Raw genomic sequence first — 288,358 nt, 5'->3', positions numbered from 1 at the left:
GTCGCTTAGCAACTGCTCTTACCCAAAAGGAAAAGGCTAAGAATGTGTCTTGCCTATCAGATGTTTGCACTGCGCATGAGGATCACAGTTGCCGTTTGGTGAGAGGAAAAACATGCTCTGTGCACAGATACCTACCCCCTTCATTTCCATCTCCAGAAAGAGGATCTCAGAAGAGGCCTTTGTAGCCCTGGACTAATAGGAATGTGAAGATCTTTGTTTAGCAGCATCCTCCCGGGCCCCAGCCATTAGCAAAATCGGAAGGTCGCCTGTCTGCTCAAGCAAGCAAAGAAGAAAAAGAGGTGGAGTGAAAAACGCAGGGAGAGACTCTGGATGCATCACAATCTGATTTGTTACGTGATGCAAAATAGCAATCCTCTAGTCAGATTTTATGACTGATTATTTTTCTATAATTTCCACATCACCTGATATTAACTGATTTGCTTATTTGTGCAGTATTCATTTTCATGCTAAATGCATTTACAAGGCCCCTCTTCCCAGCTGATTCATGCAGAGGAGCTGAGGAGGGGGCTCCTTCCTCTTCCCCATTCATCAAATGATCAGTCTGATTAACAGGAAGGGGCAATCTGCAACCCCATCAGCAGTGGTGCTGACTTGAGCCCCAGACTGTGGGTGCTCAGCTTGCACACCGTGATGTCATGATGTCACGTGATATTGTGATGTCATGACTGCATGAGGTGGGGCATGTACTGTGGCTCCATGGCACTGAATGGGCCAGGGCCTGCACCTCCATTGTGAGTCTTGTGTTGGGTCCTACTGCAGCCACAGATGCCCACCAGAAGCATGTCATTGGCCTCAGTGGGCCCCAACAGAGGCCTCAGTGGGCCCATCCCGTGGCCCAGTTGCCGCCATGGTGCCAGAGCACCAGAGGTAAGGCGGCGGTGGGTGGCATGCGATGGTGGGGCCCCGGGCCCTGCTGAGGTTGGTGCCACTGCCCATCAGGGCCCTGGGCTGAGTGGAGAGGTTTTAAGCACTCTGCCCACCGCAGGACAGTGGCTACTTTATTTATGCCATTTTAGCAGTCATTGCTTCCCTCAAAGAACCCTGGGAACTGTAATTTACCCCTCACAGGGATACAGTTACCAGCAGCCTTAACAAACTACATTTCCCAGGATTCTTTGGGGGAAGCCCAGAAGTAGTCCAAGTGTGCTTTAAGGGTATCGTGTGGATATGACCATGTCCTCTCTGATGTAGACCACCTCCACATCTGTGAACTCTGCAAAGAGTTCATAGATAGGACAGGATCTCTCTAGTTCTCTCCATTCCATCAGGGACTCAGCTAAACAGCTGCAAATAAATCCGTTAAGTGTGTTTTAAGTGCAACATACAATGTGACACTAGATGGTGAGCCATGGAAAAGTCAATGTATTTTTTAAAATGCTTTAAAAAAAAGCATTTTCAGAACATTTTTTATATGTATGTAGATTCAACCCAGGTTTCTATTATGCCCACGGAGAGCTCATCCAGACTTCCTTTTGTGCCTTCCTTTTCTAGTCACAAGTTCACGCTTTAAAGTGCCGTGTCCAAATCTCTTGTTGTTGTTGCCCTGGGGCTTTCCCCGTGAAGATCTGCTCTTTGCTGTTGAACTGGAGTGACCATCAATCTATGGGGAACCTGAACTGCTGTTCTGATTCAGGGTTAAAGAGCAGGTTTTCTTGGGGAAAGAGGTGGACAGGGCAAGGAGCGCTAGGATGCAGAGCTTTAAAGTGCAGGTCTGTGCCCAGCAAATGGTAAGTGTGGATGAGCCCTCAATCTATGCTGTCTTCTGTGACCAAGCACTCCAGCTCACCTGTTTTGGCTTATTCATTAGCATATAAACACACATATCCATCCTCTGTCTAAATGTTTTTGGTGCTTGTATCTTAGCCCATGGTGCTTTGGCCTCTCTGAGTTGCTATCCTGCACTCTCAATGCCTCGTTCTACCTCTCCCCCATTTAAATGCTCATAATTTGTTCACCTTCACCTTTATTTTAGGAGCAAGGTTTGTTCCACACTCAACCCTCCTCAGTTCTCCCCAGCACAATCAACAGGCTACCTAGGCAGCAGTCAACATCTGCAACCCTTGTGTCAGGCAGGCAATTCACCCCAAGGTGAAGTCAATCAGCCCTTCCCTTTGCCCAGGACAAAATGGTGAATGGTCTTCCCACTTTTCTGGACTATTCACAAGCTACGAATTGAGTTGATAACCATCAATTAGCTCAGGCACAAGCACGGTTCTTGCCAATCCAGTTCCTATACTACTTTTAAAGCTATAAAAAGACACTGCAAGGTCATTCAGACCCACCCCCAAAACTTTCAGAGGATTTGTCCCAATAGAAGAATTTAGAAAGACTCAGGGTGGGAATCATTAGGAGCCCCCAAGCCTACAAAGACTGCTTGACCCGAGGCCACACTGAGATGCAGGTGGGCGAAGCATATGCATTTGTGGGCAACAAAAACACCAATACTAAAGAAACGACTCTAGACTGATCCCTGTTGCTGCCTCTTCTCCTCACTCCGCCACCTGTCGTGAAGACACGTGGATTTACACGGGGAATGATGCTTGGTCACCCTAGTTTCCCCATGCATGACCTTACTGCAGATGTGAGAAACCTGAAGATGGCATGCACATAGCTTCTTGTCTGTGGAAAGCAATCAGATCCCATTTGCAAAGCTAAGCAGGGTCTGGTCTGGATGGGGGACAGTGTGTTAAGATTCTGCATCGAAGGGGGTTGGACTAGATGGCCCTCAGGGTTCCTTCCAACTCTACAGTCAGTTCTGAGTCTAAGCTGTGTTCCCATCCTGCCACACAGACAACCTGATGTGCCTCGTTGTTGTGATTCCTACTAGCCAGGCCCTCCCCAATATCAGTTACTCATCCCCAACATTGTTCTGCCTGCTGTGCCTTGGAAGCGGAAGCTTCCTTGCTGTGAGATCAGGATCCTGTGGAAGTGCAGGAATAGTATTGTGAACCCCCAGCGTAGCCTGTGGTTTCCTTCAGGGAAAGACTTCCCTCAGATTTCCACAGGCCCCTGATAGCTGCAGCGTGAGACAGCAGAAAGGTGTGAGATGCACCAGTTCAGAGTGTGGACACTAGATGGGGCCAAAGACCCTTCCAAAGGACTAAAAGGGTCTAATCCACAAAGAACAGAGGAGAAAACAGCGCCTTGCATCGGATGAAGGGAACTGTAATCCATGAAAACATAATAGTATAATAGCATAATAGTATAATAGCATAATAGTATATGCAGCCCTTAACAACCTGTGAGATTGCCTGTTTTGTTTCTTAATATGTTATGTATTTTTGTGTTTTTAAATTGTAAACGGCCCTGTAGTCCTCGGATGAAGGAAGGTACAGAAATTTAATCATACAATAGTAAATAAACATGCCCCTTTGACCACTTCAAACTGGCATTGTTACACAGGTCACATGATAGCCATTCCACATTTGTAGGAAGCCTAGCTTTTAGTGTGGCAGCAGCTGCCCTCTGGAACTCCCTGCCAGTTGACACCAGGCCTTCACCCTTCTCTTTTTAGTGCCCGCTAAAAGCATTTTTGTTCAGGCAAGCCTATCTAGACATGCAGAAAGTTGTCATGTTTTTAGTTTATCTTTGATTTTACTTATTCCCTGGATGTTTTAAGTAGCTGTTTGAAACTGCTCTAATTGATTATTTTATTCTTCTCTTTGTCATGTTCAATAGATGTACTACAGGCTTCCTCAACATCGGCCCTCCAGATGTTTTTGGCCTACAACTCCCATAATCCCTAGCTAGCAGGACCAGTGGTCAGGGATGATGGGAACTGTAATCTCAAAACATCTGGAGGGCCGAGGTTGAGGAAGCATCATGAGCTGTAGGAATCCATATACATTCTAAACCAGCTGTTAACTGTAGCTGTTATGTACTGAAGTTCTCACCCTGGGCCAGCAGGGGGATACTGTAGATAGTTATGCAAATAAGGGAACGAAAGTGACGTTCAGTGATTGGATAGTTTTAAAAAAATATTACAGTAACGTTGTACTGGAGCTCTATATAAGCAGGCTGACTGAACCCTTCAGTTCAGTTCTGTTCTGGCCTGTGAATAAACAAGAGCTGTTTGAAGAATCGCTGTGTTGTCTGATATGTTCACCCACAACTTAACACTAGCAATGCCACTTCTGTTGCGCATTGAAGAGAATGCAACTGGCATGATGAGTCTCATGAGCTTCTGAGACCTGCCTCTGCCTCTTTAAGTGAATGCCGGGAATCCTCACGTCCACATTGGCCTTTGCCACTACATTCTATACCAGCTGAGGGGAAAGTTCTTCTTCTGGCTATAAAAGACACTGGAGCTGAGGGCACCAGACAAAGCTTCTTGAAAGCTTCCCTGAAAGTAAGGCCTCATCTTCCATTTTTGCCACATTTTTAGGCACAGCTTTGTTCTTTACAGCTCCATGTCTGAGCATTTTTCTTGCCCTGGCTCTTTCCCCATTAAAACCTGCTCCTTGCTGCTGATTCGGAGCAAACAACAATCCACAGAAAACCCAGATTACCATTTGTGGATTTTTCTGGGGAAAGTAGGTGGGGTGGGGGTGAGGAGCACTTGGACACTGAGCTTTTGTGCCTAGAAAAGTGGCCCCAAAAGGAAGTCTGGGTGAGTCCTAGGCCTCTCTGGTCTCAGGTACTGGAGTTATCATCTTTCTTATGTCACACCTGGTGGTAGAGACTGGAGGCTGGGAAACGGTAAAGCTCTCTGCAATCCACTACAGTACATTATTTCCAATTGCTTAATTGAAAGGCCAAAGTTTAAATAGGACTCTACATGAGTCCAAACTTGATGGCATGTAACATAAGAAATTCTGTGTCTGTACCAGAGAACTGAACCATTTTAATTCCTGGTTGAAATCCAGTTCTGATTCATCAGTATTTTTAACTCTCCCTGGAAGTCAGCACTTTGAACTGGTTTTTAGCTAGTTTTGACAAGTGCATTTCATACAAGTAGGAGCGCTGACTCCTAGGGGCTGAACCCCTTTGAGCCACCCTCCAATATTTGTTGAGAGGCTGGGCCCCCTCAATATTCGTCTGGGCATCGTGCGACACCTGGACATGATGTTGCACATGACACCCAGGTGTTGCTCAGTCGCACAAGTCAGGAACACGGCGGCTCCTTCGCTTCCTCCTCCTCCTGCCGCGGAGGGGAAGCAGCCCCCGGCCCATGGCGGCTGCAGCAGCAGGAGGACTCACAATCAGCCAGTCACATGAGAGCTACTGCTAAAGGAAAACCCCCATGTTAAAAGTGTATAACCTGAAAAAATAGACAAGCCTTATTGATTAAAGAATCCAGGTAGGAACCGATATATCTGTAACAGTGACATAGCATGGGTTGCCAGCACCTGGGGTCATGTGGAGGGGCTGAGTGAGAGGGAAATGGATGGAGTATGCATGCGCATTCAACTGCCTAATGGTGTCCACGTCACCTAGGAGATTGCAGCCACAGAGAAGGAAAAATGCGAGTTGTTCCATTGTCTGAAGACGTCACTTCCTAGTCTGCATGGAAAAGCATTTTTCAACGGAGCCCAGCAACAGAAGCTTGCAGCTGTATTTTGTGCCTCTAAAATTTTGCACCCGGTGCAAAACCCCTGTGCCCCACTGCCACCATACTATGCCACTGACCTGTAGTCTTTTCAGTGATCTCGTGTTTCTTGCTTCTGAACATGGTCAGGAATAGCTCAAGGTCATCATCCGGACAACACAGACATTTTTGACTGGGAAAAAAGTAGACACCCGTCATACAAATGGAACAAGTATTTGAAATTGATGGGGTAGGGTAAAAATGTGGCGGGGGGACGTGACCAGTTAAGCCTATTTTGAGTTTGGTCCAGCTCTCCCTCAAGCTGAACCAAGCTGAAAATGGGACTTGTGCTCCCATCCTCCACACCTACCGTTCCCCCTCCATCCAACTCAAAATTTCTTATCTTTGGGAAAGGAGAGAAGGTGCCGGGCATAGGAAGCACAGGAGGTGCCTCATGGGACATCTTCCTGGTGGCAAAAGAAGCCCTCTGTGCATAATTTCCTGTCAAGGACCCTGGCATTCTTGTTTCCGTTTTCTTTTATAGTGGAATGGAACCATGTTTGCGTGGACAGGTGGGCAGGTAATCCCTCCCCTACCTGGCCTGGTCTCCTTGGCAACGCTTCCCCCAGGTGGGATTGGACAACTGACTGAGGTAGGCGGAGACCTCCAGGTATCCCACCTGAGGGAAGGCAAAGCCAAGCCTATGCTGTTGTAGCCGCTCCAGATCTAGGGGCTGCACGCGTCCACGCAAAGGGTGCCCCCCGTTTTAGGCAGGGAGCGGTCATTGTGTAAAAAGAGGGAAGAAACCCAGAAACCCACCACCACCCATGGGAACTGGCATTTTGGAGAGGATTTTTCAGTGGGCAAAAGTGGGGCAATTCATCACATCAACTGCTATCAATAGGAAGCAATAACCTTTTAATTTTTTTATTTAACTTTGTAGCAAAACTATTTACATAAAACAATACAAACAAACAAGAACAGTACCTCAATGACAACTACACATTAACTAACAACACATCGTCTAACTTCACACATACTTTTGATTTCCGATTCACCTCTTTTGTGCTTTCTATATATTCTTAACATATATGCACTTCCTGTTGGATCTGTTACATAGCAAGAAAGATATTACATTTATAGTTTCCTTAATATTCAAACAATAACCTGAGCAGGACCTGCAAACAGAAAATGTTTCATTAAAGACACAGGAGCCCTAAAAAGCTTCAACAGTTCTTTGCCTGTGCATACTAGACAGGTTGGTGTTCCCTTTCCCTGCTCTCCCCCCAAAGTCAAGACAAATTAGGTCTGGGAAAACACAGGACAACAAAACAGAAAACACTGGACTGCAACAATTTCACAATCAAGTTTTGTTGGGGGTTTTGGGGGGCCGGGGCTGGACTCTCAGAATGTGGGTGATCAAAGGGCAGCCATTCCAGAAGAAAGGGCTAGTGTGGAAGCAGCCTTAGATGCAAATTGAGTTGTGCATATTCTTCTTTGTCTCTCCTACAAAGGGGACCTAAGGATAATGAATGCAGCCCATCTCCATCATTAAACCATTCAGCCTGTCTTCTCAAATTAAAGGCCTGTGTGATCTGTTTGCTCCCTAAAGCCAACACTGTTTGCTCCACCTGAATAATTTTGCTTGTCATTCTCTGTCATGGAGAAGTTTCCAATGAGAAACACAAACATTATGGCAGTAGGGTAATCATCTGGCATTCAGAAACTGTGTCTTGATTCACTGTAAAAAGTGCATGCACTTTTTATTTCTAATAAACAGCACAGTAGGATATGGAATTCTAAAATATATTTTATTGATTTTTTAATTCTAAATAATATAAATACATTTGCATAGACTTACATATTTCGTTGCATATGAACATATAACAATTAAATAAGATAAAAGAATGTAATATCATTTTTAACTTGTAGACAGAGTTATGAGAATGAATGCCAGAGCACTTCTGGGTTAGCGCCATCGGCAATGGCGGAATTCCTCTGATCCAGAGGAACCCGCTCCGCGAAAATCGGGTCTTGCCGCCGCGGCGAAGGCGGAGACCCTTTAAAAATCCCAGGCGGAGGAAGCCTGGGAACGTGGGATTCGGCTGACACCAGGAGCGCCCCCCCTACACACAAGGAAACCCCCTTTTTGGGGATCTGAAGCGACGTGGGCTGAGCGGCGCGGTGTTTTGAATCGACTGCTATTTTTGTGGAGTGAAGCCGCACAGCCGTTGCCGGAGAGCGCTGCCTTTTTCCTGTGGACAATTGGACTCTAAACAAGTACCCGTGAGTAGAATGGAAAATTGGGCTAAGAAACATTTTAATTTGGCACTCGAGCGGGAAGGTTCTAAACAGGAAGTCCGCCTTCCGCTTTTGTAAATAGCCTGAAGCAAAAATTGTGCAAGCTAAAGTCTGGAAAGTTGTACATAAAGGTTTAAAATTCCTCCTGTTTTAACCATCTAAACCCCTCTTGGAAGCAGGAGTAAAGAGGGGGAATTTTGACTGTTTAAGCCTGCAGGAGAGAGAGTAAAGAAAGATAAATTTCCACCGTCTCAAACCTGGGAACGGGGTGTCAGAGACAGAGATTTTTGGTGAAGTTCATTGACTGTGAAAGGAGCATCCTTTGACAGATAGTTAAAGAAGAGAAACAAATTGTCTCCAGTGTTGCCTTTTGCATTTAAAAGAAACAAGAAATCTGAAAAATGAAAGTAACTTTTTTTTTGTTGGATCTGCTTTCAAAAGATGGATACAAATAGAAATTGTCTCCTCTAGAGGGAGCTTGTTAAATTGTTGCTGGAGTCGATCTGGGGACTCTACAGCTGTGGTGATAAGGATCGTGGGATCAGACTGTGACCTTGAACAAAAATGTGTTTGGAAGAAGTTTTGGTGCTTGCGTTTTGCAAGACAAGCGCTTTGTTGGAGCAGATCCATGAGAAGATGGACTTGATGACTGTTGCAATCAAACATTTTGGACAAACAGTGAATACTTATACAGAAACCATCCAGGAGCCAACTCAGGAACCTGCTTTGACAGAGCAAGTGCAAACGCAGAAGATAATGAAGGAGGCTGCTGTTGAACCTCAAGTAATACAAATGGAGAAGCCCGAGGCCCTACAGGAGCATAAGCCGTTGTTGTTGAAGGTTGAATCTGGAGTGGGCCAGGGGGGGTCTGGAGTTGTGGGGGCCCTTAAGTTTGGAGGGACTTTGAAACATGCCTTTAAATATTTTCTGGACTACACTGTTGATTGTGGGGAATGGGACTGTGGGGAATGGGCCGATCTGCTGAGGAGAGACGGAGATATTTTTGAGTTGGAACATCTCCGAGACCTACTCCTCAATGAGAAAGGAAAGGAATTAAGAAAGAGATCAACAAAAGATAAGGTAAAGTGCAAGTACAAACAAGAAGAAGATCTGCAGAAGGGACATGGAAAAGACTTAAGAGCCTCGGACATAAGATTACCAGGTTGATGGACTAGATGGAACGGACAGTAAGGACTGACATAACCCGAGACCAGGAAGAAGAGACGCTGGAGGAAGATTGGAAGAAATTTTTTTAAAAAAAACTTATATTGGGAATTAGTGTAAAATTAATGAGCATTAGGAAAATGTTGGAATGAAAATATTTGGCTTTAGTAGAAATGATATAAGGAATTATGTACAAATAAATATTAAGTTTTAAGCTTTAAGGTATTTTATAGAAAGATAAGGTTAAAATAAATTAAGGTAAATTGAATGACAGAATATAGTGAAAGATGGAAAGGATTTGCTGAAACAAATAACTAAACTAGAATACAAAAAGGGAGGTGTGAGGAGGTCGATGAAACAAGTAAATGAAGGATGGAGATATGGAATAGTGGATGTGTGGTTTTTTTTAATTGTTATTGGTGTATTGGTTTTTATGTGTGTTTTTTTCTTTTCTTTTTTGATGTACTGTTATGTATGTCTTGTTAATTTTTTGTTGTTCTCTCTTTTGCCTTTTTTTTGTAATTTTTGAAACTTCTAATAAATATCATTAAAAAAAAAGAGAGAGAATGAATGCCAGAGCAATTATAATTACTGTATGGTGTACAATACTACATGATGTTTAGGTTGGTGAACACAGGCAAATAATACCAGTAACAATTCAAAATTCTGTGCTTCAATAGCCATTATATTTTCATTGGTTACATATATCAAAATTAAACAGAGAAATAACAGGGAGCAAAGGAGGAGGGATGACCTCTGTGTGCCAGACTATAAGGATGTGGATTTTACCTACATGGCCTTTAAGCAAAGCTGCTCTGTTCTCATATACTACGTTAACAGTGCAGTCCTAACCTTGTCTCTTAAGGAGTAAGTGCTATTGAATTACTCCCAAGTAAGTGTGGTTAGGATTGCAGTCTAAGTGTACTGTCCAGGAGACATGTTTCTAGCTAATATAAGCTGTGGCAACATCCTGCTGAAACCAACAGAACATATGCATCCCACCTAAATTAAGCCTCATTCCCTTCAGTGGAATTGAGTCCATCAGAGTCTACTTCTGAGTAAACCTGTTAGTTACTACTAGAGACAAGGAAGAAAATTGATTTGATTTGCATTTATAGTCAAAACTATCAAATTTCCCGAAACAACATGAGAAACACAGCTATTCTATGAAATTCACACTTTTCAAATTTTGCAATGAGGTTCTCCAACCAACCAATGTTTACAAAAATGCATACAGTAGGAGAAAGTTTGCATTAAAATGTACATGTTAGTGGAAATAAATCGTGCATTAGTCAAAACTACATACCAAAATGTGTTTATTAGGTGAGCTGCACACTAAAATGTTGATGAATTTTCATGAGGACTTGAAAATAAAAAAAATCACAAATGGCTGCAGAAATATGGAGAACTGCATTTAAGACTGGGGGAAATGAGAAACTGAGAGCACCAAACTCAGCACATCCTTCTATCCCTAGTTACAACAACAATACATGTTCAACTGGAATGTGTGGAATGTTTTGCCCTCCCTTGCCCTGAGTTTGGAGCTTATTTGACCCCCTCAATCTTTTGAGTTCTCTGGAGTTTCTTCTTCTCCTTGAAAGTCTTTGGTACTGCAGACACCATATTTACATGCACTATTATAGACTTCCTTATTATTTTAGGATTCATCTGAATCATTAATTATAGCTATTCTATACTCTCAGCATACCAAAGTCATTGGCCAACCAATCATGCTTATTTGTGGAAACCAGATCCTGTTGTGCACAAACCATTGATAATGCTGAACGTTTTTTTTTGTGACTGTTGCTCTCCAGGAGGTTTTCATCAGTCTGAGGTGAATTTTCTCACTCCTTCTTCTAAGTCATTTATACTGATCCTGCATTTAGAGGCTGTGGATAACAAACATTAAGTCTTTCTTGTTACAGATAGGTAGCCGTGTTGGTCTGCCATAGTCAAAACAAAATAAAAGAAAAAAAATTCCTTCCAGTAGCACCTTAAAGACCAACTAAGTCAGTTCTAGGTATGAGCTTTCGTGTGCATGCACACTTCTTCAGATACACTGAAACAGAAGTCACCAGACCCTTCTATATAGTGAGAAGGTGGGGAGGGGTATTACTCAGAAGGGTGGTGGGAATGGGTGATTGGCAGATAGCTGTGATGAGCCTGTTGACGACTCTTTCTTGTCATTATCCATTATCATCACACCAGTGGAATAAAACCAGAGACCTTAGTTCCTGGATATACATACCGGTATATACGAAGGCATGGAGAGGGAATTGGACCCACTGGTCCCATTTTCAAACTCTTCACATTTTCTGTTTCCATAGGCTTGTGTATGCCTAGGCTCCTTTCACCTGATCAATACTCTTGTTTTGCAGAGAGGGAGCTTAACACCACCTGAATATACACATGTAAATGAGATAATGTATGAGTGGGGTCGGGTGTGAAGCACATCCTTGCTGTTCCCCATTTGTTCAATTGTACTTTCAGAAAATTTCTATGCATCTACATCCTGAACCATACTGAAGTCCCATGTCAGGTGTTCTAGTGATATGCTGCCTGCCTGGTGGTCACAACAGCTAAAAATGGAAAGAGCAAATGGGCGCTTTGAAATGGCTTTATTAGGCTGCTGATAACCCCAAGAGATTGGTTCTGAAAGCAATATTTATGAAGGAGGTTAAACACCAACCAAAAATTACATATTTAAAATGAAACAAAGAAGCCAGACTACTGGAGCAAAATTATAACAGATTTTTTGAAGAATTAATTTATTCAAGTTGAACTTCAACCATTTACCCAAAGCCTACTCTCCATTTCCCTTTCTGCGCAAACTCCTTTCAGTGTCTAGGCTGTTGTTCCCACAGAGGCCTCATATCCAGGACTTTATTTGTCATATTCTTTTAGTACAATGGCTCGACCACAGCTGTGAACCCAGTTTAAGATGCAGCAATGAAGAGTCTTGTGTCTTCTTAAAGACCAACTCGTTTATTAGGGCATAAACTTTTGTTGACTGCAGCCCGCTTCATCAGACGCATGAAGTGTTATCGTCAGTTTACAGGAATATATGTACACACACACACACACAGGTCTAAAGAAAACATTGTGAGCTGTGGGGTGAAATGGTAATGGAATGGAAAAGCAAGAGTATGTGACAATTCAATTAAAGTACAGTATAAAAGAAATATACAGGGTGATACATAATGAAGTATAGTTTCCAGATGCTGTAAGACAGTAACAAGCGATAACACGGACCACAACTGCGAACCGTGAGGTAGATGTACTTATAAAGTCTATGTTTCGCTCAGCGGCAGGCAGGGCAAGCCGCCCATAGGGGCAGGGCACACTGTGGGGCCTCTGAGGAGTCTGCCTGCCTCCTCCCACTCAGCTGCCCTACAGCTGGGGGGAGGCAGCGGGTGGACCGTTTGGGCAGCGTGGAGCCTGTGCGCACCCAAGCCACTGCGTCACTCCCAGGAGTGAGTGCCGCCCGGCATTTTGTCACTCCCCTCAGTGGTGACACCCAGGGTGAACTGCCCCCACTGCCCCCCCTTCCTCCACCCCTGGTTCCGTTACTGAGGGAAGTGAAATAATAATAATAATAATAATAATAATAATAATAATAATAATAATAATAATAATAATTTTTTATTTGTACCCCGCCCATCTGGCTGGGTTTCCCCAGCCACTCTGGGCGGCTTCCAACAAAGACAAAAAATACACTAAGATGTCACACATTAAAAACTTCCCTGAACAGGGCTATCTTCAGATGTATTCTGAATGTCAGGTAGTTGTTTATCTCTTTGACATTGGTGGGAGGGTGTTCCACAGGGCGGGTGCCACCACCGAGAAGGCCCTCTGCCTGGTTCCCTGTAGCTTTGCTTCTCACAGTAAGGGAACTGCCAGAAGGCCCTTGGAGCTGGACCTCAGTGTCTGGGCTGAGCAATGGGGGTGGAGACGCTCCTTCAGGTATACTGGACTGAGGCCGTTTAGGGCTTTAAAGGTCAGCACCAACACTTTGAATTGTGCTCGGAAACATTCTGGGAGCCAGTGTAGGTCTTTCAAGACAGTGGTCTCGGCGGCCACTCCCAGTCACCAGTCTAGCTGCCGCATTCTGGATTAGTTGTAGTTTCCGGGCGTAGGCGATAGTGCACATCATGTGACTAATCAGGCAAAATGGCTGTGTTTGCAGTGGAGAAGTTTTGTGTTCTTGAATTGAGCAAAACGGAATCTGTAACTGTTGTGTGATGGCATTTTTGATCGTGATTCGGAAAAAAACATCCAAGCAGAAAATGTATCTACGATTGGCATCTGTGGCTGTAAAATATATATATATATATATATATATATATATATATATATATATATATATAATTGTGTGTGTGTGTGTGTGTGTGTGTGTAAATTTAATTTATATATATTATTTAATTTCTACACCACCTTTCATCCGAGGGTTGCAGGGCAATTTACAATAAAAATAAGCATAGTGATTATTCACAACATTAGTAAATGGTGAGAAGACATGTGCATTAATGCTTACAGTGGAACAGGTGATGTTGAGAGTGAGACACCAGCTTCGTTCTCTGGCCTCAGCGTAAAGGGGCAGACAAGCCTAATTTCTACTCTACTCTCTTGAGAATATTTTATTCAAGAGGAAAACAACAACTTTATTATTTATACCTCACCCATCTGGCTGGGTTGCCCTAACAAATATAAAAACACATATAAAACATAATATAACATCAAACATTAAAAAAACTTCCCAATACAGGGCTGCCTTCAGATGTCTTCTAAAAGTTGTTTAGTTCTTTATCTCCTTGACATCTGATGGGAGGGTGTTCCACAGGGAGGGTGCCACTGCTGAGAAGGCCCCCGGCCTGGTTCCTGTAACTTCACTTCTCGCAGTGAGGGAACCACCAGAAGGCCCTTGGAAATGGACTTCAGTGTTCAGGTAGAACAATGTGGGTGGAGACACTTATTCAGATATACAGGGCTTTAAAGGTTAGCACCAACACTTTGAATTGTGCTGGGAAACATACTGGGAGCCAGCGAAGATCCTTTAGGATTGGTGTTATATGGTCCCAGTGGCTGCTCCCAGTCACCAGTCTAGCTGCCACATTCTGGATTAGTTGTAGTTTTTGAGTCACCATCTAAGGTAGCCCTGCACAGAGTACATTGCAGTAGTCCAAACAGGAGATAACCAGAGCATGCACCAGTCTGGCAAGACAGTCTGCAGGCAGGTATGGCCGTAGCTGGTGTACCAGATGGGCTGGTAGACAGCTGCCCTGGACACAGAACTGACCTGTGCCTTCATAAATAGCTGTCCAAAATGACTAACCAGGCTGCACACCTGGTTCTTCAGGGGCACGGTTACCCTGTTCAGGACCAGGGAGTTCCCCACACCCACTGTCCCCCTGTCCCCCAAAGCATGACTCAGTGACTGACTGACTGACTGACTGACTGACTGACTAAATAAATAAATAAATAAATAAATAAATAAATAAATAGTATTCTAGGGACAATGTTATGGATTTTATTATGAATGAATAAATAAATAAATAAATAAGAGGATTTCCAAACTGTGATTCTTCAAAATTGGTTCTTGATATCATCTCTTCACTGATCAGGTTTCTGGGTGTGAAACGAAGCCCATACAGACAACTTTGACATGACAGTGCTTTGCATATGTATGCCATTCCCCATTCTTGGCCCCTGCCTCAGTGATTTCCACAGTGGGCCTGTGGATAGATGTACTGCCACATGGTGCATTCGAGGTCATGGCCGCTGCCATCTGAGACCAAGGTTTTCTAGTGAGAAAAAAAATATCCATTGAGCAGTTGTTATGCATTCTTTCTCAAATATATGAGAATGGTTTTAATATAAACAGAATTCATGCTGCAACTTGAAAACGAGGAAATGAGGAAGAGAAAGTGGCAAGGCTGGAAAGGAGGGCCAAAGGGTGGGGGTGGGGTAGCTCACTGGGATGGGTGTTGGGAGGGTGTCTCTCACTACCTGCTGCCACATGAAGTGGAAGGGGTCATTCATGCCTCCATCTGCCCCAAGAAAACCTGCAGTTAAGCACTGAATGGCTGTTGGGTTTTCTGCAGATTGCTGTTTGTTCCGATTAGCACTAAAGAGCAGGTGTTCTGGGGGAAAGTGGTGGGGCAAAGGCAAAGCCACTCATGCCTAGAAAGTGCATGCCAAGTGGAAAATCACTTGGACCCATGCTTTTTAGGCATGGGACAAGCAGCAGTTTGGACAAGCCCAAAGGCCTGGGACGTACAGATAGGGTGACTTGGAAGCCTCCAATACCTCTGATAACTCAAAGGTCACTTCAGATGATGATGATGATGATGATGATGAAGAGATCATCTAAATGTTTTCACACATAACAAAATCTGCCCAAATTTACCCTGTTCCTTAATATCCCATCCAGCTGAGCCAATTGACTTTGAGGTGGAGATAAGACAAAATGGAGCCATTGATAAAGAAATACCTTGAAGAAGCAGCACTGTGTTCTGAAGTGTTTTGCTCCTCTACTGTGCTCACGTTCAGGACCCTGTTCCTTTCTACCTCTTGGAAAAAAGTCTTCTTCATTCCAGTGTCACTCTCAGTGTGCACATTTCATGCATACTGCAATGAACACACAATTCACACAGTCTGGGATGCTTCCTGTGACCACCTTTTCTCTTCCCTGTACTCAAGGTGAGGTAAAATATTAGCATGTGCAGATGAAAATGCACTGGACATGAATGTTCTGTGTTCAAAAACAGGTGAAAAGGTTCACAGTTCAGCTTACAAAGACAACCAGGGAAGTTTTTAATCTGTGATATTTTAGTGTATTTTTGGTTTTTATGGAAGCCGCCCAGAGTGGCTGGGGAAACCCAGCCAGATGGGCGGGGTACAAATAATAAATTATTATTATTATTATTATTATTATTATTACTGTGAGGCCGCTCCCTGCAAGGCCCTTTCCACTTGGCCTAGGGGGCCAGGCCCACACTCACCCAGCCCCACTGAAGAGGCTCCTCATGAGGCCGGAGGAACATCACCCGGCTAATGTTTATTGATTTTAATATGCTGTAAACCGCTTTGAGATTTTTATTAAAAATATAAAGCGGTATAGAAATTAAAACAAACAAACAAACAAACAAACCTAACAGGAAACAACAACACAAAGGGAGAACAAAGCCTTAAAAGCTAAATGAAAGCTTTCTTTTGTGGTTAGAGTGGGTAGGAAAGAGGATGGACAGGCCATCTAAAGATATTCTTGGGAGTTTTATTGAGGTTGTTGGTTTGTATGCATCCCATTTTCTTAAAGACAGCCTGCCTGTTTGGCAGGGATTTCCAAGGTCCAGTTTCAATGTATCTGATTGGCTAGCAGAAGGCACAGCCAGCTCTCAGATCTTTGAGGAAAATGTTAAATATGCTTAGCAATTTGCTCACAGTGGCTGGAGCATCTTCTTTCTAAAGTGTTAGCTGGCCTTTCGGCAGACATTCACCCAAAGGCTTGAGCATCAGGTCTCTCCCCTGCTCTTTCGCTGAAGGCAGGCTCCATCATTCCTGCTCAGGCTCCTCTCTCGACCCCCTCCTCTTTCTCCCCTCCCTTCTTTCCTGCAACCTGCTTCCTAGCAATCTTTTGACACCTGAAGGAAAGCTGGGGAGGCGTAACCCATTGCAAGTGGCGAGGGGGGGAGACAATAAAGGGAAGTCTGAGAAGGCATGGGGCTGGAATGTCTCCTTATATGTAGCTGCTGGCGATTTTGCATGGATTGTTGAGGGAAAAACAAGCTGCACTTGTGAGGGAAACCTTTTAGCTCTGGTAAGTAGAATCACAGTGTGTTCATTTTCATCCTATATCCATGCATCTCTGTGGCATCCTATGCAATATTGTTCTTGGAATGGCATTTTGTCTTGGAATGGTCATTCATATGTGATGTATTAGCTTAAAGCTGCAGTCACTAGGATTTGATTTATCTCTTGATGTCTCTAGTTTGCATCCTTGGGTCCCAAGGTAAGCATTTCCTGAGTGTGTTCCTAGAGAGAGAATGTGGAATGTAAAGATTATTGTCCTAATCAAGCACAATTGTATTTCATTCTAATTGATTTCACAATCCTTGAATCATCCAGGGATGAGATTAATTATTATTTATATATCTGAATTCTGGGAAGGAAGCCTGGAAATTATGTTCATGTAATTATGTGGCTGCTTAGCGCACTCTGTCCTCAAAGGCTGTGGGTGGGTAACAATTCGAAACACACAATCAAATCACTTTACCAGCTTCGTTTTTTTTAAAAACACCCACACCCAATAAATCTTAAGTTACCAGCCATCATGAATAGGACTGTCTTCCTTTACAAGAACTCTGATGCATTCTGTATTTTATAGCACAACTGTATTTCAGCATCAGTTCAGTAGTATAGCATCCAAATTACATGGTTGTCATGGAGATGTGCAGGGAAGGTGAAGCAATATGACTGCAGCTGGACCATGGAAGATTCTGATGCTGCACCCTGATCTGTGGTAGTGGGGTGTGTGTGTGTGTGTGTGTGTGTGTGTGTGTGTGTGTGTGATGTTTTAGTCTAGTGCATTAAAAAAGGCTGTGCTAAGTTACAGGTTCCCCCCACTTTAGAAAGATCCACTGCAATTTTACAAGATTTAAAGGGTTAAGACCTTAAATGGATGTGGCTGCTTTGACACCCCATCATAATTTTAATTGCTACATTAACATTTACATCTGGCTGTTATTTTTTTGTCAGACTGGAAATGGAGATGACACAGGAAGGGCAGTTCTGCAGCTATAGGGGTGTATTCAAATACATCTTAAAGACATGTCTCTACAAGCAGCAATGCAGATGTATTATTTTGTAACAAAAGAATATTTTAATTGCTTTAGCCATACGTGAGTCCAATTCCACCAACCCACCCACCCTTCTCTGAATCTTAACAGTACAGATTCAGTATCTGCTCGTTTCACCTTTACAAACCAGACTGTGACATTTTGCAAGTGGTAAAAGGAAATGTGTCAGCTACTGAAGGAAATGAATAATGTATACGGCAGAATTTCTCCTGCCTAAGGCAAAATGCGCTACAAAGGATTTTTCCTGAAAACTGTATTCATGTTGTTCAAGAAATGCATTCAGTTTCATGTCACAGACATGTTATGCTTCTGTTGTAGCTGGAACTCCACCAGACTCTTCTTTATATAGGCACACAAATTTTGCCTATGATTTAATCTGGTCTCATTATGTGCTCATACAATGAATGTGTAATTTGAAGGCATCTGAAAAATGCAGTAGGAAGGCATCTCCATTGTCTCTGTAAAATACAATTTCAGCCTTTATTTTTAATGTTCCTATCCTGTCAGCAGCATGTCAAATACAATGGAATGGCAAAAGGATTGTGTTAGGAAGGAAATTTTAATGTAAGTAATATCTGCAAGACTAGGAAAAATAATTTGCTAGCAGACCCCTGAGTTGTGGCCAAGCAATTCATCTAAGATGGTGTTTTATGTTTTCATGATAGGTCAGGTGCCAATCTGCACTCTAGCTGGATACTAGTTGAGTATGTGAACAGGATTCATTCAGAGATGAGGCTGATCATGTGTGTGCTTGACCCTTGTCCCTCCAAATTAATAAATTAAGATAACCTGATTGGGCCTGTCTACATGGACAGCAATACCTTCAACTGTACTGAAACAAGCAGCAGTACACACTCTATGGAAAAATTACCTTGGACCTCTCTGACTCCCCATCTCAAATTTTCCATCTAGATCTCTTTCAGTAGTTTCTGGCCCAGTTGTGGGTCAACATTAGCCTTGGGGACAATTGCATCAGGAGACAGAGAGAGTGAGTGTGACTCCGCTCAGCCTTTTTTCAAATCATCCAGACAAAACCACTGAGTGAAATTATTCAGATATTTGGACTGATCAGCATGCAGCAATGCCAGCTTGCCCTCGTGACCCTGGGTGCCCAGGGCCAAACCCCACGGGGACAAGTGTGGTGATGTCACCCATTCCCACCACCCTTCTGAGTAATACCCCTCCCCACCTTCTCACTATATAGAAGGGTCTGGTGACTTCTGTTTCAGTGTATCTGAAGAAGTGTGCATGCACACGAAAGCTCATACCAAGAACTAACTTAGTTGGTCTTTAAGGTGCTCCTGGAAGGAATCTTTTTATTTTATATCCATCTAAGTTTAAGTAACCTCTAGCCTGGAATACTGTAAAATATTCTCCCTAGTGTTGCACTTGAGAAGTGCCTGGAAACTTCTACTGGTGCACAGTGCCACTGGTAGATTTTCTGGTGTTGGCTAGATGGAGCGTATTACTCTATCTTTGATCTCCATTGGCTACCCATCTGTTTCTGGCCTCAATTAAAGGTGCCAGTTCTTATCTTTGAAACCCTAAATAGCTTGGGATTTAGGTATCTGAAGGACTTCTTCTTCCCTAAGGCCCACCCTCCACTCCATGCACTCTGAGCAACAGAAGAGAGCCTGTTCCAGCTTCCGCCATTGATTCAGGCGCAGTAGATGTGCAGAAGGAGCAGGGCCTTTTCAGTCATGGCCTTATCTCCAGTTTAATTTCTCTGCCAAGTCAAGACATTGCATTTTCAGACACTGACTGGTCTACATTTTCCACTTGCACCACTATGCTCACTATGTTGTTGATGCAATGGTTGTTTTGATTATTTAGGGCTGCCACGTGTCTTGATTTTCCTGGACATTGCCAGGATTTCAAAGGTGGAATTGACGTCTAAAAAATAGGTCAACAACTTTTGGGGTGTCCTGGTTAATACTTTTTGAAATATGGCAACCATAGATTATTGTCATTTTATTGTTAGCCATTTTTTATTTTAAAAAAGGAAAGAAAGGCGAGAAACATTTAAATGGATGTATAAATGTGAAACAAAAAAATTAGGGCTACCATTGTGCCCCATCCTGTAGGGGCTGCCAGTATCCCAGAAACAGAAAGAGATGTGAAGGGAGACCTCAGCAGAGCCAGATCTTTTCCTCTCACTTTGCCAGCATCCTTCTGCCCTGGTGCCCCTCATGTCGCTCAAGGGGTGGAGGTGCCACTAACAGAGTGGGCGAGGGACAAACACTCAGGGCCACTAGCTACAGTTCAGCTGCTCACATTCTGCAGTGAGAGGGAGTCTCCCTACAGAGAATCTGGCTCAATGTGGTCCAGGGCTTGTTCCATCTTTCCCTCCTTCGTAGAGGATTTGATTTTCATCTCTCCTAGGAACGGAATTGTTTCATTTCCCCTCTCACTGATCATATCAGGGCTTCTACCTCTATTTTTTTTTTTTTTATAAATATTTATTAAGGTTTTTTTTTTTATAAAAGAAATGCACAAATAATAAACAACATTAGTTATGTCATAACAAAATCTCATAACTTCTTTGGACTTCCTCACGTCTCCTACTCCCACTTACATCGTTGAAAAATTTTTTCAAGCAAATTATCATCTTGTTTACAATCTTATTTCCACTCATTTAAATATAATCTAGCAATTCTCCAAAAGGTTTATGTTTTCCTTAATATCACTTATCATCAAATTCCAGTCTAATTTAGTGGTGGTCAATTATTTTATGATCAAGCATCCTTCTTAACATTCAACCAAATTACAATATTTTTGTAAATAAATCTTAAATTTCTTCCAATCTTCTTCAATCCTTTCTTCTCCCAGGTCTCGGATTCTGCCAGTCATCTCCGCCAGTTGCATATAGTCCATCAGCTGCATCTGCCACTCTTCCAGTGTGGGTAGATCTTGAGTTTTCCAGTTCTTAGCGATGAGTATCCTTGCTGCCGTTGTTGCATACATAAAAAATGTTCGGTCCTTCTTTAACACCTTCTGGCCGACAATACCCAGGAGGAAGGCTTCTGGTTTCTTAGTGAAGGTATACTTAAATACCTTTTTCAACTCATTATATATCATTTCCCAGAAGGCCTTCACTTTAGGGCAAGTCCACCAGAGGTGAAAGAATGTTCCTTCATTTTCTTTACATTTCCAACATTTATTATCAGACAAATGGTATATTTTGGCAAGTTTAACTGGGGTCATGTACCATCTGTATATCATTTTCATTACATTTTCCTTCAGAGCATTACATGCGGTGAAGTTCAGCCCAGTGGTCCATAACCTTTCCCAGTCCTCAAACATAATGTTATGCCCAATGTCCTGTGCCCACTTTATCATAGCCGATTTAACCATTTCGTCTTGTGTGTTCCATTTTAACAGCAAGTTATACATTCTTGATAGTACCTTAGTCTTTGGTTCTAACAATTCTGTTTCCAACTTCGATTTCTCCACCTGGAACCCTAACTTTTTATCATTTTTAAAGACTTCTTTAATCTGAGCGTAATGTAACCAGTCTCGCACTTTATCCTTCATTTTCTCCAAACTCTGCAATTTCCAATTGTCTCCATCTTTTTCTAATATTTCCCAATATTTTGGCCATTTGGCCTCCATATTGGGTCTTTTTCGGGCCTTAGCTTCCAGAGGGGAAAGCCACCTCGGAGTTTTGTTTTCCAATAAGTCTTTGTATTTTGTCCAGACGTTGAATACTGCTTTCCTGACAATATGGTTTTTAAAGGCCTTATTGATCTTAACTTTGTCATACCATAGGTATGCATGCCAACCAAAAGCATTGTTAAAACCTTCCAGATCCAATACATCAGTGTCTTCGAGAAGTAGCCAGTCTTTTAGCCAGCAGAAAGCTGCGGCTTCATAGTACAGCTTCAGGTCTGGCAGGGCAAAGCCCCCTCTTTCTTTCGCACATATCAGGGCTTCTACCTCTAGACCCTAAATTGTAAAAATCCCATGGAAAGGGAGGCATCACCGAAAGCACCCCTCCACCCTTATACGGTTGCATTGGTTGAAGGCTGGATTTTCCCCTCCTAACCTTTTTTGGCCTGAAGGCCACTGTTACCAATCTTCTGGGAGCCCTTAAGATTTAAAGGCACTGGAGCTCTCTCTGGGCATCTCTTCCGTGTCCGTGGCATTCCTGCCCAAACCCTCCTCCTGTTTCCAGGCGTCATATGAAGTTTGCTGCCAGAGCAACCATTCTTTAACTTCCTGTCATGACCCATCCCTTTCAATGGATAATTATACTTGGAACTGCATTCCAAATTACATTTAATTTAGAAGAGCTCCACAAAGCTCAGTCATTTCCAGCCACTTTGCTTGGAATTGAAAGCCTCCATTGCTGGGAAGCCTTGACCACAAAATGCAACTTTGTTCATTCATCACCTTGCATAAATGGACATGTGACTTAGCTTGGCTTTGTGATTCCATGTAAGAATGATATTCAATAAACTGCCCCTCTCCTTTCTCTTTCTTAATTTTATCTCTATTCACACATCTCAGCTATTCACAACTAGACTTCCCGCATAACAATGCTGCATAATAGCTAAGAATAGGCCTGAGCTATTTCAGATATGTTGCATGAGGTGGTGCCAGCGCTGGCCCACTGGGGTCTCATGGGCTCTGCACTCCCCCAGCAACATTCAGAGCAGGCCCCTCCCCAACCTTGCAACAGCCTTTGATTCCTATTTCAACTGTTGAGTAAGGTTGATTTGATTCCCCACCTTGTTCCCAGTGTAGAACTCCACTTCTCCCTTGTTCCTGATGCAAAACTTTATCCCCTCCTTATTCCTATGTAGATCTTCACTTACCACTTCTTCCTGGGGGGAGGGGCACCATTTTGTGGTTCACCTCAGATGCCATAATGTCTTGGGCCAGTCCTGGATGGGGCACCTGCTGTGGTGAACCAGTGTTGGATATAACCCTGTCCCCATCTAACAGCATTCAGTCCAGCCTTACTTAAGAGTATAAGCTATGATCTGGAAATCCTTGGTTCAAACGTCACCTCAGCTGCAGTCCCGCCATAGGCGCCAACTCCATAGAGATGAGGTGTCTTCACCCCCCCAATCTTGAGGGGCTGGTGTTGCACACATGGTGCCCCCCCCCAATGTTGGTGCCTCTGAGGCCTGCTAGGTAGCCATAGCCAAGCTATGTTTGTTTAGAGGGAGATAGTAAAAGCACAACTTCAGGCAATACCAATGAGACGGAAACATGGAAGGAGCCTAAAGAAGCCAGGGTGGCTATCTAAAGAACTTTTAACTGAGTTGAGATTAAAAAAGGATGTGTACAAAAAATGGAAAAGGGGGGAAACCACCAAAGAGGAATTCAAACAAATAGCCAGCACGTGTAGACACAAAGTCAGAAAAGCTAAATCACAGAATGAACTCAGGCTTGCTAGAGAGGTTAAAAGCAACAAAAAAGGCTTTTATGGGTATGTTCGTAGCAAAAGGAAGAAGAAAGAAACAGTGGGGTCACTCAGAGGAGAAGATGGTGAAATGCAAACAGGGGACACAGAAAGGGCTGAACTCCTCAATGCCTTCTTTGCCTCAGTCTTCTCCGATAAAGAAAACAATGCCCGACCTGAAGAATTTGGAGCAAATGATTCAGCAGAGGAAACACAGCCCAGAATAACTAAGGAGATAGTACAAGAATACTTGGCTAGTTTAGATGTATTCAAGTCTCCAGGGCCAGATGAACTGCATCCAAGAGTATTAAAAAAACTGGCAGATGTGATCTCAGAACCACTGGCAGTCATCTTCGAGAATTCCTGGAGAACAGGCGAAGTCCCGGCAGACTGGAGGAGGGCAAATGTTGTCCCTATTTTCAAAAAGGGGAAAAGAGAGGACCCAAATAATTACCGCCCAGTCAGTCTGACATCAATACCAGGGAAGATTCTGGAGCAGATCATTAAGCAAACAGTCTGTGAGCACCTAGAAAGGAATGCTGTGATACCAATAGTCAGCATGGATTTCTGAAAAATAAGTCATGTCAGACTAACCTGATTTCGTTTTTTGACAGAATTACAAGCCTGGTAGATGAAGGGAACGCAGTGGATGTAGCCTACCTTGATTTCAGCAAGGCATTTGACAAGGTGCCCCATGATATTCTTGTAAAGAAGCTGGTAAAATGTGGTCTTGACTATGCTACCACTCAGTGGATTTGTAACTGGCTGACTGACCGAACCCAAAGGGTGCTCATCAATGGTTCCTCTTCATCCTGGAGAAGAGTGACTAGTGGGGTGCCACAGGGTTCTGTCTTGGGCCCGGTCTTATTCAACATCTTTATCAACGACTTGGATGATGGACTCAAGGGCATCCTGATCAAATTTGCAGATGACACCAAACTGGGAGGGGTGGCTAACACCCCAGAGGACAGGATCACACTTCAAAACGACCTTGACAGATTAGAGAACTGGGCCAAAACAAACAAGATGAATTTTAACAGGGAGAAATGTAAAGTATTGCACTTGGGCAAAAAAAAATGAGAGGCACAAATACAAAATGGGTGACACCTGGCTTGAGAGCAGTACATGTGAAAAGGATCTAGGAGTCTTGGTTTACCACAAACTTGACATGAGCCAACAGTGTGATGCGGCAGCTAAAAAAGCCAATGCAATTCTGGACTGCATCAATAGGAGTATAGCATCTAGATCAAGGGAAGTAATAGTGCCACTGTATTCTGCTCTGGTCAGACCTCACCTGGAGTACTGTGTCCAGTTCTGGTCACCACAGTTCAAGAAGGACACTGACAAACTGGAACGTGTCCAGAGGAGGGCAACCAAAATGGTCAAAGGCCTGGAAACGATGCCTTATGAGGAACGGCTAAGGGAGCTGGGCATGTTTAGCCTGGAGAAGAGGAGGTTAAGGGGTGATATGATAGCCATGTTCAAATATATAAAAGGATGTCACATAGAGGAGGGAGAAAGGTTGTTTTCTGCTGCTCCAGAGAAGCGGACACAGAGCAATGGATCCAAAGTACAAGAAAGAAGATTCCACCTAAACATTAGGAGGAACTTCCTGACAGTAAGAGCTGTTTGACAGTGGAATTTGCTGCCAAGGAGTGTGGTGGAGTCTCCTTCTTTGGAGGTCTTTAAGCAGAGGCTTGACAACCATATGTCAGGAGTGCTCTGATGGTGTTTCCTGCTTGGCAGGGGGTTGGACTCGGCCCTTGTGGTCTCTTCCAACTCTATGATTCTATGATTCTATGATTCTATGATTCTAAGCCATGACTCACTGACCTGTAGAAACTCCCTTCCTTACTTCAAATAATCTCATCATTGTATCTCTGCAATCACAAGCCATTGCTTGACTTTAAAGTTGTGCAGGAGACTATGGGCTTCTCTACATTTGAACATTATTTAGCTGTTAATCCACTTTCCCTCCATTTGAATTAGACCCAAGAAGTGTGCAAAAGATTTGCTTGTGCTGTTTTCTAATTTTGTGCAAATCTGAGAGATCAAAGAAAACAGAAAAGCTTCACCATTCTAGAGTGCACTGAAAATAGCTACAACCTGGAAAAGAAATGCAATCATTGAGGAAGTAGTGGGCATGGTATTCTACAGACAGAGACTCTCACCTAAGAGATCTACAGCAAACCTTTTTAGAACTAAAATACCCAGCAGATGAAGTTAGACAACAGATCAACAGAGCCAGACTGATACCCAGAGAGAACTTGCTGCAAGACAGACCCAAAAAAGAAAATAACAGAACACCTCTAGTCATCACATACAGCTCCCAAGTTAAAACAGTACAATGCATCATCAGAGATCTACAACTTCTCCTGGACAATGACAGTTCTCTTTCTCAAGCTCTGGGAGGAAGACCTTTCATTGCCTACAGACAGCCACCCAATCTTAAACAACTCCTAACCCACAATAATACTACAACCAGACTTAACACGGACACTGGTACCAGAGGCTGCAATAAACCCAGATGCCAACTTTGCTGCCACATACACCCGGACAACACCATTACTGGCCCCAACAATATCACACATACCATCTCGGGACTATTTAATTGCTCATCGTCTAACATTGTGTATGCCATCAAATGCCAACAGTGTCCTTCAGCTCTCTATATTGGACAAACAGGCCAAACCTTACGCAAAAGAATAAACGGACATAAATCTGACATCAGGAATCACAAGACAGAGAAACCAGTAGGAGAACACTTCATTCTCCCAGGACATTCTATACAAGATCTCAAAGTAGCTGTTCTATTACAAAGGAATTTCAGAAATAGACTGGAAAGAGAAGCTGCTGAATTGCAACTTATTACCAAACTTAAAACCATGGAGAGACCTGGTCTGAACAAAGACATTGGATTCTTATCTCATTATACATGACATAGCCATTTTTCACCTTCCCACCCATCTGCCAATCACCCAATCCCACCACCCTTCTGAGTAATACCCCTCCCCACCTTCTCACTATATAGAAGGGTCTGGTGACTTATGTTTCAGTGTATCTGAAGAAGTGTGCATGCACATGAAAGCTCATACCAAGAACTAACTTAGTTGGTCTTTAAGGTGCTACTGGAAGGAATTTTTTTATTTTGTTACCCTCCAAGTGTCCTATTTTCTAGGGACAGTCCTGGAATTATGAAAGCCACCCCAGCTTCTGATTTGATCCTGGAATGTCCCCATTTCTCCCACCAGTGCCACTGAGCCCAGGGAGGAGGAGAGGCTGGAGCTGGTCTTGAGCAGCGGCAGGAGTGGCAGCGGTGAGAGAGCATCCCATGGCCACCACTGCTGGCCTCCTCCCTTGGGCAGCTTGTAGCAGCGCTGGAGAATGGACAAGGAGGATGAGAGATATTGGAATTACATGGTGAGGAGGGGGAAGAAGAAACTAAACAGGAGACCCAAGAGATAAGGCAAAAAATAGAACAAGTGGACTGTGCGATCATGAACTGGGAGCAGTTGTGGATGACTTGATGGAGGTGCCAGAAAGTTCTGTTGGGGAGGTGTGGGAACTTCCAGCAGAGAGGAATGGGTGGCCAGTATGAGCAATGGAGCGAGAGAGAAATAGCTCTATGGAAATGCTCAGTTTGGCTAAACTGGCGTGGGAGATCTTGGCATGGAAGAGTTTCCTGAAACTGTTGACGACGCAAGTTATGTTCCCCTAGGAGGGTAACTTTGAGAAAAGTGAACTAAGGTGCTCCCCCGCCCCGCTGCAGTGGATTAAAGTGTTCAAATATTTTAGGGGAAAAGAAAAAAGAAGAAGAGGAAGCATGATTGGATGAACATTAAAATGGACAAGAATTTTGGATCATGACTTGGCTGAGATTTGTTGGAACTGTTTTAAAGAGGCTTTATAAGAAATTGGATATAGAAACTGGAGGAATGCTAATTTGTATTATTAGAAAATTATTATAAGGGTCATATTGTGCTGTCTGAGTGGTTAAAATTTTAGGACTCAACTTGGGAATCTAGGAAATTGGCATCTTGCTGAAGGGGAAACTGGCTGGATTTTATTCTGGAGTGCATATGTTAAATATTCAGAATAGTTGTTATAGATGACTGTCAGACAGGGAGGCGGGAATTCCTTTTTCTTTTTATATATTTTAGTATCTTTTATATCAAGAATCCTTTATTAAGAATCAAGGAGGGCACACACAGGAAGGGGACATGTGGAGGTAGGAGGTACCTGCAAGAAAGGCAGGGCAGGAAGGATCTCTCAGAGGGGGAGACTGGGAGAAGAGGGAGGGACCCAGGTGAGAACTGGGGGGGATCTGCCTTGCTCTATTTGGATACATGATAGGATATGCACAACATGCATGTGATGAACTGTCTTTTAAGTTAGTCCTTCTTTATTCTTTTCTCTTTTTCTTTCCCCTATACAATTGTGTTTCATATTTTCTTATAAATGACTTTGAGTTTTATTGTTTAATGTTTTTTAAAAACTTTTAATAAAATTGTTATTAAAAATAGCACGTGTGTCACAGGGGAGCCAGCAGTGCATGTGTATGTTTAATTGTTTTTAAATTATTGTTTTTCCCTAAGTTTTTAGCTACTCTTATTTTATCTGTAAGCTACCTTGAGTCCTGTCAGGGAAGGAAGGAAGGAAGGAATGTAATAGTAGTAGTAGTAGTAGTAGTAGTAGTAATAATAATAATAATAATAATAATAATAATAATAATAATAATAAACATCCCAAATTCAACTTGTAATCTTCAATAGGTAATTCTGTTCTCTGAGTAATCCCTATTGATTTTGTACCTATGGATTCTACTCTGCTGCTGTTGATGATGTTGTCCTTTCTAGCAAGGAACAAATGATATTCCATTGCCAGAAGAAGGAGAATTTAAGGGCTTGATGCAGAAGTCTTTGAAAGAAAGGCTTTGACTGTCCTTGCAGCCTCCTCCCATTTCACTGCTAACAAGATCAGAACCAGTTGCAGTGGCAATTCAAAGTCATCCCTGCCCCCTGCTTTAGTGCAACGTCCAGACCAGCAGTGGGAATCCTTCCAATAGCACAGCAATAAAATTACCAAGTAAATCCTTTTTGCTGCCTATTCAGTTTTAATGAAAAACTGGTCTGGTACCAAAACAGGCTCCTAAAGCAACAACAGTCTTGTTTCCAATTACAAGCAAAGCAAGGCCAAATTCTTGCTTCTTTGGTGGATGTTCTTGCCATGTCCTGATCACAATAATGAAAAAGTAGCAGAGCTGACCCAATTTGACCACAAGGCAAAACGGGGATGGGAAGAACTGGTAGAAATGTTCTGGAATACTTTCCCGTGGGAGTTGCCATGTTATTGATGTGCAGCAATCTTTTACACAGGAGAAAAATAAGATACAGCAAAGAACATAGCAGATAATAGATATAGATCAGCAGGTGATTTGTTGTGGATGAAGTGTATGTTAGACAAAAGTTGTGTTGGGCCAGTAAAGAAGAAAATGCAAGACCTTTTACTAGGGTTAACAAAAATACACAAATTAGTGAAAACGATTTATAATATTGTTCTTGAGAACTCTTGTTTAGATGTTCAAGTGTCTCTGTGTTTGAAAATTGGAGAGAAAGAAAAAGACCAAACTGTAGTTTTTAACAGCACTGATATAAAACCAATATATAATGTTCAGGTGACAAAATGTATGACAATCCTGGAAGATTTGGAGCATAATCAAAGTGAGGAAGACTTTGATGAAACACAAACAGTTCAGTTTCCAGCATGTTGAGGTTGAAATTCCTGCATTGGGCTAGATGATCCTCAGGGTCCCTTCCAACTCTACAATTATAGGGCTCTATGAGATGGGACGCTGGTGGCGCTGTGGGTTGAACCACAGAGCCTAGGACTTGCCAATCAGAAGGTCGGCGGTTCGAATCCCTGTGATGGGGTGATCTCCCGTTGCTCAGTCCCAGCTCCTGCCAACCTAGCAGTTCAAAAGCACACCAGTGCAAGTAGATAAATAGGTACCACTCTGGTGGGAAGGTAAACGGCGTTTCCGTGCGCTGCTCTGGTTCGCCAGAAGTGGCTTAGTCATGCTGGCCACATGACTGTACGCCGGCTCCCTCGGCCAATAAAGTGAGATGAGTGCTGCAACCCCAGAGTCGGCCACGACTGGACCTAACTGTCATGGGTACCTTTACCTTTATCTTATGAGATGGTGATAAACCCATCCTTCTTTTGAGGCAAGCTGAAAGTGAGGACATGAGGAGCAACTATGTTCCATAAATTTGTAGGAAGAGATGTTGCTTTAAAATGAATGAATAGGCCTAACTACCAAACTAAACTACTCACTCCATTTCCATTTCCATCTCCTTGATGACATTGCCATCACCTATGACAGCCAGGCATAAAAGTAGGGATGTTATGTTCATTCAAACAGGGCACTCAAAAAAACCAGGGTCAAGGCAAGCACAGCTCTGTTCATATAAATCTTGCCTCTACAGCCGCCACCCCCTTCACTGAGCCCCAAACTCAAAAACTGGATTGGTGGCAGATGCTTGCAAGCCCCAGCAGAGCATCTTTAGTCCTCTAAGCCCATTCCAGGGTCCTTGAAGTGCCCACTGCTACCTCTGCTGCCATCTGCCCCTGCCCCAAAGGTAAGTTGTTAGATTGGAGGGATGTTGGAAGGTGGGAAAGGTGTCAGGTAAGTTGTAGCAGCTCAAACTGAGCACCTTCAAAAGATCAGCTTCTTTTGGAACAAACTACAGAATACTCATGAATCCCTAACATAAAGTCTTGGCTTTGCCTCTTATTTCTCAGTTTGTGTTGTGCCCCATATTCTCTGTATGGTTGTCACACCAGTTCTTTCTTACAGGAAGTTAATATTGTTCAGTTCCAGCAGAAATCAGGCCTCACTCTGGCTGGATCTAGACACAGCAAAAATAACACAATTCTGTTAAACGTGTTGTAAACTTCTTAAAGGGAAATTCCACTGGCAAACGACGGGACTCCACAGTGCCATCTGGTGTCACAGTGTTGTAACTCATATAAAGCGCTTTTTCTTTTTTAGGGTAGCTGAGTCCTCTGTCTCTCAGCTGTCCAGCCTGCTTCCTGCTTCTAGTTCACACATCTCTACTCTAGCTTTGACAGTTGAGGGAGGGGGCTCCCCCATTTGTCCTCTGGCAGAGAGCCATTTCTTTTGTTATTTAATGACCCATGCTTAGGGGCCATTAGCAAGAAACTTGTATGCCTATTCCAGCAATTGGATTCTTGTTGGATATAAGACTCAGGCATACAGCCTACCCCCACCCCACCCCCCAAAAAAACACCTCAAAACAGTATGTATACCAAAAGCATGGTCCTTCTTTTGGTTCCAGCCAGTAAAAGCCCTCCTTGAATCAAAATGAAATTTCCTTATTACACACCAGTAAATTCGCATTTCCAATCACCCCACTGGTGTGATACATCTCAGCAGTATTCATGGGAAGCGAAAGGTGTTACTCTTGCACTGAGAAAGATATTTATAACTAACTTGTCAGCAGGAACAAAACTGCAAATTTGCACATTTTTGCTGTAGTTTAAGGTGTTACGGAAATTACAAATATTCTCTCATATGCTGAAACTATAAATGCTGCCAGAGACTTATCTATATTTCAGAGTGGAATTGCCATAATCTGCCTTGAGTCTTTAGGGCAGGAGGTGCTGTAAATAAATAATTCCACTTTTAACTGCAAGGGAAGAAGAAGAAGAAGAAGAAGAAGAAGAAGAAGAAGAAGAAGAAGAAGAAGAAGAGGAAGAAGAGGAGTTTGGATTTTGCCACACATAATAGTAGTTCAGCAGAACGTAATAGTCTGCATGCTCTCTAGTTGTCACCATTTCCCAGTTCATGGTTAAGAAGAGCCCACACAGTTCAGTTCAAAGCATAAGGTGTGGAACAGCCTCCCATCAGATGTCAAGGAGATAAAGAACTTTTAGAAGACATCTGAAGTTGGGAGGTTTTTAATGTTTGACATTTTACTATGTTTTTATATGTGCTGTAAGCTGTCCAGAGTGGCTGGACACACTAACACACTAACATAAGAGATGCCTAGTGCATTATGAACTATTCTACTAAGTACAATTCTCTGGTCGTAGAAGTAAAGCTGTTGTGATCCAGATACACAGAGTGATCCACTAGCACTTTACCATGCTAGCTCACCATGCTTTAGCAACACCACATAACGTGATACTTTCAGCTGAATGATTTATGTAGGACCACCAATGGACAAGGCACTTTACATCATGCTTTTGTTTAAAGGCTTAGGAGTTAGGGGAGCAATGGACTCAGGGGCAGGAAGGGAGAGAAGGGTGGGCATGTGCCAATGCAGTGCTTGGTGCTTGGGTTTTCTTTTGGCTGGAGATGCCAAGTTTTAATAAGCCTTATCATCATTTAACTGTCATTTAATTTTAAAGATTAATCAGTTGAGATTCTGATATTCTCTCTCTCTCTCTCTCTCTCTCTCTCTCTCTCTCTCTTTCTCTTTGTAGGCAATATTCAAATCAACAAGCCAAGCCAGAACCAACAGAACATGAATGGAAATATTCCGTTTTCACAGTCACCAACGGCATATAATGAGCCACATACCTCAAGCATGCAGCTAGCCACAGTCCTCTCGAATGAGAGCAAGTGGCCGACAGAGCCAGCAGAAACGCCTGGCATCACTTCCAGCGTCCGGAACAATGCTGACGAGCCACCCAGATCAATGTACAAAGGCACAGATCAGGGTTCCTGTGTGGAGAATGCAATCCAACATCAGGGAGCAGCAGCAGACACAAGGAGGGAGAAGGCTCTGCAGCAGGGAAGGGGACAGCAAGAACAGTCAGGAAGTGCCAGGGACAGTATCAGCAGCCTGGTGCTGACAAATGGGTTACACACAGAGTCTGAGTCTGGAGAACAGAGAGATTTTGACAGCAAGGGGGAAGCTCTGACACAGACTCAAACCACTGTGAGGACTGGTGCTGCTGCTTTGGAAAAGAACACGTTGCTATTCAGCGAGACGCTCAGCAATGCAGGGTTGCATCTACAGCAGGATGTTGCAGAGCTGTTTGATCCGGAGGATGGAGAAGAACAGATAAGGTAACAGAAATGTAGTCCATTCATTTGATACTCAGATTAGTGTGTATGCCTTTGAGTTTCTCCTGAAAGCTGCCTTAAGCTGGGACCTGGGTTTGGGAATGACACTACCAAAGAAACATTTTCAAGGCTGCCGCTGGCTCAGAGGGCGCCTTCCTTTGCTGCCCCTTTTGTTCCTCCTTTCCCCAATGTGTCAGCTTTTTATTCAAAGGGCTGGTCCTCCAACTTGGAGCCATCCCCTGGGGTTGTGCCCTCTGCCTTCTCCAACAGGAATTCCTAGGGAAGTAAACTTCCTTGGGTGGTGGGTGGTCTGATTCAGATTTCTCACCTGAATAGCCTGAGCCAGCCCCAGGGTTCTGTGACCGTGGTACCTCTTTGACACAAAATTCAGACACAAAGGAATTAATTATCAGAGGAGTTGTGCAGTATGTCTTGTATGTCAGAAGCTTTTTGCAGCCTTGCTCAAATGTTTCCCCTTTTGGAGCCAGATTCCGTCTTCTTGGTTCTATTTATCATCCTTCTACTTATCAAAGAATTTATCATTCTTTGAAGTTCTCATTCCACCCCTTTCTCTGCTAAAAAAGCAAACTGCTTTTCTTGCTTTAAAAATTAACGCAAAAACATTTTGCCTCTTCAGCATGTAATGGAGGTGTCTAAGAAAATACCAGGCTGTTAGACATTTTCTGGTCTTAGAGAGCATCTTGTGCTAGATTATTGCAAAAGTTATATGCTAGGATCAGGTGCAAAAGCTTTCCTATATTCTGTGATTTGCATCTCTACTCTTGAAACCCAATTCACAAATTATACTATCTCTGAAAAAAATGACATTCATTGAGTGCAACTTCTTTATTGTTGAGTGGTATGATTTCATTTCAGCTTCACTGGTGCAGAATGCAAGCTAAGTTGCAGTGATGATGACAGGGAAGATTTTGCATTCAAAGACATCAGGGACGGATTCAGTTCTACCTTTGAAAAAATTGTTGAATCTGACCTCATGAAGGGTACATACTATAGCAGTCTGGATTCCTTGGATGTGCTCTCACTGACAGATGAGACAGACAGCTGTGTTAGCTTTGAAGCTCCACTCACACCTCTTATTCAGCAAAGAACTAAGGAAAGCTCTGAACTTTTAGAACAGAAACTCCTTGCTCACGGGAAGGAAGTCCTGGAGCCCACAAGAACAGACAAGCAGGAAGACGCAATGGCCGGGGCGATAGATGGTGACTCTGGGAGCCCCCTGAAGCATTCCATCACCAGCAGCCGGTCCGAAAATGTGCTGAGCAGGGTATCTCTGAAAAACATCCCAAATGGGTACCACATGGAGAGACCAGAGGAAGATGCCACAAGGCTTATTAATTCAATCAGGTAAAACGATCCTCTTATACTAACAGCTGTCAATAAGCTGGATATTTGCAGCTGATTAACTATGCTGTTTCAACCAATTATTCACTAATGAATCGCTTGAAAACTCAGCTTTATTTCATATTTTTGATGTTGTTGTTGCAGTATTTATAGAGCTGCAGGCTTTAATTGGTCCAGTTAGTAGATCAATCTATGAAAGCGTAAGTTTATTAATTGTTGGATGCTAAATTTGATTGAAGAGGGTGATGCATAGATTTTGCTTATTAAATTGTTAGCACATTTTCTTTTTTAATAATTTTTTATCTATAAAATTTTCAAATTTAACAATAAATAATAAAGAAAAAACACATTCCATTTGAATTATACATCCAAATCTAATCTTTCCACTTTCAGACTTCCTTCAGTCTATCTGGAAATTTTCATGTTTTCACAATTATTCACATTTCTTGCATCTATATTGTTTTGTTTTTTTAACCAAATTAATCTTAACAATTATTATAAAACAACATTTCTTTCCATTATTATCCCAGAGCTTCTTGAAAGCCTACAAACGTTAATTGACCTTCACATATGTTCTTAATATACTCTGTAAATTTATCCCAGTCCTCGGTAAATCTCTGGTCTCGCCGGTTCCGAATTCTGCCTTGTCTAATTCTGTGTATTCCATCAACTTCATAATTGTTATCACATTTTCATAAGTATCTTCAGAAGCCACTTGTACTGAGATTCTGATGACATGCAAATATATTCCTAATTAATATAACCCTAGTTAATGTATTAATTGGTTAAAGACAGATTATTAATTGTATTATTAATAATTAATTAATTGCATTATTAATAAACTGAAGTGGCAATCCTATACCCACATACCTGGGAGCAAAGTCCATTAAACTTAATAGTACTTATTTCTGAATATAGGTTTGCACTTTAAATTGCATTAATTGGTCAACAACCCTAATTATTTATATATTGCCTCAGTGCTTAAGAAAGCAGGATCAGGAGGCAAAGGCAGCGTGCGACTCAAGGAGTTTACAGTCTTAGTTTTTACTATAGGAGAGAGAAGGAGGGAAGAGATAAATGATGGAAATATATTATCAGGCTTTCTTTCTATAGACTCCACTTCTTGTTCATTCAGCTTTAGAAAATGCTCTCTACCTTCAGGAATTCTGCTAGATGTGATATCAAATGTCTTAATTTGCATCTGATGTGCAAGTTTTTAGGGAGTTAATGATTATCTAGTTTACTGTGGGCACCGATAGTTGCCAAGATCACTACAATCAGGGAGGACAATTGTCATCGTTTTCTCCACTGTGAGATGAGCGCCGCACCCCATAATCGCCTTTGACTGGACTTAACTGTCCAGGGGTCCTTTCCCTTTTCACCTTACAATGCTTAGGAAAGCCCCTTTTCTGAAGCTGTTTGTTTGCATTGGGAGGAAATCCCTCATCAGCCCCAGTCCACTTTGGCCAGGGGCTTCCTTTACACGCCACAGAGGGCCTGTCTTCTTTCTGCTGTCCAGAAGCAAGAAAGTCCCCAAGGCAGGGAAGTCACTGTTGCTTTCTCTCCTCATCGCCAGTCAATATAGGCAGTCCACCAACCAGTCCCCCCATTAGCACAATATCATTCCCTAGGTAATGCCGGGCTTGCTTTTATTACGCCTTACTCCTTGATGCACTATGTACAAAGGAATTTTTTTAAGAGACTTTCTTCTTGGTGACATAGGGACACCACTTCAGAATCAGGGACTATGACATGCTATGTCAGATATATGTTTGGTCACATTACTCCTTGGCCAGTTCTATATAGAGGTGAAAAAGCTTGATGGGTATGAAGTATATTGCAGAACTGGTGGGGTGGGAAGAGCAGGTCATGTCATGTTCCGTACAATTCATAGTCTAAAGTTGAAGAACTTACAACTGTAGCACTGCTGAGAGGGCAGGTGGCTTGCAGTGGCAGAAGTCAGATTTTTACTCCCTGTACTTCCATGATTTGATATTTGGAGTATTTCTAGCATTTGTGGGTCTTCTTATTTCATGGGCTGAAGTGTAGTGATTCTGTTCAGGCACACCATTGGTTTTGAAGCCAGAGGAGTTGCATATTGTGTGGGGTTTGGCCTAAAGGATGGGTGCCTAAAACCAACAGATGATGGCTATGATTCTAGTATTAAATGATAGTAGCTATTGAATGGCAGCAAAAGTGTTAACTACAAACATTTGTAACAACAGTTTGATTCCACTGAATAAAATAAAATAAATAAAATATGGAATATAAAATAAATTATATAAAATAGATAAAATATGGAATATTACAGTTCTATATGAGCTTATGAATTTATATAATGTAATCAACATTACACAAGGAAAGAGAATTCTGGATACGTCTTAAAAGGAAAGGTGTAGTTTTATTGCTACTGCAATAAGAGATATTTTTTAAATATAAGTTGTTATGGGATTTCATGTTAACTGCATTTTCTATTTCAAATGTTAATTAAAACTGTTAGTTTTCAGTAAACGACCATAAAGAGGCTACATCTTTATCTTATAGTAAAGTTAGATTGAAGTTGTTTAAGATAGGTACATTTTTTTCTTTTTTCATTTGCAAAATGGCATATATCGTAAAGGCGCTATAAGGCCAGTGCACAGTCCCAAGGCAGAAACCAGGTTAAATCCCAGATGTATGGAATAAATAAGATGAACGGAAAGGAGGACATATCTAAAAATGTGTCAAGTTCAGAGCACAGATTTCTAATCATAACAGCCTAAAAGGGCCTTCAACATTCAGCTCTAAAGGCTGCTTCTCAACATTGTCACACTAGAATCTGTGCTCAGGTAGACAAGTGCAACATGTTTTGAGACAGTTGTGTTTCTGCTCTGCATGGAAGCGACAGCTCAGCCTGTTGCTGCTCATCTCTTTCCATGTATTTTAAGCGATCATTTGTAAAAAAATATACTTGAGCGTTCCATACTCATAGTGCGTATGTTCTGTACCTGAAGGCAACCTGTTATGAGGCCAAAGTAGTATGAATCCTAACATTTGTTAACTCTCGACAGCTGTCTTCATAATAAAACTATCCTATCAACTCATTAATCTGGAAGTCTTAATTGATTATCTTTGGCTTCTTGAGAGACCACAGAAACAATGGTTACATATCGTTTGAATTGTTTTGTACAGACTGAAGCTGTGCTCCTGATTTACCCCAAATCCTAGTATATTGTGAAGTGTGACCCCCATATTCCAAACATCCTATATGTGGAATGCTAAGGTCCTCGGCAGACATTTTAAGACAGGCGTAGGCAACCTAAGGCCCAGGGGCTGGATGCGGCCCATTCGCCTTCTCAATCCAGCCTGCGGACGGTCCAGGAATCAGCGTGTTTTTACATGAGTAGAATGTGTCTTTTTATTTAAAATGCATCTCTGGGTTATTTGTGGGGCATAGGAATTCGTTCACCCCCCCCCAAAAAAAATATAGTCTGGCCCACCACATGGTCTGAGGGACGGTGGACCGGCCCACGGCTGAATAAGGTTGCTGACCCATGTTTTAAGATAAGGCAGAAAAATCCTGTTTTGATGATCCGAACATATAACATGTAAGAAATGTAAGAAAAAATGCATTTAAACCAGTGTCTGCCAATGTGGCATCCGCTTGTGGGAATACTACTCTCATATCTATTTGAACAACTTATCAATGTAAATTTGGGGCAAAAATATAGTACTTTGTAAAAACAACATGGTTTAATTGGTAGGGGTATTGTTGTGCCCGATAGCTTCACTACCCTGTTAAGCCTTTGTTTATTTAGCTGTGTGTTGTTGTTGTTGTTTTGTCCTTGCAGTGATGCCAGCATAAAAGATGCCCTTTCTGACTCAGACTCTGATATGGGCAGCACAGAACAACTTGACCAGGGAAGCACAGACACCCTTGTCAATGGCTGCAAGGCGGACAATGCGGCTGCCAAGAGACTGGCCAAACGCTTGTATCACCTTGAAGGTTTCAAGCACTGTGACGTAGCCCGCCAGCTGGGAAAGAAGTAAGTGCCATCATCAAGAACCAGGATAAAACAAGTGCAGAGCCAAAGGGGGAAGGGGGCTTTCTTTTCATGAAAGGGGTGCCCCTCCTTTTACCGTAATTTGCCACAGAGTATGAAAACGTTTGCAAAGGTTTGGAAGTGAGAAGGAAGAGAGAACATGCCCCTGCTTTTGTAGCAATTGGAGCAACTCAGTTCCCTTACCCTGATCCAGCTGCACATAAAATGTGGATGGAGATGCTCATTGAAGGAAATGCAACATGGGTGAAAAAGATCCCCATTTCATCTGAATGTGCATCCTTACCCACCTTGTCCCAACTAGTCATGCCTACTAAATAGCCAATGCAGTGTGGCCAGAGTGGAAGAGGGACAGTATACTCAGAGCAGACCCACTGAAATTAATGGGCTTAACCGAGTCATGTTAAGAGAGCCAGTGTGGTGGGATGGTGAGAGTATTGGACGAGGATCTTGAATCTGCCCTCAACCATGAAGTGCAGTAGGTGATCTTGGGCCAGCCACCACCTCCTATCCTAACCTCCCTCACAGGGCTGTTGTGAGGATGCAATGGGGAGGAGAAGAAGCATGTAAACCACCTTGAGATCCTTGGAAGATGAAGGCAGTATATACATGCAATAAATTAACTAAATAAATAAATGTTCATTAGTTTCAATAGACCTACTCTGTCGAAAAACACAGCCACCTCTGGTTGCAATGTGACATTGCCATGCTCTCTATGTGGTTTCTGAGTTGCTTTAGAAAAACTTTTTTTTTAAAAAAAAAAAATCACCTAAGCAGCCCCAGATTGGAGAAACAGTGGTTGAAAAAGGTATGGAGAAACTTTGTTGAATTTATAACATAAAAGGTTTCCCGCTAACATTTCTCCACCACCATTACTATCTAGACAATCTTCACAGTAAGTTTCCCCATATTCAGTTCCTCCATGGAAAGCTTCACCCCTTTGCATAGAGTTTAATTGTGTCAGGGCTCACTCAAGGCTTTATCTTGGAATCTTTTCCATTTGAGGTCTTAGCCCTGGGACACATGCATCGGCAGCTTTTCCCTGAGCACCAATAGAGTCAACTTCCACCAGCAGTAAACTATGGTCAGAGATTAGAGACAGAGTGTGTCTTTCAGGGCTTTGGGGGTGACTTCAAGGCTTGCTTCAAATCAGCACCGCTCCCTCCCTCTCTCTAATATTTCATTATGTGGGGAAACTGAGCCCATGTTCCTTGTTGTACTTCTGCTCTTAAGGCTTGCTGTATGGTAAATCTGAAAAGGGTCAATAGTTCTTGTCCCCATCCCACAATATTAGCATTCACATTTAAATATATTTTGCACTCAAATGTATGTCATGAAACTAAATGGGGCAGTTTCTCATCAGAACACTTATTTCTGAGAGAAGGGGCACATACTAATTTAAAGTCCCAAACAGCATGAAAATAGCTTTATTACAATGTCTCCCGAAGGGCACGTTGACCTCATTTGCTGAAAAAAGAGGAACCTGATTTTCGAAGTGACAGCTTTTCCTGACATTGTGTTCCTGCTTTCCATTTTTGTTTCTAGTTTAAAGACAGAAAGGAGAGAGATGATGGGGAAGAGGGCTAGGGAAGCATTCCCCAGAAACAAGCAAAGGATTGATGCTTAAAAAGGAATAGGCACATGCTAGAGATTTCAGTTCTACTAGGGCCAGTTCAAGTCTTCAAATATAAACTCCACCTTTCTATACAGCTCTTCATCTGAGGATCACAGGGTGGTTTACCATATAAAAATGCAAAAATACACAACAGAGCAACAGGCAAACCCAATAACCCCCACAGTTTAATAGATTGTTTAAAACCAGCAGTGTCTCTTGGGCCCAGACTTGGCAGCCCATACAGTTGGAGCAGAAGCAGTCTTCCCTGATGAGCAACCTGGCTGCTGATTCCTCCACCCGCTGAAGTTTCTGAACCAGCTTCAGAGGCAGTCCCACATATAACGTGTTGCAGTAATTTAATCTAGAGAGGCTACCAGAGCATGGACAACAGAAGTTAGGCTGTCCCTGTCCAGATAGGGGTGCAGCAAGGCCACCAGCTGGGGCTGATGGAAGGCAATCAGTGCCACGGAGACCACCTGAGGCTCAAGCAACAGCAAAGGATCCTGAAGGACCCCCAAGCTGCATTCCCACTCCTTCAGGTCTAGGCAACTGCCCACTGATAGTGCCATAGTCTTATTTGGATTCAGCTTCAGTTTGTTGGCTCTCTTCCAGTCCATTACCAAAGCAAGGCAACAGTCTAGCTCACCCACTGCCTCACCTGCAGATGTAAAGGAGAAGTATTATCACCAAGCCCAATACCCTGCAATGCAGGAATCTCATCTAAAGCATCCATGATAGATGGTCATCCAACCTCTGCTTAAAAACCTCCCAGGAAGGAGAGCCCTGTTCTTTTTGCTGTGAGACCTAACCATCTGAAAATTCATTTATTGCAACAAATCAGTGCCGGTAGATATGTGCAAAGAGCAATCTGGATGTGGCGGATTTCAACCTGCACCAGTGAGTGGCACCAGAAATGAGAACAAAATCTGGTAATTTACCCAAGCAAGCTTGTTGTGAGAGTTACCATTATATGACTGAAATTTCCCACTGCATTCCTGAAAATGCTAAAAATTATTGGTAAATGCCTACATTTATCAAATATCCAACATACGTACCTGTTAAGAGCCCACTTCTTCTCTCTTTTAGTGAAACATTCCAAAAATAAATGCAAAAAGTGTAAGCTGAACGAGGAAGCCTTCAAAGGCTAACAACATAAATCTTGGAGTGCAGCCTGTCATTGCAACAAAATATTCCATATTCTTGCTTACCACATCAGCTCTGGTTCTTTGGTCTGTATAAAGCCTTCATTGCTAGCAGTTCTCCTGGCTAGCTCCCAAGTCCTGACAGTTCATTTAATAACTGCTATTCACCGGTCACTGAGAATTCTAGTGTCTGCTTCATTAATGCAATAATGAAGCAAACATTAAAAGGGGGAAGGACGTCCAAGTCACACAATGAGTCAAAAATACATACATTCACATAGTGAACTTGAAGCATGGATATTTTTCAGTCCAGTGGGATGGCTTGGCTCTGCAGTTGAAAACCAATGGGACTGGAAAGAGCTCATATTTGGTTGGATCAATTTCACTACAGATGGAGGATGTGCTGGGGCAAGTATCTAATGTAGGAACATAAACCCATGTTCACTGGATTGTGGAATTAGATTCTCTGGTGAAGAGTATGCAGAAGTACACTGACTGTGGCCTCTTTAATTACAGTAATGAATTTAGCAAACTGGTAGCAGAAGAATATCTCCGTTTCTTTGACTTCACTGGACTGACCTTGGATAAAGCACTCAGGTGAGCTGCAAGGGCAGGGATCTCGAATGCGTGAGTTAGAGGCAAGGCCCCACACCACCCATTTCAGTTCCCATCATTTAATTTCAGACATCTCAGGAGTCTAACAAAAATCAAGCACTTTCAACTTGATTGCATGTCTCTTATGTCTGGATTCCTCTTTATTTACAAATACTGCCTTTAAATAGGTTAGTTTTATCAGCCGCATTTTGGGTCATCAGATAAAGGGCAGGTGACTGGGTGGCAGGCCGAGTGTCGCAATAACACAGCTTCATATTGTGATGCTTTCACTTCCCATCTGCAGGCAGGGTGCTTTGAGTTTTGTATGAAGGCTGGGAAGTGGGAAAGCGCTGTTGGATCAACAAAAGTCCCAGCGCTGGCTCATATGTTGCCTCAATGAAATAACGATCAAAGCTGAAGATTAGCATTGCCTTTTTTGTTACCTTTCTGTTCCCTTTGAAAATCCTTAGGGCTTTATGAAACATTATGAGCAAATATGTGTGATGATAGCCTGATAGCTCTTTCAAAAGAGAAGAGTCACTTAAGAGTGATTTCTCACGGAGGTTCCAAATGTATGTTTGCCAGTAGAGGGTAGTTCCAGCAGGAGAAGAGGGGTAGGAATACATTTCTCCATTGGAAAAAGCCTTTCACAAAGTAGCCCGCCTCCCATAAAAAGACATCTGGTTTCAGTATACATGATTCTCCACAACATTTAGTCAGATTCCATTTCAGACTTCTAGTCCTTTCATTTAGGACACCCAGCCTGTTTAGCCAGAGTACATTTCTTCTCAGTCTCTATTCCCATCTGTTTCTCTCTGCTGTGCATTCCACTTCTCCCTTCCTCATCCTGCCAGGTGCTGGGCTTGGTCCAAATGGTTACTTTCTGTATATTTGGATGTCATCTAATACAAGCATACATTTCCCCACTGAAATAGCAGGTCAGACGTTTCTATATCTGGGAGAGCATTTCCCTGCTTAGCTTCTAAATATTTTCAAAATTGCTGTGTTGAACTGCCAAATGAGACTGCCTGGAAGCTTCAGCTACACTCAGTACAACCCCACACCATCTGATGAATGAAAGCTACTGGGAGCACATCACGCCTGTACTATGATGTCTGCACTGGCTCCTTGTTCTTTTCCAGATACAATTCCAGAAGGTGGCTTTAAACTACATGGCTCTGAAGAGCTTAGCTCCAATGTACTTTGGAGACATCTCCACTTGCAGATCCCTTTACAACATCTGAGATTAGGAGCTTGTTTTTACACTTTGTGCAACAGATGAAGACAGCAAGAACATGAAGAGAGACTTTCTCTCACTAGAGAGTCACATTTGGGAGTAGAAACCCAAGTATCTTCCAGATGTCTTGTAAGACTTTTTGGGTCCTAGGAACAGACAAAGCTGCCTTTTACCAGGTTGATTGCCCATTTAGACCGTTCTCGTCCTGAGACCTGTGGGTATAGGGTGGTGTACAAATTTAATAAATAATAATAAAAATAGTAAAACTCTGAGCGCTTGTCCACACTTCTGCTTGTTCAGCACCTCCCCCATCCCCACCCAGAGAAACCCACACTTTCCAGCTGATTTGAGGCAAATGTCAATCAAGTTTTCCACAGATGGACGTTTGTTACAATTCAGTGGTAATAGAGGGTTTTCCTGGGGAAAGCAGTGGGGCAAACAGAAGACCGCTTGGACAGAAAGCACAGGACAAGTGGAAAACCTATTGGACCCGTGCTTTCTAGGTAAGGGATAAGCAAGGTGTGGGCGAGCACTGACTGGCCGCCATAGTTCTCCAAATCCTCAGCCTGTGGTCTTTCCCATTATGTGCAATCAGATCCTTTAAACTGTAGATGCAGATTGAACTGGGCCTTCAGCACACAAAGCATGTGCTGTGGCCCCTCCCTGGGTCTCAGGCTGGCAAAGACAGAAGGAATTCTAATTATATATTTATAACATAGAAACATTTCCCCCCTGTTTTGCTGGAAACTTCCTGCCTTTGGTGTCCACCTCAGCTCCTCAGGGTTGCACAGGCTATAAAACTAATTATTTAAGGTTACGAAGGCACACAAAATGGGAAGCAGTGAGAAGAGTTGTGCTAATTGTTATAAGTGGCATTCCAGGTTTAATCTGAGAAGTATCCATGACACTCACATAACCAGAGCCCACAGTCCTTCTGGATTGCAATAGAAATGTTTAGGCAGAGGCAGAGATGGACAGATGGGTCTGGGTCTGGTTCTTCTCAATTTCACATTTGCTCATTCATAAATTTATTCTATTTCTGGATTAATCTGCATTTTAAAAATAAAATCTGAATAACATTTTGTACTTAAATAATATTTTATTTATCAATGTACACATTTCTAAATGTATTTTATCTGTATTTAGCTGTATCAAAATATGAAGTTTTCCCCCTTTCACATGTTAGTCCAGGAGCTGTGAATCAAGTCAGATAGATTCATTCATTCATTCATTTACCTAACAAGATTTATATACTGTTTGATTGTAATAAAACCACCAGATAGTTTACAAAAAGAATAAAACTTTTAAGGCATGAATAAAGGACCACTAAAAACATTCAAAAGATAATTCAAATCACAGGAAAGCTAAAACAAGATCAACACATGTGAACTTTCCCCACGTCTGGGTAGTCAGACACAGTCCCTAGGTGGGGGCAAACCCCCTGTCGCACTGTGCCCCAAATCCCTCTTGTGCAGAGCTGCTCCCAGAGGTCACCATGGTTAATGACGCCGAAAGCCTCAGTCCTGTGCCTTTTTCCACCCCAAACCAGGTATGGTGTTGGCATGCTCAGCTACGTGGAGATTTAACATTTATAATGAATAGTATAATAATAATAAATACAATGGTACCTCGGGTTAAGTATTTAATTCGTTCTGGAGGTCTGTTCTTAACCTGAAACTATTCTTAACCTGAAGCACCACTTTAGCTAATGGGGCTCCTGCTGCTGCCGTGCCGCTGCCTCGCAATTTCTGTTCTCATCCTGAAGCAAAGTTCTTAACCTGAGGTACTATTTCTGGGTTAGCGGAATCTGTAACCTGAAGCGTCTGTAACCTGAGGTACCACTGTAGTAAACTGTGACTTTAGAAGTCCCAGAGCCACATCCATTTTAGGTATCTCACGGCCTATGATCAGCAACTTTTGGTCTCCTTTCGATTTATTTGCTAACTTTCTTACCTTATCCATGTCTAGAACATTCCTAAAAGCCTTCCCCTTGATGGGAGAGACACAGGAACGGGAACGTGTCCTCATCCATTTCTCACACCGATATTGCCAATGCAATCCAGAAGAGAGCACATCAGAAGGTAACACCACCTTATGGTTCAGAACTGGGCCTTTTTGCCCCACATAGCACCTTGCCATAACTAGCTTTTTGAGAGGCTTGCCAGTGAAATCTCCCTTAAAAGTTAACAGAAAACATGCAGAGTTGGGCAGAATGAGCTGAAGGGCTCCCAAAAACAGAATAACTGGCTTCCCACATTTTGAAATAATGCAGTGCATTAAATGCACGTTACTATCTAAAGAGGAGTCGCCCCTCCATCAATAAGAGCCTAAAATTATCTAACTGCACCACAGGAGAATATTAATACTGGACTGGCCTATTTAGGATCTTTGTACATATTCCTGAGAGCAGCACTTTGAACCCTTGAAATGAGCTTTATAATGGTAAATTTTGCTTTTTAAGCAAACTGAAAGGAAAGACTAGATGGTTTCCTGGAATAATGCCACCTGCTTAATAACCGCATTTGGTTCAAATAGCTAAATAGTTATTAGGATGAAAAGTAAGTGGGAGTGAGCCTGTTGCGGAAGTAGAACAATATCATAATTTGGAGCCAAATGAAGCTGACCTTCTCAAATTTTGTTCTTGGCTTTTTGAATGTTCCCCTGCCTTGTGAGGGCAAGGACCACAATATGCTGAATATATCTAGTTGTTAGTGCAATTTAGAAACAGGCCAAATTACTGTACTTGCATCTTCCAGATGGAATCCACACACTCACTTGTGCCCTGATGCTGCTCAACACAGATCTGCATGGCCATGTAAGTATTTTCAGAAGAAGACTTTCCTTATTGAGCTCTTGCTCTCCAGGTAGATTTGTTGCTATCTGGAAAATGCCTTTGAAAACTGATGTCATGGCAGTAGTAGACAATTTCAGGGAAGGGCATTCAATTCCGTGCTCTATATGCAAAAATGCTGCCTACAGCAACATACCCCTCAACTGTCCCACATCCCAGAATTACAGAAGCCATCCCTGCTTCTGACTGGATCCTGACAAGAGTGTGGACCCAAAAGACAATCATCCCGATTTTCCTCTGCGATATGTTGGAGAGTATGTAGCAATGGAAGCCTCAAGCTTCAAGTCTCATCCATCTGGGATTGTGTAGGGCAAACTAAGATAAGCGTGTATAAGAGTATATTTTCAGAATAAATTGAGGTATATGATGAAGAATCCTATTAGATTCCTTCAAAAATGTCACTTTCCTGTCAGGTCTAGTCTGGATTAACCTTCAATTGTTCACCTATTACTCAGTCCATGGCTGATCTCAGGTGCTGCTCCAAGACTGCCTAGGATCTGTGTAAAAGAGAGATACAAGTAATTTGATCGCAAGCCTATTGGAGGCGTCACCAACCCGAGACCTCATACAGCACTATCATGATGTTAAATAGCATGAGAGGCAACTTGCTACATTCGCATCCGACCCTTCCTTCCAAAGGAGCCAGGATAGACCCTTGTTGCATTCCACATGCCAGTATTGGTGTGTGGGTGTCATGAGGCCCATGGAATATAAGTGCTGAACAAAAATGCTTACATGACTGGAAGAATTAGTTCTTTCTTAAAATTCAAATGAGTGAAGTGGCTAATAATATACTAGGCAAAGGCACATACCCAAGAAGTATTTATGTTTGTGATTTGCTTAATTAGATAAATGTGCACCCAGCTGCTTTCTTCTGATTGCTGCATTGCTGATTGCTTAGAAAATAACACTGCAACTTACATTGATTCGGACAGTAGTGCTCATTCTTTTAGATTGAAGGGCTCTAGCTCCATGGTAGACCACAAGCTTTGTTTGTCCAAGGTACAATCCCTAACAACTACTGAGAAAGACACTTGTCTGCAGCTGTGAAAAGGAGCTGCCAGTCAGCATAGTGAGGTACGCCCGTTAAGCATGTTTAAAGTTATAAAGGTAAAGGTAAAGGACCCTTGACAGTTACGTACACTCGCAGACGACTCTGGGGTTGCGGCACTCATCTCGCTTTACAGGCCGTGGGAGCCGGCGTTTGTCCACAGGCAGTTTTTCTGGGTCATGTGCGCAACGCTTCTGGTGCAACGGAAACCCGAAACCAGAGTAGCGCATGGAAACGCTGTTTACCTTCCCGCCGGAGTGGTACCTCTTTATCTACTTGCACTTTGACATGCTTTCAAACTGCTAGGTTGGCTGGAGCTGGGACCAAGCAACGGCTGCTCACCCCATTGTGGGGATTCGAACCACCAACCTTCTGATCGGCAAGCCCAAGAGGCTCTGTGGTTTAGACCACAGTGCCACCCGCGTCCCCTTATTTAAAGTTAAGCACATTTAAAGGGAACATTTACACTGTTGTTTGACAAGACGAACAGGCTCCGGTTAACCCAAACCCAGTTGCATGCTTGTCTCTGTTTTCTGTCTCTAAGGCCCACTTTTTACAAGCAGCAGAGGCCTTTTGACACATCTTTCCATGAATACACTCACTGCATGGAGGAGAGTGAGGGGGGATTGTACCAAAGGAATGTATGAAAAGGACCTGGATGGCACGGGGAACTGATTTCTCCACTGTTCCACTTCAGAAGTGAGCAAGGGGCTCAAGTAACAACATGCAGTGGTGCCTCGCAAGACGAAATTAATCCGTTCCGCGAGTCTCTTCGTCTTGCGGTTTTTTCGTCTTGTGAAGCACGGCTATTAGCAGCTATTAGCGGCTTAGCGGCTATGAACGGCTTAGCGGCTTAGCGGCTTAGCGGCTATGAACGGCTTAGCGGCTTTAAGAAAAAGGAAACAAATTCGCAAGAACTCGCAAGACGTTTCGTCTTGCTTAGCAAGCCCATAAGGAAATTCGTCTTGCGGAACGACTCAAAAAACGGAAAACTCTTTCGTCTTGCGCATTTTTCATCTTGCGAGGCATTCGTCTTGCGAGGTACCACTGTGCTTCCCCGCGCAACAATTTACCTGCAAATAGAAATGTCATGGAAAGCTGCTTCTTGGAACTTTCTTCCCTCTGACATGCCTGTTTCCTGTGTGCAGATTTTATTTTCTGTCTGTGGAGGAACATTCAGTCATGTAAATCTGCAACTCCAGTCAGAACTAAAATGGTTTAGTAGCCAAAGAGGTTTACCTGCTGCTTGTGAGAACCAGGCCTAAGTTACCACTGAGAAAGGAGGAGGAGAATTGGGCAGGAAATTAAATTTCAAAGTCCCAAATTTTTCTGTAGGTGAAATGGTGTGGTAAATACAGCAAGCTCAGTGAGGATAAGTATTTGGAAGGCATCTCAGAGCTGCAAACTCTCAATGGCTATGGTGACATTAATTTCTTCTTTCCTCTCTCCTCCTTTCTCTTTCTCTTCTGCTCCGGGATCCTCTTATTTTTGCTCTTTAACCCTTTCTCAGGTGGTAAGTGCAGTCGTTACAATTTGCACTACATTTCTGTACATTTTGGGCACATGGAATTGTAAAATATATGCGTTAATAAGGAAAGCAACACCTACCAAAGAAAATGTGTGTAACATGCATGTCTTCCCAACTTTGTTAAGAAATAAATTGACTTCCTCTCATGATTGTTCGGAGAAACAATCCACGAGCACTAGTTTGCACATAAACCCAAGTCAGTCTTTCCTTTCCCCCCTTCCAGCTTGGAAAGGGAGGAGCCGGGTGGGCGCAATGGGAGCGACATGCAGCATCATGCCCTCTCTTTCACAGCAGACCATAGTTTGGCTTAATGTGATGTGCAAACTGGGTCTCCAGGTCTCATGATTGTTCCCATGCCACTCTCAGCAACATCCACTTCTTTGAATCCATTGATTAGGAAGTATTGCATTTTAATAGGCTAATTTTTCATAACAATGCCCCTGCCCTAGCAAGAGGTGTGATATTAGTATTGTAGATAAATCGCACAACCTTGCTCAACCAAAAAGCTATGGGACCAGGGACTGTGCAGGAGCAGCCATTGTGTCAGATGTGGCAAGGAGAGGGGAATCTGGCTTTGACAATCATTCTGCTCTGAGCAGCATAATTCAGAACTGATAGGTTGAACCTGCACAAGGCATCCTTTGACTCAGTGTATGTATGTGTGTATATATATATATATATATATATATATATATATATATATATATATATATTCTGTTTTTCTTATCAGGTGCCCCACAGTGCAACTCCAGTGTCACACATTAACACACACATTTCAAACAGGTTTCCTGCAAAGAAAAAGCCAGTGAGATGACAATGGGGAAACAATTCCCCAGTTTCTCCCCCCCCCTTGCAAAAAAAGGGGGGGAGGAGCCCTGCAGCAAGACTGGCGACCTTAGCCCAGCCTGGGTGTCCGCAGCAGAGTGCCTTATTCATTTCATTTCATTTCACATTCATAGGCAAACACTGATAACCTGGTTCAGTCAAAGCCTGGCAGTTTATGCAAAGAAAACATTCCACTTTCTTTCTTTGGCACTGCTCTACTCTGGGCTACAAAGAAAGAGTACATTTGACATATGTTTACTTCATTTATCTCCATATGTATATATATATATTGCCTGTAGCATTAAAAACTTACGGGGAAAATAAGTATCTGTTCTTCTGCATTGCAGAATATTGGGAAAAAGATGTCCTGCCAACAGTTTACAGCAAATCTGGACAGGCTGAATGATGGGAAGGATTTTGCAAAGGATCTGTTGAAGGTAATCCTATATCTAGTAAAGGAAAGTGGGGGAGAAATGGGGTGTAGTGTTATTGCAGGAAATTCCAAGTGTCTGTGGCTGAAGTTCCATTATGCTAAGGTGCCGAACATGCATGCAATAAGAATGAATTTTGGGGGGGACGGACCCTAGCCTCTGCTCCACTATCTATGCTGTGATTATTTTCACTTTCATTCTTAGAGATGCTCTTCTATATGTCATGATCAGAAAATAAATACATGTGGTTCCACCTCCTTGAGGCTGCCCCACTTCAGATTGCAGCTGTGGGATGGCACAATTGAATGTCAAAATTCTCTGCCTTTGGAAAGCTAACATGAAAGGGGGAAAGATTAAAGCCCAGGCTTCTGCGTCTGATGCACTAATCGTCTTCAAAGATGAAGCGTTGCTTATATGAGAGAATTTGAACAGGCAGTTCCCTGGCCCTTCCAGATATTGTTGCACTCCAAATCCCACCATCCCTGACCACTAGCCATGCTGGCTGAGGCAGACAGGGCGGCAGGTAGCCCCAAAGCAGATGTAGCCCTAGGGCTGTGATAGGTTCCCTAGTTCTGTGATGGGTCCTGTTTGCAGGAGTCTGGCTGGCCAGTGTGGGAAGAGGATTCTGGACTAGCTGGGCCTTTGGTCTAATCCAGCAACACTCTCCTTATGCTATTACTTACAAGTTTTGCAAATGCCTCCAGGTGTGACCAAGCCAAGAAGAAACAACAACTATTCCTTTATTGTTCAAATAATTTAATTAAAAATTAAGATGGAGAAGCTCGTTTCCTATGATCAGTCAGGGATAGAATATAGCTATGATGACATTTCACCATTATAGGCAGATTTAATAGTGGTTGATATGGGCACCGTCCACAGATGGGAATCATTTTATGAGAACCAACTAAGAGCTGACTTTGTGTTCTTGTTGCAGGCACTGTATAACTCAATAAAAAATGAAAAGCTAGAATGGGCTATGTAAGTATGTTTTTAAGTGTTTTATAATATGACTTTGTAAAAAGGATTAATGTATCTTAGAATTTGTCCAAGACAGAAAACAGTTTCAGTAATCGACATCTTGAATGGTATCAGGTAGACAGTAGAAGAGGTTGTCAGAGGCACCGCCATCTCCAGGGAATGCTTACTAGAGCAAAGAGCTCATCTTTGGAGCAGCTTCCTTTGCTCTCTGCTGAATGGGAAGGTCAGGGGGGTTCAAAGAGGCAGGCAACTTTGGCAGGGGAGCTGGATCAGTGGGTTGAATCCAATTTCCCTACAGCACGACACCCTTGACTAAGGTTACCAGATTTTTTCAAAGGGACACTTTCTTTTTAAAGAGAGGGAAAAAAGTTACAGTCATACCTCAGGTTAAAGACGCTTCAGGTTGAGCATTTTCAGGTTGCGTTCCGCAGCGACCCAGAAGTAATGGAATGGGTTACTTCCGGGTTTCGCTACTCGTGCATGCGCAGACGCTCAAAATGACGTCATGCGCATGCACAGAAGCAGCGGATTAGGACACACAGACGTGGGTTGCCTTCTGCTCAGGATGCGAACGGGGCTCCGGAACGGATCCCGTTCACATCCAGAGGTATCACTGTATTTTTTAAAAAGTTTTTTTTAAAAAAAAGAAATTAAGAATATCCTCTCTTCTGTGGTCTCCTCTGTCGCTTGGCCTTAATCTGGGCCCCAGGCTGCTCTCTTGGAGCGCTAGCCGCCGTGGAGAAGGCTTGGATTGGACCTGGGCTCAGCCATGTGTCCTTGCCCTCCTGGTGCTCTCCTACCTCTCCTCTTCAGTAGTGGTGGTAGCGGCTTAGCAAGGTTGGGCCCCCCCTCTTTTTTCTCCTTCCTCCTTCTCCCTCTTCCTACTCCTCTCCTCCTTCTCCCTGCATCAGCTCCGGGGTTTTCCTGGCCCCAGAGCACCGCCTGGCAGTTGACAGGGTGGCTGGGTGCTCTTGTGCCTGGCTCAATTTGGGTCATGGGGCGGGGGTCAGTGGTTCCCTCAGTTTGCGCGCTGCTGTCCCAGTTCCCCCTCGGCAGTGGCAGTCTCAGCAGCCCGGAGCCAGCCTGGTAGCGCAGTTGGTTCTGGCTGGCTTCAGGAGCTGCTCACTGCCATGGCGCCTGCAATTTTGCCTCGCTGGAAGTCCCCATATGATGTGTCTTGTGCCATTGAACCAATCATGCAACATTCATTCCCTACTAATAAATCTACAATACTTAAAATATAAATCCGGGGACATGAAATGAAATCCGGGGACATTCCGGGGACGGATTTTGTCCGGGGACAGATTTGTAAATCCAGGGACTGTCCCTGGGAAAGGGGACATCTGGTAACCATGCCCTTGACTATTTGTAACACGAGGAGCTTCAGGGCAAAGAGGAAGTCGGCTAAATTGGAGTCCCTTCTGTGAGTGGAAGGAGCCTTTCCATTTGCAGAACTGACATCCTGGATCCAGCCCCTTGTATTTTGGGCCACAGAAATCCACCCCACATGTTGGCTGTTAGCACAATGCAGATGCAAGGAGCTGTACATTTTTTAAATTAACTCACATACAATATCATTTTAACCTGCTCTGATCTGCTATTATATTTAGCTGCTTATTGCTTCATTTGTTGACACTTTTAATGATTTCGTGTCCCCTTGGTCTTTCTGCAATGGGTTGCTGCTTGCTCTATACCAGCTGTTTTGGGTTCTGCATCCTCTTTACATCTCCCCACTAAAATCAGTTCACATTGTATTGTGCAGAAATTAAAGGGAGCATCTGAAGAAGCAGCTCATCTTATTTCTGAAACATTGCAGTGGAAGCCTAGCCATCACTTGCACAAGGGTAGCCAATGTGACACCCTTCAGAGGTTGTGTACTACAACTCCCATGATCCCTGACCATTGACCATGCTGACTGGGGAGATTAGAGTCCAAAATATTTGAAGGGCACCATGTTAGCACTCCTGCACTAGCAGAACTGAGTTGTGGTTTTTCGGGGGGGGGGGTTGCTAGCAATTTCCTCCCAGCACTCCTATTGACCTTTTCAGCTATGTTTTCAATGACAGTATCTCCAAGGACCCTCCAAAGTGTCCTGCAGAGAGTCTATACTATGGGTACCATCATCTTCGATCACATGTAACTCTGTACTGAATGCAGAGTCACAGGCCCACAAGCACTTAAGATGGTGGCTTCCATCGTGTGAGCATTCTAGGGAACAACGTGAATCTCCCTCCGGTTGTCCTTCTGCTATGGCAGCTGCTCTTGATGCAGTGCTGCAAAGGCAAGCAGTGGTTTTTTCCTGTATGCAAACTGCTGATCCCTCCAGGACAGCATCCTTTATCAGCACTCTTCTGGAGGTCATTGCTGAGGACAAAAGTCAAATGGAGTATTTGGGAAACGTTTGCACAAAACTAATAGAAAAACTTCTTTTGAGTAATCCGAGTGCAATTTACTTAATCATTCTCCCTCAACCAAAATGAGTATTTCAAACAAAAATAAAATTTCCTGACTATTCAATTCACATTCTCTGTTTGATTAGATTTAAATGCAAGGGTGAATTAATAGAGTCTGGCATGTAGAATGTATTTTTAAAATCTTAAAAGCCCATTTAAGAGCTGGATTTCCCCCTCCTGTCCAGCAGTGCAATATATGGGATTGCACCTTCTCTGCCTCAGAATCATTTCTCTGCTGTGAGAGGATTTGCTTCACAGGCTGGCTATAACTGCCCCCCCCCCCATGGCACTATCACCACTTGAACCCCATTCTGTAGATGTACTGCAAAAATCAGGCAAATGTTTGGGAGAGAAGACTTGCTGCAGGAATTTCAGCTTTGCATGCTGGGAACAAAAAGCAGGAGATGGGGGTTATTGTTTATGTTTGAGATGGGGTAGGGTGGGGGGCAGGGAAAGGGGAGCAAATAATGAACAACATGTTGAAGAAATGCAGGTTGTTGGAACAATCTTGCTTGGTCACTATCCCACCCCCACCCCCCACCCCTGCCCCCTCATTTTAAAGGACTGCTTGAGTACAGTTGTGGAGAAGGATACTGTAAAGTGTTTTTTATTTCCTTCTGGAAGTGCCAAATATCGTGAAGATATGGCACTCACATTGTTTTGGAGGGGGAAGCACCGCATATCATATTGAGTTAGATTACAGTCATTATCTAATCGGCTGGTTGTAACAGCCACTCAAACGGCAGCAGGGACATTTGCCATAGGAAGAAAATGGGTCAATCAGCAATCTGACTAGGAAAAAAGTCATCTATATATAGCCTTAGTATTACATCACAGGGATTTGTGTGCGGCTTTTACATAATGATCTTTTAAGGCAAAATCAAGTTCTAGTTGTTTTAATAGCATCAAAAGCAGGCCTGCACAATTTAGGACTAGGGTTGCCAACTCTTAAAATGAAACTATTCTGACAGATTTGTGGGGCCAGCAGTTGAGGGAATTTAGCACAACAACATCAGCTGACAGGGTGCATGGCTTTGCTCCTTGGTTTTAATGAGGCTGTCCCAAATTTCCGAACAAACTGGGCCACACCCCAACCCAATGGCCAGCATCCGTATTTCTGACCCATCAAACGAACAGCCATCCACCAGCCAGGTATGGCAGCCCACCAGGAGTTTAATAAACACATTATTGCCTGCGACTGTAAAATGGGGTATATGATCATTCTCCTTGCCAGCCTAATAGATGGCTCGGTAGGCCACAACAATTTGTACAGGTTGCGTCTAAAAAAAGCTTAAATTTGCTTGTTGCCTGGTTTTCTGAGGAAATACATGCCCAGCTAATGACATTTTTCAGGAAGGTTTTGCAGATGTGTAGTTTCAAGTATTCAGAGCACTAGAGAAAGGTGTTGTGGTTTTTTGGTGGGATCGTCAAAATATAGTCTTTTGCTAAAGTCAGTTTTACTTCAGAGAGAGAGAGAGAGAGAGAGTGGCACTATACAGTACATCTCACTGAAACATTAATTTAAAAGATCCACTGGAGGGAGCTAGCTGTCTATCTCCATTTGGCTGCGTGTAAAACATTAGCATTTGGGGGAAGTGTTATATAAGTGAGTTCAAAGAAAGTGCATCTGAGCATCTGGTTAAATAAATAAATGCATGCAGGAAGGAAGGAAGGAGGAGGAGAAACACCATTCAAAAATACTCAAGGCAGGTGACGAACTCATTAGCCTTGAAAGACAGGTATATGATTTCCAGAACTGACACCCTTTGGTGTAAACTGATGATAAAATAGGACACTATCTAGGACATTTCAACATCTAAGCAGAGAGATTTCCCAGCAGATGGTAGCGCTACCTCCATGCTCTGGTTATCTCTCTGCTGTCAGATATGCTTTCCTGCCAGATAGTACACAATATGTGCATTAGCCATAAGATATACTTCTGTTGCAGCTCTTTCTCTTGAGGAGGCTGCTGCTGTTCGTCTCAGCAGCAGCTAAGGAGCACAAACATGGCAGAGGCCAGCAAACCCTCCTCCACACAACCTTACTGTTCCTGAATCTTTGTAGAACTATAGTGTGAATGCACTTCCCACTTCTCCAAGTGATAAAAAGTTGCAGAGAGGAATTGAGTCAGACTGAGCACTACATTTTATAAATAGAGATGTGCAAGCCCCCTCCAACTTACCTTGAAAATTAATTGGGATTTTCCAAAATCTTTCCTGTTTGCTTTATAATCCTTGTTAGATTTCTGTTTCGTTTTTAGTTTTGGATAGAAACACTCAAAATTACTCTCCCTTTCCCACCAGTCCCTCTGTCCCAAGGGCAAAAACCCCCTCCCTTTCAGGGTAGGGGTGGGGGAGGATTAAATAATAATAATAATAATAATAATAATAATAATAATAATAATAATAATGTTTTACAAAGCATTTCTTTATCTGACAAGACACCTGAAATGAGCTCTGATTGTTTTGCTCATCCTTTTAATTGAAACCCAAGTGAAACCCATGTTTGTCTAAAGAGAACCTGCACCTGCAGATCAAAGACACAGTCTAAGTATTTAGTAATCTTTTGATGGCTAAATATTATTATTATTATTATTATTACTACTACTACTACTACTACACTTTGGTCTCCCTAGTGATTCCTGTCACATCGGCTCAACAAGAAAGGTGAAAATTGATAGAAAACACAGTTTCACTGAGAGATAGCTACCCTGAATACAACCCCCTGGTCATGTCCACACTGACATGGTGAGGGCTTACCAAAGGCTGCTTTCTGAGGTTGTGCCCAGAAAAGCAAAGCCATTGTTGGGGAGCAAAACCCCACCACCATGGGGCAGACTCTTGCCTCAAGGGACCCATGGAGATGGTTGGCTTTTGCCCCCTAGCAGTACTTTTTCTGGAGGGACACGGGTGGCGCTGTGGGTTAAACCACTGAGCCTAGGGCTTGCCGATCAGAAGGTTGGCGCTTCGAATCCCCGTGACGGGGTGAGTTCCCGTTGCTTGGTCCCTACTCCTGCCAACCTAGCAGTTCGAAAGCACATCAAAGTGCAAGTAGATAAATAGGTACCGCTCTGGCAGGAAGGTAAACGGCGTTTCCATGCGCTGCTCTGGTTTGCCAGAAGTGGCTTAGTCATGCTAGCCGCATGACCCGGAAGCTGTCTGCGGACAAACGCCGGCTCCCTCGGCCTATAGAGCAAGATGAGCACCACAACACCAGAGTCGGTCACAACTGGACCTAATGGTGAGGGGTCCCTTTAACTTTACTAATACTTTTTCTGGGTGTAGTTTTGGATTGCAGCTGATGTGCAAACAGATGGAGAACATTTGTCCTGTCTCCTAAGAGTCAGGAGTCATTTCCCAAGTTGTTGTTGTTGTTGTTGTTGTTGTTGTTGTTAATTTCCTGCCCATCTTAGGGTGCCCCAGCCATTCTGGGCAGCTTCCAACAAATTGCAACAACAACTTATTTATACCCCGCCCATCTGGCTGGGTTTCCCCAGCCACTCTCGGAGACTCCCCACAGAATATTAAAGATACCGTATTGGCCCGAATATAAGACGCACCCACAAATAAGCCACACCTTTAAAATTCAAGGCTTATTTGCAGGTTCAGCCCCCTCCTGGCACTACCACCCTGAACAGGGTGCAGGGGGGTGGCTGGCGCTCGGTTCCGAGGACACTGCACGCCCGCCTCCCAACACTACTGCCTCCCGGCACTCCTGGCACTACCAGCCCAAGCCGGGGGAGGACTGGGAGTGGCGGGCAGGCTGTGCGCCATTGACCCGCACTCCCGGGCTGCTTTGCTGATGGCCTTCCCCCCTTCCCCCTTTACGGTGGCTTGGGGGAGGGTTGGAGATGCAGTTGGGACAGGCGCCATTGTCCCGCACCCCCGACGGCCCTTGTGGGCAGCTGTTTCAGCAGTGATACCGTAAGGTTGCAAATATAAGCCGCACTTTAACTTTTCACAATTGGAATTTTGGGGGGAAAGTGTGGCTTATATTCAGGCCAATACAGTACAATAAAACATCAAACATAAAAAAATTCTCCAAACGGGGAACAACAGTAACACACCACACTTCCCTCTCCACGGCTGCCTTCAGATGCCTTCTAAATGTCAGATAGTTGTTATTATTCCTTGACATCTGATTGGAGGGTGTTCCACAGGGTCCTCTGCCTGGTTCCCTGTAACCTCACTTCTCACAATGAGGGAACTGCCAGAAGGCCATTGGAGCTGGACCTCAGTGTCTGAATGGTGGGGGTAGAGATACTCCTTTAGACATAAGTGATGACTTCAGAGCAACAGCCATTAATGACAATAGAGACTTCTCCCCCCCTTCCAAACACACACTGCTTCCTGCCCACCCACCCACCCATTTTCAAAGGGAACCCCCCCCCCACCCCTCCGACTTAGTTTGCTTAACTTCTCTATTTCACTTTATTTCCCAGTGATGAAGATGAGCTCAGAAAGTCTTTGTCAGAACTAGTGGATGATAAATTTGGTGCCAGCACAAAGAAAATGGCAAGGATAGTTGATGGCAGCAATCCGTTCCTGGATGTCCCCCAGGCCCAGAATGCTGTAACCTACAAGCATGGCATCCTCACTCGGAAAACCCATGCGGACATGGATGGGAAGAGAAGTATGTATTGAAGGGGGTCCAGCGACAAGGGCAAGAGATGCGCAGTAGAGTGGCAGAGACGCTTGTTGAAATGGTTGTGCTCAAAGAGAGAGTCTGGCTTTTCACTGATGCATGCATGGGCTACAACAAGGAAGCATGGGATGCATCACCCTTCATATTTTCCAGGGTTGTTTTAGCTACTGGTGATAGCATGGGAGTCCCTTCTCCATGGCTTCTCCTTACACCACACTGGTAACTTTGGGATTTGTTTGTATGGTTCCTTGCAATGTAAATGCTGCTCTATCTGGATGAGACAATGCTTAGGTGGAAGCAATTACTGGAATTCCTCCCCGCCATTCCCACCAGTGTTCCTGGAGTAGCATGAGAAGAAGCCGTAGGAAAGTGACTCTCACACCATTGCTGGGTGTGAAATAAACACGTCCTTATGCACATAAACAGGCCACAAATGAACTAATGGGAAGACCTTTGCCAAGGCTGATGATGGCAGTTTTCCTTAAAATGCCTCATGTTTCTGCAGCGATTTGTGTGTGTGTGTGTGTGTGTTTTTAAAAATCATGATATTTCTTCAGCATTTTAGCATGGGTTTTTACTTTAACCAATGTATTTTTATGCAGTTTGACATTTTTGCAAGCAATTTCTCCTAATATAATGCATTTTTATGTTATTTACACTATGTTTGGTTTTATGCATACTTTGGCCTAATTTCCATTTTCCTAAACACTGGTGGTTGGAAGAACTGTACCACAAAAGTCAGTTCTCACGTTTTGGCTCTCACATTGTTTCAGAAAGTGCAAATATATTAAATTCAGTTTTAAATGTGAACTAGATTAAATTTCTCTCCCATTTCTATTGATAATCACTTCACTGTATTACCCCCCCTCACCCCATCATAATTGCAGTCTTTTGTGGATTAGTTCAAAAATTGTATTTCTGTGGATCTGCTGTGATGTCTCATATTAATGCTGTCATCAACAGAATTATATGTTTTTCAGCTCCCAGAGGAAGAAGAGGGTGGAAGAAGTTTTATGCTGTTCTTAAAGGAACCATCTTGTATTTGCAAAAGGTATGTTTAACACTCTGAGAGTTTTGTAAGATCCCACCAAGTTAACTCTCTACAAAGCGAGGATTTTCACTTAAAACAAACACCATAAATAATGAATTCAGCATATATTGGAGTAGACTGAGGGCCCCGTCTAGTCCAGCATCCTGTTTCGCAAGATTATGAGCCAGATACTTGTGACAATAAAGGGTGGGTAATCACAGGTGGGCTGTGGCAAAAAACAAAGTGGGCACAGCTTGCTGTGAAAGGCTCCCCCACCTCGGTTCTGCTCATATTCCTGAGCTCTCTGATGCCTTCTGTTCCATTCCAAGAGAAAAAGTCTCCTTGGTGAAGGGGGAGACAGGCCAGGTCGTGGGGAAGCATCTGAGAAGATGGAGTAGCTTGCCAGGTCTGTCTTAGAATCATAGAATCATAGAGTTGTAAGAGACCACAAGGGCCATCGAGTCCAACCCCCTGCCAAGCAGGAAACACCATCAGAGCACTCCTGACATATGGTTGTCAAGCCTCTGCTTAAAGACCTCCAAAGAAGGAGACTCCACCACACTCCTTGGCAGCAAATTCCACTGTCGAAGCTCTTACTGTCAGGAAGTTCTTCCTAATGCTTAGGTGGAATCTTCTTTCTTGTAGTTTGGAACCATTGCTCCGTGTCCGCCTCTCTGGAGCAGCAGAAAACAACCTTTCTCCCTCCTCTATGTGACATCCTTTTATATATTTGAACATGGCTATCATATCACCCCTTAACCTCCTCTTCGCAAGAAAAAAGTTAAGCGAGTGACGCTACCAGGCAGTAGCACTGGCAATATCTCTTGTCGTTGGGGATCCTGGGGAATTTGCATGCAGAGCGCCGCTCACTTCTCAAATGGAGGGGGCGGGCAGTAGGCCGTTCCATCTTTGATGGAGCCCTATGGCACTTGCTACCTTGACCCTATTTTCTAAGGTAAGCCTTTTTCCCTTTGTGGGGGGATGAGATAGCAGATGTCATAGGAAAATGGAACCTTCAAAAAGTGTTTCTTTTGAACGTTTTTGTGCACTTAAAGTGAAGAATTAAAAGACGCAGTTGATTTTCAGGGAGGGCACCAGGCTGATCACTCATCTTCAGCAGAGCAGCCATTACTTCTCTTCTTCTTTGCTCTCTACCACTTCCTTTCAGCAACCCGGCGGTTGCTGCTGCTTGCAAGCCTTTTCAGCCCCCTGTATCCCCCTGCTTGAGTGCTGCAAGGTATCTTTTCTGAAGGTTAGGCTGGAACCTTGCAAAACTGGTGCTTCAGCACTGAAGAGGGAAAGCCCACATCCTTCAGAGAACTGAAAGTAATGTCAAGGAAAGCTCACCCAAATGGGGAGAGGCTGTTCTCATTCATGTGTGCCGTGCTTGGTTTAAAAGATTAGACATATGCTTTCAGTCTTAAGTGTCACAATATTTAATTTAAACTCCCGTCACCGAAGAGGAGAGATGACTTTTAAAAGAGATTAAAATAATCATTAGCAAAAAAAGTTTTAATTGATTCAGGCATTTTGGGAAAACGACACTACTATTGATGCCTTTGCCACCATACAGTAGGTTCCCATGAGACTTACACAATTATATTCCTCAGTTAGCAAATGCTGGCAAAATGCAACATCCCTGCAACAAAGTACTTCCTGAAGGAAAAATATCTGCCCTCCACACAACACGTCTAATTGCCATGAGTCATGTGGTTTGGATGATGAGTCGGACATGCTTTGCATGGTACACACGAAGAAGATGTCTGCTGCCATAGGTGTGTGAGGCAGCCGCTTCCCCCCGTACAGTGCAAGTCAGCACATCATTCCCCCATCTCACGATGACTCAGAAGTTCTTGGGACCAGAGTTTTCAAAGTGCACACATGCAATTCACACTTGTTAGATGCTTCAAGCAGCTTTTATCTCTTTAAAGGATATTGGGGAGCAGGGGATAAAAGCACCACAGTTGTTGCTAATACACACACACACACACACACACACACACACACTATTGCAGAAATGGGACAGAACAAATTTAATCAGAGGCATTAAGAGGGAGACTATCCCCTGCTACCCCCCCCCCATTATCTCCAATTGGGGGGGGGCTTTGGAGAGCTCAGGGGAGCAACTCTACAAGTTCACAGCTGGAAATGGAAACCCCAATATATAAAATTAAAGTCTGTACAATTTCATAACAGCACATTTATGAACAACCTGAAAACAAAGATAGATGGAAAAAACCAACTGAACCCTTTTCACATATGTGTTAAATATGTTTTACAAATACTGCTGCAGATGAAAAGTAGATCCACTCTTTTAGAGGTTCACATAAACATTAATCACTCATGGTAGATGGGATTTCTTTTAAAAACAGCCCAAATTGATATTACATATATAGTTAATAAGAATTCTCTGCAGAAGCCAGCATACCTGTTATATCTTAAGCTACATTATTAGCTATTGTAATTAATTATTATTAGAACATTGCAAAAACCATAACTCATATTTGATATTAACCCATCTTTCATTATATTGAATAAATTTTTTGCAGTCTAATCAAGCTATTGTCTTGTCTTTCTTCTCTTTCCCAAAATCCAAGGAAATGTGTCTACTTAGCCATTGCTGCAAAGTCCAACAGTTTACCAACCTATTCTTTAATTTTGGGTGGTGCTGATTATCTCTACGTTTTTGCAAACATATAAAGGACTAAAATATAAGAGCCTAGTACTTTATTATTCTGCCCTACAGAATTTCATAGAATAGCTTAGAATCCTTATCAAGTGATTTAAAAAATCCTCCATTATTTCTTTGACACCATTACACATTTCCACCATGTGGAAAACATCACTTATGATTGGGAAATGCTTTCAAATGTTTCTGCTTTAATTTTGCCTGGACTCACGCTTTTGTCTCCATCTCTCAGAGATTACTGTGGAAGGGATCCTCTGGTTGGCCTTCAGAGAGGTCAGGTGTCAGTTTTCTCTAGCAATGCTTAACAACCATCTATTAATATGACAGTGTGTATTTCTGCAAGTAATTCCATACTCTGTGTGTGTACTACACTTTCTTTCCAGAAGCCTGGCAAAAACTTTGCAGTGGGAGTTCCTCTTAATGGCATAATGACAATTATTCATCTGATGGTTGGTTGGCTTTAATTGTTTTCTATTTAGCATAATTCCCTTGATCTATGTACTGAGTATTACAGATATATTTCTGTCATTCAATGCACAGATAAGACACCTCAAACTTTAGGCATGACCACAAAGACTTCAAGGACTTCTCTGAACTGACAACCTGTTTGATGAAATGTAAGTTATCAGCACATCGTACCTGAGAATCACCATATAAGTGGGCTGTTTGTGTACATGAATGTTGTAAGTGTATATGTATTTCAGAAAATGTATGGATGCCAGCTGACTGTGTCATGTTTGATCTTTTCTATTATTCTTTCTGCCTTAGGTGTAACCAATAATAGGAGGACAAGAAATGTCTATGTGTCATCACCACCAGAAGCATCCCTTGCCATCCCTTCAGGCATACAGCATGCGCTGCCCAGCTGCTGAAAGATGCCCAACACCACCCACATATCATTATGGATGTGTGGGCCCAGAAAAAGGCAGATTGAGAAGAACACTAGCATGATGAGGTCCATCTGCCAGGAGTTCACCAACTGCATCAAACAACCATACAAAAGTACAAGGCTATGTGGACTGGACTTCTGAATGTTAGTGGAGCTATGCACGATTGAGGACAGGAGCTGAGGGGTCTAAGGAAAACACCAGTTAACTTTTGTGGGGGAGAACCCATGTAAGAAACTGCCACAACCACCACGAGGGAAATGGCTGGCGTTGACGAAGAACCCATGCAGAATGAGAGAGGGTCATGGATCAGTGCACCAGGGGTTGGTGCAGAACCTCCTGGACCGCCGTGTGTCAGGGCCAGGCGAGAGTCCCATGGAACATGACAGAGGAGGAGAAGAGCAAGTGTGTGCGTGGACACAGGCACTGATGTCAATGGCACTAGGGGGTGTCAAACAGGAGAGCTGCGTCACAAAAGCTACTTCTACTTGTATAGAGCACAGTTGTTCACTGGCCTGTAACAATAAAGTTTATTGAAGGAAAAGGATTTGTCCTGTGTGGTGCACATTTTAGTGAAGTCATACTCCTAACTCTTGGCTAACAAAGAATTTGCGTATTGCTGGCACTGATGCAACTGGCTGCTCATGTGTCGGGCAAAACGTTGATCATCGCGTCTACTAAATCCGCAGTACACAGCCACCCGCGTTTTCTCTCTGCAACACCCCATTGATTTTATATAACAACATGGGTCCCGACCCCAGCGCTCTTCACTTGCCTAAATACTTGTTGTTGTTGTTGAGTTGTTTAGTCGTGTCCGACTCTTCGTGACCCCCTGGACCAGAGCATGCCAGGCACCCTGTCTTCCACTGTCTCCCGCAGTTTGGTCAAACTCATGCTGGTAGCTTCCAGAACACTGTCCAACCTCTCGTCCTCTGTCGTCCCCTTCTCCTTGTGTCCTCCATCTTGCCCAACATCAGGGTCTTTTCCAGGGAGTCTTCTCTTCTCATGAGGTGACCAAAGGATTGGAGCCTCAGCTTCAGGATCTGTCCTTCCAGTGAGCACTCAGGGCTGATTTCCTTAAGAATGGAGAGGTTTGTTCTTCTTGCAGTCCATGGGACTCTCAAGAGATATATTTCAATAATTCAAAAGTATCCATTCTTTGGCGATCAGCCTTCTTTATGGTCCAGCTCTCACTTCCATACATCACTACTGGGAAAACCATGGCTTTAACTATACGGACCTAAATACACCACACACTTAAACACTATAACCTGTATCATGCTTCATGTTTCTAATAATATGATGCAACTCAAGATGCAACATAGCACAAACTTTATTCTAGAACAATAATTCACAGAACAGTGCTAACAAACTCATGCCGCTCATGGTTCTTTGAATCAAAGCCACTGTTCCTTCTACCCTTTCCTGTGAGACCAATATTGCCAACTAGTGGGTGTCATTTGATTAATCTCTTCTGTCTTTTATTTTCTTCATTTGAGATGTGTATGTGTTTGTGTTTAAGGAGACACTGGATAAACACCTGCCTGGAACAGTTTTGGAAAGCTAGTAAGTCCCTTCCAGCATGATTCTATCTGAGTTGCTATCACTGTTATCTCTCTTCTCCTTCACAGGATGAATACAAACCTGACAAAGATCTTTCTGAAGTAGATCTAAAGAATGCCATCCGCATTCACCATGCCTTAGCCACAAAAGCCTCCGATTATAGCAAAAAATCCAATGTGCTGAAGCTGAAGACTGCAGACTGGAGAGTGTTCCTCTTCCAAGCGCCGTAAGTGTTCCAACAGAACCCATGAGGTCCTACTCTTGTCCTTTCACTTGGCCAAGTGAAGATTGCCCAGCCATTCTCCACATCATGGGGGACGTTAGGAAAGTCCTCGTCTCAAGGGGGCTTATTCATAAGTACCTTGTCACATTGTGTTTCTTATTAAAGACAGAATTAGAAAACAGGACATCACTGCTTAGTTGGCATTATAGCTCCTTATTACCTGAAGGAACATGTCTCTGTTTTACTGCAGAAGCTAAGCAGGTATGGCCTTGTAAGCTTCTGGGGAAACTGTGTAAGGTACTGAGTTCTTTGGAATAATAAGATATGGGTGTGATCTACTTCTTTCTCTCCCTTTCTCAAATATGCGTCTCCCACCCCACCCTCCAATAGTGAAAGATCTGACCACCTCCAAATAAGCCCCCCCCCCATGTACTATTGGCTGTGGAAGGGCTCTCTTGGTTTTGCCTCCATATTCTAAGACCCATGGCCAACTGTTTTGCATACGGCTATGGCAATTGCCTTCAGAAGACGCAAGCAGTCTATATCCCTATTCTGAGGCCTCCTGCAGACGTGGCTACTTAACTGGCACTAGCAACTGTCCACCAAGCATTCCACTAACCACGTAAACCAAGAGATGATTGATTTTGGATGAAGGTTCTTGTCTGGTTTACATCTCTATGACATGGTTAGATGAAAGAGGGGAGGGTTTAACCCCTTGGTGCAAAAACAGGGGTGACCGAGGGGAAAGCTTATGCCATTGTAAACATCTTAATCTTTAAGATACCACAAGACTTTTGTGTGGCACCTTATTTCATGCCTTCCTTCTGGGGAGAAGGGGGCCCCCTATTTTGGAAACTGCACCTGGGCTTCCAACCCCCTTAATTTACCTTAAATTCACAAAGTGGGTGCAGAGAAGACCCTCTTCCTGGTGGTCATTTAATGGATTCCCACAGGAAGCGGGATGACCAGAGAACCTCCTCTGCTACAATTAAAGTGGGTAGGCAGGTCTATATTGAATGAGGCATTCTTTCAGATAATCTGGTCCCAAACTGCTTGGATCTCAAGTCATTAGCAAAGGCTTCAATACACACCCAGCAGTTCAGAAAGGCTGCTTAGTGGGAAGAGAAATGTATTGAGTCTCCCTTCACTTTTATCATATTGGCATGTGTGTTTTCCGTCTGTATCCCGCCCCACTTCTGAAACATCCTGCCTCTCCTACTCTTGTGTGTAATGGTCCTCTTCCTTCAACCTTGCCTGGTCTCCATAGAAGCAAAGGAGAAATGCTGTCCTGGATTCTGAGAATAAACTTGGTGGCTGCCATTTTTTCTGCCCCTGCATTTCCAGCTGCTATTTGCTCCATGAAAAAATTCTGCCGTCCTCTCTTGCCATCTTCAACAACCAAGCTCTGTCAGGTAAACGGAAAAAGCGTGTGTATGTACATATATGGCAGAAAGCCACCCAACTGAGTGCTGAATGTATGCTTAAGTCTTCATCTTGGCCCATTTTTTCTTAATTTCTTCACGACATTAGCACAGTCATTGAGGATCACACAAACTAATAGTGGTAGAATAAAGCAAGATTGCAATCTGGGATAAAACAAGCTGCCTGCCCTCAGTCCTCGCCCTTCCTGACCTGTCTGCCACATTTGTCCACTCTTGTTAAAGGGAAGAGGCATGTGGTGTCATTCTTGCTTCCTCTCCAAGACCTCCAAAATGGCTCCCCCACAAGAGGGAGACAGGATCTTCCCACAGCTACCCTTTCACCCTTAGAGTGATGCCCTTGTGGCAACTTTGACATTAGGGTCACCTTGCTAGTGGTGATAGACCACCCATTACATTCCACCATGTTTGTTTATGTTATTTCTTTATTTAAATATTCATTCTAAATCCATATCTAATATTTCCAAAAATATTTCTGCAGCATTAAGGTGGCATACAATCAACACAATTAAAAATACAACACAACACGATCTAAAATGAGCAGAAGAAAGAATCCAGTTTGAGAGATCACCCAGAAACCAGCTAAGCCCATGGGCTTTGTTGAAATAAAAGTTCTTGCCTCACAGAGCAGGCCAGGTAGAACCCCTGGGGCAGAGAGGTCCATCTGATATGAACTCACTAACTGAACCCTTGCTGGTGGCAGGATATAGAAAAGCCTGATGACAAACCATTCAGGGCTTCAAAGGTAACAACAGTCACTTTGAATTGTGCTGGAAACGGAGATATGAAGTCAATGTAATGATGTGGTCACACGATCCACTCAGTAGCACAATAAAAAATTTCAGCTGGAGCAGTTTGCATCTGGTCCTACTTCAAAGGCAGTTCCATGTGAGAATCCAATTGTAACCTTTAAACAAAGGCATGTGTGACTCTGGCCAGGTCTGTTCATATGTCTCCAGAAAAAGTGCAAAGTCTGAATTCTGGTAAATCCCTTTGTATTTGTATACATGCTTATTTCTGAAGAACTTGACTCAGTCTCTCTTCCTCCTCACCTTCCAGGAGGAGCAGCTGCAGTCTCATGAGAATAAAATGAGGCAAGTTGCAGATGAGTTAACAGAGCATAAACTACACCCGGTAGTGAAAGGCCTCAAGTCCAAAGAGGCTGAAGAATATCGCCTGAAAGAGCATTACTTAATATTTGAGGTGAGGCTTTCCAGGTGACAAATGATCTGTGGGGCAAAGCTAGGGTAAACCTGGAGAGAATGACTGGGGAAGCATGGGTGAGCTCATAATCTCTTTCTGTTTAAAGACTTTTAGGGAGCAGTCCAACCAGACAGCAGGAGGGAGGCAAATGAGTCACCATTTCCAGTGTCCTGCAGGGCTCATGACACCAGCGCTGAAGTAGAATTGCAGGGTCACATATACATTCCCAGGGACTTTCCATCATTCTACCCACTGGAAAAAATGCACCCTGTCAACTTGCATAGTCTTCCCGCTGGTTTGGGGGCGTGTTGGAGGACTAGATAGGTCCCTGCCACACCCTTGCCAGGCTCTACAAATGTCTGAGCTCCAGCATCAGTGAAGCAGTGGGAACAGAAGGTTTTGCAGTGGTGGTGGTGGGGAAGCCACTTGGGCCAGATCTTCCTCTCTTAGGTCTGACTTCCTCTTTCCGCCCTCAGATGGGGCGTGAGCTTATGGTGCCTGGGATGCTCTCCCAGGGAACATATTTTTGTAGGGTCCTAAACATGGTTCCCTAGTGCAGAAATGAAGCACACGAAACAAACCTCTAAGCATCTCTCTCTCTCTCTTGGCTTACAATATCTTCCCGGCAGTCAAAAGACTCAGTTCCCTGTGTAATTATCCTGATTAGACTTAATTGCACGTCTCCCAAGTAGCTTTATACCTGTAAAACACTATAAATAAGGTTCTTTGTTGATATGAGTATAGGATGTTTAGGAAGGTCCTCAAATTGTTGAGATAAACAAAGTTATTATCCACCTGAAGTGAGGCATTCAGGGCATAGCGCCTGCCCATGTGATTTCTGCACAATGCATGAGCTCAAGGTGTTATCCATTTTCAGTAGGTCTTCTGCTGAAGTTGTATTTTATTGGGTTTTCTGAACTTCTGCTGTTCTTTGTTTTTGGCTTGTCCAAAAGAGGTACACCTTCTCTGTCCTCACAGAATTCATTGGTCAGGAGCCCAAGTGCATGTAATGATGCTTGAGGAATTAAGTATTTGTGCATTCCAAGATGAAGGGATCTGATCCACCCTTCCTGGACTAATCCTGGCATGGATCCAGACTTAGCTCCCCTTCAAAAGCTCAGTTCAAAAATGTGCCAAAATGTATTTCAAAATGCATATTTTGATAGAAAATATGTACATAAGAGTAAGTCCACTTCTAAAGTACACTAATGGAAGCTCAAGCTGGAAGACATTTTCCCCATCACTAGTCCTTCCATACCATCAAAGAAGCTAGCTTGCTGCTCCTGCTGCTGCATGTGTTGGAAAATGCACTGCAATTCCTCCTGTGCATGATGGGACATGCTGTGTCCTTGCTCTCAGGGAGTTGCTGTGGCAGAAACCAGGGCTGGTAGGTGTAAAAAGGAAGAAGAAAGGGGAACAGGGAAGAGAGAGAACTCTTAAACCACCTCCTAATTACTTAACTTTAAAAAAAAATAATAATAAAATTTATGTGGATTTTTAAAGAAGTTTCCCAAAAAATATTCAGATAAATGTGGGATGGAGCAGATTTATATGTCAATTCATGTGATGTAATGAACCAGATTGGGGTCCTGTAGTCGCTCCCTTACTGACCGCTTACCCGTCCTTGAAGCAAACACATCCTCCTGGTCACAAAGAGAAATCCCCAGCACTTCTCTCTCTATCTATTGTTCTGGTCATTTCTGACTTTCTCTCTCAGGCTTTTTGGTCTGTTTCATTGTCCTTCACAGAAAAGCCGCTATGAGACATACATCAATCTTCTGTGTGTGAAAATAAAGGCCGGGACAGATGATCTGGAAAAAATAGAAGCCAACCTCTTCACAATGGAAGCTGAAGACATTTCCTTGAGGAAGACCTATTCCAGCCCTTCCATTAGTCAAGGGAAGTTGCCTGTGGTAAACAGCAAAGCAGAGAAAGACATGACAGACCAGAACACGTCAGGTAACCAATAGGTTAAAGTAACCAGAAAGTGGTACCTTGTCCTCCTCAACTGAAACTTATGAGCACAATAGTTTCTTGGGTGTGCATTAAGTACATAATGCAAATACTACAGCAGAAAGAATTCAAAGAAGCTTCTCTTCTGGTGCTTAAGTATTCCAGGATCATAGACTGTCTGCACTGGTTATCACTGTTGACATTTCCCTTTACTCTGCATGCAATAAATGGACAAGTTTTCCATACAAGGATTGGGATGTTCTTTTGCCAGCTGTGTTTCCTTGTAAACAGCTGGATTTTCCACTGAGCAACTGCTGCAGCGCTGTAGCAACATGGAGACACGACCAAATCTGTTCCTTTAGCTACTTTAACTACTACCAGTGGTGCTGCCGTGCCACAGTCCTTACAGTATACAAGTCAAGAAATACTAGGACAGCAGATAAACAGAATCAATGGGCAGCATTTCTACAGGTAACTGGGTGAACAGTGTACATGTAAAATCAAAGGCTATCACCAGAACTCAATGAGTGGCCCATGCATTGCAATAACTACATTATCTGCTCTACTGCCAAAATGTACGTACAGTTTTAAAACTTGGTGTCAAATATATAACCTTGTAAAGGTAAGAGTGCCCAAAACATGGACAGGAAGAAAATAACTTTGCTATACAGGGATCTTAGCAGTGCTAAGTAACGTTTTGAACATTTAGTAGCTTAATGGACCTTTCTTTTTCTCTTCTGTAACTGAATCCCGGCTGGCTGTGCAGCAGTGCAGGCTCTGCTCTTGCCGTGCACTCAGCCGCCGTAAATAGGGAATTCTCTCTTGCTTCTTCTCCTGTGCCCCTTCCCTTCTGCTTCTGCTTCATGGGCATCCAGGCAACTGCAAGCTAAGCGACATGCGTGGGGAGGGTGGGGGACCGAACTGCTCATCACAGATAGCTGTACATATTCCATTTTGCTGTAAGCATAAATATACTCGCTCAATGGGATGTTGTGCTTCTGTTCCTTTCTTGCTGTGGTAGAAGTGACTCCGCTGCGTTTTCAAGGCCTTCAGCACTTTATTTACTGATTGACTCATTTTCATCTTCTTTTCTAGACATGCTCACAGTTAATCAAGTTCCAGTTTTAAAGGATCTTGTGGCTGCCAATTACAGTAATTTACAGTTTCTATTTTTGCAGCTTTTTAAGATGAAGATAATAAAGAGATTTGTTTGGATTCTCACAGCTTTTGAGAATTTATAAATTATTGAGTTTCCATGTTTCGTACCACTGGGGAAGCCACCATCCTGTTTTGCCACCCCCTTTTTAAATCTCTTTGTTTTTGTACAGTTTGATAGTTTTATTTGAAATGATGAATTACAAATCATGTACAAATGATGATGAACCTGTTAATAAAATGGATTAATCCAAAGCTCTACCTGGTCCTCTTTCTCATGACTTAACAACTCAGCAGAAACGATACCCACACATATAGAGAGATTTTCCACAGGGGAGGAAACTGCACATTTATTTCTTTCAGGTGGGCTGAGGAACCCCAGCCCAGAAAGAGTAACCTGGATCGTTCCTTTCAGTTTAGCCTGCAAAGAGATGCGGATTGTTGAAACAGTTTTCCGGGTATTTCATCTCCACTTCAGAGTTTAGAAAGAACAACAGCCTGGTGCAAGTTACAAATATGTACAAGAACACTATCATATACCCTCCTCCCATAGAGGGTAATAAATGATTATTACTAATATTACTTAGGGTTAGGGTTGGGAAGACTCTCCAACTTTAGTTTTCTTACCCAAATTCTCAGGCTCCCAAGATAGCACAAACTCAGATGCCATCTGGTCATGACCTTGACCACTGAATTCCCACTTTTCCCTGACTAACATCACATGCACGTCCACATTTCTTCCTTCTTAGATTTTTTATTATTATTGTTGTTGTTTAGTTGTTTAGGCATGTCCAACTCTTCGTGACCCCATGGACCAGAGCATGCGAGGCACTCCTGTCCTCCACTGCCTCCCGCAGTTTGGTTGTTGTTGTTGTTGTTGTAGTAGCAGTAGTAGTAGTAGTAATTATTATTATTATTATTATTATTATTATTAGTTATACCCTGCCCATCTGGCTGGACTTCCCCAGCCACTCTGGGCGGCTTACAACAAAATATTAAAATACAGAAATGCATCAAACATCAAAAGCTTCCCTAAACAGGGCTGCCTTCAGATGTCTTCTAAAAGTCTGGTAGTTGTTGTTCTCTTTGACATCTGGTGGGAGGGCGTTCCACAGGGCGGGTGCCACCACCGAGAAGGCCCTCTGCCTGGTTCCCTGTAACTTGGCTTCTCGCAGTGAGGGAACCACCAGAAGGCCCTTGGAGCTGGACCTCAGCATCCGGGCAAAACGATGGGGGTGGAGACGCTCCTTCAGGTATACTGGGCCGAGGCCATTTAGGGCTTTAAAGGTCAGCACCAATGCTTTGAATTGTGCTCGGGAAACGTATTGGGAGCCAGTGTAGGTCTTTCAAGACTGGTGTTATGTTGTCTCGGCGGCCGCTCTCAGTCACCAGTCTAGCTGCCGCATTCTGGATTAGTTGTAGTTTCTGGGTCACCTTCAAAGGTAGCCCCACATAGAGCACATTGCAGTAGTCCAAGCAAGAGATAATCAGAACATGCACCACTCTGGTGAGACAATCCGCGGGCAGATAGGGTCTCAGCCTGCATACCAGGTGGAGCTGGTAAACAGCTGCCCTGGACACAGACTTGACCTGCGCCTCCATGGACAGCTGCGAGTCCAAAATGCACCCACTTTTCCTACCCTCTTTTCCATCCTGGGAAAAAGGTGTGCTTTCTTGGTCTTGGCTAGCTGCAGGGCCCTGGAAAGTCATCTTACTGCAAGCCCTTTTCCCCAGACTTCCTGGCACCAAGGAAACTGGAGTTCCTTACACACCCAGCTAGGCACCCACAAGTGTACACCTGCTGAGCCAGTGGGACAAGCCAATTACATTGCTCCCCCAGAGCACCCAAAGGGGAAAAACCCACAATTGCAGGAACAAACAATTATCTGGGCATCTCACACATCATGTCGGAGATGTGAAAAGAGATAGAATGAAAATGTCTGTTAGCCATTTAGGGGCTGTCTGGCTGAAGCTACAACCATGTGCAAGTTTGCCCAAGAACTCTGCTAAGCTATTCACCCCCTTCCCTTCCCTTTGTTCTGACGGAGCCACTAGTCTTCCTGAGAAATGCGAGGATGGAGGGAGAGTGGTGGAGGAAAAACAAGGAGTGGGGGGATTAACTGAATTGCCCACCCCCTCATTGCTCATGAGACTTGGTGTGCTGTTAGTTACGTTCTCTCTAGAAAAGGCAACTGCCATATCTAATGTGACTCCAACAAACTCAGAATGGATGATGAGGATGAAAAGCTGAGACTATTCAGGCCTTCCTCCCACAATGGCTAATGTCACAAGTAACAACAACAACAAAACTTGGCAAACATTCATAAACTGCCCCCCCCACGGGAAATACCGTATTTTTCTGTGTATAAGATGCCCCCATGTGTAAGACAACCTCTATTTTTTGAGTCACAAATTAAGAAATAAATATTTTAAACACCAAACAGAACAACTTTGATATTTTATTAAATATTCAAAACAACTGTATATTTAGTACTGTATATTTAAACATCAAACAGTGAGGCAAGCTGTGTAATGGTGGCTGCCCCTGTCAGCTCAGTGTAACTCCACATTAGCTGCAGCTCCAGCTCTCCTGCCTGTGTGTTGCACTTTAGTCTCAGTTTTTACGGTATGTACCGTATTTATTCCACGAGCGCCAGCAGATGCAAACGCTGATCGAGGAGCTGTGACTGCCAGAGCTGACTGAGTGAGTGCGCTTGGGGAATCGGGGGGGGGGTCCTCGGTACCCAGGGGGAGGCTGAGGGAAACGGGTGGAAGGAACAATGTCCGGAGTGGGGGCTGCTGGGGGGGGGGAGTACCAGACCAGGGTTTGTCGTGAGGCCAATAGTGAGGGGAGGCTGGGGAGGGGGGGAGAATATGGATGGTGGCATTTATTTATTTATTTATTTATTTATTTATTTGCAACATTCCGTGTATAAACGACCCAAAATTTTAAACTTGAAAATTTTGGGGGAAAATATTTTCTTATACACGGAAAAATATGGTAGCTTACATATTGTTTTTTTAAAGGTAAAGGGACCCCTGACCATTAGGTCCAGTCGTGGCCGACTCTGGGGTTGCAGAGCTCATCTCACTTTATTGGCTGAGGGAGCCAGCGTACAACTTCCGGGTCATGTGGCCAGCAGGATTAAGCCACTTCTGGTGAACCAGAGCAGCGCACGGAAATGCCATTTACCTTCCTATTTATCTACTTGCACTTTGACATGCTTTCAAACTGCTAGGTGGGCAGGAGCAGGGACTGAGCAATGGGAGCTCACCCCATCAGGGGGATTCGAACCGCCGACCTTCTGATCAGCAAGCCCTAGGCTCTGTGGTTTAGACCACAGCGCCATCTGTGTCCCAAATTCAGACTCCACTGCATTCCATGTTCCATGTTCATACTGGAGACTGAGAGTCTGCTCTGTAGCCTGCAAATACTCAACTTCATCCCCCGCTAGCCACTGAAGTAATAGAATGTGGACCCTCTCTCACACACACCCTGAGAAAGCCCATGGAGTGAGATGGTGTCGTTGTGCAGCTCTTGGTAGACACATAATCTCAGAGCCTTGACTTCAAGCTCCGTGTTGGCCAAGAGAGTTTCTGCATTGCAGAGAGTTGGACCAGGTGACCCTGGTCCAACTCTGCAATTCTCTGATTCCATGAAATCCAAGCAGGTTTTGGGAGCAGCCTCCTTTCCTTCCAGGCTTCCCTTTGCCCTGTGCCACAATGTAGCCTTGTTCTAAGGTTGTTTTAGGAGCCATGCTCACCTGCGCCATTTCCCCTCAGGAGTGTGAGAGAGATTACTGGAGCATGGCTAGACTCTGTATGCAATCATTTTTATTTCTGTATGTAATAATTGCTGGCTTCTTATTGTTGTGGGCATTCCTAAGTGTTTATTTGGTTTAATTGCACCAGCAATCTGCAAATGCTTGTTGTATCATAGCAAAGAAAAAGGCTTACAAAGCTTTTGTGAAAACTAGACTCTTGTCAGTTATAAAAAAATAATAAGGCAATATGTTAAAGAAATCAGGCAGATGCAGATAAGAAATCTGTTTTATTAGGTAGGTGTAATAAAACCTATGCAGAAATGCATGGAAACATTAAAATAACTTTATGGGCTCTTTGGTGAATGAATCTGCATATGATGTTTCACACAAAGGAAAGCAGAAGTCGCATAAAATCTCAATAAATCTAGAATAAACCCCAATGTACCTGTCCATCTTTTTACAAAATGCCAAAAGGGGAATGGGATACCAAAAATGGCTATTAGAGCTGCACCTGCTGTTAAAGTCTGCACCACTTCCATACTGTCCAACATTTCACAGATTTAAGAAAAGGCACTCTGTGCTCAAAGCAAGGAAGAGCACACACAAACAGACATTTTGCTGCTGGTGTATGCAGTACTAGTAAGCTACTCAAAACAAAACTCATCTTTCAAACGATTAATTTCATGATGGATCTGGTTGTAGTTATGACAAAATAGCTGCCATTTCAACACAATCAGCAGTTTACTATCTGGATAGGTATCACCCACTTCTACCCACTAGGTCCAGAGACTTGTAGCCTGCAAAACTCATGATTTTCAACACAGCCTCATCTGAGGTCAGCGCCGGCTCCTGTGTCTTTTACCCAGTGTGAGCAATAAGGCTCCCTGTTGATGAAACTCAATGGAGCTTCAATACCTTATTGGAGTCTAGACAGAACTGCATTTTATTGCAAAATCATGATTCAGAATGTGATTTGAGAATAGATTTTTGTAAGTTTTCTCCTGTTCAAAGGTTAAACCTACACCAGAAAAGGAAATATGGACTTCCTGAGGCTCATGACATCTCAGCTATCCAGACATCAATATACTTACCTGTATGACGTGGGCATTTGAACAATTTCCATGTTTGAAGGTTGGAGGGATTAGGGGTATTTATTTTCTTTTGTGGTTTAAGCTTATTGTTTGTAATATATAAAAAGTGAGGCTATTCATTTTGCAAAACCCAATATTTTTTTAAAAAAGAACTGGCTGAACAACCAATAAAATGGCAGGTGCATTCAAATCCTATGCTATTTTTTTCAGAGGAAATTTGCACAGGATTGCAGCATTAATGCAATTGCAATTTTATGCCAATTTGGGACAAATTATTGGTATGTCAGAACCAGGGATGGAGGGGAGATTCAATTTGGTACATGTCGGAAGTCTAAACCCTCAAATTCACACTTTCTGGAACAATATGTAAACTGAAATCCTTTGAAATTTGCACTTATCTGAATTTTGCAATGCAATTCTCCAACCAACTAATTTTTTTTAAATGATATATTACAGGAAAGTGTACACAGAATTACTATTGTTGTTGTTAAAATTAATATTTTCACTAACAAAGAAAACACATTTTTTAAAGGGGAATTGCTTGCAAAAATGTGTACAACAGTCAAAAATGTGTATAAAATGTGTTTATTAGGAGAAATTCACACTAAAATGAAAATGGGTTTTTTTTAAAAAAAATTCACACATTCCTGCAAATTGTGGAGAACTGAATTCAGGATTTGAAAAATGAAAAACTGAGAGATCTGAAACTGATAGATCCTTCCATCCCGAGTCAGAATTGGCTTTGAGAGCCCAGGTCAGAGCAACTGGCTACTCACTGAAGGAAAGGGAGGTGATTAGGCCAGGTCTGTTATTGCAAATCAGAGAACTTTAGTCTAGATCCAATTGAGACCTCCTATAATGGCTCCCAGTCTTTCATTTTCTCTCTCACCACTGACTGTGAAATTGATTTTAGAATCTTGGTAGTCATTTCTTACTTTTATTTATAATATTAAAAAAGTTCAAGTGTTAAACAGTCAAGAGTTCTGACATTCAGACAATCCAGAGCAATTTTTTTGTTTTGTTTTTTACAATCATCTTTATGACAAATTAGCAGCGTTTCTATTGGACCCTGTTGTGGATGAGGAACAAAGGGTTTAAAGTACTTTATTGCTAAAAGTTAAAAGAAATACACTGGCAATTGTATTTTAATCTTCTCAGTCACAGCTTCTCCATGCATCCAATCTACAGTATCTGAAATGCAAAGGACATGCAGAAGTCAAAAGAGAAAAATAAAAGAGGCAGGCTAGGATGTAAACCAGAGGGCCCCACGAGGAACGGAAAGGAAAGAAGGGATCTCTCTCTGTCATGGGAGTTTTCTTGCCAGCTGTACAAAGAAGTTGTCTCAGAGCTGCTAGTGACACGATGGGATGCCGTGCGGCTTGCTAAAATATATAGATAGATATTTTTAAGAAAGTCATTATGAAACGCTGGAACGTTACAATAACAACTGTCTTTACAAAACAGGGCACACTGATAGTGGCATTTATTTTGTTTCTTTCTGGGGGGGAGAGGTAGCGGTAAGAGCCAGCATGCTGGTGACGCTACTTGGGACAAGGAGGAGGAGGAGACAGCTAGTGCTCGGGGCAATGTACTTCAGGAGATTCTTAGCTCACTTTGGGCTTTTAAAATAGGTGCGCACACGTCATCAACAGCCCCTGAACTTTCCACGGTTGTTTTATGACCAAACTGGCATCAGAATCTGGGCTGCACCTTTTTTGGTTCTGAAGAACAGACAGCAGATGCTCAGAGTCACTGATGAACAGCTAGCGCTTGTGCTCAGTAGTAGCAGGGCTGAAGCAGATCTCAGAATCGGCATTTCTTGAAGTAGTCCTATTTAACCACACTGCTTCGAAGTATTTAATTTGTTTAATTATCTGGTTTCCCATTGCTCATGGATCTGTTTAGACTAAGCGATATATTGTAAGGGCTGTTGCTACTGTGTGCTTTATTCACTTCCTACTTATCTTGTATTAAAAAACGTAATTACCAGTACATATTATTTTCCCTGAAAGGGAAAGGGACTTATGGAAACATTGACACATATGTTGTATGTGTGTGTATATGTGTGTGTGTGTGTGTGTGTGAGAGAGAGAGAGAGAGAGAGAGAGAGCACAAAAGAGAAAGTGTATGTGTGCGCAACACTTTAAAAGCACTAGATTACCAACATCCAGATATCAAGCAATTTAAAAGGGTGTTTGTGTTCAAATGGAAAAGTGCTTATTAAAATATTCCATAACAAGTTGTCCTAAACATAAAGCTTATGATCTCAAGAATGCTTAAACGTAATTTTCATTGTGGACTCTGGCATTAGCGTACAGCAAAAGGCACCACGAATTTTGTTTTTTTTAATGATTTGTAAGTAGTCAAAAATTGGCCCATCTCTTTAATTTTTTTTTGTTGATTTCTTCTTTTCTCAGAAGCTGTAAATCAAGATGTTACGTATAAATAGAGATTCCTTATAAAAAGGTCTTTGCCATTAGCTATTATAAGACATCATTGCTAAAATGAAAATAAAACATTTCATATTTTTTTTCTTTTTTATATATAAAATAAAAATTTGTCTTTTCTGTTATTCCTCCCCGCTTCCTCAGTCCTGGTGTGTTCATGGGAGTGGGCATGAGGGAGAGTGGGTGTGGCTTCTAAGGTGGTGCTGAATCTTGGTGGGATCTGCTGTTATGTGTCACTTGGTCCCCTCCCTGCGTGTTGCATCTGTCGAAGGAATAGTAAGTCCTGCTATCGGCCAGGCGATAGAGAGGGGGTGAATCGGGGTCCATTGCCTCCGCGTTTCTCATACTTAAGAAAGGCGTGCTCTCGGCCACCAGCTCCTCATCAGATTCACTGTACGAGGCGCTGCTCACTGAAAAGGAGTCTCTCAGCATTTTGCCCCTGTGTGACAGGTGCCCATTCAGTTTCGATTTTCTCCACCGCCTGTTGTTGCTGCCCGTTCTCTTTGGCTGATCTAGCACAGAGATGTACTCGTGTGTTGTCTCGTATTCGTCGTCCTCCGTGATGCGGAAGGGGCTGGAGGGCAAGCTCCCTGTGCTCTCGTTCAGGTAGCTCCTTCTTTGGTAGTAACTCTCATACCTTTGCATATCTTGGGAAGGGATCTGGTACCTTCGGAGCAATGGCTGCTGTTCCTCCACCTGGAAGCTAATAGATGCTGCAGGAGGCAGAGAGACTGCATGAGCTGAATTAGGAGAAGTGATCTCAAAGGTGGGCATGTGGGCTGATACGGAGCAATGGAAGTCAACCGGCGACAGGCGTGCTGGGGTGGTCAAGGCAGATACGTACCTGGAAGAAGAAACAACGGCATTGGGATCAGCCGAAGGGTCACAATGAAGAGGCCCCTCCCCCCTTTAGCACAGAACTTTAAATCCAGGCTGAGTTAATGCTTACTAATAGCCCAACTTGCACAGAATTATTTTTTTCTGTTTGTCTGTGTGTTTTGTTTACAATGAGATAGAAAGAGGTGGCAAGGAGACAGTCATCATCTGCGGGGCCTGAGAAGAATTACCACACCAACAGGAGCAAGGTGGGAATTGTTATGGGGTTTGGTCAAATGAACAATAAGGGGGGTATTTTTTAGTTAGAGGCTCAGACCTTAACTTAGGAGCACAGATAAAACACCCAGGAAACAAATGGGATCACTTCTTTACACATGAAAAGAACAATTATGAGCAAAACAGTTCAGTGATTTTTAAATTTTACAGTGCGAAGCAGATTAAGGCTGAAAGCCTAACCCCACTTGTGTTTGCAAGGGAAACCCCAAAGTCAAGCTGAACAAGCAACAAATAACAATGGTATAATTCAATGCTTTTTCCTGGGGGGGACGCAGGGGTATGTATACCCCTAAACATTTTGTGAATCTTTATACTTCTGTCCATTTATTGTATTTATTTCCCTCAATTTGAACTATAAAATGGTGGTTTTCTTGAGTCAAAATGAGAGTACTCCTAAACATGTATTTGAAACAATGCAAGATGATCCTCCTAACAAGGAATATTTCAAAATCATGAGGACAAAACAAGCTCTGGGGAAAATGATAGTAAAATTATGTTCTTTATTTCCTCGAAGCATCTGCTGCCGCCTATTGTCAGAGAAGTGGCAGAATTGGAGGAAATGGGAAAGAGATCAGTGAGGAAGATGTGTTAAGAGTCAAAGAACTAAGCACATGGCAAGCTCCTGGTTTGGGCCAGGCTTTGATCACAGTGGTGCTTTACAGCATGCAAACCACTTCACCTAGATTATATGGTCGTAATTCTGCAACAGTAGCAGACCTGCAAAGCAAGTCAGTGCTGTTTTCCCCAGGTTGCATATGGTGAGGCTGGGGCAGATTAGCTTGATTACAGCTATCTAGTGGATTTATGGCAAATTTTAACCATGGGCCTCCTAATCCAGACTCTTAGGGCTCATTCACATTTACCTTTTGCGCCACACTTTCTAGGCACAGGTCTTCACTTTCCCGGTCTATGGCCAAGTGTTGTTGTCCTCGTCATCCCACTGCTTTCCCTAGGAAAATCTGCTCTTTATTGCTGAATCAGAACAAATGGCAGTTCAAATTTTCTGCAGAATGCCATTTACTCCAATTAAGCAGCAAGGTTTTTGCAGGGAAAGCAGTGGGGCAAACAAACAAAACTGTCGGACACAGACCTGGAAAGCCCAGACCTAGAAATGCAGAGCAAAAGTAGGTGTGGACGAGCCCTTAGCCATTATGCTACATGGCCTTTTGGGGGGTGTGTGTGTGTGTGTGTGTGTGTGTGTGTGTGTTGCAAAACAAAAAACCCTTTAACTCATCTTATTCATCTTGACTCTGGAATTGATGCTCAAAGCTCTCACCATCCCCCTCCTTCTCTCTCACTGTTTCATGAGAGAGACTGGACATTGTGTGAGCGGGGACTTTTCTCTGCTCTTCAGGTTTGTGAAACACCATCCATACTGACAAGCAAGTGGGAACAGCAAGCGAGAATAACAGCAGAAAACGAGACCTCTCACTATGTGGTGAGTCTCGAAGGGAATCCACGGAGTCTCTGTATTGCATCATGGGCCTCCTTTGCTCCTCACTGGCATAGGCAGCCTCCCTCCGAGCGCGAGCCTCCACGCAGGCAGGGCTGTTGCATTTGCTGGTCCCCACTGAAGACAGCATAATCCCAGACTGACAGTCCGAAGTCAGGCTTTCTGTCTGCTCCAAGCTCCAAGTGTGGCTCCCATGCCTGCAGATCAAACAGAGCAAGTGACTTTGGATCCCTCCCAGCAGCCTCATACTGCATGGATCCACACAAATGACTTAGCAGGCTTGACTTGTGAGAGAATAAAATGGGCTAATCCCATGTATGCAGCTCTAAGCTTCTTGGAGAAAGAGGATGGGGTAGAAAGGAGGCTGGTAATGAATGCAGCTGCAGCTGTACCCTGTGTTTCTACTTATACACGGGCACGCAGGGGTTAAGAGCACAGAGTTCCATGTGGAGCATTTTCTTTGGGACCCACCTCACCCCTTCTACCACTCCTTCTGACTGCTCAAACCCGCTCAGAGCTGGACAGAAACATTCAAAGGGGCACAAGTGATTTTGAGAGAGAGAGCCAAAGCTGCTCACCCCTTCCTCACTGCCTGTCTCTAGAAAGATAAGAGGACCCTGCTAGCATGAGGGAGGTGAGATCTAAAAGCAAAATGTCACAGGCACAAGCAAAAGTCAATTACTGAAACTAAACTGTTGCAAATGAGGCCACAGGCATGCAAGGAACATTTCCATCATGCCATTAACCGAAGGGCTTTTCTGCACTCCCAGATGTCTGCATATGCACAGATCACTATGCAGGTAAGTTGAGACAAAATTGAGTTTTGAAGCTGGTGTGTGAAGTACCTTTGCCTTGAATTCGGAGTCCCTGTGGAGCACGGGTGGGATGGTGAACAGGAATGGCTCCCTGAAAAAGTGGTCTCCGTTTCCCTTCGTATGACATGCTCAGTAGCAGGAACGTTTTTCGACATATACTGGGCGGAAAGTCACAAATTATCTGACATCAATTTTAAGCTGAAAACACTGTTTTATTTATAGGCTTGTTATAAACCATACTACATTATGCTTCCATTTACAGAGGATAAGAATTAGGCCAGCCAATTCAGATTGCCCTAAATATGCTTGACTTTTGTTCTTCAATTTCAGAACCTCCAAAACAATTAGCCTGCCTGGAAGTGCTGCTTATGATTGCTTTTAAAAGCTTATGACCTTGTGATGCTAATCTCTGGGCTGGCATCTCCCCAGCAGCAAAGCACAGAACACTAAAGATGCAGAGCAACACATAACACCGGAGGAGACAACCTGCATATAAGAGCAATAGTTGTATCACCCGAGCAAAAAACCAATCTCTTTAGAGACATTGAAGTCTTGCCAAAATACTAAGCCAGTGAGGAATGAAACCCCTTTCCACACACCAAATAGCACCAACTGAAATGCACAGATGCTCATCTCAGACTACCCAAATGAAGCTAACACTTATTATCATGTTTAATTCTGACCCAGCCTTTAAGCCCAGGACAGGGTTGCATATGACAAAAAGCAGTAAGATGAACTTGCAATTTTTAAAAGAAACAACTATAATAGCAAGCCGGAATCCTCCAATTAATTGAGCCAAAGGTGGGGGCTGCTGCATGACAAAGGCCCTCCCCCATTATCCTTACTGGAAGGCATTGCAAGGCAGTGGTGGGGGCAGCCTGAAGACACACCGTGGCTGTCAAAGTGGGCAGCACAAAGGATGGAAGGATCTGCAAATTTCAGTGATCTCCGCATCTCATTTTTTCCAATCTTAAATTCAGTTATCTACATTTCCACAGCAATGGGCCTCCATTGCTGTGGAAAAGAGGAGGGAGAAAGGTTGTTTTCTGCTGCTCCAGAGAAGCGGACACGGAGCAATGGATCCAAACTACAAGAAAGAAGATTCCACCTAAACATTAGGAAGAACTTCCTGACAGTAAGAGCTGTTTGACAGTGGAATTTGCTGCCCAGGAGTGTGGTGGAGTCTCCTTCTTTGGAGGTCTTTAAGCAGAGGCTTGACAACCATATGTCAGGAGTGCTCTGATGGTGTTTCCTGCTTGGCAGGGGGTTGGACTCGATGGCCCTTGTGGTCTCTTACAACTCTATGATTCTATTCGGCATTTTTGTGTGAGTTTCTCCAAACCGACTTTTAAAAATGCGGTTTTACATAATGCACACACTTTTGCAAGCGCTTTGTCCTAATACGATGCATTTTTATGTTATTTCCACTAACAGGCTCCTTTCTTAATGCAAACCTTACTGTGAATATATGCATATTTGTAAACACTGTTTGATTGGAGAAATACATCACAAAATTCAGTTAATTGCCAATTTTGAAAGAAGGTTCTGCGTTTTGGTACTCAGATTGTTCTAGAAAGTGTGAATTTGATGGATCCGCCTCTAAATGCAATGAAAGTTCTCCCCCATCCCTGGGAAACACACCAGGTGTGTTTGTAGACCAGCTGGGCTGCTGCTTGCCCACTCGGCTGCTATGCACCTGCAGGGACTTGAAGTAGCAGCCTCTGTGCCTTTGTGTCTCAGTGTCCTTTTCCCCCTTCCTCACATACAGCAGCTCTCAGTGCAGCAGCTGGGAGCCCCACCAATAAACTACTACATGAACTGCCTCTGGAAAAGCCAAGGGAGGGACAAGAGAGAGAAAGTGAAGAAGGGAAATAGAAATAGAAATAGAACGGGGGGGGGGGAGCAGGAGGAGGAGGAAATGACCATTTGCCCCTCTGCCCTTGATCTATCCCCTCCCCCATTGCCATTTCAGAGGTTCCCACACCCTGATTTTTTTTTAAAGAAGCTACTTACATCAGCCATCTGAATTTCCTCAGGGTCCAGCCGGGGGTGACTAGGGCCATTTGCAAGGTTTCTGTTCTGATGGGCTGGACACATATTTTGCCGCAAATGGTTATGCATTTGATTTCTCTGTTTTCTAAAGAGTTAAACAGATTAATACATTTTACTGACGCCTTCATCCTGAAAAGATATTCAGTTATGAATAGGGGAATAAAACGACGAAATGTTCTTTGAGGATTGGAAACCTTTTGTAGAATATCTAAATAACTATTGTAATTGCATGAAAATGCCAGTAGGATTTGAAATATGAGCAACAGTAGAAAGACATTAATGCCAATAACGTAGGATGTATATATGGAGCGTTATAAGTTAAAATATACAGCATTAAAAGATAAACATAGAACATCATGGTGGGAGAGATGGGAAGTCAATGGAAAAATTAAACGTATTGTTGATGGCAAAGTATGTAAACCTTTGAAAATGAAATCAACATTAAAATAAATAAATAGGGAAATACAAAGCTTGACAATGGTCAGCTCTTTTTACTGCATCCTCGTGCCAAGGAAGACAGGCTGCCCTTTGGACAAAAGGATGGAATGAGAGAATTTTGGCTTGCGTTCAATCTTTGCAGTTTGCACATGGGAACTTTATCAGATTAGATAAGACACTGGAGATGCATGAAGAGAACAGTAGTACAATTACTTCAGCTGGGAATTGTTCTTAGCACTACTCTCCTGCCTTGTTGTTCTCTTTAGACTAAGGCATGGTTTTCAATGTGTGCATTGATGTATTGAGAGAGGGAGCCTATTGGCTTACATATGGTTTCAGTGTCTCTGTGTGGGGTTTTTTGTTTGGTTGTAAATCACTTTGGGTTGCCTTGAGCAAGATAAAGCAGATGAAAAAATAGTAATAATTAGTAAATAACAACAACAACAACAACAACAACAACTACAGTAAACTTTCACTATTACTGTTCTGGTTTGCACCACTTTATCAGTTTTTTTGTTTTGTTTTCTTTAAAGATTTTCTAATTCACACTTCAACAGCTTTTTGCCTATATTTCTAAAATTGTTAACAATGTAAATTACCATGGGCTCCTGAGGGTATCAGAGTAGCAGCACTGGTGCTAATCCCTGAGGAATGGAAGTGGAGCAAGGTGGCAATGAGGTGGGGAGAGCTCCCAGTGGGTGGAAGCATTCACCCACTTGTGGGACCAACAACAAGAACCCAGAGCTCCCATGACCTCACTTCTGCCTCACTCAGCCCCATGCCTTTCCTGGCAAGTGGACACTGCTCTACCCTCCTCCCATGTAGCTATGCTGCTGGGTGACACTAGCAGCTGTCCATCTGAAAGCACTCTGGAACTGCATGTTACATCAGTTGCTGAAAACAGTAGACCCATTCCCTTCCTTTTCCTCCCTAAAGCTTAGTAAGGTTGCATATAGGTGTAAATAAAACCCTATGTGGCCAGTGAAACTGACCCTTGGGTAAGTGCTGGAATCCCTGCAGTGACGTCACTCAGAGCTCAGGTTACACACAACAGTATTTTAGGCTGGTAACAACTGGAACTTTAAGAACGGCATAAACTGTCCATGCATTATAAAAGCTCTCTTCACTATTAAGAAATGTCACTCACTTGGTTTTACAGTAGGCTACCACACACACTATTCCCACAACAAGCAATGCAACACAAATCCCAGTTATGGTCAGAACTCTCTTCTGATACAGCTCCTCAGCTTCTGCAAATGACATAAAAACAATGAGCAGTTAAAAACATATCCGTTTAAAAATGTGAATTCTGAATATACCAACCCTCTCACTAGGAGATTGGAACCCAATGGGCTCTTTTCCTGATTTATACACTAAAATCTGTACTCCCAGCCCAACATTAGGTGTAGATATTCTACTTCTCTCCAAACCACTGCTTTTACTATTTCCTGTCCATGTGAATCAAATCAAACAAAAAACAATTCACACTGGGTTCCTTTTTCTTTCCAAGACATCTCTTCCATGTTTTCTAATAATCCCACAAACCTACTTCTTTTTTGAACAACTATTTGTAGAATACCCGATGCATGACAGCATTCAAGCAAGAGCATAGCAGTTCTTCCATATCACAGAGGTCTCATGTTCATAGAGTGGTCATGTGTCCTACTTTACAAAGCGGTCTTGCATTTGAAGAACCTCTCTATTTGAAGGGCTATCTGGTCCAAGTCTGGTTTAAAGATAAACAACCCTGAGAAGAGAAAGGAGGGGCCTTGAAGTTGCCCATCAACGCTTAGCACCTGAACAGCAGAGTAAGCAGGCATTCAGATCACACAGTCATCTTTCCCCCTATGATGAAATGTATTGCAGTTGTTTAAATTATGTAATTATGTCTAATAAAATAATAAATATAACACATAAAAATATACACATTGTATATATATATTGATCTACTTTGTTTCTTTTCTCTTTTTTGGCACTGTCAGTAGTGTCTTTTCATACTCACAAATGTCCTTCAATACTGCAGAAAATTCATGTTGACCCACAGTGAAAACACTTGCTGAGTTTCATTTTTTGTTGGTAAAGTGGCCAAAGGAAATATATATCTACATACACTTCGCTCTGAGCCCCGTATTACAGCCCAACATCTCTTAACTCTGGTAGCATTTAGATGTCACAGAACACACACAACTAACCAGAACACAGTGGAAGAGAAACTGAACCACTGTGTATCTTTTGGCTACTGGAGCCTCTAAGAACAGCAGAGGAGTAGGAGAGCATCCAGGACTCGGCTACATTGGTAAAGAATAAGCAATTTATATGTGTTGTATATGCAATATAACATTGTGGAGTGCTATTTTTCTCTACCATATTTCCCTGTTTAAATTTACAACACGTTTAACTGAAATGCTTCTTTGATGTGTCTAGACCCAGCCTTTCTGCTATCAGAAGCTGTGCAGATGAACCAATGGTTGGAAGTGATTACTTGCTGAGGAGAAATGGGTTGCCAGCAGGGAAGACAGGGAGGGCAATTGCCCACCCCACCCCCCTGAATAAGTCACAATCTCCAGTTTCTCAGCTTTCTTTTCCTTTTTTAAAAAGTATGTCTCTAGCACTTGAGGGACACGAGATATGAGGCACTATTTGCAGGCACTATGCTCGCCCATTGGTTTTTATGACAGACTAGCCTGCTCCCGCGTTTCAGTACTTTTGGTCAATGAATGAAGAGTCAGCAATAACTGACTTTTAGGAAAGAAGATCTAGCCAATCAGACAAAGAGAAGGTTTGAATGAAACATGAATTATATAGTCTTCAAAACAGGAACATCTTGGTTTGTTCTTAAGATTTTTCTGATAGTCTTTAATGGTGGAGAAGCAATTGCTGCCCCACAGAAAGCAATTCTGCTATCCAGAATTGTAGTGTTGCTGTGGTTGAGGTGTAGTAGCTCAAAGACAAAGGCAGCAACAAAGATCTTTCTGACTCTCATCTTATTTCATACAAAAATTATTTTTCTGAGTTAGTAAACATTAACAAAATTACTGGGCCAATGAAAAAAAGCCATCATTATTATGCTCATATTGCAGAGGGTAGGACTGATGGTGATAAAGCATGGGTTATGTCGACCCTGCAAAGTAACTCAGTGTTAGTATACACATTTTGCTGGGCGGAGGCAGGCTTAGAGTAGCATATGGCCACCATGAAGGTGTAGCCCAGTGTTGTGAGCCTGTCAAGTCAATTGGAGCAGAAGTGCACCTGGTTAAAGGCTGGGAGAGGGAAGGAAACCAGGGAAGGAATGGGGGGCTACAACTGTGAGTGAACAGGTGGTGTTTGGATGCAGGTTCACCCACTGAGAAATAACAGAGAAGCAAACCTGGAATATAATTTTCTTAGAGGCCAGGTCTAGCAATGTCTCACACCCACTCAGTCACCAAATTTCCTAGAAATGGTAGATCTGGTCTCTAATGCCAGTCATGTTTGTTTGTTTGTTTGTTTGTTTGTTTGTTTGTTTGTTTGTTTGTTTGTTTGGCGTATCTGCCTCCATGTTGTCTGAAATGAGGTTCTTCAACAACTGTGTCTCTCTCACTGGGGTGTTTTATACGAGAGTAGAGTGCCAACGGTTTGCTTGTTGCAGCTCTTCCACCAGCTGAGGTGTTGGCTTAGCATCTCTCATACCTATTTGTCTCCCATCCTTTCCCAATCAATCCAGTCCCAGCCTTCCACAAAATAACCAGTTGTTTTCCTCGCTACCCCAAATTTTGGCCCTAGTTTTTAAGGTTAGGTTTGCATTTTATTTACAGCTGTGTTCTGCTTTCTGTATTAATACTTAGTCTTCTGTGTTGTGTCTAAGTCTTGTGACTTCATTGTACACAGTCCAATATACTGTACGCAGTCAGTGAAGAAGCAGCACACATACATCAGTGCAGTACAGTCTTAATAACATTAGTTTCTTTTTTTGGGGGGGGGGATACAAACTTAAACACAAGCAGAAAATTGACTGTCTGAAATTTGGCAAGGCTAATCCTCTCTTGGGAGGCTACCATGTCTCCCAATATCATACATCTACGTGAAAAAAACAAAAAAGTAATGGCCATTTTGATTTCAGAGTTTAAGTGAACATGAACACAAGGTTTTGATTTCCAGTCCCAGATCAGGTTGCACTGGGCTCAGATTGATCCAAAATTAATCAGGGCTGGATCCAGATCACCAAATCAGGCCCTGAATTGGATGGGGGTCAGGCTTACACAGCCCAGTGTGAATGGGGTGAGAGACTGAATAGTCTCCCTGGGAATGGAGGGTCTGAGTAAGGAATGACTGCAGATAAGGCTATATAAATTATAAAAGTCCATGAAGGCATGGTTCGTAGTCTGCGCCAAATAATTCTCAAGTTACACTTCTTAGGTACACATGCATAATATTAAATTACAATTTCATAAAAGTGAGAAGATTATGACCTAGAAAATGATCCCCTCCCTAACCAAAGTTTTGTAATAAAGTACATTAGCCCTTCACTATAGGCAGTAATCACATATTTTAGGTATATGGAATATTTTGGTTTATATAGAATTAGAAACAGATACACACAGACACACACAGACACACACACACACACACACACACGCACGCACGCACACACACTTTTGTATTTTTGTATATGCATACATACTTTCTAATTTAAGGCAGTTACCTTGTCTGGCATGAAAAGCTCTGTCTGAAGGCCTAATCAAATCTTATGGGCAAACAAGTGTCACAAAACTCTCATGGCTGCTTTTGTTGCAGAAAAGCTGCTTTAGGAAGTGACAACTTAGAGCACAGAAGCAGGAGGAGGGAGGACTGCTTAACCCTTTCACCACTCACTGAAAATGATCCCTTTGTGTGGGGGGGGGGTTTGATTTGAGGGGGGTTTTGCAACCAAACCAGCAGCTGAAGTTTGTTGCACATACCTGTGCATAAATTTTTATCAGGCCCTTATTTTAGAGTCTTACAAATCAATTCAGTTCTTTCACATCCTTAGAGTAACTTTTCAGCCCATATGAATTCTACTTCACTTTTAAAGCTATTTCACAAAAAAGTGGTATGAACTAACAAGGAGGCTAATGTGGGGGGAGGGTCACTGCCCATGAACTTCTGATTTATTCCACAATAAGAGTCTAAGCTCCTCTATTTGAACACAGCTATAGAAATAAAGGAGTAAGGCACTTTAAAGTATGACAGGTAAGCTTTTGCTGTGCTGTGAAATTTGAACCAATAAATGAAATAACATGCCCTAAAAGCACAGCTGTCAACTGAAGGACTGTCAGCAGCTCATAATGGTATCTGGTTAACTTTCATATTTGAAAATAAGGGATCAGCAGCTTCACCTGTCCCGGGGACAGTCTACGGGATATCTAACAATCCGGGATAGCAGCGGGAAGCAGCGGGAAACTGGAATAAGGGAATTTCCCGCAAAAAAAAGGGAAGGTTGACAGCTATGCCTAAAAGGTATGCTACAGTGCAATCAGGCAGCAATCCAAACACACCCTGTTTACTTCAGTATGTTTACTTTGGAATAGGCATGCATAGGATTGCAGTCTAAATGTTGCAGGCAGCAAGAATGGAGCATTTATACCTATTCTCACCTTTTACTTACTCATGTTCACTTGTTTCACTTCTTTCACCATTCATTTAAGAATAGCAATCAAACGTATTATGAGTTCTGTGCCTTCTGTGGCGGTGCATATAGCAAATGTTCAGATGCATTCATTCTTTTCATTTTTCATTTTGTCCTACTTTTAACATTTGTGATGCAATGTGAATTTGCTGGTGCAGCTGATGTACCACGGCTGCACTGGCAAACCACTGCTGTGCTCTGTGTCCTTCTGTTGATGCTTGCCATCCAACATATTTTGCAAGCCAACACATGTCTTAAGAATGGGCTATCAGTAATCCTGCGAGAGATTAAAAAGCTTAGAATGCAGCATTATCACCAATGCAGGGATCTTGTGTAGAAGAGATTGTTCTATGAGAAGTGGTGGTTTCATTTTACTTTTGGGCTTGCTGGCATCTGAAAACTGACCGGGTGTTCTACATAACTCCTCCCTTTAGGATTTAGCAAAATAAAACCCACACACACAAAAAAAACAATAGTTCCCTCTTTTACTTCCCAGAGTCCTCTGTGTGTCATCCAACCAAGTAGAGGTGCTGGATGGATCAGGATCTGGCCTTTACTCAGAAAGGAAGGCACCAAAACCAGAGATTCTTATCACCTGTCACTGCTGGCATCTACTGCCTGACAAATGGTGAAAGAAAAACTCATGCCCACTTTAGGACCAGGAAGGAAATTTCAATAATGACCTATGTGACGATCAAGATTTCTAAGATGTGCTAAGCAATTTACAGCTTAAATTCCATTCCAAAAAGTGGGTATCAAACCTAGCCTTAAAAAGAGTGTTTTCAAATATCAGGCTTAAAGCGCCTTTTAGCCTCTCTCCTGCTATTCATTCTGATGCCAGAGAACTGAAGGGCACTGTAGATTTCACAGCCTCAGGTGTGAATATACCTGCGGATTCTATGGCTTGACTACTGTGTTACCTTTCCAGTATATAAGCACTCAGGAGGTTTATACTTTGGCTGTCAGAATTTGCAGGCACACATTAGGCCCTCAAACCCATACCTTGCTTTTCAAAATGGGAATGTGCTATTATAACTCTAGCTCAAAGCGGCTTAAATGGGCAAATCCCACTGACTATCAGTAAGATGAGAAGCCTTTTTCTCACATGAGATGTTAGAGTATCTCTCTATACTCAGGACATGCAAAGCTGGAAACAGGGAAAGCAAGTGCCTTTTCACCAGTTTGTACATGCCAGTCCCCAAACCCTTCCTCTCTGCCTGGCTTGTGATCGGAAAAGATCTTTGCTGCAAAGATGAGCTGTAGGTGGAATAATTATTAGCCATAGAGTATCATCAGAGTTTCCTTTTGAATGTTGGGGGGGGGGGCTGTGTCACCGCAACTGACCTCTCTCCAGCTGAGTTCCTGCTGAAAACCAGGATGGGAAGGGGCAAGGTGGCAGAGAGGTTGGTGCAGTGCAAATGCGCTGCTGGAGCCAATCCATTGCTTCTGTCATGGTGTTTGTACCATGTTGGCCTCACCCTGCCTGCTTGCCATCCCTGAATGCAGCAGCGACTCAGCCAAAGAGAGGTCAGGTGAGTAGTGCCACCTTCAGCTACTGATTTCTTATACCAATACAGTGGCACCTTGGTTTAAGAACAGCTTAGTTTATGAACAACTTGGATTAAGAATGCTGCAAACCTGGAAGTAGGTGTTTTGGTTTGTGACCTTTGCCTTGGAAGCAGAACATGTTCCGCTTCCTGTTGAGTGTGTTCCATTTGTAAATTGAGTCCCCCGCTGCGATGGGAAAACATGCCTTGATTTAAGAACGCTTTGGTTTAAGAACGGACTTCCGGAACAGATTAAGTTCATAAACCAAGGTACCACTGTACCCCTTTTTTGTGATATGTGAACTGCTTAGAGATTTCTGCTGAAATATGAAGTGGTCTATAAATTAACTAGCTAACTAAATATATTTGGGGGGGGGATCCAATTCTCTTGAAGAGTATACAGGCCACTCCCACATTTTAATTTGAAATCTCAGCAAGGGCCCTGGCAGCTGAGCCACATCTAAATTTTCAACACTTTGCAATATTAGACAAGCATATGAACGTACTGCAGACGATGGTTTTGGAATGCAGAGCATCTCCTTTGACTTTATATCATAGACACCAGAAATCTGAACTGGTATCAGGCTGCCCCAACCTTGGCATCTACCAGTTTAAAGAAGACCTAAGATTCACATTGCTTTCATTAGAAACTAGAGGATCTGAAGCAGCCTTGAACATGTTTTGCTGCAAGAAACAGAAAGGCTCCCCATCAGGAAGTTTTTCAGTCTGTTAATCATGCTGCACATTTAAACACGCCTTCCCTGAACAACCCTATGCTGAGACTGCCTAGACGGAAGAAGTTTCACATATATAGAGAGAGAGAAAGCACACACTGAAGACTTTTATATTGGTACACGGTTCACTGTATTTAGTGTAATTTCTAAAAGTTTGAAAATTTGTTCTTCACAGCTACAACAAATAGCTAAGAAGTATTACTATGACAGAGTGTTGTTAATGAGTGCTGTACCCAAGAATCTTGGTACTCTGCAAAAGTAGCCAGATTTAATACAATAATTTATCTGTGAGTTTATTTCTTTAGTGATCTTGTTCTTTTAACTTTGCTTCGAAATAAAATAAATTCCATGACCACAACATCAGATCTGCTCCAACTGGGATTACCCCCCTCTGATCTCACCACCACAAGGCTTTTTCACCACCAGCTGCCTGGTGGGAAGGATCCTGATAGCTTTTAATAGTTTTATATTGTTTCTTGGGTGTGAGGTTTTTAAAAAACAGCAGCAGCAACAACAACATAGGTTGATGTTTATTGTGAACTGCCGTGGGAGGATCTGTTTGTTTCCTATAAGGCAGGATGAGAAAGAAAGAAAGAAAGAAAGAAAGAAAGAAAGAAAGAAAGAAAGAAAGAAAGGAAGGAAGGAAGGAAGGAAGGAAGGAAAAAAAACCTCAAACGTTGATTCTCAGATTGGTGAATATAATTCTTCCTAGTGATAGGAGTAAGTCTCATTCAACTCAGTGGAGCTTACTTCTGAGTAGACATGTCTAGGCCTGTGCTGCAAATCTCATTTGTTGTTATATCTATTACTGTGTAGTGACAATACTTTGGAAGCACAAAGTTTCATTTGAAATTAGAGACCTTAATGTTCAGCAAAAATAATTAGCTATGAAACTATTTATAACATGTAAACTTATACAGGTTTGTACAGTGAGAATATGAGGCAATGTAAACAGCAACTCGAAATTCCACTTAAATTGTAAGAAATTTGAGCCAGGGTCTAGTAACTCTTTCATGCATGTGCTAGAATGTGATTTTTAAAAAATAACAAATTATCTTGTGCGATAATTTGTTAAGAGGAAATCACGTGCATGTGAAGAAATGTCATCCACGGAGCGTTACAGGTACACACATGGCTGGGGAGGGGGCTGAAAAGAAGAGGCAGGATGGCAAAAGATATTTCTTGCATAACAGTGAGCCTAGAAAGAAATACATTTTTTAAAAAGCAACACAAGTTTAAGCTAAGTAGGGATGTCAAAAATCCTCAATTCCAAATGTCATTTCAAAGTGTTTTTGATTCAGGAGCACTGTCAATTCAAGGCCACTTTCTACATAAAGTTTGTTTGTTCACAGAAGTGGATCTCCTGATAATTGACAATTACGGTCTGACACGTAAGTAGGCACATTTCCCCTTCAATTACAGCATTCTTGTCAGCAGATGGTATGGGGTGGGAGGTAGCTGTTCCCTGTGAACTATTATTATTACTATTCCCACCACAAAGAAGAACCTGATGAGAATGTACTGTGGTTAATGAATTCACACAGGTCCATTTGGTGCTATCAGTATGAAATTTTGCAAGATTCAGTAGTAATTTGGAAACATGGACAAACACTCCAAACAGGAATAGGCTGGGGGGGGGGGGTCCAAGGGTCTCTAGTGCTATAAATACCCTCCTTCTGGAAAGCACTTGCCTGTCTTTCCTAGATAGGCTGTCCTGCAAACTGATTGTGTGGGTAAATGATAACCAAGCACTGTGGACTAAGCTCCATGTTTCATACAAGTGAGAGTATTATTTTAAGCTTTCTCTGAACAGAAGCATTTGGTTTCCACTGTCATTGAGGCTTGAAAGACATGTTGTCAGAGCTGCCCCAAGGTCCCAGCTCACAGAGGACCAACGCCAGGTCGTCGTTATGTACAAAAGTCTTTATTGAAGTTCAGTTTCCATTTCAAAGCCGCAGCGCGCAGCTCTACGTCTTAAACCCTAGACCGTCGAAGTCCCGTCTGAATCTCCTCCCCCCTGACACCAGTTTAAGATCCTAGCCCTGCTCCACCTCTTCCGCTGCTCTCTCCTCCTCTGGGTCCTCCTGCCCGCTGGGGCATTCCCCTTTCTGGACTCTTCTGACGCTGAGTCGCCTGACTCCTCCCCCTGCCTCCGGCGGGCTTTAGGACCTGGTTCCCAATCCTCATTCTCTGCTGTCCCGCGCTCCTGTACATTTGAACTTGCCTCTCGCGCCAACCCAGTGACCTTCCTCCTGACCGTTACACTGCTTCTGTCACTGCTTCCCTCTTCCGGGAGGCTTGCTGGACTTGACCTCCCCTCCTTTGCCTGACTCTCCGATGGAGGCGTGGTCATCCCTGACTCATCTTGTCTCCCTGGTGGGGGATACGCTGGCCCCGATACCTGGGACTCTTCCCCCCCACTCTGCTCTGGTGGGGAAGCTGGTCCTGATTTCCAACTGCTGCTCTGGGAGTCCCCGCTGGCCCCTTGCTCCTGGAGTGTCCCCCTTGGGAACCCCCTTGCCCTGGCCACCGGCGCCCCCTTCTGTGAATCTTCCGATTCGCTGGAGAGGCTCATGGAATCTCTCGGGCCACTGTCATCTTCTCCTACGCTCCCCTCGGATTCTTCCCCTTCGCTCTCCATCTCCTCCCTTCCCTGTGCTTCTGCTCTTGAGCCCCTGACACATGTGCTTTTCCTAAGACACCTGATGTTATAGTAATTCCCTTTCTATATTCTTCTGCATTTATAATTTTTCACTGGCTTCATTCATGTGAAGAGGAGGAGGAAATATGTGAAAACCTGTGGAGCATGGATTCAGAACAGCTGCAAGGCAGAAGGAAGGGGACTTGAGGGTGCTTCCAAGAACCTCTGCGTCCATCAAGCACAGGTATGACCCAGCTGCCTATCAAGGTCCCTTGGCCGACACCACCCAAGCACCCGATAGCCAGGAGGTTTGCTGGGTATTTGGGTATCACTGCTTCGCCCTGCCCTGTCCGCACCTCTTCCCAAGGCCAACCGAGTCAGGGATGCCATCTGTGCAACTGAGTTCCTCATGGGAAAAGACATCAGATATGAGGCCAGAGGGTATCATTTGGGGAAAAACAGCCTCATGCACCAAACTGGGAGGTTCCCCACCCTGACAAATGTGGAAGGATTTGTTTGTTTGTTTTTAAACCAGCCTCATAAACCTCACTTGAAGCTAGTAGAACATAGGAAACAAGGAGGATACTCAGAGGGAGATGTTTGGGATACGATATCTAGCTTTGAATACGTGTGAGCACGTTTTTCTGTTTGTTAAGTTTAAGCGTGGGAAATTGTTTCTTCTTGGAAATTACTACAGCAGTGTGGCAACACAACAAGCTGTTTTTGCTGTTATATTGAGTGAATGAGGAAAGAAGCAGGAAGCAGATCATTGGTTAGATGACAGGGCTGATAATAATCAGGGATGGCTTTATAGCCTCCTACAGAAACTGCTGATATGCTCCAAGTTTAGCTTTTTATGCATTCAGACCCCAGCGCAGTCCCTCTGGCAATGGCATCATGTACTTCTTCCCAAGAGTCATTCTACACATGAATAAGCGGAGGGGAAGGGTGGGTGGGTTTCAAACTAGCCCCTCTTGCATTCAATGAATGCCACCACACATAGGCAAAACACACCCAGCAGTGACAACCCAGCATCAAGCATTAGTGAGAAAGGGTCTCTATGCATGTGCAGCTGGGAATCCTGATTTTCCGGTTGCATGTGCAGTTCTCATTAACATGGAACACTCAACCTTTAAAGGGCATGTCCCGTAAGTGCTTTCACACTATTCCATCATGCGCTCTGTGAAGGCCACTCCTATGGTGGGCAGGGGTGATAGAATTCTGGCATGTACCACTTGGAGATGGGGGAGATTTTTGGATGTTTCCCTATACAAAATTCTCCTTCCACATAGGAAACTAGCATACTGGAGAGAAAGGTTCAGCATCACTTTCTGTCTAAGGCGTTAAGACCCAAAGTGTATTTTATCTGTATTTTCTCCTCAGCAAAGAGGACCTGGCAGCAATTTAGATGACAAAAACTGTTCAGAGACAAAAAAAAGTTGGCTATTCTCTTCCCCAGTGCCACTGTTTGAACCCAATCCTCCCTGGCCTGCTACTACACACAACCAGCAGAAAATGTATGTTAGAAGAGCCTTTCATAAATCTCTCTTAAACATGTAAGGTAAAGGTAAAGGGACCCCTGACCATTAGGTCCAGTCGTGACCGACTCTGGGGTTGCGGCACTCATCTTGCTTTATTGGCTGAGGGAGCCGGCATACAGCTTCCGGGTCATGTGGCCGGCATGACTAAGCCGCTTCTGGCGAACCAGAGCAGTGCACGGAAATGCAGTTTACCTTCCCGCCGGAATGGTACCTATTTATCTACTTGCACTTTGATGTGCTTTCGAACTGCTAGGTTGGGAGGAGCTGGGACCGAGCAACGGGAGCTCACCCTGTAGCGGAGATTCGAACCGCCGACCTTCTGATCGGCAAGTCCTAGGTTCTGTGGTTTAACCCACAGCGCCACCCGCATCCCTTCTTAAACATGTAGTTCAGCCTTAAATCCAGTATATGCAGTGAATTGTGTGTTTTTTAAAGGCTAAATATACCCTCTACTTGAAATTGGAAGTGGTACAACCCAATAACCTACCACCTCAAGGTTTTACTTTTTGTGTGTCATATTCAGAACAGCTGTAGGTTTCATCTAAACCTAGCACTAGTGTTGGTGAAATAGGACCAGGCTGCTATGGGGCCTTACATTTCAACATATGCCTCCCTCAGAGATGGGGATCCTTTGGTCCTCCAGATGTTGTCGAACTTCCATAATCACTGGCCACTGGCCATCTTTGGTGGGAACTGTAGTTCAGCAATAAAGAGTTCCTCCTGACCTACCTAGCTCTATCATTTTAAATTGATTCCTTCCAAACGAACATGGAATATAATGGAGTGAGTTACAGATAGGTAGCCGTGTTGGTCTGCCATAGTCAAAACAAAAAATTCCTTCCAGTAGCACCTTAAAGACCAACTAAGTTAGTTCTAGGTATGAGCTTTCGTGTGCATGCACACTTCTTCAGATATATCTGAAGAAGTGTGCATGCACACGAAAGCTCATACCTAGAACTAACTTAGTTGGTCTTTAAGGTGCTACTGGAAGGAATTTTTTATATATATATAATGGAGTGAGGCAGAGGGGAAAATAAAAACAGACTTTTCCATGTTTATTTTTTCAGAGCCAGGGTAGCTTTGTAGAATTGCTGCAACTTCCTAATTTCTTTCACACCAACCTTTTCCTTACGTGAATGTTTGTCCACTGCTCCCACTATACAAGCCAATGGTTTTCCAGAATGACACGGTCAATTTTTCAGTTTACATCCAAACATAATGCAGCACGGAAATGAAAAGTGACAAAGACCAGTCTCTGCAGCCCACTAATGTCACCTGAGGTAGATACGTTTCCCACTAAGGCGAGTGGGAAAAGTGCTGCAATAAACCCATGCAGATTATTTAGGATTTAATTCCTTTAGTGTAATTTTAGGTATTATGTTTGGCCCAATTTGTGCCAGAACAATGAACAGAACAGCTGATTTTTAAAACCATCCCTCTGAAGCTATCAAAATACAATATGAAAGACTGTCAGCAGCTCGTAATGGTATCTGGTTAACAAATGAATGGTTGAGTCCATACCCTTTAATTCTAATCCAAGGTGCTCTGCCAGTGCAGAAAGAGAACAGAGAAGGAAAGGAGAAAAGAGAAACAGGTTGGTAGGAGAGATTACCAAATATATTAAAATACTTTTAAAAAACCATAAAATACACCAGCTTTCAAAATCACAAGAGAAGCATCAAAGCAGACAGAACTGTCACCACCAGTTTATTTTTAAAACATTCCATATAAAAGAATGCCTAGCTAGATCTGCAATGGTAATTAATAAGGGCTTTTTCAAAAGCAAGCATGTCTGTTGGCACCTGGAATTTGATTTTAGAATAGGCATTTATCACATATACTTTTATTTAAGTATAGGTGTATTCTTGCTAAAGAGATCTTTCCTTCTCACTATTGTTGCATCATTGAGGTAGTAGATTTGCACATGTATACAACCCTTTTTTACTGCCATACATGCCTATGACAATATATAGCAGTAACAATACAATCCTATGCATGTCTACTCAAAAGTAAGTCCCATTGAGTTCAATGTGACTTCCGCTCAGGTAAGCATGTACAGGACTGCAGCTTAAATGAACAACTTCTGAAGGACTGAAGCATAACAGGACATACCGTTACATCTGCAACGAAATGAAATTTATGCAAGACAAGACATTTTCAGCTGAATCCTAAACGCATTTACTTCAAAGTAAGTCCTCTTGAAATCAATTTACTTCCAAGTGAATGTGGTTAAGATCAAGCTGTAAGGCATTTTCCAGTCTGCACTAAATTAAGAAATCATTTATGAACACCAAGAATCATTTAAGAAATAGTGTTATCTCTTATAAACATTAATGGTTTGGGCTAACAGTTTGCATTATCCACACAACAGGAGAAATGAAAAAGGGCAATTAATTATGCCCAGAAATATAATTATTGCCCAAAGGAAAGAATAAAAAGTATAGTCTAATATTATTTGTGCATAATAACTCAACCAATACAGAAAATGGAGAAAGGAAAAGAAAGTAGAGGATATGAAAGTACAGATGTTCCCGACTAGGGATAGAGGAATCTATCAGTCTCAGTTCTCTCAATTTTTCATTTTTTCAATCTTAAATTCGTATTTCCACATTTCTGCTGCAATTTGTGATTTTATTTTAGGTTTGAAATTTCTTCAGCATTTTAGTGCACCCCCCATAAACACATTTTAACATGCAGTTTTGACTAATGTACAATTTTTTGCAAGCAATTTTATCTAAATTGATGCACCTTTTGTATGTTATTTTCACAAATATAATGTTTATGTGCACTTTGTTCACAAATACGTACACATATTTGTGAATGTTGTTTGGTTGGAGAACTGCATAGCATATTTCATATAAAAGAGAATTTTGATGGATGGCTGTGTTTCGGTTCCTACAATGTTTTGGAAAGGGCAAATTTGATAAACACTCTAAATGCAAACTTAATCCATTTTATTCCCTGTCCTATTCCTGACTGAAGGCTTGTTTTTTAAACTTAAATTCTGTTAGTGGCCAATAAGACTGCATTGACTCCCCAGCACACAGGAGACATAAAAATCATACACAGTGGTACCTCGGGTTACAGACACTTCAGGTTACAGACTCCGCTAACCCAGAAATAGTACCTCAGGTTAAGAACTTTGCTTCAGGATGAGAACAGAAATCGTGCTCCAGTGGCGCGGCGGTAACTGGAGGCCCCATTAGCTAAAGTGGTGCTTCAGGTTAAGAACAGTTTCAGGTTAAGAACGGACCTCTGGAACGAATTAAGTACTTAACCCAAGGTACCACTGTACAGTAATTTCAGCTGATTAGCAAATCCAATAATCACAGTGGGCAAACTTTGAGTTCTCCAGAACTCTTCTTCAGTTTGAATGTTAAGGAAAACCTGGGGCAAGTGGACATAGAGAGTAAATGCTGGCCATTTTGTTGAAGCTCCTTGGTAATCATATCAATTAAGATGGGGCCACCACAAGCAAGCTCCTGCCTTTAGTTAAGCTAAAGTCTCAGCAGCATCCTGAGCACCAGCCATCTCCCTTCAGGCTTCTACAGATTGTGACCAAGGCTTTTTGCATATAACTCCTGGGATGCTTATTGATATCTGATGTTTTCCTCTTCTTTTTGGCTGATCAGGGTCTTTTAACCATTCCATGTCTTCTCTGATAACTGGCCACAGGGAACTTCCCAAGGGAGATGAAGACAGGGAGATGAAGAATGATTTTTTTTTTTAACAACCTTAAAAGCAAATACAAAAATCTAAGTATGAAACCAGAAGTGATAGTGATGTTAAGCAAATATTTGAGTCCCATACTGGGGGTTCTCCTTCTTTTAAAAATTAACAATAGTCATGGGGTTGGGTGGGTAATGGAGGAATAATGATTTGAACTATTGGCATGTGCAGGAGTGGTTAACGGTTCCAGGCTTCCTCAAACTCTGCCCCCCAGATGTTTGTGGCCTACAATTCCCATGATCCCTAGCTAGTCAGAGATGATAGGAATCGTAGTCTCAAAACATCTGGAGGTCTGAGTTTGAGGAAGCCTAGACCCTCTTCGCAAAACTGTTGCTGTTTGGGGGTTTTTAAGAGAGAGAAAAGAGTCCCAATTCAAGAAGGTTTGACCCTAACTCAAAGTTTGAAAAACATGGTCCGAGGATACATTCAGACTGCAGAAAAACCAAACAAGTGAGTCACACAATTCTTCAACAGGGAGCCAATACCACAAGGCACTGGGCTACAGGCTGGGGAACGAGGAAATCTCTCTTGTAGGGCATCCTCATAGGTAAAGCATCACAGCTCCATCCCTGTCTGGAACATTTCCATTAGAATGGCAAACACTGGAAACTTGAGAGGATCCTTTAGAGCCTAGAGTTCCTTGGGGCAGGGACCTTTTTATTGTTGCCTGTGAAACAATGTACTTGGCACTTTACAAAATGGATCTGTATTAATGTATAATAATATAATAGTAATGTTATAAGAATCAGTGAGCCAGCTGCCTATGAGAAGAACGGTGTGGAAGGGAAACCCCTGACTCACCTACCAGGACACAGTCAAGATAGGGGAGGAGGGAGGGGCGGTTGCAGCAGCTGCTCCTTCATGGTGGAAGAGGGGGGAAAGATGCTATGTGCATGTGAGAGCAAGATTACTTTCCCCAAGTCATATATGTCTCCATTTCCTATCTTTAAGATTTGTCATTGCTTTTGATATGCTAAATCCATATGGTGACCTGGTTCCCTTCCTCAAGTAATTTCTGCTGGTTTTTGTTTTCAGATCTCTGCCACAGATTCACTCCATTTTCCAACTACGATAAAAGCCAGCACTGCTGCAAGCTGTTCTTTCTTGCCTTTAATACCCTCCCCTTCATTTTAACAATAACAGACTGGATGGTATGCCTGGCACACTTCCTGACCTATTTGAGAACTCTGAAGTCAATACTAAAAGAGGGATCATACAGGACTCATAATAAAATGGCCTACCATATATAGGTTTGATGTGAAAATTACTCAGGCAATGTGTGTGAAATGCTTTCAACAAATTACAGCTATTACTGAAGTTAAATTTTTTCACCTTCCTTCAGAGGGCTTACATAACTATGTGAATTTCTTTTTTCAAAATATAAATAAATTATCGAATCAACCCCTCCTCAGATTAAAAGAAAATTTAAACTGCTTACAAACTCACCCATACGCTGGAAAGTTGTCTCTGCCACATAACTATTGAATGCATTGTACAAACTCAGTTATTCTGCTCACTAAAAACTTATCCTTCACATTATCTTCTTTTCTCAGCCCCAGTCATCTTTCTTAGCACTTAACAGATGACACTCATGTGGAAGACCTCCATTCTCAGGGTGCAGGTACCCAGGAGCATCTTGCTATTTGTACAGGAGCTTCTGTGTGTTCAGACCCAGATACCTTCCCCCTAAATAAAGACACATTTGACTCAAATTTTAGTTTTGGTTTTTGGCAGAATTTAGGCCACAACTTTATTGATTACAGAAAGTGAGTGGTTGCATAGGCTCTGGTTCAACTAGCTCCCTGCACCCTTGCAGGCAGCACTGACCCAGGGCACCAGCATAGGTCAGCCAAGGGTCAGCCAACCTGGGAAGGCGAAAAGCCAGGAACAGACTATGTTCACCCTCCAGATGCTCCCCTGGACTCAGGTACGGGCACAACCCCCTCTCAGGGGTTGACCAAACCAGCTGAGTCCCTGGATTCCTGTAACAGAATACCCTTCACATAGGAATGGCAAGACTGTTCTCCCATCCCTATCACCTGAACCAGTGCCTATCTGCAACCTTACAAGTTGTGACGATTTGCTACGCGGCAGGTGAAACCCAAATGGCAACAGCCAAGTGGGGAAAATTCCTGCTGTGCCCCTGTCCCAATGACAGACGACACATGACGGCATAGCAAGGTCAATTGCAAAAAATGCCCTAAAAGTAGGGAGAGGTGGGCTGGTGTTCCAAATGCACGAGCTGAAAGAGGAAGCTCTGGGTCACATGCATGGGTATATATAGGTCCCTTGATCTGTTTGGACTGCGCCCCATTGGCCAGATTAAACCCAATATCAAGGGACCTACCAATCGGGTGTTGTGGCTATCCAATCTTACCCACCTACAACACAGGAGGTCGGTCTCCAGGTCTCACCGCAACACGTGCCCTCTTTTAGGGAGGACACAATCTACCTGAAGATAACTACTACTGTACTTCCCTGCTGCTTAGCTGAGCACTGCCCAATTTGCCTACAAACACACTGGAGGGGAACTGGTTAGACCAGCAGTGGGAAAATCATTTACAGATTCTATTGGCTTCTTTGGAGATTTTGCTGCTGGAGATAATTTCTAGTCTGCTCTTGCTGTTTTCTGATTAAATATGCTTTAAAGGTATGGAGGCTGGCTATTTGCTTCTTATGTCCTGATTTGACTTTAAACTCTGAATCTATCAAGGTTTGGGTCCTACCTCTATGGGTTAGATAATTTATTAGGAATGTCTTCTTGTATTTTATATTGTTAACAGATCTTTCCAACAAAGAGCCCTATTTTTAATCTACTGCACTAATCAGCCTCTGTATTTGACAACTTTTAACCTAACAAACACACTGCAGTGCTAGAGAAACAGCTGTTTGGGGGCTTAATATGAGAAACTGAGGCACCTCAAAGCACCTCCGGGGGCAACCATAAGGAAATTGTGATTTTTGAATTTTAACAAGGAAGCATTTGGAGGTACATGGCTGGAATGCAAAAGCCCTCTTTCGAGCCCAGGTTTCCCACAAAATGATTTTAAAGAACCCACCCCCCTCTCTAGACCATGCATGCCTAAAGACAGCATCTTCTGGCTCTTCTTTGCACTATGTGGGCCATGATAAAAATACAGAAAGGCTTGGTCACTGTTACACAGAAGATATGTGATAGCTAAATGCATACCCTCCAACATTTCTCTGATGAAAACAAGGGTGTGCTAAAATGAATTGTTTTATGAAATGAAGTGCTAGCCTTCTCCAGGTAGGTGTGTAAACTAGTCAGATTGTGGTCTAAGGAAACTCAAATATGGCCCTCCTTTTCTTCATAAGATTCTCCACCCCCAGGTCTATTAAACCTACCTGAGGTCTCTGGCCTCATTATAGTCTATGTTAACTGATATTTGCAGGAAAGAGGCTTTTTATTTTACCTGCTTGCTCCTTTTATTATGTTCTGATTTACACTTGTACTGAACACTTCTAGAAAGATGTTGCACTAGATCACCTCTTTAAAATATTTTGAAGTAACTGTTAACTAATGCTTTCCTTGAGCTACAGTTCCGTAAACCGAGGCTTTGTGTTGAAACAAAGATTGCAAAGCAGTTTCATAAAACAATCATTAAATGAAATGGTTCATTTAAATAGGGCTCCCTCTCATTTAGGGATCTTTCATTTTCCTCTTTTAAAAAAGTTGATTTTTCCAAAGCTTCCACTTTTCCTTCTGGGATGGCCAAGTAAGAGAAAAATTATTCTCCTAATTTTTCATTTAAAACCTTCCCAGTCTTCCCGGACTGAGATTGTGCACAGGGTTAGACCCTGGATCCATCAGGTTTGTCTGCCGTGAGTGGCAGTAGCAGGGCCCCCAGGGTTTTCAGAGGGGAGGGTTTCCCAGCCCTACCTAGGAATGCCAAAGACTGAACCTGGAGCCTTCTCCATGCAAAGCAGATGCTCCCCCATTGAACTAAACTGCCGCGGAATTTAGAAAAAAATAGTCCTGCATATGACTACTGCTGTACCAACTAAACATGCATATGTTTAGACTCATGTTTACTTGCATGAGTGCAAGTATTCTGTTGGAACTTTAAAACTATTTTATTGGGTTTTGTGTTTGTTTTGTTTTAGTTTATAGTTTACAAAACCTTGTAAGGCTCAGATTATTGAAAACTCTTTATGAGAGAGTGTAGGACTTACATGGCCGGAATTCCTATCCTAAGTTCTTAAAAGTAAGAGCAACACTGTTCTTAAGCATCATTTGTTTGATGTCCTGGTTCTGTGGATCGCTGCTCAGTGGTACTGAGCTACAGGGTCCCCATGTTGGCACCAGGGATTTACGCTAGCTGCCAGGCATTTGGGAACAGATGGATCAACACAGGTATGGCTACAGGTTGGGTCACTAATAGTGTCATTGTCTTGATACAAAATGGCATCATATAGTCCTCAGATTGGCAACACTGACACATTATAGGGTCATTTGATGACAGCAGAGAATTCTGGTTCTCTCCATGTCTTTTTAGCTGCAGCCACTTCCTCTGTTGCCATCACGGAGTGCCCTTAGAATAAAACTGGACTTGTTTTTAAAGTTCAGAGTTAGGTGCAATCTTCATCTAATTGCCAAATTGTTATAGCTCTGAGGACAAGAAAAACGATCCCCTTGCATTATGCTTTGTGACACAATGAACTAATGAACTCCTTGCAGGCTGGAGACTTTCAGGGCAGCTCACAGATTAACTGGATTCAGGCTATGTACACATTAGCATCTTAAAACGCGCTGCAGTGGCTTCCTTCCTACTGTGTTTCAAGTTGCTTTTGCATTTTGTTGTACACAAGAGAGGTGAGGTAGGGATGTATCCACTCAATGCTCATTAACCTGTTTTGTTTTCCCAGCCCCGGTAAATTTCCCCCAAATTACTATTCATGAAGCACACACAGGCGCAACTGCTCTCACAAACACAGACACCTCAGCTGAAATGTGAAGTGAATGTGGCTTAAGTTTTGTTTTCAGATTTAAGCTGAGACCAAATGCATCAAACAGCATTATTTCTCAACCAATTACAGGACAGCTCTACATTGTGGGTAATATCGCCTGTGCACAGATTCAGGAGCACACTGGAGCCAGAATAAATGACAATGCATACACAGCCTCATTCCTTGCTGCATTTAGATTTTGCCTGAACTATACATCAGTGGTGAGTTCTGTTCAGATTAGAATCAGGAGCAATAACAACTGAAGCACAAAGCAGGAAAGCAAAGGTTCCTATTCAGAAAAGAGCTGCTTTAAAGGTGTCACACAGTGTGTTATGATAAAACAGAGAAAGAGAGAAGTGGAAAGAGACATACTGGAGAAGCTGGCCATTGCGAAGTTCTGACACTGGTCCCCTGTGAATTCGTTCGGACACCTAACAAAAGAAAGAAAACCAGAAAGAGAGAGAAACAAGATAGCATGACATCCAAACAGACTGAAACGAGGCTCTTTCTGCTGCCAAATCAGCTCCCTTTCGAGATTTCTCCTCTGATGTGCCTGGGGTTGGTCCCTTACCTGCAAGCCTAAACCTTAACCCAGATCTTAACTCAAAAGAACACCCTCACTATGCCATTCTAAATCCAGCGCTGTACCCAGGAGATTATAAGTAGTATGGTGCAATTTTTTTCTTCAAACATACTTTGCTTAGGATCTGGCATGTACAATCGCAAAGGCTGTTTCTCCAAACATCTCTGTCCGAAGAATCCATTTGGACATCTGGAGGAGGAAAAGGGGACAAATCACAGAACAAGGCTGGCATCATCCTTGAGGCTAGGGTTAGAAATAAAAGTGCACAGCGATGAATTAAAAAAAAATGAAAGCATCTAATGTAAGGCACCTTGATCTAATCTTTGCCATGTCAAATGGGGGCTACTGAGCTCCTTTTCCCTCCCCGTGCTTTCTGAAGGCTTTATTATTCTAATTTATATGCAGGCTAGAGCTTGTCTGAAGCCCAGGGTGGGACAGCGTAAGCCTGGCAGGCCCCGGGTGGGGGCGTCTGGACAGTTCAGCCCTCCGAAGCCTGGGGCAAGTGTACCCAGCTACCCCCAGCCCAGCACAGGCCTCCTTGGGGGCAACTGGTTTCAGCCCTGAGAAAAAAAGAGAAGGCCCACTAGTTCATGCCTAGGGATTTGAATCCCCCCCCCATTTCTAAATGTGTTGTATTGGGGCAAGAGGTGGTGTTGGGGTGCTGTTCCCAATTTTTCATCATTCTTCCTTATGTGTGATACAGTCATGATCTCTGGGACTGTCAGTATCTTGTTCAGATTGTTTGATGCTAATTTCAACCTGTCAATACAATTAGCTGGCTATGGAAAGTATAAGTAAGTGAAAATAAGTTATGCCGACTAGGAAAACAAACCTAAAGGCATCTCTTCAAAAATACACTATCTAGCAAAACAAAAGGTCATCTTCTTTAACCCAAAGTGAGCAAATGAGGAGGAGAATGCTCTTACAACATGGTCGGAGGGGAATACCCGTGTTTTGACTATACACATCTTCTAACCACAAGGCTGCAGTCCTGTGCATTCTATCTAGGGAGCTGTCCCCTTGAAATTAGGAAGATTTACTTCTAAATAAATATGCACAGGATTGCAATGCATAGCTCTGGAATAACTGAAAAGGCAATCCTTGGACAAGCACTGGAAAGGAACGAAGCTAACATCACCAGTTCACCTAGTGGGCAAAGCTGCATGTACCCGGTTCTTTTAAACCCAGAATGCCCGGAAAAATCATGCTGGATTTACTTCTAAGGCTCCATCTTCACTATACATTTAAAGCAAAATCATACCACTTTAAACAGTCACAACTTCCCCCAGAGAATCCTGGGAAGTGTAGTGTGTTAAGGCTGCTGAGAGTTGTAAAGAGACCCCCTTTCCACTCACAATTCCCAGAATTCCCTGGGAAGAGGGATTGACCATTGAAACTGTAGTTCCGCGAGGGGGGAAAGGGACTGAAGTCACTTTCTACGCAATAGTTGTCATTTATGTACTATTTGGATGTAACAGTTCATAGCACACAGGATGATCGTGTGTCTTTCTCTGCCTTTCAGAGAGTGTTTACACTGTAGTAAGCCATCCCATATTTCTTTTTATTTAGAATAATGTACAAGCTGGCTGCTTTATTAAAGAATCCTCAAGTGGTGTACCATAGAAGAGAATAAAACAATTATCAATATAAAAATAAAAATCAGCAAAACTTTAAAACAGGTATTCATAGCTCATTTACATGTCCAAATAGACTTGCCAAAACAAATGGGTTTTAGCAGCTGACTACAACAGCATAATGAAGGTGGGAAGGTCCAGAGGACCAAACTGAAAGCTGACCTTCCTACAGATGTAGAGTGAACATTGTAAGGTGCAGTATTTGCAAGAGTCCAAGTTTCATAGATCTGAGTGAGGCACACAGGGGGCAAAGCCATGCTTCAAGTAAACTGGTCCCAAACTATTAAGGGCTTTATATACCACATGTAAGACCATGATCTTTGGCTCCTAGCAAATCAGCAGCCAGTGCAGATCTTTGAGCACAGATGTAATCTCCTGGCCAGGGGCGAACAAAGGCGTTGTGACACCCGGGGCAGGCATCGCTACATAGGGTGCATGACAGGCATCGCTACATACGACGCATGCACCGTACATAGCAATGCCGCACATGCGCTGTACATAGCGGTTTGCCGGTGGCGCTGCTCCAGTGCCATACGGCCGGTGCTGGGATCCTCTGCTCGCAGCTGCAGTCACGAACAGAGGATCCTCTACATGCGGCTATAGCGACGATGGAGGGATCCCACCACCGTCTGTATGGCGCTCGAGCGGCGCCAGTGGCAAACCACGATGTACAGCGCATGTGTGGCGTCGCTACATACAGTGCATGCACACGACACCGCACATGCGCTGTACATAGAGGTTTGCTGACTGCGCTGGGATCCTCTGCTCGCAGCTGCAGCCACGAACAGAGGATCCTCCACATGCAGCTGCAGCAGCTCGATGGCTGCTCACGCGAGCCCCCGCGGGGTGCCTTCTTGTCACCCCCCCCCAGACATGGCACCCGGGGTGAAGCACCCCACCCCCTGTTGTGACACCACTGCTCCTGGCCAGATCTTACTCCTGTCAGTAATCGAGCTACAGCATTCTGCACAAACTGCAGCTTCCATTCCAACCGCAAGAGATGCCCCACACATAGTGCATCATAACAATTCAATCTTGAAATTACCAATGTTTGAACTACTGTGATCAAGCCATCCCATCAGAAGAACAGTCACTGCTTCTGCACTTCTAGTGGAAGGTGTTCCTAACAACAGAGTTGCCCAATTACACAGCTGCTCCTTCAGAGGAATCCAACCCCATCCAGGGTAGGCAGCTGGCCTATATCTGAGGCATGGCAACCACTCACCCTCAGAGGCTCTGCCTTGCCAGGAGTCAAACTCAACTTATTTTCCCTCATGCAACCCACCACTGCATCTGGGCATCAGTCTGGGTCTTGCATGGACTTTCCTGATTCAGATGCTGCTCCCTCATACTGTTTTCCCCAGGTTCATATTGGTAAAGTTAATTCCAATCAGTGACAAACATAAACTCTAGCTTTGAATTTATTTCCACCTGGAGAAACCAAGCTATAGTCCCCATTAGCACAATCTGGGGAAGAAGCAGCAGTGGGAGAAGCAAATATTTTAAAAAGGCATTGGCATCACATTTAGAAAAACATCTCTGCAAATATTTCCTTCATCAAGTGAGGAATTATGTTGTTAGCCATTATGCTTTTGGTCCAAATTAATTTCTCCTTTCTTAAACCAATTAATATATAAAGTCAAATATTGCTGAAGATTCCTGAATAATTTTCTCATATTCCCATTTGTTTTGATCATTTGTGTACAAACTAGTTTTTTAAAGGTTATTATTTAGATTGTGTAGGAAATACAGAAGTCTCTGATCTGCATAATAAAGGATCTGGGCAAAGGATAACCTGGAAGGAGCAAAACTCTATTTTTTATTTAATAGCATGCAAAATTTAGTGCATATTCAAGTTCCAGTCACAATCCATACTGGTAGAGAAGCCCTGTGCTGTCACTCAGTGAAACAATAGAATTTGGCTTTGAAAAACTGATCTTTGGTTACTGTTATAAGGAAGGAGGTTCTCTTATATTATTCTAGCTCTAAGAAATCTCAAATGCACGTTAAGGGCTCCCTGAACTAAATTAACAGTTTCATTTTCAAGATATAAAGTTCATCTTGCATCCCTAGACAAAGCAACTGTGACAGTATGTGAGAAATGGGAAGTGAGAACCTATTCACCAGAATCAGTGCAGGCATACAATCCCAGATGTTATATACCTGTAGTCCATTCCCCAGTGTCCTGGCGATTGATCAGAGCAATTTGGAGAGCAAGACCAAGGGAGAAAAGGGTGATGTAAAGCCAACAGTTGAAACTTGACTATACACATGATCAGGAGGACAAGACTCTTGAGGATCGGAGGAATCACAAGATTTTTTACTCATCCCTCCTTCAGATTCTTCTTTAAAAATCTACATCTTCTTCAGATCACTTGGTTTACTGCCTCAGACCTCATCCTCCAATGAAACAAAGCCAAAACAGATATCACTTGCTCATATGCATCTCATTTATTCACTTCTTCCATTTCTCGCTATTCTTGGTCCTTTGGTTACCCTTGCTTCTCACTCACCCCCAAAACATTTGTTTTTCCTATAAGCACCTTGGGACACAACCTCTCTTTCCATACCCTCCAACATCCCACTGAGAAAAATCAGGACGCTTGTTTTTTGGTCCCGAGATCCTGTGGGAGACAGGTGAATCATGCGGGAGTGTGGAACCTAAAAATGAGCATCTTTTGGTCCGGCACTGGTGCAAGCCAGCTGACTCACCCCAGAGAGCAGGACCAAAAAACAAGACATTCCGGGTTCCTATCAGAAGCTGGGATGGCTTCCTTAATTCTGGGACGGTTGCGGAGTATGTCTTTCTCTCTTCCCTTTGCTTTTTTTTGCTTTGTTGTTGTTCTGTAAATTATCTACAGTAATTTTGCCCTGTTTCTGATTATGGTTGTGTCAGATTGGGGGAATCAGATTATGAAATAATGCTGCGTCTGCATTGCTGCAACTGAGTGCCTTTGTTTTTAATTCCTTGGCTGTTTTGTTTCTTTAGGGGAAATCCAGACAAGAGAGTTATATGGAACCTGCTAAGAGACATTTGAAAACTGAATTTTTTTTTGTTCCAAAAAAATTAATGAAATTAATTATGAATTTTGTTTTAGAAGGAAGTTTGATGGCAATTTTACTTTAAGAGTATCCCAGGTCGTTCAAAATCCAAGTTGTTGCCTGTGGCCTACAAGGAAATCCATGGCAGCATGATGTGAGGCTATTGACAACTCATCAGCGACACCCCACCCCCAGGCAGCCAACTGCTCCATAGAGGGAAATTAGCATAATGGAAGGTGGGCATTCAGATAGTTGGTAAGTCAAATTAACAACAACAACAACAATAAAGATACTTGGATGGATGGAATGTTAGTTTTTATTAAAGCCAGTCATGTTTTATGCCTTTCCCACAAATCTATTTGTGGAGCAATATTCTTCCTTAATTTTAGAGAAACAGCAAATGGAATATTTGGGTGTTTCCAAGTTTCTTTCTCCAACTGGTGGGGAGTTTGAGTTTTAGAAAGCCACTTAGGCTGCAATCTTATACCCACTTACCTTGGAGTAAGCCCCATTGAACCCAGTGGGACCAACAGCTGGAGTAGGCATGTCTACAACTGCATTGGTAGCTTACTTTGGGTAATACAGCAATAGAGACTTATGGTGTTTTTGTAACAGTTGTCTATTTTATGTAAGTTAAGCAGCTAACAGGCAGGGAGCCCAACCCCAAAGCAGTTCTCAGCCTCTAAGCAACAGCAGCTATCCCCAAACTCTATCTTCTACGATCCAATTCCAAACCTTCTAATATTTTATTTCTCTTACACCATAAACAGAAAATATTGAATTTATTATTTTTCAGGATTTTTCCAAATTTTATAAGAGATACTATAGCAATAGCTATGGACAGGAAGCAAGAAAGGGAAGGATGTAGTAGGGGGATGGGCAAGGAAAGAGATCAACATTCATTCCTCAAACAGTGGCCAAGAACCATCCATGAAAGATGAGCTACAGTTATTCAGTCAAAGCCAACCAAGTAATGGGATCCATGTCTATTCAGTGTCACAGAACTCTTATCTTTCTTCATATATTCTTGTCTCAGGGAGAAAGCCAGCTTCATACCTCAATCCCATCTTGTATTTCAGGTGCCCAGTTAGTATGAAGAAAGCTACTTTGCCATCAGTCAGCACGTCTGCAACAATTGTTTCACCAAACAGCTGATACACATTGGAAGAAAGTCAAACGTATTTCAGCAAGAAGTCTGTTTGGCTAAAATATCCTGTCAGAAATTCTCTCTTTTGGCGATCTCTGCTAAAAATCCATGGGTATATGGAGTAAAATTGTGATAAATATTATTCTGTTTCAAATTTTAGGCCAGAAATATGGGTTCTGGAGGACAGGGATAGAAGTACCCCCCCCCCCAAATGCTGATTGTGAAAATATTCTCCTTTTCTTCCAGTCAGTGTCTTGTTTTCTACCAGATACTTTTGCTTTGACATCACTTATCCCTTCTGATTATACAACCTTCCTGGATCACATGGCAAATCCCAGCCAATCAGGAATCATGCAATGATTAGGGTGGCATCACAACACAACACAGTCAGCCTCATGATGATATCACCAAAAACAAAAAGTCAAAGTGAGGGCAATATCTCCTGATTTATTTATGTTTCTTGATTCCTGATTTATTCAGTGTTCCCAACTAATCTGGGATCATTCGGTGAATGCTGCTGCGTCTTCCCATTTCATTTCAGGCAGCAAAACAGACTAGGCCACTCCTACTAGGTAATAATGTCTATAAATCCAAATTAAGTTAAGAGAGAGGGAGAGAGAGCGCAAGAAAATGTAATGTTAATGAGAAGGCCAAGGGTGGGAAATTGGATCTGGCTAGTGAGCTGGACCCTGATCTCCCACAATCACTGTGAGCCACATTGACAGGTGGGTGGTGGACATCAGGTGAAACATCATCCCTTGCCTACTCCATGGTGTGAAATCAAACCATGTGGAATAATATTATATGACTTTAGCAGGAATGATATAAAGGATTTGGGAATAACTGACTGTTAATTGGTGAAAGGAGGAAAAGTAAAATTACATTATATTAAGACAATTTACAGGACAAAAATTTTAAAAGAGGGAAAGGATTTGCTGAAATAGACAATCGACCTAGAATACAAAAAAGGGAGGTGTGAGGAGGTCAAGGAAACAAGCTAATGAAAACATAGAAAAGAGATTTGATGCTTTTTCTTTTTTCTAATTTTGTTTTTGTTTAATGGGTTTTATTTTTCTGGGGGTTTTTTCCTTTTTTATATTGTGGTATGTTGCTTGGTTTTTGTTTAACGTGGTATGTTCATTTTTTCTTTTTGTAATTTTTGAAACTTTAATAAATATCATTTTAAAAAAATGAAATCAAGCCATGCAGGTAAAGACCCGAGGCTCTGCAGGAGCTGTATGGGCCTTCATTGTGACTGCCTGAGTATAGGAAACACTTCTATTATCTTTTTAATGATAAGCTGGTGGGTATGCCACAGTAGGGATGATGTGGAAGCACTCTGTGTCTTTGGGGATCATTTTCTGCAGAGGTAAAAAGGCCTTTCAGTTTTTTAATTCCTACAATGATGTTTGTTCATTTGATCGGTGGTGAACCTCAACCCTGAAGACCAAAGTAGAGACCCTACTTTGACCCATGAGGCCATTTTCCCCAAGTCATGCCCAACTTTGCTGCAAACCTTGGACCACTTTCAGTTGGGCCTCAGTACCATAGCTTACATGCCTGCTCCACCCTCTAGCAGCCTTTTGGTTGGACCAATGCCAGCACCACCAACTTCTGACATGCTGAGCAAAGGTGACTGGGAGGCAGGGAAATTGGGGGAAGGAGGTCTCCCTCCTCTGAAGGGAAAGGGCTAGGGAGAGGAAGTGTTGAAGGAAATTAGAAAGGGAGATAGAAGGGTGGTGGTGGTGGTGGTGATAGAGGAAGAAAGTATCAGGAAGGATGAAAGAAACTGGCAAGTGGGATAAGAGGAGAGGGAAAGAGTAATGTAGAACTTAAGCGTGAAAGGAGAATAGAGGAAGTTGCAGGAAATGCATAAAGTTACGCTGAGAGACAAATGAGAGTAGAAAGAGGAAAATATATAAGAAAAGCCTTCTCTGCTTAGCCTTAGCACATCTACAGAAAATTCTGCCTAAACTGGGGACACTGGGTCACACTGCCTGCAGAGCAAGTGTCTGTATTTAGCTTGAGTAAAGAATTTAGCAATTTGCAAAGATTGGTTAGTGAATGTGCCCAGAGGTGGCTTTGAAGAAATAACTTTGTTTCAGATCAATAGGGAGAGCAAACATCACCATCTATGTTACTATGTCACTTGCCTCCTCTTCCCAAAGGACTAGGAATGGGGGGAGACCAGGTTCAAATCTCAGCCATGAAGCTTATTTGTCCCCCAGCCTAACCTAATGCCTACAGCTTCTGTGAACATAAAATGGGGAAAGGGGAAGAAGCTTGTAAGCTGCACTGAGCTCCTTGGAGGAAAGATGAGATAAAAATGTGTAATAAAAATAATAGTAATTCCTCAAGCAGGGAGTCAAATAGAGTTGAAAATGTTATCAGAGCCAAGGATAATCTTCTTCCAGAGCTGAGCTGAGCTGAGCACAACTACCTAGTACCAACTGCAAACAACAAAAAGGAACACAAAACTAAAGTAAAGAGACTGAATCCCAAAATTTCTGAACTGTGTACTTAGGGAAAATCCCCAAATTACTAATTCCCAGAAAGAAATGTATCTTAAGATACAATAATAATAAAAATAAAAATAAAAATACCTAGCATTTCTTTGCCTTCTGTAAGATATATAAACGGAGTAAGAGAGCAGGATTCCAAAAATAGACATCTGATTAAAAATGCCGTAGTGTTACAAGTTTTCTCTCTCCTGCACACACTACACACGTTCATTCCTGGTCCCCAAAATATTTTGCTCTACCTTATTTTGTTTTACTACTTCAGCCCAATCCTCATTCAAAGAGCCTTCCCCACATACACCAGCACAGAAATTAATCCAGCTTCCTTCAGATTCTCTCTCTGTCCCAACTGAAGCAAACACAAACACCTTTTGACTGGATCACAAATGAGCACAGTCTCCCCAAATTGAGAGGAACCCCAAAAGACTCTCTCTCAGGCAAACCAGGAAGCAAACAGGAGAATGATAGAACAGCGATGCAGTTAGTAGGGTTGCCATATTTCAGCAAGTGAAAAGTTGTTGAGCTTCCTGAGCTGTTTTTTGGGAATATTGGCAAAAACGACACTGCTGACATGGCTTGCCATATGTCCGGATTTTACCAGACATTTTTGCCAATTTCTGCCTGGACACTGCTTCCGGTTATGCCCAGGAAATTCCAGACGTATGGGAACCCTAGTTACCTGCCTGTTTTCCTTCCTCTCTCCTCCAACAACTGCTCAGACCCTTCTTCCTCTTCTCCCTCCAAACCAAAAGGCAAGGAAGGACCGTGCAGGCTTAGTTTTTCAAGGTGGTGAGGAAGCTATAGCAAGCTGACTAGTCAACTAAATATTTGCACCTGTTTAGAATCATAGAATTGTAGTGTTGGAGGGGGTGACAAGGGTCTTCTAGTCCAAACCCTGCAAAGCAGGAATCTTTTGGCCAGCACAGGGGTTAAAGTCACAACCTTGAGATTAAGAGTCTCACGCTCTACCAATTTAGCTATACCTCATGATAGGACCAGCTCTGCCACAAAGCAATGGTTTTCAGGTCTATACAGAATATTACCAGCACCCAGTTCCGTAGTTTGCATGGGCTGAAATACGCAGCCAGTTGTGGCATCTAGATTTTGCATACTGTAATTACATATATTTATACTTAAAGCTGGCAGAACCGCCTACAACTGCATCGGCACTGCTTCATGGTAGTGAGATGGAATGGGCTTAGATAACCAAAAGGATTTCTGGGCATGTTGAAAAGGCATGTGGAATTGTCTTGTCTGTTATGGAAATGGAGAATGCCACAAACATGAATGGAGGCAAAGTTTGGAGGTGACCATCCCAGTAACTGAGGGAAAACTTTTCCATCCCGGTACAACAAGCAGAAACAACCATCCTGATTGATCCTGCCAAAGGACTGTAACCTGTCAGCTTTTCCAGGTGGCTCACAGGGCAATTCTACGCATGTTTGCTTGGAAGTACAGTCACACTGTATTCTGTGAGGCTTATACCTGGGAAAGTGTGCATAGGACTGTAACCGTAATCTCCACAGTCCTTTCTCTCAACAAACCTTCTCTTCAGAATACCCATGATGTTGGTTGTGTAATATAGACCCATTACCATTGGAAACTAGCAATGAAAAAAACATTCCTTTCCTGTGATAAGGTCTATATTAGGCAACCTTTAGAAGCCACACAAAATTCCCAGTTTCCAGTTCCTACTTGCCTTACAGCAAGTAGTAATTTATAGGCAAATACTGTATCTATAATTCCTTCTCATATAGCCCTCTAAATTATGTGATTTTCACTCTCTGCACCCAGAAAATGAAGCTCTGGTTTTACTAAATGATTATTTATTTCACTTTGGACCACAAGAAATGGAAAAGTATTGCTGACTGATGGCATCTTTGGCATAATGGTAGACACTGGCCTATTACCGGTAATATCCAGGCTTTTTACCCTGGAAGATGACAGTGTCTGAGGTGTTGGGGCAGAATTCCAGGGCCCCAGGCGGCAGGATGAGCAGGAGGGACCCCAAACCCAGTAGGGGTTGCTAATCCCATTTAAAAGTAAATATACCCATCTAAAGGGGGGGTTGCTGGGTTAAAGCAATTAAGTTCACACTCTAAAATTGCCAAACTGCACCATGAAATATTGATTCTAAATTGCGAAGAAAAGTGGAATGGATGATCCTTCCCTGCAACTGGAAGACAGCGGTCAAAATAAAAAAATAAAAAAAATAAAAAATTGTCCAATAGCACCTTTTAGACCATCTAAGTTTGTTCTGGTATAAGCATGCACACGAAAGCTTATACCAGAACAAACTTAGCTGGTCTAAAAGGTGCTATTGGACAATTTTTTATTTTAAATTTTATTTTATTCCAACTGCGTCAGACCAACACGGCTACCTACCTGAATCTGGAAGACAGCAGACAGAGAAAGAAGGGAGTGGGGAGAGAAAGAGAGAGATGCTGCTTTTACATCCAGCATAGGTGCACTTTTGTTATAGTGCTGATGGTGCATAAGACACTGAGGATAATGGGGGAAATGGCCTGGCGCCACAGAGACAGCCTTTAGCTAAGCCTGCTCCTCTTCTTAGTCATTGCCAAGGGACCATCAGGCAATGTCACACCTTGTCCTCTTGCACAGAGCACTTACCCTCTTGGATTCCAAGGGTTCTTTTGTGTAGGAAAAAAGAAATCTGTTCACTTACCTGCAGGACAGCTGATTTATGCCCTCAATGTAGTAGCACACGCCACCGTTGACGCAATAGGACTTGACTGTTTCATTGCATTGTCTAGTGTGTCCAGGCCCAGAGGAGAGAGTTGTAGTGACTGGGGGAAGAAAAAACACACACATTAAATGCTCGTTTTGCCATTTGTACTTCTTGGGCTAAGTGGCTGTGAGAATGAAATGTTTTAAAAGAGCCACCCATGGCCTGTGGTCGCACAGTTATGACTTTATTTGTTGTGGAGATTTCTACTCCATCTTTAAACCACTGGACTGCTTACATTGTAACAGCAACCGATTACACAGTTCAAACATAGAAACAGAAGATTAAAACCAGCAAAATCTAAAAGAGCAGAATAAAATAATATCACGATGGAGGCTGTTCACCTGGTGACAAAATGGAATCAAAGTAGAAACCTGTTGAGCCTCTCTGTGGAGAGTATTCCACAGTGAGAATGCCAACACTAAGAAGGCTCTGTCCCTGTGATGGCACCATCCGACACTACCATACTCTCCCCAGGGAGCCTCAAGAAGGGTTATATTGCCCTGGGTAGGTGCCATCCCGGACCAATGGCCATGTTGGTTGGGGACGATGGGAGCTGGTATCCAACAACATCTGGAGAGCCCTGGAGACCACTGCTGCCCCAGAGAAGCAAGCTGAGTGTCCATAGCTTTTCATGAATGTTTTGATCAGGCATGTCTAATTCCCTCATCTCTGCAGCTACTTTGCTTGTAGGGTATTCAAGAAACTGAGTGATAAATACAAAGGGGTGCAGCATGTCTCACACAGCAGCCACAGACTCACACTCTTATAAATATATGGGTTGGGAGGCAGGAGTCGTTGTGTGGAGGTGAAAGAACACAAGGCAAGAATTTGACCACTAAGCCCCAACAGTAACATCCACCCATCGCAGACAATTATACCATCTTGTCACACTGTTCATTCTACCCCGTTCCAAGAGAGGGAATAAACTAACAAACATATTCCAGATAACACTACAATAATGATAGTGTACATAAGTTGCATTGTCGCCCATGACAGGCTGAAGTCAAAGTGTCACTTAGTCACTCAGGTGTGCTCTGTGTGAAGTCCTTTTAGACCCACCATGACACCTGGGTGCAGTTATACAAAGTCGTGAAGTGCTTTTCAGGAGTTCCAAAAGACTCCAGCTTCTTACTTTAGATTCAGAGTTGGCAATAATTCCTGTCACTGTAACTTCATTTTGTAGACAAAAATCATGTATAGGTATGTATGTATGTATGAATGATATTTGTTTGGAGTCACCATCTGATGCAGGACACAAGAAGAAATATGCAAGCAGGGCAGGATTAATAGGTGTGATTTTTTAATTGTTCAATTCCTTTATTGCTCTTCTGTACGACATGCAGTTTGCCTCAACTTCCATTTTCTTAGTTAATTCACAACTTTTTCATCTTTACATTACTGACATGCATATGCATTCATTAAAAAATGGCAAAAAGCTTGATATCCAACTTCATTTTGCACTGTTTTTAAAAACACTCCTGGAAAACAATACATCTAAAACAATCTTTATGAAAACATATGTATAATTACATCATTTTTTCTATCTTAAAGAAAGAAAATACTTTCACTAATAAATGAAACATGTTTCCCTCGCCTTACAGAATTTATTCACTTGGGTTTAGGGGTTTGGGAAAATGATGATGAAAATGTGTTGAAACAATTATACAATTATAATTTTTTTATTATTTTATATATATATGAAGGGATTTTTTCTTTACATTTTCCTTCTTTGAATTACTGTGTTGGCTCTATTTGCTTGTTCCTTGCTATGGTGCAGAGGAGAGGCTATCTTTAAAAATGCAAGGAAGGGATAAAACAGATTTTACTTCCATAAATAAAAATGTTTTTGCTGAAAAAGAGCTTAAAATGCTGTCCTCAAATCGTCCCTTTAGAGGAGTACCATAAATGCCAACAGACTACTCTTGTGCAGGCAGTTTAAACAATGTTCATTGTTTAGTCACTGGGTGCTACAGCATCTAAAGACCATTTGCCAAGTAAAGTAACCACTTGGATGTCAAGAGATATAAGTAGTAAATACCCCTGTGTGGACACTTAACTAATGATCAAATCCTTTTTGGGGAAGGCTCTGTGGAAGCTGCAAAGAACAGGCCCGGGGAGTTGTAAAAGCAAAATAAATTATAAAATATTTAAAAGAAAGCATCTGGGGGGAGGGGTACTTACACTTTTCTTCTATTACAACTAATTTAGATTCTGAAATAGATAAGATTTGGGGTGCATTCATTGTTCCTAGGGAAATTAAGGTAAGAAAGCAGTAAAAAGAAGAAGAAGCAAGTTACCCCATTAGCAGAGTGGAAGATAATGGTAAAGTTAGCTACATATGTTAGAACTGGAGAAGAATCCTTGCCGGGCATGTGATATCTGAAGCAGTTTTGTGAGTGTTAAGCCATTTGTGTGATTGAGTAGAAGAAACATTTAAAGAGTGGTTGAGAAATGGAGATCCCAGTATTATCCTTGTAGCTTAAAACTATTGCTACAAAAGGATACATCTTCTGGACAGCATCAGGAAAAATAGACAACAGAACCATCCAAGACTTTCTTATTCAAATAAGGAGATTAAAAATGGATAATTAGAATTTTTAACATTCCAATGAAATGTTGAGGAGTCAACCAGAATGTATCTTTTAGTTTATGAAGTTATAAATGGAGATACATCTGGCATGGTTGAGGTTAAAAGTGGTCCCATATGATGCAGTGGCGTAGCGTGGGTTGTCAGCACCCGGGGCAAGGCAAGTAATTTGCGCCTCCTAACCCGTGGATTTGCGCCCCCTAACCCTAACCCTAACCCCCAGATGTTGCGCCCGGTGCGGCCGGCCCCCCCTGCACCCCCCATGCTACGCCACTGATATGATGTACTCTCTGGCAGGCAATAAGCCATAAAAGACTTAAAGGTGACTGAGGAAAAATGATGGACTGTATATTTCCATATACACTGAACATAAATAAGATGATGGAAGTTGCCAAAGGAAGTAGGTTAAAGAACGCATGGCAAAGCTAAAACCAGAGATCTGTGGTAAAATCCAGCTTCCCCAAAACTACTGAGATGCAGTTAAGACAGTAAAAGGGGCTGAGAAAGGCAAATAGTTTTTCCTACCCCCCAGCCTGTGACCCAAAGCACACTTTACAAAGGTTTAAAATGTAAGGCCTGCTGGGAATGTTTGTGTGAGGGGGTGAACAATTCCAAGGCAGCTTCTTTGCTCTGTGTGTCTTATGGTTCTCTTTTGTAGGCTATCTTGAAAATCTAAATTAATAAAATTATTTTTATTTTTTAAAAATGAGATGAATAAAATTGGGCAGGAGCGCTGATGAAAAACTAACACCCGTCCACTTTTCTCACAGACTTCTTAATACAGTGGTACCTCGGGTTAAGTACTTAATTCGTTCTGGAGGTCTGTTCTTAACTTGAAACTGTTCTTAACCTGAAGCACCACTTTAGCTAATGGGGCCTCCCACTGCCGCCACGCCAGTGGAGCACGATTTCTGTTCTCATCCTGAAGAAAAGTTCTTAACCTGAGATACTATTTCTGGGTTAGCGGAGTCTGTAACCTGAAGCGTATGTAACCTGAAGCGTATGTAACCCGAGGTACCATTGTATTATAATTATTAGGCTCCATTCTCTGATGCTGTCTCCGTTCCTAATCACACTTACTAGGGAGTAAGCCTCATTTGGATCTCAGTTGGAGATCCTTCACCAAAGAATTAGGCTGGATCTCCAAATGTATGGCAGAGCTATTAAATCTTATATGTACTGCAAGGAAGTGTCCTGGACTCAAATCTTTGCTAATTATCTCAAACAGCATGAAGTTTAACTGAACAAGCTGAGAGGCTTGCTCTTAAGATTGTATTCATCTTAAAGATCTCATAATATATATCCACACGAGGTGTGTGCTCAAAGGGGGCTGCAGAAAAGGGGAGAGAGCAACAGTGGACTTGTGCATGCTGGTGCTGCCACAGCTAGATCTCGGACTCATAGAATCATGGAACTGTAAAGTTGGAAGGGACCCAAGGATCATCTAGACCAACCCCCTGCAAGGCAGGAATCCTGTCCACAGCTGTCCCTGGGTGGACTCGAACAATCAACCTTCTGGTTAACAGTCAGTCGTACTAACCCACCGCGCCCCAGGATAAGGGCTGGGGGTCATGAGGTCTGAGAAAAGTTTGATGCCTTCATGAAGAGGATGATGGTGCTTGGCCCACAACGTAAGTTCAACTTATACAATCACAGTATAGCCCAAAATGTTTTGGAATTTCACTAGCGCAAAATGTAAATACAGTGGTACCTTGCAAGACGAAATTAATTCGTTCTGCGAGTTTTTTCGTCTTGCGATTTTTTTCGTCTTGCGAAGCACGGATTTTGGAAAAGCTTCAAAAATCACCAAAGTCTTCAAAAACCTCAAAAAAGGCTACCACACCGCGTGCTATGAGTTGCTCCTCGAAGTGAATGCACGGTTTTAAGAAAAAGGAAACAAACTTGCAAGACAAAGGAAACAAACTTGCAAGACGTTTTCATCTTGCAAAGCAAGCCCATAGGGAAATCCGTCTTACGAAGCAACTCAAAAAACGAAAAACTCTTTCGTCTTGCGAGTTTTTCGTCTTACGAGGCATTCGTCTTGCGAGGTACCACTGTATAAATCTTCCTTTCTTATTTGTTTGTGTCTTCTTTTTACTATGAAAAGCATGTCTTGCTGGAACAAGAGCCCCTCCCCTCAGTTTCCTGTTTTATAACTGATTCAGGCTTCATTTTAAGGTAATCTTAAGTCTCCACTTGAGAGTCCTTAAACAACTCAAATGTTAAATTGCTGGTCTTCTAAAAACAACAACACGTAACTTGTCCCTAAAAGATCAGCTGAGGACTTGAAAGTGACCAATGTAACAACAACTTTTAAAGAAGGATCTGGGGTCAGGAACCTGAAAAGTTCAAGTCTTGATGTCTGTTCCTGGAAAACTGATAGAAAACCTTGTTAAAGATACATCCAGAACATATATTTAAAGCACTCTTATATCACTTTAAGAGTCATGGCTTCTCCCAAGGAATCATGGAACTGTGCTAATAGATGTCAAGAGACCCCCTATAATTTGATTAGTAACCTACAGTTCTGAGGATTATTTGGGAGAAGTCATAACTGTTAAAGCGGTATAAGATGCTTTTAATGTATGTATCTTTGGGCACCTGTGAGAGTGTCAACAAGCATATAGACAGAGGTGAACCAGTTAACATTGTGTATTTAGATTTTCAAAAGTCTTATGATTAAGTACCCCACAAAAGACTCCTGTATAAGCTTAGCAGTCATGGTGTCATAGATTTAGGGGGACCCCCCTAAAAATTAATAAATGGTAGGATATTGATTATTTGGAGTATTGAAGGGAAGATTGCAGGCCAGTGGAAAAATGCAGGCTAAGCTTCCTTCCCAAGCCAGGACCTCACCTTGGATAGAGGCATTAAGATGGCAAAAAGTGTTGATGAACCATCTAAGGGGAATCTTGGGAAGGCAGAAGTTGCTAAGGTGATGGGGTATGTGAGAGATGACAGGAAAAGAGAGTCTTTAGCAAGGTGTGCTGGGAAGAAGAAGGAGAGAACAAAGGAAAAGATCCATCTTGGGCAAGCTGGCTGAAGGCTGGCTGGGAGAGATTACTTTGACTCCAGAGTTGCACTGCTAGGGGGAGCAAGCCCTGCTTGAGAAGACCATGCTGAAAGATCTGGACTCCCTCCATGCAGACTGAAGGTGTAAATAGGAGGGGGGAAAACATATTGCTTAAAGCTATGACAGTCCCCACAGCATCTTCAACTCTCCAAAAGAGCACAAACTCTGGGTGAGTGCCTGGAACCCCCAGAATCTTGCTACCACTCAGCAGAGAGTGGGGGGCACCCAATCTTTGTGACAGTGGAGTAAGAGGAGAGGTCCTCTTGTAGATCAGTAACTGGCTAAGAAATGGGATGCACAGAATAAGAGGAATAAGAGGACAGTTCTCCCAATGGAAGGGCACAGAGATCTCCCACAGTTGATACTGGAACCTGGTTTTTTAAAACTTGTTCATAAGTGATCTAGAGACAGCGATAAGCCATAGGGTAGCTAAGTTTACTGATGATATCAAATTCTTCAGGGAGGTTAAAGCAAAAAGTTATTTTGAATGGACAATAAAATGTGAAATGCAATTCAATATAAGCTTGCAATATAAGCAAGTGTAAAGTGATGCACATTAAGGAGGGGAGAAACCCCTTAATTTCACCTATTTGCTCATGGGGTCTGCACTGGCCGTGGCTGACCAGGAACAAGACTTTGGGGGTCATAGTGAAGACTTTGACCCAGTGTGTGGCAGTTGAGAAGAAGGTGAATTCCATACTAGAAATCAATGACTAAAAAATAAAACTGGCAACATTGTTATGCTGTTATTCAAATCTTTGATGCAACCACATTTGGAATGCTGTGTCCAGTTCTGGTCAGCTCACCCCAAGAGAGTCATAAAATGCAACCAAAAAGATGAAGGCGATGGGGGAACTTCCCTATGAGGAAAGCACTTCTTCATGCAGAGCACATTTAGACTGCACAATTCATTCTCAGAATAGGTAATGGTGGTCACCAACTTGGATGACTTTAAAGAGGGCTGGACAAATTCATGGCAGATCAGGTTATCCATGGCTACTGCCTCAAGGGCTGTGTTCTACCTTCACTGTCAAAGGCAGCATGTCTCTGAATGCCAGCAGCTGGGAATCACGATGAGGAAAGTCCAGTTGCACCCAGGCTCTGCTGGTACCTCCCCCCCCCCCTGGGCATCTGGCTGGCTGGCCACGGTGAGAGCAGGAGGCTCAAGCAGTTGGGCCTTCAGCCTGATCCAGCAGCCAGGATCTTCTTATGTCCCCCTCTATATGAAGAAGGAATTAAAGGCAACAACCACCAAGCAGGTGCAAAGAAACAGAACTAGGGCTGGGCAGAACTTTTTTCAGTTTGGATTTTCAAGTCAATAGCTGCATCAAACAGCTAATAAAAATCAAATGGAAATCAAAAGTGTTTCTTGGTTTTTATCCAAGTCCAGGCCACTATGTGTGACTATATCCAGGTCTAGTTAGCTCAGTTAGGCTGGGAAGCTTCACAGATCTGGTCAGGCTCAGAGATGTTCAGAGACAGCGCTTCTCTCTTGTTCCCAGGTCTCATGAGCTTCAGGGAATAAAATACCACGAGGAATTTCAAATGTTTCCCCTTCAACAATAGCAAGAGCAAAACTTAAACTAAATAGATCATTTTGGCTCAACTCTGTAACTTACCACTTTTCACATTCAGGCTGCCCCGGACGGTGTCTCTGCCCAGCACATTCTCTGCTTCACAACTGTATTCACCTGCATCTTCTACTTTCACTTTATTGAATTGCAATCTGGAATTTTTTCTGCAAAGTGAACAAACAAACAAACAAACAAATAGGAGTGAGACACAGAGAGGAGAAAGGCATTAAGCTGTGACCAGCGACATCAGGGCACCTCAAATTCTGGAATCAGAATTCGACATAACATACCTGTTGGTGATGTCCTTAGGCCTATTTGCATTCAAAGAATGGGTCATATATACCGCTCCCACCTGCCATCATCCCCACTGTTGATGGCTGCACTGCCAGCCTTCATGCACTCAGCATGCAGGTTTGAAGGGGATTTTAAGCATGCAACTAAACACAAAATCCCACTTGAGAATGCTGAGAGCACAAAGGTCAGAAGTGGAGCCAGCATCTGAAAGCAAGTAAACCTAACGCTTGACTAGGGCTCTGGGATTTGATGCATTTACAAACTTGTGGATGTAGTACCAAATTTGGAAAACTTTACAACAGCAGCTTCTAGAGGGCAGGAATTTCTGTTCACTGCTCTGGACCTTGACTTTTAGCTGACCTGAGTATATTCTTGCCTCTGGCCTCTCTGGTTGGCCCTCAACTTTCTGGTCCTTGACTTTGGCTCTACCTGAGCTACAAACTCATCTCTGACTTCTGGTCTTCCAACTGACTGACCGCAGGTCTGGTACCACAGGTCCTGATGGTAATATATAAACTGAACCTGCTATACAGAACCAGTTCCCAGAAAGACCCTTGGTAAACTCCACTGCTTATTTCCCTCTATTACGAATATGATCAGTTTAAAACAAAAATAAGAGCTATCCCAACAATTCATCAGAACTTTTAAAAGGAAATAAATGGTCAAAACATGTAGATAGTTAAGTATATAATGTCTGTCAAATTGTGTTGACTCCAAGCATTCAAAAACATTGGTGAGTCAAGACTCCTCTTTGCAGAAACCATTGCTGATTTTTCACAAGTCCTGCTGTTCTACATGCTTGACATTTCTATCCCCAATAATGCTTTACAGCAATTTGCCTATGATTTCAGAACGTTTCTGTTTCATTTGTGCATAAAATAAATATTACTTCTGTTCTGGTTTTGTTGTTGTTTTTGGCTGACTTTTAACACCCGGTGAATTTTATATAACAGAAGGAAGGGAACGGTCACTGTGTCCCTCATCCCAATGATCCAAATGTCACTGTGACTCAACAGGGCAACAGGGGAAGTTAGCAGATTTTACCACCTCTTTAATGCTAGTGCCATAAGGAAGGGGAAACCATTGCCAGTCAACAGCAAACAACCAAAAGAACATGAGGAGGAAATGAATAGGATAAGGGTTGGGGGTATGAGAGAAAGAGAAAAGGAGACTGACCAAAGTGGGTGGGGTCAGCTAGGTAGGAAGGGAAATGGGAATAATCTGAAACACAACCATGAAGAGAATTGCCATGCCCTGAGACAATGCATCCATCCAAACTCAATGCCCCTTCTTTGATTTGGGTGGAAAACACCCAAGGAGACTGGCTGCGTATCCCATTGGAGTCAATGGAAAAACAAAAGGGAATGAACTAAATATGGATGAAAAATTCACCTCTGAAAAAATGACAGTTAAAATGAAAACAATCAGATTTGTTAACTGTGTACAGAACAAATATCTAATAATTAGTCTGGTTAAGAGGGAGTCCTGGTTCAACTGGCTTGAGGTTTGTAGGGAGGGCATACAGTTAATGTATATAACTCAAATTTGCTAAAGTCGGGTTCAGATAGTAAGAATTCCTTTCTCACTGTACTAATCATTAAAACTATGCTGGTACTCAAGGACAGAGGAGTTATTAAGTTATTGCATTATTGCTCAACTCTTTTGCTACCTTATTCACATTGTATTCTGCTAATTATAATGTGAATAAGATGGCAAAAGATTTGAGCAATAATGTAATAACATAATAATCCCTGCTAAACTGAGCAGAAGAAAATATCTTCCTCCCCAAATCTCCTTCTGTTCTGAGCAAGACAGGCTTGCCTCTGCCTGCTGCTAATTAGTGACAGAACATTCAGCTCACAAGTAAGGAGTTTTCCCCTCTACTCCAGCAAACATTCATTGAAAAGGACAACTCCCCTGCCCAGTGGCGCCAGGAAGCTGTGCAAGTGGTAAATTGATGGGAAAGGAGAAGATTTGACAAACAGGTAATTGCTACTTTCTGAAGAACACTGTACTCAGTTCCATTACGGCACATCATTACTGGAGGGGATGTTAAACTCATTTGGCTTGAGGAATGGGAAACAGAGAAGGCTGCTCAGTATGAAAGCACACGGGTCTTAAATAACATGTGGCATTCGCCACAAACTGGCCTTAAAATGTCACTATTACTGGCCTTAAAAACCACTATTTTAAGTTTTTAGTTAACGGAACTTCAGGCAAGCATTTGTAATAGGCAATGGTCAAAATTTCATGACCGCCACTATTCTAGTTAGTACATAATTTTGGTTGACAAAAACTGTGTTGTTTTTAAAGACTCTGCTAGACTAGAAATATCTGCCCAATTCAACATTCTGTTTGCAGAATGCCTTTGGAAGCCACACAGTCAGGACATGATAGTGGCAGACAATTCCTGTTGTTTGATCCCAGCATGTGATATTCAAGGTATGGTGAGACATTATGGAAGGACAACACTATGAGACAGCAACCAAAGCACAGGCTGACGTTTTTCATGATGGGGGTATGTGTAAGGGAAGAAAGCAGGAGAGCAACTGATATCACAAACATATTGGCATTGGTGATCCAATTAGCAGAGAATGTGTGGGGCTGCTTCATACTTCCAGTCCCAATTTCACTTTGAGTGGGAAGGTGGGACAGTGTGTTAAGCAAAAGCCAGATTTCATAAAGCCCAAGAAACTTCAAGATACTTTGTAGGAATGTCTGACAGCCCACATCTTCTTCTTGTAGCCAAGAAGGCGATCACTTGTAGCCAAATAAGATTGTCTTCCATGAACACCGTCTTAACGGTGTGTCCATAAGTAACTATGGAGCCCAATTCTGGATCCACACGTCCTTCTACAGTGGGGACATAGGTTTCCAGGAGGGAGTTGATCACAGTGAGGGTTTGCCAAACGTGCCTTCCTCTTAGCTCATTTCTCCCTTTCGTCCTGAGTTCCTTTCCTCTTCAAAGTCCATGATGCCTTTGGTAGAGGTTATTCTCCAGCTGGAGTGCTCATAGGCTAGTGTTTCCCAGTTGTCCGTGTTTATAGTACTTCTTTTTAGATTTGCCTTGAGAGCCTCTTTAAACTTCTTTTGTTGTCCACTGGCATTATGCTTTTCATTCTTAAGTTGGGAATAAAGTAGTTGCTTTGGAAGACAATACTGACATTAGTTTGCCTGTCTTCCCAAGTCATATGCAAAAATTTTCAGAGACACTGTTGATGGAATCTTTTGAGGAGTTGGAGATGGAGTTTATAAGTGATCCCTGTTTCACAAGCACACAGTTAAGTTGGTAGTACAATAGCTTTGTAAACAAGCAGTTTGGTTTCCCTGAAAATGTTTTATTTGCAACGGTTTGGAACAAATTCCAAGACAACAGCTTGGAACTGTCTGAATTAACTGTCTGAATTAATTAAGGTACTGGATGTAGAATTATTATTGATAGTGCTACTTTACTGGATGTATGGAATGCTGGGTGGAGGGGGGGGGGAGAGAGAGAGTTAGCCATGAGATCAAAGTGAAATGAAATGCAAAAGTGTAAATGTAAAAATAATGACAATGACCATTCACAGTGTGATATTAGCAAAAGTATCTTCGGAGTAGCCTTGGTCAGCTAATTAGCCCCTGTAGTATGATCCCTATTAAGGACACAGATAATAGAACTGAATTTCTTGATAAGCTGTAATACTCTAGCTTTCCTTTGAAGTTCCTTTGTTCAAGAATCACAGCCTTAAGGCCAGTTCCAGAGTGTCCTGATAGGTTGAAATGTTTTCCTTTTTGTTTCTGAGTATTGCCGCTTTTTATGTGAAATCTGTGTTTATTTATTATTTTATGCTTAATGAGTTTGTCCTATGCAGAATGCAGAAAGACAGGTGAAGATGAGCAGATGAATGAATCTCGAGGCTGACATGATTAGCTCTTGTAATAGTGTGCTTGTGGGTGGGTGGAATAGTGGGTGGAAATGATGATCTCTGGTTTTCCTGTAGGAGGACCTTTTGTGTCTCCATTATGAAGCCTGTTGTTGCTGGAGGTTGTGGGAGGTGGCTGTAGGTAAGATCAGGCCTGTCACTCAAAGTCTGTGAGAACGAAGCACCACTTTCTAGAACAGGCTGTAGGTCACTAATGATACTTTAGCTGGGAGCTATAGGTGACAAGTGGTGTTTTGTAACTTTCTTTTCTTTCTAGTAGTAGGTCATTGCTGGGCCATCAATCCTGCTTCCGCACTTCATTTGCTGGGTCTAATAAATGCCTGGTATAAATCCATAGGTTGTGAGTCTCCCTTTGACAAGTCATAACAGATTTGATTGTATTTTAGGGCTTGGCTGTAGACTAAGGATTTTGTGGTATGCTTTGGGTAGAAGCCAGAAGAAAGAAATATATGTCTAGTGGTCAATAGGTTTCAGACATAAGGTGGTGCACACATATCCACTGAACAGCACTGCCCAAAAGGCAGTGCGCAGTATTTTAGGCTCAGTCAGGCTAAAAGTAGCTGAACTCCTGATGGAACTTCTCAAGTGCTTCCCATTCATGGGTCCATGCATTAAAGATGTTGTCAGTGTAACTCAAGCAGAAGAGAGGCTTTTGAGGAGTTGAGAACCCATTGTTCTAAGTCAGCCATGAAAATGTTACCTTACTGTGCAGTCATCATGCAAGTGCCCACAGGATGTGCTCCTAAAAGCAGAAGTAACTGTAAATGTGTATCAAGTAACAGAGTGATGACTAGATATACTGTGATATCGTCAGGAAATAATATTCCTGATGACATGTGGCCCATGTTTGTGGGGAATATAGGTATAAAGAGCACCAAGACAGAATTGAGATTCAAAATGACCTTAACAGGTTGGAAAATTGGGCGCAAGCTAACAAAATGAATTTCAATAGGGACAAATGTAAGGTTCTGCACTTAGGCAGGAAGAACCAGATGCACATTATAAGATGGGGAACACCTGGTTTACTAGCAGTACAAGACATCTAGGAGTCTTAGTGGACCACAAGCTTAACGTGAGTCAACAGTGTGATGCAGCAGCAAAAAGTTAACACTATTCTAGGCTGCATCAACAGAAGTATGGTATCCAGATCAAGGGATGTAATAGTACTACTCTATTCTGCCTTGGTCAGACCCATGGGCATAGCCAAGGGAGGCGGGCAGGGAGGGACAGCTGCCCCCCAATCCATAGAAATACATAGCAAACTGAGATTCTGCCCCCCCCAACAAAAGGCCTCTCCCCCAACAAAAATCCTGGCTACGCCCATGGTCAGGCCACAACTGGAATACTGTGTTCAGTTCTGGGTACCACAATTTAAGAAGAAAATTGACAAGCTCCAATGTATGCAGAGGAGGGCAACCAAGATGATCAAGGGTCTGGAAAAGAGGAGACTGAGAGGAGACATGATAGCCATCTTAAAATATCTCACATGGAAGATGGAGCAAGCTTGTTTTCTCCTGCTCTGGAGGATGGGACTCGAACCAACGGCTTCAAGTTACAAGAAAGGAGATTCTGACTAAACATCAGGAAAAAACTTTTTTTCCTTTTTCTTCTTTTATAGGAAAAACTTTCTGACACTAAGAACTGCTCAACAGTGGAATGGTCTCCCTTGGGAGGCAGTGGACTCTTGTCCCTGGGAAGTTTTTAAGCAGAGGTTGGATGGCCATCTGCCATGGATGCTTTCGTTGAGATTCCTGCATTGAAGGGAGTTGAACCCGGTGACCATCAGGGTCCCTTCAAACTCTCCTGTTCTGATTCTATAATTAGTCAAGGGCCAGACACATCAAAAACAATATCAAGGAAGATGTATTTGTACGTATGGAGCTGGCTCCTCTTCCCTATTTTTGTCCCCAAACTGACACACCACACAAAGTTTTGCCAATGGCTTTACCATGCTTTGAGAAGGCTATTGTTAAACACCAGGAGCAAATGTCATACTTACAGTTCAGTTTTGTTCTAAGGAACAATTTATGCCATCTTCCTTGCAGTTTAATCACCACTTCTAAGGGATGTGATTAAAAATATTTCCTTAGTTGACCTTTCTTGCTCTAGAACTTCCGTAATGTAGCAAACTATAGGAAGACTGGTATTTCTCAATACAGTACGTAGCAACAGGTTCAACTTGGATAAACTTTCTCTGAGCTCTAGAATGGTACAAATGTTGAATCTGAGCCCTAAAACACTGACATTAATAAGAACAAGCATGTCTGAGCATGTTATGAATGCATTTCTTTCACCAAAGTAACAGACTTCAGCCTGATCACTACTATTTAGAAATCATCTAGCTAACCCAGGTTCCCCCCCCCCTAAATAATGGAGGTGTAAAATGACATTTATATGAACAACACATTAAATCTTTTTCATTTTTTAGGGTGAAAAGAAGCAGTTATGTACTTACTTTCCATTCCCATATTTTATGCGGATATCTTTGCTTTTCTTCAGTTCTCTGCCATCTTTGAACCATTTGTAGGATGGATAGGGATTTCCAGCACTTGCCTCGCATTTCATAGAAACTTTTGCTCCCACTTCCACATTCAAGCTCTTCAATTTCTTGAGCTTTGGACGGACAGCTGCAAAGAGAGAGAAAAAGCAGCCCTATTAAGATCGCCACTGGATCTCTCCAGCCGCATATGGTGTTAGAAACCAACAACACAAGTCTTGCTCTTGACCACTAAGTTTTTGGATTTATTAAAGGCTTCATTTCATGAGCAGCTGATCCTTTATCGAACTACAAGTCATCATTAACAGTGGGAGGCTCTCCCCACCCCCACCCCAATTGTCAAAGCACAGAAGTACAGCTGCATTTCATACTTTTTGCATTTGGCATAAAAAGATGCTTGAGTTTCAGGCTCTACAGCACTTCCCACCCCTGACTCCTTCTGCACATTTTCATTCCGGTACCTCCCCACTCTCCTTAAGCATGGATGACAGCACTCATTCCTTCCCAAATGCGCAAAAGACACAAATGCACATCATATCCAACTGGGAAGCAGCATCAACTCAGGCAGGGCTTTCTCCGAGAAGGATTCCTGCCCTCGTTCTGGCGTTGCTGCTGCCACAGTCTCCTGCGCTGCGTTCTCCCTCTTACCTCTGCTGCTGTTGGCAGACATGCTGTTGATTGCACAGCCTGTGCAGATCTGAATGGCAGCATTTGGCTACAGGAAGGGGAGAGATGGGGAGGAGGACTCTCTTCCTCTCAGTTCAGCTACAATCACTGCAGGGGTTTCTTTAATGCTCATGTGCCTGCCTATTCATTCTGGGAACGTACCATATAGTAGCTTTGCTGCTGCCAAGTGGGAAAATGCTAAAGCACATCTCCGTAGAGAAAGTAACTGGGAATTGAGAAGGTCATTCGGCTTTTCCAAATGACAGTGTTCCATACTGAACAATAGCAGAAAGGACCCCCAAAGGAAAGTCTGCCTGCGAAAGAGGATAAACAAGGAGGGCTCTCGGTCGCAAGAGTGCAGAAATCCAGCAATTAGGTAATTAGATGCCTCTTTGCAACATCACCAGATAAACAGTCCAGACCATCAGGTATCAGCGGCGGCGGCGCCTATGACCTTTACTGGATGCTTTTGTAGCAATTTAGCTAACTATGCACCAGGAAAAGATGCACAAATTCAAATGTTCCTCAGCCAACCTGCCACTGCCACATAATGAAAGGAGGCTTATAGCAAGCTTCCTGATAATTACTCTTCGCTAATAAAATTTCACTAATAAAATTTCTTTTGAAATTATGGAGACCTCATTTGTCTTAATGCCAAAGAGCATGTCAAAAGTCAATAATCATGCTATTGATGCCAGTCATCTTAGCATGACCTTCCTTTTATTTATTCTGCATTGCCTAAGATATATTCTTACAAAACATATTGCTTAGCCTGCTTTTTTTTTTTTTTTAGAAGGAGCAGCAACAGTGAGACCAAATGAGGGAAATTTTGTTCATGCATTCTCTCTCCCCTAAAGGTACCCCTTCCCGTAAGGGGCCAGTCGTGTCCGACTCTATGGTTGCATGCTCATCTCGCTCTAGAGGCCGTGAGCCGGCGCCGTCCAAAGACACTTCCGGGTCACGTGGCCAGCGTGATGAAGCTGCAGCTGGCGAGCCAGCACCAGCGCCGCACATGGAAACGCCGTTTACCTTCCCGCTATAAAGCGGTACCTATTTATCTACTTGCACTTAAGAGTGCTTTCGAACTGCTAGGTGGGCAGGAGCTGGGACCGAACGGCGGGAGCTCACCCTGTCACGGGGATTTGAACCGCCGACCATACGATCAGCAAGTCCTAGGCACTGAGGTTTTACCCACAGCGCCACCCGCGTCCCTCTCTCCCCTATGTCTTGCCAAATTCAGTATTTAAGCTTCAAGATATTACCAGACTTAAAGGCCACCATACACCAAAATATTTTTGGAGTGGCAATCACAGTGTCAGATTCTTAGAATTCACATTGTGCCTTGCTTGTCTCACCCTCCCTAAGATAGTTAAAAATCACTACAAAATAATTTCAAAATGATAAAAATACATACTGGAAGTAGTAAAAAGTTCCAAAACGTACCGTAGATAAAAATGGTAGAAATGTCAATATACCTTAGACTGCAGAACTCCTGGGAGGATATCTTGAGAATGGGTTTTTAAAAAGGATAAGAGCATAAGAAGAGGCTGCTGGATCAGGCCCATCTAGCCCAGCATCCTGTTCTCACAGGAGCCAAGCAGAGGTCTCCATGGGGAACTTGAAAAAAGGACTTGAGCACAACGGTTCTCATCCCTCATGTGCTTCCCAGCAACTGACACTCAGAGGCAGATTCCTCCAAGATTTTGTCCGCTTCTCTTTTAAAGCCCCCCAAGTCTGTGGCCACCATTTATCCCATAGTTTAGCTGTTTGCTGTGATGGGTTGAGGTGCCTGAGGGCTCTCCTGGAAGAGAGGAAGGAGCACCAGGGTACATATAGTACATCTGTGTGATGGATGGGGAGAAATTTGTTTTGATACTTTATATGGTTCTGTAAGTGAAGTGCTCCACTGTCTCCTGGTGTTTTACAGCATATTTTAGAGTGGAGTGGAAGAAGTGGATGGTGATAGTGGTTTGGTGACAGAGCACAAGATATTGGAGAGAGAATGAATATTGGAGTGATTAAACAGATGGAGTGTTTACGGATGTGTATGAGGTACAGGGGGGTATGGAATTAGTGATATTAGAGAAGGGTAGGCACAGTATGATTTGTGTAGATGTAAGACATAATTTCTGTGTATTGTGTATCTCTTAGTGGTAGGGATGGATGAATCTGACAATTTTGGTTTCTCTGTTAATCATTCTTCCAATCTTAAATTCAGTTCTCCACAATTCCACATCAATTTTCAATTCATTTATCTTTAAAAGTTCTCGTCAGCATTTCAGTGTGAATTTCTCCTTAATACACACATTTTATCCATTCTTGCCAAACATGCAAGCTTTCCAAGCAATTCTCCCTAATACATTTTTGTTATTTTCACTAATGTATGCATTTTTCTGAATGCTTTATAATCTTTATTAAATTTATAAACGACTTAGGAACTGTTTTATTATAAAAACATATATAAATATAGGAATTAAATTTAACATATTTTTGCTATGACACATTGAACTGTATCAAGGATGGAAATCATCTTATATTTATCAGCAGCAGCAAACTTCAGGCAGGGTCCACCATCATGTTTTTTTAAAAAATATATGTTTTAGGTATTATTATTTTTATTTATTTTTTGCTTTGTTCAATGTCCTGAAGAAGAGTCTGTGAAACCCAAAAGCTCAGTGCAGGCAAAAGTCAGCTCAGTCTGAGGGAAAACAACTATCCTGGGGAATACGAAATCTTATGTAACTTCCTGTTTGAGCAGCGCAGATTCAGAAGCCTACCAAATAATCAATACAAACACAGATATTTTCGCAACAGCCCTGAGCACGTCCGCAAAGCTCAAAAAATAATGTACAATACCCAAGGGATAGCAGCCCAGTAGAAAGAATGCAGAGTTCTCAAGAAGATGCGTTTTCTTTTTCAGGACAAAAAAGGGTATGCAGTGCAAGGAAGAGGCATGATCCAGATGATTTGCATTTGCTTTCATAATGAACAACAAAAGAGGCTGCTTCCATGTATCTATACACATTCATTTTGATATGCAGAGAGAGTTGATGTCTCTCTTCAGCTATCCTCACTTAGAACCACTGATAAGCCTAGAAACAACCAACCGAGCTTGTGGAGTGAGTGTTGTAAATTAATTAGGCACTGTGTGAAGATGTGCTTCCTTTCATCTGCCAGCAAATTTCACTGGGTGCCCTAGTCAAAAATGATGATAACTTTCCCTTTAACCCTACACAATTTATTAAATGTGAATAGTGCTATAAATGACTATGTTGCTGCCTTCCTCTTAATTGCTGCCTTCTTCCGAAACTAAAACTAAACCAGAGTTGTATCCACCTTGCTGCTCAGAGTAGACCCATTGGGCAGGATTCACCCAAGGAGCCCCATCAGCAGCAGTCCTGCACAAGGCCCTGCGCAACAGGGCTTTCCCCCTGCATGCCCCCCCCCAGCCTGGGGACATTGGGAGAACCTGCAGAACAGCATGCAAGGGGAATTGTTCCACCTGGCAAACTGAAATGCATGTGAGAACAGAATATCTGTAACAAGAGCAACATTGAGTTTCAACTGAACAACCCATGAGGCAAGGTGAGGTGAGCACCTTGGGAAGCTGAATTCACAGGGGCAACAGACAGTGGCGGAGCATATGCCCACACTGCCCAGGGCGGGTGCTGCCCAGGGCGGACGTGCTCCTGAGGGGGGCATGGCACTTGGGTGCCCGGAGCAGTGCACGTGCTCTACAGCTGGGGGGAAGCGAGCCACCCATGAAAGCCACTTGGCACGCTGCCCACCCACAACTCCCAAGCCTTCCCCAAGCTGTCAAAATGAAGGGGGGAGGGAGGAATGCCAACGGCTTAGGGTAGGCTTGGGAGTCGTGGATGGGCAGCGCATTGAATGTCAGCTCCCTCAGTGAGGGCACCCAGGGCGGTCCACCTCCCCGCCCGCCCCTTCCTACGCTCCTGGCAACCTCCAGGGAATGCATTGCCTGCTGCTGCTGCTGCCACAGAAGCCACAACAACTGCAGCATGCTTCTTGGAGGCTGGATCTCCTCATCCTTAGCAGCCCCCCTTCCCGTCTCCACACGCCACCTCTACAGTGACCTCTTGGTGAATAGGAGGTGCTGCTGGTCTCCTCCCACCCCTTGGGAGGAAATGATGGGGGCTACTCTCTGGGGTCCCCTGGGCCCTGCACCTGCCCAGCATAATTCAGACAAGACCTCTTTCCCCTCTGACAGCCTTTGATTCCAACTTCAACCATCAGCTACAGTTGATTAGACTTACACACACACACACACACACACACACACACACACACACACACTGTTTCCATTGTATGTCAGTGTGGTGCAGTGGTTAAGAGCAGCAGACTCGTAATCTGGGGAACCGGGTTCGCGTCTCCGCTCCTCCGCATGCAGCTGCTGGGTGACCTTGGGCTAGTCATACTTCTCTGAAGTCTCTCAGCCTCACTCACCTCACAGAGTGTTTGTTGTGAGAGAGGAAGGGAAAGGAGATGGTTAGCCGCTTGGAGACTCCTTCGGGTAGCGATAAAGCGGGATATCAAATCCAAACTCCTCCTCTTCTTCACTCAGCCCTTCTTCCCTGGTGGTGCCAGGGGAACCATTTAGTGCTTTGCCTCAGGTGCCAAAATGTCTTGGGCAGGCCCTGAATTCCAGCCACTAATATTAATGGACCTAAGTTATATGACTAGCACGGGATACAACCCACAGACCTTTAACATTTATGTCAAAGGAATTTGTCCCTCTATCCTCCTGATTATTTTGCAGCCTATTCCCCTGTGCATGTTAGTTTCACTGAGATCCATGACACATTCACAGGACTGCAACCTGAGCTGCCAAATGGTATCTTCTGCAACAGCCCTAAATTTGCAATGAGGCAAACCAGAGTATTCTAGATATTAGGGCACTCTGGTCAATGGACAGGTCAAATATTGTCAACTGTTCCATGAAGCCATGATGCTGATAGTGTGTGATGAATAAGCCTGCTTTGAACAACTGCCTTTAAGAATGTACTTTTAAAAAAGGCCTTAGTTTGTTTCATTTTTAAAAAAAGTGCGCAATTCTTGGCTGACCCTAATATTCCAGGTTAAAAGCTTGTTCGGGGAATAATTAACATGTAAATTTATTACAATTTGAAAGTTAAGCTCATACTTTCAAAATAAGTTACCTAATTGTTTTTGTAAGTGGCAAAAGTACCAAACCACCAATGACTAAAAAGTCCTCCTCCCGCCAAAAAAACCCAACATTAATTATTTCTTTGAAAGTAACTGTGTGACAGATGGTAAAGCTGTCAAATGAACAAATATTTTTGAGCTGGTCTAACGCCCAAACTGCTACAGCACATTAACCTGACATTTCAGTAAACTTCCCACCATTTTGACCTGTTTCCTAGACAGTCCATTCACTGTGCAATCCTATCTCTACTTAGAAGTAAGTAACACCGAGTTCAGTAAGACTTTCTCTAAGGTACAGAATCACAGAATCAACAGAATCATAGAATTGTAGAATTGGAAGGGACCCTGAACCCCCCTGAAATGCAGGAATCTCAACTAGATCATACATGACAGATGCCCATGCAACCTCTGCTTGAAAACCTCCGCAGAAAGAGAATCCACCACTTCCTGAGGGAGTCTGTTCTACTGTCTAAAAGCTCTGTCAGAAAGTTATTCCTGCTGTTTAGTCAGAATCTCTTTTCTTGTAACTTGAATCCACTGGTTCGGGTCCTATCCTCTGAAGCAGGAGAAAACAGGCTTGCCCCATCCTCCGTGTGACAGCCCTTTAGCTATTTGAAGATGGCTATCCCATCTTCTCTCAGTCTCCTCTTCTCTAGGCTAAACATGTCCAGATCCCTCAAACATCCCTCATAAGGCTTGGTTTCCAGACCCTTGGTCATCTTGGTCAATCTCATCACATTCCTGCTTGTCAATATCCTTCTTAAATTGTGGCGCCCAGAACTGGACACAGTACCCCAGGTGAGGTATGTATAGGATTCCAGTCCCTGTTCCCATATATGGGAATCCTGTAAATGAAAACAGCCATGACCTATACAATTATAGAGTCATCTCAGTTAAATATGTCACAACAATGAGTTGCCATTCAAGTTTCCTGTTCCAGCTTACCTAAAGATCCTAATAATGCCTGGCGAATGCACACAATCCTGTTGAGATATGCAGATTTCCCCTGTCTTGTTGGAGATTATGTATCTTGAATGTGTAAAATGATGTACAGATATGCATTTTCCCCAAGGCTTGTTGGAGAGTTATATATATTGACCTGGAAGCCTGCACTATTCCCTCTTCATGGACAGATTATGTGTCATTCTCCATGAGGCACAGAAAAATGCACAATGGCTGGTTGTTATGCAAATTAGCCAGTCACTTCATTACTCCTGTACAGTGGTACCTCAGTTTACGAACTTAATCCGTTCCAGAAGTCCATTCTTAAACTGAAACCGTTCTTAAACTGAGGCGTGCTTTCCCTAAGAGGCCTCCCTCTGCCGGTGCCCTTCCACAGTTCAGATTCCATTCTTAGACCGAGGTAAAGTTCGTAAACCGGGACACTACTTCTGGTTTTAAGGAGTTCGTAAACTGAATCGTTCGTAAACAGGACTGTTCTTAAACCGAGGTACCACTGTACATACATATAAAATGGATATTAGTCAGGGGTCCTTTACCTTTTTTATATGTAGATTACATTTATCAGTAATAGTAGCAATACTCATTGTATACAGTTACATATAAAAGTACATATTGAAAGAAAGAAGGAAAGAGAAGAGCTCTCAAACCTAAATCACCATTCCATCTAAATTGATAGGAGTGAGTTATTGGTCCTTGGTTATGAAGCTTCTAACTAAATTTTTCATATGAAGGCTGCTACAAAAGACCTCAAACTGAGTTTATTATATAATAAATTATATTATTATTATTATATAATAAACTCAGTTTAATAATAAACTGAGTTTATTATTTACATCAGTATACCACTTTTTTCTCCAAAGCGCTCAAGGATGCGTATTCTCACTCTTTACCCTCATGAGATAGGTTACACGGAGTGTGAGAGATCAAGCTTAATGGCTCAAAGCAGAACTGAACCCTGGCATCCCATAATACGGGCATTCCTTACATAATATGGGCAATTGTAGTGTCAATAGGAGGGGAGATACTTTTGTAAAAACACCAGGATATAAAAGGAAATAAGCTGCCTTCATCTCCTTCCATGGACACACACACATGCACACACGGACATGCACAGAGAGAGAGAGGAATGTTCTCCCAGTGTTTATATATTTTCTACCTTGTACATAATTAAGAAAAACAAGGTTTGAATATTCTACAATGTCCCTTCTTTGGACATTATCTGGAAGTGCTAAAAATGATGCATGTGTGATTCATCCTCTTTCTACATTTCTGTGTCACATCCAAAGTGATGACTGGGACAACACTCCTGCAGACAGCTGCACATACACTTTGAAGAATGTGTTTAGAAGAATGATTTTCAGAACTACCGGTACTTTTCTCCAGTGGATTTGTGCAGTAAGCAAGTCCATTTTTCATACCAACCAAGTACAATGGTACCTCAGGTTACATACGCTTCAGGTTACATACTCCGCTAACCCAGAAATAGTGCTTCAGGTTGAGAACAGAAATCGTACTCCGGTGGCACGGCAGCAGCAGGAGGCCCCATTAGCTAAAGTGGTGCTTCAGGTTAAGAACAGTTTCAGGTTAAGTATGGACCTCCAGAATGAATTAAGTACTTAACCTGAGGTGCCACTGTATGAAGATTAGTTGGGTCTTTAAATCCACTATGTCCCCCCTTACAAAATGAAGGAAACCTTGGGGAGGGGGGGCTGAATAGTGGTGAGTCCCTCAGCTTCCAGGTACTTCTATGGCTTCTGCTCTCACACACGCGCGCTCTCTCTCTCTCTCTCTCTCTCTTTCTCTCTCTCACACACACACACACACAGAGAGAGAGAGAGAGAGAGAGAGAGGAATTTTAAAAAATTGAATAATGGATGATTGTCAGAGAGGTTGAAGAAAGTCTAAAAGAGAAAATATGTGATAAATTTAGATTGGATACTATAAATGTATGTTGGAAAATTTAATAAAAAATTAAAAGAGAGAGAGAGAGAGAGAGAGAGAGAGAGAAGTTGCTTTTTCCTAAGAAAACCAAACTGATTGGGGGAATGACCAGAGGCTGAGACAAAAGTAGTGGAGACAGAAAGGCCTAGATTTTAATCACAGGGAATTATTTCCCAAGGCACTCTAATCACAGTGATCTGGAGAAAGTATTAAAGCCTGTGTCTTTTTGTCATGTGGTCCTGTGTGTGTTAATAGAGAGCTCCTCTTTGTATCCCCAAGAATCTGTGGGGAGAGGGGCAGAAGCCCACTCTGTAACAAGGTCCTGGCTGAGGGGTACTTGTATCTCCATTGTATCTTCTCAAAGAACATGGGGGGCAGAAGCCTGTCCACCCCACCAACTACACTTGGGCAACAGAGTGACATTTTCCCCCATCCCAGTGTTCCCTTGGGATTTTTGCACCATCCCTTCCCTAGGCAAGTCAATATTTAAAGATCTCTCTCACAATATCTCCCCAAATCAGTGAAGAGGCCGCCACCACCAACAATAGTTTTTGGGGTAACATTGCTGTCATTGCTGGATGTGTGTGACTTTTCCCCAATTCCAGTCTTTCCGTGGGATCCCTGCTCTTTTCCCCACCCCCTGCAATTTCTATTGTTCCTACCCCAAAATGTTAAAGTCTGACATTGCCGGAGAATCACAATACCTGTCATTCTGAAAATAATTCTGGCAGAAAATGAAAATGGTATATAGACTTCTGGGCCTGTAAATTTAACCCACTTTGGTCAAAAGTGTGGAAAGTAATAGTTGTTTTTTAAATTCCCTGTTATAGTGGAAGAGCAACGGAGAGCTTCATTTTATAGAGAGCGGCTCAGAACCCAGAACAAAGAACAAGGTGGAAAACGAACAAAGCAATTCATAAACAGATAAGATTTTTTAAAAATAAAATGCACAAGTACCGTACTCAGCCAAATGTGAGACCAATACACACTCCTATGACACCCAGCTCAATTTTTTCTTATCATCAGCATTGCTGTGAAAGTGCTAAGCTATAAGCTGCTGTCTGGAGTCAGGGATGCATTGAGAAAGGGTTAGTAAACTGAAGCTGAGTCCTGATGGGATGGATGCACTGTGAGTTTGTGGTTCCACAGTAAGATAGTTGGTGTATTGACTGTTCTGAATGGAGCAGGTACACAGCTTAGAGATGCTCCTTGATCCAACTCTGTCACTTCAGATACAAGTGGTCTCAATGACATGGGGTACCTTTTACCAACTGGAGCCAACCCAAGTTGGTAGAAGGAACCCCATGTCATTGAGACCAGAGTTGGATCAAGGTGCAATTGGATCAGCTGCAGTTTTTTATCCAAATAGAGATAGGCTGATCTCCATTACTCATGATCTGGTAACCTCCAGGTTGAACTAATAATAAAATGCTTGAGGCTGTCCTTGAAAATGGTTTAGAAGCCAGAACTCTGGCATATTAAAAAAAATTCTTTGTATACTACCCTCAAATCCATTTTTTTAAATTATGGCTAGTTTATAAATGCTCAAAATAAATAAATAAAGCCTAAATATGTGTAAGTGCATGGTTGTAGGTGCAGCCTCTTAATCTCCTAGCCCCCTCTTCCCTCTGCTGGGCACTCCTCCCTCAGCTGCCTCCCTTCTGCTGAAATTTAGATTAGAAACTGCTCAGGGCAGGAAAGAGACTTTAAAATGTCACAATGTAAAGCATTGTGCTATATTAGTAATAGATGGGTTGAAAGTCATTCCTAGACAATGCCATAAAATAACACAAAAAAAGGAATCTCACCTGATGGCCTAATGGGGAGGAAGCAGGAGGCACCACTTTAGACATTATGTGGAACTGTGGAAAGAGGAAGCACAAGTCACGCATGTGTCCTCTTTACAATGTCCAGAGCCAACCCAGGCAGCCTGGTCCTCTGCCTCTTTGCTCAGCAGCGACTCCCCTTCAGCTAAATGGTGCTCACTCCCAAGTAAGTAAGGACACGATTCTTATCAAACTGAGCGGAACGTTTATGTAAATAGCCTTTATAATTTCTCACAAATTACTAGTCACATGCTATTTGATACAATGAGATATATCCTTTATTTGAATCTATAACACACATTGAAATGGAGAAAAGGCTTATAGTAAAGAAATTATTATTAAGCCTCATAACAACAGTTCTGAGCATCTACAACTCCAAATCCACTACCATAAACCAGAACTAAGTTTTCTAAAGCTTCTAAGTTTGTTCGTATATCACATGCATTTCAACCACAAGACCACAATGCTTCTAATTACACAATAAATTGAAAACTTTTAAAATTAAGAGGGGCAAACACACATATGTACCCAGTCAAAAAATAATAATACGGAAGTCCCGTCGGACATTCGGGTTTCAAAGGACGTTCGCAAACCGGAACACTCACTTCCGGGTTTGTGGCATTCAGGAGCCAAAACATTCGAGCACCAAGGCATTTGGGATCCAAGGTATGACTGTATAGCCTGCCCAAAAGAGCTGACTCACTGGTTTACGAGGAAGATTGGTAGAGAGGCTACATAAGGACAGTGAGGAGAATTCAGCACAGAATTTTCTGCAGCTGAGCAGAGTGCTAGCAGCCTGGAAGTCTCTGCTCATAGGGCAGCCAGCAAAAGTCCTGGCTGATATAGGAAGAGAGAATAATGATAATTGCCCTATGAATTAAATAGATTTAGGAACTGAGCCTCTAAATCAGACATATGCGCCAAGAGAAATTTCACAAAACTTGTAAACCTGTAGTGAAGTGAAAAAGGTGGGATTTTACACAGACACACACATGCTGTTTAGGGGAGTTCACATTTTGGCTTATACCTTTTCATCTAGAACACAAAGGAAATATTAATAATAATAATAATAATAATAATAATAATAATAATAATAATAATATATTGAGATAGATTGCTGTGTAGATTTAAGCTAGAGGGCCAATAAACCTTTACTTGGAAATTTTTGGAACAGGGCTTCCTTCCCACTGGGTCTAACTTAATCAGTATCATTTGGGTCCAGAAACTAGTGTTTCTGCAGATAAGACTGTCGGGTAATGGTGGAGGAATGGATACCTACCTTCTCTATTTGTTTGAGTGAAGGAAGTGAGTACATCATGTGTGCAATGAATGCCACCTCCTTCCATTCCCATTAACCTATGTGCCAAAACATCTGATCTGTTCATAGGGGAGAATAGCTAGATTTTAAACTTACCCAGACATATCCCAATCCTGCTGGAACCTATTAGCAGGTAATTATGGACTCTGAATTCCCATAAAATACAAAACGTAATATGGAGTCTAATATGCTTTGTGCTTTAGGCAGCTTATATTCCATTTTGTGTGAAGATGCCCAGAGTTTCTCACAACTCCTAACTCAAGTGCCTTGGAAAACAGCACCGGCTCACTCTGATCTCTGCTGGCAGATGCCAAGGAAACCACGAGACCCATTTTTTTTTCATTTCCTAAGGGAAGCACTTGATGACTCCTGGCAGACATTTTCATTCTCCTCATTAGGTCTTTGAATAAACTAAACTGCTTTTGCTTAGTATACCTGCTAGGCTAGCAATTCCAAAGCATCATCTTACAATCTTGGAATCCCATTATGAGCCCCAGGCCATGTGAGGGGTCATCTGGAGATGGCTGGGCAGCAGCTGGCATTGCTAGTCATGGAAATGGCCGTGGCACCAAGGGGCTCTGATATCAGGCCAGGAAGGGAGGGGGCTCTTTTGCTCATGTGCTGCTTGCTGGTTTCCCACAATCCTCTAGTTGGCCACTGTGAGAATGCTGGACTAGTTGGGCTCCCACTGCCTTGATCCAGCAGGCTCTACTTATGCTCTTATGTTTATGTTCTTCCCTTAAGAGAAAACTCCCAGCAAAACCTGACTATGCTGCCTGGAAACGTGGCAATGGCATGAAACTGAAGGAAGGAAAAGTATTGTAAACAAGAATCAGCAGAGGGAGCTAGAGGAGAAAGTGAGGGAAAGAAGTCCTTTAAAATGAATGAAAGTTGCTTCCAGATAACCTGCTTATTGCATATTCACTCTAATTTGTTTGTTTGCATAGTTAATTTATGATGTTGCATCAAGTATTTTCTAGTACATTTCCGTGTCACTTTTCTTATTTTAAAAAGCCAAATTTTGTGGAGAATTGGGTTGCCTGTTCAAGAGCTCCAAATCAACTCTGATTGCAGAAGCTGAATTTGCCAGTATGTGATTTGCGTCCCACCCCCAAATAGCAACAGTCTTGAAGTACCCAACATTTATCCTCCGCTACAGCCCCCCCCCAATATCCTTTGTCTCTGAACCCTACCACTCCAAAAGCCAAAACATTGCAACTTTAAAGTAACCATTATACTGTATATGAAAACATCTTCAGACAAGAATTTTCCACTCTCCTATTTTCCATTTCCTGAACTTGGCACACTTTGGATATGGTGACCGGTCCAGTGACGTCACAGGGGTTTATCTCTGGCCCTGTTGCGATGGTAGTACACAAAGCCCGCAGCTTACACAGGGTTTACATTCCAGGGATCGTGCCTAAAGGCAAAATTGCGTCAAGTCAAAACCCATTGGGTTCAATGGCAGGGAGGATTGCCAAAGCCATTATTCCTGGATGTCCCACTCCCTTTTGATTTATTTATTCGCTGCCACATGCATAAAGCTCAGTGCACACGTAAGTTGCGTAAGTTGCAGGCTTACTGTATAAGATTGCTATGTCAGTTAGGAAACGCTTTTTTAAAAAACCCTGACTGATCCTATTTCTCATTTCTATCCAAACAGTTGCACCCACGTTCTCAACATGCTCCTATTCCGGACCTGCCTTTGTTTCTCAGGGCCCGAGGCAAAGCATACCATGGCTGACTCATTTCTTCTGAACAGCATCCATCTGCTTTATCCCAACCCATGCTTTCCTTTTTAGGTTAGTTTCCCTATTATGTAAAAAAAGAGGAACTAAGAGCTTTTCATTTCATGTTTGTTCACTGCTTTTCCAAAAGGAAGCCCAAAGCCGTGAGCAATAACATAACAAAACAAACGTCAAAAACAAACCAAAGAATATGAAAAATTATTTAATAAATTATCTAACAACTTTTGAAGGTGATCAGGTTGAAACATGCCCCTACCACTAGCTGCTACTGATCCGGTTGCAGCAAAGCCAAACCAACTGTTCACCAGCGCCGTAACATCTTCTGCAACTATTTGTTCCCAAACTCCGTCAGCCTGCATATGGATGCCCAGGACTAGAAACTTGTGTGAAAGCTATGTAAGGACAGATCTCTACCAATGACAAAGCTCCCTATCCCTCTTGGGAAAATAACAAGGGCATATAGACTTCACACATTCTTCCAGTGCTTCTGCCAAAATAAAAAAGATTGCTACACAATGGCCAGTGGATTTTGAACAGAGACACTTAAGCATCTCTCCAATGAACTGAAAAGAGTCTTGATCCTTTGGTACGCTCCAGCCATATACACCTTCACCTGCCAGCTCCTTCCCCAGCCCCTACATGAAAGCAGTGAGAAAGGTCACTGAAGCTCCCAAACACAAGAGAAGGAACAGGTACAACACATCCTAGCTCAGGCTTCCTCATACTCGACCCTCCAGATGTTTTGAGACTACAATTCCCATCATCCCTGACCACTGGTTCAGCTGGCTAGAGATCATGAGAGTTGTAGGCCAAAAACATCTGGAGGGCCAAGATTGAGGAAGCCTGGTCTATGTTATTATTTTTTACCATACTTTTAATGTAATTGTTTTTAGCCCAAATGACTACTCCTGGATCTTGAGCAGGTTCCCCATAATGTTCTGAATCCATGATTGGTATCTGATGCAGAATTTCTACTAGAAGCAACCTGAAATTTTATTTTAGAGATTAAATTTGCTTGTCAGGGAAACTCTAGTCCAGGCACATGTACAGAATCGTAAAAACTTGACAGTAAAATATCATTTCCGCATCACAGCAAAATGTAGCTACATTCCTCATATTCAGCCTGCAGGCAAAAGAAATCCATAATGCAGGTATCAGAAGATCAACAAAAGTGTAGATCATCTTAAAGCTCCTTTAACCTTCTGAATCGTGTCATCAATACCCTGAGGAATCTTCAAGCCTAATCTGGCATTGTCACTCCAGTCTCACTTAAGTCAAATTCAAGATTCTAGACAGCTAAATTGCACAGTAGCTAAGGAAGAAAGTGAAGGTCCGTGGTCTGAATCATGCCTCTGCTGTGAAGTGAGTCCTAAGGCAGCCAATTCTGCCTCATCCTGCCTCTTCTATCTGCATTGTGGAAATAATAATTCCGACCTACTTTCCACAGCAGTTGAAATGGATGCAACAAGGAAATGAATATGAAGCAATCTGGGCATTCTGAAGTTCTATGTAAATAAATGCTGTGAAATTAAAGAAACAAATGGGGGGGGGGCGAAGAGTCATTTGAGCAACAACCAGAAAATCAGGATGGATCTAGGCATGATAGATGTGGACATGTTTGCTTATTCACATTTCTGCTCCATTCTCATGGTATCCCCATCACCTGTATGCCCCTTTTGTTTGTTTTCATTAGAAACCCCCCAACCCCCTTGATTTATACAGGAACAGAGCAGACATGTGGACACAACAAATGCAACTGCCCCGAGGCCACATCTAGAATGGTTCTCCAACAGGCGCTAGTCTCCTTTGACCCACAAAGGCCCCACCAGACATCAGGCACACAACCACAAGAGCCTTTACAAGTCTCCTGTAGTTTCTCACACTTTCAGGGATCACACTAGAATGAATCCATATTATTCATTCTTTTAAACAGCCTTGCTGGGAAGGTTAAGCTGAGTGTCTTGCTCAAGGTGGTGAGCAAGGTATGTGTAAGACGTGTTCTTTTGTTTACACAAAGGATGCCTAAACCATTTTATTCAGAACAAACTCTAATTCACATTAGGCATGAGAAAAGCCCACCAGAAATCCAAGTGCCTCAGGCACTAGTCCACAAAACTCCAAAACTGTGTATGAAGCCTAGACTGGGATTACTGTACTTCAGACTCTGGTGAAATGAAGTAGATAAAACACAGACTGCCTTCCCTTGGTGTTACAGTGAGCTTCAGCCCCGGACAGCTTTTTAAACCTGGCCTGCTCCCACAGACTTTATCCACTATGGGCTCTTCATTATTACACTCTAAAACAGTGGCGCCCAAACTTTTTCCAAAGGGCCAGACAACACTCTAAAGGGTGGAAGATGGGGAGGAGAAACAGCTCAATGAAAACTTAGAAAAAGTTCTCCCGGAGACAAATAGAGTATCCTGGGAAAGGGCATGGTTCAACTGCTAGGGCCATTCCTTCAAGACTGGATACTGCAAGGCGCTCTATCTGAGGCTTCCCTTGTGCTTGATCCGGAAGCTGCAGTTAGTGCAGAATGCTGCAGCATGATTGCTGGCAGGAGGGAGGCCTGGTTAGCATATGAAACCCGGGCTCAGAGATCTACACCAGTTGCTACTTCTTTCACCAAGGAACTTGCACCCTAAATTATGAGAAGGGTAGAAAGGAAAAGGAGGTGCAAGCGTAAGCCTAATCGACCTCGCAGGGTTGTCAGGATTAATTGAGATGGGGAGAACCATGTACACCACTTTCAGCTCCTTGGAGAAAAAGGTGGAGTAAAAATGAAGGTGATGGTAATTTTAACAGCAAAGGATGGATGTGAGCAAAGGTAGCAATGTCCACTCATCCTAAAACAGCCGTGCCCAACCTTTTCAGTTGCACCTTTAGCGCCTCTCTCTCTCTCTCTCTCTCTCTCACACACACACACACTACTACTGCTATTATTGTTGTTGCTATTATTATTATTACAGTGGTACCTCGGGTTAAGAACTTAATTCGTTCTGGAGGTCTGTTCTTAACTTGGAACTGTTCTTAACCTGAAGCACCACTTTAGCTAATGGGGCCTCCCACTGCCGCAGCACGATTTCTGTTCTCATCCTGAAGCAAAGTTCTTAACCTGAGGTACTATTTCTGGAGTCTGTAACCTGAAGCGTCTGTAACCTGAAGTGTCTGTAATCCGAGGTACCACTGTAGTTACAGTATATTTGTTACCTGTCCTTCATAAGCCATAGAAAAAGAAAATACAATACAAATAGATACAAATAGATAAAAACAAAAGCCCCACTCCAAAATACAACTCGTATCAACAAAGCCATAGGGAGGCCCTGGCAGCAATGGTTTAACTGCCCAAGGCCCAGGAAAAGAGGTGTGTCTTCAGTAACTGCCTGAAGCTGTAAAGATGTGGCAGCTGGTGCGTCTCCACCGGAAGGGAGTTCTCCCGCTGAGGAGGAGCATGACAGAGGTTCTCTCCTGGGCACCTCCCAGCATCTCCAAGGCAGTTGGCACAATAACAGGAGCCTTTCCTGTAGATCATAACATCCTGACTGGCAACGGAGGGGAGGAGGCACTCTTACAGATATTTTCTCTTGCTTTTAAAAAAAAAACAAAAAATGGTAGCATTGAAAGCACATTGAGCATTATGGCCCACCAGTCTGGCATTTTGTTAGAATCTAGAAGGACTGTAATTTACAAGCACTGTCCATTAAAATAAACCTCACCATTTCATGACACAAAATGCAAAAGATCTATTTAAACAAAAATATAATAATCTCAACAATACGGGAGCTAGAGCACTCGTAAGTACAGGCAATTTGCTTAGATTAAGAAATGCCACTTCTAACACATTTCACTATTTTCTCCCTTCAAAAGTATTTGAGTGATTATTATCAGCTCTTGTCTCTCTAGACGGTTGGCTCATTTCCTTATTAGTTGCACCCTTCAGATACTGATTTATTCATTTTTAATTTGCCTGTGTGCGCGCACAGGCAGACACCCATTTTTTGCTTGTGCAAAAAATGCATCAGTGCCTTCAACTTCCCCAAGCATGATGGTTTCCCTGGAAAATATTTGAAGGTAAATAGGTAAAGGACCCCTGGGCGGTGAAGTCCAGTCAAACTTGACTATGGGGTGCGGAGCTCATCTGGCTTCAGGCCGAGGAAGCCGGCATAGACTGCTTTCCGGGTCATGTGGCCAGCAGGACTAAACCGCTTCTGGCACAACGGGACACCGTGATGGAAGCCAGAGCACACGGAAATGCCACATAACACCACATAAGATAGATCACCACCCACAGTCTTGTTTAAACAAGGCTGTATACTTACATTCCCACAGGCTGTGGATTTAACATACTCATTCCTACAAATGTTAAATTCACACCAGAGTGAAGATGAAAAATCTGTCTGCATGAGGATAAATAAGATATTGATCTTGCTAACAACACCCGGCAATGTTCTTTGCTTTTGGTTCTGTTTTACTAGAGTACTCTGGATGAGGTTTAGAGGTGGACATGCTTGGGGAGTAGTTTGGTGGTGACTTATTTAGAAAAGAGATCTTGCAGTCATCGTGGAAAGCTCACTTAGAAAATCAGTGTTCTGTGGCAGTGAAAATAGTTCAGATTTAGGAAGTTGTTTGAAAACGATGCAGCCATGGTCACAATGCCATTATGTAATCACATGGGGAAATATTGCCCAATCTCTGAGCGATGTGAGATTCCAGGGGTTCCAGGCACTTACTCATCGAGTCTGTGGCACAGCGGATGCTGTGGTGTCTGTATGCTATATGGTTTATTTACACGTATCTACAACCTGAGCCTGTGATGGAGGGGTTCGCAGCATTAAAACCCCTGAACGGTTTTGTTTCTTCCACAGCCACAGCCTTGGATTCAAGCCGAAGGCAAACATTGCTCTCAGCTGTTGCTCTGACTTTCTTTCTCCAACTTCCTGCTTTACATCTAGGTCACCTCACTGCCCAAACTCAACTCTGCTTTTTTCACTTGAGAGAGGGGACCCAACCCAACTGCTGTCTCGCACCAGGCCCCTTAGTCCCTCATCCCCTCACCAGGAAGCTAGAATAGCTAGTTCCCAGAATTAGAAGGCTTAGTGAGCTTTTAACTATTGCTGGATCCAGGGTTCAGAGGGGTCTCTGCCTACTCCCCACTCCCATACTCATAACACTATGTACAGTTTTGCTCTCAAAAAGGGTATAATAGAGCTGGAAAACAATACAAAGAAGTACTAAAATGACCAAAACTCCAGAATCCCCAGTTAGAATAATAGAATTGTAGGGTTGGAAGGGTTGGGAAACACCTTTATTAGGGGCAACCAAAATGTTCCAAAATGAGGCACATGAAAAGTTCTGGCAAACTTGAAAGCAACAGGCATTTGGGAGTATATTTTTCTTACGGACCAAAAAGGGTTGGTGGAATCAATGGAGGAAAGGTCTGTCAATAGCTATGGAACACCTTTGCTCCTAGGCACTAAACACCTAGCATTCAAATTAAAGCCAGCAGTTATTAGGCTACACCAGCATTCCCATGAAATAACATGATGATGAAACAATGTATGCGCCACTTTAAAAAAAAAAAAGGAAGCTGCAGAGCAGGAGGATGTAATTTTTAAGTTTTGTTTCAGGCATAAAAAGATCAAAAGCCTGCTTTGCTCAAGGAAGAGAACACAAGTGCCTGTCAGCCAGAAGAGACAGAATAAAAGATGGGAACTAAACATGTTACCTGTATAAACCACATTGGTTAATCTAGCAACATAACGCAAAGGCCAGAGCTGAATGATATTCTCCTTGAAAAGGATCAGAGAGATCTTCTGCAAACAAAAAAATTAACGAACCTTGTGGTGCCTTAAAGACGAACACATTTATGGGGCAAGTTTTCCTGGACTGCATACATTTCTCTGGTGAAAATAGGGACGTCCCATTCCATAATGATAATTTTACTATTTATGCCCGACACATCTTACTGTGTTACCCCAGCCACTCTGGGCAGCTTCCAGCATATATAAAAACATAATAAAACATTAAACATTAAAAAAGGCCTTCCCTACACAGGATAGCCTTCAGACGGCTCGGAGGTTGGATAACTCTATACCTTCCAACATTTCTTCAATGAAAATAGGGATATCCTAAGGAAAAGTAGGACATTCTGGGACGATATCAGAAACTGAGATGGCTTCTCTTAATCAAGGGTGTCCCTGGAAAATAGGGACACTTGGGGGGGTCTGGGCCTGGAGTATATTTCATCAGAAGTGCTACCCTAAGTTACCAGATAGATAACATACATATACATAGATACATACATATGGTTGGTGTTTGGGTGTGTGTTTAATCACTGATATTAGAAGCAAATGAAGTGAAAAAATAAGGGTAGTGACCATTATTTTAAAACTTAAATAAATGTAAAATTGCTGCAGTGATTCTACCCGATCCTCAGGGCTCTGCTCAGCACTCCCACACCTTCTCGCCAGGCCACTGGCCCTGTTTCACACCCTGCTGGAATGCTTTTGCCTGGCTGGAATGTGCCCTTGATTGGCACAAGCTTAAAATGCCCAGATATAGGCTAGATAGATAGATAAATTTATTACAGTCGGAGACCAGCTTATAAAACACACTTGGGGGTACAATCCCAGAAGGAAAGCAAACATTTAAAACAATGTACAACAATAAATTTAAAATTTATAAATGCGCTAAGCATATAGTCACTTAAAACTTTAAGATAAGCTACCACAGAGAGATGACTCAGAGTCACCCATGGAACAGAGTTTGGGGATTTTCTTAATGAACTAGTTTGGGTTGGGGGATGGTCTGCGTCTACAGATCTGTACATAGAATCTGGCAATCATCCGGGTTGTCTTATGATCTTTGCCTAACAATTTTTGCTTTTCCGGGAGCCTCACCAGCAGGGGATCAATGGGAATAGAGAAATGTGTGTCAAATGCAATTGCTCCACCCACTTTTCCAAGTGGCCCCACCCACTTTCCCCGCAAGCGCTACCCTCCACTGGCATGCGGCTCTCAGAAGAAGCACCTTGTGGCCTCTTTGAATGTTCATAGAATCATTAAATCATAAAATGGTGGAGTTGAAAGCAAATGAAAAACAGTCATATTTATGAGCTAGATGTTGTGACTGACATGAATAGGTCCCGGGACAGCATGGCCTAAGCAGAGATGCAGGCGATATGGGCCTAGGCATGTGACCAGCTAATCAGTAGCTTTCTTTAGGGGGCTTTCTGCAAGCAAGGCCTGTGAGGGGGGGGTTTCAGTGTCCATAGTGGACTATAGTTGGGGCGGCTTTAGTTGGGGGCTAGAGGTGGCACTATTCTGTGAATATCTGATCAGTGATGCTTGGCCTTTTGTGCCTATTGCACTCCTGTATATGCATCCTTCAAACTCTCCTCTCCTCCAGGTGTTCACTCTTTGGCAAGGAAAATAAATATTTTCATGCTGGGGAGAAGGAAATAAATGCAGATAATCTGTTTTTTACCAAATGATCCACATGCAAAGGGACCTTCATCAAACAACAGCACACTCCAGGGGACTGAGAATTCCAAAAATGCAAAACAAGGTAGTTCTCCTTAAAAGAAGAAGGCGCTCCCCACCTTTAAAATATCTAGTTGACTCAGAGTTAGATATTTCGTTGTCTGTTCCTTCTAATCCTGCTCTTGATGCTGGCAGAGAACAAGGAAGGCACAGCTCCTTTGGAGACAAAGAATGCCACGCTGCCCTTCATCTAATCCAGTCACCTCTGCAGCTGATAAGTGTCTCCTCTCTGCCTCCACTTTAGGCATTAGCACAGCTGCTGATCCTCTTTTTTAAAAATAAAAACCACCTCCCTTTGCTAAAGGGCATTTAGATTATTCATAATATTCTCACTCCCAGAATTCTGAAGTGCATGACACAAAATCTAGCGCTCTGGAAGTTTGATGTTTTATGAACACCATGTGGGGGCTGAGAACTGGAGGGAGGTTTCACATATTTCACACTCACAGCTGCTGTGGTGTGTCTATTATTCTCCTATAGCACATGCCATTTGGCTACTATTACTGCCCTTACATTTCTTCAGCCTCAGTGAAACAAGAGCAGGAACGTGGACGTGAGCAACCGTCTAAAGGCATCTATGCACTGGGGAGAATTGCATAGGGAGTTAAAGCAAAAGGGCTCATACAGAGTCTCACTAAGACATGACCTGATGAGAGCTTAGAAATATAAAATAGAGAGGCAGTGTGGTGTGGCAGATACAGTCTTGAACTCAAAACGAGGAAGATCCAACTTCATACAGAGGCAGATTTGGGGAGCGCAACCAGTTTAGTTACACTGAGCCTGGAGCCTGGGGTGGGGGACACAGGGGGTGCCACAACCAGTACTTTACTTCTCGAAAAAAGGGGGTTCATCACACAAGGTGCTGTTGAAATTTGAGACCCCAAGGAGCATGACTGCTTCATAGCCTCAGCTCAGTAATCCCGGGACAGTTACTCTCTCTCAGCCAAGCCAACACAGAGATGTTGTGATACAATAGGGAGGACCATCTGTGGCAAATGCAACTATTTGTAAGAATGGAAAGTTAAAAATATAGCAACAATGGAGATTAATAAACTATTTTACCATTCCAATATAATATTGTTGTTTTCTGTGTGTGTAGACAGATGATTAGATTGATAGATCAGCAGACAGATACATTGCTTCAAAAAATCATCACTCAAGTGTGTGGAGAGATGGAGAGAGGCTTGTTGCTGCATCTTTACTAATTTAAATTTTCCTTCTAAATAAACTGGCATTGTTGAACCATACAACCTGTTGCTCTGTTTTTTTGTGGCAAAAAAGGAAGCGTTAAAGCTGCACAACTGTTCTCTCTGCATCACTGAAAACGTTCAGTGAACGCACAACCCTCTTGCCGCTTTAGCCCTCTAATTGACAGTCAACATCTGATAGCAGCACCAGTAAATTACCAGATCAGAACAATCTGGAGTTATAATGATTACACCAAAGCATTTAGAATTATAGTACTGTAAGCACATCATTTGTGAAAACAATTGCATTGACAAGAGTAGTTACTTGGGTCATGTTTGGTCTGTTACTGCTGCTTCTGTCTCTCAAAAACACTCTCTTTTTCTTTGGCTGCTACACCGGGGAATTTCTGGATGTTACACAAGAAAAAGCCTATTTGCATGAAACGTTCTAATCAGCACATCAGCACTTTATGAGTCGTGACCATGGATATTTCCAGAAAACACCCTGCCTTGATTCCTGCTGAGATTAGTTTTTTGTTGCTATTTTTAAATAGTCCAGGAATGTATTTCTGAAGGAGACAGAAACCGTATCTTGGTACATTTGCATTAGCTCAGAAGCTCTCTTGTTCAGATGCAGTAAAATGTGCTAAAAATGGAAAGTACCTTCTGTGGGGCCTGCTTCTTTTTCCTCTGTCCCCCCTTCTTTGTTCTTTCTGCCCCTTCCTCTGCCCTTCCTCTTCTTCTCAGACATCCTGCACAGGCAGTATATTTACAGTCCCAAGGAAAAGGCAATTCCTGCCAGATGTAAATGCCCCAGCAGTGCTGCTTCAAGGTTTTTCTCACCAGCTGAAACTTCCTACTGTTCTTATACTGTTTTCTCACACAGGCAACACCCACTTCTGGGTGGAGAAGTGTGGTTTTTAACTATTTCCATTCATATCCCCCAGCTGTCTGACAGAAGTGCCAGGGACCGCAGGCAGGCAGGCAGGCAGGGCTGGGTGTGAAGGAATTGAAAATGAACGAAGGTCTGCAGAGAGCAGAACTGACAATGGAGTAATGAAGCAAGCCTAAGTGGCCGCAGGATCCCATGGGGATGGGGCCTGGGCTCTGTGGCCTGGGGGGCCTGGATGCATGGAGAAATTAGGTGGCCAGCACTATCGGAACTCTTCCTGTGTCAGGAGCGGCTCCTGAGTGCCCAGCTCACTTTAAATACTGCAGGTGTGATAGGGGAAGCAGCAAGAACTCAGGGCTCCCCTCTATGCTCTGCTCCTTCTGTGGCTGGTATGCCACAGAATGATATACACAAGACCCACAGGTGATTTGGAAGTGCACTGAAGCAATTACATTTCTGAATGGCCTCTCCCAAAATTGGGGGCACTCGGTGCAGGAAGGCACTTCCCACAACAGCCTTTCCTTTTAACACATTCTTGGTTCTTCTCCCAGGCGTTTTCCCTCAAGTGATAAACTTTTCTCTGTGTAATCTAAGAGTGTCTCATTTACTGGCACCTAAAATAAAGAGGCCACTTACACATAGTGAAAAAGTACACAGATTTGGAGGTGCAAATGTGTATGTATATGTATAATTTATTATAATTAATTAAGATTCTGAATGCAGTAATTTCAATGCATACATGTCACTGTAGTGGGAAGGCTATGGCAAAGTGGCCTTTGCCCCTTCTCAGTCCTTGGGAGAGGTGCCAACTGTGGAAGGGAACCTTCGAGCCCCGCCCAGGCTTCTTTCGCTTCACACCAGACCTGGAGCAGACAGCCCTACAAACAGGGGTCTTTTTCTCTGACAGCCTTTCAAATTGGCGGCTGTTACCTGCAAAGTAGCGCATATGGTCTCCCTGGCCCAAAGCAAACCAGGAAATTGTGCAGAACTGGAAAAAGAAAATGGCGCTAGTATTTCACAGCCACTCTCCTCCACCGCACCAGATGCAAAACTTTGCCCCTCCTTATCGATACTGTACTGAGGGTTGCCTTGCAGAAAATACATGCACTTGATATTCCAGTTTGTTATTTATAATTAAAATAATTTGCTTGCCTTTTTCAGGCAGCATGAAAAAGGCAAAATGAATGAAACAGATAAAAAATAATAATTTAAAAACAGCGCTGAAAAGGCAAACTATCCAGCTGACCTGAAGGCCCCAAAGAAGCGATGTGTTTTGCACCCCATCTGGAAGGTCTGTAGTGATGGGAAATTGTGAAGCTCTGTGGGCCCCTCACCCCACAGCCTGGGGAAGTTGACTCAAAGGCAGTGTACCCATTACCAGCTTAAAATGCAGGAAGAGCATTCACCCCACTCTGCTCTGCGCCTCAAATCACATTTGCACGTTGCTGTACACGCCAATACGGCTGGATGTGTTTCTGAGTTGCCCACAGTCTGTCCATACCAGAGAGGGGGCATGGATGTCTTCCTATGGCTTACGTTTTCAAATCAGATCAAAACTGGTTGGAGGAAATTGGCATCAAAACACAGTATTTCTTAAGAAACTAGATTGCAGGATTGCGACTCACCTGTGGTGGGAGTGCACTGGGTGCAGAGTAAACAGGGCTATGTACACAGCCCCAAAGCCTGCATCTCACTGAGTAAAGCTGGCATTCAAAGCAGGGCCTGGGGAAGGAGGGATTGACAGGGGAACAATCTAGAGGCATCACCCAGAGATAGGTGAGCATCAGCACCTTGAATCAAATCCGATTTGTATGCGTTGGAACACAACCAGCTGAATGTGTTTGTGATGGCTCTCATCCATAAGGTGTGCAGCAGCATTTGCACGAAGGGAAGCTTCAAGGACAGCCGGCTGTAGAGTGCATTATAATAATCAAGCCTGGAGGTTATGAAAGCATGCACTGGCATTGCAAGGTCCTCTGTGTTCAGGAAGGGGCAGGTCCTGCACAGCAAGTGAAACTGACAGAAAGCTCCCAGTGCAGCAACATGCTTGTAAAAAACAAAACAAAACAAAAAAACCCAGGGCTGGGTCAAAACTAATTCCCAGACTCCAAACGTTATAATTATGCGTTTTGTGGAGCATTTTGGGGGCAGCTCCTGCTTAGTCATGTCCCTGCCAGCAGAGCTCATGCTCTTACTGGCTGACGGGGCTGGCTAAGTACATTGCTCACCCTCCCCTCCAAAGAAGGAAGCTTCTCAAACTCACCATACTGCCTAAGCAAGGTCAACCAACACAGCTTTCCCTGCCTCAGGGCAAACTGGGGGGAGACATTTTGGAACAGTCCTGTGAGGTGGGAGAAGAGGACACCATCAAATGATCCCCTCAATTACCCTAGTCCTCCTCCTGTTCCAAACCACCACTAGAGCAGCGACAGAGCTGTTGCCTTGATCTTCTACAAAACCCACTAACGAGTTCTGGAAACCATGTGGATCTATCCATCTCCAGGCATGGGTGGTCCATCGCAGAGGAGAGTGGTGAACTGTATACATTTCCTGCGCTACAGTATTATCAACATTTTGATCTTACTAGTTCCCCGAAGTATTAAATATGGAGTGACACTGCTGTATCTGGCTGGTGGATCTCCAGGTGGGGGTAGGATGTTCAATTTAGGGGTGTGCACATAGGTAATTTCCTGCAGATATATTAAGCTGTGCATAGTGTTAAGCATTAGAAAACATTCTAGAGAACATTGACCTCCCATCCATCCATCCACCACCCATCACACCTCTCCATGTGTCCCATACACCACTGCTGTAAGAGGGCCTTCTGCCTGGGACTGGACTGCTGCTGCTGCTGCTGCTGCTGCTGCTGTCAATGATGCCCTGAGGAGCCCCACCAACTTGCAGCTTCCACCTTCACCTCCACTACCAGCCAGTCCTTTGGGTCCAGTAACATGGCCCAAAGCAAGGCTGCCCTCAGCTAATAATGACCTCACCTGGCAGGCAGGTTCATTTGGGAGAAAGTCATCCTTAAAGTACCTGGTGCCCAAACCATATGAATTTGCCTTCTGCTACAAAATCCGTCAGCACATGTCAGTGTAAATTCTGGCTAGACATGATAGCTAGTAATTGTTGGAATAGGGCCCCTTTGCCAAAACCACTGCACATATTTAAAAAACCCCAAACCTGCCCTGTCTATATGGGTTCTCTCCTTGGATTAATAAGGCAAGAATAAGCATTCTGAACCTGCTGTAGTAAATGCACTGTACACTATCTTTCCTCAATATCAACTGAAATTAGTATTGCCTATTCTATACTTTTGCTTATAACCAAGTGGAAGCTTTCCTTCCAGGCATCTGACTCAGTATCCATGGCAATATTTGCTGATGGTGTGAATAATGCTCAGCCAGCCCATCCCTCCCTGACCCCCCTCCGGGTTAAGCAGCAAATTAACTTAATTCATTGTTAGAACTGGAATTTCAAAAGATTGATCTTTCACCAAGATAGGGTTGTGACACCTTTCTACTTCAAAGAACCTTTCCCCCTCAACAAAGGGTGGGTTTCCTCAACATATTCTGTTAGTCAGGTTTGTCTCCTCTCACCTTATGTATCCAAGCTGCACCTTTGCCAGGTGAGATAAAGTATGCCTGTACTGTATGCGCTTTTCAGATTTCTGAAAAAGCCTGAATAGCTCCTGACCACCTTTCCATCGACTTCCAGGTCTGTATTAGGGGAGTAGGCATTCTAAAATTCTAGGTAGGAATTTAGTGTCTGTTGCTGATCACTTGAGACTCTGCAGTGCTAGGAGATGTGAACAAGCTTTCAGCTGTTGCAGTGGACTCTTAGCCACTTCTGCCTCTCACGCAGCTTGCCTTGGCAAGGATAATCTTCTGAAGGGATGCCATCGGGGGGGCTGAGGTCCCCCAAAATTTTCAAGGAGGCCTTCTCAAGCCCACAGTGGGCCTTGTTGAGCCCTCTTGCGGCTGCAATGGGCCCTGTCAGGTGGGAGCAGATACCTGAAGGATGCTGTAAACCACCCTGTCATCCTCAGATGAGGGGCAGGAAAGAAATTTAATAAATAAATAAACGATACCTGAGTCTCAAACTATGCAGGGCTTTGAAGGCGAACACCAGCAATTTAAATTTTTCTCAGAAATGGCGCATCAGCCAACATAGCTGTTGAAGAACAAGCATAATATATTCCCGTTGATCAGTCTCAGTTAATCACAGCTGAATATGGGGTGAAACTGCAGTTTCCTGGCAATTTTAGAGGCAGTCCCACGTACAATGCACTGCAGTTGTCCAATCTGGACCTTCACAGCATGGATACCTATGAGAAGGCTATCTATCCGGAAGAGGGTTGCAGGTGACACATCAGTCTCAGCGGGTGAAAGGTACACCATGCCACAGATGCTGCTTCTCTCCTACTGCAGCCTCTAGTCAAAATGGTTTTGTGCATTTGCATGTGGCTGCATGCTGTATCTTGAAAATGCAAAAACAGTCTCCCAGTAGCTTACATATGTTGGAGTAAAGTAAATGCATTTATTTCATTTGAGTTTGTAGTTCGTGCATGAATTAATTTAAACCACAAGAGGACCCTGCTTATCTAGCAATCTAGCCAGCACTTGCTTGTAGTCTTTGCTTTGTCTAACTTAACTCCACCCCTAAAAGCGGAGCCATTTTTTCAGTGTTCTTTCCAGACGAGATACTGGCAATATCTTTCTCTCATCTCTGCTCATCCTATAAACAGTTCCTGCATGAATAAAGCCTTTGAACTCCAGAAACTGTAAGTTATTCTTTCAATCTAATTCACCCAAGCTGCAATATGTATACAATACACACGTGCATTCTACTGTGCAGGTTATACACATTTACAGCATCCCTAAGTCCCTTTGCATTTTAATGCAAGTCTGGTGAAGAATTTGTTCACTGTATCATGAGTCATGTAATAATAATAATTGTATTATTTATACCCCACCCATCTGGCTGGGTTTCCCCAGCCACTCTGGGCAGTTTACAGCATATTAAAAAGCATAATAAAAACACCAAGCATTAAAGACCTCTGTTATGTACTAAACTTGGATCCTAGAACAATAGGCAGGTAGGATCCTAGAATGCAACAACTGATTGGCCTGCAGGAAAAGACCAATCAGGCTCCAGGAGGGAAGCAGAATCAGCCAACCAGACAGGACTCATTGTGTAAATAATGTATATAACAGCATGAGGTTGGGCGGGGGGGCAATTCATTCACTGTTTTACAAGCTGCAATAAAGAGCATGAAATCACTACAGGACTCCGAGTATATTTCAACCTCCCAATGCAGGCCTGCCTTCAGATGTCTTCTAAAAGTCTGGGGGCCAGTGAGGATCCCTTAGGTTCAGTGTTATATGGTCCCAGTGGCCACTCCCAGTCACCAGTCTAGCTGCCACATTCTGGATTAGTTGTAGTTTCTGAGTCACCTTCAAAGGTAGCCCCACGTAGATGACATTGCAGTAGTCCAAGCGGGAGATAACCAGAGCATGCACCATTCTGGTGACAGGCAGGTAGGGTCCCAGCCACATAGCAGATGGAGCTGGTAGACAGCTGCCCTTGACACAGAATTGACCTGCGCCTCCATGGACAGCTGATGGTCCAAAATGACTCCCAGGCTGTGCACCTGGTCCTTCAGGGGCACAGTTACCCACAGTTACCAGGGAGTCCTCCACACCCACCTGCCCCCTGTCCCCCCAAAACAGTACTTCTGTCTAGTCAGGATTTCACCTCAATCTGTTAGTCTCCATCCATCCTCCAGACACAGGACCTTCACTGCCCTCATTGGTTATGATTTGAAGGAGATATAGAGCTGGGAATTATCTGTATACTGTTGAACACCCAGCCCAACCCCCCTGATGATCTCTCCCAGTGGCTTCATGTAGATGTTGAAAAGCATTGGGGAAAGGACGGAACCCTGAGGCACACCACAGGTGAGAGCCCAGGGGTCTGAACACTCATCCCCCACACCACTTTCTGGGCATAGCCCAGGAGGAAGGAACGGAATCACTGCATAACAGTGCCCCCAGCTCCCAGCCCCTCTAGACGGTCCAGAAGGATGTCATGGTCGATGGTATCAAAGGCCACTGAGAGATCCAGCAGAACTAGGAAACAACTCTCACCTCTGTTCCTAGCCCACCAGAGATCATCAACCAGCGCAGTCTCAGTCCATGACGAGGCCTGAATCCCGAATGGAAAGGATCCAAATGGTCTGCATTCTCCAGGTGTGCCTAGAGTTGTTTAGCAACCACCCGCTCAATCATCTTGCCCAAGAATGGAAGATTTGAGACTGGGCCATATTGGCCAGGTCCAAAGTTGGTTTTTTTAAGAAGCAGTTTAATAACCACTTCTTTTAGTGGGTCTGGGAAGACTCCCTCACAGAGAGAAACATTCACCACCCTGCAGAGCCCATTGCCCAGCCCTTCCCAGCTCCCTTTTATGAGCCAGGATGGGTATGGATCAAGGAGACAAGTGGTTGGTTTCACTCATCCAATCAGCCTGTCCACATCCTCAGAGGTAACAGATTAGAATTGATCCCATGCAACTTGACCAGACAGGACTCTAGCACTCTTCCACCCCAGCCTTGCTTCCACAGTGGAGTCTTTCTGAATCTGAGTGACTTTTACAGTCATGTGTCATGAGACCATGTTATTTTACATAAATTTGACTCTGTTGCTTTCTCTTGTTCATACTGGAAAGGCTAAGGACTATTGCCCATGTGCCCCTTGGGATCTTTCAAGTAGTTTCATTATTTAGCGCCAACACCTAATTAATGATCCTGTACCATTCAATTACATGCAGTTCATTCATAACAAAACTCTCATTGCTGGGGAATCAGACAAGTTGCAGCTTGCAAAACTCTTGGTTGCTGTGTCTCCTTTTCAGTGCAGACTAAAATCAGTAACAGGGTGCTTCAGATATCAATGAAATTCCAGTCTTGAAGTGGAAGTCACAGATTATAAATTACAGATAGGCATCTCAAAGTAGGTCTGTGAAGATTATCAATGGCATAGAAAGAAATAGGAGTGACTCAAGTGTGCAAGCTGCACAGTTGCACAGTTAAGCAAACTGTGAGTGTACCGTATTTTTTGCTCTATAAGACGCACCAGACCACAAAACGCACCTAGTTTTTGGAGGAGGAAAACAAGAAAAAAAATATTCTGAATCTCAGAAGCCAGAACAGCAAGAGGGATTGCTGCGCAGTGAAAGCAGCAATCCCTCTTGCTGTTCTGGCTTCTGGGATAGCTGTGCAGCCTGCATTCGCTCCATAAGACGCACACACATTTCCCCTTACTTTTTAGGAGGGAAAAAGTGAGTCTTATAGAGCAAAAAATACAGTAATAAGGAACAATGGTTCAGAACTGTGCAGCTGTTTTCCGTCATTGGGATCCACTTTGCAAAAAACTGCATACACACTTTTACAGATAAAGGTCTCAAACATGCAGGTAGATGAGAACAGCTCTAGTGCCAACTTTTGATTTACGATTTTGTACTCAAACTTCACCATCCATTTGCATTGAAACTTGAATAAAATAGGGAGGCAGGTAAGCCCCGCCCCGCCTAATTGATCTTGAGATACGGCACATGCAATTTGAGTGGCAATGCCCAACAACTTGGGGGGGGGCAGCCCTCTTAAATATTTCATTGGGGGGCTGAACCTCAGCCCCTAGGAGTTGGCTCCTATGCATAGAACCTTTACTATTTTAGCAGTTAGTTTTTCTTTCTGCACTGCTGTTTGTATTTGCCATCCCTCTTTATTTGAGTGTGGATCTGTCAGAAAGAGGTGTTTTCTTAAGTTCAGTCTCCTCTGCCTTCTCTGCATCTCTGTCTTCACTACGGATGCTCCACATAAGGGACAGTTGGCAGGGTTTAGAGTAGAAGTACAGGGCAGACTTTAGCAGCAGCAGCAGCAGCAGCAGGAAAACAAAGGTGATTCTCATCGCTTGTTGCCTAATTTCCTCATGCAAATTCTTCTGCATGTTCCTACATGAGAACTGGCCTTTGCGCACCTAGTGGTTATGTGACCAAATGCTCCTTGGAGCTATTTATGTGTGGGTGGCAGAGGAACTTAACAGGCAGGCCCTTTTACACCTTAATTGTGCTTCACTTGGACCTGAAAGTGCTTTTAGGGCTCTGTTTTCCCTTTCTAAATACCATGCCGTTTGGGCAGGATGTGTCAAGCATGTTTTAAGGCAGGGCTAAGTCACCTCGCAGAGGGCTCTGCAGAAATTTAGACTGGTGTGATGCGAGTTTGAGAACAGGGATTCAAACAGACTTCAATGTATCAAAACTCTGAATTTTCCCATCAGGTTTTGATTACATTATTTCATCCTATTGACAGAAGGGCCTTAGGGGTGTAAGAACGCATCCTCCCTGCCCTGTTGTGGTCCCAGCACTCCACTGTAGGTCTTGGAGAAATAAGGTAGCCTGCAAACGAATCTATAAGGCATGGCAGACTTGAATTGGTGCTAGTGATCATGATTCTGTTAGCACACACAAAACAGAATGAGTTTTCATTCATGCATTTATATGCAGATTTTCAAAAGTTGCAGGATGCCTAACAGGTTCTGTGTTCTCCACAAGCGCCAGGTGCGACCCAACCTGGGGGGGGGCAGCATGCATGTGTGTGCTCTAACATGGCTGGAGGAGGCCATGAGGCCCACCACAGCTGTGGGGAGGCTAGACAGGGACCATCATGGCCATGGGAAAGCCCAGTGGGGACTGCCATTGCCACAGGTCGGCCCAATGGGGCAGTGGGAAGGCCTGCCACAGGCCGCAGGATATTAGGGGTCCTTGCCCCACCCTTGAAAAAATGGGGGGCACTTGCCCCCCCCCCGATGGTGCACCTGGTGTTATCTCAGGGCTTAGTCATGCTTGTAGGTTTTCATCAACAGCCATACTACCAGTTTGAATGCAGGATGCTAGAAGATAACAGGAGTGCCAGGTACTGTTGGAACCATTATTTTCTACAGAGATGCCAAATTTTGGATTTGCTTAGAATACTCTTGAAAGCTCAACAGAAGCCACTATTGATTTCAAATCCAAGCTAGAGCTATACAATGCATCATCCAGTTGAAACTGCATGCATGAGTTTCAGTTGATGTTTATTTTTAAGCACCTAAAAATTCAAGAGGTGTGTACTTGCCTCTTGTAGACAGTTTCACTCCCCACTCCCACTCCAGAGGGATCAGGTTTGCAGCATGGGAGTGCACCTGAACTCAACTGTGCTCTTGCACCTGCTACAGTGTGGCAACCGGTGTCGTGACTCAGACATCTAGCAGTGACTTCAACACCAACCTGGAGAGCAGGAGGTCAGTGGAACCAAAAGCAAATAGCACAATCTGCATAGATGCCAGATCTGGACCATGTCACCAGTGAAACTGGGTACAACCACCACAGTCCTCCTGCGCTCAAGACCTCCAGTTCAATACCCCCAGTGACTGCACTTCCCGAGCTGGACCTTACCAATGGGGCAGGATCCTCACCCTCAAATGGAAGCTTCAGTCAAGCAGTTTAGCTTAAACAGTTGTTTAGCAGAGTTCACTTTTACTCGGCACACTACTATATACATACACTATACACACTTGTTGTGAGTAAGCATCTCTCTCTGATCCCAGAGAAGGTTCTTTGCTTCAAAGGTCTTGCTGTTCCAAAGACCACACAAGGCATATACAGCCTTTCCTCTAGCTTCTAGTTTTACTTTTAGCATTGAGCACTGGCAACTCTAAGGGTGATGCAACTGCCAAACAAATGTGGAGACAGCAGTGGAGATTCCTTGACATGAGCATTCCTGGCACAATACCTGGGCTGCAGTCTTCTATGCAAATGTATGAACATATTTTCATTACTGGGCTTTTATAAAGCAGCCCTCCCCACCCTGGCAGCCCCCAGATGCTATGGGCTACAGCCTCCATCAACTCCCCCTAGTATAGCTATGGTCGCTTTGGCTGGTAGGAGCTCCAGTCAAAAGGATCCAGGGAGTTGGGGAAAGCTGTCATAAAATTACTGGTGTGATGAACATGAAACATTTTGACACTAAAATAGCAATGTACTGTATGAGCATGGTTAGCATCACCACTAGGATGAAACATGTGGTCTTTATCAAGCTTTCTTTGCTGGTGGCTGTTTTAGTATGCAGTTACTGGGAATCAAATCTTCTGCCAGGTTTTGATCGCATTGCTCTTACACAGTTAATTACTTGGTGGAATCTATACATGACTTCTTTTTCAAATTTTCATTTATTTTTAGGCCTTGTCAGCAGGGACAGTGCTGAATTTAGATCTGGGGGACCATGGGTGTAGCCAGGATTTATCGGGGGGCAGAACACCCACCTGTCATCATCCTCTGTCTGGTTCTGTCTAGCAGATTCAGAATGAAATGTCTCAACAACAGTTGTTTTAGATTACTTTCTTTTGACCCCAAGTGCTCAGAAAAATCTGTCAAAACATTTCAAATATTCTGATTATTTCTACTTATAGTTAAGTATTTTAATTTATTTACTTGATTTAGGGAGGCAGCTGCCCCTCCCACCACCACCCTCCCCACCCCGGCTACACCCATGTTGAGGACCTGAGTTTGTATGTACAAAGAGAACTGCCTTACACTAAGTCAAACAATTATTTCATCTAGCTGGGTATTGTCTGTACTGTCCAGCAGCAGCTATCCAGCATTTCCCCACTACCCTGCTATCTGAGACCATTTTAGCTAGAGACGCTAGGGACCTGGCCATGTCATAGAGTCAGAACTGTAGAGTTGCCGTTCCCCCAAATTTCAAAAACATAGGACTTATAGGTGATAACTGGTTACTCATCTACACAAGGAGAGATTCCAATGTCCCACCCATTGTTGTGAAGATAAATATTAATCTCCCCTTTTAAAAGGCTAGGTTACAAATACAGTATTAAAAAGTGATTCCTTGTCTATGTGCTGCACCCAAATTACATTTGCTTTAAAGAGCACAATTGTACTGATGAAGCAGGACACTGAGGTGCTGTGTATCTTTCAGAAAAATAATCCCAGATTAATTTTATGTAAGCCTGGAGGTCCCTGTAAGTACCCTTTGCAATGCAGATGTACCCATCCATATTCTATATACATACACACCCACACAACACAAACTTCCTGCCTCCTTGCGCAGAAAATAAGCCTCTATGTTTATTGACTCAGAGTGGGATTTTCTCATGAAACTGCAGGATAAACAAAAAAAAATTCCTCTTTCAAAATATGGGTCATGCCTAAACTTGCTGCTGTGCAACCCATTTTTACAAAAGAAGAAGGGAGTTGTTAACCAAGACCTGTCAGCCGCTGAAAGCACAAGTCCTGCTACTCCAATGAGCTGCAGACACAAAGCAGCTGTTTGGCAACGCCAGCCAGCTTACTTTGAAAGAACCCAGCCCACCGTGGACATCTTCAGCCAGCATCATCCAGAGCAAAACATTGGGGGGGGGGGCATGGAAAAGGATGTTTATAATACTCCTGACATGAAGGTATGTAAGGCTACGCAAGCATACGGGTGCCATCCGCGAGTGATCCCTTCCCAGAACGAGTCCCAAGCCTGAGATCTGAGCCAAGTTCCAGCACCTCACCGCACCCCTGTACTTGGTTCTTTTCCAAGAAGAGTAGCTTGATCCAGGGCTTTTCAACCTTCATTGGGCTATGCCTCCCCAGGTCAGGGAAACAGCTGCCTGGGTCTGCCTGACTCAAGCAAGATATATGGCTCTTGGAGCAAGGCTGAGTCTTGTCCTTGGCACAAGGACAGGTAGGTCAAAATGGGGCACGGGAGTGGGTGGGGGAAGAATATAGAAGTTTCTAGGAGGAAGAACAGGGAAGCAAATGTTTACACACACACACAAACAAACAAAGAGAAAAAGCTGTGATTGACTTAAGTTGTTAAATAACTTCTTTGATGGTGGCAGAAGGACACAACCACTCATAACACACTGAGTGAAAAGTCTGGGGGGGGGGGAATTGTTTCTGGCAATGCTTAATACTTTTCAAGAAAAAGGGATCATGGACTCTGTGCCCTCCCCACATAATCAACAAGTCTTGTCAATGCCAGCACTTAACTTATCCAAGTAGGAAAGACGAGGACAAGCCAAAGGAGAGGGTCCTTCAGCTCATCTCCCTTGTGGCTTCATGGCTAGAATGGCTGAGCTGTGGACAGGGAGATTTGGGATCAGAAACTAGGACTGTGGTGTATTTTGGTACATGTTTTGTACTTCCGCTCCTTACAACAGTTCATAACAAAATAATATTTGGAAAAAATTATTCTGAGGCTGGGGAAACAATCAGTTATAGATAGCAGTTTTCTTGCCACTAATGGCATATTAGGAAGGAAGGAAGGAAGCCAAGAGAAGTGAGTTGTAGCATCTGTGATCATCACGCTGGAGTCCAGTACCCCATCTCTAAAACAGTATCATATCACTTTGAATAGCCTTGGCTTCCCTCTAAGAATCCTGGGAGCTGTAGTTTGCCAAGTGTTCTGAGACTTGTTAGAAGACCCCTACTGCCCTCACAGAACTCTTTCCAGAGAACTCTGGGAAATGTATGGTTTGATACTGAAGATTATGGCTGCAGTCCAGGGGGGATTTCTGAAAGACGGTGCTTTGTCATGGACCATTGACAAGTCAATCAAAAAATTGCATGTGTCGTGGTTTTTTGTTTTTTTTTTTTAAAAAAGCATATACTTTGTATATGCTTTGTGCAGTACCTGGGCCCCAGCCCACTAAAAACAGCAAAACAGGCTCCTAAAGAACAATTTATCCCTAAATGCGGATGAAAAAGTAAAAGCCCTGGATAAATAATAAAGTATGTGACACAAGCAAATTTTTAAAAAATACTTGGTCCCATCTCTGAGGAGAGAGTTCCAGAAGCAAAACATCATTTAATGCTATGTAATTACATAGCACATAATGCTATGCCTAAATACATATGCTCCATAACTGTGAAGGCCTGACAGATAAGTAACATCAACTTTATTATGGAGCATGACAACTCGTGGTGGTACCAATTTGAGTGTCAAAGCATTCTTCAAGCCTTTCAATCATTGTAGAGTGTCCCTCCACACAAGAGCTCAGATGTTGGCTACCCAAATCTAAGCTGTGTACACCTGTGTACACCTTTAAAGCACATTCGAAGCACATTTTTTGCATTGAAGAATTCTGGGCACTGTTGTTTGTTAAGGGTTGCCGGGCATTGTAACTCTGCGAGGGGTAAACTACAGTGCCCAGGATTGTTTAACTGTGGAACTGGCACTGCTACAAGTGCTACACAATCCTACACAATTATAATAAATGGATCTTTTAGCCTGGTATCCCATACACATAGGAACTGGCACCAGGGAGGTGCCTTTGCTGTTCTGTATCTGGTGCCTGCTTAAAACATTTTTATCTAAGCAAGCCTATCCAGACACATATATGTTGGTGTGTTTTATTCTCTTTTACTGATAATTTTAATTATTTTAAAAAGTTTTTAATTTTTTATTTATAATCTTAATACTTCTTGTAAACTGCTTAGAATTTGTTTCTACAATCATCAATATTGCTGAATTAATAAAATAAATAAAATAATTGTATAGTTGTTCTGGCATGACATCTGATAAACCAACACATATTGTTTTTCTAGACAATTTCTGGTAAGCAGGTGACACACAAACAAAGAGGTACCCAACTCATAGGTCCCGCCAGTGCAAGTATTTCTCTGATGCAATTCTCCCCTGCATGCCTGCTAAATCTGTTCTAGGAGTGCCCCCAACACAACACCCCAAGCAGATTTGGGGAAGACACACAGAACGCTAGAGAGAATGAAAAGGTGGGAGGGTGCTCTGTTGCACAAGCATAAATACTTGCACTGACACAACGTGTTAGTTGGATACTGCCCTAAATGCATAACTACATAAATGTAAAAGAACTACTCTAAGTAGGAAATAGAGGGATGTGTGTTGAGTTGCCTTCAGATGTCTTCTAAAGGTTGTGTAGTTGCTTATCTCCTTGGCTTGAGGGTCACATAACTGCATCGCATCCCACTTCTCCTATGAAAATACGGACATCCTACCATCCCCTCCAACATTTCTCCAATGAAAATAAGGACACCCTAAGGAAAAGCAGGACATTCCAGGACCAAATCAGAAACTGGGACGGCTTCTGTAAATACAGGACTGTCCCTGGAAAACAGGGACACTTGGAGGGTCTGCTATTGCCAGGGGAGGAGCTGGGATGACATTCTGCTCAGACATGCATTTCTTTGTCCCCTAGATGCAAGATGTGTCCTAGATTTCAACTCATCTTTGTTTAAATGAGTGCAAATGGAGAAGGCAAACTGAAATAAATGAAGCCTTCATTTTCAGGAAGTTTATGACATGTCCAAAAGAGTTTGGAGTAGGAGATACTGCATAAATTTTGCAGAACTGCACAGAACACAGTTTTATTTTAAGGATGCCACCTAGAAGTCAGGGGTCCTCTGAGTAAGGAGTCGTGCAACTCATAAAAAGGAGTGTATGTTTCATGCATACAGTGTTTTGCACTTAATGCTTGACAGCCAGAGAGACGTCAAGGGAGATAGAAAACTGTTCCCACCCCTGGAGTGCACGCAGAAAGGCACAACAAGCATTTTCACTCCATCTTCCCCAGGTTTCTCCTCCCTTCTTTTCTGCAGCAGAGCCTCCCACATAGGGCAGCCCCGCCTCCCCAAGCAGTAGTGCTACAGAGTCCCTTGGGCATTTCATTATGCTCCATGTCTTGCCAAGCTGGGTTCCTTAAGGAATCATCTAAGCCTAGCGGAACAGGGACAGCCTGGCGCCAGCAAAGGAACATCAATAAAAATTACACAGGAAGAGTTAACACAAGGCTTGGCTGATCTACAGGTGCAATTAGAAATTTAAGCATAAATTTGGAGCAGCTCCCAAGTGCAGGTATGTCAGTGTTGCCAAAAGGTTGCTAAGATTCAGTTGTGCTTCCTGCAACGATGCTGGCTGCTGAGCCTGGCCATGTTACTTTGGTCAAAAGACTTCAATTATAATCTCAATTATAACCCCTACCCTAGAGTTCATGGAGTTTTCTTGGCAGGGATACTGGAGTGGCTTGCCGGTTCCTGCTCCAGGTGGATTATGGTGCTGGATGAGACTCTTGAGAGTCCTATGGACTGCAAGCAGATCAAACCATCCTTAAGCTGAGGCTCCAATACCTTGGCCACCTCATGAGAAGAGAAGACTCCCTGGAAAAGACCCTGATGTTGGGAAAGATGGAGGGCACAGGGAGAAGTGGACGACAGAGGACAAGATGGTGGGTCAGCGTTCTCGAAGCTACTAACATGAGTTTCACCAAACTGCGGGAGGCAGGGGAAGACAGGAGTGCCTGGCGTGTTCTGGTCCATGGGGTCACAAAGAGTTGGAAACAACTACACGACTAAACAACAACCCCAGAATCCAAGAGGGTCCTCAAGATACTATTGCATGCAACAAACAGCGGCAAATGATTCACTCAAAGTGTTTTTGTGGCTTCAAAAATATCAGTCTGAAATTAAAGTAAATGGTATATTTTTTAGAAGCCTCCTCCCCACCCCCACCCCCGGCCGCTTCGCCTGACCCACCCACCAGCTCCTCCTTTTGCAGCCCTCCCTGCGTTTTCTGCCAGTCTTTGTTTAAAAGTGCTGTCCTTTTTGCCCCAGGGCTCTCCCTGCTTTACCTAACCTTTCCTAACCATTTCACAACATTGGCTCCCTGATACTCACCTCTCCTTTGCTCTTCAGCCTGTCTGTGACATCCGGACTGCTCAGCCAAGTCCACCAGCAGAGGAGCCAAGCCTCTGCCCCCTCTTGTATTACATCACAGCTGCTCCATTAGAATGGCAAGAGACTTTACACACAGCAACACCACAAATGTCTGTAGTGCACTATTATTTAGATAATTAAACCAAAGAGAACTACAGGGAACCTCATCAGGTCTCTGTGCTTAAGTCTGCCCGGCAGGCAAGGCGGTGAAACACTTATCATTGATCCGCTGCCAAGGTGGGTCGTTTGAACGGTTGATGTAGTTTCATAGTTTCATTCCAGACTGTGATGCTCAGTTCCTAAAACTGGTTGTCTTGGTGACATCACTCAGAAACACAACAGCAGCCTTCCTTAGTAATTATATGCATACCACTGGAAGTAGGTTTCATTGAACTCTGTGGAAGTTACTTCCAAGTAAGCCTGCATAATGGTACTACTGTATTGCTGCCTGTTGTTTAGCAAATCACCTTCGAACCTGTCTCCAAGCCAAGCCGCGACTTCGCCCTAGGCAATGGGGTGGCAGCAGGACTGGCTGAGGAATACTGCACTCTCACCTTCAGCCTGGAACCTGCACATTTGCTTATTCAAGATAAACCGTGGTTTGGCTTAGCATTATGTGTGAACCATGCCACTGTCTCTTCCATGTCCTGAGACACAGTGCATTTGCAGCAACCTGTACACCACCACACACCTAATAACCCAAGAAGTCATCCTGTTCCAAGTCAATTCAGGAAACATCGGAGCAGGTGAGAGGTTCTCTCCTCCGTGAAGAAGAGGAGAAAGAAGAAGAGAACGTCATCGTGCTGGGCTGGGCAGAGAGATTTAAACCTCTCAGCACCATTATAGTCAGGGAAAAGATGCCCTCTTTAGAGGCATCATCTGAACAATGGAGTGGAAGTGATTTTCCTCCCCATGGCGCTCAGTGAGGCTTGATGTGATGTGACCATTCCAGGAAAACAAAGTTAAGTGCAGCCAGAAGGAACCTTTAGCAGCTTTAAAGGTGCAGCGGAGGTAGCCTGGGTCAGGCAGGATGACCGGGCAAAATGCTTAGGACCAAGACTTTTGCCCTTCTAAAATGAAAGGGAAAGAGGACTGAAGGGGCACTGCTGCAAGCACACCATAGTGGCCCTGGGGAGCATGGAAGGTAGCTGTGTGTGTTGTCTTTCCGCATGCGCTAGAATGTGAGTTGGCCAGGCCCACCATGCAGCCCTCAGACTGAAAAGGGCTAGGCACTTTTGGAAGAAAGGGAAGGCTGACAGAGAGTACATATGAAATATCTTTGTATAAAATGTAAGTCACTTAGGGGTCAGTCAGTTTGAGGGCTGCACGTCTCCCTTTCCTCCGGTGCTCTGGAGTTTTATGGAGCCTATAAAAGTTCACACTTGGTGACGACAAAGGAGGTTTGCTTAGCTCTGCCTGAGCTCTGATTAGTTTCCAGAATGGATTTGTTTTATTTCATTTAGGAACAATTTAATATTATATAATGAAAGGATGCTGTCAACATGGCAACTCTGGTTACAAGTCACAGATATTTCAGCATTCTGGGTGCCAAGCCAATTTCAGACTGAGCCAAGGGGAGTTTATCCATCATTACATGGTGTCCTCCTCACCATATTTTGTAGCCATAAAGTGGAATTCACTGCTATAGAATGTGATGCAAAGAAGAATGGCATCCACAAAGCTTTTGCTGTGTCAGCAATGTTTGGTGCTGTAGTAGCTAACCTTTCCTGATGTGCAAGAGTCTCTTCCAGTGTCTTTACTAAAGAGATGCAGTTTTGAAATTGAGTCAGTATGTGATTGGGAGGTGAATATGTTTACTATCTATTAGGTATTTTCCACACTAAATATAGAACTCAAGCCTCAAATGGGGTGTGGAGAGTGTTGATATTTTCACCCCCTCCCATTGCAAGAATCTCCTGATCTGATGTTTTGAGAAAGGAGTGGGCGGAAACTGCTCTTCGACTCTTCCGCTCCTGACTTACTCTGTGTGTGGAGAGAGTCTTATCTATGTAGTGACTAGATGGCTTAGTGGGAGATGTAACATTCAAGCAAGCCGGTAGTTCTTTAGTTTGTAGTAGCTATTAGAAATAAAAGAAGTTATGCTTCACAGCTAGCTTCCACGTTATTTATACTCTGCTGAGTCTGGTGCTCACAATGCGCAGTTGTGAGTCCAGTGCACTGGGACCTGTTTTCCAGGACTGGATGGTCTCTGAAAGTGCTCCAGTCACCTAGCCCAGTCGGGCCAGAACCAGTTATTGAGCCCAGTTGCTGACATTGGTTGAAAGGCGTACTGACAGAGTCTTCAAGCAGTTTCAGGGGCATATTTACCATTTATCTCTCCCACCCCCCCAAAAAAACCCTTTGGGACCATGTTGCTGTGCCTTGATGTAATCTCATTCTGGGGGCATTGTGGGAGAGAACAATGACAGTCAGCAGAAAAGAAGAAGAAAATTGTCCAGCTACCAGCTGCAAGCATGTACCCCAAAACAGTTTGCCCATTTTTACCCTCCCACAGTGTAAAACTTTAAAAAAAAATCCAAAAAGGTAGAAATAATTCTAACTTCTCTACTTTGCAGTGTTAGTAGTTTGTGGAATTGGACTTAAAGGCTTTTTAAAATGCCAGGCTGAGAATAGCATCTAGATGCTACTGGATTAGAGTCATGACAGATAGGACTTCACCCAGGAGGGATGAATACCGGCCCTGCCCAAAAACACATTTTACCTTCCTTTGGACAAGGAAAACTAAAGTTTCCTTTTTTGTAAGCTGCTTTGAGACATGTGGTGAAAAGCATGGTGTATATTCTAAAAATTTAAATAAATAAAAGCTGAAGTTTTGTGTCATTTACAAATTTGGGACCAGCCAACAACAGAAAAGTTTTGAAGCCTGCTTGTTCCTGTGTGCTGTTAATTAATCAATACCAATGAGAAAGAAATGTGGCAATTGTCCATCAAGACAGCAATGTTCCTTAGCTATCAGCATTTGACCTTGCATGTCCCATGTGGGTAAGATCTTCACTGTGTTTGAAGATGGAAGTGGTGAGAGACCAGCCTGGAACTGCAAGTTGGCTGTATCCTGGAAGGCAACTCATCACCCTGCTCTCATTGATATCCCAGGGCCACTATTAATTTGCAGTTAGCTGGGGTCTCAAATATCTGGCATCTCCCTATCACAAGGCAGAAATTAGAAACATAAATAACTGAGCCCAAAACAATAAATACTGGTATATAAATATATATTTGTAGAAATTGAGTGTCCTCTTCCATTCTTCTTCTTCTTCTTCTTCTTCTTCTTCTTCTTCTTCTTCTTCTTCAGTGATCACTTGAAGCCGAGTAAGATTGTCTTCCATAAACACGGTCTTAACAGTGAGTCCATAAGTGACTGTGGAGGCCAATTCTGGATCCACACGTCCTTCCACAGTGGGGACATTGGTTTCCCGGCGGGAGTTGATCACGGTGTGGATTTGCCAAGCGTGCCTTCCCCTTAGCATGTTTCTCCCTTGCATCCTGAGTTTGAATGTCTTCAAAGCCCATGACACCTTTGGTAAAGGCTGTTCTCTAATTGGAGCACTCGCAGGTAAGTGTTCCCCAATTTTTTGTGTTTATACTACGTTTTTTTAAAATTTGCCTTGAGACAGTCTTTAAACCTCTTATGTTGACCACCAGCATTATGCTTTCCATTTTTAAATTCAGAATAGAGTAGTTGCTTTGGAAGACGATAATCAGGCAACTACACAACATGACCAGTCCAACGAAGTTGATGTTGAAGAATCATTGCTTCAACACTGGTGATCTTTGCTTCTTCCAGTATACTGGTATTAGTTTGCCTGTTTTCCCAAGTAAATTTTTGTAGACACCGTTGATGGAATCTTTCGAGGAGTTGGAGATGGAGTTTATAATCTTGAAGACATGAGGTCTTCCTAGTAGTACATGTGAAAAGGATCTTGTGGTCTTAGAAGACCACAAGCTTAACATGAGTCAACAGTGTGATGATGAAAATTTACATTTGTAAATTTCCCTATACCTCCCTATACCCAGAGGTCTCAGGGCAGTTCACAAGATAAAAATCACAATCGCTAATGCTATTCTAGGCTGCATCGACAGGAGTATAGTGTCCAGAAGTAATAGTCCCGCTCTATTCTGCTTTGGTTAGACCACACTTGGAATACTGTGTCCAATTCTGGGCACCACAAATTAAGGATGTTGACAAGCTGGAACGTGTGCAGAGGAGGGCAGCCAAGATGATCCAGGGTCTGGAAACTAAGCCTTATGAGGAATGGTTGAGGGAGTTAGGTATGTTTAGCCTGGAAGAGAGGAGACTGAGAGGAGATATGATAGCTATTTTCAAATATCTAAAGGGCTGTCACATGGAGGAGGGAGCAAGCTTGTTTCCTTTTAATTTCAGGTGTGCACTCGATGTGTAAACTTGCAATAATAAAACCTGAGATTTTTGAAAATTCTAATGTTTCTTTTATTTTTTGTTTCTAGTTTCATAGAAAACAAAAAGTAAACTTTGATCATAATAAACTTTCTACATATTATTAACTTCCATAGGAGTTAACCTTCCCTTTCTAAAATAAATATTTCTGTTTAAGCACAGAAAAACATATAATTTTACATTAAAAATCAAGAAAAAGGAAGAAAAATAAACAGGGGATTTCTGTTTGCTGTTGTTTTCCAGTCTGAATGGCGGAACATTGCTCAATCCTCTAAATGGTGCCATGTTAGCTAATTGGTACAAGACGGTTTGGCAAGTTGCTTTGCTGGAAAAATTAACAAATGACCTACATCTGATTAATGCTGTTTACGTAAGCAAAGGGGAAATACAAACGCATATACCAACAGCATACAAAACTTTCTGGCTGCTATCAACCTTGTGGACTTGAATTTTGATACAGTCATACCTTGGATCCTGAAAAACTTGTGACTCAAACGTTTTGCCTCCCAAATGCTGCAAGCCTGGAAGTGAGTGTTCCAGTTGGCGAACGTTCTTTGGAAGCCGAACGTCCAACTCAGCTTCCGATTGTTTTTGAACGGTTCCGGGAGTCGAACCAACTTCCAGAACGGATTCCATTCGACAACCAAGGTACAACTGTACTTCCTAATGGGTTTTGATGACAGATTAATGTTTTGGTTTGTGTTTTTTTATTTTACTTTTGACTCCCCATGTGTCCTCTAAGAGATGTAGAGGGGTTTGCTTTGTACTATTAAAATTGTGTTAATAAACAATTAGACATTAGTGCCAGGGAGAACATTGTGGAATCCATTTTTTGCCGCAGCAGTAGATGGCATTTCAGCAATGTTTTTTTAAAAATGTGTTCAATGCATATCAAAAAGTGGGGTTGAAATAAAAAAAATCCCTCAAATGTTGACTATTTTTAATCACTGCTACATTAACAGTAAGACAGCACTTACACATTTTGTAAATAAAACCTGCTGTTATTTGGCACACCTGTGGAACAGGTGATGTCAAAGAGTCACACTTTGATGTAGAAAGCAGCAGCATTAAAACTGCACTGCGGGACACTGTGTAGTACGCAAGTTGGAACAAAATAGAATTGCAACAGCCGTCTATTGCACTTGAACTCCATCTTGACTCTTCAAAATGCTCAGATCTTCGCACAGCTCCAATATATCCTTACGCAGAGTCCATGACATAAAAAACCTTCATCACTATAATACAATGAAAAATATCAATTAATAAGCATATTTTGTAGGTGCAACGGAGCATGTAATGGTGCATCTCTGATGATTCTCACATACATTTCAGGCATGTTTCTCTCCATGACAACCACAGTTGCCAGAACTCCTTCTAGTGCGCCTGTTAGAGGCTCTGTCTGCACAGCTTCGTTCACTTCTGTAGCCCATGGTCTTGATAACCTAAAAATAAGTCAAGATATTTACTACTGAATAGTGCTTGTATTTCATATCATGTTTTGCACTATGATGTACTTGTGAAGGACCAGTGTACAGTACAGAACTTCCCTTTACAAAAGGTATGATCTTCATCTACCTGTCACTCAGGTGGGAATTGTTGGCCTCCTCTTCCTCTTCCTCTTCCTCTTCCTCCTCACTTGCTGGCTCCGCCACTTTCACCTGAAGGTTCACCAGCAACTTCGCTTTGGGAATGATGGCAAAGTCTGAAAAACAAGGGGTGGGGTTGCACAGGCCAAGCAGCCGAGCAATAATTCACACTGGCCAGTGGACAGAACAGAAAAGCATCTTGAGTAAGAACTTGATATCGTATGTTATTTTTAAATCTTCAAAAGGTATCTAAGTGTGGGGGTGGGAGGTGGACTTTGAAGGACTTCTGGCTTTAGCCATAAGAAAACAAATTAACCTACCGGTACCTTGTGGTCTATGTGGTCTCCGGTTCATCCAGCTGGAGTTCCCTCCCATGGCCCATGGCCAGCACAAGAGCTTGAAATCTGGATGCTTTCTTTTACATGGCACTCAGTCATTCCATCAGTACATTGCTCTAAAAAAACCTCATGCTTTGCATGCTTTAATTGAGATTCTGTGATGCTCTTCTCACCACAGAACATGAGTTAAGTGTCTGAAAACAGTGGTGATGGGCAGAGGAGTGCTGTCTCTTATCCAACCCACTGCTTCATTCTTCAGCAGGACTCTAACCCAAAGGTGAACTTCCTCTCCACACCAATACACTTCCTTGCCATGTTGGTTCTGACATGCTGGAATGGTGCCTTCTGAGCACATGAGTGCAGTGTTTAGGAAGCAGGGCCCTCTATTGGAAGGCTGATCTACCAGTTTTCCAGAAGAAGCAGAAATCTAGGAATACACAACAAAGAGAAGTCACAGAACCGCAGAATTGTTGAGTTGGAAGGGACCAAGAGCGCCATCCAGTCCAACCCCCTGCAGCGCAGGAATCTGTTACCCAATGTGGGGCTTGAACCCACAACCCTAAGATTAACTCACATGCTCTAATGACTGAGCTATCCTATCTCAATAATCATTGTTTCAGTAAATGTTTTACTTGATGAGGATTTTAAACTGGAATGGCTTCAATGCAGTGGTACCTCAGGTTAAGAACTTAATTTGTTCTGGATGTCCGTTCTTAACCTGGAACTGTTCTTAACCTGAAGCACCACTTTAGCTAATGGGGCCTCCTGCTGCCGCTGCGCCACCAGAGCACGATTTCTGTTCTCATCCTGAAGCAAAGTTCTTAACCCAAGGTAATATTTCTGGGTTAGCGGAGTCTGTAACCTGAAGCATATGTAACCTGAAGCGTCTGTAACCTGAGGTACCACTGTACTCTCAAAACTAGAGAATCACGTTAACAACTCTTAACTAAACAGTTTCAATGCATACAATTATGACATCAAACAAGCTTAAAACCACAGAAATTAGGAAGCTGCTGCAGATGGTTCTCAAGCATAAACTGAGAAATTGTACCACACCATTTCCCCCTTCCCCTGTGAGCTGGTTATTATGTGCTCTGTAATCCTCTTCCTTTGGCGGTAACACTATTTCATGGTCTGCACCTGCTTTCTCCTCAAGGCCGTGGCAGACAGTGAGACACCTTCAGCAAGCTTTAAGATGCCCAAAACATCTTACCATGGCATTCCTACGTGTGTTAAAGATGCAATTAAAAGTGGCTGCTTTCTATCCAGGTGGTTTGCCACCTGTGCAATGGATAGGCACTTCTGCCAGTAACATTTTAAAATTAATTTATTTGTTAAATTTGTATACTACCCTTCATCCTGGCACCTTGAACAGGATCACTATTGAAGTAGAAAATACATTTGTCACAGAGACTTCTTTTTACGATTTTCAGTTTTATACATTTCAATAATTTTACAATCATTTTAACATTTCAAAACTCAACTTCCTTCCCCCTCTTTCTGCAGTTCCTTAAATTTATTTTTTATATTTTCTGCATATTCCAAATTAACTTAACTTACTCATACATCTACTTTAAAACTATACTCTTTTATAAAACTGCAGGTTATTGCAACAATCCTGCCAATTTTCTTATCTGTTTCCAATTTGTTTGTTAATATTCAATAAACCATTTCCATTCTTTTATAAAAGGTTTGTGCATCATGAAGACTTCTTGGCAGGGCTGGTTAGAGGCTGGGGAGGACTGGGGCCAGAACATGGAGCCACATCCTGGGGAAGGGCCTGCTGGTCTGGAAGACACTCACCTGGATGCTCACCTGGGGATGGACCAAGTGGGCTTTTCTGGAGGGCTCCCACCTCATTGCCACTGAATGCTCCTACTGTGGTGGAAGAGCTGCCTGACACAACTCCAGCACAGCCTCCTGTCAGCGATGCACTCCCTGGGGAGGCACCTGAGACCTAATGGGGCAATGAGTGGGCCACGTTGTCTCTTCCTCCATCACAGTGTTGACTGTGATGGCAGCACCAGACCCAGTCTATGCTCAGGAGCACCTGCTGCTTGGGACAATCACCATGCGAATGGCTGTGCCCATGCCGCTCTTCATTAATCTCTAGCCATGTACCTTAGATGGCACTATATGTACATCTGAACCTGATCTATGCAATCTGCAGCCTGGTGTATGTCTGGGCAGTGTGATGAATTTTGAAATAAAGCTTTTGGCAAGAACCAAGCTGAGAGTCTGAGTACTGTCCATGAGTGGGAGCCAGGAAAGGCTAGAAACAATCATATGGGATTGCTGCCTCTCCTTGCCCCTCAATGACTCAGTTTGGATAATAATTAAAATAGTTCCTTTCATGGACAAATACATGACAAATCCACTCAGTTGGGAGACTGATGGAGCTCTGCATTGCCTGGGCTGGGGGCTCTGCTGAAGCTCTGGCCAACTCTAGGGTAGAGAAATGACCTGGGTGGTTGGCCAGATCACTCCCAAATGCTCTCCTGCATACTCAAGTTTGGTCAGTCCATTCCATGGGCGTAGCCAAGGACGGGGAGGGAGGGGCAGCTACCCCCCTAAATTAATAAAAATACATAAAAATACATAGCAAACTGTGGTTCTGCCCCCCCCCCAACAAAAAGCCTGCCCCCCCCCAAAAAAAAATCCTGGCTACGTCCATGGTCAGTTCCATGGTTCTTTGAAGAGCTGAAAGTGACGCAGTGGCAAGGAAGACAGCTGGAGTGTTGGTGTGGCAAGACCACCCTCCGGTCCCTTTCTGTTTTGCCATCGCTGCTTCTGCACAATATCTGTTCTGCGAATTACTTCAACTGGTGAGGAGGAGGCTTGTTACATTCTGCCCCCTAAGGAGTTCAGTACTCAGTATGAGCAGTTTGCATGACATTTCGCAGATCAATTGCTTGCGCTCATTCTGTCTCGGACTCCAGGGTGAATTGCTTCTGGATGGTACTCTAGACCATTTTTATCAAGTTTTCATGAATGCATTTCACTTTGTACAACTTGACTATGTGGACAGAATTCTTGGAGATACTGTGTAAATACATGTGCTTAACCCCTGCCCTTTCTGAGCTAATTGGCATGCTTGGGAGATTAACTGAGCCAGAGGTTCTCAATGCCTCTTAATGTGAAGGTTTTATTCTCTCACTTCTGAAATAGGTCATTATGAGACAGTAGCAGCTGCCTGAAGTAAACAATATGGCAGGCTGTGAGGGAATGTTTCAAGGGGGAGTCACTTCACTGAGTACTGTAAGAGAAACAGCTTTGGAATGACCGGGAAAGAATTCTGACAAGGACACGTCCCTTCCCAGCTATAGCTGGGGCTGGAGGTTGTGAAGGGGGACCCAGCGCATTCAATTCTGAGGCCACCTGCACCATCCTGGCCACCAGCCCCCACAAATGTGACGGAAAATGCTTCTTACAGACATGTTGCAGCTACCCCAAGGAAATCACTGTGAAAGAGCCACCAGGAGTAGACCGTACTGGTGTGGAAACTCCCCATCCAATGTAAGAATTATTCCTTGGAAAATCAAAATTAAAGAATAATCAGCATGTGCTTGTCTTCTTGTACCTAGCACCACATTTTTGTCCAAACTGAGTTTGCTTTGTTTCTACTGAGTGCACAGATTAGGGAAGAATAATATTAAAATCCTAAGTTCTGTTCCTTTCATCAAGGCAGTTACATCTTGCTTTATTGAGCAATCTAACACCCGCCTATAGCGTAGGAAGAGAAAAATGAACAGGAGAGTTCAGAGGTATGTCAGAGGTTCATGTAAAACCTTGAAGGCTCTGATCCTAATTCTTACTCAAGCAAAATTCCTTGTACAATTGACAACCGTAGGTTCAGGCATCTGCAGAATGCCGTCCAATATAAACACTTGGTATGGTCTGCATAACTTCAGCACTTTGATTCAATTTAATAAATGACAAAAACAAATTGCCATTGGTTTATGGAAATGTTGTCCATTCCAGAAAGGAGAATATTCTACTGACCCCTCCAGATCTATGCTGACTGCTTGACCAAACCATTAATGAGCATCAGAAGTCCACAATTATCAAACATGCTGATTGGTAGGCACCATGAGAGCTTTCAGAGCAGTTCCCTTATTGCAAATGATGCAAGCACTATTGCAATATGTAGAAGTTCTAGAAGCCAAATCTGAAAGGCTCCTTTAGTCCCATTTCTTATTCCTGTTGCTTAGACTAGATGGTCTTCAGACACCAGGCTATGATCCAACCATACCTACATTTCTGTCATCTGAATTTAGATTTAATTAATTTATGTGCCTCAAGCAGATTATGGGTGTTTCTGCTTTGCCTTGACAACCCCAAAGAGAAAAGTCTCCATAACCCTCACATTGAGGTGCACTGAGGGTTTGTGATTTCCCAGTTATGGCAGTGGCTATCCAAAATGAAGCATGGAACTAAACCAATAGTCCCAGGCTGTTAACAAATGGCACTCGACCAGTTTCCCTGCTCTTTGCCCTCCCTCAGTCAACAGGCTTAGTCTCAGTTCTCACTACCCTTCATTTTTGCTTTTTCTGCCTGTTTCCTGGTCAAACCGAGCCAGAGGGAATTTCTATAATAACAAACCATGCATATATAGTGGAAAATGAAAATTCTGAAGTCGGTAGTATAGTACGACATGCAAAATCCTTTCTGTGGCCCTTTCCATTTGAAACACTTCCCTCCAGCAGAAAAGGGGGTTTGATAATAAAAAAAAAATTAAAGTGTCTGCAGAATGAAGGAGGCCAGGGCTAAAGTTGTGTCACTAGAGCTTCACATTCCAAAGGGTAGCAAAGACCTTGCACTCCATGCAAGCTTGAACTCGCTGATAGGCTCATGGCACCCAGTGGGGAAACCCCCAAATCTGTCTGAGGAGAGGTGCAAAGGAAAACCAAGTGCCAATAAACATTAACAGGGCCTGTTATCAGCCATTCTGTATTTTAATGCAGCTATAAGGACCTGCCTATGGAGGATGGAATCGGTTCCCAGTCAAATGGTTTGTGTCAGCCTGACACCAGACGCTTCTTCGTCTTCCTAAAAGAAAGAGGTTTATGGCCCCTGCCAAATCTAGTTTATAACCTGTGTCGGATACCAGCCATCTCAGCACATGTCTGAGAGAAACTTTCCTGAATTCCAAGGCTAGGATGACTGTTACTTATAGGTGAGACAGTAAGGAAAGCTATGTATTACTATGAGGATTGCTTCACATTTGGAAAGCCCTGTGAATTGAAGAAGATCTCTTGGAAATCTTGAGCCATGAAGATCTAACATGCAGCCACAGAAAATGCTATGTTCCAGGACCTTTCCTACACAGAACTGTTTTCTGGATCAAAGTCAGGCCCAAAGGGCTTACTGGCTCTCCTTGCCCTCACATCTGTCCCCGGACAAAATCCGTCCCCGGAATTTCCCCAGATTTCATTTAATGTCCCCGGATTTATATTTTAAGTGTTGTAGATTTACTAGTAGGGAATGAATGTTGCATGATTGGTTCAATGGCACAAGACACATCATACATATGGGGACTTCCGGCGAGGCAAAATGGCGGGCGCCACGGCAGCAGGCAGCTCCTGAAGCCAGCCAGAGCCAACTGTGCTACCAGGCTGGCTCCGGGCTGCTGAGACTGCCGCTGCCACTGCCGAGGGGGGACCGCTGGACCCCCTCCCCCACAACCCAAATTGAGCCAGGAGCGAGAGCGACCGGCCACCCAGCCGACTGCCCAGTGGTGCTCCGGGGCCAGGAAAACCCCGGAGCCAACACAGGGAGAAGGAGGAGAGGAGAAGGAAGAGAGAGAAAGAGGAAGAGGAAGGAGAAAAAAGAGGGGAACCCTGACCTTGCTGCACTGCTGCCACCACCGCTGAGGAGGAGAGGGAGGAGAGCACCGGGAGGGCAAGGAGATGTGGCCGAGCCCAGGCACAACCCAAGGCTACTCCATGGCAGCTAGCGCTCCAAGAGAGCAGGCCGGGGCCCAGAGGAAGGATATTACTTTTTATTATTATTATTATTAAAAAACAACTTTCTTTTAAAAAACAACCTTTTTTTTCTTTTCAAAAAAAAAAGGGTCCCTGGATTCTTTGAAAAAAATCTGGTAACCTTATGTTAAATGTCTGAATTTGGTGTGGGGGTGGAATCCACTGAGGGCTACATTCCCTTGAGCATACTCTGTTGGGGTCACATCCTGGCAGTGAGCAGAGACAAAGTCAGTTGTGGGGACCTGTCACCCCCTTTTCCTTCTCTCTCTCTCTCTCTGACACCCCTCCTCTCTCTCCCACCCCCACTGGAGAGGGGCGGGTGTCTATTTCCAGAGGGCTCTCCCCCCCCCCATCCTGCACATTCACACACATTCTTCCATCACTGTTTGGGCTCCCCCCCACCATTTCCCCCTTCTTCTGTCCTCTGGGCTCCCCCACCTGCATAGAATCAGGCCCAGATCTAAATGTTGCTCATTCCTGGTCTGAAGTAGGGAGATTAAATATTGGTTAATAAAATTTTAGTCTACAAAGATATCCTGAAGAATTTTAGTGATGGTTTTCGGAGATCTGATGCATCCAATGTGCAAAAACATAGCAAAACTGTGATTGGTGTATGTCAATGTGGAATTTAAGCAAATGTTGCCATATTTAAAATAAAACAAAATCATAAAAAAATATTATATTTACATAAAAGGTATGGAGACAGAAGTTAAAAGTAAGCATTGTGCATTGATGAAAAATGAATAAAGTAACTGAGGAAGAAATAGAACACTATTGGCATTGACTATTGCTGCCTGCTTTCCAGAATGCCAACAGGAATGGTGCCCAGTTTCTGACTAAAAACAAAAAACAATAATCTCTCCAAAGATCAGAAGGCTGAGAAAATGAGAAATCTTGCAGGTTCACACCAAATGAGTGAGTGGAAGAAATTCATGCAAAATTCAGGTAGGTCCTGAAACTCAGTATTTGAGGGGACTGGATATCTCCTTTATAAAGTGTCAAGATATATATTGCTATATGGACACACACACATAGCAACTTTGGTAAGAAAAATAATAAATGACTAATCACCAGAGGAATTTGTCAATTAATAAATTACAGATTTCTAATTATTTTTTTAAGGCATACTGTCGTGTTTTTCCAGAACAGAGCTGAAGACTTATAAACAAAAGTAAAGTACTATAGCATCTATGTATGTGAGATCCATCTGAGCCGGTCTTAAGCAGCAGAGCCTGCTACTTTGAGGGTTTTAAAAATTATTATTTGCAGGACCTACCGGCAATGCCAAACACTAAGGAGGGAATCTGGCCAACTGCCAGAGGAACTTGGCATTTCTCGGGCAAGGGGAAAAACAAATGAGAGCCTCCCGTTCTTGAGGATTTGAAGATACTGTAGACTCCCTATAGAGAACTGAGCTGCACTGCAGATGTGGCAGACACAAAACCACATGGCAGGGTACAGGAGTTGGTGGGGCGCCTGAACTCTGCATGCTGGATGATATCTTCTGCTTTGTGAAATGGGACTTCGCCTGCCCCCCACTGCACCCAAAACTGGTTCTGGATTTTCTCCCAACCCTGAGCAGCAGGTGTAGGAATGACAAGGCGAGTGGGGAGTTCTATTGCACAAGTGGAAGTCATTCCAATTATTTGTACAATTATTTGGTTGAATACAGCCCATAGTCTGCACAATGACAAATGTCTCGTCTCATTTTTATTTGGTGTGGGTACAAATTGGTGACATCCCAACATTCTGACTCCCGAAGAAGCCCAACTGAGTCAGCTAAGAAACAAAACACCTCAAAACAGCCGAGGGACTGTTCTTCAGTAATTGCAGGGGTCTATTTTTTATTTTTATTTTTAAAGAGAGATCTCTACTCAATATCAAGAGAATAACACATAGAAAACAAACAGAACAAGAATGCAGCCCCCAAAATAAAAGAAAAAAGGGCAGCCCCCTCCCTCCTCTAGCTCGGGTACAGGTGTAAAAGAACAATAATGAGGAAACAAAATAATATAGTTGGGGAGTGGATGACCAGAAGCAGCCTGAAAATGATTATTCAAGATACTGTGGTTTGAAACTATCAAGAGTTTCATATGTCTGCATAGTATGAAGACCTGCCGTCTTATTTCTAGTAGTGTTAAGACAGAATCACAGAATCAGTCATACCACGCTGATACAGAGGGGTCCTTTTAAAAAAGTTGAGGAGTCTATTTTTAATAGAACCACAGAACTTGAACTGATCCATCGGTTTGAGGTTGCATGTATGATATGACACGAGAAGCAGCTACATATGTGCTAATAAGGAACCATTGAAGTGACAGATGTTGGGGTCTCAAACTTCAGCAGCCCCCTGTGCGACGCCAACATTGCCCCCCCCCCCGCTCCTCTCATGCTCCGTTCTAAAGTATAGTTGTGGCGCCCTCGGCAACACCCCCAAGACTCTGTGCCCCTAAATCTGTCTCTGACCACTGCCCTCTGCAGACAAGATGTCAGGGCAGAGCATCTACAGGAGGGGTCAGCAAACTTACTGCACCTCGGGCCGGTGTCTCCAGCACTGATTGCGCGGTGGGCCGGAGGGCGGGGGAGTGCGTGCCCATATGTGTGCGCACACACTATTTCTGGCGCACTTCTGGGTTGGAGGAGCACCGGAAATAGCTGGTGCGCCTGTGTACGGGCCTCCTCCAACCCAGATGTGCACCGGAAAAAACACTTGCGCATGCACACAAGCTATTTCTGGTGCACCTCCGACCCAGAAGTGGGCAGCCGCACAGCGCAGTGCCCGTAAGAGTGGGCGGCAGGGGTCACCGCAGGCCGGATAAACGAGTCCCTTGGGCATTACCCGGCCCGCGGGCCTTAGTTTGGGGACCCCTGATCTACAGGTAGCAATGGATGCCCTATCTATGAAAAGATATCCCCTCAGCATATCCAGTGCTTGAAAAATGTGGCCTTCCTGCTAGAGAAGCCGCCCAGCCACAACAAGGGAGGCTGTCTGGGCTGGCATGATGATCTGGGAAAGTTTCAGTGCAAACACCCCTCAGGGCCAGGCTGAGCAAAGAGGATGTCTGCAGTGAAAAACATTGTGCGCCCTACTTGCCTTGTGCCTGGCTTCTGCCATCAAGAGCCACAGCCCTGGGCAAGAGGAAAACAACAGGCTTCTCTACTTCCACCTGAGCGCAATGAGGCAGCGGTTGGGTAGGGGGGGAGAGCGCGGCAGAAGCAACAAGACGTGGGAATGGGGGGTGCCAGCTTCTCAGCTCATAGCAGGTCGGGAAAGTTCAGCTTTAGTTTCAGAGACAGAAAAATTAAATAGGCTTTGTGGTGTTTATTAAATTCCCTTTAATTATAGGACTAGGCTAACTGAAGAGCCAACTGAAGACAGTTTAATTAAAATAGCTGTTGACTGATGGTATCTTCATGTTGTAAGTGAACTGGAGCACTTCAAAAAAGGAGGGGGGAGACACAGAAACTCTGCAGTGTGGCAAACCTGTTCCCATTTATTTCAGAGAGAGCAGATGGGAGAGCCAGTGGGTTCCCCCTGCGGACACTTGTTGGAGGATAACCAGCTTTGTCAAAATGGGTGAGCGCAACACTGCCACCTAGTGCTGATACATAATCAGAACAGCCATTTTGTTGTGTTACAATTCAAGTATTATTTTTATGATGACAAGCCACTTCAGAGCATTTTATTTAGAAATATATTTATATAAGCTGCTTATAGACTGCCTTAAAAAAAAAAGCTCCCACAGAAGTTTTACAATGCAGATAAAGATGTAATAATACCACTGTTGAAAATGTAAAACAACAACAATAAAAGGTTAAACCAGTAGATGGCAGAGCAGGATATAAAATCCTATAATAAGAAGAAATTGAAGTTCACAATTAAAAGGCCTGGGAGAATAAAAAGGCTTTGGCACGACAACAAAACTACATCAAGCTAGGCACCAGGCAAGGCTTTCTGTGGAGAGTATTTCATAACCACCAATGCAGTTTCGAAAAAGCAAGACACCCTTGTCCCCAACCCATACCCGCCAACGTTTCTCTGATGAAAATAGGGACATTCTATTCTACATCAGGAAGCTTCTCCCACGTTTGATCTGCCATGCACATAGACATCATGTACCCACATACATCGCTCACCTTGAGCCAATTACCACCTGCCTGCCTAACCTACCTCACAGGCAAAACAAAATAAAAAAATTCCTTCCAGTAGCACCTTAAAGACCAACTAAGTTAGTTCTAGGTATGAGCTTTCGTGTGCATGCACACTTCTTCAGATACACTGAAACAGAAGTCACCAGACCCTTCTATATAGTGTACATGACAAAGCCATTTTTCACCTTCTCACCACTTACTTTTTCCTGTAAGACCTACTGCAGTCGTTAAGAGTCGTCAACAGGCTCATCACAGCTATCTGCCAATCACCCATTCCCACCACCCTTCTGAGTAATACCCCTCCCCACCTTCTCACTATATAGAAGGGTCTGGTGACTTCTGTTTCAGTGTATCTGAAGAAGTGTGCATGCACACAAAAGCTCATACCAAGAACTAACTTAGTTGGTCTTTAAGGTGCTACTGGAAGGAATTTTTTTATTTTGTTTTGACTATGGCAGACCAACACGGCTACCTATCTGTAACTACCTCACAGGGTTGTTGTAAAGGAAAAATGTGTGAGGGGAGGGATCATGTACAACACTATCAACAGATCAATGGAATGAAATAAAATTTTACCTGTAAGCTGCCTTGAGTCCCTGTCAGGGAAAAAGACGGGATAACGATATGAATGATCAGGAACATACCAGAGAGTTAATCCTATTGAACTCAGTAGGACTTAGTTCTGTGTAAAAATGCTTAGGAATACAGTGTAAGGCTGCACAGTCTTTACCCAGTTACCTGGGAGTAAGCTCCATTGAATACAGTGGGACTTACTTCTGAGTAGATAGGTAAAGGCTTGTAGTGTAAGGCTCCAGTTACAATAAAGAAATAAACACTCCACACATTTCCTTAAAATGGCTGGCTGCTGAAAAATTTAAAGTGAATTGGTTACATTTTCCTTCGAAATTACAGGAAAGGCTTTGTATGGCAGTTTCACCATTTCCTTCATTTGGTGCAGGTGTTTTATTTTTGTATAAACAGGACTCAGTTTTTGCACCTACACACAGCAAAGTCTCCCGTTTCCAAAAAGGACAGGAGCTGGAATGTCTGATCTCCCCACCACTTTCAATTGAGATGGGGAGGGGAGGAAAAGGGAAAACCAGGAGATTCCAGGATTAAATCAGAAACTGGGATGGCTTTTGTAATTCTAGGACTGTCCCTGGAAAATCAGGACACTTGGAGGGTATGCCCCCACCCCAATATGATGTATCACTATAGACAAACCTGAAAGTTGCCAGAGCACAGTTCTCTAAAGTGTGTGTGATGGGATAGTGAGCTGCTTGTGCGTAAAAGCTTGATCCCTCTGGGGTTTGGCTGGTCATCCAAACCGATGCACTAACGGAGCCCCCAAAGCATGACTCCGTCAGTCGCTGGTAGAATCTGACAGTGGGCGTCTACGGAATTTACGCCAACATAAAAGCTCTTTGACAGACATGCGCTTTCGAGACTCTCTGCGTGACAGTTTCCGGCGAAGGGTGGGCGTTCCCAACGGGGGTCCCGTTACCTCTCCACTACTCTCACTGGAAGCATCCCAGAGCCTCCCCTCCGCTGTGACTCCTGCACTCCCCCTGCTGGTTCCCTCTTCTACTGCAGATTCTCTCCTATTTTCCTGTAGCCTGTCCACCACCTGTCTCTCCGATGGCAGTTCCCTGACATCCACCTCCCCCCCAGGGCCCCCTTCACCCCCTCCCGCCTCCTCTCCCACTGGCGGTGAGGGCGGAAAGCCCCTGAAGGAACTCTCCTCGTCGTCCGAGGATTCTAACACTTCCAGCCACGGCGTACCGTCTCTCTCCCCGTCTTCCTCTTCTTCGTCGGAGTCGGCTTCTTCACCCACCCCTGACTCTGGGAACCCTTCAAACTCTCCTTCCTCATCGGTGGTCCCAAAGTGTTCCCTTCTAAATCGAGCCACGGGTTGCGGTTTTCTTGGGAAACGCTGATGAAATGTTTCTATTAAAACCTCGTCATTGACTACCTCTGCTGGTACCCAAGTGTTTTCCGACTCTGCTTCCCCCTCCCATTCTACCAGATATTCCACCTGATTCCCCTTCCACCTGGAATCAATGATTCCTGCCACGTTCATGTCGCGCTCTCTCTCTTCTATCACGGGCGTTTGGGTGGCCTCTCTCTCACGCTCCCCCCACTCGCGTCCCTCTCGGTACGGCGACAGTAATGACCTGTGAAATACTGGGTGTAATTTCATGTGACTGGGCAGCCTGAGTTTGAATGCCACTGGGTTGACCTGCTGTATGACCTCAAAGGGTCCCAATCTTTTGGGCCTCAATTTCTTACTCCCGCCCTTGAACGGTAGCCCTTGGGTGGACAACCACACCCGGTCCCCCACCCTTATAGTTTCACCTTCCCTCCTATTTCTGTCTGCTTGCTTCTTATATTCTTCCTTGGCTTTCTCTAAGTTAAGTTGAAGCTGACGGTGGATCGCCTCCATCTCTTCAAAAAAAAATTCCGCCGCCGGCACGCTCCACCTCTCCCCTCCCTCTCCTGGGAATGCCCGGGGGTGACACCCATAATTTGCCAGGAAGGGACTCATCCCTGTGGACACGTTCTCCGCGTTGTTGTAGGCAAATTCTGCTAGCGGTAACTTATCCACCCAATCATTTTCTCTGTCTTTTACATAACACCTCAGGTATTGTTGTAAAACCCCATTTGCCCTTTCCGCTTGCCCATTGGTTTCTGGGTGCCGGGCAGTTGAGAAATTGAGTTCTACGTGCAGTAAGCTCATAAGTTTCCTCCAGAACCTGGAAGTAAATTGTTTCCCTCTGTCGCTGACCACCCTCAAGGGGGCGCCATGCAACTTGAAAATATGTTCTACAAACAACTTGGCGGTTTCCTCCGCTGTGACTGCATGTGAACAAGCTATAAAATGACACATCTTGGTTAATTGATCTACCACCACCATGACAGCTGTTTTGCCTTTGGATTTTGGCAGGTCCGTCATAAAATCTATGGATACTGCCTCCCATGGCCTTTCGGGCGTGGGTAAGGGTTGTAATAGCCCCGCTGGCGCCACCCTCTCTCCTTTCGCTCGCTGGCACCTGTCGCAACCCCTGACATATTCCCGTACGTCCTCCCTCACCTTGGGCCACCAAAACTCCCTGGTAACCAACCACATGGTTTTGTGCTGTCCAAAATGTCCTGCTGTGGGGCTGTCATGCAACTGCTTGAGTACTCTGCCCCTCAGTTCCCCGTCGGGTATGTACAGTGCCCCTTTGTAATACAACGCCCCGTTCTTTTCTTCGAACCCCCCTGTGTTCTCCTCTGTCCTCCGGAGCTCTCTGAGTTTCTCTTGGGCGTATTCATCATTCTCCGTACCCTCTATCAGTTCCCTCTGCCCCACCAATGCCGCCCCACACACCCAGCGGTCTTCAGGGATTACATGCCTTGCCTCAGGCGCTCCCTCCCCCTCTAAGTACTCAGGTTTCCTGGAAAGAGCGTCCGCCCTCACGTTCTCGGAGCCGGGCACGTAACGAATCTCAAAGTGGAATTTGGAGAACTCCTGGGCCCATCTCACTTGTCTCTGGTTCAGCACTCGGGCTGTTCTCCAGTATTCCAGATTTTTGTGGTCAGTTCGGACTTGAACCTTGTGCTGCGCCCCAATCAGCAAGTGCCGCCATTTCCGGAATGCTTCATGAATGGCGAGCAGTTCTCGGTCGTACACTGTGTAGTTCCTCTCTGATTTGTTCAACTTCCGCGAGAAGAATGCACACGGTCTCCATTCAGACGTATCTTTTCCCGGCTGGAGAAGAACGGCCCCCACCGCTCGGTCTGACGCGTCAGTCTCCACTCTCATTGGTTGTTGTAGATCCACGTGCAAGAGTTGCTCTTCCGACGCAAACGCCTGCTTTAAGCGTTCGAACGCTTGTTGCGCTTCTCCCGTCCAAACAAATTTCTTTTTGCTACTAAGACAATCCGTGATGGGCGCTGTTAAATGGGCAAAGTTTTTGATGAACTTCCTATAGAAGTTTCCGAAGCCCAGGAACCTTTGCACGTCCTTCTTGGTCTTTGGTGTTTTCCATTCCAGTACCGCTTGAACCTTGCTGGGATCCATGGCCAATCCCTTGTCAGACAACCGGTACCCCAGGAATTCCACCTCCTTGGTATGAAACTGACACTTCTCCAGTTTCACCCACAGCCGGTTTTCTCGCAGCTTGCTCAGTACCTCTCTTACATCTCGCACATGCTGCTCCTCATTGTCTGAGTACACCAGAACGTCATCTAAGAACGCTACGCAGTTCTTGTAGAGCAGTGGCCCCAGGACGTGATTCATGAATGATTGAAAACAGGCGGAGCCCCCTTGTAATCCGAAAGGCATAACGGTGTACTCAAAGGCCCCCAAGGGGGTGAACATAGTGGTCTTCCACTCATCCCCCTTTCTCACACGTATCAAGTTATATGCCCCCCTAAGGTCCAGCTTGGTAAAAATTTTCCCTTTTCTCACCCGTGTTAGAATGTCATCAATTCTGGGCATAGGGAAAGTCACTGGTTCTGACACTGCATTTAGGGCCCTGAAATCACATACAAGCCTGGGCTTGCCCGTGTTTTTTTTGTCCACAAAGAACACTGGGCTGCCCCCCACCGCTCGTGACTCTCGGATGAAACCTCGCTTGAGATTCTTGTCAATGAACTCCCTTAACTCCTGCATCTCACTGTCTGACATTGCATACAGCTTGCCCACTGGCAATTGTGCTCCTGGGAGTAAGGTAATTTGACAATCAAAGGGTCTGTGCGGGGGCAGTTTATCTGCTTCTTTTTCGCTGAATACGTCAAGCAAGTCAGCGTATTGTGGTGGCACCCTCCCTTTGTCCATCACTTCCATCCCTGCTAGAGTGCCCCTGGCGCCTGCCTGAGCCTCTCCCTCCTTGCAGTGTTCTAGGCAATGTGCTGATCCAAAGGAAACCACTCTCTGATGCCAGCCTACTAGCGGATCGTGTAGCGCCAGCCAGCTCATACCCAAGATAATAGGAGCTCCTCCCAAGGTGGCTACGTTAAACGCTATCAGTTCGGTGTGTCGTGCCACCCTCATTATCATTGGTACAGTCTGTTGGCTCACTTCTCCTCCCAACAGCTCCCTCCCATCAATCGTGGTAACCTGCAAAGGCTTACTCAATGGGATAGTCTGTATTTGGTGTGCAGCTGCAAACTCTTTGCTCATGAAATTACATGAGCTACCTGAATCCAATAGCGCCTTTATCTTCAGTGGGTGTCCGTTTGCCAGTTCCAGCAACACCTCTATCACAAGCGCTGGTCTTGGAGGTTCCGGCGTGGGCACATTCATTACTCCCTGGCCTGGCTGCTGTGCCCTGATGTTGGCAACCAGGCGTTGGCTTTTACTGGCTCCGTGATTTCTTCTTCCTCCTTTCCCCCAACAGTTCCCGCCATCCCTTGCCATTCCTTCCTTTGCGGACAGACTCTGGCAAAGTGACCTGGCTGTTGGCAGAGATAGCATCTCTTGCCGCTCTTTCCCTCCTTCTTCCGCCCTTCACTGGTGTTTGAAACTGCGCGCGCACGCGCTGTTCCAAGTTCCATCGGCTCTGCTGGCGGGAAAGGCTGCTCCGGAATCTCTGGAATGCGGAAGTCCTTCCAACGTTCCCCCTTTCCTTCCCGCTTTTCCATAGCTCTAGCTTCCTGGCGTGCCCCAATGGACAGCGCTGATTTAGTCAGCTGATCCATAGACTCCGCCCTAGGCGCCCGGGAAAGTTCATCTTTCACTGCCGGAGAGAGACCTTCTTCAAACAGCATTTGAATAGGTTCACTAGCAAGGTCCCACCCAAGTCTATGAATCAGCATGGTGAACTCAGTCCAGTACTCACGTACAGATCGGCTCCCCTGTTTACACGCCATTAACTGCCTGCGCACCACTCCCTGCTCGATCTCACTGGAAAACATCAAGTCCATGGCGCGGAAAAACTTCATTGTGTCCTTTAAGATTTCATTATTGGCTGCCATCAGGGGCCGAACCCAGTCCCTCGCCCCTCCCTCTAGATGGCCAATCACGTACGCCACTCTAGAGTTCTCGTCGGGGAAGTCATCAAACAGTAGATTGAGAGCATATTGCATCTCTGTCCTAAAGGCTTGATAGTTCCGGGGATCCCCCCCAAATTTCTGCACCAGTCCAGGCACCCGTCTGGCAAGTGGGGTGGTCTTCCCCTTATCTGCATCTTGAGCCCTCCTCTCCTCGAGCCTCGCCGTTTGCAGTGCCAGCTGGACCTCCAACGCCCTGTACCTTTGTTCCAGGCTTGGATCTGCGCCAGCACCCGCTCCTGCTCCTCCGGTTCCGGATGGTTCGCTCATGATGCCTTCTGCTTGCACAAGCTGCTTTCAAAGACTGTCAGATTGCTGTGATGGGGATAGTGAGCTGCTTGTGCGTAAAAGCTTGATCCCTCTGGGGTTTGGCTGGTCATCCAAACCGATGCACTAACGGAGCCCCCAAAGCATGACTCCGTCAGTCGCTGGTAGAATCTGACAGTGGGCGTCTACGGAATTTACGCCAACATAAAAGCTCTTTGACAGACATGCGCTTTCGAGACTCTCTGCGTGACAGTTTCCGGCGAAGGGTGGGCGTTCCCAACGGGGGTCCCGTTACCTCTCCACTACTCTCACTGGAAGCATCCCAGAGCCTCCCCTCCGCTGTGACTCCTGCACTCCCCCTGCTGGTTCCCTCTTCTACTGCAGATTCTCTCCTATTTTCCTGTAGCCTGTCCACCACCTGTCTCTCCGATGGCAGTTCCCTGACAGTGTGCTTCATTTTTCCGTGGTTAGCCCAGCAAAATCCTGCAGAAATAGAACAAGACTCATGCCTGCTCTGAGGCAAGAATTGAGCCAGAAGGCACAAATGGCCTAGCTCAGTTCCCCCCTTTACCTAAAAAATCAAAAGAACATTGAGCAGATTGCTCAGTACAGCAAAGCAATTTGATTGTCAGGTGTTGCTTTTTAATACCTTGTCCGAGCAACTCCTTGTCCTCTGAGTACCACTCCAACCATCCCATGCCAAGTTCCTTCAATGGCTTATTTTTTACCTAGCACAAGGAGAGATCTATGAAAGCAGGGAGGAATGGAAGCAGCAAGAGCTGGGGCCTGCCAGCCTAGGCTGGACATCAGTGCCAAAGGGCAGAGGCTCTTTCCCTTGCCCTGCTGGTAAACGCAGGACCAGGTGGGCCCTTGCAGACCCTGACAGGTGGGCCTCAGAGCTGTCACTTCATCCCTTCATATTAGGAGCAGGATGGAAAGCGCATGCCAAATCCGAAAGAGCTGCTGCAGAATCATCAGACCCACACTGGAGGTGGCCCAACAATCTGCCAGGAAGGAACATATTAGAAGAACTCTCATACGTAAGGCACTAAAGCCAGGGCTAAGGAGGTGGCATGTCTGTCATGCAGCCAGGTCACTGAATGCAAATGGGCTGCGCGCGGGGGGGGGGGGGGGAGCTTTGGTTTGGTTCTTGCTCTGGGCATGTCATACAGCTGCTCCAGAAGGCTATTTTCATTTTGCATGTTTTGCCCTCAAAGAGCAGGCATGTATTCGGTCTACAAAATGGGGGACATGTGTACATTCCCACCTATTCAGGAATCCCAGGGTAGAAAACACAGGATGTGGGAACCATAACATCACATGTGTACAAAGGAAAGATAAAGAGAAGCCATAAACTGAATAAGGGAAACTTCAGTGCTGTGTGACAGTGCTGGTGTGGGAAGAGTGCCTTTCCTATTCACTGGGGAGCCAATAACCTTGGGGTGTCCAAAGAGAAGCTTCAGCTGAAATATTCCATCAGCAGGAAACTAACCTCCCCTCCATTCCTTACCTGTGAAATGCTCTTGCACACATGTATGATCTGAAAGTGTGCAACAAAAACAAGTTGCACTTCCTCTAGGCACAGAGTGTGTACCATTCAGTCATATTTCCTTCTTTTCTGGGGAATGGAGGAAAATGAGCCGTGTTACCCAGACAACCTTCTATTGAGTACAGTACCCAAGACTGCTTGGGTTTTTGTCAGCTACATCATGGAAGCAAATGGAGGAGCAGACAATTGAGAATGGGAGAACAAGGCCCCCAGGAAAACAACCAGGGAATTTTTTCACCTCCCTCAGTTTGTATCTACTGGTTACTCTTAGTGTTCTGTATTAGTAATTTACTTCAGAATGTTTCTGCAGCCTTTATTCTGGGTTCCTCCTGAATAAGACACCTCAGCCTGAACTATTAGTTCTCTGAGGAAATTAGACGCTATGCTGCCATACTTGTAACAAAAAAAACTAATGCTATTCAACAGAAATACAGTGTCTAGATCAAGTTAAGTAATAGTCCCACTCTATTCTGCCTTGGTCAGACCACACCTGGAATACTGTGTCCAGTTTTGGGCACCACAATTTAAGAAGGATGCTGATAAGCTGGAACATGTGCAGAGGAGGGAAACCAAGATGCTTAAGGGTCTGGAAACCAAGCCTTACGGGGACTGCTTGAAGGAGCTGTGTATGTTTAACCTGGAAAAGAGGAGATATGATAGTCATCTACAAATACCTTAAGGGCTGTCACATGGAAGATGGAGCAAGCTTGTTTTCTCCTGCTCTGGAAGGTAGGGCCGGAGCCAGTGGGTCCATGTTACAAGAAAAGAGGTTCTGGCTAAACACCACGAAGAACTTCCTGACAGTCAGAGCTTTTCAACAGTGGAACTGTCTCCCTCAGGAGGGACAGATTTAGGGCTGTGTGAACAGTGTGCATGTACTGGGTGCTGAGAGGGCCTAGTAAGCAAAGTGCAGGGAAGGTGTGAGGGCTCTGACAGGGTCCTAGAGTCCTCCTTCATTCTTCCCAAAGCCTAGTTAGCACTTTCCCAGCTTTGGGAAGGAGGTGGAGGGCTTTAGGACCCTGCCAGAGCCCTTACGCTTCCTTACCAAAGCTGGGTGCCTCCTTACCTGTATTTGGGAAGGTAACATAAGGCCTGGAGGGGTGCGACAAATTTTGGGCTTGCACAGGGCACTATAGTACTCAAATTCACCACTGCCCTCGGAAGGTGGGGGCTTCTCCTTCTTTGGTTTTTAAGCAGTGCTTGGATGGCCATCTGTCATTGATACTTTAGTTGAGATTCTTGCACTGCAGGGGGTAGGACTAGATGACTCTCAAGGTCCCTTCCAACTCTACAATTCCATGGTTCCATAAGAGGAGGAAGAGGAAGAAAGAGGTTATGGCTGTTGCTTGTGTTTGTATTCCCTTCCTTTCACCAGCAGTCCCAGGCAGTGGCATAGCATGGGTTGCCAGCTCCCAGGGCCACACAATGGGGGTGGGAAGGAGGGAAACAGATGGAGTAATGCGCATTTACTGCCTAATGGTGTTCACATCACCCAGGAGATCGCAGTTGCAGAGATAAGAAAAGAAGAGTCATTCTGTTGTCTGAAGAGGTCACTTCCTGGTTTGCATGGAGAAGCTGTTTTCAACAGAGCCCAGCAAAGGAGGTGGGCAGCTATATTGTGGCAGTTCCAGGTGTTGAAATTCTGTGCCCACTCTACACCAGCAGAATTGAACATTAGAAACAGGAATAGGGTGGGCCCTGAAAATATATCTCTCAGCTATCAAAACTATTCCAAAGAGGTAAGTCTTCAGCATATTACAAAAGCTGCACAGTAAGGGCGCCTTCCCCCAAGTTGTGGAAGTGAGAAAAACTTCCACAACTTGGGGACTGCCACACAGAATGTCCTCTCCTGGGCTGCTGCCACCCCAAACTTCATAGGAACTACTGAGAAGGCCGGCTCTGCTGACCTTCAGTACAATAGGACCTCATGTACAGTACAATAGGACCTCATGTTACGTACCGTCCCCCTTATGAACAATGCGGGTTACAAGCTCTGCTAACCCAAAAGTAGATGCTCCCAGTTGCGGCCTTTGCCCTGAGATGCAAACGGAAGTCGTGCGCCAGCAGCGCAGCAGCAACAGGAGGCACCATTAGCAAAACGCGCCTCATGTTATGAGCGGTTTCAGGTTGAGAATGGACCTCCAGAACGAATTAAGTTTGTAACTGGAGGTACCACTGTGTTGTAAGGAGTGCTCTAAGAATGGACTGTAATCCATTGTTCTACAAACTTTTAAGAAGTTGAGTTCTGGTGTGGAGAAATGGAACAGTGTGACAACCCAGACAAGGTTTCTGTATTGAAAAAGCTGCTATCATGTAAGCCTCCGCCCTCCATGGCACAGGTTGCCATGACAACATTTAGCACAGCCGAGATACCATCTCAGTATCACTTCCCTGTCACTTCAGAGTTCTCTCCCTTCTACACGCGGCATCTGAACATCCAGTGTTAGGGCTCAGCCTGGGTGCAAAGGCCCAGCTCCTTCCACCATCCTGACTCACATGCCCCCTCATTCCTTTAGTTCAGGCACTTCTGTTCCACAAGCTCCTTTCTTTTCCATGTGGGTCAGTGCTGGAAGGGTATCCAGCTGGAACGAACAGTAGGGTGGAAACTGGAACCAGGGTCACGCTGGGTCATGGAACTGGCAGCTAGCAAAGCCCATTCCCACAGTGTGCCCCCCAAATAGAGTCAATCTGTGGCACTGCGACCCTTCCCAGCACAGCAACATCAGCAGCCATGTGCATTAAGCTTGCTGCCTTAATTAATTAATTAATTAATTAAATTGTATACCACTGCATCATTTTTTTAAAAAAAATCAAAGCAGTTTACAGCAATAAAATAAAACCATACACTAAAACCCATTGAAAAAGTTAAATACAGACATCAATGAACCATTGTTGAAGGATGTACTCTTAATTGCCTGTCTAGGCCTGGCAGAGTAGAAATGTTTCCAGCAGGTGTTTAAAAGTTGGCACAGTAGGCGCCTGCTGAATCTCTCTTGGCAGAGGATTGCACAGGACTGGGCTGATGACACAACAGGCTTGGTTTCTTGTCGCTGTCAAATGAGCCTGGCCAACTCAGGGAACCACCAGTGATGCTCCTGCGAATGGTCTCAGTGATCAAGCTGGGACACAAAGGCTGTTTGATCCCTGAGGTTGTTTTCAGGCGCTCTTAAAACACAGGGCCACTGCCAATCAGTATGTGATTTGACAGGGAAAAAATAAACACACAAAGACTGACATAAGGAAATGCAAAGTAGATAACAGGGGACTAAAGAAATGAAAAGTGGAGAAAAGAGAAGAAAAGGAGACATGTAGCTGATAGGAAAATTGAAACTGTACAGAGAAGGTTCTCCATGGTACCAATTGCTGTGTGAAATGCCAGCCTGTCTCTTCACCAGAAGCAAAACTTGCCAGAGCAGCTCTGCACATTAGAGGAGCAGAATGCAGGTCCTGTGAGTGGGAAGAACCAACCGACTCAAGATTGAGCACAAACACGAAGGCCCAACTAGATGCAACACTGAACTGCAAGTCCCACGAGTCTTTTCTTCTTCTTACGTCCATCACATACTGTGAAGTTTGTTCTGCATTGCGCTGGACCATGTTGAATCCATTTTCTGTGCATGAAAAAGAAATTGCCTCAAGCTTTCATATTTTGAGTTGCATTATATATTATTATACTGGCCTGTGGCGATGGCTTTGAATTATGGAATTGTATTTTATTATTTATTTTTTGCTATTGTGTTTTTATGTTTTAAACATTTTCTATGGGCCTTCTCACAAGGGCAGGATTCCCTGCAAAATAGGTATAAATGCATTAAATAAATACGAGTGAATAAATAATATGGGGTGGAGGAAGGATTGTAATGTGATTGTAATGTGCAGCTTGAGCAGGAGTCAGCTCATATTTCTTCCGCGTTTTTATTTCCCTTTGTCTCTCTTGATAGTTCCTGTCAGTGGCTTAGGATGTGTGTGGCTTAACGAGTTGCGTTCTGCCTGCGACTCTAAACCTGGCTACACCTCCACGGCCTTCTAGACATGCTTCTCATTTGCCTGGGAGTCAAAGATAGGTGTCTGAATATCCTGAGAATATGTCCTGATAAGAAAACCGTGGACAGCGTATTTAAATCAAAATGACACTGACAACCAAGTCAAAAACATCAGGGAATATCACTTATGATTGCCCATGGTTGTACCCCAGGGAAATGACGTCAAAATTAACTAACTAATTATTTTGTATTTTAGCTCCATGACAAAACAGACCACCACAGCAAAAGGACTTCCAGATTCCTCCATTGTCAAAGACTGCTGACCTTGGTCCCATGTGGTGAATGACATGGGCACAGTCCCACAGTCAAGAACCTTCTGTGAAGAACTGCTAACCACTGCTCCACATGACAAAATGCAGCTCCTCAGGAAAGAACCTTCCAGATCCAGCCTGGTCCTCACCACGTTAGCTCCTCCAAGTCAAGAATCATAGAATCATAGAATCATAGAATCATAGAGTTGGAAGAGACCACAAGGGCCATCGAGTCCAACCCCCTGCCAAGCAGGAAACACCATCAGAGCACTCCTGACATATGGTTGTCAAGCCTCTGCTTAAAGACCTCCAAAGAAGGAGACTCCACCACACTCCTTGGCAGCAAATTCCACTGTCAAACAGCTCTTACTGTCAGGAAGTTCTTCCTAATGTTTAGGTGGAATCTTCTTTCTTGTAGTTTGGAACCATTGCTCCGTGTCCGCTTCTCTGGAGCAGCAGAAAACAACCTTTCTCTCTCCTCTATGTGACATCCTTTTATATATTTGAACATGGCTACTGTATCATATCACCCCTTAACCTCCTCTTCTCCAGGCTAAACATGCCCAGCTCCCTTAGCTGAAGGAATATAATGCTGCTACTTAATCTATTAATGGCACTGCTCTGATTCCAAAATTAAAGCTAGATACAGGAAGTCACACTTCCATCATCTCCACAGAAAGGCAAGAAGTTGATGGCGTTTGTCCACAGACAGTTTTTTCCAGGTCATATGGCCAGGATGACTAAGCCGCTTCTGGCGAAACCAGAGCAGCGCACGGAAACACCGTTTACCTTCCCGCCAGAGTGGTACCTATTTATCTACTTGCACTTTGTGCTTTTGAAGTGCTAGGTTGGCAGGAGCAGGGACCGAACAACAGGAGCTCACCCCGTCGCAGGGATTTGAACCGCCGACCTTCTGATCGGCAAGTTCTAGGCTCTGTTGTTTAACCCACAGCGCCACCCGCATCCCTTTTCAATATAATGTACTACATTTTAAAGTCTGCATAGTGACAGGAGGAGGAGATTGTTCAAACCAGATCCACTTCTTTGCCATGCCCCCCCCCCCCAGGCATGCCCTATCTTTTAGCAAGTCATAGTCAGCTCCTTTCGGTATAGCAATGAATTTACAGCCAAAAAAAAACAAAAAAAAAACCCCACGGGCATCAATACTGCTGATTCAGCTACCAAAGGACAAGAATCGCATACTAAGGTGAACTGGCATTCAGGTTTTGAGTTTGCTTTTGCCAAAATAAAAGGGGGGGGCTTGCCTACTTGTGCCAAACCTCCCTGAAACTCCAGTTCTGTTTCCCAGACTTCAGTTGCTGCAGCCATGGCTTTCAATCATTTTGGAACCAAGAGCAGTTACAGGCGACAGTGCAAAAGTAGTCACCCCATTTTTGTGACTGCAAGGCAACCATCACCATAACCAGACAGAACCACTTAAGATCTTCACTCATGCAACAGGCAAGTGAAGAAAATGGACTGCATAGACAAACATAACTTGGGGATTAATGTCTGCCATTCATGAACAATTATCCAATGTGATCAGAAGAAGTAGGAAATGAGATGCAATCCTGGAGACTGCATCAATTATTATCTGCAATGTTGAAGAACTTATTTGTTTTGTTATATGGCAGCTACAGCTTGGAAAATTTTGTATTTGTGTTTTGTAATGCTTTAATTTATACACATATATCCACATGTGCTTTCATTTATAGCTGTCTATGTGTATTGTAATTATCAATTATTTTTTATTTTGTTCCACTTGGGTTCCTGTCACTTTGTGTCTTTCAGAAGCTGTTATTCAGTTGTCTATATTCCACATTCTGAAAAAGGTCATGAAGACTTTTCCAATTCTTTTCAAAACAACATTTATATTTCAGAAGCTTTTTTTTTTTTTTTTTGGTCTTTCCTATCTCTCTCACCTGTAGCTGATGTGAAGGTTCTGGAAACTCAACTCGGTCATTTTTCTCTAATAACGCATGTTTTCTAGTTCTACTAAAAGCAAATAATATACAATGAAAACACAGTTTTTGCAAAGCAATATAGATAATATGCAGTGCTACAAAAGGCCTTCCACTTCTCAATTTACGGGGCATCATCCATCTGCAACATGGACAGCATTTGCTAGGAAAGTTAAATTTAGTCTCAGCAGAAATCCTGGCTACAAACTCTCATGAGGCAGAAACTACAGCCACATGTCACAGAAGTACAGGGAATCCAAGAGGCTAGAGCAACAGAGAGGAAATGTCTGCTGCCAAACCAATAATCTCTAACTGACCAACCTACAGTATTTCTGCTTGAAACAGCCAATCAAATTGGAAGCTATTTTTCCTTGCAATTATGATTTGAAGTGGACTAAGTTGCTTCCCCCACCCTGACTGAAGCTAAGCCTACATCCCTGGCACAGGATTATATGTAAAAAAAAAAAGAAATACAACTTTCCACCAAATTAGAAACAGACAACCCCATCAAGAGGGGAGAAGCCCGTTCCTCCCTCAGTGGTGAGTAAGACACCAAGGCACTGCCTGGCCCCTGTTTGCTGCCTGCTTCATCAAATGCTGCAATGCAGTGGCATCACAATGCACTGTGTGAGCAGAGCAGTGCCTGCTGGAGGGGGTGGGGTGGGAAGGGAAGGGAAGGCTGCTGACTCAGGAAGGGGCATTGCCCACTTTTTTCTGTGACATGTTGGGAGAAGGTGATCAGGCAAGGCAACCAAGCAGCCCAGGCAAGCAACAAGTACGAACGGCTAGAGGGCTCAGAAGGAACAGCCTGGGAGATGGCTACCACTGCCCTCAGCTTCTGCTGCCTGAGGCAGTCCGTTTATTCTGCCCTACGAGAAGGCTGTCCCTCAGCACAGTGCTACTGGGTGTCCATTTGTGTGTTCCCTGCTCCTCTTCCAGCACAACCACAACATTGGAAGCATCAGCTTCCATCTTCAACTACCTGCAGTTTGTTGTTTTGCTTGAATGAGGACAAACCATCACTGCAGTTAATTTAAACCGTGGTTATCTGAAGAAAGATCAAACTACAGTCCCTGACCCTGGTTTGTTCAGATAAAGCACAGTTTAAACTAGTGCTATTTTTCTAGAAAAAGAGGTGCCGGAACTCACCATGAACGCCTCCCTTGTTCTCTTATAATGGCAATAGCGTCCACCTGAGTTCTGGCTGGGGAAAAAAGCCCTGGTTTATTCTAACCACATTTCCCAGTTCAGTTAAAATGTCATGTTGTGGCTCAGAACTTTCCAAACTGTATGTTGCAACCCGTTAGTGTGTTGGCTGCAGTGTGCAGGTGTGTCACATAAGCATTCCCTGCTCTCCTAACCTCTGGTTTGCTAGTAAAACTGAATTACTGTGTTGCGAAATGATGCAAAATTGAATTATTGTGTTACAAAATGATGCATGTCCATAAACTGTGTCACCAACTTAAAAAGTTTGGAAAGCTCTGTTGTGGCTAGTTGAGAACAGAAATGAATGCTTACAGCCACCTCCTTGCAGCTGCTCTAGGGGCTCATATACATAACACTAAACTATGGTTTAGCATTATATATAAACAAGATCACTGACACTTTAGACATGCTCTAAAGAGGAAAAATATCTGCAGGTCAAGATAAAAGGGCCAGATCTAATTTTAACACTTATGGAGCATGTCAGAAGAAGGGCTTAGTTATTCACCTGTCAGCTTGGGAATCAGAAGCTGCTTGTGTAACTGTCTTTTAATTTTTGATGTAAGCATGTACTCAGAGAAATTTAATATTTTTAAAAGGAAAATCCAAGCCGTGTTGGGCATTTCTCCTTTGTCTTTGGAACCACACATAGAAAGTTTTAATGAAAGGGCTAGTGCTGTGCTGTTTTTATTGTAACTACCCTTGTGTTTTTAATACTTTATATAGTTTTAATTCAATCAATGTTTAATTAATAGTTTTAAATGACTGTTTATTTCCCCAATGTTTTTAGTTGCTGATATTTTTGTCTGTAAGCCGCCTTGAGTCCCTGTCAGGGAAAAAGGTGGGGTAAAAGTAAATATATATATTAAAAAGTGGCACAGTTATTGCCTCTTCTCCTACACTAGAACCCAAACGGGGATGCAAAAACTCCTTAGGCATCTGATCAATCATTTGCTCAAGTGATCATCTGAGGAGGGGTGGCTGTGTGCCCAGCACATGTTGTCTGTGCGCATGGGAAAGCATGGTCTGGCCACACTCTCTGCTGGCAAAAGGCCCCTGGAGCATTGCCCAAGGGGGAATTTGGAGCACAGGCCAGAAATGGCCAGGCTACCTCTGGCCTAAAGGATGGCTGCATGAGGTGCCTGTGAAATATTGGGCAAGATCCAACATCACACCAGTAGATGTGACAGAGCTTCATCCTCTCCTCCCCCCTCCCCCCTCCCCCCCCCCAGTCTTCTCCAGAGGGAAACCTACAACAAATAAATATTCCCAGATAATGGTATTTCTGGTACCAGTAGGAACAATAATCTTTCAGGAGAACATGAATCCAGAGAGGAGCTTCCAGGAAAAACAGGCTCTAGAGGCATTATTTAAAAATATAAAGTATTTGGGTAATTGTTGTGGAGGGAAGTAAAGGACTGTAACGCTCAGTTGATTAACTGGCTAGAGGAATTGTTAAAGATTGCTGATGACTGGACAGGTGGCATCATCAGGCTACAGATTTCTACAGAGAATTAGTCACAACTCCTAAAAGGTCTAATATTTAATACATTTCACAATTCTTCCAAAACTTTAACCTTTCTAAACTTTCCCTCTCATATAGTATGAAGTATCCTGGGCATGTAGGCTTTTGTAAATTTATTCTGATATGTTAGCTCCTGATCTGTTTCAAACTATCCATGAGGCAAACACAGCTGGTTGCAGGGCCAGCAAAAGACATTTTGGCACCTGAGGCAAACCACAAAATGGCACCACCACCTGGAGGGGAGGATGAATATCAATATCAGGAACAAAGGAAAAGGAAAGATCAACACTGCTCCTGTGGATCCTGCCACAAAGCGTTCCCCTCAGCTTGCCTTTTGGGTGGGCTGGCCCTGGCTGGCTGCCACCACAGCTTTTATGGCCTCGTTTCACGTTGCCAGCTCCCCAAGCCTCCTCCTGTCAACTAAAGGGAGAGCCCAAGGGTTGCTGCTGAGGGCACAGGTTCAACAACCCTGTGATCTTGTCACTTTGGGGGCGACATTAAATCCCTATCCTGGCCCCCAAATGCACGGTGATCAAGCTGCCCCACACCTCGCCTGCAGCCCAGTTTGTTTAGAAATAAATGTTTTCAATATTGGCAGAACACAAATAAAGAGGAAGACAATCCTTTGTGTGTTTTGCATCTGCCTCTCCCTTAGAAGGCAATGGGACTCGCAAGGTATACACATAACCCCCTCCCCTCTTTTTTTTTTTAATTGTCCAGGGTGACTTTATCACATCACTTCTCTGAATATTTTCATTGCTCTCGGTGTCTGGCTTGAAGATGACACAAATAATTCCCCCCTAGAGCGGGAGGGAGGGGGCAGCTTGGAGAGTATCTGTAGGGTTTCTTTGGATACCTGTGAGAGCCAGTGTGGTGTAGTGGTTAGAGTGTTGGACTGGACTGTGGGGACCCAGCTTCAACCCCCCCCCTCAGCCAGGAAGCTCCCTGGGTGACCTTGGGCCAGTCATGCTCTCTTGGTGCATCCTACCTCACAGGTTGTCATGAGGATGAAACAGGGAAGGGGGGGGGTCTGTAGAGCACCTCAGTGCCTTGAATGAAAGGTGAATTATATTTCTAACTCTTTTATCCCTCGATCCTTAACTAGGAAAGTTTTAAAGACACATGTGTGATTGCTTCTGAATGTCCAATCCCCCTCATCACTGAAGGAAATAAAAAGGTAAAATGTGAAAGAATTCAGGCAGCTCCTTGCAAACTTCCCTCTCCTTCACCCAAAAATTAAAATTGGAAAATGGGTGTCTTTGTGAAAGGCTTCACAGAGCCCTCCCCATCCCTTCACAGCTCCACCCACATATACATGCCCCAGCAGCAGCAATAATCTCAAAAATACATGGATAACAATATGTTGTTTCTCTGTATTGCTTCAAAAGCATCTTAAATCAAAAGGCTGCTGGGTGGGTGAGGAGGGAAAAGGCTCCACAAAACCATAAGAGCAAAATCAATCCAAGCAAAAAGAGACCCTGCAGCCAGGGCACACAGCTGGCTGCCAACAAATAATCTGCAAGTGTATCATCCACCCCAAACTCCACTTTTCCACCAATGCAAACACAGGCAGAGAAAGCAGCACTAGCAGGCCTAGCTTGTCCGTGAGGCAGACTGAGGCAGGCGGCAAGGGGCAACTCTACAGGCCCACCCACCCGTGCAAAGGCATGCATGACCAAAAAAAAAATTCAATGAAGGGGCCGGGCCACCTCAAAGTTCTGTGGTGGCTGTACACACATGCCGTGGGGCATGCGCATATCTCGCACACAAGCCACAGGGCATCTGCATGATACGCCAACATGCCCTGCCATGCACACAAGCATGCTACAGGGCATGCTGATGTCATGCGCGCATGCCACAGGGCGTGTGCACATGGCGTGTTGACATCGCACAGCCCCCTCAATCATGGGGGCAAAGTGGCATGTGTCAATGCCACCCACGGGCATCCTTGCAGCCTGAGAAGTAAGGGGAAGTGGCTACAGCAGCTTCTGGGTTCCAGCAAGATCTTCTGAGGCCTTCCCATGGGGCTCTTGTCAAACCTGGAGCACAAAAATCACTGGCGCACAAAATGCAGAAGCCCATAGCATCACCTCTATGTACCTCAAATACACATGCCTTCCCTCTGCATATCACCATGACAGACAAGAAGCAGAATGGCAGAATGTAACATACTATAGTCTAGGACCTGAAATGAAGCTAGACCATAAAAGGTGACTTAGCCCTGGATCAAAACTATACTACCCGCCCCCAATTCTCTCTAGGAATACAAGATCTCCCCTGGGGTCTGCTCAACATTGCTTTGTAACATTTTACAAGAAAAATCCCAGGCAATAAAGATTCTTGTGAGTTTGCTTGAGAACTACTCAACACTTTGGACACAAAGGCTGCACATAGCAGAGTTCATGATGCTATGGCCCAGGAGTTGGAACAGAGGAAAGTTCTGAGGGAAAGACTGAGTGCAGAAACCAGTCCTGGTAAGTTCCCTAGAAGACCCTGAGCCTCCTACCAACTCCCAGGAGAGAAAAAAATCCCAGAAGCCAGCAATGTCTTCACCTGTGTAGCCATAGCAGGCAGTCCGTACCTTTCTCCTCCAACTCTTTCCCAGGGCAGCTCCCTATCACACTACCTTCAGGGGCAGTGACCTGCCCAGGTCTGTAAAAGGTAGCACCTGAGGAACATCTATTTTAAGCACCAACAATTCCCCCAGTGTGGGGAAGGGGAGCTTCAAACACCAATCTGACAGCAAAACTACTTGAAACAGTCTTCTCCCAACCAGGTGTTCTCCACGTGTTTTAGCTACCGCTCCCATCATCTCTGACCATGGGCAGAAAACATCTGGAGAGTAGAGACTGAGGAAGGCTCTCCACTGACTCTAGATGATTGCTTGAGGAACACTAGCTCTTGAGTGCCATGACTCTGAGCTCCACACTGAGCTGACCATGGTCCTGCTCTGCTTGCAGCCAGCCTGGCCCTACCCCATTCCACACTGAGCTGACCATGGTCCTGCCCGCCCACCCCACATTGAGTGTTACCTGTGCAGCCTCAGGCCCCAGCCAAGAGAGGAGATCATAAACGTTGACAGCACAGTAAATAGGTTAAGACTATAAGCAAAGCTGTGGGCATTCAAAACATCCAAATACACCAATTATTTTATAATGGCCTCATTTAATATAATAGCAGAACATGTCTTTGTCCTGGCACAAGAAGATTGTGGGATCCAGAACAATGTTCAAATGAGCAATGCATCCTACATCCCATGACTTCTGAGGAGGTCCAGTCCTGAGCAGGACAAAATTATAGGCATCTGTGAACATCACTCCACTGGTTCAAGGGTAGAGAAGACGCCCATTACAGCAATTCACCTTATAATGAAGTGCAAGATAAAAGGGAGGGGATGTTGCAATCTGCACCATGGCTGTGCTGAGAAAGTGCTCCTGATAACCCCACAGAGTGTTTTAGCTAGAAGGCATTCCTTCAAACCGTTAAAGTGCAAAAATAAACTTCCTTTTACACTGAGCCGTTTTCGCAGAATTAACTTGTGATTTCTCAGATTAAAAATGCATAGGATGAGCCCTTTCCTAATACAAGAGAGAGAAAAATGTGTTAGTTGGTGGTGTGTCCCCCAATTTTTAGTCCTCTTAAATTAATCCATCACTGGCTTTCTTAATTTTATCTGCTGCATTTTTATGAATAAGCGGATGGATATGCCAAACTTTCAGCTAATCAGAAGCATGGAAAAAGAGGAGTGATGACTATTCTCAGGGTACCTGCTGTAGTTCAACCGTTTCCAGTTATAAAAGCTTGCCACAGATCCCGATGGGAAATGTTGGGCTTCAACATTCCTTCTCTATCACAGAGAACAAAATTAATCAATCAGATAACCAGAGCCAAAACTTATATCTGGGAACCGAAACATTCACATATATGACTTCTGAGCTTTGCGCAGTGGCAGTATCGTAGCCAATGAGGTTAATCTGAGGCGCGATTATTGCTAATTGAAAACTTTTCACATATATGACTTCTGTCTCTAATGGACAATTCATCAGCTTCAGAGTATTAATATTCACCTTCATTCCTTGCTGGCAACTGAAACTCCAAAGGAACTTTTAAAAATCATTATTAAGTGAAGAACCATCTTAATTGCTATTATCAGTTCTCTTGTATGGCAAAGGACTAACTCTGGAAGTATATAGGTAAAAAAGGGTGAGGAGAACTTTTATTACATACATCTGTATGACTGGCATGCTACAAAGCTCTTAATGAATAAATGATCCAATTAACCCAATGAATGCCCATGTGCTGTCAATTAGAACAGCTTGCTCATACATTCTTTATGTTATAAAGATTGTCCCCGGGGAATTCTGTATTATTCATGAGAGTGTATGTTGAAATTTCATAATAGCAAAGATATTCAGGGGGGAGAAATTATGGAGACTGTGGGTGTTAATCACTTTGAACAATATTAGTTATAAGTACTGAAAAGTCATAGTTAAATATCAGGAAGCAGCAATAATCGTAAACAGTCCAGCCCATTGCTTTAATGGAATAATGTTCAACACTGATTAATTTTGATTTGATTGTGCCCTTTAAACTATTATACACTTTCTAAGCAAAGTATTTGCATAAGAAGATCACAATGAAACATCAATAAAACCAACTCAAAAGAAACCACCCAAGACTGCCTTGTCCCCCTCCCGAAAACCCAAGGCAGAAAGAGAAGTGAATGGGAGCAGCTGGGACAGAGAGCACCCCCAGGACTGGCCGGCATGAAGCCATTTTCACCTGACATATACGGTGAACGTCTGTGCAGGAAGGCCTCTTCCCAGGAAAGACAGTCCTAAAGCTGAGTGGAAACAACCCTATTAGCACTTTTATCAAAGTCACTTTGAGGTTCTACTAAATCAAGAGGTATCTAAATTTTTTTACAGTACTGTATATAAATACTGTAAATGGCACCTAAGCCACCAAAACCTATATTGTGGCTTGAATTGGGCAAGTTTGAAGAGGAGAACCAGAAATTCTCTATTACTTGCTTTAAAAACCTGTTCATTTCATCACGGCTTCCTTAGATTAAAAGAGAATGAAGTTAAATCAGCCATCCAATCCAAACTAGCCAATGCATGTTTACGTAGAAGTAAGACGCACTTTGTTCAGTTGAGCTTACCGTCTCAACTAAGCATGCATAGACTTATAGCTTTAGAATATGTCAGTTCCCTTTTAAGCTACAGTCCCTTGATTCCAGGTCAACACATGTGCAACCAAGTTGTACAATCCATTACAGTACTTAGGAGTTTCTGTTATTTCAACTGCCTTGAGCTTCTGGGGTTAGATAGTTCAGAAAAATCTGCCAACCTACGGCCAGTCAGCTCACACCACAATCATTCCTGGAACCACACAGTAAAACAGCCACCCAAAAATACAAATATGAACCACTGCTTCATTTTCCAGATGATCATTTTAAATATACACTTTTTATCTTAAAAAAAGAAAAACCCCTAAAGGGAAGCACAAAAAAATAATTAGGATGAAAAAGAGGCTATGGAAAGCACAGAGGGCTTTTACTTGGGAAGAATGTTCTAATGTTCTGCAGTTTATAAATTATCTGCATTAGAAAATGTTTCTGTCTGCCACAGGCATGCAATGCAGAGGACATCATTTCAGAGTGAAAGAAAAGCAAGGAGTGAAAGGGGTTAAAGCCCCACTCCACGGTGCTGATGTTCTATCTAACCAAATCTGGAAGTCCACAATGCCTGGTTGCTTAAAAAAACCCATCAGGCTGGATCGAAGCATCTGTTGTGGCCCAAACTCAGGCGCTTCCTTGACCCTGAGGGGGTGGGGTGCAACAACACCTTAGTTGCACCCCCTTAATCGCCTGCACCCAGCAGGGAGACCTCTTCGCTCTTCGGTGAGAGGAGCCAGCATCTGCCCTGCCAGCCTCACAAGCAAAAGAAACGAGGTTCCTGACAAAATCCAAACTTCCCTGTGAAATGCAGCATAAAATCTGCAAAACCCGGGGCCACACAAACTCCAGAGCGGCAAACCAGCATCTGCAGCAGAAGCACGCGCACCAAGAAGCGCCCTTTTCCGCTCAGAAAGAAAGACGGCAGAAAGGATTTCCCCGCAAAAGACGAGGCCGCGGGCTGCCCCAGGCCAGCTGTTTTCTCTGGAGAAACGAGAAGCGCCTCAAAGCAACAAATGGAGCCATTTAACACCCAGGGATGGGGGAGCAGAGGGGGGGGCGTTGTTTACATAAGAAAGTTGCTGCTGGCGATGCCTTACACAACGGAGCGCAGCCTGCGCCAAGAGGGCGCCCGGGGCAAGGCGGGCAGCAGCGCCCCCGGCCTCCTTCTCCACCCCGACCCGCCCCCTCAAGGCAAGGACGGCTGCGGGGTTCAGGGGGGCCGGCCCAGGAGGCCGAGGCCCCGACAGGCGCCCGGCAGGCGCCCTCCCAGGCTGCGCCCCGCTCGCCAATGCAGCACTGCAGAGGAGCGCCGGAATAGCCGGCCTTGCGGTGCGCAGGGAGCCTCCCGGGCCGTCGGGCACCTGCCGCCCCCTCCCTGGGCCACACGCCCCCCTCGAGGGCTCACCGCAGTCGGCGCACAGGATGCGGCCCACGTCCTTCTTGAGGTTCTTGCCGCTGGTGTCGAGCGGGGCGAAGGAGGTCTTGAAGACGAGCGGCTGCTCGGTGGGCTCCAGGAAGAAGATGTAGCGGTGGTTGCGCTTGACTTTGGAGCAGGGCGCGGGCGCGGAGCCCACGCGGATGAGCTGCTCGCGCTGCAGGCCGCCGCTGTTGAGGGGCCACAGGTCCAGCACCTTCACCAGGATGCCCGGCGGGGGCGGCGGGGGGCCGTCGGAGCCCTCCTCGGCCCGGCTCCCGTTGCCCGTCGGGGCGGCGGCGGCGGGCAGCGCCTGCACCTTGCCCTCCAGCACCACGGCCGCCGAGTACGCCTGGTCCTGCACCGAGCGCAGGCTGGGCGAGTAGCAGGCCAGCGACACGCCGAAGAGCAGCACGCACAAGCCGGGTGCCGCCGTCGCAGCCCGCCGCATGCCGAGGCAGCCCCGGAGCCGCCCGCGCGCCAGCCCGCCGCTCCTCCTCCTCCGCCGCCGCCGCCGCCGCCGCGCCGCGCCCAGCTGCTCCTGCGCCCGCCGCCAATGCCGCCGCTGCCGCACTGAGCCGCCCGTCGACGCCGCCCAGGCGCCGCACCGCGAGGCAGCAGCAGCAGCAGACCTGCCGCATCTGGCCAGGCCATGGGGGGACGCCGCCGCCGCCGCCGCCGCGGCTCCAGCGCCAGAACCGGAAGCGGCGTAAGCTGGGGGGGGGGGACCGGCCAGGAGCGGTGGAGGGGCCTCCGATCCCGCCCCTGCCCTCGGGGCTCCCACGCCGGAGGAGGAGGAGGAGGAGGAGGAGGAGGGTGGCGGGGCAGGGGAGCCAGAGCCGGGCCCCGAGGCGGCGGAGGGCGCGCCTACTACCCCCTCTCCGCCCCCACCAGCCCCCCCCCCGCGCGCCTCCCTCCGCGGGGATTCCGCGGGCGCCCCCTCGACGGCCACCTCCCCGCCAGGTAAAAAAGCCCGCCCGGCAGGCGGAGCCGCGGAGCCCCGCGGGGTCCGGGCCAGCCCTCGGCGTCTCTCCTCGGCGGGCGCCTCTTCCGCGGCTCGGCAGCCCCCGCAAAGGCCTCGGGAGGGGGCGGCCGGCAGCCGCTGGCGGGGCGAGATGTGCAGCGCGTGGCTTTTCCTTCCAAGCGCGCGAGAAAGTATCCCGCCGCGTGTCTGCATCTGTTGCGGGCGAGCGAAGATTCTCTTGGGCTTCGGTCGCTGGTCGACCAGAGAATGACAACCCAGAGGGATACTTTGGGAGTTCGAGGACCAGCCTTGAACCTGTCGCGAAGGGAGGTTGGCAACAGGTCTTATTTATTTAGTTAGTTATTTAAAACTGTTTATGGGAATTCCCCTGGAAAGAGTAAACCTAGACCAGGCCCACCATGAAGCCCTGATGTGCTCCTTGGAGACTGCCCCCGCTCTCAGTGGTTGGAGATGCTACCGGCCTCCTCCCCCTCCCAGGGAGAAAATGGTGGGGGCTGCCTCCTGGGCGCTGCTTCCACTGAGCCTGAGGCAGAATGTGTGCCCCTGCAATGGCCTTTGATGTAGATATTGGCTCAGTCCTTCTTCCCTGGTGATTTGCCTCAAGTGCCAAAATGTCTTGGGCCGCCCAGCCCAGATTTAGGGGGAGGGGGTGATGCAGGCTGGCATTCTGATGCCAGCAATGTCATGTGGACTCTGCAAAATAAAAACCGAAGAAAGGAAGATTTGTGCATGAGGAGCCCTGATCCCACAGGAAGCACCAACCTGGAAGCACCCAAAGGGGACACAGGCCAAGGCATGCTACTGGCTTCTGAGAAAGCTGGCACTGCCTCCATTCATTGCCCAAGAGCCTCTGACTATTAGAATATCTCAAAATGGGGGCATCCTTGTCTCAGAACGATTCCAGTGCTCAACATACCAAGCCACACCAAGAATGGAATGCAGGGTTCTGCTGGTTTGGTTGTGTCTCCAGACACTTAGGTTGAATTTAGATTAGAAGCACTGCCAGCAGTAAAAGAAACATACATCTCTGCTTGCTGAATGAAGACCTCAGAGAGAGATTCAAAGAGAGAAAGATGCTGAGAGATCATCCTATCAACAGGAGGGATCCAAGAAAAGGTAACTTCTTAATTGCTTTAGAATATGTTTTGATGCTCCTATGTGAAAATATGAAGCCCTAAAATGACTTAGGCCCCAAATACCTGAAATACTGTCTCCACCCCTACCAACCTTCTTAGGGCTTAAGATACCCAGATGGGGCTTTCTTGGTAGTTCTGCCACACTCAGAAATGTGGGGAATGGAAATCAGGGAGAGGACTTTCTCTGTGGCAACCCTTAAATTGCAGAACCACTTCCCCACAAAGGTGTGTCTGGCACCTGCATGGTACAAGGTTCTCCATATTCTGAAGGCAACCCTCTTTACCATGGCCTTTGATGTTGAAAGTATTTGGTTTTGTGGGACCCATCTCTTTTGCTGTTGTTCGAACAGTTTTGCTTGTTTTATAAATGCAACAATTTAATCTGTTTTTATGGTTTTGTTCTCTATTGCTGTAAGTGACCTTATGTTATGGTGAAGGATGAGTAAGACATTTATAAGTACATGTAGTTTAATAGTACCAGTTGATTGCGAAACACTTTAAATCCAGAAACTTCATGGAGTTTTGTGGAACCTAAAACGTTACACATTTATAATGGCGTACAGCTTTCTTGGACTGCAATCCATCAGATGTATGAAGAGTTATTTTGAGCTGCAAGTGCCTGGTGGTGTGAACTGATGAAACTGACTGCAGTCCACAAAAGCTTATGGCATGGTAATATATTTGTTAGTCTTTAAGATGCCACAATACTCTTTGATGACCTTGCTGCAAGAGATTAACATACACACCCTTCTGGAAACTTTAAATTGAAATAGCCTTCAGTTGTTTGACCATGATAACCTGTTTTTCATAGAATAAAAAGCTAATACTAGGTCCAAAGAAAGGCAATTGGTTGAGTCATCTCCACAGTCAGGGATCAGACTGTGAACAGGTGTGGAGAAATGAAAAGGGTGGCAGCACTGCTAGCATCTCATCTAAGCAAACTTAACATCCAATATATCAAGGATAGCCAAGTGGTGAACCTCCTGGAGATCCAATCTAGTTTAAAAGGTAGGGGGTTGTTTCTGACTAAGCCAAAGTCAGAGCAGACCCACTAAAGCCAGTGAACTTAAGGAAGTCCTGACTAACTTGAGTTCACTGATTTCAGTGGGCCTGCCCTGAGAATGACTTAGTTGGCTACCATCCATTTTTTAAAATTATCCCAATTCATTTGAGGGGTTAAAAAGGTGTCTGAATAGTGTAATACTCCCCCACAGTGCTCTGTAAGGGGAATCCCTTATTACTTAGTAATGTCAGCTTCACAGCAGAGCCCCAGTGTCTATGCAGAAGTGTGATCAGGTAGCAAAATAAACTTCTGGTCCCTAAACTACTCTCTGGAGAAATTTTGAGATCTTGCACAACAAACCCACATTCAAAAAAGACTGAGCTTTTAGTAATTAGGAAAGTGACAGGAAAATTCAATGGAAAGTGTTGGATAACCCTACAAACAAATAAGGATAAATGCTCAATAAACAGGCCATAACCATAACCCAAACACTTTCCCCAACAGTTTTGTAATCCTGTTAGATCAGTGGTTCTCAAAAGGTGTAGCAGGAGAGGATGGCAAGACTGGCAGAAACAATCAAATAAACTTTTAAAGATAGTATCAACATATTACACGGGGGGGGGGGCGGGGAGAGAAACAAACAGTATACACACTTTTCTTCAAGAGCATATTGTTCCACGACGTATTGTGAACAGGGATTTTCAACTCTAACAAATATGAAAGATCAGAAAAGAGAAAGGTTTCTTTGTGTTGTTTGTCTCAAATTAGACCTAATATAAATAAGATTACCCATCAAAAGCAAGGTCACATCTCACATCGAGTCTGTAAATAAAGGTAAATATGTAAGAGGCTCATTTATATTTTGGGAATTATTAATGTTCTTTTGTAGTTGCATTGTTTTATACTTTCTGAATGTCCCAGGATCATATTCTAAAGCAGCTGTGTTCTGTGTTAAAAAACAGGCGCTGCTGGGAGCTTTCTTTTTTGTTTTCTAATGTATTTCTTATCAATAAAAGAAACTGGTGTGGCATGAGCAAATTTTTATTCTGAAAGTGTGGCCCAGGGGGAAAAAAGTTTGAAAACTACAGTATTAGATCTGCGACTAATTCTGTAAATATTTATAAATGTGGGTGACCTATCTTTTATCGTTAAGATTATGTGCTAGGTGTTCAAATGGCATTAGTTTTCATTTACTTGCTGTTTAAAAATACCTTTTGTAATAAATGAACCAACTTGCCTAAATTTAAACCAAGAGTGTTCTTGTTCATTTGAGACTTCCGAGTTTCCTCGAGCACCAATAATGCAGTGTTCCCTTAGCAACTGGGGCTTCCCTTCCTTGCTTGAGAGGTGCCGCATTGGGGAAAGAGCTGCGACTGCTACGCAGCCCTGAGCTTCTGCTAGTTGCTACTGTGACAGCTCTGTAACAGGTAAGCTGCTTGCATAGCCTTGCTAACTCAGCTCTGGATTTTGCTGGACAGCTCCCCTGCTGGTCTGCACAGCTCCAGCGGCTCCAGTCACCAGCAATTTCCCCCTTATTCTCAGTAGGCAGAAGCAGACAAGAGGCTGGCAAGCATCGGGGGTAGCCAAGCTTGCAGATTCCGCTCGAGTCACTGTATTTCTCTATGCTGCTCTCCAGTCACACAAAGGTCAGCGGTTGCTACACACACAAAACTCACCATCCAGGCTATAAAAGGCACTATTGCTGCTCAAGGACACATTCCAGCCATGCAAAAGTGCCAGTAGAATCCCAAAGTGGCTTGCAAACAATTAAAAAAAACCCTAACATAGTAGAACACCACACAAGTATAGCATAAATCATCAGTAATCATCAGTAAAACAATTGCAATCAATAAAACACTATTAACAAACCAGTAACTAAAAGTAAGCTGAACATCACACTTACAGCACGTCATATTATATGATTAACAGATCAATAATGTATTTATAATCTGTAAAACAATATTATATTTATAATCTGTAAAACAATATTAACAAAATAGCAACTAAAAATAAGCTAAATTAATGAACCCACACTCCCCTCCCCCAATGACTCAAAACCTTTCAATTAATTAAAATACACGTCCACCACACAGAAAGACCCTGATCTAATAATTAATTATGAGGGTGCAGCACTGTGTTATAATGCACACAATTATCTTTGCAAATTTTCTCATTAAGATAACTTCATGTGTGGCAAGACTCACATTTCTTGACATGGCTATAAAAGTACAGTCGTGCCTTTTTAAAAAAAGTGCTGAAGGTCACATCTTTCAGTTTTCTTTGCCCGAGAGCAAAAGGTTGAGAGTTACTAAAAAATGCTGGGTCCTGAAGAGGGAAAAGCACGCAGACATGTTAACAGCTAATTGGTATCAATTTATTGTACATAAAAACAAACGGGTCAGTAAGAGAAAAGTCATGGAAGCACACATATGAAATTGGGCTGTCTAATGATCTATAAGAAGTGTTTTCCCTAAGTTCACAAGACACCATATTCTCCAGTCTGGAATGTAAACCTGCAGCATACAAAACAAAGCAAAATGTAATGTGATATCAAAAGAGTTTATATTTGGTTGCATTATAAAGTTGTGCACATTATAATTATCAATGTTACACACTTGGCAATTTTAAAAAATCTTTATTATTAGCATTATTTTCTTGGTTGCTGTTCATATTTGGGGGGGGGGGGAATCCCCACCAACTGGAAGCACCACACTGGGTATCTCTGATAGGCTCGTTCGGGACATGTTCTGTGTTTCTGGGTGGGAATTCTGCTGAACCCCCACCCATTTTCAAGAGGCAGAATACGTGCAGAACACAGCAGTGTGACATCTACACTGAAGACATCTACTTGAAGGAAACAAGCACGTTCCAGACACAACTCTACATTTCAAATTCAAACATCTGCTGTGTTTGTTTTCAGGAAGGGAGGAAGGAGGCTCAAAATATATTGCAGTGAAATAACTGAAGTGGGGATTGTGTCACAGTTTTGCTCTGCATTAGCCTGCCCCTTTAAGATTGCCCAGTTTCTCTTGCCCTCCATCATGCCTAAATAGAGAGGTCACACCTCTCTTCTGCCAGAGCTGAATACACCTGTCTAGCAGGGATGTTGGGGGGGGTGTCCCCAGATAGTTACAACTTTTCACAGTCCCCCACTGACACCTTGACTACTTCACTCTGCAGTCATACTGGTTTGACAGCTATGATCATTCCTGGACTGAGGGAGCCTGGCCACAGTAGTTACTTGTTACTTCAAGATTAGATTACTGCAGTGCTCTCTGTGTGGCACTTGATCTGGAGGATGTAGCTGAGCTTTCCAAACTTTTCATGCTGGTGACACGCTTTTTAGACACACATCATTTCATGACACAGTACCGTAATTCAGTTTTACTAGCAAACCAGAGGTTAAACTAACCCTTTTCTAGCCCTGGGAGGAGTGCGGGAAGCATTCACATGACACATCTACACACTACGGCTGACACACTAATGTGTCGCAACACACAGTTTGGAAAGCTTTGCTGTAGTTAGTGCAGAATGTTGCAGCACACTTGCTGACAGGAGTGAGGCCTTGCTTACATATAACACCTAAGCTCAGCAGTGGCGTAGCGTGGGGGGTGCAGGGGGTGCCAGCCGCACGGGGCGCAACATTGGGGGGGGCGCACTCGCACTCACAGCTCTCTGCCCCTACCTGGCTCACTCACTCTCTCTCACTGCAGTGCTGGCTGTGCGAATCCGATCCGAGCTGCCAGGTCGCCGCCCACTGTGGAGGGGGAGGGTGCCAGGCGTGCATTGCGGTGCGGAGTGGAGAGAGAGCGAGGGAGGGACTATCTGGGAGAGGGACAGTGCAGCGGCCGCCCAGCGCAGCGCTGAGCGTGGGAGAGAACCACACCCGACCAGCCCAGGCAGCAGCAAGAAGAAGCTGGCAGCGGCGGCAGGTTAGGGGTTAGGGGGCGCAAATTACTTGCCTTGCCCCGGGTGCTGACAACCCACGCTACGCCGCTGGTGCTCAAAGATCTGCATTCATTGTCAATTTGCTACTGGGCCAAGTTCAAGGTGTTACTATTAGAATATGAAACCCTTAACAACTTTGGACCAGGATACCTACAAGATTGCCTTATCCCACATCTGCTCATAGTTCTGCATTTGTAAGAACTTGCTTGTTTGGTGTGGCAGCACCTGCACTTTGGAACTCCCTGCCTATTGAGATCGAGCTGGCACCCTCCCTGTACTCTTTTTATGCCTGCTTAAAGCATTCTTGTTTGAACAAACCTACCCAAATACTTAGAAAGTTGAGGGAATTTTAATCTGTTTCAGTATTTTAAGTTTTGTATATTTTTAAGTAGGGTAGTATTTTTTTTTTCTTGATTTTACTATTTTACCTTTTTGTAAACCGCTTTGTTTGTTTGATCAAGCGGTGTATAACCTTTATGAAATAAATAAACAAAACATTCCCAACCCCATCCAACCCCTTACCTAGAAGTAAGACTGGCTGGGTTTGATGGGATTACTCTTAGATAAGTTTAAAGTAAAGTAAAGTTACCCCTGACCGTTTGGTCCAGTCGTGGATGACTCTGTGGTTGTGTGCTCAAGAGTATTAAAAAATAAAGTAGATCAATACAGCTACTGTACTGGAAATGAAGGAACTTTAATGTCACACACAGAGAGAGAAGGATATTAATTTGTTCTCAAACAGCTGGGGGTGAAGCTGCTTTGATGACCAGTAAAACATACCTCTCAACCGTCCCAATTTAAGTGGGACATCCTAGAATTATAGAAGTCATCCCAGCATGTCCTCTCTTTTTCATCTGGTGCTGTGGTACATATCAGCTGGGCAAGGCCAGAGTGCCAGAGCAAAAAACTCTTTTGTTTTGTTCGCGCACTCTTGAGAGAGTCACCTGACCCCTGCGAGAGTTCAGGACCAAAAAATGAGTACCCCAATTTTGACCAGGAGGATGTTGGAGGGTATGGTGCAATTGTGACATGATTGTGACATAAATTGTTCGCAAAAATGCTGCCCCTTCCAGTTGTTCCGAAATGATATAGGAAAGGAAAGGACACTTTAAGAAGCCTTGAGAAAAAGAGGAAACAAACAGGTAGGAAGGAAGGAATCGGGGTAGGATGGAAGTATGTGGCCTCTTCAGAAGGGTCGGAGGATGAATAGAATGATATTGTGGGCTGGTTGTGGCCCCAGGTCACAGACTGCCCACATGTGAGCTGTGCAAATCACATGATGGATCAATGTTTTCCTGCTTTTGTCGTCCAAGTTCTGAAAACTGATCCCACTACTCAGACAGAGATCTGCCACAGGCCCCACCTCAGGGAAACTCCCAAGTCCCGGTAGTGACAAAGCAAGGCACATGGCACAGAGGGTAGGGTGGCTGAGGGAGAGGCAGCGGGCAGACGCAAGCCCCACGCTGCCATTTCCGGCAGCACAGAGCCTGGAGGCACCCAAGCCACCACGTCACTCCCAGGAGAGACATGTGGTTCAGGCACACTGCATGCCCCACAGTAGGTGCCGGCCCCCGTGGTGTGGTGCCCAGTGACTCCCACCCCCTAGCTATGCCTCTGGCTGGCACATTAGCCTGGGGGTGCCTGCTTTGAGCCTGCCAAGTGCCACGTTGGCTGCCCAGGCTCCCCTCCGAGTAGGCGATCAACTGACAACACATGGTTGTTTTACCTTCTCGCGCCACCCGCCCTGGATCCCAACCTTGCAAGGCTGCTGGGGGGGCAGCATGGGGATGTGGCAGCTGTGCCCCCTTCGATCCCAGACTCGCCAGCTGGGATTGAGAGATGCATGCATGGGCATAGCCAGGATTTTTGTTAAGGAGGGCAGGCCTTTTGTTAGGGGGCAGAGAACCTCAGTTTGCTATGTATTTTTTATTTATTTTTATTGATTTAGGGGGGCAGTTGCCCCTCCCTGCCCCCCCCCCCGTGGTTCCACCAATGGGTGCATGGCTGTTGCGCCCTTCTTGTGCCACCGTCCCTGGAAACCCTTTCCATGTGAGTGGAGGCAAGGAACTAGAGGTGGAACTGGAGGTGGAACTAGACAGAACTATTATGAAATCTTGACAGAACGTCAAGCTGGGGCTGGAGATTGCTTTTCAACAACAGGAAAAGCAAAAAGACTCGAGTTGTAACATTTTTAATAGTGCAAATGACTTTGAGTCACCACTAGAGGGTAGTACAAACAGTCTGTTTTATTTCTAAATATATTTCCAGTTTCTGTAAGGGAAGAGTGCATTTTGTTCTGATGTGGGTATAGTAGCTCTCGGGTCTCACGTCACCCACACTCAAAGCCCACAGGAAGGAACTTGCGATGGGGGGAAGGGCACTCTGCATACACAGGAAGCACTTAGCTTGGCCTCAGCATACATGGGAGCTTGAGCACATTGGCTAGCACCCTGATAGGTACCTCCAGGCACCAACACCCGACCCCCACTCAAAAAACTTTGTTTTAGTCAGGGCAGAGCAGAAAAGAGCCTTGAGACTGTGTTTAGCCCCATCCCAGCAGTGCAGTGGTCCTCCACGTTGGCCATGGCACATTCAGCAGGTCTGCAGCAATGAGCCCCTCCCTATCTGCTGAGGCTCCCTGGGCGATTTCAAAGCCCCAGGAGATGCCTCTCAAAGAGGGATGAGAGTACCATCTCATCTCTGGAGAGGTCATTTCCTGATTCACACTGAGAAGCTATTTTTAATGTCTCCAGGGGCAGAAGTGAGAGCTGCCTATAGAAATCAATAGAGAAAGCCAAGGTTTTAAAGTAGCCAGGGTAGTGCCATCCACATCCGCAATAAATAAATAAATAAATAAATAAATAAATAAACAGCCAAAAGGAAAAAAGGTGGCAGCAAAAACAAATGTCCCTGCTTTTTCTACCTTAGTTTTTGTTCTTTTAAAAACATTTAAAGATAACATTGCAAATAAAATTCCAAAGCAAGCGCAGTCTATTCTCCATGTTGCAGGTTGGAAGGGGCTGTGGCTGGAGGAGAGTGACTTATGGCAGTTCTGTGTTTGTAGTCCGAATATCGGGTTCTGAGTAGCATTGTCCATAAGTATTAGACCCCTGCTGCAAGTTGAGAGTTGAGCTAAAACTCAACCTAAGAATAAAATCCATTGCCTTTATCCACACATTGCAGCTTGGACTGAAAGCTTGTGTAATCAATGTAATACCTCTATTGCAGGTTGGAGAGTTGCACTGGGAAAAAGCAGCAGCTCGCAGCATCCAGTCAAAAATCTCCCATTCCTCTCAAGTTGCAGCAAAGGTAAAACTGCTTAAATAGCCCCCTCAGATCTCCTTCTAGGCCAAATTATGCACTCAGTTGCATGCAGACGTAGGGTTGCCATATTTCAATAAGGAAAAACCAGGGCACCCCAAAAGCTGTTGAGCTTTTTTTAGCAGCCCTGACTTGCCTGCAGACTGGTTGGACTTCTTAAACTTTTACTTTTTAAAATTGCACAAGAAACAAGAGTCAGAGCAAAGATTCCTGTCATTGATACTAGAATCATAGAATCATAGAATCATAGAGTTGGAAGAGACCACAAGGGCCATTGAGTCCAACCCCCTGCCAAGCAGGAAACACCATCAGAGCACTCCTGACATATGGTTGTCAAGCCTCTGCTTCAAGACCTCCAAAGAAGGAGACTCCACCACACTCCTTGGCAGCAAATTCCACTGTCGAACAGCTCTTACTGTCAGGAAGTTCTTCCTAATGTTTAGGTGGAATCTTCTTTCTTGTAGTTTAGAACCATTGCTCCGTGTCCACTTCTCTGGAGCAGCAGAAAACAACCTTTCTCCCTCCTCTATGTGACATCCTTTTATATATTTGAACATGGCTATCATATCACCCCTTAACCTCCTCTTCTCCAGGCTAAACATGCCCAGCTCCCTTAGCCGTTCCTCATAAGGCATTGTTTCCAGGCCTTTGACCATTTTGGTTGCCCTCCTCTAGACACGTTCCAGTTTGTCAGTGTCCTTCTTGAACTGTGGTGCCCAGAACTGGACACAGTACTCCAGGTGAGGTCTGACCAGAGCAGAATACAGTGGCACTATTACTTCCCTTGATCTAGATGCTATACTCCTATTGATGCAGCCCAGAATTGCATTGGCTTTTTTAGCTGCCGCGTCACACTGTTGGCTCATGTCAAGTTTGTGGTCAACCAAGACTCCTAGATCCTTTTCACATGTACTGCTCTCAAGCCAGGTGTCACCCATCTTGTATTTGTGCCTCTCATTTTTTTTGCCCAAGTGCAATACTTTACATTTCTCCCTGTTAAAATTCATCTTGTTTATTTTGGCCCAGTTCTCTAATCTGTCAAGGTCGTTTTGAAGTGTGATCCTGTCCTCTGGGGTGTTAGCCACCCCTCCCAGTTTGGTGTCATCTGCAAATTTGATCAGGATGCCCTTGAGTCCATCATCCAAGTCGTTGATAAAGATGTTGAATAAGACCGGGCCCAAGACAGAACCCTGTGGCAACCCTCTAGTCACTCTTCTCCAGGATGAAGAGGAACCATTGATGAGCACCCTTTGGGTTCGGTCCCAAATATACTAATATTTATTTCCAAATATACTTAATATTTATTTGATGAGCACCCTTTGGGTTCGGTCCCAAATATACTAATATTTATTTATTTCAGCTCACACAATTGCATCTTCAGGTAGTATACAGACGCCAGGGATTCATTCTAACATTTTATCGGCCTTCTGATTCAAGTTGTCCCAGGTCAAAGCCACACCACCTACTCACCCACAAGAGCGAGGCATTAGCAGGCCACAAAGTTTGCAGATTCTCACATTTTTGCCAAATAAAAATGGAGGGGGTGGCCCCATAAGAACTCCATGGCATGGAATGTTTAGAAATGCTGGCAGGAGGTTGGCTAATTTAAATTTGTTTACTGTCCTTCATCTGTAGATCTTAGGGTGGTTCACAGCATAAATATACAAGATATGTGACAATAACAATAAGGAAATAAACCAAGGGGAGAAGGGGAGTGGAAGGGGGGGGAACCCTAAAGGGTAAGGATAACCACTTCTTAAGTGTTCCTAGGAATGAAACCAGAGAATGATCACAGAAACTAAAGCTTATGCACAAACATACCAAAACAAAAAACAAAATGGGAGCAGGGAGTGCGGGGGAGGGAGGCTGGAATGGAGGGGGAAACCCAAAATACTTGCAAACAAGGACGGAGCACCTTCAGTGGGCACTGGATACCAAACAGAGCAGAGGAACACCAGGAACAGAGAAGAAAGAATGGAAGTGCTGGAATTCTGAAAAGAAGTACTCAGCAACTGGTTTGGGGCCATGTGGTGTTTAGGAACAAAACTGCAGTGGTACCTCGGTTTAAGAACAGCTTAGTTCTGAAATTTAATGCTGAAATTTTAACTACCCCATCGTGTTTGAAGGAAACTGTAGGAAACTTTTTTTAAAGGAACAGATTCCTCCAATAAATATATCCTAACACCTTTTGAAACAATCATTGAAGGAATGTATCCAAGTTTCCCAAATAATATAGATATGTCTCCCTTTTAGGCTTGGAGATATGTGTTCATATACATCCATTCCCTTTCTGTCCTCCTAGCGGTGCAGCAGCAAAACTGCTGGCACATTTGCAAAGCTAAGCAGGGCATGGTATGGTTTTGGACTGAATGGGAGGCTGTGTGTTGAGGTTCTGGTTGGACTAGACGACCCTCATGGTCCCTTCCAAGTCTAGGATTCTGATTCTATGACTACATGCCAAGATCCTCTAGGGATAGAGAAGAGCAGGTTCTTCCCATTGTTTCATGCTAATAATACAAATCAAATATATCCGATAGTGATTTGTAATGCAAGAGGTGGGAGATGCTGAGAGGTATTTTGCTTATTTATTAGCACATGTTGAGTGTTATTATAGCTATTTCTGTGGTGGTTCCTCAGTTGTGGGAGGCTCACATGGTCCATTTACTAGATATCTTTACACTTCAGGTGAAAACATACCTCTTCAATCAGGCCTTTGGCTGTTAAGCAACCTATAGCGGGTGGCACTGTGGGTTAAACCACAGATCCTAGGACTTGCCGATCAGAAGGTCGGCGGTTCGAATCCCCGCAACGGGGTGAGTTCCTGTTGCTCGGTCCCTGCTCCTGCCAACCTAGCAGTTCGAAAGCACGTCAAAGTGCAAGTAGATAAATAGGTACCGCTCCGGCGGGAAGGTAAACAGCGTTTCCGTGCGCTGCTCTGGTTCACCAGAAGCGGCTTAGTCATACTGGCCACATGACCCAGAAGCTGTACGCCGGCTCCTTTGGCCAATAAAGCGAAATGAGCGCCGCAACCCCAGAGTCGGCCACGACTGGACCTAATGGTCAGGGGTCCCTTTACCCTTTACCTTACTAGCTTTTCAAAACAGGATGGATACTGTCTGTATTATGTATTGTATGTTACAGAACAGAACATTCGGGGATACACTTCTATCTGATGTTCTCCACCATGTGACCATCAATACTGCAAGGTCTGGACTGGCTGAAATGGAGAAACATACAATGGGCGTCACTAGGGGACGGATGGTTTCAAAACCTATTTTCATGTAATATTACCCAGCAGTTTCAGATACGTTCTGAACCAAGGGAATGTCCAAGGGAAATGAGGAGCAATGCCTTTATGAACCTCTCTGGGTGGACAATTTGGTTGTATCCAGCAAGGAAATTATTGTGTTCTTAAGCAACCATGAGAAAGAACCCTAACATGTATAATAATGTGTGTCAGGGATGGTAAAATCAGACTCAATAACATTTATTCCATGTTAACTAATCAAAATTAAAGAGAATAATATGGTAGATGCCACCTAGCTTGATGGATGGAACGCAACCCATGAGAAAGGATCTGCTGGCCTACCCAACATTTGTGGCAATTACAGAGCAAATACAACATTTAGCTTGTGTCCTGACCTTCCCCAAACTTTTAGGTATCAGAATCCATATATTTGTACTCAAACTACATTTTGATCATTTTCCAGTTGTGACCATGCATCCATATAGATCCTCAATCCAAAATGTGGCCAAGGTAGCACATGTTAACTGCTCCTTTCTCAGCACACAGGAAGAAAGAGAACTATATCTGGGCATGCTTAGGAAAACTGAAAACAAGGGCAAAATTGCATGTAATGTGCTACTACTAGAATGTTGGTGGAGAACTTTAAGTGATTGACAGCAGTATTCTGAGACAGTTGAGGAAATATGCTTTAGGCAGTTAAGAGAGTCTGCTAAGTTGAAAGAGTGTGTGGGTAATATAGAGGAATGAGAGAATTGGGGGGGGGGCAGGCAATGTGAAACAGATTTATAAATGGGGATATTTCTCTTTGATTGTATATTTGACCTGCCCGATGAGGCATGTGTGTGTCTTCGCCTGATTCCCTCTTCACGGATATAGTAAAATTGTCCCTGTTAGATAGTGGATCCAGTTCTTAAACTGACTATGACTAACCAGAGCTTCAGGAGATGCCACTTTCTTCCTAGGCTTTACAATATGTATCTTAATGTATTTATAATTCAGAACTTATAATACACTTAATAAAGTAATTATTATTTGTTGCTGTTTTCCCAAAGGAGATAAAAATAATTCTCCACCCTCGGTTTATAAGTTATTGTTACTAAAAAAAATAATCATTTTTTTATTAGTTTTCACAATATTATAAACAAACAAACAAACACATAAGACGAACAAACACAAATCATAGCCTTATTGAAAATTACACTTATTAACTTTGTTAGGTGATTTCCTCGCTTCCCCTTGGTTGAATTTCATTGCATGTCCTTTTAACGGTTTTCCAAATCCCAATTCTGATAATATTTAACTTAGACAGTTAAAGTCTAATGTCTAATGTCATTGTTAGTAAATATAAATGTGCCTTAAGATGAATAGCTTAAAAGCTTTATTATTTGCTGAATCTTTTAGTATTTATTGTCAGTTGGTTTACAACAATAGGCTTTGCCTCTTCCACGAGTCTGAAAGACAATGTCCACTTGAACCTCTCTCTCACACACATACGCAGACATGAATACGTAGCACATGGACAGAGTGTAAGCCCTATAAATGTCTGCATGGTTTCTCACTGCTTGCTGGGGTGAAAGTGTGTGTGTGGTGGAGAGAGGCTGGCCTTGGGTCCCACACAGCGGCGTAGCGTGGGTTGTCAGCACCCGGGGCAAGGCAAGTAATTTGCGCCCCTAACCCCTAACCTGCCGCCGCTGCCAGCTTCTTCTTGCTGCTGCCTGCGCTGGGGTATTTACGGTAAGGTAGCCACGGCAGCGGCGGCGGGTCCGTGTCAGGTGATGTGAGGCAAGTTGCCGCTAGCGCTGCCGCCCAAACGACGCCGCTTGCCCGGAGGAGGGCAGAGAGGCGAGGAAAATGCAACATGGCCCAGCCGCTGCAGCTGCAGCTGCAGCGGCGGGGGGGCTGTGAGGAGGGGCTGCCTGGCGCGCCCTCCGTGGCCCTGATGCGCGGGGACCACGGCGAGCGCTGAGAGCCGCTGCCTGCCGGACACCTTCAGCCCGGACGCGCGCACAGCTCGTCGGTTCCGCAAGACATGGGGCTCTGCTACAGCCTGCGCCCGAGGCTCTTCGGCGACTCCGGAGGCGGCGAGCACCCCCCCCCCCAGATGTTGCGCCCGGTGCGGCCGGCCCCCCCACGCTACGCCACTGCTCCCACATTCTCACGACTCATTTATTTATCTATTATTCAGAGCATTTGTATCCTGCTCTACAGTCAAAACCAGCTCCCCAAGCCCCTTAAATACAATGAACACAAGTCCCTGCACACAGGCTTACAATCCAAAAATGCACTCATAGAGAAAAGATAACCAACCAGACTATGAAGAAAAGCAAGAGAAACAAATGCGGGGAGGAGAAGGAGAAGGAGGAGGAAAAGGAAAAGGAGGAGGAAAAGGAGAAGGAGGAAAAGGAGAAGGAGGAGGAGGAGGAGGAGAAAGGCAACAAGCCTTCTTCAAATGCAGCACTTTAAAAGGCGAGATGACTGCCCTATGCTGAGCCGCTTTTCAAAAGGCCGGGAACATGCCGGCATGGGGGGTGGGGGGGGCGATGGACAATATTGCTGCCCGGCTGCCCCAAATGCGGGGGGGGGGGCGGGGAGGGGGGCGGGAGCCGAGAAGCGCCTCCCTCGTCACGCAAACAAAGCCAAACTCGGCGTGGCGGGGGGCGGGGGGGGGCACCCCGGAGAAGCCATTCTCTCTCTCTCTCTCTCTCTCTCTCTCTCTCTCTCTCTCTCTGTCTGTCTGTCTGTCTCTCTTCCCTTCTTCCCTTCTTCCTCCCCGGGCGGGCGGGCGGGCCCTGCATCCTTCCCCGGAGCGCCCGGCCTGAGGAGGCGCGCCTGCCCGCCGCCAGGCCGAAGCGGGCCTCCCGGGCTGGTCCGAGGCCGCGGGCGGAAGAGGCGGAGGGAAAGGACGGGGCGGCGGGTTCCGCGCGAGGGGGCGCCTCCCGCCCGCCCGCCCGCCCGCCCGCCACGACTCGCGGCTGGTCTGCAGGGGAGGCGGAGGAAGAGGCGGAGCCCCAGCGGCCCAGCCAGCCAGCCCCGGGCCCAGGCTGCCCGGCGAGGCCTGCTCTGCGGCCGCCCCGGCCGGCTCCGCTGGGCCCCCCGAGCGCGCACAGGCGAGCCGCGCGGGCGGAGAAAGCGCTGCGGCCGCGCTCCGAAGAGGGGCCCGGCGGGTCGAGGCGCGGCTGCGGAAGAGCGAGCCGAGGAGCCCCGCGCCGCCGCCTTGGTTGCTCCCGGTGTCCGCCTGCTGCTGCCGCCGCTGCTGCCGGGATCGCGCCCGGCGATGCTCCGGGAGGAGGGAGGCGGACCTGGGGCTGGGGCATCGCCTGGCGGCCCGGACAGGAACGTGGCCCGAATCAGCGGCGCCTTTACTTGGGAGTAAGTGGCACTGAACTCCGCCGCGGGTCTTACTTCCAAGTAAAAGATGCCCAGGCTCGGTCGGTAAAGGATGGCAGCGCTTCTGCGGGAGATTGTATTCTAGTAAAAAGACGGAAGAAGAGCGGCGGCGGCGGCGGCGGCGGCTTATTGCAAAACCTACGGATTTGTGTGATTATAATTATTATTAGGGCCACCAAAGTGCATCATATTGGCGGAAATATCTAAAGCGTTTGCAACCTGTTAATACCCGTACCTGCAGTTTTCCACGTGTTGGTTAGGAGGATGAGAGGAGCTGGACGTGCCATGCCATGCCAATTTTGAGAAGCAAAATTCTTAAAAGTTTGCGACAATGTATCAAATGACAGATTAAGCAGGTGACAAGGAGCAGTTTCAGTGTTGGAGAAAAATTACTGCGTTTGACTTCTTAAGCAAAACGTTCATTAATTTGTATTCTACTCTAAATGTAATCTCCAGTGTTTTAAAGCAACTTTATTGTACTGAGTCAGACCACTGGTCCATCTAACTGCGTATTGTCTGTGCTGATTGACAGCAGCTCACCAGCGCTTCAGGCAGGAAGTATCTCCCTGACTTACCTGGAGGTGCTGCACCCCTTCCCAATTTCTCAGTTTTAGTTCCTTATGTAAGAAATTTTCCAGCTGTGGGAAACATGGGCTTTCTACAACTTTTCTAAATTAAACATATTTGATTCTTTAAGATTTAAGGTAAAAGGGGGGGGGGAAAGGAAAGAGTCTACTTAAGAGATTTTCAGGGTGAGGTCTGTGGACCACTGATGGTTGACAAGCTCCATTTTGCTGGTCCTCAGACAGGTTACAGAACAGTCCAGAATATCTGTACTTAGCCTTGACAGTTCATTCATTTCTTCCCCTCTGATAGCTGGGATCAGAGGGCTAGGGTTGTGTAATCGTGATTATGACCATGGTTGCATTACATAGTTGCATATACTCATTAAAATGTGTTTTGTAGAACAACAATTTTTTTAAAAAAACCATTATTAAGCCCAAGACCCCCCAGCAATTTTCTAGTGGTTTGCAAAGGGATAAAAGCTGTTGCCTTAAATGTTGGGAAAGGGGAGAGTTTCATAGGTACTGGGGATGGAAAATTCTTTACTTCAACGCGTCAGTATGATTTCACCTGCTATTTAATATTTTCATTTATTTTGTGAAAAGTTGTGCTAGCTGACAGTTGTTTAAATATACTATAGGCTGAAGCTGTAAACATTCAAACTTGACCATTACTGAACTAAAACACAAGTTATCAAGTACAGTACTGAAGTGCAGTAGGGTTTTTTCCCTAGCAGATCTGCAGTTGTTTTCTGTAGTGCATTCATTAATACATCTATAAGATTATATTAATAGCAAATGAAGTTTTTCAGGCTGAGTGTGATAAAAGCAATAGTGATGGGCAAAAATACACTTCTGCTAGCACTGTGTTTCTAAGCATGCATATTCATATCAGTTCCAATTAATACACTGAAACTTCAGCAAATTTGCTTAGTGTCACACTACATGGATCAAATTTAAACATAGTTGCAGAAAACCAACCTTTATTTCCTCTGCTTGATATAAAATATTTTTGTAGTCTCTTTGTTGCAAGAATAGTGGCCCATAATTAGTAAATAGTAAGATAAGATATAATTACAGTACCTAAGCTATTGTTATAATAATGATTAGAAAACCTTTTTCATTCCTCTGGTTTATTTGTGGGTCTTTATGTTTTAAACTTAAGTTTTTTGTGGGTTAATTTGTTTCTTTAAAGATCTACAAGATCTGTAAGGATGTCAGACATCTTAGAGAAGCTGGTGACTTTAGTGAAACTGAGGGATTCAAAATTCAGTAGTCCCAACTCAGGGAACTCAAATCCTTTTACATACTTGAGAAATTGTAGCCTAAGGGACTAAAATCTTTTTACATTGAGAAAATGTAGCCTAAGGGGTTCAAACTCTTACTAAATAACTATTTCACATGTTGTGAAAGATCAGTTTTAAATCATTTTTACAGATAATATAAATACACTTTTTTCTTTAAAATTTCATATTTGTAGTGTAGTATATAAATGACAATAGATGTCCGTCAAACTAAAATTTTGATATAATCAACCTTTCAAAGCCAATAATTTTAAAATTATTTGTACCCTTTTATTTCCTCTTTTCCTCAAGTATTTTGTTTCAACAAAGCTGACAGTGTACACATACACAATATTTTCAACAATTGTTAACCTTTTATTAGTAGTGATGAAAAGGTTTTGATTGGCTGTTTCTTCTGTTTAAAATTTATCACTTCCTAAGCCTTTGGATGTCAGTGTGTTTTGAGCCCCTTTATTCTCCTTGTATTTCTTCTTCATTTGCACACTGATTGGTTGATCTGGGGGAAAGTTCCTTTGAGAAATTTAATTTTTATTGAACCTTCAAAAGTAACTGTGAGCTCTTTAAAAAAAATGAATATGTTGCTTAACATTTGTTGTTTTATTCCATGCAGAGTTTTATGCTGGTCGTTTCCCCTGTTTACTTAAAAGTGAGCAAATCTTTACTTTGTTTTCCTGTTGAGTCATATGCAGTCATAGTCTTGTGGAAGTTTTAAAGAATTTTATTTTTCTTCATTATTTTTGAACTCACACTAAATGCCAACTTGCATGCCATAATTATGATGCTTTTAAATGAGGCAACTAAAAATAGTTTTTAAAAAAATGTATATACCTTATTTGATAAATAAATACATCTGAATCCCTGCTTGTATGTGCTTTCCTTTCTCCATCCTACTTTTTAAAGATCTAGTTGTGTAGCATTAAATTTTGTAATTAGATTAATAAATTAACCATGTCATTCTTACTCAGAAGTCTCATTGAATTCATTGTTTTGCTAACTTAGCAAAAATCAAAAGATAAACTGCTTCTAATTTGATTAAAATGAGTGTGAAATCTGAACACCTGCTTCCACAGCAAGAGTAGGAGTTGATAGACTTGCTAGTTTTTAAGTGTATTATAATAGAATATTCATAAGTAGCAGATGTATGTTAGCTTTAGTTATATAATGGAATATTTCTACACTGGAATTTCAGTAAAGCTTCAATAAAAAATTCTAGGGGGAGGTTTTACAATTGCTGTTATGTGCTAAAAGCCTTGAAAATCTATTTTAAGCAGCTTTAGCAAACTAAATGTATAGAGAACTGCATGATTTATACACATGTAAGGATTATTTTTAATGAGTTTAATAAACACACACACTTTTATCTGGAAATCTATGTTCCCCCCCCCCAAGAGTAGACAACAATTTTTACATTCACTTTATTTTTAGTTGTCAACTGTATTTCTCAGAGCCTGGGATTTATTTTATGAAAAATAAAGAAGTTACAATCAAAGCTATTAAAATAGAACTGTATGGGTAGAAAATATTACTTAGAAATTAAAATGGAATGTTAGCTGTATGAACTAACCAGATTTAAAATCATCTACAAAGATATACACACACTAAAATAGCTGTAGTTGTTGTCACATATTTGATGTGAAATGCAAACCCTAATTATTTCATTTTGGCTCACCTACTTTGTTTAAAAATCAGCAATGAACTGCTGTTGTTTTGGCCATAAAATCTTCTTTAATGTTTTGCTCTTACAATGAAGGGGGACTTTGGGATTCCAAACCTGGACTACATTTCCTTCCAGTAATTTCCCTCCCGCAACCCGCAGGCATATCTTCTTCTATCGGCAAGGTTTTTACGTTTTCAGTCCATGCTTCTCAAGTAGGTGGCAGCGGCATGACAACTGGGTCTCATCTCAAACTGGTCGTCTAAGAACCCGTCGGGTTAAAAAAATAAATGCGGGCAGAATGACAAGCTACACTTGCGCGTTGCGCGTATGCAAAGTGAAAGGACCGAGGACTCGGAAGGTTGCAGGTGCGAGTAGATTAGCGCATCTACTCTTCGAGTTCCTCCCATTTGGCTTGAGCAAAACCGGGTCGAGCCCAAGGCTGCCTCTCTCCCGCATCCTCCTCAGCCTTTCTGCCCGAGTGAAAGCAACGCTTCGTTGGGGATTCTTTGCTTGGGGTCGGGGACGGGGCTGCACTTGAGGATGCTTTGACACGCGGCTAGCGGGGAGGCGCAGCCAGCCAGCTCGCCCTGGAGGCTGAGGTGCCCCGTCGCCGCCGCCGCTTTGAGCCCGCGGGCAGTGGCGTAGCGTGGGTTGTCAGCACCCGGGGCAAGGCAAGTAATTTGCGCCCCCTAACCCGTGGATTTGCGCCCCCTAACCCGTGGATTTGCGCCCCCTAACCCTAACCCCCAGATGCTGCGGCCGGCCCCCCCCTGCACCCCCCACCCTACGCCACTGCCCGCGGGACTAAGCCCTCCGGGCAGCTGCCTCGCCGGCCAGAAAGCAGCTTCCCAGCTGGGCTGCTGCAAACCTCTCGCGCCCCAAGTCCTGCTTGCAGGAGCAAACGAAAGCCGAAGGGGAGCCACCCCCGTCGCTCCCCTGGTCCCTCGGCTAAGGAAGGAATTGTCCCGGCTGGCGAGGAAAGGGAAGCCCGGGGAGCCACGTGCGGCTCTTGGCCAGGGAATCCGGTGCGAGGGAAGGAGCTTCGCGCAGCCAAGGATCCGCAAAACGGGGGGCAGAAGAAGGGGGGCTGCCTAGGGGCAGTACAGTGGTATCTCGGGCTACAGACGCTTCAGGTTACAGATTCTGCTAACCCAGAAATAGTACCTCGGGTTAAGAACTTTGCTTCAGGATAAGAACAGAAATCGTGTGACGACGGTGCAGCGGCAGCAGGAGGTCCCATTAGCTAAAGTGGTGCTTCAGGTTAAGAACAGTTTCAGGTTAAGTACAGACCTCCGGAACGCATTAAGTACTTAACCCGAGGTACCACTGTATGTGGGAGAAGGGCTCCCATAATGGGCAGCTCATTCCCTCCCCGCGCGCGCACTCCATCAGCGCAGCCGGTGCGTAAAATGCGCGCCTTGCAGCTCCCGGGTATCCAGGGTCCTCCGCTATGGCGGTGGCTGGTTCTTTGCTTGGTCCTTTCCGCGCCTGCAGTTTGCACCCCAAGATCTGCAGTTCCTCGGGTGTGCGGGGAAGGCCTAGCATTGAAGCCTTAGGAAGCAAGGCCTGGAAAGGCAGAGGGAGCGGCGCTTCTATTCCAAACGGAGACTCTCGTCCCCCTGTCCCGTCGCAGCCAGGCCTGTTTTTCGCCGGTTATGCAGAAATACGGCGCAGAACCAGCCCCGCTGAGAAAGGGAAAACGGGAGCTGCTCGATCTCCAGCCACGCTCATCGCAACGCAGAGCGGTTCCTCCAGTGAAAAGGAGGCACTTGCAGGCACCCAATCCCACTGAATTTGCTGCAATCATGTATGCGTTTGTAATGCTCTTCTGGCTTCTTTGCCATCCTGCCCCAGTGCAAGCAAGCGAAGGGGTCGCGGGTTAGTCCTGCCAAGGTGGGCTGGGCAGGAGCAACCGAACAGAAGTTTGCCAATTACAGATAGGTAGCCGTGTTGGTCTGCCATAGTCAAAACAAAACAAATTCCTTCCAGTAGCACCTTAAAGACCAACTAAGTCCGTTCTTGGTATGAGCTTTCGTGTGCATGCACACTAAAGTGTATCTGAAGAAGTGTGCATGAGGAAGAAGTTTGCCAAGTCGCGAATCTGCCTCTTCTTCCCGCCTGGCCGGAGGAGGCAATCCAGGGGCAGGCCTGGCCACGCAACAGCTCCCTTTTCCCGGGATGGCTGTCAGGAGGGCTGGGGCGGCCTCTAACTTCGAGGGGAGCCCTAGCTGCGCGACCTCCACTCCAGGCCAAGCTCTTGCGTGGGATCCAGAGCTGACCTCCTCCTCCTCCTTCTCCCTGCGCGGCCTGCCTCCCCGCCAGCAAGGCGCGCAAAAGGGCGCCGGAGTTGCTGCTGCTCAGGCGGGCGGAGCCGGGGTCGCCCTTTCTGAGGGGGGGGGGACGGGGGACGGGGCGGCCGGAGGGGTCAGCTGCCGCTGTCCGGACAGGACCTTTGAGGCGGGCGGGAATTCCCGCCGCTCTACCTCAGGCATAGCGAAATCCCGAAACGGCCCTCCAGCCTCGCGCCCAATAAAGTTGTGCGGCATCGACTCTAGAGCATATTTATTGTGGAAAGATGGAAGAGACTCCTCCTTCCTCTTCGCCGGCCACGGACACTGATGAGGCACGTCGGCATCCTCCAACCCGGGTCGGAGGCCATTCTCATGAAGGATCTCCCGCCCTCCCCCTTTCCTCCTCCTCCCGGGCACTTATTATTATTACTGTTATTGCTACTCCTGTCAGTGAGGGAGGCCCTCGCGAGCCCTCCGTCCCGGCCCCGCGCGTGAGGCGCGCGGAGGGAAAGAGCGGCTGAGGAGAAATGTGGAGAAGCGCGTGAGAGACGCCGCCTGAGGGGAAACGGCGGGAGCCCCGCGGACGCCGGTCAGTCCGGGGCTATTTCGGCGCGCGTCCGCGTCGCCCTCTCAGCCTTTTTTAACGGGGTGGAAGAGAGAGAGAAGGGGGGGGGCCCTCGCCGGTCGGCGCGAGCGCGCGCGCGAGGCGGCGAGTGACAGAAAAGCGGGAGGGGGGGGGACGGGGCTTGGCAGCCTTGTCTGTCTGTCTGTCTATCCCTCCGTCTGACGGGCGGCGGCGGCGGCGGCGTGAGGATCCGCGCGGGTCCCTCTGAGGGGCTGGAAGGAGCAGCAGCCTCGGGCGCGAGGGGCAGGTGGGTGGGGCCTGAGCGCCACTAAAGCGAGCTGTTCCTCTGTGCCCTCGCCCGGCCCGGGCGGCGGGGCGCTGCCGGCGGCGGCCGCCTCACATCCTGGGGCTCCTTCTCCTTCGCCGCCTCCCCCCCCTTCCCTCCCTCCCTCCCTCCCTCCCTCCCTTCCCGGCTACTGTACACAGTCGCGCGCCTCTCTCTCTCTCTCCCTCTCTCTCTCTCTGCCATGTTAGCCGCTCTCTCTCTTTCTGTCTCCTCCACAGATCTCGCGAGAGCGGCTGGCTGCTGCTGCTGCTGCTGCTGCTGGTGGTGGCGGCTGCGGAGGGGGTTGGAGCGGCGGCGGCGGCGGCGGCGGCAGCAGCAGGAGCAGTAGCGGCGGCGGGAGGCGGAGGAGGCGGCGGCGGCGGCGGCGGCGGCCGGGGGGCGCAGGCGGGCTTCGGGAGGCCCGGCGGCAGCATCATGGCGGACAGAGACAGCGGCAGCGAGCAGGGTGGCGGCGGCGGCGGCGGCGGCGGGGCTCCGGGCCCGGGCGGTGGCGGTGGCGGTGGCGGCGGGCCCGGCGGCGGCGGCGGCGGCGTGGGCCTTCAGCACGAGACGCAGGAGCTGGCCTCCAAGCGGGTGGACATCCAGAACAAGCGCTTCTACCTGGACGTGAAGCAGAACGCCAAGGGCCGCTTCCTGAAGATCGCGGAGGTGGGCGCCGGGGGCAGCAAGAGCCGCCTGACGCTCTCCATGTCGGTGGCGGTGGAGTTCCGCGACTACCTGGGCGACTTCATCGAGCACTACGCGCAGCTGGGCCCCAGCCAGCCGCCGGAGCTGGCGCAGGCCGCGGACGAGCCGCGGAGGGCCCTCAAGAGCGAGTTCCTGGTGCGCGAGAACCGCAAGTACTACATGGATCTGAAGGAGAACCAGCGCGGGCGGTTCCTGCGCATCCGGCAGACGGTCAACCGCGGGCCGGGCCTGGGCTCCACGCAGGGGCAGACCATCGCGCTGCCGGCGCAGGGGCTGATCGAGTTCCGCGACGCCCTGGCCAAGCTGATCGACGACTACGGCGTGGAGGAGGAGCCGGCCGAGCTGCCCGAGGGCACCTCCTTGACGGTGGACAACAAGCGCTTCTTCTTCGACGTGGGCTCCAACAAGTACGGCGTCTTCATGCGGGTGAGCGAGGTCAAGCCCACCTACCGCAACTCCATCACCGTCCCCTACAAGGTGTGGGCCAAGTTCGGGCACACCTTCTGCAAGTACTCGGACGAGATGAAGAAGATCCAGGAGAAGCAGAGGGACAAGCGGGCGGCCGCCGCAGCCGCCGCCACCGCCGCGGCCTCCTCGCCCTCCTCCGGGGGAGCCGAGCAGCCGCCCGAGGCCGAGGGGGGCAGCAGCAGCAGCAGCCTCGCCGCCGCCGCCGCCGCCGCCGGCCCGCCGGGAGCCTTGCTGCAGGCCGAGGAGCCGGAGGAGGATTGATCTCCATCCCTCCTTGCCTCCTTCCTTCTCCCCCTCCTCCTCCTCCTCCTCCCCACTTGGCTGCCTCCTCCCTGCCCTGCTGCACAGAGACACTCGTAATAATAATAATAATGACGACGACAACAACAACAAACAACAACATCGCCACACAGAGAGAGAGAGAGAGATACCTTATACTGTAAGCGAGCGAGAGAGAGAAAACCGACATCCACACACTGAAAATAATACATGCAGTTAAATATACCTGTTGTTCTAACTCCAAGGGGAGCACCACCGACCACCCACCCACCACCAAAACTGACAGCCGAGCAAGCAACTTCTTTCTCTCCACCCCATCGCTGGATTGTTCCTTCCACTCTTGCCCATCGTATAAAACAGTAAGCAGCTGCTAAAAACAAAAACAAAAAAACAAAACAAAAAAATTACAAAAAAATTACAAAAAAAGTAATAACATTATATATGATGAACTGTGTTTCCTACTTGATTAAAAATATAAAGAACTGAGTGTTTATTTCCCTAATTAACCAAGAACTTTTGTACACGTTTAAGCTATTATTATTATTATTAAAAAAAAAAGTGTTTGCAAAAATGGTCAAGATTAAAATATTGCTGAATTATATTAAAAAGAGAAAATGTCCTTTTCATGTTGAGCTAACATTTGACTTTAGCACAAAAAGAGATATTTTAGAACACGTAAAATAATATTTTTAGTTTTTCTTCTCATTTTGTTACCAAATTTCAAAACCTTACATGAAGGTTATTATAGTATATTTGACACCCTATATACCTGTGATTAGAGATGTGTATATATATATGAGGGCTAGGCATGCTGTGTGTCTGAGCTTTGTCTAAATGTTATGCAGAAGTCTGTAGAGTTAAAAGGTACGTAGGTTTAATTCATGCAAGGTAAACAATAAGTGCTCTCTTTTATACAATATGCATTGCATCTGGACCTTAAACATATAAAATGGTCAGTGAAACTTCTGTGAACATGAAGAAAAATTATTAAAAAGGCATTTAAATGAAATTTGCTAACTTGTGATTTTTATGGTTTGAACCAAAGTTATTCAAATAGTTAAAAAGAGAAAGAGAGAGAGAGAGAGAGATGATCTCCCATATTTTTCTGCACCTATTTGGTTTACAACTAAGTAGGTATATTGTCCTTATTGTGTATATGAGATGTACTTGTATTGTTCATAATATATTTTTTTTATGATGTGTACTTAAAGTACTTCACGTGCAGCAATTTCCAGTAAACCTGTTTTTGAATAACAGGCGGTGAAGGTTTTTTGTTTCTTTTCCTGTGTGTGGCCACTAGCACTATCCCTTTAACTTGTTTAAGTCTGAATTGAAACTCCTGTTTTGTGCTAGTGCTAACTAATTTATATAGGCCTGTCATGGAAGTCAATGCAACATGATTATAGAGTAATCCTACTGAGCCATGGATTTTGAATTTCCTTTAAAAGTGAAAGCCAAGTTGGTGTGCTGTAAAAGAAATTTTAATGTAGCTGTGGTGCTAGTTATTACTGGCTACATACTTTATACATGTAGTAAGGATAGCCTGCCCCTCCCCCAACTGTGCAAGTTCCCCAACCCTTCAGTTAAAAGTATGTACTTTGTGTGATTATATCAGAACTGTAGGGTATGAAAACAGTCTGTCAGAACACTAATCTGTCAAGTAGTGTTCTCCAAATTGCAATTGTTTGTAGTAATATACTTTTACAGGTTTTTCTTTTAAAATGTTTGTGTGCTTTTAATTGACTAACTTCTTGCTGCTGTATAGTAAAATATTAATATATTTTTATCATTAAACTGCTGCATGACTATCATCATTGCAAGTGAAAAGAATATGTTATAAATGATGCCTTAAAACAGTAGGAAAAATAGTTGGAATTCTGTAGAAACAGTCAACAATATAAGAATCTGTGTGATTCTTGAGATCTGGAGTGTATTCATTTTCTTAACACCCTGACAAATTTAACAATTTAGATTTAACTGCTGTATGTTGAAGATGCTACCAGTAAGAAAGAGACTTTCTAAGCTTCTCATTGATTGTAAGAGGTTGGGCCTAGGAAAGACAAAGAGATTGTTCAAAGGAAATGTATTTTCTGTTTTCATTAAAGTATAATTACCTTTTTGGAGATGCACTGTTAAGTGTCAATATAAAATCTGTTTCCGTTGTATCATCCATTTCCAGTTTAACAATTTTGCTACTGGTGTCCATTGAGCACCAAATGTGCAATAATGTTATAGTGGTTAGAAATTTTTGTTTTGAGAATCACTGGAATTTATTACATTACTTTCTAAGGTGCACTTTTCCATATAGCAAAAATAAGCTTCCATGGTGCGTAATGTGATAACTGAAATGGTTTTTGACTGCATGTAAACATTGACTGGTAAGCCTTCTTTGTTTTAATTGGAGAGTTTGAGCAGTTTAATACTGCATTTGAATGGTGAAAGAATTGCATTCTCCATGCTACAGGTAGTTAGGAAAGTTTTAAATTGCTTAGATTCTGCTATTTGGTTGTCTCGGTTCTACTATTCATTATAGTTTTAAAAGTTGCAATACTGCAGATTGGCAGATTTTTTTTATTTTTTTAGCAATAACTTGTGTAGGTCGGTGTACAGCAAAGTGTCTTTATTCTTTTTGAATTAATATAAACTTTGTTAAAGAGCAAAATCCTTATTCAGTTTTTGGCTGGACATAAACAATTGTCTTCAGAAGAGCTGAAAGTGTTTTGTCTCATGATATGAAACTATATTCCATTTTATCCCACTATTGTCTCTGATAAAGGGTTAGTTTTGCAGGTTCATAGAACAAAACAAGCACCTCTTTAACTAAGAGGCTAAAGTGGAATGCGCATACATATTACAAACAGTGACTCTCTCAAATCACTTTTTACTCTCTGAAAACCTATTGTCTGATTCCAGCCAACATGTAGATTGGTTTAGTCATTGGAATCAATAGAATCAGCATTTTGCCTATTTCCTTTTTCTGAGAATCAAAATGCATGAAAAGGAACTCTACTTGACCCACACATTTGAGAATCTTACCATTGATCTGAGTAGGTCAAGCTGATGTGTGGGTTATGCAGTTGTCCTGGTATGGTCTGCTAATTACCACAGTTTCAGCAGCATTCTGCGTCCTAAGTCTCAACGTTGTGATTTACATGCACACTAGATATTGTGCATTGACTTGATTAATAGTCATAATATGTTACGTTGACTATAAATGACCTTGTTTTGGGTTTCACTTTTTCCAGTTGAGGTGCTCAGTTCTTTACCATGGTTGTGCAGCTCACTGTTTACAATGAGCAACAGTGAAAAGACCTTGTCTTAAGGTCAGGGGGTGAAAAAGAGAGAGAGAGGTATATTTGACCATATTTGGTGTTCCAAAAAACAGTATGCTCAAATGTGCCAAGCAATCCACCTTTGGAAAACATGCCTTATTTTCCTTAATGTTTTCAGTGTCTTGTAGGAAAGATCCAAGCTCATAATGCTACTTTATATGAAGTGCAAGAAAACTTGAAATCTACTGCAATACAAACATAGTCTGTTTTTGTTTTCCTTTCTAAGCTAAAGCGACACTGTCAAGTAACTTAACATTTAAAACATGACCTCCCTTTCAGGTGATTACAGCATGGCAAATAATGTCCTTACTTTGAGTCCACATGTTTCTTTTTTTTTTATTGCTCTGTCTGAGAAATTAAATAAACACCTTAAAAATTAGACACTGTTGATTCATGCCTCTTTATTGTTTTATGCTGTAAAATGCAGTTTTCAGCCAGAGGGGGAGCTAAAGTAATAAAAATAAAATAATTGAATAGGGAAGAAATTATAGAATTTGACTACCAGAAGAAATGAGCAGGGAATCCAGCATTTACTAAACAAATGATTGAGGGTTGAGGTAAGAATATTTCCAAGTTCAAAGGCAAGCCTTGCATACTGGTGGTGGGAAATTTGTGAAAATGTAAACATTTAACTGAAAAATACTTGACAGTGTCACTTTTTAAAGTATTCTTGCAGGAGTTGCAGCTTGCGCTATGTAGGTCAGAGGTGCCTGTCATAGGCCAATAACTTCTTTTGAAAACAATTACCGTACATATTTGGCTTTCAAAACAGCACTGAAACCACTTCTTTGATCAGCCATGTCCCTTTTAAGCTGTGCATTCTGTTGTATATACTGTAGTTGGCTAACAAACAAATGGGATTTGTATGCACTACTATATATATTCACTAATAGTGTACAATACACACTCACACACACACACACACACAGAGAGAGACTAAAAGTATATAATATATATATGCACTACTGAATGTATATATCACTATGGCTGGTAGTTTGCTATTTACATTTTGTTAAAAAGGCAGTAACAAATCCTACTTATTCTGCATGGAAAAATATACACCCTACTTCTGATAGGTTGGAAATAATAAATAATTCAAACAATGGTCGGAATACTCACAATGGGGTCACAGTATTTTATAATTGTTTTCCATTAAAATACTATTTTTGGCAGTTTTTATTTAATTTGTTAAATAGTTTTTTACTTTTTACTGGCATACCTAAATAGGTAGATCTTTTTGAAGCCAACTGGTCAGTACATTTGTAATAATAATAAAAAGGCAATGGATCTGTTTTGATTGTACTCACTTTTCATTTATTGCATGTACTAATGCCCAAGGCTTTATATGTGCCCTGAGAAACTGCAGCCATTGAAATGACAGAACAGGAGATAAATGAGAAATATTAACTGTACATATTGAAATGCTTTTAATGTCCAAGTTGCTTTGTTAATATTCAGTGGCCTGTTTGTGACATCCATTCCAGACATCCAAACAGTTGTTTGAAGCATTGGAAATATGTGTCCCATGTGCTCCTAACCTATCATGTGCCAGTTTCTCCATTTCCAGGTTTCCTTTAGTTAGAGATTCTATGTAATCTTATTCAAAAGGCTAAATAATTATGTTCATAGTACGGGTTGTATGCCTGCTTAAAAGCCTTGCTTGAAGATTATCATAAACCATAGCCTGATTTAGATGCGCTAGCAAACTCTGGCTAGAAGAAACCTGGAAACGGAGAAAGGAATTGGTATGTGGTAAGATGAGGAACAGATGAGCACATTCCTGATTCTCCAAACCTTTTCTCTATGCTATAGAGGCCTTCCTGAATTGGGCAAGTAGCAATGAATTGGAGTCCAATTTTTATCACTGACCATTTTTTTTCTTCAAAGCTTTTTCTAGGCTGTTATTCTGTGCACACTTGCCTAGGAGTAAGACGCGCTGAACATAGTGGGGCTTGTTTCCAAGTAAGCACACATAGGATTGCAGTGTTAAACACAGATTTGATTCTTTATTTATTTTTAATCAAGATTTAACCATCACTTAAGAATTCTTGATCAAAGACAACACTTGTCAAAGTGTTGATTTTCATGTTGTGAATTACTTAGCAACAGGCATTGTGTTCAGAGGAGCGATTCATGTCTAAACGGCTTAAAATTATGAAGGCTGAAAGTGAAAAATTCTAGTTACAGATAGGTAGCCGTGTTGGTCTGCCATAGTCAAAACAAAATAAAAAAAATTCCTTCCAGTAGCACCTTAAAGACCAACTAAGTTAGTTCTTGGTATGAGCTTTCGTGTCCATGCACACTTCTTCAGATACACACAGTGAATCTGAAGAAGTGTGCATGCACACGAAAGCTCATATCAAGAACTAACTTAGTTGGTCTTTAAGGTGCTACTGGAAGGAATTTTTTTATTTTGTAGTGAAAAATTCTGGCATTGATATATACAATGCGTAAAATATGCTTCATATGAGTAATAGAATGCACTTGGCCCATGCATACCTTGATTTCAAACTTAAAACAATTTGATTGGAGAATCCAGAGGTCTATTGCTTTAGAGGTCTGCCCAGATGTTGGGCAATGGGGACTTCGGCTTTTCTTCCCCGTGAACTGCAGACCCTGAGACACATTCCAAGGCACAAATTACTCTGAAACTCATGCCAGTTTCTAAAGATGTTCACCATGTAGCACAGAGAGCTGCTGTTCAGTAAAGTTGAGCATTCCTGTAGCCATTTAGACCTAGTTATGTGGTTTAGATGCTGATCTTTGCCATGAGCTTCATTGAAAGGACTGCAAGCTTTGTATATTACAAATTCTACCTTCTTGCTTTTACAAAGTTCATCAGTCATTTTAGCTGCCTGCAACCTTGGCCTCCTAAACAAGAATTTGTCTTCTACAAATTTTAAAGCTTGTTTTAATGTTAGCATCTCTTACCTGGTCATTCTTCTAAAGTGTTGAAGAGGCAGTATAAAGGTGACCTCTGAATAATTCCTTTAAAAATAACTGCAGATGTATTGCAAACCCTTTGAAGGTCTTGCAAACCCTTTGAAGAGTTTTTAAAATGCCCCCCCGCAAGAATCCAGTGTTGTTCATAAAGTTTCTAGTACTTTTCAGTATGTGCTCTTGTACAATACAAAGTTGTATCCCATTTTGCAAAGACTGAAACTAATATTTGCTGTAAGGGGGTGGGGCTGATTCTTGCCCTTTAGGTGCAGTGCTAAACCATATGTAGATTACCTGACTACGGGTAACAGACAGAATCTGTTAATTTCAGTTTTTGAAGACGAATGCATTTTGTTGTGTTTTTGACTCAATAAACTGCCCTGTTAGTTTTGCAAAACATTGAGGCTTTTTAGTGTAACTATGTTCCTTGGGTAGTATTTAGGAAAGTTTTGCTCAGGATAGACCCATTGTAATTCATGAACATGTCTATGGCAGGCCCACTAATTTCAGTGGGTCTACTCCTGAGTTAAACTTAGTTGAATCTCCCCCTTTATTTTACATTGTAAAAACAAGTCTAAAGGAGTTTAAGTGTGGCTTGAGTAGTGGCCACAGAAATGTGTGTCCCTTCTCAGTTTGCTCCTTCCCAGTGTATCTTCTGTTATCAAAAGATAGGTAGGATCAAATATTTTGGTAACGTGTACCACCTATGCCATATCTCATACAGCTTTTCATTTCTCCACATATAACAACTGTAGTGGTTAGCTTTGATGCTAATTTTAAACACATTGAATGTGGAGCTGCCCTTGACGATGGCATGGAAGCTGCAGCTTGTGCAAAGTGCTGTTGTTTACCCCTTGGTGAATATTTGGAAGATGGGTACATGTTATACTAGTCCTGCGACAATTGTACTGATTATGGTTGCTTCCAGACCCACGGGAAAGTGCTGGTGCTTTATTTTTCATAGGCCTTCTCATCCGGCAACCCAAGTATCTTCAGACTTCCTTGGCCTGTAGAGAGGCCATCACACTGTCTTTGCTCGGGAAATCAGTCTCTGCCCTGTGCAAACGTCAGGCTCTTTGCTAGAGTTGCCCGTGTTTAGATCTTCTAGATCAGGGGTTGTCAACCTGGTCCCTACTGCCCACTAGTGGGTGTTTCAGGATTCTAGGTGGGCGGTAGGGGGTTCTACGGCAGAAGCTGAATCCTCCTTCCATTGAGCACTGATGGGCAGTAAGGAAATTTTACCATCAAGAAAGATGCATTAGTGGGTGGTAGGTATAAAAAGGTTGACTTCCCCTGCTCTAGAGGGTGTTTATCCTTTCAGAAAAAGTTGGAACTTTGTTTCAGTTTTTATTTGGCAAAACTGACTGAGTTTCTTTGCTAATTAAAAAAAAAAACCAGCTGCTCTGTTTAACTTCTTTTAAAGATAAAGTTTGCTTATATATTACTGAATGCTGGAAAAGCAGCATATAAATGCTTTAAATAAATAGTTTTGCTGTTGAAATGTTGCTTTATTAGGTTAGCATATATTTATTTTTCATTAGAAGTTGCTGTTTAACATTCACTCTAGAAGCACACGTTTTTTCCATTAAGTTCCTCCCACAAAACAGCCTCCTTTGAGAGGTAAACTTTATAACAATGGCATTTATAATTTTGTTTAAGTAGATGAAAAGTTGCAATTTTTCTAACAACCCAAAGGGTTTTTTGTAACAAACATCCTTAATGGCATCTGTTTCTGTGAGCTTGTGTGTTGGTACCATATTTAATTTGAATATGAATAATTAGCTTGTTGAGGGAGGATCTAGAGTAACTTCAAGCATATATGTAAATCGCTCTTTTGTCAGACTTGGAAACAGCAGAAGGAAGCATCAAGTGAAAGTATAATTTTATGTGTCTCCCTGTTAACTGAACTATATAGAGTTCAGATGGATCAATGGCCTTGCTCAGACTATTGTGGGCCTTTATCAATAACTGCTATATAACTAAAGCTGATTTAGTCTTATTGTAACTAATGATTTGGAACAAATGTTTCAATAAAAATAGTCAGCCTAACCTGGGTTGTAGATTGGGTTGTAATTTGGCTATCTTGAATTTCAGACGTTCATATTTTTAGGCTCAGGTCATGAGGATATTCAAATTTGAGTTTTGTTTTCATAGTTCTAGGCTCCTTAAGAAACCAATAACTCTGCCCAATTTTCACCCAAAAATCCACTTTGTGGATTTGTAAGTCAGGCAAACAACCATTGATTTCCCTATAGAGGTGGCTTGAGATTCTTGGAGCTTCTTGTATTTGCTAGACACCAGAGGTACTGAATGCAGAGGATATTTATACTGGTGAACTTACTCAAGGATTTGCCTTCGATTGACCAACGTTGTCCATTCTAAAATAGTGTGCTGAATGCAAATCAAATTATGTTTCTTCCTATATACATAAAAATGTAAGGCTGCCATTGTATGGCCCTCATTGGAGAGTTGCAGTACCACGTCACAGTCCTGGATTTGAAGGACGTCAGGGGAGAGGAGCAAAAGGGAAGGCATGTTGCACAACACCAGTGGCCACGGCATGGGAGTAAGAATGGAGAGACACTGACAAGGGGAAAGTATGAGTAAAGCAGGGATGGAGGAAACAGTGGCAGAAGCTTGTGTGAAGTCCCTTTCATGCAATGCAATATCTGAGGGCTCTGCATCATTGGAAGGAAAACTAAGAGGGGGGAAACAGCCAGGGTTTGGCAGGGGTGATACTGGTGAGGCTGAGAGTGGCAGTTTACCAGAAGGTCTGAGTACAGTGAGAAGGGAGTTTGGAAAGGCTCTGTTATGTTAACTTTTGGTGTTAGCGCCTGTGTTGTACCTATCTCTACTCTTTCTCCTTGTTAAACTTTTTATTTAGGATGTGGAGCCCTCAAACATTCCATGGTACCTTTCCACCATTGTATTTCACCTCCTGGTACACTGTGCTGTCTTCAGGATGAAGTACCAGAGTCTATGTAGTACTTCAGAAGATATTTTATTAGCAAGCAAACACATATGCAGGCGACTCCTCGCTTACACAGGGGTTATGTTCTGGGCTCCTGCACAGATAAGTGAAATTATGTAAAGTGGGGAGCACTCTCTAAACCCCCTCTCTGCCGCTCTCCAATCCATACCAAAAATACTGTATCCAAAAATATTGACATCTAGAATTGAAGCTCTGGGGCCGGCAGGACGCTAGAGGATTGTGGGAAAGCAAAGGAGGCTTTGCTCCCCTACACAAAGCCCTGCTGCACCTCCAGTCTCTTCAGTGTGTCCTCCGTCCCCACTGACGCTCTCTTTGGGTCTCCTTGCAAGCCATGAGGACTCTCCAGCTCTCTCCCGCCATTACTGGTTTTGAATTGAATTATCTAATCATTTCCTGGCACCACACATATGTGCAGTTGAGCACAAGTAGAACAAGTGTGAGTGGGGAGTCGCCTGTATGTACAACATCCATCAGCCGAACTTAACATGCTCTAACTGAATAAGCTAACTGACAGCCTTGCTCTTAGGATTCTATTCATCTTACAGGATCATTTATCAGCATGAGGTGGGCAGGCAAAGGAAGCTGCAGAATTGGGAGAGAGGAGGAGGCATGAAAGTGAGAAAGGTCTGTGTGCAAGAGAGAATTGAAAAAAGGATGAGGGTGAAAGTGTTGTGTATGTGCAAAGGGAGTAGGAGAGCACAACTGGAGAGGTGGCGGCATGTCGGACTAACATTGGGGGCAGGATCAATGTTAGGGGGAGCAGAACTGAGCTATCTGTGACACAATAGATGGAAATGGGTGTTCTTTGTGTGCAAGGGAGAGTTGAGAAAAGTAAGGAGGGTGGAAGAAAAAAGGGAGTGAAGGTAAAAATGGAATGGGGTTGAAGAAGAAAGGGAGATGAAAGGGACTGGGGAATAGGAGGGGTTGGTAGCTTCATAGTTGGGTAGAATGTGCAAAGGGTACTGCATAGTTGCCATGTGTGAGAGGAGAAAGATGCAGGAGGTGGCCTTGAGGGTGGTTTGTGTGCAAGGGGGGGGGTTACACAAAAGGAGGGGCAGTGTAGAGGTGAAGCTGAAAACAGGTGCATTGTAGGACTGCGGAACAAGAGAAGTGCTTTCAGAAATGGGAAGGCAAAAGTGAACTTAGTTGCATGGCGTGGGAGGGGAAAGCTTTTAGAGGTTTATGGGGGAATGGCCATGCAGAGAGAGCAGGGGCACAGACCCTAAATATTTTTGTGAGTAGGTATTAATATGTTAGTTTAGCCTAGGCTTGATAGATTTATGCAACTCTTCTTAAAATGAGTTTTGTGTTTTTGTCAGTTGCTGCTTTAGGGGCGATCTTTCCAAGTTTACAAACTGCAAAAGTCCTACAATCTCTGGTCATAAAAGCTTCAAACTGAATTGCATAGTTCTAGGTATGAGCTTTTGTGTGCATGCACACTTCTTCAGATACACAGGTAGCCGTGTTGGTCTGCCATGGTCAAAACAAAATAAAAAAAATCCTTCCAGTAGCACCTTAAAGACCAACTGAGTTAGTTCTAGGTATGAGCTTTCGTGTGCATGCACACTTCTTCAGATACACGAAGAAGTGTGCATGCACACGAAAGCTCATACCTAGAACTAACTCAGTTGGTCTTTAAGGTGCTACTGGAAGGATTTTTTTTTAATTTTTTTTTGACCATGGCAGACCAACACGGCTACCTATCTGTAACTGAATTGCATAGTAACTTGTAGAATACAGTGGTACCTTGGGTTAAGTACTTAATTCGTTCCGGAGGTCCGTTCTTAACCTAAAACTGTTCTTAACCTGAAGCACCACTTTAGCTAATGGGGCCTCCTGCTGCTGCCATGCCTCCGGAGCAAGATTTCTGTTCTTATCCTGAAGCAAAGTTCTTAACCTGAAGCAATATTTCTGGGTTAGCGGAGTCTGTAACCTGAAGCGTATATAACCCGAGGTACCACTGTAGTTGGATATTTCAGTTTGTGTGTGTTACTTAGCATATCACGTCTGTAGACTGCAGGACTCTGGGCAAAGTCTTGGTTTGCTTTTGCTGTTATACAATTTCTGATGATATTATATAGTGCTTAGATTGATGAGCATTAGCAATACAAAGTATGAAAATTCTGTTCTTTAAAGAATTGAGAAAATTTGTATATCAGTACAAAATCAAGGAGTAGCTACCTCTTTGAGAAAAAATTAGTCAAGAATGGTGGAGTAAGAGCAGTTTTTTGCTTGGTTTTTAAATGCTTTGAGGTTCAGGAATCCCATATTTTTCTGACCATTTCTATGCCCACCTAAAAACATGGTTTAAATTTCCCTCCTTTTGGAATCTTAGATTATGTAAAAAATTTCAAGAATATTGCAGCAGGTTCCTCTTCTGTGGTTTGGTGAATTACAAGGTTCCAAAACATATATTTCTTAAATGTCAGGTTTTGAATGAAACAATTGTTCATAGGTGTGTTTCACTGATAATATAATTTTTATAGTCTCATCCTAACTACGTTTTTTGGAAGTAAGCCCCACCCCACTGAGCTTTATGAAAATAACTTCCTATTTTTCCTAGTAATGGTGCTAAGAAGCAGTGAAATTTTTGAATACTAGACCCCAGGTATTTAAGAGGAGGAAGTTATTGTGCCAATTCAAAAGTCCAATTGTGCATGGAAGTTTAGATGAACAGCAAGAATGCAGGGCCCCCCCCCCCCTGTTTATGCACATTCAGTATGTGTGTGGCTGCGCATATGTGCATTGTGCCAAATGGCAAAAAATGCTCCTAAAAGAGTCCAGAAAGGTCAGAAAGGTGTGAAAACTGTACCTATCAATCCCACAAACCCTTGCACCGACTGTTGAGACCTGTGCAGAGTTGGAGTTTGAGCAAGGAGGTTTGGAGGGAGCAGTTGTGGTGGAGTTTGACGGAATTTAACGTCTGGTAAGTGCTGCTGCTTTTTAAGGTGTTTTCAAGGATTTCCAGAGGTTTAGAGGTTTCTTCAGGCTTTGCCAATGGTGTTTCAAATATACACAGTTTCACATATATGCGTGGTGCCTTGGAACATAACGCCCATAAATGGGGGGTTGCCCATACTACTAATGTTTCTGTAAGTGTCCATCATCTTGTATCTGGAGGTATATGGAATCAGAACTTAAAAGGCAGACTTTTCCTGTCCAAGTACAGTACAGTATATTCATTACTTTAACTTGCGAGGCTGGCAAAAGAAGAGAATCTAGAAGAGAAAATGCTCAGAGAAGGGAAAATGTGCTTTAATGGGAAGCTGGTGAGCTTCCTTGAAAAGAAAAGAAAATGTTTGGGATGGTGGCTTGCATTACTTTTAAAAGCAATCAATAAGATACATGCAAATTCCACTATAAATGCTATGAAGATGCTAACAAGTAGTTCAAAGGTAAGCCATTATTTCTGAGGAAATAAAACTTCACCATAGACATGGCCTTTGAAGGATGTGGGACAGAGCAGGCCTTTTTAGACATCCATGTATATAGTAGGGAAAGAAGCTGCCAGCACCTTCTTGGCCTTCCATTAGTGCTAAGATCATATGGATTCCTCTGACTTCCTTTCAGTTGGATCAATTTGGAAATGAGACTACATTTATTCTAATTTCTGGTGACAAATCAGGATGTCCATCAATTGTGTTGATATTCTTGGTGACATGGTAGGCTGTGTAGTTTCTATAGTAGGGAAATATCAAGGCTGTTTTGACCAAGTTTGTAACAGCTTGCTTTTGAGTGGGGCTAATTTACTACTCATGGCATTGTGCACAAGAAACAACTGTTTAAGTCAGTATGCAAAAAAGAATGAGCATGGTGCACTTGTCAGATTACTAGTGTTTGGTGTTGTTTTCTTTTTTAACCAAGATTAGTGTCATGAAACTACCAGCTGGCATTACAGAGCTAAATCAGGTGGTACTCAAATCCTTGCACTGAGGTAGAATCCAGAGTACTCCAGACACAGTTATGAACTGAGAACGGGACTGTGGAAGTGAGGACTTGTATTGTGCCCATAGATCTCTGGTGTGAGGGGATAACTTTTGTAGTTTAAGGTTAATAAACTTTCTGACACTCTGATCCCAAATGCTGGCATTGCCACGACTTGTTTTTGGCACGCAATAGAAAGAAGGCTAAGGTTTTTATATATTATAACCGTCTGCTTCTGGCGCTGCAGAAACATCTTGGCAATGTCTGTATAATACCCTGGGTTGCAGAAGTTGTGATGTAGCCCCACAGTCAGTATGGCAGAGGTAAGGTTTATGTTTTTAACATAGCAGTTTGAACCATAGTGTAGCTCATGGTGTAGGCATTTATCAGGACCAGGCAGAATAACTTTTGGTTCTCCTTTTTGGAAATGTGCCATTACCAGCCAGCTTCAGTCTCCTGCCAACAGCATCCAGGAGCTCTGCCTTTGGGGGAAAATCTTAGGAAATGATTACTTGGGTTGGGGGCAGGGCCTGCACACAAGCTTAATGGGAGCTTCATGCCAACTCTCCTCAAGCCATGAGACAATAAGCACAATGGGTGATGGCTTTTGCAGTATGAAAACAAAAAGTAAAGTAAATAGAGTTTGGAGACAGATGCTTCAAACTGCTGGCTCATGCCTTAAAGAAGAAAAAGCCCAGAAGCTTTGTAACAGGCATTAGGGAAAAGTGTGTTGTGAAGCTAAGACAGAGGAGGTATCAAATTCTGTGCTGCCCTCTACTCCTTGGACTATGCTTAGGTGCATAAATACATAGATGCATAAATCCATAAATGCTTATTTGTTGAGGGTACACCTCAGAGTTCTGTCAGGTGAGCACAGAAAGTTCTTGAACCAGCCTATAACAGAAATGGAAGTCAATGAAGATGTAAAATGATGAAAGAACAGAAATTGCCTGGGTTTGAATGGTTTCAGTGGGGGGCTTCTATGAGACCTTCTGAGCTGAGCTGACTCATGGCTGACCAAGCTGCTCAATAAGATTCTTGAGTGGGCTACCATACCAGACATGGGTAAGCAATCTAAAATTGTGGTTCTCTTGAAGCCTAGTCAGTGGCCCGTGTGGCCTTTTACCATCCCATAGCACTGATAAACCAAGATGACAAATTGCTATCAGCAGTGATGGTCCTCAAACTGAATGTTTTCATCAGTGACTATATTTCCCCTGATGAAACTTGTTTTATCCCTAGGTAGAATATAGCAGACTCCCTCAGAATGGTGCTGAATGTGGTTATACAGAATCCCAGCAGTACTGTTCTCAGTGAATATCATTAAGGTATTAGATCGTATTGAATGGACAAGGGGGTTTGGCGATAAATGTATCTGTTCAATCCAACAGCTCTATTCAATCACAACAGCAACAATTTGAATGAATGGGCCTGTCTTCCCTGGTGTAAATCCCCATAGGGCACTAAGCAGGGGTACCCCCTGTCACCCCTATTGTTTGCCTTGTTGACTGAAGTTTAGCCAAATCAGCAAAGGTGCCTGTGACAAAGGAGTTTTAGTGTTGGCGAAATTAATTGGTTACAACAATTGAAGCAAATAGTTCACATTTTTAGAGGGTCAAAGGTTGTCCCATGGGTACCCTTACCCTTTCCTGATTTGCTTTGTGCAGCATGGGGAACCCATTCCTGAATGTATACTAAAGGTTTGGAAGCACTGGGCCGGGTTTCTGCCCCCCACCCAGCCATCCCCTATTATCATTTTCCTACTTCATCCTGCATTCTGGAATAGAGATAAAGATATGCATTATAGAGGATGGGAAGTCAGGGGTCTATTTTGAGTTCAGGATATCATATAGATTTTGAGTAGAATCTCAGAAATATAATCTCTGATCTGATGCCGGCTCTTCTGTCAATAGATAGTGCAGAATTTATTTAATAGTACATAAGGCTCTGGTGTCTGCCCTTATGGAAATAGTGAAACACTGGAAGGCAGCACCAGGGTTCATTGTGGCTGGACAGGATCTGGGAGATGGTTTGTGCTCTCTCTCTCTCTCTTTCTCCCCCCTCCCTCCCTCCCTCCTAACTTAGATGAGTGTGCTGTAGTTTTCTATGCCTTCCTCCATGCAAATTAGATTTGCTGTAGTGTTTCTCTAAGGAAGACAATTATCCATGTCTTGCCAACTACTGTCAGGGCTGTAGATCTTCAACAAAGCAATAACTTGCCAGTGAAGTTAACTCATTATTCGAGGAAAGAAGCACAGCTCGGGCCTAGCATTCTCAGAAACTCTTTCTAGGAAGTCTTGCCCTGATGAAGCCGTTGTGAGGATGGAAGGTGAGCCTTCCCAGTGCTCAGTAGGACTCCTCCTCTTCTGGGTCTTTCCCACACTGTCTCAGGTGGTTTCTGTGCGCAAGCATCCTCTGCTCTGCCCATTTCATTGAGTTCTAGGAGACTAGGGAGGAGAGGAGCTGGTTGCAGCAGGAGGGGGGGACTCCCTGGATTCTTCAGCAGCCTGTCTCAACTTTGTCTCTTGACCACCCTCCCCTCCTGCTTCTGCTTCAGCCTCAGAGTGCAAACTGCTCTCTACCGTAGCCTCTTCCTGTTCACTAAAGCCTGCCGCCTCTTCTGCAGCTGATGCCTCCTTCCAGTCTGCTGCTTCTCCCTGTGACCACTCATTGTCACCCCACCACTAATTTCCTAGGCTTGGTTCTCCAGGGGGTTCCCCAACTGATGCCTGCTACCACTCCTTTGCATCCAGCCAGTCCATGGCAGCTACTAAGTGTGTTGTAAAGTCTTGTATCTTATCTGCATGGCACTTAAGCTTTTGACTTTGTAGTACTGCTCTTTATTTTACAATGATGTGTGATAGTTTGTGTGATCAAGCTTATAGTTCCCTGTTTTAGTCATGAATAGATAGTTTTCAAACATTCTTGTTATTTCAGAGACTGCCTTCCAACTTATTGTGGCCCCATACAATAGCCAGATGGGTGGGGTATAAATAATAATATTGTTATTCTTATATAGGCAGACAGTGCAGATGCTTAAGAAAAGTGTAATGTGCTGATGATGGTAACCTCTCAGCAGGATTTTAGCTAACTGGAGCTTCCAGCCCATCCTCAAGGGCAGTCTCAAATAGAGTGCATTCCAGTAATCACATCTCAGGTTTACCAGCATATGGACCACCATGGCCAGATTATTCCTGTTGAGCAATGGCCATAGCTGGTATACCAGCCAAACCTGGTAGAAGATACTTTCAGCTACTGAAGCCACATGAGTCTCTAGTGGCAAAGATGAATCAACTACGAGGCTGCTCCTTCAAAAGGTTTGTGACCCTATCCTGAACAGGCAAATAGGCAATTTCCTGGATCCAGGAGCAACTCACACACAATTCCTCCATCTTGCCAGGATTTAATCTCAGTCTTTTGACCCTCTCCCAGCCTACCACTTCATCCAGATACTGGCTCAGGAATTGCAGGCCCACTCCTGATTCAGATACTATAGAGTACTAGAACTGAGTGTTTCCAACATACTGAAAGATTTGATGCTCTAAATCCCCTAATAACCATGCCATGAGGCTTCATATAGATGTTATATATGGGGTCTAACAACTAGTCGCCCAGTGCTGCTCTTCAGAACTGGTCCTGCAAACAGGAGTGGAACCACTGAAAAAGAGTGCCTCTGATCCAGGCAGATACCATGGTTGATAATATGAAACGCTGCTAGGAGATCAAGTGTAGCAGAGTCACACTCCCCCAGACCATTTCTCAATAAATGTGATCCAGCTGGGTGACCAGGACTGATTTGATGCCAAAGCTAGGTTGGAACCAGATTGGCAAGGGTCAAGATAATCAGTTGCCTCCAAGAGTGTTGTTGATCCACCACTACTTTCTCAAGCAATTTCCACAGGACGGGGATATTTGTGAGCAGACAGAAGTCATATACTATTGGATCCAGGGTTGAGTGGATCTGCTTCTTTGAAGTGGCCATGCTACTGCGTTCTTCAGGGCGGTAGGCACCAGTCCCTCATTTAACAGCACATTAGCACACCCTGAACCTATAAGGTAGCTCCACTTAAGCAAGATGGGCAAGAGTTGCGAGGTTAAGTTGTTGGACACATTGTCACCAGGCTGCTGTAACAGAAACTGATCCCACAACACTTGCTCAGTTGGCGCATTACACATCTCAACAACTAAAACAAGTGAAGCATCAAGGTTGCTACAGATGCAAGCAACTTTCTTCAAGTGCCTTAGAAATAATTCTCAGCAGGTTACAAAGGACTTTATTGCTCCATCCATAGGGGCAGATAATAGCCCCCTGGTTGCTCTGCAAAGCTCAACTGGATGAATACATGGGGATGTAGTGGAAGCAAAATAAGCCGAATTTGCTTTCCTTGCTGTCATGCAATAGGTGCAACTATGTGCTCTCACTCAAGTTTGATCAACTTCAGATCATTCATGTCTTGTGCCATTTCCTCTCTAGCCATCTTCTGATTCATTTTATTTTGTGAAGTTCCCCAGAATACCAGGGAGGCTGCTCAGAAGCGACCATGTCAATAGCTCATCACAAATCCTCATTTCAGGGGGGTACTAGGTCATTGACAGGATCACCAGTTCTGTCTACAGTAGTACGTCAGGTTAAGAACTTAATTCGTTCCGGAGGTCTGTTCTTAACCTGAAACTGATCTTAACCTGAAGCACTACTTTAGCTAATGGGGCCTCTCACTGCCGCCACACGATTACTGTTCTCATCCTGAAGCAAAGTTCTTAACCCGAGGTACTGTTTATGGGTTAGCAGAGTCTGTAACCTGAAGCGTCTGTAACCTGAAGCGTCTGTAAGCCGAGGTACCACTGTACAGGAAAAGTCCCCTAAAACATAGCTACAACTCCCATCAGCCCCAACTAGCAGGCAGCATGGAGAGGCTAATCCCGCTTCATATTCAGGAATTCTCAGATGCCATACATTTTCAGGAACAAACTATGTGATTAGGTCTTTTAGCCATGCAGGGAGGGATACCAAAAGTTCACCAGGAGGTGGTCTGGCCATGGCAACAGGGTGGTTTGGAACCCCCGCCACAGTTTTCCAATCAGCCATCACATTGCCTGGAGCAATGACTAATTTGGGGTTGAGACCTGCCCTGTGTGTTGGGCTGCTTTAGTCCTGAATTTATGCACAATTGAATTAAACAACAGTTTAGGGGCTCAGATTTTTGGGGGGTGGAGGCTAAATTTAAAAGACAATAATTAAGATTATTAGTTTTTATAGAATCCTAGAATCTTAGGGTTTCACCAACATTTGGAAAAAAATGTCCAATGTTTTGGGATGCATGTGGCTTGTATTTTGCACGGACCTCTGAGAAGGTGCACTGCATCAGTTTTGCATTCTGTACATGAAAGCACATCTCACTCTGTATGAGACGGGGTGGGTTTTCCTCTCCCTGCAGCAATCTTTCCAATTGCAGCACTTTCCTCCTGCGAGGTAAAAGTAACAACTACCATTAACTTATATGGAAGCAAGTATAGGGACTCACACCTTCTCGCATCCTCAGTTACTGAGAATCCAGCCTCCTTCTGTGAACAGCGGTCCTATTCTGTGTTGTATTTCTTGGCCACTAGAGTGTGGTAGAATGTTGGAGACTGGCCTTCATATGGTTCGGGAGGTTCTTTAGCAAACTATTTATGGGCTGGAAGGAGCCATCATCTCTTAGCTCAGTTTTCAGGGGCACAATAGCTTCCCAGATGCTTCTAGATAGAGGTCTTGTTGTTATTATTTGTAATAATATTTTATTGAAATAATTTCAATTATAAATAAATTAAGTGATATGGAGGAGGGAAGGGGGGAAGTGAGAAAAAAAGAACAAAGATGTGTAAAATATATATATATACAAAAATTCATGTAATATACCTTACTCCCATACATTCTTATATGAAGTGATATAGTGTTATTATCCTAATACACATATAGATATTAATAGCCTACTAGATTCTGTATAAACTCATTCCAAATGTTGTCATATTTACCCAAGCAAAGCCTATTTCTGTAAGCAGTTCATAAGTTGTGAGTGTTGTCATACTGTCAATCCATTGATTAAAGGGTATCGTAACTTGATTCTTCCAATTCATCTGTATCAATCTCTTGGCCACAATTAGGGTGCGTAGAATCCATTTTCGTTGTCCCATTGTTAATTTCCATACCATAGACTTATAGTTCAAAATAATGTTCTCTGAAAGTTTTAACCTTTTCTGCACAATCGTAGTTACACACTCCAGTACTTTCTCCCAAAACTTAGTAAGTACAGAACACTGTACAAACATACAAACACTTTCCCACTGTCTGGTAGTATTGGAAGTTCCAATACTTTATTCCAATCATTTCTTAAAGTCTGCATATTGGAACTTATTTATTGCCAATACATATTTCTAAAAAGTAATCACTGGCTTTTTAGTTTTGAATGAGTCATCCAATTGCTCCAGTATCTCAGGTATCTTGGAAGCTGAGAGGGCTGCCAGCCCAAACACCCTTGTTAAGAGATGTTGTAATGGAATATATTGCCATTGGGCTGCATCTGATAGATGATATTTTTGTCTTAAAATAGCATAGGTATAAAATTAATCTTCCTCATCTATCAGTTGGTCCAAAGTCAATACACCTGCTTCCATCCAATTTTTCCATGTTGCCGTATTTTTTGCAATTTTTAGAGTAGGGTTTCCCCACAAAGTAAGTTTGGCATGTGAGAATGGATCAATATTCCGCCCGCCCCCCCAATATATTTTATATCCTTCTAACTGACTTGTTGTTGCTGGAGTCAGCTGATATTTCAAATATTTTGATCCTAGTATTGTCCAACCAACCAAAGGTGCTGTATGTGTATATTCTAGGGTTGCCTATGTTGGAAAATTAAGACCCAACAGTAGGTTTTCCAATATTTAATATTTGATGGTAAATAAGCAAAATGATATAATTCCAAATTCAGAATTTATAACTGCATTCTCTGCAAGAATGTTCTCGGTGTTGTTGAGCCTCAAAGACATTTCCTAAACAGGGAGTTTTATCTTTTGAAGGTATGATCCAGATATAAAAACTGGAAGTCCTCTCAGAATATAAATAAATCTGGCAATAATATTCATTTTGAGAACATTCACCTTTCCCCAAAGGGTAGGGTTCAGCCACTCCCACCTATCAATATCTGAAGAAACCTTTTTTATTAATTTATTTATATTAACTGTGACTAACCGTTATATATCTTTTGGTATTAACATAACTAGATATTTAATAGACTTGGAACTAATCCAGAATTGATATACCTTGAATGAATGTGTAATCAGATTTTTGACCTATTGGCATCAATTCCAGTTTGGACCAATTAACAGAATAACCAGATATTTTACCAAAAACATCAAGATGGGAATACTAGTCTGAGGTTCTCAAATAAACAAAAGAATATCATCTGCAAATAAAACTAATTTGAATTCAACTGAATTATGAGTTGTATGTAAATACATTTTATGTATATAACATGAACAGAATTAGGCTTCTTTAAAGAAAAGCATTATTTATTTATTATTAAGTTTCATATTTATTTCTTATATATCATAATAAAAGTGAATTTTCAAAATCATAACTGGACATTCTGGAATTGGGGCAGAAAGAAATTGTCTCTGTCTCAAGCATCATTCAGAATGATTAGGTTCTCTTGAAGATGTCTGGAAAATTTAGGTGTGCAGAGTCCCACTACCCACTATGAGCGGACGGCTTCTGGTTTGAGGCAATTACCGGTACTTTCCCCAAAGAATTCAGGCATGGTAACCTTTGTCAGAGCCTCTCATCTCTCTAGCAGTTTTAAAGAATAAGAATATGAACAATTTTTCTACTCCACATAAACCAATATTTACCAGTAATCTTATGTTTCTATTTTTGTTTTTTTGGCAGACGTTTACCAGTAAATATCGGTTTATTCCTGAAACCAGAAGCCCTAAACATATCTTTGTTTATAAGGTCAGTCTTCATTTCCTGTTTCTGTCCTCCCCCATTGACTTACAAATTCTATCGCCTTCAAGGTAATGACAAGCATGTCGTATTCTGTCTTCTGTTGTACTTGCAGCACTTTTCAAATAAGTGAACTTTGCTAGTCTGTATGAACCTAAATCACAAGTGGGATTTTAGCTAGCGAGTCCCGTCAACAAAAGTCCACACAAGGATTTCCACTAATGCAACAGGACTTCCCCCCTCCCCCTGCACTCCCCCAAATTTGCTCGGGGGGGGGGGGCAGGAGAACCCCTAGAATAGTTTGCAGAAATGCTTGCAATGGCAAAGCTATATGCTTAGCACCACATTGAATTCCTCCTTTAAACTTTTAGGAAATATTTTTAAACATAGAAAATTTACACTGGGATAACTTTAGTAAAGAAGCCTGGCACATATTTTACAGAAATTTAATTGTTTCCATGCAGATGTTTTAGATCTTTATAACTGAGAGCTTGCGCGAGAACCAGTTTCTTCTTCAGCAACGGATGTAGAATATGGAAGCATGTCTAGATAATATAATAATGTATGTAATTTAGCTTCAGTTGTGTCCATTCTTTCTAAGGAAGTCTCTAATATATATACATACATACTTTCAGAATCACCTTGCAAAACAAGATAACCTCCACACTCGGAGGGGCTGTGAAATCATGCATCCATATCTCCATGTACTTGCATTCTTTCCTAAATTTTGTGTGCGCATAGAGAGAGCCCCGTGCATGTGGGAGCAGGAATCTTAATCTTGGTCATTCTGTGTAGGATTCTATGCATGTCTGCCTCATTCATACAAGGGATGGGAAGCCTGTGGCCCTCCAGATGTTGCTGACCTGCAATTTCCATCATCCCTGACCAGTGACCATGCTGGCAGAAGCTGATGGGAGCTGACTCCAACCATTTCTGGGGGCCACAGATTAATATGTTACATCCAATATGCAGAGGTCCATATGGGACCAAGGGAGGAGGATCCTGTTGCCTCACCATGTTGTTTGCCCAGTTTTGTGAATGTGGGAGCAGCACTCTGTAGAGTTCCCTACATTTGTGATGATAGCACAAATCAACATTCATTCATTCCTTGGGTGAAATCCTAGTGTGTTGTTGAGTCTTTACTGTGCTATTCCAATTGAAAACTCCCTTTCCTCCCCTTTTTGCAGCCTCCATTTTTGTGCAATATAATTGGCAACAACTTTAATCTGAGCAATTGACACCGGTCCTTCTTCAAAGCATTCAAAGGGTTTGAGGAGAACCCATTACCACTGTGGAACACACATGGGAAGTCACTTATTTAAAGTCAATGACAAATTATCTTCAGCACTTACAAATTGCAAAGCAAAAATACTATTACAGTATTAGCCTTTCCTATATAAGCAAATCCTTCGTAATTTCAAATGGGAAAGAAGATTATGTTAATGGTGTATATCAGTCTTGGTTTTTTACTGTCAATATTGTAATTTTATAACACTGTCAATATCTAATTGTTTAATGTGAATAGTCCATGTAAAATCATTTCAAGGTACTTCACATTTCCACGCTCTGCCATCAGTATTATTACTGTATGAGTATTTTAAAGGAAACAAGGTAGCTCTGTGTATAATTCTTAAACTTTTCTCATGGGGCTAAATAATAATAATATATATTTTAAGACATGGAATTCCAAAGCCCACATTTGCTAAAGCTCAGTAGTTGTCTCATATCTTAAAAATGGAGTGGTTGTTAACAAGCCAATTTGAAATTGTATATGAAGTAATGAAATAGCAAATATTTAAATATTTTTGATAATTAGAGGCCATCAGAAAAACAGTTAAAAAAAGAAGTTCTCATGCAACACACACACACATAGAGAGAAACTCCTTCTATACTTTCTATGCTTCTTCCATTACTCCAGTAGCAGGTAGTTAAAATCAGCTTGCAACGTTCCTCTGGCCTTGCATGTCCCTATTTTTCCTGTTTTTGGAAACCCTTGATTTATAGCAAATCTTGCACAAAAGTGGCACTTTAGCATTCTGTACACAGCTCAAGCATTTCATCTTGTTTACTGGTACATCAGAACAAGGGAGGAGGACAATAAACCCTGCGTTGTTATTATTATTATTAGCAGTAGTAGTAGTAAATTACATTTCTACACTTTCCCTCATCCAAAGACCACAGGGAGGTTTACAGTGTAAAAACAGCATTAGTTATGCCTAGGGTTGCCATACGTCCAGAACTTCCTGGACATAGCCGGTTGGTATTCAGCCCTCGCAAACAGCGTCCGGATGAAAATCGCTGAAATGTCTGGCAGCCCATGTCAGTAGTGTAGATTTCATTAAAAATAGCTAAAGAACTTGTTTTATTGTGATTTCACAACTTTGGGCACCCCCCCCCCCCCAAAAAAAAACTTTGCCTGAAAAAGCTCAACAACTGTCCAGATTTTCACTTTTTGAAATATGACAATTCTAGTTATGCGTGAAACTGAAGGACCTTTCTTATACATTTCAGATGAATGGCAAAGAATTCAATTGACATCTCTGGAAACAGCATTAGTTCCCGGAAGCACTTTCTTCACACGATTATGTACCTGCATACATAAACCTGGAATTCCAAGATTTCATTATTACGCTGAGCATTAAAGGCAGATGGATAATCACTTGGTCCTCTAATATAGGGTGCTGTTAAATTTACATTTGAGCCCCCCTTTCCAGTCCTAAGAGCCACTCCTCCACCCAGCCTTGTATGAAGGTACATGTCATTGTGAAGAGAGGCCAGTTCAGCCTTCTCTGGAATTTCAGCTGATGGGAAGAGTGCAGCCATGATCGCAGTTTATGCTAACTATTCTCCATATAGTTGAGCACCTCGTACATGATTGCATGGGAGGATTTAGCAGTGCAAAGCCGTCTTTTCCTTTTTTTCTTTTCAGAAGATGAGGACAAAACCTGTAGCGTATTTTTTCACATGTGAGTTTTCTGAAAAGACCAGGGGGGGGAAATCTCTCAAGAAAGGCTAGAATTATATCTCTCAAGTCTCTGCATTATTATTTTTTGCTAGTTAATCTTTATTAGATGTACTCCGATCTCTGCATTATTATTATTATTATTATTATTATTATTATTATTATTATTATTATTATTATTATTTGGCTAGTTACTCCTTATTAGATGTACCAATATCCATTGGTTGTCATGTTTTTCTGTAACGTTTTAATTATCATACAAGCATACACTGTAAGAGTACACACATATTAGAAGATTGGAATGTTGAACTAGGCAAAAATATTTGCTTTTATTTATGTAAATGGCTGCTATCCTGTTTTTATTATTCCTGGCTACCATCTCATAACTGTTGTATTTTGATCTAATGGGCAATGTCGGGCAATGTTCAGACATTCTGTGGTTTATGTATTTGTGTAATTGTATGTATGTAACTAACTCTAGATTGTAACTAAGAAACATGTTCGTCTCATTTATTCAGAATAGTATATTTCCTGTCTAAAAATATTTTCAACTATATGAGAAAAGGAATTTATTTTTTTTTAAGATTTGTCCTGCAAGGTCTGGTTTCTCTGCTTTTTAAAAATACTGCCAGGGCCGCTATCTAGTTTCACTTGATAGACCAAAGTTACCATTGACACTGTCTTGCAATGCTGAACAAATTTATATCCTTTGCACTTTAAATGAATATAAGATAAGGAAAATCAAAGTGTCAATTGTATATACATTCACTGTACAGTAGAATGTATATCTTTAGTCAGTCTGACTCTGTTTATAAAGGGGGTATTTTCCTTTATTGTTGGAAGAGGAGTACTTGAGCAATGTATTTGCTAGTCAATATAAAGTGTTTACATGTAATTACTTAATAAATTATTTGATTTAAGATGCATTATAGTGATTTTTAAGTGTCAACCATTGGGGATATCTGGCTCCTCTCTTTTAAGTTCCTACTGTTTTGAAAATATTTTAAAGCGGTCAATTTAAATGTATTCAGTTGCTCAAAACTGAGCTTTGAGGAAGACACAAAGCATACACTTCTGCGAGATTTAACAGGACTGCTGAGTATACCATTTTGCAACAGCCACAACATGCACATGTTGAATAAGGAAATATTATATAATTCAGGATTCTAAATGCAGCAGTGCCTACAAAAGATATGCCATGATCTTGTTGATGGCAAGGAAAACATAGGTATATAAAGGAGAATTCTTGGATGCCAAGATCCAAGTTTGGTGAGAGAACCCCAGCAGAGATTTAAAATCACAAAATATGCAGCAAAGTAAAGCATGGAAATATAGGCTGTTAGACTTCTAAAATATGCCCTTCTAAGCTGCTTCCAAAGTCCCCCTCTTTCCCTAGCAAAGAAAAAGACCCACACACTTGGTAAATTAAAAGTGGTTTACTTACAAACTCTCCAAGGGTCAGATTCATGTGCTTTTCCATACAGCATTCAAAAAAAGTTGCACGGGCAGTAACACTTGACTTAGTTACATTGGTGAAACTTCCTAAATTATTTGTATAGGAAATTATTAGCATAGGCTTGTAAAAGCCATACAGTCTGAGCTGCAGCAACCAGCTCAAAACATGTTGTGCTTGCCTGTTAGACTGAGGTGAACAAAGGCCTTTGATTACCTTCCCCCCAAGATGAGGGGAATGACTTAAATAAGCCTGGCAGGACAGCTTACTCTATGGCATTAACTATTTCATGCATTAATTAGACTTATGCATGTTGGTTGTATGAGGCTGGTTATCCCACAAACTACTTCTCAGACAAATATAACCATTGCATGGGCAATTAATGAAGTACCCACAGTTCTAACTTGACTTGAAGCTTCTCAAAATTGTCTCTTGGTAGTAGCTTGATGAGAATGTCAACTGCCATTTCTTTGGTTTGATAATACGCCAAGTCAACAAGTCCATCATGTGTCACCGCATACATTGTGATATTTCACCCCAATGTGCATTGGGGTTTGGCCCAGGAAACAGGCCCGTTTCCAAACATAAGGATAAATTCACCTGTTGATTTGTAATCCTTTGTGTCTCTGGCACGGTCAACATCTCTGTAACCTGGTAGTTTTGGATAGTTGTCGGCTGGCAGTTTAAGTTTACAGCTCATGGTTCCCTTTAAGTACCTAGCAACTCTTTTCATAGCAGTCTAGTCCTTCTCAGTGGGAAAGCTAACTTTCCTGCTTAGGATTTTAATTTCTCTGCTTAGGATTCCCACTGCATTTGCTATGTCAGGTCAGGTTGTTGTGGTTCAGTAAAGGATCTTTCATATGGCTGACCTGTTGTTGTCTGAGAAGGGTTCAGACCTACCTTTACTCTTTAGAAAGTCAGTCACCATTGGCATGGCTACATTCTTGACTTCTTTCACTCCTAGACTGTCAAGCGATTCAGTAACTTTCTGCTTTCGACTTAGAGTCAAAAGAATAAGGATCTTATCTTCTATTTGAATACCCAAGAAGAAAGACATATTTCCCAGTTCCTTTATCTCTACTTCTTTGCTTAGGTATTCCACAACTTCTGTATAGCCTTGTTTATTTTCAGTTGCAATACTTAAACCATCCACAAAGGCCAAAATAAAAGAAAATTGTTCATTTTTGCCCTTGGTGTACAAGCACTTCCCTGCATGACCATGTATGTACCCCAGTTGTGTGAGCTTCCTGTGTAGTTTCTCATTCCATGCTCTAGCAGCTTGTTTTAATCCATAAAGCCCCTTCTGAAGTTTGTATACGAGATTCGCTTCCTTTGGTTTGATAAAACCTTTGGCTTGTTTCATTTACAGAACTGGCCATGCAAAAATGTGGTTTTAATATCTATGCATTACACCTTTATTTGTTCAGAAGCTACCATGCTCAAAAGCAGTCTGATGGTAGGGTGTCTCACTATAGGTGCAAAAGTTTCACTGTAGTCTTTCTCATACTCTTGCAAGTAACCTTTTGCCTCAAGTCTTGCATTGTAGTGCTCGGTTTTCCCCTTCTGCACCCTTCTCTACCTTAAACACCCATGTGCTTCCTACTGCCTTCTCTGGTGCTGGTGCAGTGCCAGTGTGGTCTAGTGGTTAAGAGCGGCAGAACCGGGTTCGCGTCTCTTCTCCACATGCAGCTGCTGGATGACCTTGGGCTAGTCACACTTCTGAAGTCTCTCAGCCCCACTCACCTCACAGAGTATTTGTTGTGGGGAGGAAGGGAAAGGAGAATGTTAGCCACTTTGAGACTCCTTCAGGTAGTGATAAAGCGGGATATCAAATCTAAACTCTTCTTCTTCAATCCCTTCCTGTGCAGCATTCCTCTACAGGTGAGCTTCAGCGGCTTGCATCTGCTCAGTCTTTTCCCAGGTGAAAGTTTCTAGGGGTTGCACCAACCTTGTGAGGTAGGACAGTCGTGGGGTTGGAACACCTTTGTTGCATCTCAGTGAGCACCTGACATCTGGCTCTGAGATCTTCTCAATCTCTTCATCACCATCTAATGTGGTCTCCTCCTCTTTGGTTGCGCTGCGTCTTGGAATCTACTCCTTCACTTCTCTTTCCTGTTCAGCATCTGTGCTACGTGATGGGACAGTAGAAGGCCAATCTGGACTATCATTCACCAATCCAGGAAAGTTTATGAGGGCTTGTGATTCATCCTCTGACTCGTTAGAAAAGTCTATCACAGTTCCTCTCTTGTCAGCTTTCCTGTGCTCCTCAAAATGAAGCACATGCCTCGTGCTGACTTTCCCAGTATTCAAGTCCACTTCTCTGAATTATTTGCTCCCTGGAGCACAGCCAATCACAATAGTCTATTGTGCTCTGGGATCTAATTTGTGCCTATTCTCCTTGGGTACATACGCATAGGCAATACTGCCAAACACATGTGTGTGACATATTAGGTACTCCCTCAATGCGAGAAGTGAAGTTACAGGGAACCGGGCAGAGGGCCTTCTTGGTAGTAGCACCCACCCTGTGGAACACCCTCCCATTAGATGCCAAGGAGATAAAACAATTATATTACTTTTAGAAGACATCTGAAGGCAGCCCTGTATAGGGAAGTTGTTAAAGTTTGATTTTTTTTGTGTGTTTTTATATTTTGCTGGAAGCTGCTCAGAGTGGCTGGGCAACCCAGTCAGATGGGCAGTATATTATTATTATTATTATTATTATTATTATTATTATTATTCCATGCCAAAGTTCATAAGGTGTACATGTAATTCCCTTGGTTGGCAGTCTATTTTGGAGATACACAATCCTATAGTTCCAGTTAGGGAGCAAGTGATTAGAGGCATACCACCTGAGCCATGAATGAAATGTGCATTAATTCTCTGAAACCTAAAACAAGAGTCTTGTAGTACTTTAAAGTGTGACATATTTATTATGTATAATCTTTTGTGGAGTAGCATCCACTTCATCAAATTAATGATGCTATCCTCAGTTGGCAAGTATTGATGGAGGCATAGGGCAAATGTAAAAGGCAGGATGGAAATGGAAGTGCATTTAAAGCTTAAATGTATGCAAAACAAGTATAGTGATCATTCACATCCACAGTAATTTGATGAAACATCTCCTACTGTGTTAACAATTACTGGTACTGTGAATGGCCACTACTTATTTTGCATACAGTACATGTAAACTTCTAATTGTATTGTCAAAGTTAGAATTTTTATGAAAGTTCATCCCACTGTAAACATCATATACACAGAGACACAGACACACACACACACAGCTGCCAGTTGAAGACAATACTTCAAGCATCTGACTAGCATCCATGAAAACTTATGGCATAATACACTTTCTAGTATTTAAGGTGCGACAATATTTTCCATTGGTTTTTCTGGAAATGTAAACAGTTTTACTTAAAATGCAAACATGCATTTGTGTTGTTTATGCTGCATGTTCCTCAGATTAAGAGCAGAATGAGGCAAGGTTTGTTTTTGTAGCTTAGTGTCCGTGTGAAGCAAAGCTGACCAAAGTGGTGTAGCACATGATGGATTTTATTCTGTTGATCTGTTCAACTCTTTTAAAACTTATTGACTGTTACTGTGTCTGTAACAGGAAACAGTTTTGGGAATCCTGTGGCCATTATCTTTCAGTAGCCTAGTTTGCACATAATGTTGAACCATAGTTTATTAAATCATAGCTTAGTGTTATGTGTGAACTCAGCTCAGCAGCTTAACTGTGTGGTTAAAGGTTTCTCATTAACCAAAGTTTGTACCTGGTTTACAAACCTTGGTTAATGTTAAACATAGTGCAGCATTATGTGCGAACCCAGACCTCCCTCAACTATGATTAAGGAGCCATCACAACCTAAAAGTATGCAGAACCAAACTCAATCCTAGGCACTATTCTCTGATGCAATAAACCAGGCACATCCAACTCCCAAGAGACTGCGATCTACTCCCAGTATAAAACAACTGGCAGTGATCTACCCATTGTCATTGATGGGGGGAGGTTAGAATTGTTGAGCTTTTTTTTAGCAGGGGAGGTCAGAGTTGATGAGCTATTTTGGGGGGAGGTAGGTCATGAAATGCTCAAAAATACACCGCCACTAACAAGCAGACGCAGCGATACAGCCAAGTTTAGTATCACAAACGACAGCCCATTTCATGCTAAAGACGGACAGAACAAGGGCAGCGGGGGGCGGAGACTTTTAACACAATGCTTTTATCAGCCTGAGATTGAAAGGGAGCCCGCAATCGCCCTGATCATCTGGGGATCTACATGTCGATAGCAATCGATCGGTTGACATCACTGCTCTAGAGCTTAACTCTGGCGCAAGTTAGAGGCTGCAAACATCCATGGCTGCAAATCTACAAGCACTGCAGTTCAGTGGCGTAGCGTGGGTTGTCAGCACCCGGGGCAAGGCAAGTAATTTGCACCCCCTAATCCGTGGATTTGCGCCCCCTAACCCTAACCCCCAGATGTTGTGCCCGGTGTGGCCGGCTCCCCCTGCACCCCCCACGCTACACCACTGCTGCAGTTGGATTACAAGGTGCCTTAATGGCATTAGAACAGCATTGCAAGGAAGGTTCCCTAATAAAAAATTACCAAAGAAATAAAAGATAATGGCCTTTGGCATTATCTCTGGTATACGACCGAGCTTCATTTTTTTCCTGGGTTCAACTGCTCATCTGGAGCTACTTTGTCTTATCTTCCCTCTCTCTTTTTTGGGGGTATGTGAGCTGTGCTTTATTGATGTACAAAGTTGTACTCTACGACCCGATACACCTGTTTACAGTAGGTAAATCATCCCGATTATTTATAGAGGATAGTGCTCAGGAAACATGACTGAACTTGAACACAAAACACAACACTGCAACAGGCACACAAGCATGCCAAACAAAAGAAAACTGGTCCGAGATGAGGAAACTGGAGCCTCATGAATTAGGAAGGGGAAACCCCAAACGAAAGTGTAATGGTTCTAGGGGGTTGCTCGTGCGTAAGTTGGCGCCACACCTGGCTGGGTTACCTGGGTGAACCCTTTCTGTCCGGACAGCCACCCATCCGTGGCTGCCTCAGTCGCTGGCAGAATCCATCAGTGGGCGTTTCTTGAACTTCTTCCAGCAAAGAAGTTCTTTGACGCCCAGTCTCCTCCTACTCTCCCTGCGCGGAAGTCTTCTGCACAGGGAGGGTGTGGGCAGTGGAGGACCCGTGCTCTCCCCGCTGGTCTCCGGTGAGGAGCCCAGGAGCCTTCTCTCCGATTCCCCCATCTGCCCCCCTCCTCCACTGGTGCTACACTGATTTCCTTCCCCAGCGGATGGGCTGCCTCTCTCCCTACTGGAACCCTCTCCGGCACACCTCTGGAGCCCTCTCTCCTCCCTTGGCTCCGATGGCAGTTCCCTGACAGAAAGTTACCATTCCTGCAGAAGTAATGCAATACAACCTTCTTTCGCTAGTGAATGCATCCATAGCACCTCCAAAGGAGATCACGGGAATCAAGGCTCTAACACAACAATGACAACCAATGCAACTAAAACCTGAAGTCTCCTGTCTGTCATGGAACCTGGCTGGCTGGATGAACAAGCTGGAGGATAGTGATTTTTTTAACCACATCCATAATTTTCAAATTCTGCTGTTTCAGATACTTAGTCAATGCAGGAAATGTGGTTATGTGGATGTGCGGCATACGTATCTACCACACTTCCCTCTTCTCAAGGTGGAGGCTTGAGGACCAAGTGGAGGTTTGGCAATATCTACCTCCTTCTCAGCCTCAACTACTCAGTTTAAAGGGCTGGTCCCAGGCGGCATAGGCATCCTTATCCAAAATCCAAGCCATTATTATATGCCCACCCCGTTGCCTGACCTTTGCTGGCTCTCTGCCGCTGCCACCACAACAAGGCCAAGGTTTCCAATGCTGCTGTGAGGCCTCCACTGAGGCCCACTGCAGCTGCAGACGTACTTCAGGAAGCTGGGCTAGGCTTCTGACAGTACGTCTGTGACCGCAGTGGGACTCAAGGAAAGCCTCGCAGCAGTAGTAGAGGCCTTGGCCTCGTTGTGGTGGTGGCAGTGGAGAGCCAGCAAAGTTCAGGTGGTGAGGCAAGGGCAGCAGCCTGGGTGCATTTGCAGCGGGAAGGCAGGGGGCAAGGCAGTCTAGGCACGTTTGCAGGCAGGGGGGTAGCAGTGGACCACGTCACACATGCATTGCCGGGAGGAGGCCGAGCATGGAGAAATACGCATCACTGAGTGCAGCATCGCTACGAGCTTAACTCTGGTGCAAATTAGAAGCTGCAAACATCCACGGAAGGCTACTATTTCTGATCCGAGCTCTCCATGAAAGTTATAGGAGGGTCAGAACTATAGGAAAGTTAAGGGTCAGTTATAGGAGGTCAGAAGGGATGCGGGTGGCGCTGTGGTGTAAACCACTGAGCCTTGGGCTTACTGATCGGACGGTTGGTGGTTTGAATCCCCACGATGGGGTGAGTTCCCGTTGCTTGGTCCCAGCTCCTGCCAACCTAGCAGTTTGAAAGCACATCAAAGTGCAAGTAGATAAATAGGTACCGCTCTGGCGGGAAGGTAAATGGTGTTTCCATGCGCTGTTCTGGTTTCGCCAGAAGCAGCTTAGTCATGCTTCCTCAGCCAGTAAAACGAGATGAGCGCTGCAACCCTAGAGTCGTTCACAACTGGACTTAACTGTCAGGGGTCTCACAAACACTCAGGTGTGAAGTAGGGCCCTGTTTCAGCCCCAGTTTTATTTAATTTTTATATAAACCCCTGCTTAAATGCCTAAGCAGACAAGACCTTCACCCTTCCAAGGTGATACACCATCCCTGAATCTCAGTCCTACCATATGCAGACAATGCTGCAAATCTATGGACTCCAGTTTGATTACAAGGTGCCTTGACGGCGTTAGAGCAGCATTGCAAGGAAGGTTCCCTAACAAAAAATTACCAATACGGTCAGACTTCATTTTTTTCCTGGGTTCAGCTGCTCGTCTGGAGCTTTGTCTTATCTTTCTTCTCTCTTTTTTTTGGGGGGGGGGGCGGTATGTGAGCTCTGCTTTATTGATGTACAAAGTTGTACTCTACGACCCGATACACCTGTTTACAGTAGGTAAATCATCCCAATTATTTATAGAGGATAGTGCTCAGGAAACACAACTGAACACAAAACACGACATTGCAGTGGGTGCACAAGCAACTCCTAACAGCTTGAGACGTGGGGAGTGTATCAGGTGACAAGTTTTTGACTGCGCTGCTCAGCCCTTTAAAGTTCCATACATGAAATCTGCCATTTTTAGTTTTTTACATTATAATAAACCAAGGTTTTAGGTAATTGTCTGCAAGATGCCTCAGCTTTAACTATGGTTAACATTAACCATGGTTTGGTGTTATGTGTGAAGCAAGCCACTATAATGTTTCCAATAAGATTGAAAATGTCATACTGACTTCCTGTGAACTTATTGGTTTTTTCTTTCTGGAGGTCAGCCATATTCTATCTGACTGGAATACAGCTCCATGGGGTATGAGGGATTTCTAAAATATTTCAGTAATCAGAAATCTAAATGCATAGGGAATTGCACAGTGACTGTTGGACAATAGGAGGGCTTGGATGTCTTGTGCTTTGTGGTTCTTGTGTTTCCTCTGGTGTACTTTACATTAGAACTTAATGTAAGAGGTAGGCTTGACAAAACAATTTGTGGTTACATCAGTTTTGTTTTACCTGACTGTATAGGGGCTCTACTGGTGTACCTGATGAGCTGTTAGACAGCTTTGATGGACCAGTGCATCATCTCAGAGGATCACCATTACTGGAGGCCAACCGTTCCATGGCAGCCTGTTTCCTAACTGATAGGCCCACTCCTAGCTTTCATTTCTTGGTAAGAAAATGGTTTCCAGTTCTCATGGTTTTCCAGAGAAGCTTATGCTGCTCTTTGCATTTCTAGAAAATGTGAATGAAATTTTAAAAAATAATTGAGTCTACTATACATTCCTTTTTTAAAATGGCAGTTCCCACTCTTTGTTTCTCAATGACATTTGCAGAAGATGCTTTTAAGGTGCTCTTGATGTCAAGCTGATTCTACAGCTTAGTTCTAGGTTTAACTGAAAATTAACTGCAGCAACTCAATGCTTCCTTCTTCCTTTGAGATGATTCAAAACTCTTCAAATTTAGTTGCATAGAAGTATTTTACAATAAAAAGCCACCCAATGGATTGCTTATTTAAATATTTATAAATCACACTTTTGTCAAAATGCACCCTTCAAAAATGACCAAAACAATAAAACACAGGTAAAAAGATGCATGAATACTAGTTGGCAAAAGGAAAATTCACATTTCAAAGGCCTGTCTAAATGACACCAATTTCAGGAGATGTCTTTTAAAAAGCAGCAATGAAACTCTGCTGGCAGGGAGTTCCACAGTGCTGGGCTTTCCACCCTAAAGGGGATGTCAGAGATCAAGGTGGAACCAAAGGACTCAGGCCGTCCATAAGGTACTTTGGACCCAAGTTGTTTAGGGCTTTGTGAATTAACACAAGGACCTCAGAACTGGCCTGGGAACAAATGGACAAGCAGAGCAGTTGCATTTTGCTCCTGTGGGCAGTCTGGCTGCTGCGTTCAGCTTCAAGACCTGATACAAGGATAGCCCCACTTAAAGCGCATTAGAGTAATCAGGTCTTGAGGTTAACAATGCATGGACCACTGGGGTCAGGCTATCGCTGTGCAGGAACAGTCACAGTCTTCAATATTGTGGCCCCAATAGAAATACGGCCAGTATCATCCCTACTAATGTTCAGGTGCCTGGTTAAATTGGTTTTATTTTGGGTTTTTGCACCATAAATGATGATCAGATGCTTTCAGGTGTTTTAAATTTTGTCTATTGTATATTCTCATTTGTTAGTTTCATGCAGATGTGAAGAAAAGCCAGGAAATAGATCCACACAAACAGAACACCAACATCTTAGAAATTGCTGTAAGAAAATATGTAATCCATTTAGTGTTAGTTATACTTGCTGATGCAGGATCCTAGAAGGAAATGACAATGGAGGCTAAAGCGGTATTAAAAATCTAGAATATTCTTAATAACACACAATTGTTTGTTTTCCTAGCATCTAAAAATTAAGATAAAAATAAATATGAACAGCTGCATACAATAAATGTGAACAAACATACAAAAGTGGAAGGAACCCCACTTGAACGAAAGAGAGACTGAGATACCATTCCAACGTAACAGAGAAAATGGTGAAATAGCAAATATATTTATCAGTGATATTCATAAAGGCTAGTAGTTGGCAACACATTTTAATTAGATTCAGATATAAAGTGGCAGGTTCTGGTGACTAGGAGGCACCTTGAAGAGTCTTGCAAGCGAAAACAGACAAGTCGCTGTTCCCGGGAGCCTACAACCAAAAAGAGGTGATTGGGAAACAAGAGGGATGTGAGAAAGAAACAAGTGCCGGGGTGGATGGACATGTACAAATTCAGTTCTACGTGCTTAAGTTTGGCTGCTGTTGACAATAATGAGGATATGCCGAAGGTTACCTATCACTAGATGGTCTACTTGTTATGTTTAACTCACATTAGCAATGGAGGAGTACAGATATCACTCCAATTTCACTTGCATGCCAGGAGACTCTAAAATACTGTGAAGGCGCCTAACCATCTGCCAGAATCCCTTCTAGAAAGGCACACCGCGTAGGGCAGTAGCCTTTAATGGGGAACAGTTTTTGTCAAAGATCTCATTTACCTTTGACCTGCTTTGTTTAATTGTGACCCAGTAGGCTAATAGTCCATCTCATAGAGGGTAGCTATAAATAATAATAATAATAATAATAATAATTTATTATTTATACCCCGCCCATCTGGCTGGGCCTCCCCAGCCACTCTGGGCGGCTTCCAAAAGAATATTAAAATACTATGATACATCAAACATTAAAAGCATCCCTAAACAGGGCTGCCTTCAGATGTCTTCTAAAAGTCTGGTAGTTGTTGTTCTCTTTGACATCTGGTGGGAGGGCATTCCACAGGGAGGGCGCCACTACCGAGAAGGCCCTCTGCCTGGTTCCCTGTAACTTGACTTCTCGCAGTGAGGGAACCGCCAGAAGGCCCTCGGTGCTGGACCTCAGTGTCCGGGTAGAACGATGGGGGTGGAGACGCTCCTTCAGGTATACTGGACCGAGGCCGTTTAGGGCTTTAAAGGTCAGCACCAACACTTTGAATTGTGCTCGGAAACGTACTGGGAGCCAATGTAGGTCTTTCAAGACCGGTGTTATATGGTCTCGGCGGCCGCTCCCTGTCACCAGTCTGGCTGCTGCGTTCTGGATTAGTTGTAGTTTCCGGGTCACCTTCAAAGGTAGCCCCACGTAGAGTGCATTGCAGTAGTCCAAGCGGGAGATAACCAGAGCATGCACCACTCTGGCGAGGCAGTCCACAGGCAGATAGGGTCTCAGCCTGCGTACCAGATGGAGCTGGTACACAGCTGCCCTGGACACGGATTTAACTTGTGCCTCCATGGACAGCTGTGAGTCCAAAATGACTCCCAGGCTGCACACCTGGTCCTTCAGGGGCACAGGTACCCCATTCAGGACCAGGGAGTCCTCCACACCTGCCCGCCTCCTGTCCCCCAGAAACAGTACTTCTGTCTTGTCAGGATTCAATCTCAATCTGTTAGCCGCCATCCATCCTCCAACCGCCTCCAGACACTCACACAGGACTGTCACCGCCTTCACTGGTTCTGATTTGAAAGAGAGGTAGAGCTGGGTATCATCCGCATACTGATGAACACCCAGCCCAAACCCCCTGATGATCTCTCCCAGCGGCTGCATGTAGATGTTGAAAAGCATGGGGGAGAGGACAGAACCCTGAGGCACCCCACAAGTGAGAGCCCAGGGGTCTGAACACTCATCCCCCACCACCACTTTCTGAACACGGCCCAGGAGGAAGGAGCGGAACCACTGTATGACAGTGCCCCCAGCTCCCAGCCCCTCAAGACGGTCCAGAAGGATGTTATGGTCGATGGTATCAAACGCCGCTGAGAGATCCAGCAGAACCAGGAAACAGCTCTCACCTTTGTCCCTGGCCCGCCGGAGATCATCAACCAGTGCGACCAAGGCAGTTTCAGTCCCATGATGAGGCCTGAATCCCGACTGGAAGGGATCCAAATGGTCCGCTTCTTCCAGGCGTGCCTGGAGTTGTTCAGCAACCACTCGCTCAATCACCTTGCCCAAGAATGGAAGATTTGAGACTGGGCGATAGTTGGCCATCGTGGCCGCATCTAAAGATGGTTTTTTAAGAAGTGGTTTGATAACCGCCTCTTTCAGTGGGTCTGGGAAGGCTCCCTCACGGAGGGAAGCATTCACCACCTCACGAAGCCCATCACCCAGTCCTTCCCGGCTAGCTTTTATAAGCCAGGATGGGCAAGGATCAAGGAGACAGGTGGTTGGTTTCACTCGTCCAAGCAGCCTGTCCACATCCTCGGTGGTAACAGATTGGAATTGATCCCATGCAATTTGACTAGACAGGACTCTAGCACTCTCCCGCCCCGGCCCTGCTCCCACGGTGGCGTCTACCTCTTCCCGAATCTGAGCGACTTTATCTGCAAAAAACTTTGCAAAATCATTGCAGGAGATCATAAATAAAAGGTTATTTATACTCCCATGCTAGCTGCAATGGCATCTCAGGGCTGGCGTTGTCCTGAGGGCAGTATGAAGGTCAGACGAACCACTGAGAGACTATTAGCATGCATTTGTTTCTGTTTAATCTGCTGTGAAGCTGGTCTGACCCCATGTCAAGCAGCCAGAGGAGCAGGAGAGGACCCAGGGGGCAGAAAGCGCCATGAGTGGAGGGGGGCCTTTCTCCATCCTCTGGAGCCCCTGGGAAACTCAACAAACATGCTGCACCTGGAACTGGGTGTGGAAAAGGCAGCTGAACGGGACACGGCTGTGGACAGCCTGAGGAACGACCATCCCTCTTAGCAAGTCTAGAGGGAGAGACTAAGGTGATGGGACCAGCTGGTTCCAGGAACTCTTCTTGTTGGGAGACTTTGGTGGGTGAGCTGAGAGTTCGTTGGGTGAGAACCAAAGGGCTAAGAGGGAGGGTGTGTCAGAAGGAAAATGAATTGATAACTGATTTTTATATATGTTAGTAACTTTGTATTAATATAACATTTTTATATGTAACTGTACATTTTTGTAATTTTTTTAAGTTGTCTGTTGTTGCTTCTTTTTTGTATACAGCTTAGAGATGCTTATAATATATTAAGCAGTATAAAAATCAATCAATCAATAATGGCACCGAAGCACATGACAGAACTGATAAGTGTTCCCCTCTTTAGTTCTCAGTTCACTTTTCACTGAACCTCTAGGAGACCTCATTAAAACTGTTTGCACAGTCTCTGAAGGTTGGCTTCTTCTGAGATATTTAGGGTTTTGAAATCCAGAATCCCCAAATTTGGACAACTTAGGCAGCTGTTTGCTTATATTTGCCTTCCACCCAGGCACAATTTCATAAGATGACACAAGATGTATAGAGAAGTATTACATTTTAGGCTTTTGTTGTCGTTGTCCTTCTGCACCAGACATGCTGGCTTCTTGGCTTTTCAAAAGAGATGAAGAGTTAACTTCATGCCATTCAGACTTAACAGAGTCGAACCTATGTGCAGTGATTGATCTGAATTGCTCTCTATCCCAAATCTAGTTGGTATCTCCCTAGCTGTGTCTACATATAACACAAAGATAAGCTCCCCAGAAGGAGATTGCAGTTGTTTTGCTTCTTCCTGGTCCTTACAACTGAAAAATGATCTAAACTCTATGTCCACATCTACATGTGCCCCATTATATTTTAAACTTAGAGAGGCCTATGAACATAAATCTTATTTTAATGAATTGACTTTTGTGCAACTTCAGAAAGCTTTTACAGAGTTACGATTAAATTCAATAAGCTCTGCTTATGGAGATGGGAGACACAGAGGCATACCAACAAACGAACGTGTTTGCATTAGGGGATGTCCTGAAATAGAGGACCTTATGCATTATATATTGCGCTGCCCCTTATATAATGAAGCAAGAGAAAGATTTTTAGCACCTATAATGACAAGGTCCCCTGGCCAGAACCCCTCCGACATGATTTCATATCTCCTCGCAGACACAGATAAGTATGTGACCTGGCGTGTAGCACTTTTTGCGGCTTCCCCTAGGAAAATTAGAGCAAATTATATAACCAAGGTAGCCACCAACCGTAAAGGAGATGAATTTATTTGACCCCATCTACATCAAGCTATATTCTATCTTTATCACCAAACTCCAAATATAATTGCACATTGTATTAATTAATTATTTTTCAATATATTAGTGGCCATGTGATAATTTTAGCTTATAAATTTTATTGTTTAATGTCTTAACTTGTATATTAAGGTACTTTTATAGCTCTGTTTAGAGTAGGTATGTGTTGATAATATAAATGTTTTAAGTTTTTTGTATCAATCCAGTATAAGGTAAAGGTACCCCTGCCCATACGGGCCAGTCGTGTCCGACTCTGGGGTTGTGCGCCCATCCCGCTTAAGAGGCCGGGGGCCAGCGCTGTCCGGAGACACTTCCGGGTCACGTGGCCAGCGTGACGAAGCTGCTCTGGCGAGCCAGCACCAGCGCAGCACACGGAAACGCCGTTTACCTTCCCACTATAAAGCGGTACCTATTTATCTACTTGCACTTAGGGGTGCTTTCAAACTGCTAGGTGGGCAGGAGCTGGGACCGAACGACGGGAGCTCACCCCGCCGCGGGGATTCGAACCGCCGACCATGCGATCGGCAAGTCCTAGGCGCTGAGGTTTTACCCACAGCGCCACCCGCGTCCCTGTATCAATCCAGTATATTTTCTTTTAATTGTTGAATGATTCTGTGTACATTGCGGCAGCCTTTGGCTATGTGCAATAAAACTGACTGACTGGTCCTTACAACTGGGTACAGCAGCCAAGCCATTCAGATGGTTAAGCAAAAGAGAGCTCAAGCACAGACATGCGTTCAGCTGACAGACTTAGCCAAGCTTCACTTTACTTTCTGCACTGCACTAAGCAAAGCAGCTACAATATCTTCTCCAGGATCCAGGACATTTGCACAATCCCAGTGCACCATAATTTGGCTTACTGTGACATGTGAACCAGGCACATATGAGATGTTACATTTCAACAAGGACCTTTGCATACTAAGTCCAGGGTGTGTAGTTAGAAACAGTGTGATTTTGGAGGGATACAATGTCATGGATTGGGCATACGCACATTGGACCCTGGGCTCCTTTTCGTTTGGGGGCTTAAAATGGGAAGGGGTGTTGCTCCCCTGCCCTACACAAGTAGGATAGCCAGTAAGAATTATTGGGGGCTGGGGGGGTATCCATCAACTTTATAATAGTTAACAGTGGGAAGAATGAAGCACAGATGGGCTGATTTAAAGGGAGTGATAAAGAGAAAGTTGCTGTTCTCTAGGTAGAACCAGTGGCCCAATCCTTCCTGCCAGGGTGCTTAGAGAGGGTGAGCAGGAGAGAGGAGCTAGGAGCAGAAGCAGTAGATCTCAGAACAGTTGCTGCTCTGAGGAGGGTCTCCCCCTGCCTTTCTAACTTCTGCTGTGGGGAAGAGGAAGAGAGGTGAAAATGCTATTTACTGCTCATTGTATGGTTAGCTTCTTTTCCTCAAAACAAAAAAGTATGCTTAAGTAATCTGTAGTGTAGTTTGACCCCTAATATTTCCTTCCAACCAAACTACATGGGATGAAGATGTTGCTGTTCAACAGAAATGTCTCCCACGCGGCCTGGAGCATCCCTCTTTATTCAAGATGGCAGAGGAAGAACGCTCAAGGAATGGAATGGAATGTGAGTAACAGCTCTGAATAATGTCAAAGAATATATTGTGCTCATAAGTACTTTTTCAGTGTTCCAGTTGTATTCTCCATCACTGAGAAAGACATATATACAAAAAAAAGTGTTATTGAAAGCTCTGTGTATATGAGCACTACCAATATTCCAGTTGTGATGACCTTTCCACATTATAAGCAAATGTGGGAAATGTGAGAATGTGAATTCTTCACATTTATCTTCACTGTGAAGATGTAGGGCAGATTCCCTTTCCTAAGCTTGAGTTTTTCAGCAAGGGAATCTGAGGAACTGAGGTATACAGTAGTGACAAGAGATGAAGTTCTGGTCCTTACTGACAAACTAAAAAATAATAAAATATCAACCCAAACGTGAAATTGATGTTTTAACAGAACCATGTAACTTCTCCCTAAGATCAGCCTCAGAGGACTGGAAAGGAACCAACATTAACACCAATTTTTAAAAAGGTTTTCAGGGGAAATTGAGGAAATTACACATCTGTCTTGGGTAAAATGATGGAAAGATAAGATGACATTATGAAGCATATTCAAGAACAAGTCTTGCTGAAGAAGAATGAAGATGGCTTCCACCAGGGTAAGTCTTGCCTCACTAACCATTTAGAGTTTTTTGAGAACATCAATAAGCATGTGGATTGGGGTGATCTGGTGATCTGATCGGGGTGATCTGGTGGGCTCCTGATGAGAGACCCTGGCAGCGTTGGGGGCACGTGCAAATGATCGCCCACAAAAAGCTCAACAACTCATGGTGATTGCTTGAAATAAGCTCAACAACTTTTGGGGAGGTCTCTCCAAAAAAGCTGCTGATCACCCAGATTGTTACTTCTTGAAATATGGCAATCTTATTATAAAGGATCTTAAGTTTAGGTTGATAAAGGGATCTCCCCAAACTGGATGAATAGGTTAAAATGGCAAATGCAGTTCAGTATAAGTAAGTGCAAAGTGATGGAGACTGGAGCAAAAATCCTAACTTTTATATACACGTATGGGGTCTGAGCTCATGGTGCCTGACCAGGAAATTGATCTCCATGTCATGGTGGATAGCTTAGAGAAAGCATAGACCCACTTTGTGGCTGCTGCAGGAAAAAGGCAAATTCTTTATTTGGGATAATTAGGAAAGGGATTGACAATAAAGCTTGTCAGTATCCTTAAAGGTTTTATACAAATCTATGGTTCGACTGAGGTTGTTGATATTTCTTCTGGCAATCTTAATTCTGGTTTGGGATTCATCCAGTCCAGCCTTTCACATGATGAATTCTGCATATAAGTTAAATAAGCAGGGAGACAATATACAGCTTTGTCGTACTCCTTTCCCAATTTTGAACCAATCAGTTGATCCATATCCAGTTCTAACTGTAGCTTCTTGTCCCAAATAGAGATTTCTCAGGAGACAGATGAGATGATCAGGCACTCCCGTTTCTTTAAGAACTTGCCATAGTTTGCGGTGGTTGACACAGTCAAAGGCTTTTGCCTAGTCAATGAAGCAGAAGTAGATGTTTTTCTGGAATTCTAGCTTTCTCCATAATCCAGCACATGTTTGCAATTTGGTTTCTGGTTCCTCTGCCCTTTTGAAATCCAGCTTGCACTTCTGGGAGTTCTCGGTCCACATACTGCTTAAGCCTTCCTTGTAGAATTTGAAGCATAACCTTGCTAGTGTGTGAAATGAGCACAGTTGTGCAGTAGTTGCAGCATTCTTTGGCACTGCCCTTCTTTGGGATTGGGATGTAGACTGATCTTCTCCAATCCTCTGGGCACTGCTGAGTTTTCCAAACTTGCTGGCATATTGAGTGTAGCACCTTAACAACATCATCTTTTAAAATTTGAAATAGTTCAGCTGGAATATCATCACTTCCACTGGCCTTGTTATTTGCAGTGCTTTCTAAGGCCCATTTGACTTCACTCTCCAGGATGTCTGGCTCAAGGTCAGCAACCACACTACCTGGGGTGTACGAGACATCCATATCTTTCTGGTATAATTCCTCTGTGTATTCTTGCCACCTCTTCTTGATGTTTTCTGCTTCTGTTAGGTCCTTTCCACTTTTGTCCTTTATTATGGTAATCTTTGTACGAAATGTTCCTTTGATATCTCCAATTTTCTTGAACAGATCTCTGGTTTTTCCCATTCTGTTGTTTTCCTCTATTTCTTTGCATTGCTCGTTTAAGAAGGCCCTCTTGTCTCTCCTTGCTATTCTTTGGAAATCTGCATTCAATTTCCTGTATTTTTCACTATCTCCCTCGCATTTTGCTTCTTTTCTCTCCCCCCCCCCCCGCTATTTGTAAGACCTCGTTGGACAGCCACTTTGCTTTCTTGCATTTCCTTTTCATTGGGGGGGGGGGTTTGTTGCTGCCTCCTATATAATGTTGCGAGCCTCCATCCATAGTTCTTCAGGCACTCTGTCCAGAAAATCTAAATCCTTAAACCTGTTCCTCACTTCCAGTGTGTATTCATAAGGGATTTGATTTAGATTGTGTCTTATTGGCCTGGTGGTTTTTCCTACTTTCTTCAGTTTAAGCTGGAATTTTGCTATAAGAAGCTGATGATCTGAGCCACAGTCAGCTCCAGGTCTTGATGGCAGAAAGTGAGGAGGAATTAAAGAACCTTTTATTGAGGGTGAAAGAGGAGAGCGCAAAATATGGTCTGAAGCTGAACATCAAAAAAACTAAGATCATGGCCACTGGTCCCATCACCTCCTGGCAAATAGAAGGGGAAGAAATGGAGGCAGTGAGAGATTTTACTTTCTTGGGTTCCATGATCACTGCAGATGGTGACAGCAGTCATGAAATTAAAAGATCCCTGCTTCTTGGGAGAAAAGCAATGACAAATCTAGACACCATCTTAAAAAGCAGAGACACCACCTTGCCGACAAAGGTCCATATAGTTAAAGCTATGGTTTTCCCAGTAGTGATGTATGGAAGGGAGAGCTGGACCATAAAGAAGGTTGATTGCCGAAGAATTGATGCTTTTGAATTATGGTGCTGGAGGAGACTCTTGAGAGTCCCATGGACTGCAAGAAGATCAAATCTCTCCATTCTGAATGAAATCAGCCCTGAGTGCTCACTGGAAGGACAGATCATGAAGCTGAGGCTCCAATACTTTGCCCACCTCATGAGAAGAGACGACTTCCTGGAAAAGTCCCTGATGTTGGGAAAGATGGAGGGCATAAGGAGAAGGGGACGACAGAGGATGAGATGGTTGGACAGTGTTCTCGAAGCTACCAGCATGAGTCTGACCAAAGTGCAGGAGGCTGTGAAGACAGGAGTGCCTGGTGTGCTCTGGTCCACGGGGTCACAAAGAGTCGGACACGACTAAATGACTAAACAACAACAAAATGGATGGACTGCACCTGCAATACTCTGTACAGTTGTGGTCACCTCAATTCAAAAAGGATGTAGAGTTGGAAAAGGGCAGTCTCAATGATCAGGGGCTTGAGCATCTTCTCTGCAAAGAAAGGTTACAACTTTGGGGGGCTTTTTAACTTAGAAAAAAAGACGACAAAACAGAGGTGTGTAAAATTATGCATCGTGTAGATCAGTGATTTCCAATTAAGGGTCCAGGGACACCTGGGGGTCTATATAACACAGCCTGGGGGTCCATGCCCCCATCCCTTCCCTCACCCCACCTAAAATTTGTCAATTTTGCATGGTAATATGGTAATATCACAATTTTTATGGGGTGTTTTAGCACTGTGTGATTTTTCAATATATTGGCCAAAATCAGTTTTGAAATCACACCGCAATAACGCTTTTGACCTGGCAATGCACAGCAATATATCGCTCCTTGCACGAGGGAGAACAGGGCAGCTAATTTCAAGGCACTGCTGATATCGCACAATGATCTCAGACAATAGCAGTGCTGACCTGAGCTGCCTTCCCTCACGCTGGTGGAGAACAGGGCAGCTGACCGTGGCACTACCTTCCCCTGGCACTTCCCCCACCCGTGTGATCTCTGCGGCTGCTCCTTCCCTCATCCCCACACCTGATCTCCAATTTCAGACATTGTGGTACATAGGAATATTGCAATGTTTAGCTGCTGATATATCATGATGTTGAAAACCAGATATCGCTCAGCCGTAGTCTGTTTTTAGTATACTGTACATAAAATCCTTTGCATATTAAGGGCTACCCCACATTTTGTTCAAAAAATTGCTTTGCAGAGGTAACTACCATAGTTATCAAAATTTTCAAAAGAAGGGGGTCCACGGCTTGGCTTTTGAAAAATAGGGGGTCCTCAGTAATTAGCTAACTGGAACCACTGGTGTAGAGAAAGCAGTTAGATCTCTTCCTCTACTCCCAGTTTTCCTTCTGCATCATCTCTCTCCTTAGGTTGTAATCCTGAGGGCAGGGACTGTTTCATCATTGACAGGGCCTGCCCCCGCCCCATGGCGCAAGGCGAGGCGACTGAGGCAGGATCCACAGGAGCAGAAGATCCCAATATAGGTCTTCATTCTTTGTTCCCTTGTATTTATTTCTGATCTCCATATCTTCAGACATGATGCGCGTTTGATGCTGAACTGATTCCTGAGCTCCTTTGCTTGCCAGTGTTGCCCGCACCCTCCTCCTTTGGCATTATGGAGACTTGTGCAGGAGCAAGAACCTTTCTCCCTTTCCGGTCATCATGCATTTCAAATGTGCCATCTGTAGTACAGTAAGCGTGATTGCTCTGCTCCCTCATGCTCATTAAGCTCCTTACATTTTGCATTTCTTCAAAATATAGAACCTTCTTTCTCATCTTGAAGGATAATTGTGTTCCGAGGGCTCATCAGAGACAGCAGCACACAAATTGGTCATATCCACATGGTGGTTAAGCAGCAGGAGGGCCTTTCATATGATTATCCAGCCCTGGTCATGGGTCCTTGTTGACAAAAATGGCAAACATATACAACAGAACTTGCCTACTGCCCTGTGTGGAAGCCCCCAGAACATGCTTCAGTGGCAGTGCTCCATGTGCTGGGCATAACCTTTGTACTGAGCACCTTTGTACATGTGAGTCGATTCAAGTACATGTTCTCTCTGACAGCCAGTTCTGGCATCGAGATTCCAGTCATTTGGCCTGACTCAGTATATGCTCAATGCGTGTGACTCTAGAGAAGCGTTTGGTGGCCTCCACATGGGATGAGGAACAAAGAAATGAGCGCTTAGGTACCACAGGAAAGAAGAGGAGCGAGACTTCTCTTTAAAAAGCATCCTGTCATAGGTAGCTTAGCTAAACATATGCCGGAGGAGTGAGTGGGAATGTTTTGTCATAAGCAATGCACCAAAGCTTACCAATAATTCCTGAAATAAAGTTGCATATATGAAAATGGTGTTTCTTAAACAAAAAAGAAAAAGATATCAGCAGTTTTTCCTGAGTAATTCCTAAGTAGCCAGCCTTCCAGCTCCCCCCCCCCAAAAAAAAGAATCTTCCTTGTCTTTGTACTAAAAGCCTAGATCACAGTTAAGGCACAAACTAATCAGCTCTGTTTAAAACTAGGTCAGCGCTGCCTATAAGAGAAAAATGAAGAGGAATTTAAAGGGGCTCTAGGCTAGTTAAGGACCTAAGACAGCTGGCACATATTCTTGTCTCTATCTGCCTTTTTCTTTTTTCTTTTTTAAATAATTTTTATTGGGTTTTTACATTTTATAACAACAGACACACACACAAAGACAAAGACAAACAAACACACAAATACAATTACATACCCTAAGTTTCTTTACCCACTTTCATTGACTCCCCCCCACCCCCTCCTCTTACATCCCAATTCCAAAATTAATTCAGCAAGTTCTTACCTAACCTCTTAAAGATATTCACATTGCTTTTAAAAATTAAATTCTTTTGTTTATCTATATTCAACTATCCAATTCTCTTATAATCATTAATTTCTTTTTTTTTTTAAGGTCGATCTAACTTCCCCTTCACAAATTTTCCCTTTATTATATTAATTATAGGTCACATTGACCAAGTAAAACAAAACATAACATTTTATAATTCTATTCTCTCCCCCCCCTACCCCGGTTTCTGCCCCTTCCTAGACAAATGTCCAGAAAACAAACAAAAAATATTTCTAGCCCGGATTCCTCACGTCCGAGGCGTCTGATTCTCTGTCAGTCCCTCTCTGCCAGCTATATTGGTAGTCCTCTTTGATGGTCCTAAGACCCCGAAGGAGTTCAGTCAGAGTCAGATCATATTTTCTTTCATTCAGAATGTTAAAGAGTGTTTGCTGCGAAAGACCATCTAGTTTTCCATGCTCAAGAGAAAAGTCCCAATCATATTGCTTTGTTCTTTCTAGTTTTAATATTCCAAGTACTCCAGGGGCTTCTCTCTTCTTCTTTCTCATCTTTCGCAGGTCTGTAATCCAGAGGTCTTCTTGCTCATACTCTAACGCTGCAGATTCCTGGTTGATATTTTCCACTTGTAGTGTCTGAACTCCGTCTTTTTCCTCTGTCAATTCCAAAGGCATCTCTTCCTGCTCAGCTGCAGACTTTTTATCATACATCTCCTTTGTGCATTCAGCAGAGTTGTTTGTTTCAGGATTCAAGGTCATAAAAACTTTACTCAGAGCCATACTCTGCTCCTGCAGGATTCCCACGAGAAAGAACATTTTTTCTATCTCCGCCAGTAATTTTCCTTCTGCAGCCATTGTAATGTCACTAATTCCCCCTAGGGGGCTTTCAGTTATTTAGTAGTCCTTTTCCAATAATCTGTTACTTTGTTATTATCAATACTTTGTTTCCAATCGCCTCAGTCCAAATGTATCAGCTTTAATTCCAAGAGTTATTAAATAGCAAAATTCTTTACTTTGTCCGCCCGTTTGACAGCTTCTTTGACAGCTGTCAAACTCCTTTCACTTCTTCCTCCGGGACCCAAATAGGACACTCCCGGGTTTTTGGGGGGGATACACACAAAGTTCCAAATTCCCTTTCTCTCCAGCACAAAAATCTTGTTCTATCAAATTTGTGAGAAACTTTTAAGTCATCAAAACAGTATTCATTCCGCCTTAATTCTCCGTTCCTTGCTTTGAAACGTCTATAAGTAGAGGGGGTGCGGACTTCCCTTTAACACATCCCCCGATCGTGCCGAATTCACAGGATAGAATTTTTAAAGTCCAAATTCCACTACTCACGGGTCCTTTGTTATCCAGTCCAAATTTTGGGAAGAAAGTCAGCGCTCTCCGGCCATGGCTTGCGGCTTCGCTCTACTGAGGTAGCGGTCTACTCTCAGCACCACGCCACTCTCCGTACCCTCTCCGCAGCCTTTAAAAAGGCTCTTCGTGGGTCGGGGAGGGCGCTTAAGGTGCCCACCGAGTCACCAAGTCCGCAGGCTTCCGCGCCTGCGGTTTCTGAGGGTCCCCGTGTCGCCGGCACGGCAAGACCCGTCCTCAGCAGAGCCGATTCCCTCCGGAGCTCGGAGGGAATCCGCCATTAGCCGTTCGCGCTAACCCGGAAGTCTCTATCTGCCTTTTTCTTTTAGCAAAGGAGCTTTCCAGTTTTTCGTACTTCTTGCACTTACTGTGGTGGAGGCCAGGTATTCCTTTCACGCTCCTCAGAAGGTTTTTGGCTCTTTTTGCTATGTTCACAATCTGCGGAGCATAAATTTTAAGTCAAATCTTAGACTACTGCAGACCCCGGAAGATGATGAATAACCACTGATCTGCAATCTCAATATTCTCCTTGTTAGAGATGGCAGATTTTTCAACAGAAGTCCGGACTGCAATTTTATCCAGTTGTTACACCACACTTTTGTCCCCACGTATTAGCCTCACAAAAGCCCTTTGGCATAGGCTAGACTGAGGGAAATTGATTGAATCAAGCTCATGCCGTGCATTTGGCAACTTAATGAGAATTTGAACCTGGGGTTTCCATATTCAAACTCAAAACGCTCTAGATAATGTGTCACACTGGCCTTAAAAAAGAGAGAATGCAATATAAACTCCACTTTTCACCTTTAGGGTAATATCCTGGATAGACTTTGCCTGTCTGAAAACCCAGCTGGCAGGATTCAATTTGCTCTGCAGCCTTGCCTGGGAAAGGAATATCAGATTTGAGAGAGCAACTTACTACAAAATAAGCATCAGGATTTCCTTTTCTGTTATCACCCACACTGGAAAAGGCATGGGTCCCTGCTTTCTCTGAAAAATGCATGAACTAGCCTGCTGTCTGTCCCCATCAATTTAATTATTCAGGAAGAGTGTCCTGGGCATTCTCCAATGTAGCCATCAGACTAACTATCCTTTGCAACATAACTTATTAAATCGTGTGCCCTCACTTTTCACAAACCACCACCACCAATTATCAGATGAGTTGTTCTGGCCATTCATGTCCACTTTAAAGGAACTAAATGGAAGATGGACCACTGTGAATTGAAGGTGGGTGGAAAAAGTAGTATCTGCTCATATCACTTCATTGCTGCTAAAGTTTTTACAGGTGCTTATAGTGTTTCACCTGGAGAAGGAACTGGCAAACCGCTCCAGTATTTTGCCAAGAAAATTATTGCCAAGGAGAAGCTTTGAGAAGAAAGTGAGTGTTTCCAAGGCATGCTGTGGTTCATGGGGTCACGGAGAGTCGAACACGACTATACAACAAACACAATAGTGTTCCACAGACCTGCAAAAGTGGCCAGAGTTGACCAGAAAAAGGTATGTATGCACGCTATGAAAAGCAAAGCCTCTCAAGTTAGTTACAGCTCTCTTAAAACTGTTGTCTCTCTCCACCCTTAATGTGTCTTACTGCCTTCTACAAAAGCTGAGGAGGTTCATGTCCTCTTTTTAGGAGACCTGCTCCATCCAGGCACTTGGAAATCAGACCAGCCAGACAAGCAGAGTTTGGTGGCCTCTCACAAGAGTAGCAGGGTCACTCTGCACAAGGACTGTGCCATTCTAAGGAAGCCACAGCCACCTCATGATCTAAATGTGTTTATGGTGATGTGGGGGAAGCTTGTATCTCCTGGTTTTTATTATGGTGAAAACTGAATAAATGTTTCCCAAATGTCATGAAAATATAACTCCATTTTCAGTTGTTGGAAACAGCAGGAATGTTTGTCCCCGGAAGTGGGGTTCTCAGAGGAGAGATGGGAGGCAGCTTGGGTCCTCAGAGGGAAATAACATCAGCAGAAAAAGTGTCATGAGCCCTGGCCAAGTTTTTCTCAGAGTAGACCCATTGAAATGAACATGACTAACTTAGGCTCCTTCGTTTCAATAGGTCTACCCTGAGTAAAACCTACTTGAATGCCACTCATTGTCTTATGGGGGGGTAGGTGGTAGGTGGATTTTCATATGAAGGATATTAATAAAATTAATTGAGCTATAATTAACACATATCAGCAGCATGCTGAAATCAGCAACAACAACAAAAACCCCACCCAAACCTCTTTCCTTGTTCTTTGGAGAGAATGAATTTGTTATATTCTTGCCCTTCCAAACCAGAGGGTGAGAAGCAAAAAAGAAAACATCACACCCATCTCCTGTATGGTGTCTACTCTTTTTTTGCTGCACTTATGGTGTCTTCTTATGGTCAGTGTGTCTGGCTTCTGGCGAGAAGGTCAGTGGTTCAAGCCCAGCCAGGGACAGCTGTGGGCAGGATACCTCCTGCGTTGCAGAAGGTTGGGCTAGGTGACTCTCAGAATCCCTGGCCGCAGCTGAAGACTTTGGGCAGGATTCAGATCATGAGCCCCGACAGTGGAGCCTCTCACAAAGGCTTCCACTCTCCCTGTGGTGTGTTCAGTTCAGAAACAGAAAGAAGAGCAAGATTTAAAATCTGCCACCGACCCAAAATGTGCTACTTCAACACTCCCATTAACACCACCACAAAGCCTTAATTTAGTAAAATGTGACTTTGGGGAAAAGCCATAGAATCCAAAGTGGATGGTCCAGCAGGCTGTTGCCTTTACTATTATTTATTTTTTGTAAAGGCTTTTCTCTAAGTGTATGAACACTCTGTAGAGGTGCAAAAAGTAAACATGAATGTACTACTAGACATGGTTTGTACAACAGACTCAAACGGAAGTGTATAATAGCTTGTAAATATATGAATTGACCCATACCCAAACCCACACAATAATGACGATGACAGTGAATAGATTTAACCTTGCACTGAAGGTTTTATGTTTTTGTTTTTTTAAAAAAAAATTGTAATATTTTTTGAAGATCAGATGTTACTCGTTTCGAACAGTTCTGTTTCCTCTGTTACACAAACACACACACAAGTATAATTAAATATTTGGAACTATATAAAAATAGCAAGAATCAAAACTTACACCATTAATAGGTTACCCTGACAGAAAGAAACAAATAGGTTTTTATTTAATTAGACAAGTTCAATGCAGTGCTAAATGACAAAGAATTCTGTAGTGGCTCCCTGTTTGTGGGATGCTCTCCCCAGGGAGATTTACCTGGCGCCTTCATTAGACACCTCTATGTGCCAGGCAAAAAAGCTCCTCTTTAGCCAGGCCTTTGACTGATGGACATGTAACATCCTTTTAAAGTGTCTTGGGGAGGGGGCGGGTTATTAGGTTATTTTTTGTTTTTTGTTTTTAATGTATTTGGTGTTTATGTTGTAACTGCCCTGAGACCTGTGGGTATAGGGTGGTATACAAATAAGAAGACGACTAGGAAAACATCATAGGTAATAACTGAAACACAATGATGGTAAGTGTATACCAGTTTTTCTATGCTCAGACTGCAGTTATGTCATCCTTAATAGGACTTTTCTCTCTCTTTCTCTCTCCCCCTCTATTCCTTGGTTTATATTGCTTTCTGTACAACCTCCCCATTACTCTGCCTCCATCACCTCTCTCAGATTCGGATGTTCTGGCTTCGGATGTTCTAGCCTGAGGGAGGCTAGTCTTTTAGGACACGTCATTTTAAGGGGTAAAACTTAATTTTTGCAAATTTCTTCAGTGAGGGTTCTTTAAAATATGTTTTTGGGTGTGAGGAATTAAAATCTGCTATTAGTTTTGTATTTGGACAACATTTAGCTTCGTGAGTCTGTTTGATAAAGAAGCACATAAACTGCTTTCGGAAAACCAATTTTGATTTTATCATCTGGGTTTTAATTTTACCATCTGAAAATGCCAGTTAATGCTAAATAATAATAATAAAAATAAATAAATAAATTTTATTAGTACTGTACATAATATGACTGCAAGTACTTGGCTAACACTTTTAATGATTTCTATGTAATTTTACACACAGTTTACATACGAAGCAAAACTAAATCATATTAATTTAACCATAATATCTTTTGAAACCCCCAAGTCATGTTACAACATTTTAGCGCCTCTCATTTTTAGAATTTGAAAGTTGAAAAATTCAAATGCCCTACTGGCCTGTGGTCTAAAAACTCACAAATTCTCTTCACAAGTTAATCTAAAAAAATAAAAAGATATACAAATCCAATTATGATATATATACCTTATTGATTTTGGCCACTGTCTCCAAGGAGTCTGTTACTGGTTAGGCAGCCTTTTATAACATAGAATAATATCCTGTGAGCATATAAGACTGTAATGTCAGAAACACACTGACTGCTTTAATTTGTTTACATATTATTTCCTCCAGTGGAAAGGTGATTTCGCCCCATTTTGTAAGAACAAAAACACATCCACTCCGCTTTGTAACAAAACTTTTCCAGTGTCTGTTCCAGTATCTGCATGCAGACTAATAACCAGTGACTTTGTTGTTTTCAGTTTGTTCTTCTTGTAATAGGTTAAAGATTAGAGAGGGAGGCTCACCCAAGAAGGGGGCGATGTTCCAAGCCAAGGAGCAAATAGGACAAGGAATGTGACCAAGACTTGTTATATTACTGTAAACAGGCCAAAATAATGAAATCAAAAGTTGGTGATAAGATACAAGAGGAGCTGCTACACATCCAAGCCTAGAAGAAGAAGAAGAAGAAGAAGAAGAAGAAGAAGGAGGAGGAGGAGGAGGAGGAGGACGAGGAGGGGGGGGAGGAACATTCTGGCAACATCAATCCCAGCAGCTGAAGAAGACAAACTGTGAATGTGCATCTGTGTCTACAAAACATGGACCAAGGTCAAACTCACCTTCCCAGTTACCCTTTAACATCTGTTGAGATTGACACCCGAAGTAATCCATAATTCAACCAGGAAGATTCCCTCAGCAATTCTGAGGACACACATGAACTGCCCCTGATCCTGAACATACAAAATAAGAATGATCAGGCGAAGGAGGAGGGGTTGCTGAAAGTGTATAGCAATCTAAGGAGCCAAAACACAAAGTGTACGGCAACGCATAAAATGATTTTGTCTTGCACTTAAGGGAAAAAGGCTCACTATGAATGACCGAGGTGGGGGAGAGAAGGCAAAGAGTGAGCCCTGGTTCTTACAGAACTGACCTCCACACTCTTTCCCCTCCAAAAATGCTTGAACCTCTTACATACTGTATTTTTCGCTCCATAAGACACACTTTTTTCCTCTTAAAATCTAAGGGGAAATGTCTGTGCGTCTTATGGAGCAAATGTGTGGTCTCTGGGGCTGGCGGTGGGGGAAAGCCGGGCTTCCCCCACCGCCAGCCCCACAAGCTCGGGGAGCAGGTTGGGGAGCAGCGGAAAGGCAGCGCGCAGCCTTTCCACTGCTCCCCAACCTGCTTTTTGGGGCTGGGGGTGGGGGAAGCCCCGACAAGCTCCTGAGCAGCTCTGGGGTAGCCCGCGAAGCCTCCGCAGGGCAGCGGGGAGCCTTCATCCCGCTGCCCTATGGAGGCTTTGCGCGGCTGTCCCTGGCTTTTGCGGGAGGTGGGGGAAGAGACAGAGCGAGGCTCTCTCACTTCCCCCACCTCCCGAAAAAGCCCCCAAGAGCCACATTTTTTTTTCTCCCCCCCCCCCCGAAAAAAGTAGGTGCGCCTTATGGAGTGAAAAATACAGGTAATGGTTCATATGGAGGCCCCACCCATGCGATTTAATTCTCTCCATCAAGTGTTGGAAACAAAATCAGGTGATCCTACAGTGCCTGGCTCACTTATTCTTCCAGGCACATGGCAGGGAGGGGGGCACCCACCTCCTCCTCTGTTTTTTTGAAAGCCCCACCACCACCAATCAGCAGAATGGGGGAGGAAGTTGACTCCAGTCTGCCGATGGGGCTTCCGTGGATCAAAATTAACCAGCCAAACGTTGTCTACAGGTCTCAAAGCAAAACACGTACATAACTAACAATGCAAAACATTTGGTTTGTCATACAGTAAAGTGTTACTTTACCTCTGGCCCAAGGAAAATGAAATTCTGGAAAGCAGTTTTTTCTGTTTTTAACTCTTTTTTACTGATAATGTTATTCTTTTAATCTCTTTGTAAACCACTTTAAGGTGATTGTTGTTTTTCAGTTAAGCAGCATATACATTTTATGAAATAAATACATTCCTTCCTCACTCCCATCCGTGTCACAGTTTGCGTGCCAAAAAGTAGCTAAAAATCTGGGCAAAGGCAAAAATGTTGAACATAATAACTTATAAAGCAGGCTTGCACAACTTCTTGCCTAGCACACTCAACACAACTCAACAAGTGGAAATAACTTCAGTTCTGCAGAACTGGATGGGCAACCTTTTCCCTCACCTTTCCCCCCCCCCACCTGAACCTGAATTTGTGGGACAGGAAGACAGTTTGATCCTCATTTTATGCTCCATGACCAGACAGTCGTGATAATTTCCTTTTGGATACCACTGCTCCATGCAGCTGGGGGAGAGGAGAGAGGGTGGGCAAGATGCCACTGCGTAAAAAACGGAATGGAATGCATTCCAGATATTTCTTTTCTGTCTCAGAATTTGGAGCTTTCTTACAAACACTGACATTTTGTATTCCAAACTTGTAATGTTATCTGAATAGTGAGATACTTGTTTCCTTGGACAATCATACAAGTGCTGACTTTTCTCTCTCTCACATAAGCAAACTAAGATTTTAGAGGGATTTTTTTGTAGCATGGTTTGCTCTTTGTAACAATCCTTCCTTTTTCTCTTCCTTTTTTTCTCCTCTTCCTTTTTCTCTACAAGACGTTTTGATAGCCAACCAAAACTATATTTGTTCTACTTGCTTGTTTTTATAGTCCATTATGCAAAATAGTTTCCTAACATCAAACATCTCCATTGAAGGGATATTTTGCCACAAATAATTGCAACATCTCACAAGAATGTGGTTGGGAGCAAGGGGAGCCCATCCTGGTTTGCCTTCAGAGAACACCTTGGCCTTTAGCCCAACTCTAGGATTCTAATTGCTTAATACTTAGGTAAATGAGATGCTTGGGATGCAGTTGTTGATTTGAGTACTTTTTTGGCCGCTAAGAAGTGCTATAGATTTTTTAAAAATAATCTGTTGAAAAAGTTGTATGTTTGGGGGTTTTTGTGTCAAGGGGCAATAAGCACCACCTGGAAGCTCAGAAATTTATCTGGTGCATTAGTGGCTTTCAAATATTGCTGCAAAACCAAAGGGAGGCAACCGACAATTGTCTTCACTACTGAGGATTGTTTTTTTTGGGGGGGGGTGCAATAGATGAGAATGTGAGGGCATTATAGAGACAATCCCCAGGCTAAGTAAAAAGAAACTGTACTGCTTCCATGCCCAAGCCTTCAGATGCATTCTCCATCATCTTGAGATTATTTAAATTAAATAGATAAATGTTTGTCTAAATTTAAAAGAAAAAATAGACTAAAAAGCAATGGCAATGTGTACATTGCAATTCATTTTCCTCATCCATTAAAAGTGTGCACATCTCTTGTGGAAGAAGACCCTGTTTAAAATTCAGAGCAAAGGTGCATATAATGGACTTTGCTGGCACGACAGAGCTATAGTGGCTATTTTCAAGGCTGAGAACATCAGATGAACGCAGTGATCAAACTGCTGTCATCTGAGCAATAGAAGCAGTCAATGTGGAGGAAGCAGAAAAAACACAGCAACTCTTCTAG

At 43.7% G+C, this 288,358-nt stretch overlaps 3 protein-coding genes and 1 long non-coding RNA gene across 12 annotated transcripts; 2 read left to right on the top strand and 2 right to left on the bottom strand.

Annotated features, from left to right (window-relative positions):
* Positions 1-16,377: 16,377 nt before the first annotated feature.
* Positions 16,378-69,524, top strand: PSD2 (pleckstrin and Sec7 domain containing 2). The gene is made up of 15 exons (XM_081872671.1): positions 16,378-16,829; positions 31,787-32,375; positions 33,249-33,737; positions 37,565-37,759; positions 41,048-41,128; positions 44,331-44,443; positions 45,119-45,177; positions 48,965-49,054; positions 49,983-50,026; positions 56,921-57,111; positions 58,104-58,174; positions 63,361-63,518; positions 64,783-64,927; positions 66,014-66,157; positions 67,906-69,524. The coding sequence occupies exons 2-15, from the start codon at positions 31,828-31,830 to the stop codon at positions 68,125-68,127; spliced, it is 2,550 nt and encodes an 849-aa protein (XP_081728797.1). The 5' UTR covers positions 16,378-16,829; positions 31,787-31,827; the 3' UTR covers positions 68,128-69,524.
* A 3,818-nt stretch (positions 69,525-73,342) lies between these two features.
* NRG2 (neuregulin 2) lies at positions 73,343-208,304 on the bottom strand. Of its 4 annotated transcripts, none has more exons than XM_081872708.1 (11): positions 207,843-208,304; positions 128,826-128,997; positions 122,196-122,314; positions 114,854-114,974; positions 103,615-103,673; positions 96,067-96,090; positions 83,586-83,688; positions 81,962-82,085; positions 79,979-80,106; positions 79,106-79,330; positions 73,343-77,411 (listed from the first exon to the last, which is right to left on the bottom strand). In XM_081872708.1, exons 1-11 carry the CDS (start codon positions 208,300-208,302, stop codon positions 76,760-76,762), a joined length of 2,187 nt encoding a protein of 728 aa, XP_081728834.1. In that variant the 5' UTR covers positions 208,303-208,304; the 3' UTR covers positions 73,343-76,759. The 4 variants fall into 4 exon arrangements, with proteins under 4 accessions (XP_081728834.1, XP_081728835.1, XP_081728836.1 ...); XM_081872711.1 differs by lacking the exon at positions 207,843-208,304 and adding an exon at positions 151,905-152,095 and having other exon boundaries at positions 73,345-77,411; XM_081872709.1 differs by lacking the exons at positions 96,067-96,090; positions 103,615-103,673 and adding an exon at positions 103,938-104,014.
* Positions 172,533-174,963, bottom strand: LOC309347971. The gene is made up of 3 exons (XR_014159093.1): positions 173,936-174,963; positions 173,686-173,828; positions 172,533-173,595 (listed from the first exon to the last, which is right to left on the bottom strand). It is a non-coding gene; the product is annotated as an uncharacterized lncRNA (long non-coding RNA).
* Positions 208,305-231,127: 22,823 nt separating the features above from the next.
* Positions 231,128-257,193, top strand: PURA (purine rich element binding protein A). 6 transcript variants are annotated; one of them, XM_081872862.1, is made up of 5 exons: positions 231,128-231,282; positions 231,823-233,397; positions 254,148-254,213; positions 255,392-255,471; positions 256,716-257,193. In XM_081872862.1, the coding sequence occupies exon 2, from the start codon at positions 232,019-232,021 to the stop codon at positions 233,018-233,020; it is 1,002 nt and encodes a 333-aa protein (XP_081728988.1). In that variant the 5' UTR covers positions 231,128-231,282; positions 231,823-232,018; the 3' UTR covers positions 233,021-233,397; positions 254,148-254,213; positions 255,392-255,471; positions 256,716-257,193. The 6 variants fall into 6 exon arrangements, with proteins under 6 accessions (XP_081728988.1, XP_081728985.1, XP_081728989.1 ...); XM_081872859.1 differs by lacking the exon at positions 255,392-255,471; XM_081872863.1 differs by lacking the exon at positions 255,392-255,471 and having other exon boundaries at positions 254,148-254,275.
* Positions 257,194-288,358: the final 31,165 nt, after the last annotated feature.

The sequence above is a fragment of the Podarcis erhardii genome, assembly GCF_964252035.2.
Source record: "Podarcis erhardii genome assembly, chromosome: 8".
Lineage (NCBI taxonomy): Eukaryota > Metazoa > Chordata > Lepidosauria > Squamata > Lacertidae > Podarcis > Podarcis erhardii.
Note: the sequence above shows the minus strand (reverse complement) of the source record. Positions and strands in the feature narration are given on the sequence as shown.

Bases quoted from the DNA above. Each gene is read 5' to 3' on its own strand.
- PSD2 (XM_081872671.1), top strand. From the start codon at position 31,828: ATGAATGGAAATATTCCGTTTTCACAGTCACCAACGGCATATAATGAG. The intron at 37,760-41,047 runs GTAAGTGCCATC...CTTTAATTACAG, and splicing joins GCCCGCCAGCTGGGAAAGAA to TAATGAATTTAGCAAACTGG. The intron at 57,112-58,103 runs GTATGTATTGAA...TATGTTTTTCAG, and splicing joins GGACATGGATGGGAAGAGAA to CTCCCAGAGGAAGAAGAGGG.
- NRG2 (XM_081872708.1), bottom strand. From the start codon at position 208,302: ATGCGGCGGGCTGCGACGGCGGCACCCGGCTTGTGCGTGCTGCTCTTC. The intron at 103,674-114,853 runs GTAAGTGAACAG...TTCTTTTGTTAG, and splicing joins ATAAATCAGCTGTCCTGCAG to GTGTCCGAACGAATTCACAG. The intron at 83,689-96,066 runs GTATGGACTCAA...TGTCATTTGCAG, and splicing joins CCTTGGATTAGAATTAAAGG to AAGCTGAGGAGCTGTATCAG.
- PURA (XM_081872864.1), top strand. From the start codon at position 232,019: ATGGCGGACAGAGACAGCGGCAGCGAGCAGGGTGGCGGCGGCGGCGGC.